Genomic DNA, 240134 nt, shown 5'->3' on the forward strand with positions numbered 1-240134 from the left:
TTATGTAAGGCTTAGTATTATGTAAAGTGTGTCATATATAAAAAGCGCTTTAGTTGTGTTTATTAACCCTTTAGTTTCACTTCATCACACTGCTATTCCTGTTAGAGGTTTCTGTTAAAAACATTTAATTCATTAATAATGCAGTATAAAAACATTTTCACAATGATGCGTACACCCCTCCTCTTTGATTGCCCCCCAGTTAATCGAGTACTCATTTTTCAGACCTATGGATTAATCGAAATGAAAATATGACATACATGCACATCCCTAGTGAATAATATAGCTGAATTATTGTATTTAAACTCAAATGCATTTTAAAGGTACGTCCCAGATCGCACACTATGCACTATTCTACCAATTTCGAGTATAAGTTGAGTGAAAGCAGTAAAAAGTGGGTAAAAAAGAAAGTGAGGGACCTGGATGCTGCACTCCTTCAACCAAAAATTTAAAGTGTGCAAAGCTGGACATTTCATCCACTCAACAATTGGGGCTTCTCTTAAGTAACCGAAGAGGGGCGGTGCTATCAGATACCGTGAGAGCAAAGTTTACTTGGGGAGGCGGTTACACCTCAGTCTGTGGCTTACTGAAGTCATGTTGAATAAAACGTATAACAATGATATAAAAAACAGTGTATAAAATTATGCGTTTGATGTCATTTGCCCCCGTCTGGAAGACCGCTTATACTTGGTTATTAAAAAAACAGTAATTTGGGACGACACTATTTTTCTAAAATTCATACACAAGACAGGCGAGTACATACTGTAAGTACACCCTAAAATCACAACATTTTGTCAGAAAGCATCTGTAGCCCCGGCATCTACCACTCGTCAATTTTATATTTTGCCATTGTAAACAAAGCGTCCATTTTTTTATTTGTCTTCATTCAGAGATGCAATTTCAGCCACCATGGCAGTTATCTACTCATAACAGACCCACAGATGGAGCGGAGTCATTACGATTAAACGCAATTTCATTCCCTACCGAGCCCAGAATAAAGTGCTCTCTCATATTAAATGGCCAGTCTGGAATAGCAAGTGCTTCCTAATATGCAGCGGAATCAACACATGCTGGAAAATAGACATGTGGAATTGCGCTACAGCCAGACAGAAAGCAGATCATAGGGAGACGAAGAGGAACAGGATGGCAGGGTACTATAGGAAATCGGGCTGTGTTCTAATTATTTTCAGAAATGTCATCACTATTCTTTTATTTCTCCCCACGTTGGCAGCAAATGCCATGGAGAACGGCTATCTCAGGGAGCCATTTTAGCAAGGAACACTCCTTCACCCCGTCCTCCTCCCTCAGCGGTCTGTTTAATAGCAAGTGGCTGGCTGTGCGGTGGGGTTGGTAATTTTGCTGCCTTTTCATGTGTTGGAGGGTGATGAGACCTCCACCATTAGGTAGCGTCGGCTTGTGATGTATGATGTATGCACGGCAAGGCATTCTGATGTTTATTCATGATTTTCAAGGCAATGTCTCAGCAAAGCTCTCTGATTTCCTTTTAAGAACAAACTTTGTGAGATTGAGATTTCAGTTTAAAAGCGAAGAGCCCTACATCCTGCAGCGATTCTATTCCACCCTTTTTAATCTTCCTCTCTCCTCTGATATTACCTTTGTCGGCTTTCATTTACTTGACCACCTCAAGTAAAATGATTACATAAAGTTATAATTCTGCAAGCAAGTGTCCTTTTAGGTCCTGTTCCCTGTGAAGGACACTTTAAAATTAACATTTCACATTTATAATTTAGCTGTTTTCACACAAGCTATTGCAGTTTATATAATTTTATTTATGAGCTTTAATAATAGTATGTCATTATTGCAAAAGACAAATTAGTTGAAAAAGTGGGTAATTCTTACGAAATCCAGATATAGAAGGTGTCCAGCATCAGAATTTTTAAAAAGCCCTTGAAGCCATTTTTTTGCACATTTAAGATTAAGGTCTGAACTTACTATAATCATTATTCTTAGAGGATTTAAAAAATATTTCCTATAGAAATATTTTAATTTTTTAGATTATCATTATAAAACATTATAATTACCACAACATGATATTACATTAAATGTATGCATTTACAAACTCATGTTTCGGTAATGAGAACTAAAAAGTTTTCTAGGTGTTATGACAAACAAAATTTCAACTTTTATCTGGAGAGAAAAAATAAGAACTACTTACATGGTAGCCATCTTGAGTGTCACAGTCAATTATGTCCCTTCCAACAATTTTTTTTTGAAAATGTTAGTACCTTAAGGGCTTAAACAATGATTGAAAATTGTTGCGGAGGATGAGAAAATTGGTCTTGGACACATTTATATTCCTTATTATTGTCTCTACATTTACTAAGGATCACCAAATACCACATGTTTCTTTACTGTAAATGTAAATAGTATAACATGCACTGAAGCTTTTTATGTTTTAGATTTTTTTAATTTAAATATTTCCATGTCAAAGAACCCAAACCAGTCATGGACACATTGCGGAAATGAACATTTTCCCCTTTAATGTGGAAAAAACATCAAAATTTGTTTGTATGACATAATTTGAAATGATGTTCAAAATAGTACATGAAGAGTTGTTTCTACTGTATGCTGCTTATCTTTAGAGCATTTACATGTTTAATCAAAATGTTTCATGACACCTAAGTCTAATTTTGCGAGAATCACCCAAGTAAATGCAGATAGCCTATAAATGGAATAAGACTGTGTTGCGATTTAGTCGCATTTAGACCTTCATATATGCTTGTTGGATTTATGTGTCATTTGTCCAAAGTTTTGAATGTATATTTTATATAAAAGGGATTGTTTACCCAAATATAAAAATACTGTCATCATTTACTGACCCTAATGTTGTATTAAATCTGTATTAAACAACATGAAAAGGAGATATTTTGCCAAATGATGCTATCCATGTAGTTGACTGTACCCATTGACTTCCATAGTGGGATAAACAAGTACTATGGAAGTCAGTTGGCACCGTCAAGTGTGTGATAACCAACATTTATCAAAATATCTTCTTTGACGTTCAACAGAATAAATGATGCATACTGGATTAGAAGAACATGATAGTGAGTAAATGATTACAGGATTTAACATTTTGGGTGAAATATTAACATGCAGTTTTAAGGTAATATTATGAAATGCAGCAGTTCATATGTTTGTGAAAGGAATGTTCTGTATTAAATACAACCCTTGACATTTGTTATTAGCGACACTGCTGGCCATTCAGTGAATTGCAACAAAATACCTTGAGGGAAGTGGCCACTAGGCCTCCTATCTGCTTGAATGGGTTAGACAGATATCTCTAAAATCATGGGCAAAAATCCCAATTAAACAACAGATTTATGACCAACAATTAAGCCTAACATTAACTGTACCATAACTTTTGTTTTATAAGCTCAAATTGCGAAAATGTCTTGTTGATGCTAGAGGTCAGAGGAGAATGGGTCAACTGATTCAAGCTGATAGAAGAGCAACTTTGATGAAATAACCACTTGTTACAACCGAGGTATGCAGCAAAGCATTTGTGAAGCCACAACATGTAAAATTTTTAGGCGGATGGGCTACAACAGCAGAAGACCCCATCGGGTACCACTCAGCTCCATTAAAATAGGAAAAAGAGGCTACAATTTGCACAAGCTCACCAAAATTGGACAGTTGAAGACTGAAAAAATGTTGCCTGGTCTGATGAGTTTCGATTTCTGTTGAGACATTCAGAATGTAGAGTCAGAATTTGGCGTAAAAACAGAATGAGAACATGGGTCCATCATGCCTTGTTACCACTGTGCAGGCTGGTGGTGTAATGGTGTAGGGGATGTTTTCTTGGCACACTTTAGGCCCCTTAGTGCCAATTAGGCATTGTTTAAATGCCGCGGCCTACCTGAGCATTGTTTCTAACCATGTCCATCCCTTTATGACCACCATGTACCCATCCCCTGATGGCTACTTCCAGCAGGATAATGTACAAAAAATAATGTCACAAAGCTCGAATCATTTCAAATTGGTTTCTTGAACATGACAATGAGTTCACTGTACTAAAATGGCCCCTACGGTCACCAGATCTCAACCCAGTAGAGCATCTTTGTGATGTGGTGGAATGGGAGCTTCGTGCCCTGGATGTGCATCCCACAAATCTCCATCAACTACAAGATGCTATCCTATCAATATGGACCAACAATTCTAAAGAATGCTTTTAGCACCTTGTTGAATCAATGCCATGTAGAATTAAGGCAGTTCTGAAGGCGAAAGGGGGTCATACACAGTATTAGTATGGTGTTCCTAATAATCCTTTAGGTGAGTGCAGATGAGCAACAAGAATGTAGGGTGATGTGGAAAATAATGTGTGTTTTGAAACATAAACCATGCAAACACATTGTATTACACCAAATACACAACATAACGTTGTTTTTAGCAATAGGTGCTTTAACATCGAGTCCACATCCAACTTTATCTTGACTCTGACTCAACACTCGATCTTTGGTTTGGCTTTTGACTCTGACTCGACTACAATACTGCTTTGACAGAATAGGACTGCATTGTATTGTTTATACAAGTTTAATTGTAAATTATTAACACATTGCCTCCAAAACAACAGTCTCTGCAAATATTTTGTTAAATAATTTCCTTAAAAAAAAAAAAATTTCACACATTGGTAACACACTACCAGAAGATCTTCAGACTAAAACAGTAGTCCCACCACTTAAAAGGCAATATAGACAACTTCACAGCTTAAACAACATACATTTGTGTGTCGAATAATCAATATAGGTGCTTTAACAAAAATAAGAGCTTCGTGTTTCTGCTTTTAAAGCCTTCAGAATGCCTTGCCCCTCAGATTTTCCTTCTAAGTTCATTATCGTAAACACAGTGCTTACTTGTTGTTACAAACTGCGGATGAGTTCGATATGTTGTTTGTGGTAATTGACATCATGTCACAGATGCTGTCAATAGAGCTTAACTTGTTTTCAACCCGAACATTCCTTTAACGCGGTGCCAGTCATAGAGCGGTAAGCAGTTCTCAGCCACAGCCAACATAATCTCACTTGTTTACAAAGCAGCAAACCTAAATTTGCTTTATAGTGACTGTAATGTGAAAAACTAGCCCCTATTTGTCTTGTAAATTACAATTTAATGTTAATTAAGCCACATCCATCCATCACAGTGGCACAAATGTACACCCAGATTAGGTGATGGGGCTCCACCTATAAAGAAATAGGGCATATTTCAATAACCAACCAGCAAGCCTTAACACAGCGAATGCATCATAATGTAACAACGCAGGGCAGGATGGATATTAAAGTGACTTACACAGAGGTTTGTAAAGCATGACCCGAGAATACATTCGGCTGTTTGTTCTGGAGTCATATTTTTCATTGTGAATGAAAGCGATGAGGCTACAGCGCCACCTGCCTCCAGCAGAAGGCTTTAATGAGGTTTCATGCAGAGCCAGAAAGCCTTATTGTCCACATATACACATTTTCTCTCTCTCTCACACACACACACACACGCCCGGATGACGAATGGCCCCGCTCCGTCGTGCCACTCCATGCTAATGCCTGTTTGGTGTGTGCGTTTGGCAGCGTGCCTCTATTTGCATACGCCGACCAGCGAGGGTCCGAGCGCCTCGCTGCGTGCGCCCCTCTACCTCCCCACTATGTTTGGTGTCAGAGCCTCTGGGATATTAATAGGAGCCCTGTTTTATTTTCTGGGTCTGAAAGCGGTGCAGTGGAGCGTTAGTAAAGGGAATCCGTCTCTTTGTGCTTAACATATGTAATGCCCACTAATCAGCCTCAGCTCTGCCGCACAGCGGCCCCATATTCACACTGATATGATAAATAATGCAAATGTGGCCAGCCACCGCAAATGCCAGAGTGAGCCAGGGCGCACGGAGAGCGTGCCGGAGCCCGAGAGCTGGCGGAACAGAATGGTTGTTTTGCTGTCACATTGATTTGCATGATAAAGGGCAGGCTAATTGCAACACTTAGCTGCGGCGTCCTGATAATACGCTACAGGATTATTAAAGGACACGCGACGGCTCTCTCCTTTGACTTGACTGATAGACTTTTTGGGGAGGCGCTGATGCTGGCTTGGAGGAGCTGTTTGCTGCCAACTCACGCAGTGCGAAACCTCATAGTGGCCGTAGAAAGCGTACTCGCTTTCCCACTTAAACACCCACATGTATTTTTGTTTCTAAGTTATTGCTCACCGCAGGGGTGGGTCTGCACAGCGGATTCAAGGCGTAAGAGCTGAAGAAAAAGCCTGTTTGTGGGTGCGTGCTATAGGCGAGCCTTCTTTTTTCTTTAAAAATAATAATAATAAATGATGGATGTTTCGTATTAGAAAAAGGTGCAGAAAATCCAATTTAGTCTCAGGCTTTGAAAAAAAGTAAAAAAAAAAAGAAAAAGTGGAATTCTGTATCACTCAGCCAATCTTTCGCTTTAATGCTCACACAGGGGCCGGCGCTCAATGATTTAATGTGGCTTGTGAAAATGGCCGCCATTATGTACACTATTAACAAATCAAGTGCTGCGCTATCCAAGAGTGAATCTCTGGCACTTATGCTGTATGGCCTCATGTCTCTCATTGGTGATTTATTGACCATGTTTATAATCATAAATGTGAGCTGTATATTTAAAGTTAGAAATTAGTATTCTGGTTTGGTTTGGTTGGTCTCCCGCTGCAGGAAAATGGTAAAAGATGGCTATGCAGATTTTTGGAACATGGTTTATTTCTGGTCTACCTACAGTATCGTTTTTGGTCATTTCTAAAATGGTCACTGATCAGTCGATGCATGTGAAACCAGTAACCATCAGAAGCTGGTTTTAGCTTAAATTTCCACAAGGGGCTCCTTTTCTTCCCATTTCTCCCTAATGTTTTCTGTCTCCTTGCTTCATCCTTATATTCCAGTCCTGGCAGTCTGCTGGAATCCTGTACTCTAATGAAGCCAGCATGAGCAGTAAGCTTTAGCCAGGAGGAAGTCTGGTCTTTCACTCTTGCTACAGATTGGTTAATATCCCTGTGCACCACATTAAAAAAATAAAAGGAAAAAATGGGCATTCCTATTTAATGAACCATTTCCTCCAAGCAGGGACACAAAAGCCAAACCATAAAATTGCAGAAAGTGCGAGGAATAAAAGCAGTGTACGCTGTAAAAGACACATTTCCTCTTTTTGTTCTCGCTGTGATAGCAGTAATGCGCAGTGTTCACATCGAAAACACTGTTAATTCTTTTGGCCGAAGCGCAGAAGGAAAAGTTTGCTCAATTCCCTTTAGTGCTCAGCAGCGTCCATATGTCCATAATCTTGAAACCATTAAAATTACTTTATTATTTTTTTCAGCCCTGCTTTTATTTCTCTTGCAGAAACTAGCAGGATTTCGGCTGAATTATCTGCTTATATTACATATCCACTACCAACTCTTGTGACCAATGTAAGAGACACAGCTATACCAGATCTCACAAGTACAATGCGTATAAAGAACATGTGGTGACACAGTCTTCGGCGTTCGGTGACGCATTGAGCCGTCTGCTCCTGAGAGGCAAAGTTCAGAGCCCTCGGTAGGTCTAACACCCACGGTCAACAAACACTCACATTCTCAGCTCGCACATAAACAGGTACAGCTGCTCAAAAAAAGAAAAAAAATCCAGCCGTTTGTACACTTCATCATAGCATGCAGATGTTTTTCTAAGTCTTTTCACACGTTCGAAATGGCTTCTACGTCCAAGGCCGCAGCTGTGTGGATCTAATGTCTTTTTCCCCTGCTCTGCTTTGGTGAACGACTCTCGGTTGTGAACTGTGTCAGCTCTATAAAGATTTTGGTTGGAAAGGGGACAGCTCTGCGGAGTACATGTTAGTTTTATTTACGTTGAGGTTTTATTCGCTATTCGAGCTGGGCTTAAGTGGGTCTCCTGCGTATTGTAGTTAAGCAGCCACAGATGCCGGCCAGTATGTCTCGGGGTCCCCATGTTGGAATTGGCTACCACATTTGAAACGTTCCTCTCGCAGGTTTCCCCGAATTTGTCAGAAAGACTGCGAGATGCATTTTCTCTGATCCAATTAAGCCTGTCATTGCCCTTTAAGCTAACATGCGGACATAGCAGAAACATTTATGTGGCAGTCAGAGGTCATACACCAGACCCTCCAAGCATTGTCTTGGCCTTTTTTTGTCAGACGTGCAGCCCGATCTAATTTGGTGGGGTCTGAGACTTGGATGCCGATTTTCTGACAGGCCTGTACGTTTTTGAAGTACACGTAATTTGAAGTGGTGACAGGCGGCACTGGGCCAGGCTCTGCTAGAGTGATGGAGTGATTCAACAGTTCACTTGGGCTTTATTAGATCAGCACTGTGATTACCCATCAGCCCTTGGGAACGCACTGGCCGTGTGCATGGGAGCCTGGCACACTTGCAGGTGTCAAGGTAAACAAACACCAGTCAAATGTGATAGAGGAGATGAAGTGGTGAGAAGCACAGACTCCAGACCATATGTTTTTGCCATTTGTAGCTGTATGAAAGATTAGTGTGCTTATTTTCATGTCATGACAACGATGGATCTGTAAAGACATTAGCTCTGTTTCCAAGCATGGTAAGCCGCCTTGCTGTTTACTGACTGTATAGTCAGCTTTTAACCCTACAACCTTACAATTGACTGATTTGAAAGGATTTATATACGCTGCATTTTTTACATTGCTTTTAAAGCAAACCATGAAGGAGACTTGACTAACAGATGATTCCAATAGAGTTTTACACACAGTTTGACATACAGTACTGGTAAAAAATCGGAAAATATATAACATATTATTATAACATTTTATAATAATGGTAAACTCATCAAAACTATGGAATAACAAATTAAAACTCGATTTTATTATCTGATATGTAGTCACCCTTTGTCTAGAATTTGCTAAATCATACTTGTGGCATTTATTAATTAGCTTCTTGAGGTCTCACACTGAGATGCATTTTAAACAATATTTAAGGAGTTTGCATCTATTCTGGGCTCTTACTGGCTGTGTTTTCTTCAATATTTAATCTAAGGGAAAGATTTACTTAACAGGGCTAATTAGTCTAAGAGCGCAATTAAAAAAAAAGTTGATGGGAGTGGAAATTTCTGTGTGCGATTTACTGGCGCATGTTAAAAAACACAGGCCTAATTTTCAAAATGACCAATGCAATCTACCAAGAGCAGTGCAAATTTGCGTAGGTATGCTTTTTTAGGCATTAAATAATGCAGCAAATACTGTACATGTAAAGTACGAGGGCAAAACGTAATAAATTGTGTTACTTTAAATATTCTCCTCCCATAAATTTTGCATCCGAAAGGGAAACTCCTACAAATGCATATGCAATAAGGTCAGTCGTATAAGTAAGTACAATAGTATAAGCAAATACAATAAGTATTTTTACTGTGCGTCTTTAGTAAATCCTGACAGTAGAATTTGAATGGCAAAAGCTTTTTCACTGAAGCAAGCTTTAAGTAAATCTGTTAAATAATTTTGAAAAAAAAAATTTCTAATGTAAGAAATTCATGTTGGGCACACATTTTCGTCTGCAGAAATAATTGCAAACATTTAAACATACACCTTCAGATTAAAAAAAAATTTAAGATCACGGGGAACATTTGAATCAGGTGTTTTTAATTTTTTTACTGGTGCTATATTTGCTAGGCCAACAACACAATACTTTATAAAAATCTGTAAAATAGTAAATTTTTCAAAATACTGAACTAGGGGTGGGCGATATGACCAAAATTTTATTTCACGATAGGATTCATTTTATATCATTATAACAATATGTGTCACGGTAGAGGTTTTTATCTTTTAATGAGGTTTTTTTTGTTATTAAAATATTTAATGCCATTCTCACAAAAAACGTATACATGCATATAAAAGAAGATAAAAACAAGCTCACTAAAGATAAACAGTAAGTAATGAAAGAATGATGATAAATAATAGTGTGTATCTTATTAAGAGTAGAAAGTGATTTAGTCCAGAGCAGATTTTCACAAAAACATGAATGACAGACATGAGCAAAATTAGGTAACTTCCCCTTTAAGACCCATTTCCGGATCCAATCTAATGTTACACATGCATTTTCTTTTTCAGCTGTTTACTTTCTCTTAAGCCCTAAATGTTTGTGTTTATGAGGATACTTGCAAAGACGGGAATTTTTATGCATATATGTATTTAAGGCAAATAAAGTGGCAAAAATGCTCACAAGCTTAATGAGCAGCGGATGCGCGACTTGCATGCTCCTCTGACACAGAAACAGCATGCGCATATAGCACTGTTGTTTGTGTTTCAAAGGCTTAAATGTGTACAAACGTTAAGTTTCCTGACCACGCGCACAGCAACGTGATGTGGGATCGTAGAGACGATAGTCCAAAATCTCAACCAGTTGACAAATATCTACCGGTTTATCATATCTACCGGTTTATTGCCCACCCTTATACTGAACTAATCTGATCTTTTATTCACAGAGCTTACTGCAGTGCATTCTGGGATTCTTTCATCTACATAGGATAGATGCAATTCTACGGATTTAACCAAAACAAGGTATGCCTTGGAAAATAACAAAATGATTTTCCTCAAAGCCCTGACTACATTTGCATTCCAAACTATGACATTATCATGCAACCCTTAACAAAGCTGAGAAATATCGCATTATTCCTAAAGCGGTCATTTTTTCCCAATAAAATGTTTTGTTTCTCGTTTCACGTGTTACAGTACTGATCAATCTACATGTTATTTACACTGCAAAAAATGACTTTTTTACTTAGTATTTTTGTCTTGTTTTCAGTAGAAATATCTAAAAATTCTTAAATCTAGATGTATTTTCTTGATGAGCAAAATGACCTAAGAAAATAATACTATTTTTTAGACAACAAATATGCAATTTAAGTGAATTTATGCTTAAAACAAGCAAAAATATTTCCCAATGGGGTGAGAAAATTTTACTTGAATTAAGTGTTTAAGAAAAAATAAATCTTATTTCACAATTTTTTTCTCACCCCATTGGCAGATAATTTAGCTTGTTTTAAGGAGAATTTCACTTAAATTGTATATTATTTGTCTAAAACTAGACTTATTTACGTAGGTCGTTTTGCTCATCAAGAAAAAACATCTTAATTTAAGAATTTTTAGATATTTCTATTGAAAACAAGACAAAAATACTAAGTAAGAAAGTCATTTTTTGCAGTGTAGTGCTGTAACACATCTAAGTTCCTGTTGGGACGAAAGTAACACTTGTTACTTTTGTCCCGCTGCTAATACTGTTGCATTATGTTGAACATTTATATTTTGCTAATTTAATTTAATTTTCATAGTGTTCATCGTGAGAAAAAATTTATATTTTCAACAATTCAAGTTTGTACTGTCAGGTTGCTTTTGAAACATTTGATGAAACTGAAATGTAAAATAAAAATATCATTTAAATAATTTTTTGCGAAGATAAACAACAAAATATGTTTACAGTTACATATTAACAAGGTGATAGTCATGTATATTTATTAAAATCAAGTGTAACCCAAAAATGTATCTTGTTCTGTTGTGTTACTTTTGTCCCAGCTGACAGGGTCGAAAGTTGCAATGCGCTACTTATGTTTAAAGTGAAATTATACTGAAGTCGTTTTACATTTTTTTCAAAATTCTATGGAAGAAAAATAATGACAAAAGTTTTTGAATTAAAATAGCCTGTTGAATTGTACTACCTGAAAAAAAATGCATTGTATTAACCGTACTTGAATTTAAATGCATTGTATTTTTATGTTTTTGAATTAAAACAGCCTGTTGAATTGTACTACCTGAAAAAAAATGCATTGTATTAACCGTGCTTGAATTTTAATGCATTGTATTTTTAGGTTTTGCATTTTTAAGGGCTGAAATTCAACATGCGTGTATATTTTCTGTATTAAAAATTCAATAGTCCACATTCACCTTTTAGATTTCACTTTAAAATATTCGGTCTGTTTAAAAATACAACGTAAAATATTCAGCAGGCAAGTTTCAGTCCATTTAAATTCGCGTCCAAAAATTCAAGTCCAAAAATTCAGTCGTACAGATTTCAACATTTAACATCCGGGAACTGCAGGAAAAGCAGTAGAGTACCGAGTATAATCTCATCTGCTGTTAATCGATCTGGCCAGCAGGTGGTGCACGTGTTCGCCAAGACTTTGTACATGTAAGATGATTTATCCACTGCAGTGATGAATGTTGGCTTTTATGTTCAGTTTTAGTAGAACAACTGTAATACACTCATACAGAGTGTGTATTGTTTGGTTATGTTATTGACAGGATACTAAACGGTTTTTAAATGCCATATAAATTAAATAGGGCCTTTCTGCCTGCTATTGGCTTCGTTTCTCAAAAGCTAAGTTGATTGTAGATTTTATTGGTGGCAATCTACCATCTTCTTATGCCTACGAGAAACGGACACGTTTTTGTAATTCGTCACCTCAGTTTATAAACCATACTCGGATTATTGAACTGTTCAAGTTACAAATTGTGCGCGCGGATTAATAAACCATACGCACAATTAAACAATCAGTGCTCTCAGATTTTCAATCCATATCCACAAATTCATAAACAATAAATAAACAGTGCACACGCTTTCGCAATGGTTTTGCAAACTGAGTCCACTACCGCAGAGGTCCCCAACCACCGGGTCGTGGACAAGTTGCCACCGGTCGCAAGAACATCCTGAAAAAATGTGTATAATAGCTACGTTATCAGGTGTTTTGTCCTTTACGAGCCGACTTCAAATAACATATCAATCCACTTCTATACAGGGCCGTGCTCACTCTTTTTCTTTCTCTCTCTCTCTCTCTCTCTCTCTCTCTCTCTCTCTCTCTCTCTCTCTCTCTACCAGCGCATCGGCGATCACATTGCTGTCATTAGAGTTCAAGCATACAGTACTTCTAAAACACAATCGATCAAAGAATTGCAAAGGTATGACTTTATGAATAAAATGAAGACATTCATTTGATATCGCAAATGAAACTAATTGCAGGCAGGCGCGGAGCTAGCCCGCCCAATCAGAAATGAAAAAAAAATAATACTCGGGACGTCGGGGTAGCGATTTTGCGAGCCCTGCATAGGTTTGTTTTGTAGAAAGACTTTCTTTAAAGTGAATTTCGTTTTGTATAAATTGTATCTTAATATTAATCAATGTTTAATCAAACAATTGCCTCGATTTAATAAATAAGAAGCAAACCAAGAACGTCTGTGGTGTGGATTATAGTGAACCCACTATATTTCCGCAGCCTATTCTTTCTGCTTTTAATGCATTTCTTAAATGAATGTCTCAATTACACAGTAGGCTTATAGGTTGTTATGATAGGCTATTTGTTGCTAAAAGCAATAGAGTATATTGGAGAGCGGGTTAAATCTTTGCGTGTGAGGGAGAGCTCCCTCACTACCTCCCACACTTTCGTGCGCCTCACGCGCTACCTCCCACACCTCACACGCTACCTCCCACACCTCACACGCTACCTCCCACACCTCACACGCTACCTCACACACCTCACACGCTAGGGAGGTAGTGAGGGAGCTCTCCCTCACACGCAAAGATTTTACCCCATCTGCTATATTGTATAAAGTGTAGCAATAAACATGGCGTGACTTAGTGCTGAGTTAGAGAGCTGGTAGGCTATCAAACAACATCACTGTGATCAGATGTTTCCTTTCTATTTTTTACCCCGCTGTCATATTTGTTGTGTGTTTATGTTATTGAGAGGAAAGCGCGCAGCACATATTTATAACGTATTGTTATTCAAAATACGTTTTCCACTTGCTTGCAAAAAAAGATCTCAAAGTGATCATGGCTGAAAGCTGCTCGGGAATATTTTTTTCATTAGAACCATATAACGCAACATTCAACTTCTTTATAATAGTTTTTAAATAGTTATCAGGCTTACTTATAATTTTACTGTTTTTAACATAACATGCAATAGGTAAAATACACCATATGAAGTTGTATCCATGTCTAACTGTCCCGGGGCTATGGCGAATTCTTGTCGGGCTACAAAGATGTATCTGCGCCCTGCCCGTCGGAGGAAAAAATATTGTAATGGGTTTGCATTCTCTCAGATTTAGTTAGGTAATTATATTGTATGTAATTCGGTGTCATCTTGTTAGTTATTCCTATCCCCACTAACAAGTGAAACTGTCAGGAAATGAAGTGAAAGCATAACTAAACCCATTATTCCTTTCGTGTTCACGTCTGAAATGCGCGCTCCTCGTCTCCGCTCTTTGCGAGTACCCGCTTCTTATGGTCATCAAAAAGTATATTAAATGTTTATTTATTTGTCATTTCGTTTAACCTCAGAGTCAAACATTATTCTAGCAATTCCCTTTTTTTTTTCTTTATTTAGTAAGTTAACTTAAATATGTGAGAACGAAAATATATTTTTAGTGATTTGTATGAAGAGAATATGATGTTAGAAGCTTTATTTTATAACACAAAATAGTGACTGCACACTCACTTGCAAAAATTATTTATTATAACCAACGTATCGGCAAATAGCCTTCGTCAAGGTATGTGTTCGCTCAGAGTGAAGCTTCATTTTAAGCATTTAGTAGCTTAATTTATTTAAACAGTTTTAATAGGCTATTTTAAAAAGTATTAGGTTTTTTGTGTTCATTTATATTTCTTGTCACTGTGTGCAGGTTCTTTTTTGTAGGCTATATGACAGCCCAATAATTTTTTTAACCAAAAAGGCTTAATTAATGTCATGTTGCATTACAATTTAAAGTATATCAATAATGTCAAAAATGTGACGTGCAGTTCGGGTGTTCTCACCAATACGCTTGTGATTCCTGAAGTTTTGACGAATTTTATAGACTTGTTATAGTTTCTTATTCAAAAGTGACACCCATAGATTCAGGTCCACCCGGACTTAATCCATGCCCACCCATATGTCACGTTCTGCATCCGCCACTGAAAGGGTGACTTCAGATGATGAAATGTAACCATTGATTTTTTTGGATGCTTTTAGTCACCAAAATTCTCACAGACACAGTTACATTTGTGCTATTGTAGTTTGGACGTGTTTATTATTATTCTGTAATATGGAAAAAATATAAATAATAAAAAAAAAATGTAGGGGTTGTCCTCGGTATTTGAAAAATCCTGGCTACGGCCTTAATGACAGCAATGTGATCGCCGATGCGCTGGTAGAGAGAGAGAGAGAGAGAGAGAGAGAGACAAAGAAAAAGAGTGAGCACGGCCCTGTATAGAAGTGGATTGATATGTTATTTGAAGTCGGCTCGTAAAGGACAAAACACCTGATTAAACTATAACGTAGCTATTATACACATTTTTTCAGGATGTTCTTGCGACCGGTGGCAACTTGTCCACGACCCGGTGGTTGGGGACCTCTGCGGTAGTGGACTCAGTTTGCAAAACCATTGCGAAAGCGTGTGCACTGTTTATTTATTGTTTATGAATTTGTGGATATGGATTGAAAATCTGAGAGCACTGATTGTTTAATTGTGCGTATGGTTTATTAATCCGCGCGCACGATTTGTAACTTGAACAGTTCAATAATCCGAGTATGGTTTATAAACTGAGGTGAAGAATTACAAAAACGTGTCCGTTTCTCGTAGGCATAAGAAGATGGTAGATTGCCACCAATAAAATCTACAATCAACTTAGCTTTTGAGAAACGAAGCCAATAGCAGGCAGAAAGGCCCTATTTAATTTATATGGCATTTAAAAACCGTGTAGTATCCTGTCAATAACATAACCAAACAATACACTCTCTGTATGAGTGTATTACAGTTGTTCTACTAAAACTGAACATAAAAGCCAACATTCATCACTGCAGTGGATAAATCATCTTACATGTACAAAGTCTTGGCGAACACGTGCACCACCTGCTGGCCAGATCGATTAACAGCAGATGAGATTATACTCGGTACTCTACTGCTTTTCCTGCAGTTCCCGGATGTTAAATGTTGAAATCTGTACGACTGAATTTTTGGACTTGAATTTTTGGACGCGAATTTAAATGGACTGAAACTTGCCTGCTGAATATTGTACGTTGTATTTTTAAACAGACCGAATATTTTAAAGTGAAATCTAAAAGGTGAATGTGGACTATTGAATTTTTAATACAGAAAATATACACGCATGTTGAATTTCAGCCCTTAAAAATGCAAAACCTAAAAATACAATGCATTAAAATTCAAGCACGGTTAATACAATGCATTTTTTTTCAGGTAGTACAATTCAACAGGCTGTTTTAATTCAAAAACATAAAAATACAATGCATTAAAATTCAAGTACGGTTAATACAATGCATTTTTTTTCAGGTAGTACAATTCAACAGGCTATTTTAATTAAAAAACTTTTGTCATTATTTTTCTTCCATAAAATTCCACCTGGTATTGATAGACAACACTTGTGAGTTATTGACCAAGGCAAAAATCTCTGTCTAAAACATTATCTTTTTTTTTTAAATGACGTTTTTCTGAAAATGGTACTTTCACCCCTGCTCTCCCCTACCCAAGTAAAAAGCCATAGAGTAGAATGTAGCAGGAGTGTTAAAACTCACACTCTGGACCAGACTATATTCAGTTCTGTCCCAAGCCTACTCTGTTTAGCAGTTTGAGTCCTTTGATTTAGTCCTTTCTTATGGTGACTTTTGTCTACTGCAAACCACCGAGCTCCCCAGTCATGCCACACATTCCATGGTGGAGAATCTGGGATTTGAGCTCTGTGTTTGGGGAAAAGGAAGATGTCTGCCTGCATGAGAAGTGGAGCCCAGTGGGGAGACAGACAGATGGTGTGGACTACAGGCATCCTCTCGCTTTAATGAGAGAATGAACTGTCAAAGGTGTGCGTGTAATGACTCCCCTGCCAGCTGCTCAGTTCAGGCCCTGTGGGACGACATGCAAACCTGCCGATTTGAAGACACATTCTGACGTGCACCCACACAGGCACATTACAGACAAACTTCTGCCCTTTCCTCCACTTGATTAAATGTACGGCTTGACGTTTCTACACAAATATATGCCTGAGAAGCAGAAGAGTCTGGGTTGCTGGTGCTTTTCAAAGCCAGACGCTCTCGTATGAGTGACGTGGGCTGTTGGACTTAAGGCGCGTTTTCGATCCTAATGCACCTGTGACAGCTCTGCCTAGCCTCAGCCAAAACGCACAGCCATAGTTAGTCAGAGTCCTCCTAACGGCACCTGCTTAGTACTGTCGATTTGACTAATTCACAGAGACATTTCCCACATACCAAATGAAACGTAACAAAGAAACTGAATATTCAACGGCTCAGGCCAGTAAGCATAGAATGTAAACCATTCGTTTGGAATCACTGGCTTTACATCTGATGCTATGCAGAAGGGCTATTTGTGGAAACTATATATATATATATATATATTTGTTTGTTTTTGTGAAATTGTCCAGAATAGACTTCTTACTGCCTCTAAATGACCAATGCTTTATTTCAACATGTAAAGGTACACAGCTATAAAACACAGTTTAACAGTTAAAAATGTTACGCGTTATGCATTATTTTTGGTTTTGGAGTATTGCTTCATTGTCTTAACATACTGACCTAAAAGTATTGGTCACTTAATAGTTAATAGTTTTATAGTATACTAGTACTAAAAGTATTATAGTTAATAGTTAACATGTATGCTGCTCTACTGCTCTTAATGGGACACTCCACTTTTTTGAAAATATGCTCATTTTTACAGCTCCCCTAGAGTTAAACATTTGATTTTTACCATTTTGAAATCCATTTTGAAATCCATTCAGCTGATCTCCTGGTCTAGCGGTACCACTTTTAGCGTAGCTTAGCATAATCCATTGAATCTGATTAGACCATTAGCATCGCGAAAAAAAATAACCAAAGAGTTACAATATCTTTTCTATTTAAAACTTCTGTAGACTCTTCTGGAGTTACATTGTAAGACCGACGGAAAATTAAAAGTTGAGATTTTCTAGGCAGATATGGCTAGGAACTATACTCTCATTCTGGAGTAATAATCAAGGACTTTGCTGCCGTAACATGGTTGCAGGAGGCGTAGTAATATTACATGGTGCCTGAAAATAGTCCCCTGCTATTGAAAGTAATCAAGGGGACTACTTTCAGCTATCAGATTCAATGGATTGTGCTAAGCTATGCTAAAAGTGGTACCGCCAGACACGGAGATCGGTTTCCAAAACTCATGAGGAACTGGAAAATGAGCATATTTTCAAAAAAAGTGAAGCGTCTCTTTAAAGGCATCTGCCTATATGTTACCCTGCCTTTGAAATCCAGGCTAAAGTCTCATAATCTAAACATGAGATTACACTGCAAAAAATTATTTTCAAGAAAAACATTTCTTAGTATTTTTGTCTTGTTTTCAGTAAAAATATCTAAAAATTCTTAAATTAACATCCTTTTTCTTGGTGAGCAAATCGACCCAAGAAAATAAGTCTAGTTTTTAGACTAAAAAAATAAAATTTAAGGGATTTTGTGGATAAAACAAGCAAAAAATCTGCCTATGGGGTAAGCAAATTTTTCTTTAATTTGTCTTGAATTTAGTGTTTAAGAAAAATGTTCAAGATTTTTTGCTTTCCCCATTGGCAGATTTTTTTGCTTGTTTAATGCACAAAATCACTTAAATTGGATATTTTTGGTCAAAAAATAGACTAATTTTCTTGGGTCGTTTTGCTCATAAAAAAATACATCTTAATTCAATAATTGTGAGATATTTTTACTGAAAACAAGATCAAAATACTAAGAATTTTTTTCTTGAATTTTTTTTTTGCAGTGTAGGAGTGAGTTTTGATCTTTGACATGACCTTACTCAGTCAAATCAAGGTTATATTTTCACAGAATGTTCTTTACAATATGTAGGATCATTTTATGTACATAATAGTAATTTTCACAGTCATATATAGGTAGTAGACAACAAGACACTTTACTAGGTTTTCAAACAAATGACCATTTCTAGCTCCAATAACATTTCTGTATCCTTAAGGCTTATTATCATTTTCAGGGAAATGATTGACAGTTGACCTTCACATTGGTTCATGCCGATGAGACTGTACAGGTGACCTCTGTGGCCTCAGAAATGGCGTATTAATACTAATCTGATAGAATTACCAGGAACCAATTTATGTGCAGGCCAGTGCTTGGGTAGCAGTTAAAGAGATAAATGTTACTACACCGCTGGGGTGACTGGAGATTTCAGCGGCAGAAAGTGCCGTCCGCACAACCTCTGTCTGCAAATGTGAGAGGCCAGGAGGTGAAGCAACAGCATACTGGAGGCACATAGGCCAGCTTACAGTGTCATTGCATGGCTTGACTCAAACCCTCCGAATCAGCTTCCTCATTAGCTGCGTCGAGCAGGAGGGGAGAGGGAATGTTGAAAAGGGCAGTGTTTTAAGGTCACTTAAGAAAAATACAGGCGCAGTTTGGTAGAGAGAGGAAGCATTGATCAAACTGTACAGTTTTTGCCTTTTCAGATCATTTTAGGGGAAAAGCCACCCTATAGAAAAGAAAAACCCAACATTGATCAAACTAAACAATTTTTTTGCCATTTCAGATCATTTTAGGAAAAAGCCAGACCATAGAAAAGAAAAAATCCCACATTGATCAAACTAAACAATTTTTTATCCATTTCAGATCATTTTAGGAAAACGCAACACCGTGAAAAAGATAAATCTCATATGAGGTCTGTTTATTATCTTGGTTGTTTCTCATATTTTTCATCTGATTTTTCCAACACCAGATTATTTGAACTGCGCAATCTATTTGAACTTTTAGCAATATATTCAAATTGTATGTCAACAGTTGTCTCCTTTGTTTTTGTGTGTTTATTCTCAGGACGTTTATGAGAAACATCCAAGACAAAGTTGATACTTCAAAGAAAAATAGCTGTTGACTCTCATTTCTGTTAAAGAGCAACTTTTGAGCAATAAAACAAGGTTGGTGACTCTAGTAACCTCACATGTCCTCTAGAGTTTAAAATCAATCATTATTTTAAGATGAACATTTCTTATCTAATTTTTCCAACACCAAATTATCTGAACTATTTATCCACATCCAAATACTATGTTCATACTTTCATTGGTCTCTTGTGACTGGATTAATCCACACAAATTAAAAACACAAAGTTAAATCTTTAAAGAAGTAGTCTCCTGAGCTATGAAAGAGCAACATCTGAGCAATATAACAAAGTTGGCGACAAAGTCACAAATTGTCTGTATTGCAGGATTCAACAGAAGTGATGTAAGTATATCTAACTATAGACACTTGATGTCCCCAGACAACCTTGATTGCCTTTAATATCTAAGCTGCCAAAAATTCAGGGTTAAATAATCTATTAACAAAAAACGTGTTAACCGTCACACATTTTTAACCCTTAAATGTATATCAGGTCTTTAGAGACCCAGAATGTAATTAGTGCATAATTTTAACAATGTATATTTACTTGGGACGCCGTTTGATGACAAATAAAATGTCAAAATATAACAGCATATGCTTTATTTTATCAGTTTGAAATTGTTAATGAAGTATTAAGACAGTTTTGGCCCTAATAAGGAAGTCTATAGATCAGTGTAGATAATCATATGTGACCCTGAACCACTTACTGTATATACAGTACTGTGCAAAAGTCTTTGGCTGCCACCACCACCACCAGACTTGTTATTTTAGAAGTTTTAATGTCCATCCATATTTATCTATTTTATTAAGATACAAACAGAAAGTACAGGAAATAATGTAAAATATATATATATATATATTTTCAGGACTAAATGTCTTCTTTAGCCATCGTCATCACATTAGTGTGACCTCTCTTGGCACTAAACACATCTTGAGCGTTTTTGTACAGAATGAAGTAAAAATACAAATTTCTTTAAAATTAGACATTAGGATTTAATTTTATTTAGGTTTAAGAGATCCTGCAGTTTCTTGCTATTGCTCAAGTGGAAGGTGAGTTTACCCTAAAAACTTGACACATATATTAACATCTTTATACAGTTTTTAATAATATATAAACATTCCCTTTATTTTCTGGATGGGTTCTATTAAAGAACCTGAGGAAACAATTATATATGATCACTATAATACTGCAAAAACTTTAAATCTAATTCTGGCATGGTGGTCTAAGACCTTTGCACAATACTGTATATAGTATATTTATAACAATAGATGTCGATTTTTATCCACTTTATTGATTTTTTTTATGCCAAAGTCTGGATATTAAGTAAAGATCATGTTCCGTAAAGATATTTTGTAATTTTTCTACCGTAAAAAAATAAAACATGTGGTATATAATTAGTAATATGTGTTGCTAAAAACATTTTTTATATTAGTTGTATCTTGGCCAATGACGTATGATGTATAAATCTCTATTTCAAAAAATGTACCCTTATGACTGGTTTTGTGGTCCAGGGTCACATACAGTATATGTAATAATGATTGGGAAAACATCTATGCATTTAAGGGTTAAACTTGAAATTTTTCAAACATACAATTGGTCCATAGATTTCCATTGTTAGACTTCTTTGAATTTTTTATCAAGTCAATAATATGCCAGAAAAGCAATTAAGTTTTTAAACCAGAACATTTCTTTCAAGCACAAGTTACTGTAAACCAATATTGCATAACGTCTGGTGAAAAAGCATGCATTTTAATGTACTATTTCTTTGACCAAAATCTCTTTATCGCAAGTCAATAATAACGTATTTTCAAGGAGAGGTGAGCTATTGTGCATACATATGATAAAGTAAACAAACAGGCGATTCATTCAAAAGGCGATTTGCTCTTTTATCAGACAGGTGGGACTTCATTTCCTGCACACTAGGAATATAAGTTCTCTGTTCAGTTGTAAAATTCGGCAAGCAGTAGCTTTTTAAGTCAGTTCTGGGCTGATGCAACATGTTGCTCGTGTTGATATAGCTATAAAGTTAATCAATTCCCATCCTTTTGACTGCAGAAACATCCAGCAATGGAGATGTTAGTCTAAGATCTCACAGAGATTCATAAAAGGTCTCTTGCTGAGAGATCCAAAAGCTCAGTAGATAAGAAGAACATGGCATTACTGTGTCTGACAAGGTCAAATGCTTCTGGAGGGCAAGGTTTGCCAATAGAAGAAGTAAAAGCAGATTTCTCAGCTCCTGCCAATCACTGGCAAAGCATTTTTTGTGTGACCATTCACACCTCTGTTCAGACTTTAAGAGTCTATGTTTATTCTCTGCATACACTTGATTACTGATGAGCTGGACATTAAAAGCAGTTTGTTTGTTTTGAGATATATTCTCTGTTCTCCATGGTTAAGCCACCTTAATGGTTTTTCGCTCGCTGCTGGTTTATTGCCTCATTTTTCATACTGTCCCTAGATCCTGCTACAGGGTTTTCCTGTTATTTGAAGTAATTCATCAGGATATATACTATCTAAACTGCAATCGTACGTGCCACTCCAGTTTTTGTAGCTGTCAAAATACAGAATTGCTGTGGAATTTGAATGAGGAGATTTCAGCATTAACACTTTTCTTAAATCGGGCAGTTGATAATTAAATATTTTGAAGGTGCACGGAGAGGGGAAAAGATAATACTTCCCTACTGTAACAAGAGCATAGCTGCTTCTCCAAACAATATTGCTTTGGTGCAGGTCTGCATAATAAGAAGGCTGCTTATGCATATTAATGAGGCCACTTTGCATAATGTCTGCTCCATGTGATGTGCTCGGCGGAAAACAGACACCCTGTCACTTGTACTTTACTTAAGCGATGCATAAATAATGCTATTTTCATCACATTGCTACATACACGGATCCTCGGATGTTAAACTTGTCGTAACTTCACATGCCCCTGCGGCCATGCCCCCCCTTTCCGGCACGCACACGTGTCTTTAAAAACATATTCAAGAGGTGTGTGTGATGCCAAACGAGGTGCTCGTTACCCTCCTCCCTTTTCGTTCGAGCGAGCTTTTGGAAGAACTACAGCGACATCTGCATGTATCATGGCTCAAAAGCGCCAGGCGGATACCCGCTGCGAGCGGGCTTTTTCTGCCAGCCTACCGCTCACTTGCCCCACAGCTCTCATTACAGATTTCATAAACACGTCTAATTGCTCGTTCTGCATCCTCACAGCATTTGCATTTTTTGAGCACCACCCGGGGGCATTTGGTAGGTAAAACATGGGCATGACGGCTATGGGTTTACATACATTATTTTTTAGAAAATAACAAATAAAACAAGTCTAAATGTATATAAATGCATCATTTTTTTATGATTTCGAGAACATTTGTATTTTGCACATTTTTGTATGCTACAAGATTTTTTTATTTTTATGGGTTCTGTTTTCTTATGGCCCTGTTTTTATTTTCATATTTTTTTACTTATTAAATTATACATATTAATCAGATTTTATTATTTTGGCTTAGGCCCCACTCAAGCTCATTGTCTTAAACAGCTCATCAGTTCCCCTTTATTAATAGTGCATGCAAACGTGTGATTACCCGTGTGCATTTGTTTGTTACTGTGTGTGTATTTGTTGGGAACAAAGCACCTTTTTTTTATATTCGTGCTGCATGATCGTGTGCCAGACATAATGACAGCGAGCATATTTAACCAGAAACAAAGGATCAATTTCGCCAAATAATTTAATACAGGCAATCAAGGTCTCGGCACGCATACTGATTATGCGCGTACTCTGTTTGATGGGTGGTTGGCAGAGGGGGCAGATTTGAGTGTGTTGGATTTGTTTCATACAAGCGAAAGCTTATGACAGAATGCCCCCAGCAATTCCCACGCTTTCTTCCCAACCCCGACTTGCCAGTTCCCGCTGCCCGATCTCGCTGGCACCCCATGCCAACTTCTCACATTTCCAATTTTGTATCAGATCAGATTTAATGTTTTGCAATAGAAATAAAAAGCCTCAGGTCTCTTAATAAACATCATTGAAAAGTATTCCTTTGTTTAAACTTGTAGCGCTGCATAAAAGATAAAATCAAGCACTTTCAGTTTACAGATATACATTTCCTTTCTGTGTAAAAGTGACATATTTTGGCCTTGTTTCGTACATGTTAATCCGGTGATTACGAACGCATGTATCCGCATTCGCTCGGCATATAAACAGTACTCTTGTTCCTTCGGAGACACTCAATTAATCCGCATATGACAGGCTGAGCGAGCCCCTCCTTTTTTTTTAATTAACGTTGAATTAAAATGAATTGGCAGGATGCCGGAAAGCAGGCACGCAGCTTTGAAGATTGCCATCGCATAATGAGTTTGCTCTTTCCTTTTTTTAACACTTTGCGCTCCTCATTTGCCTACTCCCTGTGCTCCGCTGCCAGTTGGCAGTATGCCTTAGCGATTTAATGATATGCAAATGAAATATGCATAAAACCATTCTGCTGTACGATGATTAAGCGCCGAGGACATTAGCAGGTGCCCTGCCATAGGTCTCTTGTTGTCTCCTCTCCATTTTGCTTCGCCCGCAAACGCCAGCTCTATAACAAAGCTCGGCACTAATAACAGAAGAAAACGAACCATTTTAATTGTGACGGTAATATCCAATCGGCAGAAATTTAATCCTGTGCAGCATGTTTTGTAATATCCACATCCAGGGAAAGCAGAGGTCCTTGGCATTTGAAGGATTTGGCTGCAGTGAGCAGGGAGAGAGGGAGAGACATGCTGAGTTTTCCTGGGGAGGACTTATGAGAGACTAGCATAGCCAAGCATTGCAGTTGCTTTTCTGTGCTTGTTTGCATGTGGTATTATGTGTATGTTGGCTCACAAAGAAGGAAAATATTCTCCCTTTCTTTTCCTTCTGCCTCTCTCTCCCCCCTCTCCCTCCTTGTTTCTGCCAGCAGTTTTTTTCTTCGTTTTTTTGTAATCCATTTGTATAATGAGGACGAGGCGCAATTAACTTCCCCCGTGGAATTAAAATAAAAGACAGATCATCCAAACCTCATTAGCTCCAAACGATTATATCCACACGTGTTCCGCGGCGACAATTAAAAAAAAAAACGAAAAAAGAAAAACACATACAGCAAGATTTACGAATTCATTTACTAATTGAACACGCGGCAAACACTTAATCGATTGCGTTGACGATGCCCAAAAAGATGCCACCATTTGCCCAGCCTATCCTTCCTGGTGGCAGCCTTGGTTCTGTCATCTTGGTGGTTATGCCAAGGCAGTGTAGGAAGCACAAAGATCTTATAATCCCTCCCTTTGGATGACTTCTTCAATTATTCATATTCCACAACCGTGCCCCTTTGTCCAACAAAAATCCAGATGCATGAAAACTGACTAAGTAAAAGTTTGGAGTATCCGCTCGTGATTACCACGCGTTGATGAGCCTCCTTCCCCCGCGCTAATTGCCGTTTTAATTTTCGCCTTGCATTTTAATCAGTGAAAACGAACTTAACGAAATCATCCACTCTCGTTGATTGCAGCGGTGACCGTTGTTGGCTCTCTGCCCGATGCCCAGCGTCTTTTGCGGTACCAGGGCGATGTTCCTCCGAAACCTGCATGTACCAGGACCGGCTCTCAGAAAGGGCTAGTTCTGTGTTGTGCCCGACTATATACTCAAAACAAAACAAAATGAACGGGAGGAGTTTGGTGGTTTCTTGATTGGGTGGCAGGAAGAGGGCATGCAAAAAAGGGTGGGGGCGGGAGGGGTGCCAAAAATGTTCCCACAGCCCCCCTGCCCCATTTGACAGATTATAGACGGGTTGGTCTGGAGGTTACCGCCTTCCCAAAGAGTCTGCTGGTGTGATTCTGTGCCCCCTCCATTGAGTTCCTGCCTGGCTGTTGTGGGTGCCACCCCCCGTCTCTCGTCTCCCATACTCGGTGATGGCGTAAAAAATCTACAGTCTACAAGCCATTCATCTCCCTGGTGATTGCTTTGAATGTAGATAAATCGCACACGGCTGCCTCCTTGCCTTTCTGCCATAGCTTTGCTTGCTGCTGAAGTACAGTTCCATGTTTCTTGTCCTTTTTTTTTGCTTTTCTTCTCATTTTTAAAGTTTAGCTTTAGAAAATTCTGGAAAGTCCATATACTAGGAAAATAATTAAAAAACGCACGATGATCATCTCCGTTAAAACCGATTAACGCGTCGTTAAGAGAAAATGCATAAATTAATCTCCATCTGGTTGGTTGATTACAATTTTATGTGGTGGTTCATTAGTATGCATCCTCATGTTTGCTGTTTCTCTTTTTTTCTGTGTTTAGCTTTTGTAAACAGCTGTCGTTCTGCCGATGGCACCGTCCCTCAGGTCTTCTTGTGTTGAAAGCTGACGATTGGCAGATTGGCAGCCGCAATGCCCGCGGTAGACATTCTTCACTGGTTGGCAGGCAGTTGACAAGAGGTGGTGGTTTATATTGAGAAAAAATTAAGTATTAAAGGGGGAGCGGGGTTGGCACAAAAAGATGAAAATGCCTCCCCTTTTCGTCCAACAGCTTGCTGCTTAGTTTTGTTTTGTCGTGTTTTTCTTCAAGAAATTGTCACCGCCCTGTTGCCTTATTGAATCCGTCGTGCTAATTAGCTATGCAAAGTTTCTGTGTTTAATTAGTCACCAAATGCGCTGGCGTTGCCTTTTGTTTGTTCTTCATTCCAGTTATCTTTGCCAGTCAACCCGCATCGGGCACATACACAAATGTTCAGCATTCTAGTGGCTCCTCCATCTTTACACGAGAGATGCCACTGCAGCGATCCTGGCATCATGTTAGGTAAAAACACCTCCTTCGTTGGCATCTCCGAGAAACGCGTCGCTGAGAATCTGAATGTTGTCTTTCGGAAATATGGCACGCATATCCACCCCATCTTCAATGTTTGTGGCGTGGTTGCCGGCGAGGAAATTGGCATGGCATCTGCTGCCTAGCTGGCAGACTGCCTGCTTGGCATCGGGAATTGCGCTGTAGGAGAGAGGCGAGGAAGAGAGTAGGAGGTGCTTCCTCTCGCCCCACCTCCAATGCCATGCAGTGGACAGCGCTACCATTGTAAGTCTGCATACTTCGCACCTTTTTCAGTCTCGTGGGGTAGGTTCTGTTTACTACCGTTTGTGTCTGTTGCGTCCGCTTGCCACTACTTTCATCTTTCTGTCATTCATGCTGGATGGAGATCCACCACAACGCTTGTGTTGTCTCTTCCAGTCCGATGCCAGGCAGTCGTTATCGACATCTTCCTGTCCCCAAATTCTTCTATGATGTCACACGATGTTTTGAAACCTCCCCAAGCAGCAGATGGTGATCCTCTTCTTTTTCTGTGTTTGTAAGTTTAGCCGCATACTCAGGAACCCCCAACAGCTATCCTACATCTGTTATTTGTTTGATATAAATCGCTATTTAAAAAAAAAAACGACTGCTCTCCCTTGCCAATATAAGCCAAATGGCGCATATCTTCTTGTTTTCCTTGTCTACCCGCTCACCCGCAGATCGAACGCCAATCCGCCTTGGCGTTACCACCAAACGGATGGCACCGTGCCAGCTTTCCACTGCCACAATTTGCTTTTGCAGCTTGTTTCTCGCGCTCGCCCATCCCCTATCCTCCTCTCGTCTTTTCGCACCCTCCCCTCCATCTCGTTCAGCTGTGCCAGCACAACCCCCAGTCGCCCCCCCAACTTTGTTCCATAAGCCTGACATTAATTAACATGCGGGTTAATTGATTCTAAAAACTGATGAATTGCTCGTAACGTCTGTCGTAGGCTGCTACCTCTTACATTGGCTACCTGCCCCCGCAGCCCCATTAGCCTGGCATCGCCCGCATGTCTACTTCACCCTTCCCTACATGCGGGTGCTCAAAGCCCTGTAGCCCAGCATTTGAGGGGTAAACCTGAGTGAGCACTGCCACCGCTCCTGTGTACTCTGGGAAAGGAGGCTGCTTATTGGACTATAGCTGTATAACACACTTGACGTTTGCTGTCTGATGCCTCCGCAGAACGTTGCATGGCATTTTTTTTGTAAATCACAAGTCTTCTTGGTAACCACCTCCTTTTTCTAGCTACGATTTTTACTATCACCCCCTTAACACTATCAGTCACCTATCATTCAGAGCACACCAATCAGATTTTGTCTGTCTCCTGGAAAGTTTTCAATTTTGGTATTGATTCAGCTAAATGCAGTGCTTTTTTCATATGCTTTGCAAATGCATTTTTATTTATTCATAATCATTAAATTAGAAGTATGAAATATGTATGGAATTAAAAAGATGTAAAAAAAATATTTTAATCTCTACGTAAATATTGTTATTTTTTTATGAGCAACGGTGAAAATCTTTCCGCAGCTTAGTACTGAATTTAAACCGTCTGGCATATTTAATTAAGTAATTATCAAATGGTTAATTATTAGATATTATCATTCAACTTTCATCTCTGATCTTTTTTTCTATATTTGGAGCTGACGAGGCTAAAAGCAGACCATTTTAAATTATTTAATAATGCGATTCCTGCACAACATGGTTTGCTCTCTGCAATTAATTAATCCGACTACAGCGGTGCACTCGGACACAGACGATATCACATTCTCATTAAGAGGTGTACACATCAGCACATCACCTTGTCTTATTTTTGCACACAGTGCTAGTTTGTTGTTTTCTTCACATGGTGTTATTAGGCTTTTAATCAGGAGATTTAACTATGCGGGGTAAAGTCTTTTTTAATTGACTTTCTATTTTGTCTCAGTATTTTCTGGCAAGCGCGTCCTCGCGTTGCCGAGAAGCAGTGTGTTTGTGTGTGTGTTTGCGAGAGGCGCCTGCATACAGCTTCAAAAATGCTCAACGTGACAATCTTTCCACTTTCTCATCTTTTTGTTTTTCCCATTATTAAATAAAAAGGAGCACGAGGCAACTCGGGCAACAAGAGGAATCCATTATGCAAATTGCCTGCTATTTGCATAATGTCTTATGCTAGGAATATGCAAATGAAGCATATAATTTATGAGTGCCTGCGTCTGTCTCTGAGTGTTCCCATAACTTACGTTTTTATTTTATTTTATTTTTTTCTGTCCTGTAGTCTCTCTCTTACTTCCTAAACTGGCATGGGTGATGCTTAGGTGCCATACCTTAATAACTAACTGATAACTACAGTATAACAAGAAAGGAGAAAACTCATGACAGCAGCTGGTGATGGGGGTTCAGGGTAGCAGATATGGGGGAAACTGGCACAATAAATCGTCTTTCAAATGGGCGGCAGCAGAAGGCACTTTTCTAAAACAACAGCAAATTGAATACATTAGCGCAAAACAAAGAGAAATGCAAATGTCAACATCTTTTAAGCCTCATTTAGGGGAAGTAGCAAGTTCCTTGTCGTCCCCCCATGCACGATTGGGTGCCGCCCTGCCCACTTGGCTGAGCGTGTGCCCCTCTGAGGAGCTGCCAGCTTTGCTGCTTCCCCCACAGGAGCGCGAGGAGTCATTTGTGATGTTGGCTGCGTATCGCAGCTCAGAGAGAGAGGAAGAAGGACGTGGCGATAGGCTTCACAAGGAAATGTAAATGCATGATTATGTAGGTACGTGAGTGAACATGCTTCTACTGCGCCAAGGAATGCCAATGCTGCCTTGGCCAAAGCCGCGACTTTCGGGAGTAGGACCGTCAACGTGGGACATGCCCTGCGGTCTGCGTTCTCGCTGCTTCCAGCGCTCTAACTCTGTGTTTGGCTCTTCCTAATCACTGGCCTATTTTGCAAACTTGATCTCGCCTTAATGTGACACACTGTTGTAGGGACAAAGCAGAGGAAGGGTGGACCATCAACTTCTCTTTTTCACGTGGTCCTGCACTAAAATGGCAATGTGAGGGAATTTTTGTTACTTTTTATTTTTCCCTTTTTGTCTTGTAGGCCTCCTCTACAATATTTTCTCACTAGGCGTCGTGTCTGGTTTCGCTCGTCAGGATTTTGTCTATATGTTGTTTGAATTTTCTTATGGTGGATGCTTTTCTTTGAAATGGAGTTGGCACGAAGCTTGGCTTACTTATTGCCCTGAGGATGTCAAGTATCACTTTTCTCCAGCGTCATACAGCCATGGGTGATTTGGGATCTCATTGGACACTATGTGACTGCTAAAACAGAGGATTCACAATCGTGTGACAACTGCTTGGAGCAGCATACCGGCATCTGGATTGGTTCGAGTCCTTATGTGCCGTAGAGAAGGGGATTGGAGATCTTGGAGCTTTTCACCGGCTCTGGTGCTCTGTCCCCTGCTTTAGAATTCCGCTCAGAATCTCACAGAGCCGTTGTTAATTAAAGCGCTGAGATCATTATCCGGATCCGTTTCATTCGGCCGGCAAGACTGCTTTAAGACACAAGTTCGTTCGGCTTGTGAATATTAGCGCAATGTAATTGGAAACTGTGTAATTTTTTTAGTAATAGGAATCTTTCATTATTTCTTACATTGCCGTTAAGCTATCATCTTAATTATGCAGAGGAGACGATTCATTATTCGCTTGCATACTGATGAAAGTGCTGGAGAAAATGAAATTCTTAAAAATCATGACCATAGGTTAACAGATATCTATTTTATTTATTTTTTGCAATCCATTTTTTTAAATTTACATTATAATCAAAATATGTTTTCATTAATACAGGACCACATTATTTTTGCATTATGTGCATTTGTGTGTACATAGGTGTGCACAGATATACATACACACAAATGTATGTATGTATATTTGTGTATATTTACATTTACATTCACAAAGCAAAAAGTTGTTTATTAAATTGTCTGTTTTAAAATTGTCTTCTTTGTCTGTAACCATATATGTCTTCATTCACTATTTCATCATTTGTTAAACCAAAGAAAATGTTTTAATGTTGTTTATCTAAAACAAAAAGCATTAAAATACCTCAATTAATTTTTGTTCTTTTTTCCTTAAAAACTGCCACAAAAATTTTATGAAGATAAAACAAGACAAAGAAAGTCTAGACAGTTTGTAATGAATAAAATGCTTGTTCATTTATCTCTTATGTGAGTCAGCAGTTTGTGATAGCACAGTAAAAATACCCTTAGATTACTAATGGTAACCAGGAAAGGCATTATAAAACCTCAACATAACATACTTTTGGTAAACTAATTGGTTTGTGGCTTGTTCCTGACAAATATTTGCAAGATCTCCAAAGATTGCTCGCTTGTAAATAAGTTTTTGCTAAAATTGATAATAGCAATTCAGCATGTTGTGAAGTATATTTTTTACAAGCAGCATTGAAATTTAGTAAACTTGAAAAACTCTAATAATCAAATTTAAAACTTACATATTAATTATGTGAACACCCAAATTCACAAATTCTACAACTCATGTCATTAACATTGGTTAGGGTTTATCTTTTTTTATTTTATTTTATCTTTTTAACATTTTTGATTCTTAAGTTCAACATTTTTTAACATTTCTGATTCTTCAATTCAACATTTTACCTGTTTGGACATTTGAAGGTCAGGGATTTTGTTGTAATCGCATACGACAGAAATGATCCCATTAGCATGTGAATATTAGCATGATGCAGTGTAATTTTTTTCTAATTACAGTTCCCTTTTTGCATTGCCGTTAAGCCATCGGTTTAATTATGCGAAGCAGACGGTTCATTATTTGCTTGCATATTAATGAAGCTATAGTGAAGCCCTATAGTAAATGTGGTTTATTGAATAGCTTCAGCGTTATATTTGATAACATTTTAAATTAGTTTCATTCAATAGTTGTCTCGTTTTGATGAGTTCAAATCAATAAATAAATAGCAAATAAATAGAAATAGTTAAACATTAACTTGTGTGTGTTATTTAAGTACTTAGCGCTCATTAACAGAGATGTGTTCTGGCAATAGAGACATTTAAATGCATTTTTTTATTAATTTCTTCATACAATTCAGTATCAACTGTGTAACCTTCTTAACCACCTAAGACCCAAGCTTTGGTTTGTCTTTTTTTCATATTTCTTCCAGCTATTTTGCGGTTAGAAAGAACCAATAAATATAATAACCAAATATTTTTCTTGGAACATGAAGCAGTGTAATTGTCCACGTTTGTGTACAACAGGTTCCAGTTACACATAATTAAGTATTATGGTGCAAACATCAAAACAATGTGATGTCCACGTATGTTAAAATGTAAAATAATTTTTAATGATTCTGTGTAGTACATACTTTTTTTACATTGGTGATTGCAGAAATTGGTAAGTTGAGTAGCCTTGTGAGCAGCGCTTAATTAATTTTCGCTATATATTTCATGCAATTGGATCCCCACGGTCAATCAGCCCTCACAGACTATGATTTTGTTTATTCTTCTAAGATGTAGCACAGCAAAATGAAATATGGAAATGTAAAAACAAAGGCTCTTGATAGATTTGGTTCATACACAGTGACCCTTACACACACTCTGTGGTTTACCTTGCATTTAGCAGTGTATTTTGTGCTATGGTGCTGATACAGTTTTCCCAAGCTAAATCTAGCTTGTCATTGTTTTGATTGATTTGCGCCACTTATCCCCTTAATTTTTTGTCCTTTGTAATGTCTCTATATTTAACTTCCACTCTGTCCCACTTATCTTTTTTTTTCAAAGTGAAATAGTGAATTGCTGCTTCAAACAATGTTGACTTTAATCTGAGTAATACTTTTAATAAGTATTTAACACTGCTTCAAGTGGTGAGAAATGGTCCAGAGGGAGATAAAGTATTTCTCTTTTGTAATCATCTGTTTTAAATTAGTTTTCTTCATGCTGTTTTAATTATGACATATCATTCAACATTTTTTGATCACTTTGTTAAAAATGCATACCTGTATGTAACAAAAATATATACACTTTGGGTTATTTGGGTCAATATGGGACAAACCCAGGTGATGGGTTAAATGAACCCAGAAAATGTTTATATTTGACTCAACAATGAGTTTTAAAACAAACCAGACTCAGGTTAAATTACAACCTAACAGCTTCTAGGTTTCTATTATTTATATTTAATTATTTATAGATATAGACACACTACAGTTTAACCTGAATCCACATATAAACATACATACAGTATATATTTGAGCAGATCCAGCATTATGGATGTGACATTTGCAGTCAGAACTTTAAATATACATTTTCAGAAAATGCATTTATTACCAATATATTGAACAATCAGTTTTTATTTTCCTAAACTAGAGGTCGATCGATAGTGGATTTTTCAGATACCGATAACTAAGTTTGTTCCTGCTTGCCGATAACCGATTAATCGACAGTAGGGATGCTTAACGATTAATCATGATTAATCGATAGCACAATAAAAGTTTTTGTTTACATCATATATGTGTGTGAACTGTGTATAATAATTATGTATATATAAATATGCACACATGCATGTATAATTATAAGAAAATAATATATTTATATATTAGGTATTTATATTTATATGTAATATAAATTATAAATAAATATACAAATGTATATACACATGTAAACATTTCTTAAATATATACATGCATGTGTGTGCATTTATTTATACAAAGTTATTATATACAGTTCACACATATATATGATGTAAACAAAAACTTTTATTCTGCTATCGATTAATCACAATTAATTGTTAAGCATCCCTAATCGACAGATAGTTCTTTAAATGGATACTGGATAAAAAAACATGACACTTAAAGTGAAAGAGTAATAAAATGTATTACAAAAGTAATAAAACAACAGTAGTGAAATCATGAAAATGTGCTTAATTAAATAAAAGTATAAAAATATATATAAATTATATTAATAAGTAAATGCTTCTGTGAAATACTCCCACTGGTAAAATTCAAATTACGTGAATGTGTATTATATGTATTGTCTTATACTTTATTTGCTTCTGTTTTAACATTTAATAATTATCTAATCAAAATAACAAAATATGTATTGCAGTGATGATGAAAAAGAACTGAAATCAGATTTAGATTAGGTTGATATGTTACCATAACCGACAGCTGCATATAGTTTGCTTTCTCTCATTATTAACCTAAAATATGGATAAATGTAACCAGCTGGAAATAAACGAATGCAAATTGATAGTAATAATCATAACATTAAACATTTGGGTTGGATTTATCTGTGTGTATTTTTGTGTAACTGTTTGAGGTACTACTAATATTATTGTCTTGTCAGCCTTTACGACAAACTTAGGTTCCTGCTGTTGTTTCTCTACTAATGCAGCATCTATTTAGCAAATTAATTACTTCATAATGATATGAAGCAATGGATGCACTTGGAAAAACTATCGGCTTGGATTTTTTAAGATTGTTGATTGTTCCACAAATGAACTATCGGTGCCGATTATTCGCCAAAACCGATAGAGTCCAGGCATCAGAAAAATATCAGTACAGCATATAAGGAAACATGCATGCGTTATGGATGTGACAAAAAGGAAAAGGGTTTTTGGCAGACAAAATACTTTGTAGAAATTCTGTGAATTTAAAGGCACAAACCAGAATCAGTAATACCCAACAAATGGAGAAGGGACTGCTCTTTAAAGAACATTTCATTTTTTATTAATTTTAATTTTGTTTGTGCATTTTTGAGAAAAAACAATGTTATTGATGACGTGACATTTCTTCGTTATGGATGTGACAAATCTGAAATTAGCAGTTTCTTAACTATGGAAAAAAGTGCTTTAAAAATTTTAACCGAGACTTTGCCCAAACCACCAAATATTGACATGTAAGACATACTTTTTATGACCATGTTGGCATTTGCATGGATTTGCTATTTATTCACAAATTAATGTAAACACTTCTAGGTAAAGACCTGTTTAGAATTAGAATGAATATAAATTTAAATAATAATAGAGTTGAAATAAAACTGTACTTTCACAAAACTCTTTGCTTTTCTTCAGTGTCACAGATGTGTATGTTAATGCAGTATGTGTTCACAATTAGTGAAAACCTCTTTCAACCGTCCAACTCACATACCATTGAGTCCTTTTGCTTTGTGGTCTGCTTTAATTCATGTGAATGAAAACTGTTTTTAATGAAAGCCATTCAGGGCCAGTGGTGGACAATATAACATTATAGTTCTTTTATGTCACATTTTATTCATTTCAGTCTGACTGGGAGATATGCTTTCATACTTGAATGATACATACTGTAGTACTTGATTACTGTCCAATGCGCCTTGACCCGACACCGTATGTCACTTGGCAAGCATTTGTTTCATAAGATGCTCTCCCATAAAACTGGCAATCTAGCTTCAGCTGTGTGAAGGTTTTAGCATGCTGAGAAACAGCTCCTCAGACCATAGACACAAATAGCCCCGGCTATGAATAATTAAGGTGGCCCTTGGAAAAGCTAAAGATTGCTCGTCTGCTTTCTGACATGGTGATCACGTAAGTGACTCAAAACACTTCAGCTAAACAATCATATATTCACAGTTGGATTAAAAGAAGCTTGTTTTGTTTATTTTCATGTGTTGCTGCTGAGGTGAACAACAATAAGACCAACATAAGGTCATTCATTGTAAATCCCTAAAACTGAATGCATTTGATTTGCGTTCTAGGCCATTGCATCTGTGTTATCTTCAGAGGCTAAAATAATCCATAATGATCTGGAACGGAGTTCAAGCAGCTTTATTTCGACAACAAAAATATTTGACTATTAGTTAATTCAATCCATCTGTGTATGCACTTTAAAATGCTGGGTTGATTCAACCCATGGTTGGATAAAATATCTTGCATAGCATTCTGCTGGCAGAAGGTCTGGACCCTCTTGCAGCTTTCAGTGGCCGAGGTTCGCTTAAGAGAACGTTGGACTGATGCAACCAATCACATGTTGCTTTAATTTGCATGTTTAGGGGCGTGAAAATGTAAAGCCGATGTTCCCACAAGAACAGACTGGAGTGCAAAAAGTTAAACATTTATTCACGAGCATTGCTTGTTTACAACAACAGTTATTGGCAAGCTTCACCAAAAGGGTTTAGTGATTTGCAACCCTTGTAGAGGTCTTTATTTAATGAGGTACAGCAAAGAAGCTGTATGACTTAAATGAAATAATAAAGATAAGTGCAGTATAGTCTCAGCCTCAGACATCCCGCCCACAGACCGTTGGTTGAATGGCAGTCTAAAGAGATTAACCCTCTGGGGTCTAAGGGATTTTTAGGGCCCTGGGGAAGTTTTGACATGCACTGACATTTGTGCTTTTTTTCAGTTGCTTAAAAACATATTAATGGCAAAGTCTCATAACACTGTGTTCAGCACAAACTGGGCTACAATATTATATAATCAACATTAGGGATGCTTAACGATTAATCATGATTAGTCGTTAGCAGAATAAAAGTTTTTGTTTATATCATATATGTGTGTGAACTGTGTATAATAACTTTGTATAAATAAATGTACACACATGCATGTATATGTTTTAGAAATGTTTACATGTGTATATACATTTGTATATTTATGTTTAATTTATATTATATATAAATATAAATACTTAATACTGGTATATACATTTTTTTTTCTTAAAATTATACATGAATTTGTATATTATGTGTATATATATATATATATATATATATATATATATATATATATATATATATATATATATATATATATATATATATATATATATATATATATATATATATATATATATATATATATATATATATATATATATATATATATATATATATATATATATATATATATATATACACACATATTTATTATACACAGTTTACACACATATGTGATGTAAACAAAAACTTTTATTCTGCTAATGATTAATCACGATTAATTGTTTAGCATCCCTAATCAACATGTATGTACATGTTTGTATTTTTGAGAGAAAACTGTTTATGCGTGTTTTTGAAAAAGCAAAATATTTAAGTCACTGATATAAGTTCACAAATCTCATTCTAAACATGTTTTCCCAAACTTTTCTAAACAGGATCTAGTAGTCTAGAGTTTTTTCTTCAAAATTATGTGAAAACCATCCTGCCTACTCATTCACATAAAACAATATATTGATTTACAATTTCTTTTCCCTTATATGGAGCCTTTTCTATTTTATACGTGACATTTGTTTTTGAAAGTTTATGCCCCACTCATGGTTTGCTGCACATATGTAAACGAGTATAGAGAGATTAAACATATTTCTTAAGAATATTAATAACATTTACCATGCTTTGAAGTGTTGACGAAAATGAGGATTTAGTTTATTTATTTATTATTAATATAATGATACACAACAGATACTTTTCCTCAACAGTTAACCAAACATTCACTTCAGGTATAACAGATTATAGGTCATACCTCCGTGAATTCTTGTCAAAACAGACATTTTTAAAACTGTAATTTTGTGTAGATGTCTATATATATCGTGGTCACGCACTTGCGCGTTTAGAGCATTGGATTCGCTAGATAAGAGCTTAATGTTCTTATTTTTATGAAAACCTCATCTATACAGGGCGGGTCACTTGATGCATCTCAATTTATCCAGCTGTGGGCTAGACCAAGGGTCAAACAGAAATTGCATGTTGCGTTAATCGCGCGTTAATAAATTTAGTGGCGTTAAAATTAATTTGCATTAATGCGTTATTAGTGCGTTAATTTTGACAGCCCTAATTAATATATATATATTTAATCAACGGTTGGGTTTGTCCATATTGTACACAACAATGGGCTGAAAACAACTCAGCATTTTTTTTTTTTTTTTGGTTTAGTCCAATACAGTTTTTATTTATTTCAGTACAGTAGGTATAAGAGGTGACATATTTGCCAAGAATTACTCTATTTTATTTGTTTTTTACAAGCATATCTGTGTAAAGTGGGAAATAGGGGTCAGGTTTTATCTTACCCATAAGCACTACCAGATTCTACCAACATGATCCCTATTAAAGGGATAGTTCGGCCAAAAACGATATTAAACCCATGATTTACTCACCCCCAAGCTGTCCGAGTTGCATATGTCCATCGTTTTTCAGACAAACACATTTTCGGATATTTTAGAAAATATTTTAGATCTCTCAGTTGATTAAATGTAATGTTACGGGGTCCACCCATAGTCCACGACCTTCAAGTCCAAAAAAAGTGCGTCCATCCTTCACAAATTAAATCCAAACGGCTCCAGGATGATAAACAAAGGTCTTCTGAGGGTAATCCGTGCGGTGTTGTTGTAGAAATATGCATATTTAAAACTTTATTAACGAAAATAAATACCTTCCGGTTGCGCCACCATCTTAGTCGCGTCCGCATTCAGGAGAGAGTATTAGCGTAGTGTACGCACTTTTCTTAGCGACGTATGACAAATTCGGAGGGCGGGGGCACAGAGCAGCAGCAGAGTAGCCTCCGTAGGCTGCGTAAGCTCTCATCCTGAATGCGGACGCGATTAAGATGGCGGCGCTACCGGAAGGTATTTATTTTCGTTAACATAAAATGTGTTTGTCTGAAAAACGATGGACATATGCAACTCGGACTGCTTGGGGGTGAGTAAATCATGGGTTTAATATCGTTTTTGGCCGAACTATCCCTTTAACTACTGATTATCTGTATCATTTATTGATTTTTGTTTAGGTAACACTGATGAGCATATGTCGGTCTGTCTTTCTTTCCTCTTTCTACTAGTCATGTGACTGATGATGGAGCCCAGTCAGGACGTCTTACCGGAACAACTTGAGGAGTCTTTTTCAGACCAAAGTGACAAAGCTAAAGTATGTACTGTACACTACTGCATAATGCCTTGCTGTCTATTTTCTACCTGCTAACTTAAATGGGACATCATTATTGACTGTTAGCATTTCTTAGCATTATTTACAGATAGCATTTCTGTTAACACTCACATGCACCCAATAGCGCAAAAAACAGTTCTTGTTTTTTCTGTTGATTCATACCAGTGATGTGCGGGTTGATCCAAAATGAGCGGGTCATCCAAAAAATATTTTTATGATATTTGGGTCACGGTCGGTCGGGTCGTTTTAAATAAAGATGGCAATTACCTATTTTAAAAAATAACTACTTTTAAAAAATGCTGGCCAGGAAGCAGGTCGGGTACAAATATATATATTTTGTGGGCGAGTTAGTTTAAAATGTTTATACATTGACCCGCGCATCACTGATTCCTACACTGTCAGATATTAGCATGCTAACTAGTCTGTGCATTGTATAAAGTTGGCACATTTTGTGTCCTCAATTTCCCATCTCTTATCTTCTGAGGCTGTAGGGCAGTAACTAATAGGGCACTGAAATATGTATACGAAGTTATACTGGATGAAGATTTACATTAAGCTTGTCACAATGCATTCAATGCATTTGGATGGGTCATTGGTTTGGTGCCAGTGATTTTTTTATAGGTCAGCAGCCTACCAGGTGATGTAACAGCACTGTTACATGACTGACCTGGCATGGTTGTGTGTTGTTACCTATGTAATGAAAACAGCTAATTCTGTCCATGAAATGCATGGAAAATTCCATGTATGTTTTTATTCAGTATATTGCACCTGCCTGGCTCGAAGAGGTCTGACCAGAAACACACAGTTACCCCTGAGGCTATCTGATGCTTGGTTAGGCAGTTATGTTAACTATTTCATGCCTTAAGAGCCTGCATAAACATAATACTGAATAATTCACAGTGTTTGGCAGATGTGTAATTACAGTAAGAGCATCTTGTAGGAACCGTCATAATTCATCCATGCTGCCCTTGTGTGATAAACAGAGCTGGCATGTGATGAGAAGGGATATGAAGCAACATGATACTCAGACCAAACATGGTCATGTTCCTTCATTTTGCCTGAAGGGAAATGAGATCATCATGTATGTATGCATGCATGCAGGGGCACATGCACACGAATGTCACTGTATCATAAACCGTATTACTGTAGGTAGTTTTGTCTAGTTGTTATTTAAGAAATATTCTGGGTTATTTACATCAGAATTTTGGAGAGGCATGCGTTTACAAAGGGTATACGTTTATAGGGCCCTATGAAATCCGTTTTATTTTTTCCCAGATTCCGTTTTATTTAAAGGTGCAGTGTGTAAATTTTAGCGGCATCTAGTGGTGAGGTTGTGAATTGCAACCAACGGCTCAGTCCACTGCTCACCCCTTGTTTTGAAACGCATAGAGAAGCTACGGTAGCCGCCACAGGAAAAACATGTCATCGTCGGACACAACTTAGTAAAAAAGTTTGTCCGTTAAGGGCTTCTGTAGAAACATGGCGGCACAAAATGGCGACTTCCATGTGTATGTAGATAAAAACGTCTCATTTTAAGGTAATAAAAACATAAAAGTTAATTCTAAAAAGGTCTTCATACACCTCTGATAATATATATTTTATAGTATATTATTTTGCATTTCTGTCAAGCGATACTTCTAAAAAGTACACACTGCACCTTTAATCTTAAATACCATGTTTTTCATTTTCTTTTTTTGGATTCTACTTTTAATGGTTAAATGAAATTTCAATAATCAAAAGCATATCTTATCAACTAAAACCATTAAAGAAATACAGTTTAACTACAATATATTGAAAGTTTTATTTAATTTTACATATAGGTCGATGTGTTTTGGCTGTCACTGTAATCGCAATGTACTACAACCATGCTATTGACAAGCAACCATTTTTTTTCACATATTTTGACATGATGGGCTAAATACATGTTTTCACGAGCTTCACATCGTGCGCTTTCGAAAAAAAGTCACCAGCTGCCACTGCTAATAAATGCTGAAAAACTATGTTGCTCATTGTTAGTTGATGTTAGCTAATGCATGTTCTAATCTTAAAGTGTTACCTACTTAAACATGAGACATATGTGATATACAATATTCAGTATTCACTTTTAACAATAAACACTTATATACAATATTCACCTCTTAAATTGGATACACTGAGTATTTTTTTCTATTAAATCTATACAATTTTTATCAGAATGTATAAGGAATTTACTGTTTATGGAATATCAAAGTCTAAAATGGTTATGCAATATGAAAAGGAATAATGTGCTAAAGTTGATGTTAATTTGGGTGAAAGTCTTAATTTGTTTGATAGATGCTCTATGCTATGGGACCAGACTCTATGTCTACAGTCGAAGGCCGGGCATCAGAGCGAGTATCGATTCCGCATATTTAAACCGCTCCAAACTAAGAGAAAAGCTTAAAAAGGCCACAGCTAATTAGTCACTTGTCAATAATTGACACTAAGATGTATGCAGGGTGACTAAAACCAGCGACTCTGGGCTTTGATTGAAAGGCACGTTTATCTGTTGCAGATCTGAACGGTGATGGTTTTTTTTCTTCTAAGCGAAAGGAGAAGTGAATTAGACCACGCGACCTCTGTAGATGAATCATTAACTTAGAGCAGACTGTGTCTGTTTCATCAGTCATTGAATGCTTAGTAATAGACTGTCAAATTGCTGCCTCTGGGTTCTACTGTGATAACCTTGGCCATGATCCACACACACACACACACACACACACACACACACACACACACACACGCACGAACGCACACACACACACACACACACACACACACACACACACTTCAGCTATGCTCCGGCTGGGAATTGGGTGATGTCAGCTGTCAGACTTGCAAACAGCAGTTCGGTTTGTGTCTGGCTCCTCCACTGGAAGTCTACTGAATAGGAAGTGCTTCCCAAACATGTTTCATGACATCTAAACAGTGGAAATGTCAGTGTAGACGACCAGGTAAAGGAAAGATTTGTTTTGTGCAACTGATGTTTTGGTTTTGCGTCCTTCCTGCCCGAAATGACATTTTAAAATGGGATTCCTATTTCATTTCATACACCATGCATATGACAATTTGCAGACATTTAAATTTTTAGTAGTGGTTGATAATGAAATCAACAAACTTGCTTCTTCTCATACTTATTGTCTACAAACTCTGAATTCTAAATATTAAAATTGTTCACAAATATAGTCTGACGTTGTGTGTGCTATGACCAAAAATGATACCTAAAGTTGTGTAACTTATTGGTGAGAAAGGTGAAATAATCACTTTTCTAAGTGGTCAGGTTTTTTGTTTTTACCTGCGTTATGATAATGGTGTCCGCAGTGTGCACACCAAAAGCAAAACTAATATGCACATTGCGTTACTCACGGGACTATTTGTTGTTTGTTGTTTGAATAAAAACAATGCTCTCCTCTATTTTATGAAACAACCAAACATGTCAAATTGGATGTGTCAATAAGCTTTTCATTTCACTGATGCTAACGTGTCATGCATTTTTAATAGGGATGCACAGATGTATCGGCCGGTGATATGTATCGGCAATAACACGAGAAAGGCAGATACCGATTGTTTATTAATTAACTGTGTGAAGGCAATTAGTTGCATGTCTGTTGCATAATCCAACCTTTTTTTAAATTCATTATCAAAACAATTAAATTCTTCCCAAAACAAAATAAAATCTATACAAATTGTAGTTTGTGCACAGATGTGCAATGGGGAAAAAATAGTAAATCATGTAGTTATTCACGTGAGAAATTATTCATTCACGTGAGGCATGCAATCTGAGTAAGAGTAAATGTCTGTGGTCTGCATGGCTTTTTTCAAAATCTCGGAAAATTTGATCTTACTTTGTGCCTTTCTTATTATGTTGTTCAGTTGAATGTTAAATAGATCCAATCCATGTTCAGTACAAATTATTTGATGCAGAAATAAACTAGCTAATAGGCCAACTGTATAGTATTGTATACAAGCATTTAATATCGGTATCGGCCAATAGTTGTCTGTTTTAATCGGTATTGGCACCCAAAAATCATATTGGTGCATTCCTAGTTTTTAATGCTCAAGTTGAAATTTTTCAACTTATGCGGAAGGCCATGGGAAGTATCGCGCATTCACAGCAATCTAAAAAATTTAAGTGCGATTTAAATTTCTACGTAGCCTCTACGTCGTAGGTTACTCATCAAGTTTCCATTGCGTTGACGTGCAATTACACATGCAGATCGCTAGTTGGCAATGTCCACAGGCATGTTATAGTATCGAAGAAGCGACAGCTGCTTGTGTACGTTTTGGAGAAGCATCAGCAGTGATGGAGGTGAATAGACCGTGCTTTTGCAGATTGAATTGTTAAATATAGCTCCTCAACTTGGTCCATCTTTGTTTTACGGTCGCATAAAGAAATGCGACACAAATGTTTTTGACCTAACAGGAATGGTTCTAGCAGACCAATCACAGCACTTGCTGTCCGTGTAAAACTGATGTTACTGTGCGTTCACACCAGACGCGGAAGAGGTGATTTACATGTAAAGTCAATGCAAAGACACGAATAGGCATCCTAAGGCACGTTACTCGCGAATGGGCGTTGCCGCGGGAAACGCACAAGTTTAAAAATCTGAATTTTGGTGGTTATTCGCACCGCGTTAACCAATCCGGAGCTTGCTCTAAACTGACGTGATTACAGGAAGCGAGCGGAGTCATAGAAGCCCCTCCCATGACTCCATTTACCGCGTGAATGCCTGGAATGACTAGAAGTTCATGTGCGGCTTTCACGCCTTGAATGAAGTGGGTAAACTCAAAATTTTCAAGCGTCCCAACTGTTTTTGCTGTCTCCTCGCGTCTGGTCTGAACGCACAGTTAAATTTTTGGAGAAATGCACATCAGGCTACGCCGTAGGGTTCGTGTCTGTGTGTAGGCTATGGTTTACAATCAACACAGAAGTATAAATTGTGCTTAAATCTCGTCATTTGTGTCGCACGTCATACATGCATTGACTTTGCGTAGTCTATTGGTGCAAATAATTAAATTCACTTTTAGTGTGCACACACCATAGGAGTTACAAAATGCAATATACATGGGTTTCAGCTGACGTCATCCACTTGTCTTCTGCCATTTTGAGGACCTGAAGTGGTCGCAAAAGAACTAGAAGCTATGCCTTCAATATGTTGTGAGCATCAAAATCGCTATTTTTACAGCACTAAGAATGCTCGACACAACATGATATTTTGCTCGAAGTATCGCCTGTGTCTCTACACGTGAACTCGAGCATTGAGAACATTGTTTGTGAACAAAGAGTTTACTAAAAAGAAGGTTTTGAACAACTGACATTGGATGATTTGGCGTCCGCTCGCCGCCTTCTTCCCAGTCAAGATGTATCGATCTGCGAATGCAACGTAAGGAGGGAGGAGAGTAAAGATGGATAGCCCCTAAAGCATAGTTTCATATAAATGCACAGATAATTCGTTGTTTTGTCGCAAGTGAAAACAATATTGACCTTCTAGTTGAAAAAGGAGCCTCATATGAGATTCATTCATTCGCATTCAGAAAATCGATTATTTACGTCTGGCAGAGATGACGAGCAGACACCATAACAGCCAAAATCAGTTGTACAAAACCTTTCTTTTTATTAAACTCTGTGTTCACAAACAATGTTCTCAATGTTCGCGTTCATGAGTAGAGATCCAGGTGATACTTCGAGCAAAGTTTCATGTTGTGTCGCGCCGCCTTAGTGTTGTAAAATAGTGGTAGTTCGGTAGCAGCGGACAGCGGCTGGAAGAACGTATCAGGGATTGAGTAGGCATCACACCCTAACCAAGATAGATTTTTTTAAAGTCGCGTTTCTTTTCATGACAGTCGAGATGCGACATGTTGTCTTTCGTAGCCATTTCCCGTATCCATAAGAATCATAGACAGTAAAAGATAAGAAATCAGTAAATCGTAGCAAGACAGCCAATGCTTGTCAGTACCCTACTGGTACTCGGTAGGTCCTCAAGATGGCGGCATGACGTAAAAAGTCACATGACTGAAACCCATCTATAGTATATATCAGAATAAGAATGTCGAACTAAGGGTGTGGGTTATTTAATAATTGTTTTGAAAATAAATAGTTGTGCTTTCCCATACAATGGCATTCCAGAGAATTTCAACTTTGTGGCAACAGTTCAGGCAGGGTCATTTTCTATTATAGCATGAAAGTATCTTTTTATAGAAATTGAGTCTGACTTTGTGATTAAGTATTGTAGTATTGTGTGTTTATTCTCATCAGTGTGACGATGTTTGTCCTTGTACAAAGTCGAACTCAATGGCCACACATTGGGTCATTCATGCCCTTTCTCTTGCTCACTTTCAGCACCCCAGCATTGTGCGCAGTGTGCTCTGGTGGCTAAAGGTTCTTGTTAAAAGCTATAACTTATCTCACGTTTGAAGCTAATGGGAAGAACACTGGCCACAGTGAAAAATAAATTACGTTTTTTTTCTGTCCTGCGCTGCCCTTCTAACCCATAGCGTAATATAGCAGTGTTGAGAGTATGCATTACAGATCCCAGACATTAGAATTTATCTGTACAGCACAACGCTGACTGATGCATTTGAAAATAATGTAGTGCAGCCCCAGCATTACAGGACCCTGTAACTAATGGACAGCTCCAGCCTGAGCTCGCCTCTGTATATCATTCAACTACTGCACCTCATCAAGCCCGAATCCTTACAGACCGGCACAGACCATCCTTTACTTTCTCCCTGCCCTGACTCTTTCTGTCTCTCTCATACACACAGGCAATCCAACATTTCACAATTATAGTTGTACTACAACTTGATCCCTGTTTTGACATTGAAATGAACTGTTTGTTATGTTTTGACTGAGTTAGTGTATATTTAACTTAGAGTATCTGTTTAAAAGTGGCATGCATAATTCTCTAAGTGGCACTAGACAGAATTTTAAAAATAATGACTGTTTTAAACTGATTTTATCACAGGTATCACTTATGGTTTTGGCTTCATAGCATTGCAAGATACAGTACTTTATGACAGGGTTTTAGATTTTATTACACTAAAATGATCTTTACTTTTTTATCTTAGTTGTTAACCAAGTCTAGTTTATATAAAAACATCCCGTCTAAGGTTTTCATCTTTTCACTGCTACAACTCTATTCCTGCATAGTTCGGCCAGAAATGATATTAAACCCATGATTTACTCACCCCCAAGCTGTCCGAGTTGCATATGTCCATCGTTTTTCAGACAAACACATTTTCGGATATTTTATAAAATGTTTTAGATCTTTCAGTTGATTAAATGTAATGTTACGGGGTCTACCCATAGTCCACGACCTTCAAGTCCAAAAAAAGTGCGTCCATCCTTCACAAATTAAATCCAAACGGCTCCAGGATGATAAACAAAGGCTTTCTGACTGTAATCCGCACGGTGTTGTTGTAGATATATCCATATTTAAAACTTTATTAACGAAAATAAATACCTTCCGGTAGCGCCGCCATCTTAGTCGCGTTCGCATTCAGGAAGAGAGCTTACGCAGCCTACGGAGGCAACTCTGCTGCTGCTCTGTGCCCCCGCCCTCCGAATTTGTCATACGTCACTAAGAAAAGTGCGTACACTACGCTAATACTCTCTCCTGAATACAGAGGAGTCTAAGATGGCGGCGCTACCGGAAGGTATTTATTTTCGGGACTAGGGATGCTCACATTGACCGTTTAACCGTTAACCGAAGGTAAGAATTTATGACCGGTTAACATTATCAGTTAAAAAAAAAAAATTGATAATACATAGTGCGTGTAGTCATGAGCCGACAGACATTTAGCCACTTTTCTATCTGTAATTTGTGAATGTCCTGTAAATGGCACAAATTATTGCTGCCCTGACGGTCTGATAAAGTAATCATTTGTATGAGAAATCATTTGTATGCGTGTTTGGAAGCTGAACGGAGACGCGCGCGTGTCCGCGCAAGATGACGCATTCCGTCTCGCGCACAACCGGACAGACGTTCGGTGATGGCCTCTGACCCTGAACATAAACCTCTCTCTTTTTGCACAAACGGAGAAAGACGACGCAAAAGCAAAACTTTCTGAAAAGCATCCTGCTTTAGAAATGACCACTGTGGTAGAAGAAACGGAGACAATCTGCCCTTTTGGGATATTAATCCTCTGGACCGATCGCGTGCTTTTTAATAAGGTAATGTTGCGTGAATATCTGATAATGTATGAATCCTGGTTCTGTTGTTGATCTGTCACTGCTGTTTGCACGTTCAAATTAAATCTTTTGTTTTTACTAGTTCACAGACAACCGTCAACTGTATTTTTACTCAATGACAATTTCATATTAAAATCTTATAAGTTAACGGTTAATGTTCGGTTTAGAAGCTACGGTTGTCGGTCGGGAAAATTAACTGATATGAGCATCCCTATTCGGGACAGAGAATGAAAAACCATTTTTACCTTGTCTTTGTTGAATAATGGTAGTCTACCCACATTCACAAACATACAAAAAGTGCTAGACATGATAAACATCTCAGTCTCATAGAAATTCCTCTTTTAGAAATGACAGCCAGAAAACAGCCTAATCTGAAAAACTGATGCTTATGACATCACAGGCATCTAACTGCCCCTCCACTTTAAAATAATTGGCTACATTTTTTGAGTGGCAGCAAAGTCAGCCAATCAGTAATGAGATTGCAAGTTAAGCCAGTAGGGGGAGCCAAATAGGTGCAAAACCACTTGTTTAAAATCCCCCACACTAATAGAGCTATCTGAGAGAGGTTTTTAGGAAGCTTCTAAGGCATTACAGACCCAAACAAAAATGTTTTGTCTACATGTCACATCACAGAACAAGGATAAATACCCCGTTCAATCATTCTACACTCTAAAAACAAACGGTGCTATATAGCACCAAAAGTGGTTCTTTGCTCGTAATAATAGAAGAACCGTTTTTAGTGCCATATAGCACCGGTGAAGCACCAGTGAAGGACCTGTGTAGAACCATGTAGTGCTACGTAGAACCATATGTGGTGCTATATTGCCCCTATAGGTTCAACACAGGTGCTTCACCGGTGCTATATGGCACTAAAAATGGTTCTTCTATGATTACGAGCAAAGAACCACTTTTGGTGCTATATAGCACCGTTTGTTTTAAGAGTGTATGTCACCTTTAAACTGAAAAGTAACTCGCATTACTTTTTTTTAAAAGTAACTCAAATAGTAATGTGTACATTTGTAATCCAGAAAAGTAATATTATTACGTAACGCGCATCACTTGTAATGCGCTACCCCAACACTGGGCCATTATATATGTTAATTAACCATAATCTGGCATGCTTCTGTTATTCTGAGTTATTAAGTCAGGTCAATGCCACAGTTAAACCGTTAAAGATACGTATAAAACATACATGTATAAAGATCCAAACCAAATAGTTATCATAATAATAACATTAACACAAACAACCTCTACATTCGTAAAACGACAGCAGTAAATCGAAGATAAATACAGTCCCAGTTAGGTTCTTTGTGATCTGTCTTCGCAATGATGTTGATGCTTCCACCCTTTACCAAGGACATCCAGCAGTGTATAGCAGTAATAAAGGCTGCTTTTTATGCATTTACATTATTTTATTTTATGTGTAATACCATAAAATATGCATTGGTTAAACAGTAATTGTCAAGGTTATCTCTCAGTCGAGTCCTTTGGGAAGGATAAAAACTTTCAAAACTAATATATGTGAAGTAAACCTGACTAACTCAGTTATATTTTAACATTCAGAGCATAACAAGCACCTGATTAGTCGTCTTTGAAGCAAAGCCATGTCCTCTCTATTTTATTCTGTGTGCTTTTTTATATAATAATATTCATCTGAAATATCCACGGCCATCTTCTTTTTTTTAAATCAACCCAAGGAAGGAGAAGAGACAAAGACCAAATGAATTCTATCCACCCACAGAGAGGTCAGACACACAGAAGTGCATAGCGATGCAGTTTGGTCAGCAGGCGGGAGGAGATGAGATGCTAATAAGATCATAGAAAGACGGGCTGGTCGGGCCCCTGGGAAAGGTATAAAGGTGTTGTCTGCGCATTACAAAAGAAAGCATGGCTGAAAAAATAATGATGCCTGCCGTACGGTTTATTAATAATCAGAGGCAGGGCTTTTTGTCTTGGATTGAAACTAGCACAAACCAAATCAGAGCAGACAGAATGGGAAAAGAGAAGAAACAAAAAGAGAGAGAGATAAAGCAAAAAGAAACGAGAAAAGCTTTGATATTAGGCCTAGCCGTTTGGTTCAGCCAATGTGGATTCTCATTATCTATACTCTCCTTGTACCCCTAATGGAATACTCAAAGGGGACAGGAGCCCGGGCTGCTCATGTTTGGCATGCAATTCTTCCCTAACAATAGCCTTCTCCTAACAAACGTGCACAGGAGTGGGACTTTGTAAGAGAACCATAACAGTGCCTGCTCATCCCCCTTGGTAAAAGACCTCAAAGCTTTTTGGCCTCTGCCTAATTGGAAATTCATAGAATAGCTAATGACATGGTAGACCTGGATGAAGTATGCAGTATTGTCCAGTGCCTTGAAAAAGGCCTGGGCTGTGCTGGCCCTGTCATGCTATGGACACCGTAAGTGGATCAGGTCTCAGTTATGAAAAGTAATATGATTTTAGTACAAAGCAGTTGAAGGTATAGACTGTTTCATCGGACGCACGTGATACACGTCTGAATCCGAACTTTACTTCCGGTTTCTTTTTTTTTAATGGTCTGACTAGTTGCTAAACTGATCTCTTGAACAAATGCCTCCTCGAAAATAACAAATGTTTTGGTTTCCTAGGTAATCTATGTGTTGTTTTTTTGCTTGTTATATAAATAAACTACGTTTAATGAACTTTGTTGTTATTTATTCTTAGCTGAGCTTACCGGAAGTTACGTGCGGACCGCGACAGCCGTTGTTTATGTTGTTACTGCTGAAACGGTCTGTAGTTGCAAAAAGAACACACATATGTCTTTTGGTCCTGTGGGTGTAGTTTTCTGGTTATTCTTTAGGGCTGTCAAATGATCAATCGATATTAATCAAATTAAAAGTATTAAAGTTTTTTTTGCATTATATACACTGTGTGTAATTATTTTGTATATATATATATATATATATATATATATATATATATATACATTTTATATATTTTATATAATTATAGTTTATATATATATATATATATATATATATATATATATATATATATATATATATATATATATATATATATATATAAATTTAAAAAATACATAAATGCCATTTTTCTTTAATTTATACTAATATAAATTTTCCTTAAATAAATAAATATATATATATATATATATATATATATATATATATATATAAATCAATTTATTATTTTCACAGAAAGTTCACATATTTCATATAGGGAGGAGAGAACATTCATTACTACTGCGACCCTGCTTAACATGATACTGCATCATGACATTTAACCCTAAAAATCAACCCCTCAGTCAAAGACAGTTACAGATAAAGGCATAATACAGATCATCGCCCCCAAAAATGAGACGTTCTCTTGTTTATTTAAAATAAGCATTTTTACTCTTTCCATGCCATTGATGAGTTAACTCGTGAATTAAGAGAAAACGCTTCTCTGCCAGTGTCAAGTTTTTCCGGCAATCCGTATTTCCGCTATTATCCACCAGGCTTTGCTCTTATGAAGCAATACACAGAAATATATTATACAAACTAAAAATTTAATTTTGGGATGCGATTAATCGCAATTAATCTTTTGACAGCCCTATTATTTTTGCTAAGTTTTATTGACCATCCATGTCTATTTTTCACTCTCTTTTTTTAAGATACAAACAGAAAATACATAAAATATGTACACAAAATGTAAAAAAAATGTTTTCTTAACAAAATGGCTTCTTTAGCCAAAAGTCAGTATTTGGTGTGCCCTCTCTTTGCACTAAACACATTTGGAACTCTTTTAAGGAGACTGACGTCATTAGGTTTAAGAGAGCCTGCAGGCCCCCTCAAAAGACACTTTAGCTTAAAATGTTATTTTATTTTTTAATAATGCATACTAATTTCCTGTATAGAGACTGATAAATAATTATGGTCACTCTACCATTGCAAAATTCGCAAATACACCAGACTTTTGGTGGCATGGTGGCCTAAGACTTTGGCAGATACTGTCCATGTGAACTTTTGTTATTTTTATAACCAGACTGCTTCAAAGGTACTAGTAATTTTGCCAAGCGTGACATGGATGTCTTTTCTAATTTTAGTTAATACAGTACCTGCTTCTTGATCGTCTTCTGAAGTGGTCATATGCAGCTCACTCTATTAATGGTCCACTAGAGGTTTTTTATTATTATTGCCTTTATTTTGTTTCTGCATATGTTTTTTTTTACTCTGTCTGGCCATCATTGATAATTTCCCAAACTGCTTCCATTGCTTCGGCTTGATCTCATGCATTTGAGTGCCTTTTTCAAGGTAAATAGCTTGCGTTTCAATGTCGATGCATTAACGAAAATTGTGCCTGCATATTTTCATTTGCTGACTATAACAGGCACAGAACGTAGTCATTGTATCCAACCCCCATCCCGTATTCCCTTCCCTCTCTGTTGCTTTGATGTGTGCTATCAGCAAGCCACATCGCCAGCACCACTCTGTGTCAGCACCTTTTGATGTCGCCTATGTGCACATCCAAATAGAATTTTTAACAAGCCGCCATCGTCATTTTGATTTCTGGCTGAATGAAAAGTGTGACCTCTGGCATTTGTGCGGAGAATGAAGTGAAAGAGAGGCTGCAGGCAGATATGGCTCATTGACATTAAGCCTAATATTGCGTGTGCCGTTTTGGAGAGATTGTAAAATACTGCCACAGTGAAGTGAGAAGAGATGACAGACTCACAGATAAGGCCTCTGTCATTCTGTGTTTACTCGGCGGGGCTAAGCTGACACGTGAGGGAAAGACCAGGACATCTTACATTATGGAATAACTAATGTTTTTATAAAATCATATTTTATATAATTTAGATTTCACATTTGTGGTCACGTATATAGGGCCACGTATATACATCATAAATAATTTTTTGTTAGAAAAGAACAATATTTGTCCGAGATACAATTATTTGAAAATCTGGAATCTGAGGGAGCAAAAAAATCCGAATTATAATGTACAAGTGCTACTAATGACTGGTTTTATGATCCAGGGTCACATTTATTTTAAAGAGGATACTATATGACAGGTTTTAAATAAGAAGTCTCTTAATTGGCCTGATTGGCCAAGTCTTTGTGCTGTAATGCAGGTGACTTCTTTAAGTAGAACATGCTCCTGGATGAAGATCCATGTTAGCACTAAAACTGCATTCTTATATAGTGCATTCAGAACGCATTCAGACCCCTTTACTTTTTAAATTTTGTTGTCCTGGAACCTGATACTACAATCGTTAAAGGAACATGCTGACTTTTTGGGATTTTAGTTTATTCATTCTGTCCCCCAGAGTTTGAGAAGTCTATACATACCTCTTCATCTCAGTACGTGCCATAACTATTTATGACGCACACACTGCTAGCCTAGCTTAGCACACAGACTGGAAGTATATGGGTCCAGCTAGCATACTGCTCCCAATAAGTGACAAAATAATGCCAACTTTTAGCCATCTTTTAACTCTATACATAATGGGAACTATATTCTCAGAAAGCGAAGCACTGCTACTTGGGCGGAGTGATTAGCGCAACTCGCTGCTCCTCACCACATAGCTTCTCAGGTGCTGTGAGCAGAGGTTTTAACCAGCGAGTTTGTTGTTCCCACTCCCTGCCATGCATGAAACTTTTGAGTGCATGGACTTAATGACACGGATGGACTAATGTCATCAGTTTTAAGAAGTTTGCGTTCATGACAGTGTTGCCCTTGCCTCTTTTTCTTCTTTAAAAAATGAACAAATAAATAAATGAGCAAACTACTGCCCGTAGTTGGCCCAGATACTATCGTGTAGCGGTGATCTCACAGGCTGACGATAGGACAATCTCAAAATGGGGCTTATTACCCAACACTAGTATGGACTTATCTAACTCTGGGGGACACGGTGAATAAGCTAAAGTCCCAAAAAGTCGCCGTGTTCCTTTAAAATTCTATTCTCAGGACCCCATAATGCCGAAGTGAAAACAGTATTTTAGCCTTTAGCATCCCAAAAACCTTTCAGTTTCAAAAAAGTTTAGTTGTAGTAAAAAATATATTTTATAAATTAGAAAAAGGTGAAATGGTTCTTTTAAGGCATCTCCATTAAAAACCTTTTAAGCACCTTTGTTTAGGAAAATTATAATTGGGTACATCAATACAACACTAGAGCAAAAGTGCAAAACAAAAGAGAATAAAAAAATAAAGCTTATGGGCCCTATCTTGCACCCAGCGCAATTGACTTTGTCAGTGACGTATGTATCATCCGTATTTTGTACCGGCGCACAGCGGGTTTTTCCCTCCACAGACGCACGTCGGCAAACTAGGGAATGAACGTGCGCTCCCTGGGTGGTTCAGCGCAAAAAAGAAGGCGTGTTGCGGCGCAAACCATCCCTGATGCTATTTTGCAGTTTCAAAAAACAATTGTGCCACTGACCAGAAAAAAATAGTCCAAAGTCAGTGTTCATTAATCTATTTTAAGGGCGCATGCTTGACCATAATGTATGAAGACTAATGTTATTTTTGCAAATCAAAAATTGTTACAATAAAAAATATTAACACATGAGATAAGGGAAATCATTGTGGTGAGCATTGTGGTGATAGTTTTTATTTATTTTGTGTGGCTGCGTTAAAAAATTATCATGCAAATAACGATTAAAATATTTTCATACGTTTGTTGTGTGGCTGTATTACGTTTATTTTATGTAAATAATAATTAAAATGTTTTCATAAGAAACCTTATGTGAACTTGATTCGTAAGTGTACTTTGGGGTTGGACTGCTTGCGTTTCTTGGCTATCAGCGGTGAGGGTGGACGCAGCGATGTCCTCTGCTGGCGTCAGGTCATGTGTAGAGGCAGATCCACCTCCCGTTACACGGCGTGCCCGATTTATGCTGGCAAGCTTGGGATTCCCCCGTCTCCTGACATCATTGTAGCGCTTGCGGCGCAACGTCCTGGGGATGCCAGCTGATGAGACAATTGTGGCTATTTCCTCCCACGCCTGTTTAACTGACGCTGATTTGGGTGGGTTTCTCCCATCCTCATACAAAACAACTTCTGTGTCTTTGACTGCTCTTACAAGAACGTCGGTCTCCTCGGCTGTGAACCGCTCCTGGCGTGCGCTTGGTAAATACGTCATAATAATAGCAACCCGCCATGGAACTTGCGCACTTGTGTTTAAAGGGAATGTTGGATAGCGTTCTGATTGGTTTATTAGATGTTACGCCCAAACCACACCTATGAATAATGAACTTACTTCAGACCAAACCCTTATTGATTTGCGCCTGGCGCAAGAGTTATTTCTCCCGCCGGGAAAATAGCAACAGCGCACAATATCTGCCCACAAAGTCACTTGCGCTTTGCACTTGCGTTTCAGATCGTTAAAATAGGGCCCTATGAGTCAGCTGGGTGTTCCCAAAAAAAGAGGTTGTTATTATTATCAACCTATTGCTTCTTACTAATTTTTGTGAGTTACTGCTTAAGATATGGGTTTAGAAAACAAGAAAAGAATTTGAGCTTTATGTTATTGTCAGATTTTATTGATAACTTGACATATGTAATTAAAATGTAAGTTGGCAAACTTTTTTAAGGAGGTGGAAGCTGTTCTTGCATGTTTAGAACGCAGCCGCCTGGAGGGCAACCAAAATGGCAGCGTTGTTTCTTGGCAGCCATATATTACAGTGGTATTTACAGTTGTTAATCATTGTAACACAAGGCTTCTAGTTGCTTGAATAATTGTTAAATAATGCAGTATACTTAAACTGATGATGTGAATCACCTTTAACTCAATAAAGGTTGCAGGATTATGTTGGGAAGGATCACCGGTGTTGAAGGCAGCCTGACTGTTATTGACTGTGCAGGCAATAGCTTTTCCAGGCTGCTGATATCTGCTTTGATTTAGCCAGGCTGACACTCTACTTTGGAGGTGAGATACACACTGCATAATGTAATTCTGTACAAAAAGGCTATTTGTATCAGACGATTAAAAGGGAAATCCTTTGGTCCGGGCCGGACGAGGTTCCTCGCTGTGCTTTTTCTTTCCATTTTTTTCCAGCTTCACAGACAAAGTTGCAATTAGCATGCTAATGCCATGATCTAAGCCTCAAAAGCTAAGAGTCAGTAGGAGGCTTTTCTGGGTGCCTGGAGATAACAATGAACCTTTTACGAAAATTACAAGATGAAAAACACTGCCGTTTATTCAAAAAGGCCTGATTCCGTCAAGTTATGGATATTTGGCTCTTTTTAATCCCGTATTCTTGATATGCTATTGAAGTTGTGAATGTGTGTATGGCTTGTTGAGCTTAATTAGGCTGCATACATTTTGCCATTCTCCTTTGGGTGGATCATACTGGGCTTTTTGTTGCTATTGGGTGTGCTTTAGACTCTGGAGTGGTTCAATTAGAATACCTGGTTGGTTAAAAAAAAAATGAAGGATCAAAGGATCCCCTAATGCAGAGGTGCTGGGTACCAGCTTAGACCTGCGGTTCAGAGGTGGGTGCTCCTAGCGTCTGGTCATAGATAATGAAGAGTGCATAATCGCCGTTTTAATGGAGCCTCAGAGCTTGATGCACATGCCGTACGGTACTGGTGTGTGTGGTGACAATAACCTCTTTGGGTTTGTAACCAACAAAGAAATGTGTGCAGTGCTGCAAATAAGAAATAAAATCTACCATTATTCTGCAGTCCAAAGCAGACACATATTGGGTGTAAAAAGTGATCCAATCCCAAAGCCCCACAAGCAAAAGCTGTCATTTCACGTCTAGGTTAACTATGGACCCAATATTGTTCGGCTGTGAGTTACCCACTTATATCAAAATAAAGTTGGATTTGGTTGAAACTTGAATGTCATTTTTGGCACAAAAAGAATGGTAAATGGACTGCATTTATAGCGCTTTTATCAAACCTATGGCCATCCAAAGCGCTTTACAGGTTGTTTTACAAGTGTTTTTTATTTTCATTTAATTTATTTTTGGGCTATGGTAAGGCGTCACTGATAGCCTGCATTTTGCCTTGTTTTAGCCTAGACATCTCGGCTGTAAAATTCTGGTAATCTTGCATCTCTTTTAGAGTTTCAGAGGTGGTCTCAAGGATGTCATAAAATGTACTCAGATTTACAAAACATTTATTTCAAAATCAGCCAAGAAAAATTCTAAGAACAAATAGTCTAAGAGGCTGGTATTAAGATGTGTTTTGGTCGTTTGGATCACAAGTGAACAGCATTGATAAAAGTAAAGCGGCTGCGTGAGTGCGTGAGTGCGTGAAACTTGCGTGAGGTTATTTCATCAATTGCTCAGAAATATCTGAGAAAGCCCTTACATATAGACGGTTTCATTGGACACATGCGCGTTGAGACGGTTATGCATCTGGATGAAACGTAAAATTCAGTCTCTGGAACAAATACCTTGTCAAATTTTTTTGTAAATTCAGTTTATACACGTCATTTCTCCTGCTCGTGTTTTCATGACTCGTCCGTAGCCCCTCCCCTTCAGTAATCAAGACTGAAGCGGTCGAAAACGGCTTTTCCCACTGTGCTTAACCCTGGGTTATCTGCGTTCTAAAATCCGCGTTTAACCCTAGGTTAAGGAGTGTTTCACACAATTTAGATGCGGGGTTATCCCTGACTTTAACCTGGTTGTGAGACTTGCTATGCTTCTCAACGAATTATGGTAAAATGGCACTTCATCCAAAAGACAGAGGGTGCTGTCATGCAGAAACTCAATATGCGCTGCAATACCATTACACACACAGCTCTAGGAAATGTGTAAGCATATTTATATCGCTGTTCTTCAAACATTTACAGATATTTTTATGATAATAAAGAATATTTATAATGATCAAACTCTGATTTTAGATTGATAAGGACTTATCAATAGCCGTAGTACATGAAATAGTTGTGCATAATATCGCCCTTGCAATTAAGAGTCGATATAGGTATTATAGCGTGTGAGCGAAATATCGCTACACCCCTATTTTGCGGGGTTAACCCGCATTCCGGTACCAAATGCATGCAGTGTAAAACGAAGTGGGGCTAGAATGTTGTAACTCTAGGCTTAGCAACAGACATCCAATCAGAAATTGAAAAGCACGTACCTCATATCACTATATGTGTGCTGAAAAACACCTGAATTGGAAAAACTACATCCTGGCGGACTTACGTCGCAACCTGTTCTGTCACTGACGCGGAAGTGCGAGACAAGCGGTTATTAAAAGCGGCAGCGCACTATTTTAATTCAGTCAGTTTGAAATTGCTTTTAATCCAATAATGACTGTTGACACTGCAAATATGTAAATGAAAATGTTAATCTAGAGTTTAGGAATATACAGTGTGAAACGTTAGATTATGAATACCCAGAGCTTTCTCTTAACCCAGTGGTTTTCAAACTTTTTCAGTGTGTGGCCCCCCTTGTTTATGGTGCATTCCTTCGCGGCCCCCCAAAGAAAATTTATAAAAAATTTGTTTTAAAACGTAACATTTTAATAAGAAAAAACATATTAAAGTATACAAAGCAGTGCTATTGGTTAGTAGCCTTATTTTTATTTTATTTTTAGGTTTAATTACAGAAAAATGAATGATACATTTATGTATTTTATAAAATATCATAAAACTGGGGCCTGGCACCATCTCGCGGCCCCCCGGGGCCCCCAGTTTGAGAACAACTGTCTTAACCCCTGGTTAAGAAAGAACAGTGTGAAACGGATTACCCAGGATTTCATTAACCCAAGGTTTAGAATAACCCAGGGTTAACTATTTCAAGTGTAAAAAGCGCTTTTAGTGGACAAAAGAGATGGATTAAAACATCAGGTGTAAACATGAATGTTTCTCTCTCTCGTCCACTGATTTGATTGACCAAAACGCATTTTAATACCAGGTGTAAACCAGGTGTACCAGGTGTTTCAATACCAGCCTCTAAGATGTAATAAGTGTTGTGTCATCACTGTTAAGCATTTTAACAATGATATAATTATGTACCAAAGTTGTTCATAGAAAGAAGCAGATCATTCATTTTTCAGTGAGTAAACCTGTGATTCATTAGCTATGAATTACAGTAGGGCTGTGACGATAACCGGGTCACCGCATCACCGCAGTAATGAGATGCCAACCGCGGTGCTGAGTTCATCATCGTCATCACCGCACTTTTTTATATTTTCTTTATTTTGCTGGTGAAAGTAACAGTAGTTATATGGTCTATGATATGAACTATACACAAAAGTCATTGTTAATCATAATTTACTGTCTTCCATCCTGTGTTCAAGGGTTCTAGAGAAAAAACTGCTTTCCGCACAAGGGGGAGGGACGTGCATTAAACATATATAGGGGTTTATTATGTGCGCATGTCTTATAATTGTTATTTAATTACTTAGTTTCAGTACTTAAATACACACAAGTAGCCTACTGTCACGGGCGCAATCTTCTTAAACATGAAGCCATTAATTTAAGCGCGTCATGCCCAGGTGCTCTGATATTTATTGCATGCCATGGAACTGTACCAACTCACTCACTGCGCGAATAACAAAATCTCAAGTGCAAGGAAATCTCACAGCCACGCGCATTACATTATTCAGGTGCAAGAAGGTCACCGGGCAGCACGAAATGCACGTTGATACTGATAATAATAGCATAATTATTTAAAACTATAATGGTCAAACATGCCAACTATAGTTATGAAGGCTAGCGCGGTCGGCTGTAGACCTATATGTCTGACTATCGTAGCGAGGAAATGCCACTATCTAAAATCACATCTTGTGATGATTAACTATCATGTGGCGTTTGTCGGACTTGGGAGCACCAAACATACCTTTAGTAAAGCATAAAACTTCAGCCCAGCAACGACAGTTGGAAATCTCCAAGACTTTTGCGAGAGGAGCAAATTACCAGAGTGACATCAGTCAGGCAGGTGAGGGCTTACTGACCGCGTGACCCGTTGATGCTGTAAACTAATTTCTCCAGCTCGGGATCAAAAAAGTTTTATTATCTTCTTGATTATGTAAATAGACAGCAGTCATTTAAAGCATTGATTGGAGTATCCATAAGTTTTGCGCAGTTATTTACGGGATGATGCAATACGTTATTTCGTTTCGTATCTGCTTTGAAAAATTATAATTAAACATATTAACTATAGTAACATGAAATAGTATTTTTTTTTCGTTTCTTTTGAGTTTAATATGAATTATGGAACAGTTTTTGTCATTGTTTGTAACCCATTTTATTGTGCAATAAATTATTTAACGTTCAACCCGTTGCGTTTGGAGGAGTGCGTTATATCCACGGAGTGTTACCCGAAAAACACTCTTAAAATGTCTAAAGAAATTGGAATCAAGGTTTTGCTTACAAGAAACAATGTTAAGCTCGGCATGTTCTTTCTAGTTTTTTTCAGGTTGCTATTGTATGAAATGTATTGTACAAAATGGGTTATAAACGATGACAAAAAATTATATAATTATTAGATATTATATATATATATTATACCTATGGAAATAAATATTATTTTATGTTGTTATTGCTAATATAATTTGTTGTTTTAATAATAAATAAGAAGACGTTTCCGATGCTTTGCGGGGGTGGGGGGTTGTGCTTTTGGGCTTTGGGGGTTACTGTTGTGCGGTTAACCGCATAACCGCATGATTTTTTTGATGCTTCACCGCGGTGAGAAAATATCCTAACCGTCACAGCCCTAAATTACAGTTTGCTTTGGATTTAATACAGTAGTCCAAACATAATTAAATAAAGGTTTGATCACCTGACAGTTTACTTAACAGCCCATTATTGTTCTCACATGAGGTCAAGCAACATCAGATGTTCGATGAAAAAAGATCAGGGCAGATTTCAGATTTGTATGAAAACACATTTCTGAGTGTTACCTACAGTTATTTTTGCTGACCGGTTATTTTTTCAGCCTCTTCTAGTTGACTCTGTGTTCTGGTAATTACTTTTTTGGTTTTCTAACCAGTTCAAGTAGTTCACCATGAGATTGTAGCTGCCTCAGAGCCTGGGACTTTACCCTTTTCTAGCAAGATTGACTTTTCTCTGTGTTCTGTGTTGTGACCCTCAACCGGAGAGGCCAATTTAGCTGTAGAAAAGGGATTCATAAAGTCCCAGATGTTCACTTAGAAGAACCACCATGGTACTTCTTTTCTGACCAGCAATTCAACACGATTGATATGTAACTTGTGCCAGGAGTGGGTCATATCTCTGACACTGATATGTGAGCACTTCATCTCTAGTGCTTTGAGAGGGTGTTGACATCCCTCTTGAAAATCTGAAAGATCTGCTGTACAGCAAAAGGAAATCGCAAATATTATATTTGCCCCTTTTGTGGAAAGTCTGCATACGCTGTTAAACAATTTTTTACATGTCATTCCCACTCTACTTTCCTTTCAGTGCCATGTAATGTACAATAAAGTATACAACGACAGGCAAGATTGGGTAGTTGGATGACACCTGTCTTGGCCAACACACAAACCCTGATTTGCTTTAGTAGAATAATGGCATGACCAGAGCATTGGATATTTATTTGGACATTTTTGGGTGATTTGTCCCTACATCTCACCCCCATCTTGTGCACATGCTTGTTAGGCTGTTCTGTCTGCATTTTGAAACCCCAAACTAAGTGTGGGTCCTCACTGTGTTTGTTTTGACGTTTTTAATATTTAATACTATAACAAGTAACCACGCAATCCAGCACAAATAACAAGCTTGGAAGAGCTGACAGTCTTCACCTGTGGGCTGATATGGCAGAGGCCATGTTTTGTATAGGCGGAGGAGCAAGAAGCTCTGATCCTCGAGTTACAGGATGTCATCAGTGAGCTACACCTTGAGATTTCTTTCAATGAAAAATTTAAGTTACATCAACTTCAACATCTCCTTTAGTTGGAGACCAGAGTCAAAGAGCTTCAAGAGCAGGTATTAGATAAACTGCAGATTTTTGTAGAGCTATATGACCAAGTAGTACAGTAGATTCTTGGAGCTCCTGAACTTGCAGATGTAGAGACGGTTTCAGCAGTAACAACATAAACAAGCGGCTTTCGTGGTCATCACGTAACTTCCGGTAAACTCTGCTAAGAATAAATAACAGCAAAGTCCTTTTATATATCAAGCAAAATAAACAACACATAGATTACCTAGGAAACCAAAACATTTGTTTAAGAGTTCAGTTTAGCAACTATTCAGACCAATAGACCAACCAAAACCGGAAGTTAACTTCTGACCAGATGCGCAATCGCATTACCGCACGTGCGTCCGATGGAATCGTCTATACAACTTTACTGTTTTAGAGTTCCCATGAACCACAAGTCGCAATCGACTTTACTTCTGTGTTGGGACGTATTTCTGAGTAAAACTGAATAACGCGGGGGGAAAATAGTGGGCGTGGCTTGTGGGGCGGAGTTAACGGATGCTCCCACCCAAGCCATCTAACTGACATCATCTGAGAATGATCGCAACAAGAGGGGGGAAGTACATTTTCAGATTTGGATTGAAGTTTATGAGGGCACATTAATTAAAAAAAAAACTTAAATTGGATAAATTGTTTATAATAAACACTGCAATATTAAATTAAAAAATTAGTTTAGGATTTTTTGGGGACTTTAAAGCATAAGTATAGTCCATTTTTTATGCCTTGTGGGGATCCACATTTATGAAGAGTGGGTGTGTACTCTACATGCACCGACGGATTTTTGAAACCTTGCGTACATGTGCGTACAGGAGTATGTAGGCCACTAGAGGTATTGCAATTTTTCACAATGCGCATGCGTAAAACATCCGCGCACGTGTATGTATCAAATTAACTATGCTTTGCAAGGCTGCGCGTTTGGCTATGCGTTTGACTGTGCGTGTACACTCGCATATGCGTACAAAACAAACTATGGAGGGTATGGATTGACGCCAGTTTTCCACGTGACCACGCCGGAACGTTCAACAAAATGTCTGGTTTTCATAGCGGCTGCTGCGAAAATGCCAGTAAAACTGACTATTATCAGCTTAAATTGAATTTAGTTGGACTTTTTTCAGATAGCAGAGGTGGACAATACTTTACATCTTTGCCTTATTAGGGTGTTCGTATTGGGAAAAAGTTTACTTCACTACATTCTAAAGCATAGAATCATACTGTGATTTCTTTAACATTACATATAAAAACATTGAATACCAAATTACATTAAAATTGTGTACTTTTACTTGAGTAACAGTACGTTAATGTACTTAAAAATGTAATGTAAAACAAAAACTTGTGTTTATGAAAAATTATGATAATATGCTTTGGAATGTATGTTTTCCAAAGAAAAACACGGATGAAATACAAATACTAAAAGCAGAAAGTAAAACCTCTGCTTGATAGTGACCCTACTGTAGCAACTTGTCAACCCACCTGTGGTCTGAGGACGTTGGCATAACCGATCAATTTACTTCTCCTTTCGGTGTTTCTAGGCAGTCTGTAAAACGATAGCTCCGAATTCTTGTTAAATCTGTTAGTACGGTCTATCACACAACAGCTTTTCCCCATTTAGACGCGTTGTCACCGTGTTTTCGCTGATTTTTACACTGTACGCTAATGTTGCCGCTTTGTCTTTTGCCACTCAGTGGGCGTAACCGCAGTCACTTTTTGCATACCCTCTATGCTTAGGGCTTTACATGACTGACATCTTAAATAAATCTTAAATGTCTTACGTAGTTCTTTATTTACTGAATATTACATTTTGCCATGAATTTTTTCTGATATGGCATAAAATTATATTGATCATTAACTCACTCATGCTTCTAAAGTGACAAGTAATCCAAAAGACCTTGATTGGTTGGTTCTGCTGTGTTTAAACAAAATTTGGAGCCAACCTCTGCTGGAAATGGCCTTCCAGAAGCGTAATTGAACCTTGTCTGTTTGACATCTGTTTGGTTGGTTTGAAAGCTCTTTTTTGAGTTTAAGTTCTTAAATTAAAGTCTGTTTGAAAACGGTGGTTGGGGGCACATTTATATGCAGTTTGCTGTTAGTAAGAAAGCAACACACCACAGTCCAGAGCCAATAATGTATTGTGAAAAGTGGCCAGCATGTGAAATTGGGTTCAGACAAAGCAAGTGTGAAAACAGCTTTACACAAAAGGCTTATTTAAACATACTTGAACGTCGGTGTGCACACATCCTGACACATGTTGCTGTACACAAGGCATTTCGGCTTCTCTTAGCTTTTGAAATTAGTTTCACATACAGTTATTTCTCACAGTGGGAGTTGGCAACTAATCTAGCATCTCGTTGAGTTTTTAGGGGGCTCAAAATCACAAACTAACTGTTAGAATGAAGCCATAGACCAAACCATTCAATCAGCCCAGTATTCACTTTCAGCCTGAGTGATCAGATGAAGGATTGGCATGTCAGAGTTTGATTGACAAAGTCTTTCACGGGCAAAACACTTGTTACAACTACAGCAGGCTTTCTGTAGCGCTTGCAAACTATTCAGTATCTAATCGGATCTGTAGAGACATGAATACTGAAAGGTTTCACTTTAAATTGCTCCCTGTTTGACCATTGTCTCTGTGTCGGACAAATAGCCAAAGAAGCTGTCGCAAATAAACTGTGTTTCTCTGTTGTTCATACAAAAGACCTTAAAGGAGAATATAGCTGAGCTAGATGATCAGTCACATGGGTTTAATGTTTGCTACTAGTGATGCTCGGGTCGTCTCGTAAACCGCGGGTCGGGTTGGGGCGGGTAAAGAAATTGTAACTTTAATGCAGGGTGGGTCATTAAAAATTAAATAAAAAAACAGGAATGTTGCTTCCCTGTAGCATATATATTAAATATTTGGTAATATATATGTTTTTATATTTTATTATGTTCTTTGATAAGGTTAAATTACGTCGGCCTACGTGGCAACGTAACTTGCGCAACGTAACTTGATATTCCCAAACCTTTGGCATTACGTTAGGGAAGCGCCAAGTAGCTCCCACGACCAGCCACAACAACAAAACAAATGGAGAAATAAAAGATGAAAGACGATCTGCGGGAGAAATGAAGGTAGGGAATTTGTGAATAGATTATACAAACGCTGCTTTGTAAATGTTTAGCATTATCCTATTTCTATATTAATCTGACCATGTTGGTTTCTAAGGTTCATTTCGCGCACTGTACGTTGTTGCCAGTTTACTGGGCGATGTAATCTAATGGCTGTTTCCAAGCACTTTTAGGATAAAATAAAGCCTCTTTTTATTTACATTACAAATGCCTAGTATGTCTATTTTATGGTCGCCGGGCGGTGCGGGTTGTAAAAATAGATAAAGTATTGAGTGGCAGGTTGGGGTGGGCCAAATATTTCATAGAAGAGGGATCCGCTGTTGGAAAAAACGCCGACCCGCGCATCACTATTTGCTACGTCAGAATTTATTCGGCAAATGCATTTTCATCTCCCATTATATGCATTTAAGTCAAAAACCACCTCAAGCGGGCGTTAAAATGTTTTTGCGAATTAAGTGATTTTTATTCGAAATTTGCCGTTTCCATCACTTGTTTTTGATGCGATAAATTAAAGTGCACATAAAATCAGGGTGATGGAAACCCAGCTTCTCACTCTGTTTTAAAATTTTTAGTATGCATCCTACAACACATCAAAACTGTATCTAAATTGTTTTAAAACATTTTAATTATTGTTTACCTATTATGTAAAGACAAAATTTTTCCTATATCTAATATTGATTTTAGTTTTAATAGTGTCATTATAGGTCGATTTTTCTGCAACGAGCCGGTATTTTTGAATGGCCTAAGGCCAAGATTAAGCGGATTTAAGGCGAAAGTATTTGATGAACGCATAGTATGTGCCAAGAGAATTCGGTTAATATCATCTTATTTTGAATGAAGATGGCATTTAGCGGCTTTTGCGTCTGAACTCCTAAATTCATGACAGGCCGTTGAAATATTACAAAATAACGCATACCTGAGGTGCTAATGCAGCCACGATGCAAAGATGACCCTATCAATATTTAGATTTTTTCTTCAGTATCTATATTTTAATTTGTTCTTTATATTATCAGGAATAAAGCAAAAACAAAACTGAACAAGCAGCTGTATCCATTTTCTTCTCATTTTTAATCATTTTATTCATTTTCTGTTTATTTCTTCTGTCACATTTATTTTGAATTTAAATAAATGTGTTTATTTTTAATATTTAATTTGTCATTTCAATTGAACTCGGTGTAGTGATATGGAACAATAATATGGTTGACATACCTAGAACTACTTCATATGTGAAGTTTATTGAAAAATAATGCACACCCTTTAGCACGGATGTAAACCAATCAGAATGAAGCATTCAACTGCCCCTTGGTATAAATATATGTTTAATAGTAAATTTGTTTATGATGAACCAATATATAACCGATAAGTCTGTTCCTTAAATTACTTATGCAAAACACTCAGATATAAAGCCAGACTGTAAAATGACCACCGATCTACTTTTTATAATGTTGTTACGTTGTGTTAAACAAAACAACATAGTCATGCAACAAAGTCTAATTCAAATAGTACCATGACGTGTCACATACTTTAATATATATATATTTAGTTATACCCATGTCTTCCATTTACTTGTAATAACATTTGTGTTATATCGATCACATATCAGCCAATCAGCCACATTGCTTTCTTAATACTGTTTTCGGCATGAGGCATAAAAAAACATCAGTTGACCACTAATATTTACTATTGTTCAGTGTACTTCAGATTGGAATTGGCCTTTTTAAATTATCATACAGATGATCTACAGTTGATTAGCAGTATTGTTAAAGTAAAAAGCATCATTTTGACAGAGCATGTGAACCCAAGCTCTTGTGTGCTCTCTTGTCAACTGATCATATATAATATAAGACAATATTGGATCAATCCATATGGGAGCTTATAGCTCTCCGAACGATTCATTACAGCATGGAGACCGGAGCAGTTCATCAGTCTCGGTCGCACCCACAGTGATATAAAAAACCACATTCCCACTTCCTGATTGGACGAGCTGTGAGAGTATGTGTGGAGCAGTTATGATGGTGCATGCTCTCCCATGTTTTGATGAGCCACTGTCCCTTGTCTGAAAGCAACTGTCTCTATGCGGATCTACAAGCGTCTGGCAGAAAGCCCAGAGAAACTGGGAGTCAGTTAACTCTAATGAATTGTAACATGTGCAATTTTAATCAAGCTCTAATTTTGTGTAATTATCTCATACTTTCTGAATAGGATTAGATGGAAATTAAATCCATGACCGAGAAATAAGAAAAGAGGTCAAATGGTCAGCAAAGGCGGGCAAACAGTTTTTTTCTTAGCTGATTATTTTATTTGGAATAGTCAAATAATGTTAATCAGGATGTAATTTTAAATGTAGTTTGTAAAGGGAGACACAGGCGGTGTTACTGGGTAATGTTTGGAAATGAGGGTCATAAACCTGGGGGTGAAATCACATCTCAAGTCAAATGTCAAGGATTTTGATACAATGCCGGTGATTGATTTGGCTGTTTAAAAGCCTGGCAGTAGTAAAATGTCATCTGGGTCACATGTTAAAGGGGGGTTTAAAGCTACTTAATGCATTCTGACTTATTAAAACTACTAACTTAAAAGTTTAATTCCTCATGGTAAACATAGGCAAAGTGTCAAAAAATGCACTTCGCCAGGGTTCGGAAAGTTTTTTTCGAACATGAAAGATTCATATGTAACAATCTTGCTTAATTTCTTTTATGGTCAATTTCAGTGCAGGAAGTACAATCAAAGTCCATATATGGGCACTTAAACCAGAATTGCACACACACACCAACCAAGAGCTTACACGAAATCAACGTCACCAAAGAAGTGTGTTTTTGTTTATGAGGGAATTTTAGCTTGTTCAGCTTCCCAAAGGACCCAGCATTATGGAAACAATGGATAGAGTTTGTTTATAGTTGTGCGTCTGCGTTTGTTTAACACTGGATTTTGATGAAATGGGGCGGCCCCAACCAGGTCATGAGTCACAGGCGGTAAGTAAAACTGCATCAAATGTCTGTGCTTTGTTGACAATCAGCATGTAAGTGCATATAATGTAAACAACACATGTAGTGAATCCATAGTTATCCAGAGATAGTGGGATTATGCTTTGTGTGTGTTGCTTCCTAGTGACTCGCTCCACCGGTGGTACACCTGCAGGTGCCCGGGCTTATTCGGAAAGATAATGTAAAGCTGATCTGTCTTTTACAGTATAAATCTGATAAAACTGAAGAGTCTTTGGATATACAGTATTGTTCAAAATAATAGCAGTACAATGTGACTAACCAGAATAATCAAGGTTTTTAGTATATTTTTTATTGCTACGTGGCAAACAAGTTACCAGTAGGTTCAGTAGATTCTCAGAAAACAAATGAGACCCAGCATTCATGATATGCACGCTCTTAAGGCTGTGCAATTGGGCAATTAGTTGAATTAGTTGAAAGGGGTGTGTTCAAAAAAATAGCAGTGTGGCATTCAATCACTGAGAAATCAATTTCGTGAAGAAACAGGTGTGAATCAGGTGGCCCCTATTTAAGGATGAAGCCAACACTTGTTGAACATGCATTTGAAAGCTGAGGAAAATGGGTCGTTCAAGACATTGTTCAGAAGAACAGCGTTCTTTGATTAAAAAGTTGATTGGAGAGGGGAAAACCTATAAAGAGGTGCAAAAAATGATAGGCTGTTCAGCTAAAATGATCTCCAATGCCTTAAAATGGAGAGCAAAACCAGAGAGACGTGGAAGAAAACGGAAGACAACCATCAAAATGGATAGAAGAATAACCAGAATGGCAAAGGCTCAGCCAATGATCACCTCCAGGATGATCAAAGACAGTCTGGAGTTACCTGTAAGTACTGTGACAGTTAGAAGACGTCTGTGTGAAGCTAATCTATTTTCAAGAATCACCCGCAAAGTCCCTCTGTTAAAAAAAAGGCATGTGCAGAAGAGGTTACAATTTGCCAAAAAACACATCAACTGGCCTAAAGAGAAATGGAGGAACATTTTGTGGACTGATGAGAGTAAAATTGTTCTTTTTGGGTCCAAGGGCCACAGGCAGTTTGTGAGACGACCCCCAAACTCTGAATTCAAGCCACAGTACACAGTGAAGACAGTGAAGCATGGAGCATGATATGGGCATGTTTCTCCTACTATGGTGTTGGGCCTATTTATCGCATACCAGGGATCATGGATCAGTTTGCATATGTTAAAATACTTGAAGAGGTGATGTTGCCCTATGCTGAAGAGGACATGCCCTTGAAATGGTTGTTTCAACAAGACAATGACCCAAAACACACTAGTAAACGGGCAAAGTCTTGGTTCCAAACCAACAAAATTAATGTTATGGAGTGGCCAGCCCAATCTCCAGACCTTAATCCAATTGAGAACTTGTGGGGTAATATCAAAAATGCTGTTTCTGAAGCAAAACCAAGAAATGTGAATGAATTGTGGAATGTTGTTAAAGAATCATGGAGTGGAATAACAGCTGAGAGGTGCCACAAGTTGGTTGACTCCATGCCGCACAGATGTCAAGCAGTTTTAAAAAACTGTGGTCATACAACTAAATATTAGTTTAGTGATTCACAGGATTGCTAAATCCCAGAAAAAAAAATGTTTGTACAAAATAGTTTTGAGTTTGTACAGTCAAAGGTAGACACTGCTATTTTTTTGAACACACCCCTTTCAACTTATACCCCAATTGCACAGCCTTAAGAGCGTGCATATCATGAATGCTGGGTTTCATTTGTTTTCTGAGAATCTACTGAACCTACTGGTAACTTGTTTGCCACGTAGCAATAAAAAATATACTAAAAACCTTGATTATTCTGGTTAGTCACATTGTACTGCTATTATTTTGAACAAGACTGTATGATGGATTAATACTATACAATACTACTACTATCTACATTAATATGAGATAAGCAGAAACGGCGTGTGTTGTGTGAGCTTTAAAGAAATAGTTCAACCGAAAATGAAAATTCAGATGATTTTCCATCTAAATATATTTCTGCATGATTATATTCACTCTAAGATGTATTTTTTAACATAAGCAACTTTGAAATTAGTAACCATTTTATGCTTTTTTGGTACTTGATTTTGACATTTTACTGCAATCCTATCTACTATATTACTGTATATGCTTTCATTTCAAGGGCACCCAAGACCTTTTAATTTTATTTTTGTAACATATTCCTTTAAAAATTGACACATTGCTAGTTCGTGAAGGTTTGTAGTACATTCCTTTGGCACTGAGGGTCAAGTTAAAAAGAAGGAGCAGGTTAGTCATGTGAGACCGACTGCTCTTACTGCCCACTCTTAGGGCATTTCCGAGCCACCCCAGAGATAGTCAGGATCCTTAGCCTTGTCTTCTGTTTCTCTCCTCTGCTCTTCTCTTTTCTACCCATCACTCTTTTCCTCACTGTAGTGGAAATGCATTGAAAAGGAGAGCCAAAGTCACACAACATTAGTTTGCTAGTTGCAGCGGCAACAGAAAGCCATTACTCTTCCCTGACAGTATCAAAGAGAACAGTGGAGCGGGGCTGCGGCCGCCCCTCCTCCCTTCTGCCTTCTCAGCTACTCGCTGCTCTCAGGAAATTGCCTCATACTTCAGTGCGCAGGAGGTGACACGCTGGTGACAACCACGCATGTGTCACTTTCAGGGCCTGGGTGGGAAGGGTCTCCTAATTCTGAGACAAGCGCTGCCCAGGGAGCTGCAGGAGGGCAGCGCCCGGGGAGGGCCGGATCCTGGTGTACCCGAGGCTGATGCAGCGGTTTCAGAAGTGCAGCTCGGCTTGGAGAGCGTTAATGCTAGAGCCGAGGTCAACAGTGAGGCACGAAGTCAAGATCGATGTGAAGTGCTCCCAGACTTGTTGGGGGACACCCGCACAATCACCCTTTCAGCAAACTAACCAAAGGCCGAGGTAAAGAGGTAGAGACAGGCTTACAGGCGTGCTTGTCTAGAGATGCAAACACGTGCACTCGCCAGTAAAGAGCTCTTGTGCCTTTGACCCTGATTTTTGGAGTGCAGGGGCACATTAAATGTAGAGATAATTCCTTGATGAATTCAAATGCTTTGTGAAATGTTCTTGTTTATGTTTATTTTGCAAAATGCATTCTAATATTTTTGGCTTTGTGTTGCACCCTATGCATCGCTTGAATGAGGTTGGAAGGGGGGTGTCTTTCATCTGTTTTTGGGAAAAAAATTGTTCACGGCTCCGGTGCCCCCACTGGGTCTCCGTTGGACATCCCACTCGACATTAAGCTTCAGTTTTCTGGAGGAGCAGGATGTTTATTGCTATTCTACAGCAGCCTTTGTTACAATTGTCAGCTTTCCCTGTCCTCTACACGCACCCCTTCTCCTTTAATTTGGTGCAGGGTTGGGGGGATTGCGGCCGCTGCTGTGTGATTAGAGGGAGAGTGCTTCTCAGCAGGACCCTCTGTTTTATATTCATCAAAAGCGCTCGCTTTGATTCGCTCCTCCTTGACGTGTGGCGGCGCAGGCTGCCGAGGAAATCATGCGCTTGCAGCCAGTCCTCCAACCCCTCCTCTACACAATTCTCCTTTTTAGACAGCCCCCCTCCACACACCACTCCACTGGCTCTATCGCTCCTCTGCCCAGCCCTTAGGCTGCCCGCCATCTTATTAATTTCTCTATTATTACTAATATCGTTTCTTTTCCCTCATATGGGCTGACTTTCTCCAAGGTCACTGTGAAAGATTTGCTGAGCTGAAACTTAAAATACTCCCCTGTTACTCCAGCCTGGATGCGTTGGCTTGAATTTAAATCATTTATTGGTGAATGGGATGTTTTTTAGTGTTTCTTGCGTCTGTAAATCACAGTGATGTCTTTCCTAGAGATTAGAGATAAATGTATAGAGTGTGTATGTGCTCGAATCTGTATGAATTATATTTTGATAAAGATTATACAGTATGCACTGTCAGATAAAGGGTAAAAAAAAATTACAGTTTTGTACCTAAAGAGTTAATATTAGTACTATACCTCAGAGGTACATTTTGTACCAAAGAGAGCTTATTAGTACCTTAAAGATACATATTAATATCTCAAAGGTACATACTGGAACGAAATGTATGCATTTCTGTACCTAATGGTACATGTTAGGACTGGGTACTGCCCCAGTGACAGCTGAGGTACATATTTTCCCAATTTTTTTCTGACAGTGTACAGTGCTTAACATATTTATTAGACCACCTGTCTATTTGTCTCTGAGATAGGGTGACCAGACATCCCGAAAAATTTGGCACAGTCCTGAAATCTAAGCTGCTGTCCCGAATCCCGGATCCTGCTCTAATTGTCCCGAAAATTTATACTGAAGCAAAATCTTGAGTATTTGTCTGATGTTGTTGGCTGCAGCATCTTAATTGTTTTTTATATATATACTGTAGGCGCGCATTAAGATATGCACTGATAAGGCACGGGAGTGGATGGCATATATGCTGACGTCGAGCCTCCACAACCTTGGTAGGGTAAAAGCCCAAGTGTGAATTTAAAGTTGTATTGTTTCTATTAATTTATCGAATTCATCTATATGCACAAAGGCAAGAGGACCTTTTTGTCCCTTTTTTGTTTTATAGAGTAAATTAAGAGAGCGAAAGTTGCAGCAGCCGCGAGGACAGTTGAAAGTGCAGGCAGTGACAGTCAGTCGCGTGAAGGAGTCAGATTGGTCGAGGGCGATCTGATAGCAATAAGCTTCGGGGCGGATCCACAACATATCCAGACTAGAGCTGCCGACTTCGGAGCAGATCCATTGCGGATCCGTCCCGGAGCGTATTGCTATCAGTTTAAAAAATACTTCTATACGTATTATATAAATTTATATGCATATGTACTTATATTAATAAAAATATGATTGGTTCAGTAACTTCAGTTTGAAATTCATTTTCTTTTATTATTAAATAAAATAAAGAGAACTATTATTGGATGATCTAACTATTATTGTAAGTATAAAATACTTCTATACGTATTATATTCATTTATTTATATGCATATGTACTTATGTTAATATGACTGGTTCAGTTTGAAATTCATTATCTTTTAATATTAAATAAAATAAATAAATTAAACTATAATTGGAGGATCCCCCCTTCCCGAATTTAAGCCAATCTCATCTGGTCACCTTATTCTGAGACTATCCAGCTTTGTGAAAGGCCTTAATGCGAACTTCCTTCTTATTGACGTTTCACCATTTTGATCAGGAGTGATGAATGTCAAGTTGTATTCGCGTTTTTATGCCTACATTTGAGCCGCCACATTTAACTTCTTTCAGAACTAAACAATAAGCGCAATATTGAACCATTAAGACATATTTTTCTATTAAGGACTGCAAGTTAATTGTATTTGGACATCTAAATAAGAAATAATAAAGTGCTTTAGTATTTATTCTGCCTTTCTTGTAACAGTAAATTTGAAAACTCATGGATAACAACAATTATATTTTAGCATTAGAAAAACTACTGTGACTAAAGAGCTTATACACTCTAAAAAATAATGCATTGTTTTTACCCAACTGCTGGGTTATTGTTAATCAACCACGTTGAAACAACCCAGCAGTTGGGTTAAAACAACCCATTATTTGGGTCATTTTAACCCAGAAATGTGTTCTGTCCAATAGTTACCCAGCCCTGGGTTAAAAACAACCCAATATTTTTTAGAGTGTACTGCTGGATTAACCATTACAAAAATATCAAAAATTATTAAGGTGATCAGACACAAATCTTACATTTGATGTTGGTTAAATACATTTGTTATGCGCAGACAATAAGTTTGATTCGAGTTAATATCTTATGTCATTGTGCTTTTTAAGTAAAAATATTTTACTTTTAGGATGTTTAAATGTTTTCACTGGACAACACAGGGTATTTATTTTATTTTATTTTATTTATTTTATTTTATTTTAAATATTGAGCATATTATTTAGACCCCATGTTGTTTTCCTTTTCAGAGCAGAATTATTTATTATTATTATAATTATTTATTTATTCAGTAAGACTTTTAAAGGCTAGGTAAAAATATAAAAGAGGGGCACTAGATGGAAAATTGATGCACACCAGTATCCAAAACGTTCACTGCCTATCAGGCAATGTTCCCGACAGAGACACGTAACAATTTGGCAACAATCGTTTTATTTCTAACGTTGTCTTTAGAATAAGCTCTTGCCACAGCTGCCAACACAGACCCTCCTGCAGTTCAGGAGGCTTTCGGAGGTTAATAAAGCTAGACCAGTAGAAATTCGAGTGTTATGTGTTATATGGCGACCTGTAAATTCTAGTGTTATGTTAACTCTTCAGTGATAGTCGCTGATCACGTCTGGTTTTGTTGGACGGTTTTATAGTTCACTTAATGAGCTTCCAGTCTCATCCCATCCGTGAGAGTTTACTTTGGAATCTCATTACTGACAACCGGCCGTGGAGTCAATAAAGCCGAGTCTGTGAAACATCCAGCTGAACTCACACTGATTTCTCTCTCCATACGGCTTATTCGCCGCACAGCCCTGGAGATTTCTTTGTCACACACGTTCGTGTTTGAACTTCGCTGGTCCGAGCGAGGCCAGGAAATTAACTTTGTAAATTATTAAAGCAATTTCCAACTCCGCAAACATTGTCAGGGAAAACACAGAGGCTGTAAGAAAGCACTATTGTGCATGGATGTAAGCGTACACACGTGTGTGTTTTTCAGCTCCGTGGGGAGAGACAGGGTCAGACGTGGCCGTTTGCTTGGTCTTTTATTCCACAAGTGGAACGGCTAACAAGGTCACACCTCCCCTCAAGGTTAACGCTGCGGGAGGGAATAGACACAGTGTAATATTATGAAGGTATATTTGGTGCAAAACAACTGCACACCTGTGACAGTGGAATTTGTATTTGTAGAGATTATCCACACATGTGTATCAGTAAACTTGAAGTCACAGAGGACGAGATGCAAACTTGTAGATTTTTTTTCTTTCCCTCAAATACAACACAACAGTTACACATTCACAAATCCTTCAGTGCAGCTGCACAAAACCCATTTTACAAATCACAGATTAAGAAACTCACAAGTTCACATTTTTTGCTACAATTGATGCAGTAAATATGGTGCATAACCTACTTGAACGCCTGCATCAAATAATGTGAAGTCACACACAAGTTTTGTACATTTGCAAAATCAGTTTGTGCATCTGTGCGATGAGACTTGCATGTGTGTACAATTTATTTTTCACAAATATTTTTTTATTTGTTTAATATTTTCTAGCCCAAACACAAGTACATAAATACAACTGCTTGAATCTGCTGCTACGAGTTTCAAACACTCTTTTTCATGTGCTCTCTCTCTTCTGCACCAAATATCTCGAGATAAATGGTGCGAAAGTGATTTGTATACCTGTAGGCTTTGGCGAGCACTGTTCAGCACTGCCCACCAGGTGGCGCCTGACACTCACTGAAGCAGAGTTTATTAATTACCACCAATGTTTCAGCAAAGTAAATCGCCTTTATTTTCACCAAGTGGAGAATAATATAAATGGGAGTGCTAATTATACACACATGAAGGTAATTACATACAATATTCCAATGATTCATTAGTAAACTAAATATAAGTTCCTTAAATTTCAAACCATCAATATAAGTAGATAAAAAAATACAAGCAGCAAATACACACATTTTAACTTTAAATAAGATACCAAATGATGTAAGTCCCATTCATTTTTAATATCATAATACCTATAAAAACAACCCAAATCAAAATCTACTTTTAAACCATGTGTGCCAATGTTCACATTAAATATACCTAAAAGGCCTCCTGTCTAAGTAAAAATTGGTCAAACTCACCTCACCTTCTAGATGGAAATTCCTTCTCAATTCCTATATACAATAATGAAGTAATAGGATGATTAAGTTCAACAAAATGCAGTGCTAATGGCAGGTTCATATTTCTGCATATTATTGCACTCTGATGTTTTGTGATGTGTGTTTTATACTCTCTATTTGTTTTTCCTACATATGATTTACCACAGTGACATGTTATCAAATAAATAAGCTTGTAATTGTTTGGGGGTGAATCCCAAAGATATTTCCATATCATTAAGATTCTCAATAAAATCCTTTGGTCCCTTATATATTATTTTTAGACTTTATATATTACATTTGACCTTAAGGAAGACTTTTCTTCAATGTTAATGGATGATAACTGTCACAGGAAGGCAAGACATGGCAAGATGAGTGGATCCAACTGCAGTTTTTAAGTGTATTAAATCCAAAAAAGGTACAGGAGCACAGGCAAGAACACGAACAGTAACACATGACAGGAAACAACCAACATAAAACAACGGCTGACAAACAGGCAATCAACAGGCAGGGTAATTAAACGTGACAAGAACCAATGACAGAACAGAAACAATTAATTACTATGGAAACAGATGGGCAGTGGGTGGAGTATGAATTAATGTCCATGGCAACAAAAAAAGGGGGCGGGGCAACAAAGGAACAAGAGGGAAATAGGGCAGACACAGACAGGACTCTTGACCTTGGCCGTACCCACTATTGAGGTCCGGACTGTTTTAGTGAGTATCATAGTAAACTACTGATTATGTCTTAATATGTCTTCCGAATGTAAACATTTTATTACATTCTGTTTTAAAGTCTAAAAAAACAGTACCTGTTGAAGTCATTAAAGTTACTTAAATAACAAAAGAAGAGAAAATCACTCACTGGTCCTGACTGTAACTTCGAAAAAGATTAATCCATATTTAATTTGTGTGCATATTGTGAATGAATTTAATAAACAAATTCTTGATAGCCTTTGGTTAATTCACTGAACTGATCCTATATTCAGTTACTTAACTGACAGTGCCCAGGATGGTAACATAATTATTTCAATGTCTTACTAATAAACAACACAAGTCTTGCGCATACTGACATGGTTTGAAATCTATAGTTATTCGATTCTTTGGTTTTCTGATGTGTTATAATTCATATATGTAGAGCAGAGAAATAAGAATTTTTTTCCTGGCGTGCATGCCCTAAAAAAATACATATGGACCTCGGTATTTATAAAATCCTGCATACGGCCCTGCTCACGACAATAAGAATCCACTCTTAATAGTGTATTACGAGCTGTAGGTTTTTTAATCGGATCCCTATATAAACAATTACGAGCTATCCACAAGTCTAAAAAGCTGATTTGATTTAGGTTAGCATCCAAAGTAAATGTTAAGAAATCAGAACAACTGTTTAGATAATAATAAAAAGAATTTAGTTGTTCAGTAACCCGATTCAAAAAGACAGAAATAATCATCCAAATAAGTATATTAGAAGAAAAAGCATGATTTAAATACACATATTTTTCTTCAAAAAAAGGTTATTTTGCAAAAGAAAACACAAATGTTCTTTCCATGGCCCCACCTCCTGTTTGAATTAAAAATTAGTCTGAAAAATAAAATAATTTGTTTTATGATATTAAAAATGAATGGGAGTTACATCATTTGGTATCTTATTTATATGTAGGCCTATGTGTGTATTTGCTGTTTGTATTTTTTAATCTACTTATATTGATGGTTTGAAATGTATGATATAAAAAACTTATATTTTGTTTACTAATGAATCATTGGAGTATTGTATGTAATTACCTTCATGTGTGTATAATTAGCACTCCCATTTATATTGTTCTCCACTTGGTGAAAATAATACCTTGATAAAGGCGATTTCTTTGCTGAATCATTGATGGTAATTAATAAACTCTGCTTCAGTGAGTGTCTGGGGCGCCATCTGGTGGGCAGTGCTGAACATTGCTCGCCAAAGCCTACAGGTATACAAATCACTTTCGCACCATTTATCTCAGAGATAATTGGTGCAGAAGAGAGAGCACATGAAAAAGAGTGTTTGAAACTCGTAGCAGCAGATTCAAGCAGTTGTATTTATGTACTTGTGTTTGGGCTAGAAAATATTAAAAAAATAAAAAAATATTTGTGAAAAATAAATTGTACACACATGCAAGTCTCATCGCACAGATGCACAAACTGATTTTGCAAATGTACAAAATTTGTGTGTGACTTCACATTATTTGATGCAGGCGTTCAAGTAGGTTATGCACCATATTTACTGCATCAATTGTAGCAAAAAATGTGAACTTGTGAGTTTCTTAATCTGTGATTTGTAAAATGGGATTTGTGCAGCTGCACTGAAGGATTTGTGAATGTGTAACTGTTGTGTTGTATTTGAGGGAAAGAAAAAAATCTACAAGTTTGCATCTCGTCCTCTGTGACTTCAAGTTTACTGATACACATGTGTGGATAATCTCTACAAATACAAATTCCACTGTCACAGGTGTGCAGTTGTTTTGCACCAAATATACCTTCATATAATATTTCACAAACCTATGGACCTACTAGTGACTCTGGAGTACTGGTGACTCAAACAAATGTACACAAGCAAATGCAGGAACATACTTCAGTAAGTCAATTGAGCCATTTGCATTTTTGGAGTGCAGCAGCGAATGAAATGCAGTCACATGCTGTTTGACTCATTTCTGCCGTATCATTTTTCATCCTCAGCGGCCTGTTGTGCATTCGACACCGTGTTTCATAGATTGTGTAATATGCTATATTTTGTTATATTTGCATAAATGCAACAACAATGATCAGGTCCTCTACTGGGCATGTTGTGGAACTGCGTTTTATAACGTCTATGTTGATTCTAATAGAGGCTGTACGTGATGGACATCCATAGCATTTGCTTTAATCCTATTGTTTTGTACCAATCTTTGGCTTATGTTAACCCATGACCTTTTTTAAAGAATTAATGAAAACCCTTTAAAAAAACATTGACTTAAGGACAATGGAAGCAGAAGTGCTAAAATGCTAACAATGCTAAATGCTTTAAAAATATGTAATCCCTGCGGCACTGTTCAAATGCTTCTTTTACCTCAGTACTAGTAGCTTTCTGAAATTGGGTGATTCACACGAAAACTTGGTTTTAAAAATGTCAAGCATGGAAATGTAAAAATTGCTTAAATTTACTTTTTTTTCCCACCAGACATTGAAAAACAAAGTCTGGAGTAAATGGGAACATTAATTTAAACACTTTTACTTATCATTTAACACTTTTTGTAACATAATTTAAAAAAATTGTCCTAAAATTCTCATTACCGCAACAGTCAGAAAACATCAACACTGACATATTTTCAAAATGACATGACAAACCTGAAAGAACATAATTTAGAGATTCTGCACATGCATTTAAAATCAAAGTATTATGCTTCTATTAATTAAATTAACATTTAATAAGCATCTGTTGTGGTAATGATAATCAAAATGTCGTGTAAGCATTCTGACAAGACAATATTTCAAATTAACTGTAAAAAAATTATCTTACCTGGTAGCCATCTTGAAGTAACTGGTCCCTGTGCTTGGTCACTCAAAATCAAACTTTATTAAAATTCTGTATGTGTGCTTAAACTGTTCTCAAAAAGTGTTGCGGAGGATGAGAACATCAGGCATGGACACATCATTTTCCTAATTTTTCTTCATTATTATTATACATGAATATTCAGTAAATATTTTTTCTGTCATCTAAAGTAGTCTAGCAAAACATCCATTTATTTTTTTTTCTAAATATTTTTGTGTTAATTTGATTAAATTACAACATAACGCATGTTCAAACACAGCCGGACACATTGCGGTAATGAGAATTTCAGCAGAAAATGAGATAAAATTGACAAATTATAAATTCTTATGTTGAAATCACACATTGTGCAAGGTAGAACACAGTATTCTGTTAATTCTGATGCTTTTTAATATTACTATATTACACATTTTATAGCTAAAATCATTAGTGCCGTGGTGTTTCAATGGTTTCGTGAGAATCACCCAATTGGACATCTTCCAGTAAATCTCAATATAGTTTTCTTTAATTGATTCATTTTTAAGTCTATTCATTCTGCTTAGTCTGCTTTCCCTGCTTTCTCTCTAAACGTTAGCATCTCTGACAGGCTCCTCTGTCAAAGCAAACATTTCAATGCAAATTATATTTACCAGCCTTGCGCTGTGTGTTGCTTTCTGTTTTGACACATGTAATGTTTTTATTTATATGGCGTGTGTATGATTAAGAAAAGGGTTTGTGAAACGCACCAGCGTCATTCGGTTTATCTGTGTGATTTGCTTGGTATCGTCCTCTCATCTCACAGTGAGGAGTCAGAGTTTGATTGTGCCGGTGATGAAGTCGGTTTTTGGCAGCTGTTCTTTTTGTTCTCCCTGCGCTTAAAGCGCCGGAGGTGTTTCAAAGCAATAAAGAGTCGAGCCGTTTGAAAAGATGGAAGTTCTCTTATCGGGATGAGGAAAACAGATGCAGTACTTGAGTGCGAAGCTGGATGAGGACCAGTGTTGCAACCATTATCAGCTAGATGCTTCATCTTAAATGTTCCCTTCTGACATCTTAGATAACCGTTTTTTCTTTTTCCTTTAAAGAGCTCATGTCATACATATTTTTGTCTTTCACGTTTTTACAGTGGTTGTTTCTAAATTTTAATTTCTTAAAGGGACACTCATTTTCCAGCTCCCCTAGAGTTAAACATTTGAATTTTACCATTTTGGAATCCATTCAGTCAATCTCCGGGTCTGGCAGTACCACTTTTAACATAGCTTAGCATAATCCACTGAATCTGATTAGACCATTAGCATCGCGCTAAAAAAATAACCAAAGAGTTTTGATATTTTTCCTATTTAAAACTTGACTCTTCTGTAGTTACATCGTGTACTAAAACTGACAGAAAATTAAAAGTTGTGATTTTCTAGGCAGATACTAGGCAGATTTTCTAGGCTAGGAACTATACTCTCATTCTGGCGTAATAATCAAGGACTTTGCTGCCGTAACATGGCTGCAGGAGACGCAATGATATAACGCAGTGCCCGAAAATAGTCTCCTGCCATTGAAAGTTACTAAGGGGACTACTTTCAGCGGCTGCGTAATAACATTGGGGCTCCTGCAGACATGCAGGAAAATGAGCATATTTTCAAAAAAAGTGGAGTGTCCTTTTAAACAGTCACAATTTAGTTTTCATGACCATTTTTCCGCCTTCTCTCTGATCTTTAAATGGTCTGTTCTTTAGCCGTAAGTAGGGGTGAAACGGTACATGTATTCGTATCGAACCGAATCGGTACGGGGTTCATGGCTCGATGCATGAATTTAAACGGAGAATACACGGTATGACAATAAAAAAGACTTGCGTGCAAAATAATTAATGTAATGCGGAACTACTGTTAGATACGTGGGTTCTTTAGGGACAGCTTATCTGTAGCCCCACTTTAGCTCTGAAGCTTTGATTGGCGTCGATGCAGCCGAGCTCCGCCTATGTATGCGCTCTATCAGAGCCCGTCTACATTCTCTGGCACTCTGCAATTTTTTGTCAGGTCGACGGTCCAGTGAGTGAGTCAGAGATAGCAGCGACAGCGAGTATGGCAAGTGGTGGTGTTATCGTACACACCTATTAATTCATCCTACAAGCCTATTTTTTTGTTCTTTAGTACATTAATATGAAATATGCTAAAATGTAATTTTAAAATGTTTTTAGGTAACACTTCTAATACATTTGAACCCATCTTTGTATGAAAGATGAGTACAAGTTTACTTCAAGTGGTATACATTTGTGTAATATGAGATGTTCAATTCATTTCAGTTCATATTCATGACATCTCAAAATAACACCGATAAGGACACCTATGTTTTTAAGATTATCTTAAGTACTAAAAAATATTTGCCTTCTGCATTTTTGTTTTGCTTTTCCCTCCAATGTACAAAAATTGTACCGAACCGTGACGACTGAACCTAGGTACGAACTGAACCGTGACTTCTGTGTACCATTCAACCTCTAGCCGTAAGGTACACTGCACCCTAAAACGATGATTCGAGTAATCGTTTCCAAAGTAAATCTCTTTTCGTGGACTACAAAAAAACACATGGATTGTAGGCAACAGTTTACTTCCTGGGATTGGTGATGTAGTAAAGACCGTCATTAATCGTAATTCCTCCCGCTTCGGACTCGCATCCTGTAAAATTAAGTCCGGTTAGCATTGCATTGTGACCAAATCTTTAAAACATGGTAAGGAGCGTCACATTTCTGGCTGATGCCAGAGGTGTTCAGGCCAATCACAAGATACAGATTAGCTGGCCAAACAGGGACATTTTTGTACAGAATTCATGCGTTTCAGGAATACAGGGAAATCTGGAGCTACAAAAATGTACGGTATGTGGAAAATAATGTGTTTTTTAACCATAAACCACACAAACACATTGTATCATAGGGCCCTATAATTTCCGCGTTCACGGAATCACGGACGGAGTCGCGGAATTGGCAAATTAACACGGAATCTAGTGTTAATGCGGAATTTCGCAAAATTTTTCATATTTTGAATAAAATTCTGTTTTTGTGTCGGAGAAGAACGTATGTCTGGGGAAAATGCAGACCAGGGGAAGTAAATCTGGGCGACACAACCCCTCCTGTCAGTTCAGACCCCCTCCAAAACACTGAAACCATGGCGATGCGGCTCTCCACTACTCTGCTTTCGTCAGCGAAAAATTTAAGGAATTCAGTTCCGAGCAGTTTACATATGACTTTTATGTGACCGGAGAACTGTTATTTTGTACGTTTTGTCAACATTCCTTTGACTAAATCAACGTTGAATAAATCAAATTGCATCACATGCAATGCACTCTCAGCCACATTTGTGACCCTGTCTCTGAAATACAAACTAAAGTCTCATAATCTGGTTTTGAGATAAGGAGAATCAAAGTTTGTTTTCGATCATTGAGTTCAATCTTTGACCTGACATTAGTGAGTTAAGATATCAAGGTTATATTTTAACAGAATGTTCTTTACATTATATAGAGTGATTTTATCTAGAAAACAGTATTTAGCAGGGTTTTCACAGGCAGGGTCACTTATGGTCAGGGATTAAAGTGCTGATCATAGGGCTTGCCTAACATACCATCTCCCATTTCTGCTACCTGTATAAAGTACTTGGTCAGTTGAGGTCCTAAGTGGACCTATAGGACTTCATTAGAGCAACTCCAATGCTCTAGTTTGTCTGGTTCAGGTTGTAGACTTTAGAAAGTAAGAAAGGTAATCATTACTTTTGTCAACAAGATTGTGATATGGATCATTACAGTATTCCATCTGATATTTCTTCAAATTGGTCTGTTTAGCAAGAAGTGAAGTGATGTAAGCTAAACGAGGCCTGGATTTGAGGGTGTGTGAGTGTTTCGGAGGAAGAGCGTCGACATTATGAGTGTATGCGGTCTGGCTGAGGACGTGATTGTGTTTTGATGAGGTCTGTGCCTCGCCCAGCTCTTCTCTTGTTGAGATGCGCAGCACCCTGCATCCTCATCACTTTCCCAATTTGACAGCTGATGGGATCTCATATGGAATGTCTAAGGGTTTGAATTGCCTGTGATATACATAATGACCTCATTTCTGTCCTTCTGCATGCACTCGGTTTTTCTGTCTTATTTTCTTCCTCTCTGTCTTTAGCTTTTCCACTTCACCTAATGCCATGATCTTACTTAGAATGAGTCTAACACTGAAATATAATGGGAGGTCTTACTCTCAGACTACAGATTTGTTGGTGTTATTCATGACCCTGGATCATAAAACTTTTGTGTGGGTCAAAATTATCGATGTATCTTTTTAATAAGATCATTTGTAAATATCCTAATGTAAATATAGTACTGTGCAAAAGTCTTAGGCCACCATGCTGCTACCATTAGATTTGTTGTTTTTGCAATGTTATAGTGATCATATATAATTATTTCTCAGTCTCTTACAGTAATTAGAATACAATCAGAAAATACAGGTGTATGTAGTATTAAAAACAGTGTAAAAGTATAAGCTGTCAAGTTTTAAGGGTAAACTCTCCTTCCACTTGAGCAATAGCAGGCAACTGCAGGATCTCTTAAACATAAATGAAATTAAATCCTAATTTCTAATTCTAATCGAATGACTTCAGGACTTCAGTCTTCTCAAAAAACTCAAGATGTGTTTGGTGCCAAGATAGGTCACACTAAATACTGACTGATGCCTGAAGAAGACATTTAGTTCTGAAAATGGTTTTGTTTTTAATTTTGTGTACATATTTCCTGTATTCTCTGTTTGTATCTTATAAAAGAGTGAAAAATAAATATGGATGGACATTAAAACTTTGCCAAAAGAACAAAGCTGCTGGTGGTGGCCTTTATAGGTGATTTTCTCAATATTTAGATTTTTTGCACCCTCAGATTTCAGATTTTTAAATAGTTCACTTTTAAACAAATTGCTATAGTTATCCAGCTGTTTGTCCGTAACTTACTGTAGATTTTAATTTTTTTATTTACTGGCAACAGTTTTTTTCCTTCAGAATTTGGTTCCTAGAATGCTTTGAGAATATTATATTAGTTTTATTCTGTAAAATTAAAGATTTGTAATTGTTTAATGTTCATTTAACTTTAAACAAACTGCTCCGAGTAAATAACATAAAATTTTAATCTACAGTAAGTTACTGGCGAACAGCTGCCAGTATTACTGGAGTTTCTACAGGAATTTCTTTGTATTTCGGACAAATTATTGTCCTATCCTAACACACTATACATAAATATTTTTCCAGCTTTTAAATGATGTATAAATCTCAATTTTTAAAAATTGACCCTTATAAATGGTTTTGTGGGCCTGGTCACATTTAGGTGTGTTGTTTTTATGCAGCTTTTAAAAGCTAGGATTAACATGGTTTTCTAAAAAGTAAGCAGTAAAATAATGCTGCCTTCTAATGCTGAGTTTACACCAACCATGTTTCAGGCGTCAAAATTGCGTCTACCGCGCGTGGTTTGCCGCTTGAACAATTTGGATGCATTCACGCATGTAGAGAGGAGTAGACGCGCAGAAAAAGCAAGCATTTGAAACGCGGCAGAGGCAAACACTGCTTCTTGTGGGAGGGGCAAGTGCTATGCGGTTGTCTGTTTGCAAGATGACTTATGATTGTGCATTTATCAAGAGAGTTACCAGTTTGTATTTGGTAACCTTACTATAGGGGGAAAATAAACAACGCGGGTTGATAAACGTCACGTGACTCAAAAGTGAAGTGTGTATTACAACTTACCAGGTTCCCAATGTCCTCACTGACACTCTTCCAAGCGAGGTCCTTATTCCTGTCTCCTCTTTCCGCGTCTTCACATTGACTTAACATTGACTTAACATTGAAATCACTCACGCTTCACGCCTCTACCGCGGTTGGTCTAAATGCAGAGTAAGGCTACGTTTACATGGAAATGATCTGAAGAGAAAACGCAAAAGTGGCGTTGCATTATCACTTTTTATTCCGCGTTTATACGAGCGTTTGGGGGGTCAGATGTAGTATGCACTCCAGGTGGCAATGTGCAGCACTGACACACAACAACACACAAGCCTACGCGCCTACGTACAACCTTCTTCCTTGTTCTTCCAGGTGTCGTCCAAAGCCGTCTGGTTTGCCTCCGACGAATTGGCGTAACAGCAATTTGATAGTGGAAAATAATGCACCTTCTCTGATCAGTAATACTAGCTGTGAATATTTTCTACAATCACTGGAAAGACTCTTGTATATTTATCAGAGCTGCTAAGGCGACTTGAAGGTCTGACATATTGAAATAATCCAACATTTTTGTTGTTATTTTCCTCAAGTGGCGCATGCCTGTGACGAGAGCCGCGTACGTGACGAGAGCCACCGTGAGCAGACTTTTGCGTTTTTAGCCTTTCGACAGCAACGCGACGGTAGATCGTTTTTAAGATTTCCACTCTGGAGGGTGGTTTCACTTTTTGCGTTTTTAAGCCCCCAAAACGCATTCGCCGTGTAAACGAAAAGGCACATCCGTAAATTTTTTTACGTTTTCACCCTCAAGCCTTCTCGTATAAACAGGGCCTAAGTGATAGTAACTCTAATATATGTTTTAACATAGCATCCTATGTCTACTTAATAGAGATGGCAATCCAATAATGTATGTTGTTTTTCCAGTGTTTTCTTTATGTGCATGTTTGAGTGCGTGTGTTTTTGTGTGTGAGATAAGTGTTGTATTTATAACAAATTTTTGCCACCGTAGACCAATCTAAATCTTTCAGTCGATTATGGGAATCCATATCTGATAGGATACAGCCTTACAGGGTGGCTGCCTATGTAGTTTGCAGTGTTAGCTCAATTACATCTTATATCTGTTGTGGCTATGACACATGGGCCTGTAGGTACCAGCCATACTTCTCTCTTTGCAGCTTGTTTCTCAAGAGCCCCTCTTATCACATCCAGGACTATCGCAGCCAGAGGCAGAGTGGGGAATATTCATAAACATCTACATCTATACATCATCTTCAGCAATGCTTTTTATATTTGTATTTACTACGCTTGGTTTTTATGAGATTTGTCCATGGACGTTGACTATTTATGGCTTTGTCGCTCGCTTATTGTTCCCCTAATACAAACGCGTTGAGCATTTGCCTGTATGTGTATTTGGATAAACTGCTTTTTGCCCCCTCTTCCCCTGAGCAAACCAATCCTGTTATATTATTCATCAAGCAGACACTGTTCCAAATCTCCCTGCAGCAAAATGAAGGTGCGGTCGCGGCAAAGGAGGGAGGCATGGGACACAAGATTGTCACGTGGACATAGCCGCTAGAATTCAATGGCAATGAAATTCATTTCCTAGCTGCCGTGTTTGTGTGTTTATGTGTGTACGTGAATCCTCAGACGAGGCTGTTGTAATGAGCTGTGGCAGCAGCCTGCTTTAGTATTAAAAGCAGACATACCTTTTTTCCATCTTATCCATCTCGAGTTTGGGAAATGTTTATAGATAGCAAGAGGAGATGCAGAGCTCTTTGGTCACAGTTGATCGTATGCTTGCAAATTACAGGTTTCTCTCTCCATACACAATATTAATACCCTAACATGTTTAGAGGGAAAAAAATGTTTCATTTACTGGTTAGCAGATGCTTTTATCCAAAATGTTTTACATTGCATTCAATGTACAGTATGCATTATGTCAGTAAGGTCTTTGGGGCATTGAATTTATGTCCTTGGCTTTGCTACAGTAGCAGAAAAATATTAACCAGCTCTTAAGGATGAGGAATTCACAACTGTGTATCTAAAAAAGTAGCTAATATTTTATTACTAGGGCTGGGCATTTACCTAAATGTTTTATTTCTCAATATTTTTTCAATTTTTGCCTGTATTGAGATAATATTTATCTCAATTATAGTCCTTTTTCTTGCTGATCTTCAAATACACAGAAAAAAAAAACATTTTTTACCTGACAGTTTTGTGAATTGGGACTAGTGCCATCCAGTTTCCCAGATTGTCTTCTTTTAAAAGAAATACACCATACAGGTTAGTTTGGAATAATATTAATGCACTGTTTAATATTACAAGAACTCTAAAAATATAGTCAATACAGTGAAAAAAATTATTCATTCAATTTACTAAATTTTTTAAGGTAAGTGGTTGCAATCAATTTATTTAAGCTACATTTAAACAAAAAAGACTAGTAAAGTAAAATAATAAAAAAAAATTTTTCAGTGTACGTTAGCGTTTATTTGCAAGATAAACTTTGAATAGTTATGTTACTATTATAGAAAACGCGACCAGTGCAAGACTATATGCGCCTTATTTGGTTTGTCTTCACGTTCTTCTGTATTAACAAATTCTTGGAAACTTTTGGGATAATGTAAGTACTTGGGCTGTCAACAATTAAAATATTTAATCTAGATTAATTGCATGATTGTCAAGTTAACTCGCGCATTTTTATCTGTTCTATATTTACATTAATTTAACACTTTTCAAGTTTTTAACACTCTAGTTAACACAGGCATGGACAAATATGGATGCTTTATGCAGATGTATATATTTATTATTAGTGAAAGTCCATTTACAGATTATTTTTTTAAGGTTCAAAAACAAAATCAACACATGCATACCTTAAAATCACTGGTAAAACTAATTGATTTGGCACACACAAAGTCAAAAACAATATCAATATATGTTCAACTTTTTTCTTTCTTTTATTGCTTGATTGACATGGAGACAGACAGTTTTAAGATGTACTGTAATGCAAAGATCTAATATAATTTTACACGTCAGTTATTTTCCCCCCAACAGTTAATCAAACATTTACTTAACCCTCAAGAGTTCCTTTAAAAAACTTCCTTAAGTGTTCCTAAGGCCACAAAATGACACCTTCACAAAAACTGCTCTAAAAATATCATACGTCGATATTTTTTTTTTTCATTTTAAACGATGCAGTCTTTTAGAACTACTTCTGCCTGAAACATAGATATCAAATATTGATTAAATTTGTGGAAATTTTAACCATTTGTATGCCTGTTTGTTTACATTAGCCCATGTTTTTTTTAACAGAAAAAACAAAAAAACTAAATATTTTCCAAAAAACACATTTGAACCACCATGTGATTATTATTATTATTATACCCTGAGATGGGTCAAAGATTGGTAGCAACATTGATTTTCATGCATTGTTATTTTTTGAACAAGGTCAGATTTTATAAAAAACTTCCTTAAGTGTTCCTAAGGCCACAAAATGACACCTTCCCAAAAATTGCTCTAAAAATATCATACGTCAATATTTTTTTTCATTTTAAACAATGCAGTCTTTTAGAACTACTTCTGCCTGAAACATAGATATCAAATATTAATTAAATTTGTGGAATTTTTAACCCTTTATATGCCTGTTTGCTTACTTTAGCCCATGTTTTTTTACAGAAAAAAACAAAAAAACTAAATATTTTCCAAAAAATACATTTGAACCACCATGTGATTATTATTATTATTATACCCTGAGATGGGTCAAAGATTGGTAGCAACATTGATTTTCATGCATTGTTATTTTTTGAACAAGGTCAGATTTTATAAAAAACTTCCTTAAGTGTTCCTAAGGCCACAAAATGACACCTTCACAAAAACTGCTCTAAAAATATCATACGTCGATATTTTTTTTTTTTCATTTTAAACGATGCAGTCTTTTAGAACTACTTCTGCCTGAAACATAGATATCAAATATTGATTAAATTTGTGGAAATTTTAACCATTTGTATGCCTGTTTGTTTACATTAGCCCATGTTTTTTTTAACAGAAAAAAACAAAAAAACTAAATATTTTCCAAAAAACACATTTGAACCACCATGTGATTATTATTATTATTATACCCTGAGATGGGTCAAAGATTGGTAGCAACATTGATTTTCATGCATTGTTATTTTTTGAACAAGGTCAGATTTTATAAAAAACTTCCTTAAGTGTTCCTAAGGCCACAAAATTACACCTTCCCAAAAATTGCTCTAAAAATAACATACGTCAATATTTTTTTTTCATTTTAAACGATGCAGTCTTTTAGAACTACTTCTGCCTGAAACATAGATATCAAATATTAATTAAATTTGTGGAATTTTTAACCCTTTATATGCCTGTTTGCTTACATTAGCCCATGTTTTTTACAGAAAAAAAAAACAAAAAAAACTAAATATTTTCCAAAAAATACATTTGAACCACCATGTGATTATTATTATTATTATACCCTGAGATGGGTCAAAGATTGGTAGCAACATTGATTTTCATGCATTGTTATTTTTTGAACAAGGTCAGATTTTATACAAAACTTCCTTAAGTGTTCCTAAGGCCACAAAATGACACCTTCCCAAAAATTGCTCTAAAATATCATATGTCAATATTTTTTTCCACTTTAAACGATTCAGTCTTTTAGAACTACTTCTGCCTGAAACATACATATGAAATATTAATATAATTTGTGGAAATTTTTACCCTTTACATGCCAGTTTGTTTAAATTAACCCATGTTTTTTAACAGAAAAAACAAAAAAACTAAATATTTTCCCCAAAAAAAACATTTGAACTACCATTTGATTATAATTATTATTAGACCCTAGGATGGGTCAAAGATTGGTAGCAACATTGATTTTGATGCATTGTTATTTTTTGAACAGGGTCAGATTTTATACAAAACTCACACTTCCTAAGGCCAAAATGATCCTAAGGCCAAAATGACACCTTCCCAAAAACTGCTCTAAAAATATCATACATCAATAATTTTTTCCACTTTAAACTATTAAATGTTTTAACACTACTTCTTCCTGAAACATGTATGTGAAATATTAATAAAAATTTTGGAAATTTTAACTCTTTAAATGCCAATATGTTAAAATTTATCGAACCACAGTGTTTGGCTGAAGTCGTGAAACCTTTTGTGGGACATCGTAGCCCAGATAGTGACCTGTCCTAATTTCTCACTCCAGAGACTGAGGGCTGATTCATTTTTTATCTGTAAACACCGGCCAGAATGAGAAGCCCCACATAAGCCTGTAGTTTCTCTGTCTCAAGATCTCTCCAGTCTATGACTGTCTCCCATGTAGGTTTGTCATTGCCCCAATATACTGCAGCATTTCATGCATCAGCATCAATGAAAAGCTTGAAGTCAGGGCACTGATTCGGGCAGTGGCGTGTGTGAGCCCTGGGATCAAATCTCTGGCTGCTGGGAAGTAGCGGAGCGTCTCCATGTTTGTGGGAGACCAGAAGATTTTTCAATATTTGACGTCCATCCTGCCGCCACTTCATCCATCTCCTCTCCGCTCTCACCTTCTGAGAAGTCTTCTGAAGATCCCTCTAATGAATTAGACTCCAGCTGGTCTACTTCCACCTCTGAGGCCTCCGTGTAGACCTCAGAATCCTCGGAGGAAGATGAGGAGCCATCCTCGCTCTTGAAGTGCAGGATTATTTCAGGAGCCTTATGTGTGCTGTAATGCCTTGCCATTTTCACTACTTCTGCTATACTGTTCATACTTATAGCAGTGTACTTGCATAAACAACATGAGCGAGAAACAAAATGAACATTGATTTTGTTTTGGTTCTGGCCTCTCATCGTTTTTATTACTGAATTAGTTTATAACGCAGAATGTGCCCTTCAAAAGGGAGAAGAATTTGGATATGTTGAATATGCCCCCCTGCCCCACTCAATACCGACTCCACCCCAACATCACCACCACCCCCTTACCACTCAGACACACTTATTTTACACACACACCAATTTTCAACATTAAAGGTTTATCTTTTCAGCAGCTATGCGGTCCGCAGAAAACAGCAAAAATTGTGACATTTTGATGAATGCATGAAATGGTAAAAAGTAGCGCCACCTGGTGGACAAGTATAAAAATTAAAACTTCAAGGCCAGTAGTTTAAAATGATATATTGACATAAAGGTTTGTATTAGTTTAAGTTAAGATAAATGGGGGGTCAAAAATGGTAGTTATAATGGTTGTCAATGGGGCAGTTTTTGTCCTTAGGAACACATTAGTCGGTTTTTGCGTAGCTTAGCCATTTTAAGCTAATTTAAAAAACTGAAACCAAAATTCTAAAATGTATCAAAAATTATTAACCTTTGGCAAGTTTGGGCAATATTCAACCATCACAGTCAAGATGGTTTAAAAATCAAAATCAAAATGGCACAAAATGTCCCTAGGAACTCTTAAGGGTTAAGACATTACAGATTATATCTGCCGGAATTCTTGTCAATACAGATATTTTTAAAACTGTAATTCTGTCTATGTATGTATATATCGGGGTCGCATGCCTGTGTGCATGCTTCAGATGTGTCAGTCACCCCAAGGAAGATCATTTTCGAGTCTTGTTGCTCTTAATAATAATCAGGTCTCAAACTTTATATTTTTATAACTATTTTAACATCAAGTCCTGCACTTTATATCTATCCATGATTGTGGTGTATAATAATGAACAGTTATCTGGATGAGGTAAGAGTCCAAAACTTTAGCCTTGTGTCCCACGGGACTCCCTCTGTGCTAATAGTCATTAAATGAAGTTAAGAACTTGTCAGTTATTCATCACGGTGTGCCCGGACCTGCAAATGTGCCGGCCGAGGTTTTGGTCCACTTGTCCAGGTGCCGAATAAGGCAGGACAGCACTCTGGATGTGGGCAGGAGGTGTGACGGGATGTCAGAGCGAAGCCATGGGGACTGATGGAATGTTCCTGAAAGTCATTGGTTGGACGAAGAGGTCAATGGGATTGGGGGTGTGAAAGCAGAATAATGAAGCCGTGCTGTGCCAAGTTAAAAGACCCGTGAATCATCTCGGTGGCTAAATTGAATTTATTTGCCATTCAAAGGGCCACGTAATCTTTCACACAAATGATCCACTTTTTCTATGGATGGAAGTTTGCACCATCCGAGTGTGGAGGAAGCTTTGGACAGGCTGTTTATTCTTCTTCCTGTCGAGGGTAATAAGTGTTTGAGAATGGTCTTGTGCTAGAGAGTCTCTGTGTCATTACGGGGCAACAGTGCCCGCCTGTTTATCCTAAGCCACCACAGCTGCCGTCTGCTGATTTCAGAAGTATTCTGTGGGGAATTGCCATTGCACACAATCATCACATTGGATTAAAAGTTGTTGTGATTTTAAGTACTCAACTCCTTTGCCAAAATCAATAAAGTAAGTCAATAGCTAACTCTACTCTCACCGCTATGCGGTTTTGCCTAGCGTAGCCATCTCTCTGCGCTTCACTATAGCAGTAGAGCTGTAGACATCTGCCAAACTAATCCTGGAAACCTCAAAAGCCACCATTTAGTCTCACTTCTGTCATCTTTCATTTAAGGTCTTTACTTTTCGATTATCTACAGAAGGGGTGTCTAGTCCTCCTCCTGGAGGGTCGCTGTAGTGGAGAGTTTAGCCCTATTCCATAAAATAACATTTTTAAAAAAATTCAGTATTAGTGTTTGTTTTATTATGGTGTGCTAAACTGCAGGACAGTGGTCATTTATGTAATGTGGATTTTTATGAAGAGTTTTCTAATGTTATACAATAAAGGAGGTGGTGACTTGATCAACTGCTTAAATTTGAGGGTCAGTAAATAAAGAGAGAATTTGCTTTATTTGGGTGAACAACACTCCAAGAAATGCTGGATTATTTTCAACCCAGCATTTGGTCGGAAAGGGACCAAACCAGCTGTTGGGTTAAATTCCCCCGGAAATTTTCATATGAGTTAAAACAACCCAGCACAGGTTAAATTACAACTCAACTGGTTGAGTTAATTCCTTCCCAGGACAAGGACTGCTATTGAAAGTTACCAAGGGGACTATTTTCGGGCCCTGCGTGATATAATTGCGCCTGTTTCCAAGTAGGTCTCGCTGCAGCCATGGTACAGAAGCAAAGTCTTTGATTATTACGTCAGAATGATAGTATATTTCCAAGCCATATCGGCCTAGAAAAACGTAAATTATTTTTCCATCGGTCTTGGTACACGATGTATCTACAGAAGAGTCAAGTTTTAAAGTCACCATGAAACGGAAGTAGCGATTGCCTTATTTTCCCGGTGGTGACGTATATCCGAATGAAACGGCTTTTGAGATGAAATAAGGCAGGGCTGGATTTGAATTTGTCCATCGAGATCTGATTGGATCGTTTGAAGTTGGGTCGTGTTGCTAATTGCTAATCACTGCGATCTTCTCCCGGACCCCGCCCACCTGCCATACTTTTGACCGGAAGTGAAGAGAGATCGTTTTGAGGAGGGGAGGAGATTTGCATTTTTGATTAAAGATTATGAGCACACACGAATTTTTAAAAAATAATGAAGCTCACAGATAAGTCATTTGTTAATAATACCACACTATTAAAAATACATATATAGTTTTTCATTTCAATTTCATTGCGACTTTAAATAGGAAAAATATCAAAACTCTTTGGTTATTTTTGAGCACAATGCTAATGGTCTAATCAGATTCAATGGATTATGCTAAGCTATGCTAAAGTGGTACCACCAGACCTGGAGATCGACTGAATGGATTCAAAACGGTAAAAATCAAGTGTTTAACTCACTCTAAAAAAACAAACGGTGCTATATAGCACCAAAACTGTTGATTTGAATCGTAACCATAGAAGAACCGTTTTTAGTGCCATATAGCACCGGTGAAGAACCGGTGAAGCACCTGTGTAGAACCATATAGGGGCCATATAGCACCACATTTGGTTCTACATAGCACTATATGGTTCTACACAGGTGCTTCACCGGTGCTATATGGCACTAAAAACGGTTCTTCTATGATTACGAGCAAAGAACCACTTTTGGTGCTATATAGCACCGTTTGTTTTTAGAGGGGAGCTGGAAAGTGTCCCTTTAATAAGAGTTATAAAATTTTATTAACAAAAACTTAGCCCTCAAATGAAAAACAACCAATTCATTTCATTACTTGCGATACAAGTTCTGTCATCTTGTGAATTCTTCCATTTGGATTAAACCACATTACAAACAAATTCATACTTTATCTTATGTGCAATAAACATTTTTAATATAAGGATATATTTTTAACGGAAACTCCCACCTTCTTTCATTTGGTTGGTATTTTGCTTAGCTATGTAATTTGATTTGCTCGAATTTGCGTATGTCTGAAGAAACACCTGACTTATTTCATTTGATTGGTTGAAATTCTTGCTCAGCATGTAATTGGATTGGCTGAAAGTCGTTCATGGCGGCTTTTATTAACAGATACTCCCACTTTCTTTAATTTTTATTTGTCAATGCTTTGACTCTGATGTGTGCTGTTAAAAGTGTTTTGAAAGAGGCAGCAATGACAGCGGGAAGTTACAAGTGGGTCCAGTGGGCCAATCCGCCCATGCTTTTAAAGGGATACAGTAGTTCACCCAAAAATGAAAATTCTGTCATCATTTACTCACTCTCATATTGTAACAAACCCGCATACATTTTTTTGTTCTGATAAACACAAAGGGAGATATTTTGAGAAATGTTTGTAACCAAACCATTTGTGGACCCCATTTACTTCCATAGTATTCTTTTTTCCTACTATGGAAGTGAATGGGGTCCACGAATGGTTCAGTTACAAACATTTCTCAAAATATCGTCCTTTGTGTTCATCAGAACAAAGAAATGTATGCGGGTTTGTAACAACATGAGAGTGAGTAAATGATAACAGAATTTTCTTTTTGGGTGAACTATCCCTTTAAGTATGTATAGCTGGACTCTTTGCTTACAATGCATTGTTCAGTCTGTATTGTTGCGTAGAGTATAGGGCTGTGATGGTTGTCATAACCACGGCAGTGGTGTACATGTCACAAACTATGAAAAATATAAAGTATCTCCCCCAGCGAGATGTCCTTAAGGATGCGAAAAAGTATCAATCTGCGGTTCCAGTGCACCATCAGCACGCGTCTGGAAACATTATAACCACCCAAAAAACCTTCCTTTCGAAACGCATAGAGAAGCCACGATAGCCGGTACAGGACAGTCATGTCGTTGTCTGAGACAACTTAGTGACAAAACGCGTTCTGTAGAGCAGTTTGTATGTTTAGGGCTACTGTAGAAACATGATGGTGCAAAATGGTGACTTCCATGTAAGGGGAATTTATGATGTATTTATATAAAATGGCTCAATCTAAGGTAATAAAGACATCGGGCCCTATTTTAACGATCTAAGCGCATCATCTAAAGCGCACGACGCACGGTCAAAATGGGCGTGTTCGATGCCACTTTTGCTAATTTAACGACAGGAAAAATGGTTTGTGCGCCGAGCGCATGGTCGAAAAGGATTGTACATATTTTCCTAATGAGTACTGGGTGTGTTTTGGGTAAAACGTGCAATAAACCAATGAGAGTCTCAGCTCTCATCCCCTTTAAAAGCCAGTTTGTGCTGGCGCTATGTTTAATCCCTTTTTAGATGACTGACTTTGTAAACTGAAAAACTAAGCGTAGGAACAAGATCCCCAGTTTAAGATTAATGTTAAATAATTGTGTTGTTTTCAAATTGTTATTTTTTTATTAAAACCTTTAAAACCCTTTTTCTTTTAGTCATGGAAGTAAAAAGGCAGGCCTTTAATTGTTTTAAATGTATGGTTATCCAATATCATCAAAAAATAATTTACAAGTATCTAAGAAAAGGGTTGTACTCTAAAAATACTTTATTTGTAACAAACAGGAGATAAAGAATTTACAAACGGCTCTCCGCATCTTTCAGTACTTCGACAGCGTCAGTTTTTTTAAAGCATTACTTAAAAATGTTTCTCATCTCACCATATCCACAGGTACAGAGTCATCGTATACAGTAAATCCGTGAGGTAGTATTTAAAAAAACATTTAAAAACAGAGGCATTTGTTTAAAGCAAAGCATTTATTTACTAACTTGTGCCATCTAATGTCTCATAATTAGTCCTCATTTATGTCCAAGAGACTCAATAATAATCTTTTACATTCAATTCTTTAATCTTTCATTTTTAAAAGCGTTTTTGTGCTGCTGCGCATTTATGTATGTGTTAAGCAAACCTGCGTTGTCATCCTGTTTATAGGCGCATATTACTAATGCGCTCTTTAAATAACAAAAAAACATATTGCTCCATTGACTTTAGACTTTAGAGCAGGTTTTTGTTGGTCAATGGCGTGGTGTATTTCAGTTGCCTCAAAATAGCAACGCGCCAACAATGCTCCTGAACACACCTCGTTTTCAGACCAGAACGCCCATGGGCGCAAAAGTGGCGCAACGTGGCGCTAAACGTAAAAATTATAATTGGGCAGGGTGAAAACTGGCAAAAGACACTTGCGCCGCGCATTGCGCTGCATTGCGCTGCATTGCGCTGCATTGCGCCGGGTGTAAGATAGAGCCCATAACGGTTCATAATGTAAGGTGTTTATACACCACTGAAAACATCTGTCAAGGGAACCTCTTAAAGTTACACAGTGCACCTTTAATCAATAAATGAAGTGAAATAATGTCAGGCAAGTGTGTCACATACGTGTAAGACAAATGTGTTGATATCTTTCAGGTGTCAGATTTAATTTATTTAGGTTTAATTTGACTTCATAAGCTTGTGAAGGCAAAGTGAACTTTTATAAATATACTTTTCTCAGGCAACAAAACATTTTATAGGCCATCATTAAATCCCACAGGCTTCTGACTCTCGATCCAACCAGGCCTCTGTTAGTGAAGCATAGATGTGACTCCCTGCTGTTGTCAATTGAGCATCACTAATTGCAAAGTGTCAAGGATGCAGAAACTTTTTCGATGCTTCAATGAGCTCTTGAGAAGTATTTTTAGATCATTCTATCCAGCCATAGACAGATGCAACTTTGTTTGTGTATGTGGGTGTTGGAGATAAAATGAATGTTTGGCCCAGTGTCAGGAGTGAGAATAACCATGCAATGTGATACTCAGCAAACAAAGTTAATGGTGAGCATTCACTGTAGCGAGCACCGAGAGTGGGTGGCAGGTTTACTGAGGACAGAATGAAACACTGATTAGATGTTTTTTTTTTTTTTTCGTTTTTGAAGGTGAATGCCTTTAGAAATGGGCAACGTCTCCAACCTCTGTCAAATTCTGATGTCAGAGAGCAGAAGAGTTGGATCTAATTGAGGTTGCGGCTTTGCAAATGTTGCTCATGTTCTGTCTCTCCTTCACTCAGTCTCTCTCTTTCACTCATTTTCTCTCTCTTCCTCTGTTGCTATCTTAGCCATTCGCTCACACAGAGACGTCCGTGTCGAGATGAGGCAGGGATGAAATAAGCTGCTCTGGGCTGTAAGACAGGTGTCAGCGTGTCCTCTTCGGCAGCCATAAAAGTTAATTAAAGAAGAGGAAGGTTTATTGTGCCGGTGCACAGACACGGGACCGCTGCTTAATAACAGCCTCTGCTGGATTTGCTGTCAAGACGAGCAGCCCAGCTGAATAATACACCTGCGTCTCTAGCAGTTATCTGCTGCTCTTTCAAAAGCACAGTTCTGTAAAGCAGGAGCTTATTAATTACGCATCTTAAACATGTGACAGTTATTGCTCTATGAGCATGATATGTTTTTATTATTATTTCATTTCTGCTCACTTCTTTGTTTGTAAGACAGGAGATGAAGTAGAAATGGGATAAAATGAATAATCACATCGCCCACAAAAGTGTCTCTGTTTTAAGATTCAGTGATCTGCTTTGCTGTCTACTGCCTACATAGGCAACTGCCTTTAAAGCAAGCACCGCAAAGGAAATCAAATCTGAATGGAGACTTGACTTACAGTTAACTGCAGAAGAGTTTGGTGTTGCTTAGCTAATGAGGAGATACTCAAACATTCATCATTAAACAATTTTAAATACTTTTGATTTCAATTAGGGATGCTAAACAATTAATCGCGATTAATCGTTAGCAGAATAAAAGTTTTTGTTTACATCACATGTGTGTAAACTGTGTATAATAAATATGTAGATATATAAATATGAACACATTCATGTATAATTTTAAGAAGAAAAAAATGTATATATTAAGTATTTATATTTATGTATAATATAAATTATACATAAATATACAAATGTATATACACATGTAAACATTTCTAACACATATATATGCATGTGTGTACATTTATTTATACAAAGTTATTATACACAGTTCACACACATATATGATGTAAACAAAAACTTTTATTCTGCTAACGATTAATCGCGATTAATCGTTAAGCATCCCTAATTTCAATATTTAACTATATTTTATTATTCAATGAAATATGAGTGTATTATATTATTTGCAAGCAAATTATTATTTGCATTATATTATTTTCTGGCCACTTAGAGGACTTTGCTGAAAATCATAGTGATTCTGCCAACGTACCGGTATTATTAAATGGCCTAAGGCCGGGATTATGCAGAATTGAAGTGAAAGTATTTGATAAACATATAATGTGTGCCGAGAGCATTCGGTCGATATCATTCTCATTTTTGACAGAGTTGGCGTTTAGCGGCTTTTGCATCTGATCTCTTATACACTCACCTAAAGGATTATTAGTAACACCATACTAATACTGTTTTTGACTCCCTTAATTCTACATGGCATTGATTTAACAATGTGCTAAATGCATCTTGCAGTTAATGGAGATTTGTGGGATGCACATCCAGTGCAAGAAGCTCCCATTCCACCACATCCCAAAGATGCTCTATTGGGTAATGATCTGGTGACTGTGGGGGCCATTTCAGTACAGTGAACTCATTGTCATGTTCAAGTAACTAATTTATAATGATTCGAGCTTTGTGACATATTGCATTATCCTGCTGGAAGTAGCCATCTCAGTATGGGTACATGGTGGTCATAAAGGGATGGATATGTTCAGAAACAATGCTCAGGTAGGTTGTGGCATTTAAACAATGCCCAATTGGCACTAAGGGGCCTGAAGTGTGCCTAGAAAACATCCCCCACACCGTTACACCACCACCACCAGCCTGCACAGTTGTAACAAGGCACGATATATCCATGTTCTCATTCTGTTTACACCAAATTCTGACTCTACCATCTGAGCTTGTGCAAATAGTTGCCTCTTTTTCCTATTTGTAGTGGAGATGAGTGGTACTCGGTGGGGTCCTTCGCTGTTGTAGCCCATCCACCTCAAGGTTGTGCGTGTTGTGGCTTCAAAAATGCTTTGCTGCATACCTCGGTTGTAAGGCGTGGTTACTTCAGTCAAAGTTGTTTTTCTATCAGCTTAAATCAGTCGGCCCATTCTCCTCTGACCTCTAGCATCAACAAGGCATTTTCGCCCACAGGACTGCCACATACTGGATGTTTTTCCCTTTCAACACCATTCTTTGTAAACCTTAGAAATGGTTGTGCGTGAAAATTCCAGTAACTGAGCAGATTGTGAAATACTCAGACCGGCCCGTCTGGTACCAACAACCATGCAACAACTATTTTTCCCATTCCGACATTCAGTTTGGAGTTCAGAAGATTGTCTTGACCAGGACCACACCCCTAAATGCATTGAAGCAACTGCCATGTGATTGGTTGATTAGATAATTGCATTAATGAGAAATTGAACAGGTGTTCCTAATAATCCTTTAGGCGAGTGTATATTTTGCCTGTAAACCCCATTTTTTCATTAGTTTATGCCTGGTTGAGGCAAATATGTCTGGGCTGTTTCTTATGAGGTTGTTGGACTGTTTGCACCGAGATGCCTCATTTTATTTCCATTTTTTGTATAGAAGAACTGCTTGTTTCAATGACACTCACGGTCAGCCACGCTTTGTATGAACACGTAGAATAGTGGGCATCATCTTGTGCTGTATGTGAAGATTCGGTTTTAATTAGCTGGGCTCAGCTGCAATGCGCTGCAGTGGACGTGAGAGAAAAACAAAGGGAAGAGAAAGCAAGCGAGCTAGAGAGAGAGAGAGAGAGAGCTAGAGAGAGAGAGAGAGAGAGAGAGGAAGGAGAGGGATGCAGAGGGTAACAGAGCAGCAGTAAAGGATGCATTAAGCAATTAAAGTTAGGGAGCGTGAGAATGAAGTGAAGCAATGATTTCTTTTTCAGTAATTGCCTGGTGATCACAAGGGAGTCAGGCATAGGGAAAAATGCAGCAATATACAGTGCATCAGCATTTTAGATTGACAGTCTTTAATACACACAAACACACACTTCTTTTTCCTCCAGGCTATACAGAAAGTGTTTCATAACTCTTTATTTCCTTGCGCCCATACATATTTAGTTTATACAAAACATCTGCAGTGTCTTGAATATCAACTCGCTTTTAATGCGCAACACAAACACATAAACACAGTTTGTATACGCATTTGTGTTTGTCTAATTATGTGTGCATTACTATTTGATGTGGAACACACTCATTCTCGGTTTAATGTATTATTTGGTGTGAACGGTGGGGTTTTGTGAAAAACATTCAGACAGGCTCATCGATGATTTATCTGCTGGCTGTGGCGGATGCACAGCTTGCTTTCCCAACAATTTCAAAGCGTTTGTCCCGCCTGTGCGTGCCAGATAAGGAAATTTTCCAGTCAGGATGCAACAAGACATAGAAAAACAAGGAGAGATGGAAAGAAAGGGAGCTGAGAAGAAGTGTAACCTTTTGTTTGTCGGTGGTATGAATAGTCCAGCAGGGCGCAGGGCTGTGATTAATGCTAATGTATGCGATCGGGTGCAGGCGAGGCCTCCTGGCCACTGATTACCTGCAGTAGAGGGAGGGTGACCTGAGTGGCCGTGTTATTTCAGTTAAAACGTCGGAGCATGCGCTGCATGTTACATTGAAGAGGCAGGGAGGTAATCAAGAGCCCGACCCATGGGGACAAGCAAAATATTGCATATGTGGAGAACCCAATTTATCCCACCAAAAATAACACTTTCTTCCCCTGTAAATTAATGTGATGTGTTTTTGCAAATTATTATCTTAATAAATAATCTCGTATGAGATTAAATGGAGAGCAAATGGAAACTTGCCTAAGTCTCCTGTGTTTGAGATGTTTCTTCTGAGAAAAGACAAAAAATTAAAGTCAATGCTATTTAAGCTTTCTGTATGAACTCAAACATTTATAATCAAATTAATTTAAACCTAATCCTAACTCTTTTTTAGCTATGCAGTCTGCATGAATTTCATATGTAATTCTTTTCATGCATTTTCACAATTGTCTTATTTGACCATTCTGTTTCTCGTAAACAACTTTAGGAGAAACCTTACTGAATGTTGATACAGTAAATATCATTACTGTACATTGTGAGATAAAAATTCCTAAAATACCTAAGAAAACATAAAACACACACATTAACATAGTGACACTGGACCACAAAATAGTCAAAAGGGTAATTTTTTTAGAAGTTGAGATTCATATATCATCTGAAAGCTGAATAAATAAGCTTTCCATTGATGCTTGGTTTGTTAGTATACTACTGGTAGATACCAATAGTTGTATCTACAATATTGGTAGATACAACTATTTGAAAATCTGGAATCTGATGGTGCAAAAAATCTAAATACTGAAAAAATCACCATTAAAGTTATTTGAATAGAGTTAGGAAAGTGTTAATGTATTTATGGTTAGAAATGTACTAAATATCTTTATGGAACATGATCTTTAATTATTATCTTAATGAATTTTGGCATAAAAAAATCTATCATTTTGACCCATACAATGTATTGTTGGCTATTACTGCAAATGAAGAGTTTGGTTCAAAAACGTGATAAATGGCATTTAAAAAACTTAGTTACCACCAAAATCAGTATTGTATTAGGACAGTATTAAAAAGTCAATTCTTCATTTTACGCAAAATTCGATATCCACCTTGTTATTCTGCCATCTTTTTTCCCTTTTTTCCCAAACTGCGACAAAAGCCACTCCTCCTACTCTGCAGTATGCAATAAATTTTGAATACACATGGAATCCTAGTTTTCCTCATCTACTTTGTACTTTGTGATCAACAAATAAACAAAAACAAAATAGTAATTTTGATGACATTGATACACACGTGGTGGTTTTCTGTGGCGGGACAGAAACGTAAGCCATCAAAATCAAATAATTTACGCGAGAGCGAGGCACTCGGCCGATGGAAAAATGCCAGCTGTTGGTTGTTCTCACACCACAGCATCAAGCTTCTGTCATGCTAACACATCCCAGGGGATCTTATGAAAAACTTTCCATTTTTTTTACGGGAGGTCAACGAAAATCAAGCAGGACCAAAACATTTTACAGCTGATCGCTGTCAAAAAAAGTTCAGCGACAACGTCCCAAGGGTGACACCAGCAATGACAGTGTTCTTAATATGACAAAGTAATTGTTTTGATTAATGCCATTAATGTTTTATTTAATCAGTGTATACCACTGTTCAACTAAATGAATATAACATGGCAAAGATGAATGCATGTTTATATATTGATTCAATAGATTTATAGCATTTTGAAAAAAAAATCTTTGAAAATTAAATTAATTTTTAATTGTAATTAATTCAATTTTTAATGTTATTATAACCTAAAGATGCTATGTGAACGTTTGTAACAGAAAATAGTGGTCACTTTCTTGGTATAGAAAACACATCTTTACCCAATATGAATTTATTGCTTTTTCAAACTCTTCAAATATGCCCATTTTACTTACTTTTGCTTCCCATTTAAGGTATCTATTACAAAAAAAACAATTGAGATAAAAAAGATCAAATTTGAGTGAGTTTAAACCCGTACTGTATTTTGGTGTTTTTATTTGGAGCAACATGAGAGGCATTTAAACAAGTACACAATCTACTCTATGTGTCCGTGTGACTGATAGGCCACTTGGTAAACATTTTAGATTGAGAGATCTATCACGTTTATTTGACTGACTTGGTCATTTCACAGCCGTGACAAGCATACGAGATCAGTCTGACAACATGTCTTTGTGATTAAAACAAACAAACCCGGCTTTATTAAATTATGCTGAAGGACACAGAGTCTACTCTGCTCATTATCATTTCATGAAACGATGCTCAGAATTAACATTGCTTAGGCTAATTTGATTTATTAATGCTTTGAGAAATGCCAGACAACTCTGATCTTCATACAGCTTGAGATCTTTGTCAGGAGATTGTGCCATCAAGAAGATTAAACTAAACATTTGATGTTTGCAACAATAAATTGATTAAAGCTACAGTAGTACGGTTGTGAATAGATGCTTCTCTAAATTTGACACTTAGATGTACCCTAAGAATGAGTTGCTTGTTACATCATTATAATAAAGAAGGTACCACAAATGTATTTAAATAGAGTATTTACCTTTCAATTTCTTACTTTTTTTTTTGATTGCGCAATTATGGTTTAAACCTTAAGCCTTGCCAACAAAGGTAGGTTCACTCTGCCATTGAAACGCTAACTTTGCCCAAAACTGTAGGATGTCAGGCACTCAAATTCTTCCATCAGGTCCAAACTGCTTGTTATACAGGCAACTGAACATGATCTATAGCTCTCAAGCTTACACTTTGTTGCAGATCCATCAAACAGTCCACTCGAAAAGTCAAAGGAGAGCCATCTCAGACTCTCATCTTCCATACCGCAATGAATTGTGGGCTATAATATCCCAAAAAGCACGCACAGATGCGTACTTCGAAAAGGCAATTGGATGCCATTGGGATGCGCTATTTGTAATCTGGCTATACTGTATAGGTGATATGTTTGTATGTATTTTACAGATGTGTAGCAAATGGCTGGACTTTTGAAGGAGTTTTAGGCTGATATATTGTGCCGATAAGGACAAAATTAATACTGAGGGAGCGTTCTGTGTCCCCAGCTGGGACACAATGGTGAAGCTCATAAAAAACATGGGGCGTGGGGAGGGCCTAACCTCTCCCAGCCGTCCAACCGCGTAACCTTTCCCCTTACACAAGAGCACTCAGAGATTTATTCGGGGTCACATTAATGCATTCATTAATGCATTTCCATGAACTTATTGCAAACCAATTGCAGAATGGTGAACAGATTGGAGACCCCTTGCCCACATAACCCCAGAGAAAAGGGAAAGAGTGACAGAGATAGATTGTGTTCCTCTTCCCATTTGTGAGATGGTGCAGTAAAGTGCCGTCTGGCAGACAAAGAGCTCGTTTGGTCGAGTGTGCCACAAGGGAGCTCGAGGCTGGGGCTATGAACTTAATGAAGTTTGACTAAACTCATCAGCGTCTGAGTATCAGGATCTCAGAGACAGAGAAAGCAGATGCAGAAAAAAAAGCTAAAATTTCTAAAGGAAGCAGCTCACTTTGAGGTCATTACTGTTTCACTGGAGGTCCCATGTGGATAAAGAAAGAGTATATGTGGGGGCTGCAATTCAACTGCCCTACCCACCTTCCCCTTTTAAATTGCTTTTTTATTTTTTCTCATTTTTTTGATTGGAAAAATATCTTTACAGGATTGCAATCGTGAACTATGGTAATGGTATGGTCAGTGAGCTGAAGCCGATAACTGTTGGTCCGTATTGCCGATAACCGATTAATCGACTGATGGTTTTTAAAATGGATAAAAAACAACATTATACTCTCAAAGTGAAACAGTGCTGAAATTTTTACAGAAGTAATAAAACAACAGTACTGAACTATAAAATCTGCTAAATGAAATAAGTGCAAAGTGCAAAGACGCGATTTTGTATCCTGTGGCGCGGTACGCACAAATGGTGCGTAAGGCGCTGCGCGCGAATTGAGCGTTGCCGCGAGTTGAAAAATCTAAACTTTGGCGGATTTCCGGGCTTCGTTAACCAATCAGGAGCTTGGTGTATTAGTGATGTGATTACAGGAAGCGAGCGGGGTTTCAGCGGAGGCGCAGAAGCCCCTCCCATGAAACAAATTTTCACGTGAATGTCTCGAATGACTAGAATTTCAAGCGCGGCTTTCATGCGTGAATGAAGCGAGTAAACTTAAATGTTCAAGCATCCAACTACGCGCGAAAAGCGTGTTTTTGCTGCCTCTACAGCAAAATGACTAGAATTTGGTGTGAATGCACCATAACTGTTTAAGATGCTACTAATATTAGCATCCTTTTAGCCATGACGACATACTTAGGTTCCTGCTGTTGTTTCTCTACTAATGCAGCATCTAGTATGCAAATTAATAATTTTATAATGATTTGAAGCAATGGACGCCACTCTGAATGCCAATCGGCATGGATTTTTGCACACAGCAGATTCCTTCCACCAATGAATTATCGGTGCCGATTATTCAGTCTACCTCTAATAAATATTATATATCTGACATTCTAATTCAAGGGGCGAATGTTAACCCCTTAAGGGATAGTTTACCCAAACCGGAAATTTACTCACCCTCAATCTATTATATAAACCTGTAAAAATGTCTTCATTCCGATAAATACAAAGATATTTTGAGCAATGTCGAACAGTTTTTGAGCACCATTGAATTTTTTCTTCCTACTATAGAAGTCAGTTGTGCTCCTGCATCCTGCTTGATTACCATGGCTATCTACAGTCTTTAAATAGGGAAATTTTAATGTATTTGGTGGCTTCTAAATTCATCCCTGTTTGGATCCTAAGGAATGAGTGGAGCTAGGCTAAATGCTAACACATTCACGACGCGGTGTACAAAGATTAAGTGCACGTATTTAAAAAAGATAGGTATGGATTCATTCGTTTAAGTTGAGGTAAGAACATAGTAAAATATTGAAAATCGGTGTTGTTTTCCTTTAATAATGATTCATAATTATTATTATAAAAAGCTGAAATTAAAATATTTCTACGTACTTTAAAATGTTTTTCTGCTCTCAGTTTTTTTCTTTTTTTATGCCTATTTATTGGCAATTTTGCAGACTGTCAGTTTGAGAAAAATATTTGTGTATTGTGCAGTTCACAAACTAAAACAACACTAAAATCATAATGTGTCATCTTACATTGTTTTAAACCCCAAACCCTTTTTTTAAACATTCCCATTTACTAATTGTATTCAGTTATTTTTTATATAATGTAATTGAATAAAAAATCTAAGTAGTTTTAATGTAGCTTTCTACTTTTTAATAGTAACTTGTAGTGGAGCTACTTTCTCAGCTTGGCTGTAGTTTAACTACTTTTACTGATATGTAGCTTGTAGCTTATCTAACTACAGTTCCCTTTCAGTCGGTCACTACGACGTCACGTCGTGACCGACGAATTGGGAACCGCTCCGCGGGTGACCTATCTACTTCGAGAAACTATAAAAACGCCAATGAACTTGGCATGCAGGTATTTGCATAATGCCGGCGCCGCCCCGCCAGGTGCGTATATAAGCCGCAGGTGCACAATACCAAATTAGCTTTTATTGCTTCGAAGCCGGCAGACATCTGCTCTCGAGAAGCTTTTCAAACTGATCTTCGTAGATCCTGTTCTGAAGTGAAGAAAAGATCTCAGCTTGCTGAAGTTGGTTGGGCAAAGACACCTCAGCGGAGGCTCACAGTGTTTTTTCTCCACCCTTTCTCTCTCTCTCTGTCTCTTTAATTTAGGACTTGAGTTCGAGTGAGTGCGTTGCCTCTCCCTGTGTGTTTCACCAGCTCGCACAAAAGAGTGATTTCCCTAAAAGAGCAGCACGTTTGAGCTTTGTGTCTTTTTAAAGACAGCCACTCATTCGTGTCACGGTCGGGGTCGTCTTTTTAAAGATGGATTTCCGTCCGTGTTCGGTTTCTGGATGCGGTGTGTTCATCGCCCCCCGGGATGGCCACCAGCGTTGTCTTTCGTGTCTGGGGCTCCAGCACGCAGAGGCAGCGTTGCGTGATAGTTCATGCTCCATCTGTGAGGGCATGACTATGGCGGATTTGCGGTGAGACGGGTGTCGTTTCTCCGGGAACGGCGCCCGCCTTCCAAGTCTGGTGCTTCTAAGAGCGCAGCTACCAGACTTGCGAAGGATGATCTCCGTATAACGGTGCTGGGTCGGTCTGCTGGTTCGTCCAGCAGCTCCCAGCGCCCTGATCCGTTGCCAGCGGAGGTCCCGATGGAGACGAGCGGCCCGTGTTCTACGGTGTCCTCGCGCTCTGTCGAGCCTCCACCTGACGCGATGTCCACCGTAACATCGGAAGGGGGGTTGTCAGCCTCGGACGTCGATCCGGATCCGCTCCCGCCTTCGGGCCAGGTTGCGGCTTCTGTGTTCGACCCCGAGATGGCAGCCATGCTCGCTCGGGCGGCGGAGGCGGTCGGCTTGGAGTGGACTAAACCTCCCCCACCTGAACCGTCCCGCCTCGATGATTGGTTCTTCGGGGGTGCCAGGGCTTCTCAGTCCTCGCCCCCGGTGCCTTTCTTCCCCGAGGTGCATGAAGAGCTGACGCGGTCGTGGAAAACCCCGTTTTCCGCCCGGAACCGATCGTTTCAGCCTTCACCCCTCACCTCTCTCGAGGGTGGAGATGCCAAGGGGTACACTGGTATCCCGTCAGTGGAGCGGCCGGTCGCGATGCAGTTGTGTCCGGCCGGTGTCGCTTCCTCCTGGCGGGACCAGCCTACTCTCCCCTCGCGGGCCTGTAAGCAGTCTTCGGCGCTGTCCGGTGCTGCTTACAAGGCTTGTGGGGAGGCAGCCTCTGCCCTGCATGCCATGGCATTGCTGCAGGTCCACCAGGCTAAGGCTCTGAGGGACCTGCACGCGGGAGGTCACGACTCGGCGGAGTTCTCTGAACTGCGTGCGGCTACGGATCTGGCGCTTCGTGCGACCAAGGTCACCGCACGCGCCGTCGGGCGTGCGATGTCTACCCTGGTAGTCCAGGAACGCCATCTCTGGCTGTGTCTGGCGGACATGAAGGATGCTGATAAGACCCGGCTCCTGAATGCTCCGGTTTCCCAGACCGGCCTGTTCGGCGAGACGGTCGAGGAGTTTGCCCAGCAATTTGCCCAGCAATTCTCCGCGGCCAAGAAGCAGACTGAGGCCATCGCTCAGATCATGCCACGTCGGAAGCGTCCTGCGCCTGCCCCGTCCACGTCGGCACCTCAGCCTGCTCCTCGCCGAGGGCGTCCTGCGGCGGCCGCCTCCGTTCCTCCCCGGGGCTCTTCTAAGAAGCGAGGAACCGGTCGTCAGCAGCCCGCCCTGCCCGCTCAGCCCGCTTCAAAGGGTGGAAAAAGAAAATCGAAGCGGCCCTGAGACGGGCGACCTAGAGATGGAGGGGATCGCTCTTCGGGAGATGGTGAAAGCACCACTCCCCCCACCGGAGGAGGGCCGGTTGGGGAATCCTTTGTTTCAATTTTCTGTTCCGCCGACTTTTCAGTCGGCACCCACAATTCCACAAAAAGAGCGAATTCCACTTCCATCTCTAGGTCTTCAGATGAGCGCCGGAGACACGAGCGGGCTCATAACCCCCCCTCGTTCTCTGACTCATCAGAGGAGTACGAGAGCAACGCACGGGCTCATAACCCCTCCGCGCTCTCTGTCTTCTCAGGGGAGAGAAGACAATCACGGGCTCATAACCCATCGTCTTCCTCCCCCTTCGCCAGAGGGTGCATCGAGTGGCGTGAGGTGTCTTCAGCAGAGCCTCCCTTACTCACCCACCCAGCAGCGGACTCAGGTGAGTGTTATCATGCACAACACTGCTGTCGGTGCGGCCAATACGCACACACCGGCGATCACCTCCGTTGCGCCCGCCGCGGGTACACCGATCGTGCCTTTAGTCCCTCTCGCACGGTGTCTGGGGGCGTGGAAACAGCTTCCCAGCCCGTCGCGTTGGCTTTTACGCACGATTCGTCTCGGCTACGCGATCCAATTTGCCCGGCGTCCCCCCAAATTCTCCGGCGTTCGTTTCACTGCGGTGAGAGCTGCCGATGCGCACGTCCTCCGTGCGGAGATCGCTGTCCTACTGGCGAAGGACGCGATCGAGCCGGTCCCTCCAGCCGAGATGAGGTCGGGGTTTTACAGCCCTTACTTTATTGTACCCAAGAAAAGCGGCGGCTTGCGACCGATCCTGGACCTGCGTTCGCTGAACCGTGCACTTCACAGAATGCCGTTCAAGATGCTGACGCCCAAGCGCATATTTCCATGCATTCGTCCAAACGATTGGTTCGCATCCATCGACCTGAAGGACGCGTACTTCCACGTATCGATTCTCCCCCGGCACAGGCCGTTTCTCCGCTTTGCGTTCGAGGGACGAGCATACCAGTACAAAGTCCTCCCATTCGGGCTCTCTCTGTCTCCCCGTGTATTCACCAAAGTAGTGGAGGGGGCTTTAAAACCCCTGAGAGAGAAAGGTGTGCGCATTCTCGCGTATTTAGACGATTGGCTCATAATAGCTCAAACACGTCAGACGCTGTGCGATCACAGAGATTTAACTCTAAAACACCTCGCTCGTTTGGGTCTTCGGGTCAACTGGGAAAAGAGCAAGCTTTGCCCCGTGCAGAGAATCTCTTTTCTCGGGATGGAACTGGACTCGATCGATTTGTCAGCTCGTCTAACAGAAGCGCGTGTACAGTCGATTCTGACTTGCCTGAATACATTCAAGAGCAAGAGCGCGGTCCCGCTGAAACAATTTCAGAAGCTTTTGGGGCATATGGCAGCAGCTGCAGCTGTAACTCCGCTCGGACTGCTTCATATGCGACCGCTTCAGCATTGGCTTCACGATCGAGTCCCGAGGAGAGCGTGGCTGCGCGGCATTCACCGTGTTATCATTACACCTGCGTGTCGTCGCACTTTCACTCCGTGGTCAGACCGTGCGTTTCTCCGAGCCGGTGTGCCTCTGAGACAGGTCTCCAGGCATGCAATAGTATGCACAGATGCTTCGGACACGGGGTGGGGGGCCACGCACGATGGGCTTGCGGCTTCGGGGGTCTGGACGGCACCCCAGCTGCATTGGCACATAAATTGCCGAGAAATGTGGGCTGTATATCTTGCGCTCGTCCGTTTCAGCAACGAGTTACAGGGCAAAGATGTATTAGTTCGCACAGACAACACTGCGACCGTGGCGTACATCAATCGTCAAGGCGGTTTACGCTCGCGTCACCTGTCGCATCTCGCCCGTCATCTCCTCACTTGGAATCAGAAGAATTTGAGGTCTCTTCGTGCCATTTACATCCCGGGCACGCTCAATGTAGAGGCGGATGCGCTCTCTCGGGCTGCGCGTCCCGGCGAATGGCGGCTCCACCCCATTGCGGTTCAGCAGATTTGGAGACGTTTCGGCAAAGCTCAGATAGATCTGTTTGCTTCCCCAGAGACGACCCATTGTCGCCTGTTCTATTCACTAGCCGACGACTCGCTCGGCGTGGATGCATTGGCACACAGCTGGCCGCGAAACATGCGCAAATACGCGTTCCCTCCGGTGAGCCTCATTGCGCAAACCCTATGCAAAATCCGGGAGGACGAGGAGAGCGTGCTGTTGGTGGCACCGTATTGGACAACCAGGAGTTGGTTTCCAGAACTCTCTCTCCTCGCGACAGCCCCTCCGTGGAAGATTCCCCTGAGGAAGGACCTTCTTTCTCAACAAGAGGGCACATTATGGCACCCGCGCCCCGACCTGTGGAACCTCCATGTGTGGTCTCTGGACGGGGCACGGAGGATATGAGTGATTTACCGCAAGAGGTATCTAACACTATTGCTGCTGCGCGAGCGCCGTCTACGAGACAGGCTTACGCGCTTAAATGGAACCTGTTTGTCGACTGGTGTTCTTCCCAAAGTGAAAACCCCCGAGAATGCCCGATTAGTGTTGTGCTTTTATATCTCCAGCGTCGTTTGGAGAATAGGCTGTCACCATCCACTATTAAGGTCGATATCGCTGCGATATCAGCTTACCATTCACCCGTAAACGATAGAACAGTGGGTCAGCACGACCTGGTCATTAGATTTCTTAGAGGCGCTCGAAGACTGAATCCTTCGCGTCCTCCCTCTATTCCTCCGTGGGACCTGTCCTTGGTGCTGAAATCACTCCAGGAAGCCCCATTTGAGCCTCTGCATAGTGTGAGTGTTAAATTTCTTACTATGAAAACATTAACTCTCCTTGCTTTGGCTTCTGTTAAGAGGATAGGGGATATTCATGCATTTTCGGTCGATGAATCGTGCCTTCAGTTTGGGCCGGCTGCATCCAGCGTAACACTGAGACCCCGGCCCGGCTTTGTGCCCAAAGTTCCCACCACTCCTTTCAGAGATCAAGTGGTGAACCTCCAAGCGCTGCCTTTGGAGGAGGCAGACCCAGCCATGGCTTTGTTATGCCCTGTTCGTGCACTACGTGTGTATATAGACAGGACGCAAAGTTTTAGGACCTCAGATCAGCTCTTTGTTTGTTACGGTGGTCAGCAGAAAGGAAAAGCTGTCACCAAGCAGAGGATGTCCCATTGAATTGTGGATACTATAGCCCTTGCATATCAAAAGCAGAATGTGCCTTGTCCATTTAATTTACGTGCTCACTCTACACGCAGTGTGGCATCATCTTGGGCACTGGCTCGCGGTTCCTCGCTAACAGATATTTGTAGAGCTGCAGGCTGGGCGTCACCTAATACGTTCACAAGATTCTATAGTGTTCGTGTCGAACCGGTTTCCACTCGGGTTCTTTCTACTAACTAGTTAAGAATGCCGAGGGTCGGCTCGTGTGTCGGCTTGGAGCCTCTATTTTGGTGCTGCACATTTGCACCAATATGGAAGGCCATCGGGGCAAAAACGTCTCAAAAACTGTTTTTGCCTCTCCTCCACCGCCCTGATAGCTGGTGTTGCGGAGCATCCGCTGTCAACCTATCACTGATGTATTCTCTGTAAACCTGTGTAGGCTAGGCGTCCACATTTGTCCCCTACGTGGGGTTCATTTGTGTGTATACTCCGTGGGGTACTAATCCTCCACGTTTTCCTTAGCAGAGCCTGCTCTGCATCTCTCTGCATACTATGTTTTGTTCAGAGACTTTTTATGAGCAACCTATCGGTTGTTTCATATTTTTATGTCATCCATTCAACCTTCTTAGGGGATGGCTTCCGCAGTGTTCTAGCTCCGCTCAGTTTAGACGCTTCCCCAGTTCGCTGCTTCACTATCGTGGGTTAAGGAACAGGTAGTGACCGGCCTTCTGCATTTCGCCTTAGGTTCCGCCCCCTATGTGGAGGGCGAAGGGCTTTTACAGACACTGGAAGGGTTCAGCTGCAGTGGCGTTTTGGTAGGGATTCCCAATTCGTCGGTCACGACGTGACGTCGTAGTGACCGACTGAAAGGGAACGTCTCGGTTACGTATGTAACCCTCGTTCCCTGAAGGAAGGGAACGGAGACGTCACGTCCCGTCGCCACAGTTTGCTGTTCCATTGCTGTTTTTCAGGCCGGGCACTGTTGCTCGGCTTCTCAGCAATAATATAGCTAATTTGGTATTGTGCACCTGCGGCTTATATACGCACCTGGCGGGGCGGCGCCGGCATTATGCAAATACCTGCATGCCAAGTTCATTGGCGTTTTTATAGTTTCTCGAAGTAGATAGGTCACCCGCGGAGCGGTTCCCAATTCGTCGGTCACGACGTGACGTCTCCGTTCCCTTCCTTCAGGGAACGAGGGTTACATACGTAACCGAGACGTTTCAAAGTAGCTTCCCCAACACTGTTGATTGGATAAAAAATATCCTCCTTTATGTTCAGTAGAAAAAAAAGACGATTATACAGGTTTGGAAAAACCTGAGGGTGAGTAAATAATGACATAATTATTATTTTGGGGTATTCTATTTGGGTTCTGAGATTAACTGTTTTATCATTATGTGTCAGCACTCACAATGCCAACATGATGATGATATGTATTTTTACTTTTGTTTAAATTCAGATATTTTGTAATTATCTTATTAGAAAATTATCCGTAGTATAATTAATATAAAACAGAAAAAGTGCTTTTTAAGCCCCTGCCATATTTGTTTCTAGGTGTGTTGTGAAATATAGCATTCAGAGTTTCTTGTTGTGTAGCAAGCAGACCAGCAAAATGGGGTTTTTGGAAAAAAATTCTGGTGAAGCCAGTTATCCTGCTAGTTAAGAAGCCTGGTGGAGTGACATACAAACAACCCATGCTGGAGACCTTTATCCACACTGACTATATTTTCAGCAGGGTATGAATTTCTTTAGCACCTCATTGGCTTTTTAAATGTGATGCAGTTGGCTACACCAGATTGAACACAGTGCATACCTTGCATTCAGAAATCATGTTGAATGTAACAAATAAAACAAAACAGCCGCATTTAATGTTTTCCAGTGCCTCACCCAGCGTTTTCATTTTGCCGCTATTGATATGAATAAAGTCCTGATTTCTTTTTCTCCTCCTAATAATGCTTCATTCTGTAATGCTGCTGTTTTTCTCTCCCTTACACCCTCCTTCCTCATTCTCTCCTTCCTTCACCGGTGGCAGGGGGGAACTTGCAATGCATTTCACGTCCAAGTGGAGGTGTGTTGCTATGGTGGTTGCTAGGGATTTAGTCTGGAGTGACGTGAAAAGTCCGAATATTTTAGGTGTCCTTCTGTTTGAAGCAGCTCTGAATGAGCAATCACCTCTGAGGCTTACATTTTCTCTTCCTTTCATTATTATCATATCTTTCTCTTTTTAGAAATATTGCCATTGATTTTCAAAAACACACGGATGGATAGATTCAGAGATATGAAGCTATGCATAAAAGCACAAACCACAGCCTTGTAAAAAACACAAACCCTTTCTTTTCTTTTATCTATTCTTTCTTCCCACCAATAAGAAAAGCACGGTTTCTAATGTCTTTTCCTTACCCCCCTAATAGAGTGCTTCTCTGGTGTAGATTGTGAGCTTTAAGGATGTTCTCGGCCATGGGTGGTGAGGAAATAATTGATTGTGTTGAAGTGGAGCTGGCCGAGGCCATTCTTGTCATTGTGAGCAGGTTTGTAGGCAATCTGTGTTAACTAACTGTTCTCCTGAGACATTACCGAGGAAGGGGTCAGTACGAGGATGGAGGAAGAGATCGGTGTCGTCATCCTCACCAGAACCCTTTCACTTTCTGAAAATCAAAGTGGATCTTTAAGACATGTTTTTCAATCACATGTAGTTTAGGAGAAGAGCTTTTATTTAATTGAATTGAGTTTGTTCTCTGTGTTTCCATGTTTACTATCCCATGTTGCCTGTTTCAAGTCAATTTGATCTTAGATGTTTCTCCTGCAATTCCTGTGAGGAATAAAATGTGCTGCAATAATCTGTATACTGTATATAAAATGAGCACATAGTTTGACTAGATGTATTGTTTTTTTCTCTCTATAGATGTCCACTGATCTCAAAGCCCTCAGAGGAACAGAGTTGTTGAAGACGGAGGTACAGATGGATTCTTTAATATTTTGTTTAAAGAAATATTTTACTAAAAATGAAAATTCTGCCATAATTTACTCACCCTTGTATTGTTCTAACTCTGTTATTAAGCAATGGTAAACACACATTACCCATTTATAGTAGGAAAAATAAATATTATGGAAGTCAATGGGTACCATCAACTGTGTGCTTTCAGTCACTCAAACAAATAAAGAAACTCATACAGATTAAGATCAACTTGAAGGTGAGTAAATGATGACAGAATTTTTATTTTTGGGTGAACTATCCCTTTAAAGGCGGGGTGCATGATCTCTGAAAGACAATGTTGACATTTGAAATCACCTAAACAAACACACCCCTACCCCAATAGAATCTGGACCTTCTTTTGAAAGACCCACCTCACACATAAGCAACCCAGGCAATGATGTCGGTAAGTAGACACGCCCCTTACAGCTGATGGGCTACAAGTGTGTTTTGGTTTTCCAAAGCGTTTTAAAAAAAATCATGCACCCCGCCTTTAAAGGTGTAATGTGCCTAGTGGTGAAATTGCGAATTGCAATCAACCTCAATTTCGAAACGCAATGAGAAACTATGGTAGCTGTCATAGGACAAAAATGTCATGAGACAAAGTAGGGACGAAACACACTCTGTAGAGCAGTTTGTCCATTTGGGACTACAGTACTGTAGAATCATGACGGGACTTCCATGAAAGCGGTCCCACGTGTATGTAGATTAAAACTGCTTATTTTAAGGTAATAAAAACTAGACAGTTCACTATGTAAGGTTTTTATACACCACTGGTAATATAGTAAAGTATATTATAACTATATTACAACTAGTGCTGGGTGGTTTAATCAAAAATCTATAGCAGATTTTTTTAGGATTCTGGTGGTTTTACAGCACGGATCCCCTTATTTTAATTAGGAAATATAACTAGTTTGAACAAACATGCCTTACTAAAAACATTACATGTGTGCATTTTGAGGCAAAACAAAGGGCACTGATGTATTTTAAGATATGTCAATGGTAGTTGTTTTCAGTTTGGACAGCTCTTACATTTATTTCAGTCTTGGACTAGTCAAATCCCTGTCCGCCCCTATTAGTTTTTAAATGAAAACACAACAACAAAATAATACAATGACAAACTTGCTTATATTAAACAAAGAAATCTTTTATTAACCAACTTTCTCTTGCGCTTTTTGTTCATCCTGTCAGTAATCAGATTGTCGTCACGTGACTCCCGCCGCTCTTTGCTGCATGCTGCAACTTGTGCTGTAAACACGTATAGATGTATTCAGCAACAACCAACAACTTTTGTGGCCCAAACTTAAAGACACACTATGCAGTTATTTTACCTTAATATAACAGCTTTAAAGTTATTTCGGTGGTAAACAAAGTCATAGTAAGGCGAATCGTCCTCCTGTTGAAGCTCGGGGAGGACGCCGCTACCAAAACCAGCAATGCAAGCTTGAGAGAACCGCCCCTGACAAATCTCGCGTGAATCATGACTTGCTTTACGGCAACGACGTCACACACGTTAGGCTTGTTCGACTTCGTGTGGCGCTGCAAGAACCGACCACCGGATGACGTCAAAGTACCGCGAGAATGATCCAAGACGGCACTTTGACGTCATCCGGTGTTCGGTTCTTGCAGCGCTGCATGAAGTCGATTAAGCCCATAACAACAACTACACGCGCGAATTTGAGACGTGAGGCTAAACTATTTAAAAGTTAAGAAAGCGCGTTCGGAAGCGAGTAGGAAAAGGAAAAGAGAATCTGATCGCGTTAGGAACCGGACAAGAGTCCCACTCAGTCAGGTTTTTACTCGTTGGCGTGAGCTAAAAGACAGCACTGGATGGGATGCTGATCTGGCGATCTTGTTGATGGACTAGTAAGTAAATCTCTCATTTGTAAACTTGTTTGCGGTCTATGTTGTATGTTGTTGTGCTTGCTTGTAGTATGTCATACGATTATCATGACAACAGTTGTCAATATCTCACATAATTATCAGGACATGCATAAGCCTAGAGGTTGTAAATAGTGTAAACATGCACAATTTGCAAACTATTATGATAAATAGCAATAATCATGTATAGTGACATTATAACGAACAATGTTATGAGATAATGCAACGTACACAATTAACTTTGTCATGGCATTTTGTAATGTTTAATTGTGATTTAGCTGCAATCATGTTAAAACATTATAAGCTAGCAAACGCGGTATTTTATTATTATATGCACTTTACACTTGGAATAAACTTCTTATTATCCTATTACTGTCATCTTTAGTTTAGTATACTATGCAGTAGCCTAATATTTGTATGAAATTGTGAAACATTAGACTGGTCATTGTCTTTGGAGTACTAGAGTGGGAAATTACGACAGTTGCAAGTATTCTCCAGCGACTCTAGGGGTCGCTGTTTGACAAAAACGCTGAATTGCATAGAGCGGCTTTAACTTCCGGTAGACTTCGGCAAAGAATCCATAACAAATCTTCTCAAGTAGATTATTTCTAAGAACAAGCACAATAAATAACCAGTAAATTACCTAGTTAAAAGCATAGCTTAAGTGTTTCAACCATTACACTGAGCTGGGTAAAATTAATGTATACAATGTTAGCTACAGATACTTTTATTTCCTGGCTGCCAAATCCGCAACTGTGTTCCAGGGTCACTTTCTCCCCTCATCTTTTGGAACTAAACATTTTTATTTTCCACAAGGTTGTTCCAGAGGTCAGTTTAGTCGCTAGCCAGACTAATAAACAAGCACAGACCGGAAGTTAACTTTGAGCCAGGCGCGTAACCGTGGCAACGTGCATGGGTCTGAAGAAATCGCCTATAAACAAGGCTTAGGGACAGAACATATTTTCAATTTTTCTATTGCATTCCAGTACTTATCCATTGTTTTGCTATGTAAACACCCGATGAACGGATCATTCCAATGCCATTCCACTCCTCGTGGTCTGCTGTTTTTGTATTAGTACCGTGTGTGTATTTCCAACTGGTTTATTGTATATCACCCAGTGCTAATCTCTGTTAAGTCTAACATCATACATTTTCTGTAAAAAGAAAGCAACAATAGGTATGTTTACATGCAACCAAATAATCTGCTTGGAATTGTATTGATGGCTCAATCAGATTGAAAAGCCTCCATGCTAACATCTTAATCAGTAAGATTGAGGACGATCGTATTGATCGTAGTCCGATCTGTAAACCGATCATCAGGAGAAAAGTATGCATGTATACGCGTTCGTAGAATTTTCTCAATCGGATGCAAAATGCCTTTTGCACATGAAAATAGCAAAACAGGCTGTTGGGGATCCTCTGTCAATGTGATGTCACATTGCTAGTGCCTCAACCATAACCGCTCACAGTCTCCGCCTATGAGCGAGTAGTTTAATCTTCTACCAGAGACGCGTTTAATGTAGTCCAAAGCACATGTGTAAGCGCTCTACTCTCTACTTTGCATAAGGGGAGGGAACAGAAGCTTTCTTTGCATTTAAAGAGACAAACACAAAAACTAAATGGCCATGTTCAACATCATATAATGAAAGATCTATGGTTTATTTTGAGCTGAAACTTTACAGACACAGTCTGAGGATACCAGCCTAGGAAAACAACTAGGTTTGCGGCCCTTTAAGGTAATGGGGTCATGTGCTGTACATTTTACAGCGTTTATGTCTTTCATAACATTACATAAAGCAATATAATAGCATTGCTCCTTTCGAAAATTGTGTTTTCTTTGCCTATATCTGAAAACTTGTTAATAACAACTTTATCCAACACAACTTTGACTTTGTACATTTATACAGAGATGAAGAGTGAACTCGACTAGAGATGGTGTGCATAGCGTTGCCAAGTCCTCTTCTTTATGTCAGAGTTCAGATTTGGGCTACCTTTAAACTGTTTCCGCAAATCAGATTTTTTTCTGCAGGTTAAAAATGGAAGGATTTCGTTGATTTGTTATTGGTATTTGGGACCTGAATAGTCTTTAGGATGCTTTTGTGATAGTTTTGAATGTCCATTGGGATGGTTTTGATACCCAAATCTGGCAACCCTGGGTGTGCGCGTGCACAGACGTTTGGTTTGCATTATGTAGAGTGTACATGTAAACGAACATTTTAATCAGATTGCAATGTTTAGGGTTCATGTAAACCGTATTGTCATAACCTTCGGATTGACAACATTTCGTTCATGTAAATACAAACACTGTCTGGCCAGTCTTTGCTATACAATTTGATAGGCCTAAAACTTTGACTATACTGCAGTACTGCAATATGCATATCTGCAATAATTTTGATATATCTTGCAGCCCTTTTATCAGATTTTTAAAATGTCTTTACTTAATAAAAAGGGCTATGCATAATTACAGAAAAACACAAATTTTACTTATACATCAGTCAGTTGTCCATATGAGCAAGGTACTGCCTGTTTAAAATTTGCTGGTGTTTCAACTATGTTCAATGGCTGCATCTCTTGCCATTAAGTGAGTTATAGGTTTATAATAGTTAAAAAAAGACCTCTCTACTTCTCTAGCTTTGGTTTTTGTTTCCACATAGTTTTTCATGCTTCCCTTTCCATACCGTAAGTAATTGTAGTTTTGCACACACATTAGACAGTGTAGTATATCGACAGTTGTGTTGTCTATAGATTCAGTGCATATATTAGGGAGGTATTTAGCATCCAGATCAATATGAGGCTAAATGCCCAGACCCTTCTTCAGTGCTCCAGGCCCGAATATAGAAAGGGGGAGTTGCCTCTCCGAACCCTCACCCCACTTTCTCTTTTCCCTTACTGCATCTCCAGCCACTACACATACTCAATCAGCCTAGTTAGTCCGTGAAAAAAGACCCTCGATAACCGATCAATAACTTTTTGTCTGCCTAATTGCTCATTGGTTGACATTGGCACTGGCGATATGTAAGTGCATGTTTCTGAAGTGATTCTCTCTCACTCCACCTCTCTCTCTTTTCTCTCAAAAACATCTCACGCCCTCCATTCCTTCTTCTACGCCATGCGTCCACGTTTGGAATGGGAAAACCCGATCTGCAGTTGTCACGTCGGGACGCGAATATCCAAAGACTCCAGCAAGACCTGCTCTTCTCTCATCAGGCCCGTGACACCCAGAGCGTTCAGGTAAATAAGCTCCGCTAATGACCATTAGGCAGATACGCCTCGCTCTCGCGCGCCGTTATGCAGATCCGCGATAGGAAATTACCCTTTTCCGTCTTTCTCCTCCCACACCCCTCCCGCGTCGATAGTTAACGTCCCTTTAAGTGGGGAGTGTTTGCATATCTCTCTGATTATGCTTCTGGCATTTTGCATGAATAAACAAATGGGGTTGCATTTATCATGATCGTTTACTAACGCGTATCATAAAGTATTTTGTGTAATTTGGTTTCAGCGGCACGTCCGATAAATGCGCGTTGATTACGGCAGCGCTATTTGCATTTAATTTAAGTCAAGGCTTGGTATGTCTCTTCCCCCTTTCTCAGGATTCAAATGCGATATTGATCAGTCAGGCTTGGGAGCTCTAATCACAACAATGATGCCGGTCCTGAGCGTCACATACATTTCATTGTTTTACGTATCAAAAATAAAACAATTATGGTCACGAATCAAACGTGTGATCCATTTTCATACCTTCCAGTTGCCACAAGAAGCGTTTTGGTATTTCTTTCTGCTTTTTAGAGTTGTGGTGTGCTAATGTCATGATTTAAATGAAGTATTGATCAGTTTAGGAGGGGAGAATGGAGAGAGAGAGCAATTGTAAGGAAAAGAAAGAGCAGGGTTATCGGCTTGAATCACACACCGAAAAGCAGAGCAAAAGGATGAGCTGGGTTTTTAGGATTAAAGGGGAGCGATTCTCCCATACCTCTTCTTTTTAGTCCAGAATCTGCAAGGAATTTGAGCACTTGCTATACCAACAGATGAATGGAAAGACAAGGCGATTTGACGTGTTTGTCACCAGACCACAATCAATGGCGTAAGGCGTGGGGCGACTGCTTGATTTAGGTGACTTAGGCGAATTTGTGGATTACTCTCAGGCCTTTAATGAGTGCGGCTGATTAATTGATCGTCTGCGAAGAGTCCCGGGCCTCCATTTTGGATACATAGCTGTCATCGTGCGACAATTTGAAATGCAGAAGAGGACGCTTGATCATGTCAGACTGGACCGGAACCATGGGTCTGCCAAACCATTGCTCACCCTTCCTCTCTCCGATCTCTCTAGCAGGTGACGATATTATGCTAATTATAACAATAATTATTTATTTTCGATAAGTGGTGGTGGGCCTCGCTTTACCGATTTGAAAAGTAACCAATAGATTATTGTCATGCAATTAGTATCACAGACTGCTGGGTGAGAATAATGAGGAAAAAAACATTATCACGAAGATCCATCAGCGGAAGTATAGATCGTTCTCTGAGCGCCGCTTTACGTTTTCAGTCGAACAATGAGCTGCGATTTCGCATTTGGTTAAGAAGCATTGATTTTTGTTTCTGCATTCAGCGCAGGGCTGTTCTAGCCTGTCTGGAGTGTCAGGGTGGATGTGAATGGTGCTAGAGTTTCTTTGCTCGGTGTGGATGTGATAAGGGCCAGACGAAGGCTGGTTACTAAGGGCTGAAGCTTCAGTCCAGGCGAGCGGAGAAAGAGACTCTTTGTAGTGGATTGATTTTCTCTTCCTCTGCGCCCTGCCCTCTATTGTGGTTGGATAGCTGGACGTCCAGGAGCAGAGACTGTGGGGTTTGCAGAGAGAGCTACAGGAAAGCCAGCAAGAGCTCCAACGTGAACGCAACCGCAACCAACAGCTACACAAGGAGCTACAAGATGCCAAGCAGCAAGACCAGAAGCTACAGGCTCAGGTAAAAGCTTCACAACCAGGCCCAGGCTGCATGGGCCCTGTCTCTCTCTCTCCATCTCCCCGCTCTTTCTTTCTCTCTCTTTCAATCTCCAAGCCTTTGTTCAAAGCTTTGATCTTGAATCATCCATGCATTTCCTGTTTTTTATGTATTTTCTTTCTCTTGTTCTAAGAAACACCATTATGGATAAGAGGAATAATGGCTGTTATTATGATGAATTGGCTTGTATTGTTACGCACACACACACAAGTTTACGAGCACAGTTTTTTTTTGAAGATTTTGAAAGGGCTTTGAAAATAAATCAACTATTTTGCCCTGTTATGGTGCAGCGTACTGTATAATATATTATAATAATTACCTTGTAAGATACAGATGCTACTGTGACCGCTGTTTGAAACACTGATGATCAATAATACTTTTTATTGCTCAGTGGCTTCTTTTTTATAATTCAGGACATCTGGTGATTCTCAGTTATGGTTGTTTACAACTTTAAACAATTGAAAAGGTTAGTTATAAGAGTATAGCTGTAAAGTTAATCTGGTTAATCTCATTTGATCTTAAAATGCTTTCATTTGTAATTTGCTTTGGATAAAAGCGTCTACTAAATGACTGAATATAAATGTAATTGTGTTTTGATTGCAAACTTTGGTATCATGACAAATCATAGCATGGCATTGCTGAGATCTCTTCTGAAGGTCGAAAGGAAAAATATGCCATGTTACTAAGGGGTCTGTTTTAGTTCAAATAGGTCTCTTCATTGCTTTCTAAAGTTAAAGATATCTCAGATGTTGCATTTTTTCTTTTGAGAGAGAGCCATTTTCATACTTGTAGTTTGGAGTCAGTACTTTTGTTTTCGTTGGTCCAGATCAAAAAAGACAGCAATTTATAAAGTCCTGGTTCACTTAGCATTCATACTGACATTTTATCCATGAACCTAAAGATAACAAACCTTAATGGTTAAGGTTAAGGTCATCACCCGATTGATTGGCTTTGATGATGCAATTTATGAGAAGGAACACAATAGGGACACTCAATATACCGAAAATGTACTGTTATCGTTATAACAGTATAAGCAATATCACGGAGTTGCGACAACTAAAATTTATTTTACATGTCTATCATTTGTGTGTCGCTTCCTTATGCTGGGTACACACCAAAAGATTTTTTACGTGGTGTACCATAATGTGTCAAAGACAGCACACCACACACAGATAGATTTTCAACCAGAGTCTCGACTGTGAACACAGGAAATCGCGCAAAATCTTGCGAGACTTCAGAATAAGCATGGTGGACGATATGCAGAAAGAAATTTCAGTGATAGTGTTTTGAATGATTTTCACAAAAAATTCAAGGAAAAAAAGAAAAGGGTTTGTGTGAAGTAATGGAGACAGTGGGAACATGGTCTGTAGAAGTTCACTTTGCACCAACTTCACTGTGTGCTGCACCATGACTGCTTCAGTCTTCCATCATCTCGCTTTCTGATTTGATATTGTTTTTTTTACGTGATAATCTCAAGAGCATGCACACGTTTGTCCTCGGGGTACCCCACACACATCAGGATTTCTGATCCTAAATATTAAACATGTTTAATATTTACGATTCGTGGGGAGGGGGGCTCCGATGTTCTTCCAATCAGGTTCGGACACACTAACACACCTCACACCAAGGTAAAATCTGATAAGATAATCTGTTGAACCATCAAAATAATTGGGACATAGCTAAGATTGTCGGAGGGGGGGGAATCGGACGAAGATCAGCCCGATTATCTTTTGGTGTGTACCCAGCATTAGGTTGTCCAAATGAAACCTATCAGAATGGGCCTTACTAAATACCCGCCATTTAGGTCTTATACTGTTATACTATTGGCTAGACCGCAAGCGCAAAGGTGAACCTAGCAGCTCAAAGCAGAGAGCGGAAAATAAATATGCCAGGAGTAGAGAAGAGCGAGAAAAAAACAGCGACAATCTTGTGCCAAACGGTCGTTTTTTTGCCTGAATTAGATTAAATACATCAGAACAAATACCTGTTATATATATATATATATATGTTTTTAGATGCTCGATAGAGCAGATGTTAACAAAGCTCTTTTTTACACCTCTATTGCTCCATGTTTGCCTTCTGCTCATTTAGTTTTTGCAGACACCGCTCATTCCACTGTAGGGTCGCATCTTGTGATATCACATCCTGTTTTTGGTTCGTTGTGCTGTCTCTGGTCCAAGTGCTTTAACATATCAGTCGAACCGTGTCAGAGTTCGTTTGGAAGCGGACCGAGACCCACCCTTTTTAGCGGTCTTGGTTCGCTTGTTTAGTGCGCACCAGCACCAACCAAGCAATCGCACCAGAGTTCGTTTTTATTGAACCAAAATATTAAGTACGAACACACCCTTAAACTGCTGTAAATGTTTTGATGTTTGTTCAGGTGATCCTGCTAACTTTTGCTGGATGTCAGATGTTTAAGTAGATTGCAGTTGGGTCACATGTAATGAGCTGTCTTGAGCATTTACTTTGACCTAGGTGTATACAAGCATAATTTTGGCACATGCTGGGGGAACTGATCCCAGGAAAGATGCCTTGATTCACTGTGTCATTGGTGGGGAAATGCAAATAGATGCTTGAAAACAGTGCTGTAGTCAATCATTACTTTTTTTGGAACAACAGTTAGTTACACAAATATTTACACTAAACAGTTTTATTGCTCGGAGGTTGCTTATTTATAGCTTAGGACACAGGCTATGTGACCCACTAAGATAGGTTTAATCTATACTGGGACCCACCAACATATTCTATATTATTATAGATTTTGTCATTTTATAAATGAAATGTAAGTTTAATTGCAGTATCTAAATGGTATATCTCATCAAAATCATTGTAGCCAAGCGTATTTTTGCGAACCACCTTATTCCACTGTGTGACCGTAGTGGGTCCTGACCTACAGTTTGAAAACCCCTGGTTTAGGAGACTTAATGTATATCTCACTTAAGTATGTTCCTGACATTTCCCTTGTAACTTAAAGTAAAACACATGAGGGTAAACACATGAATATAAACAATTGTTTATATGTAAAGTATGTAATAAAATAGGCAAGATCATTTCATTTTGGAAGAATTTGATTTCAAATGTTCATATATTTTACATATAAATACCGAGTTCTTGTAAATATCTGTTTTTTGATGGAGGCTGGTTTCTTGACAAATCAAGACAAATTTGATATTGTCAAGTTCATTTTAAAACCAGAGTGGAGGCATGTAAGGTTACTGGGTTTCTTGTTAATAAAGTGAATGAAGGTCTTTAAGGAAACTTAAGAAAAAGTCTCAGTATAGTTTTGATAACCTTGCAGCAAATAAAATAGTCCCTTATGTGATTTTCTTCTTTGCTTTAAAGTGCAATGCATGAATAATTTTAATGAATTACATCAAACGTGTTCTCAGAATGACAACAAACTGTATATTAGCAGGCAGGTAGCGGCTGCGAGTTAATGTTTGCTGCAGTGGGACTCCAAGCCCTCCCCTTCTGGATAGGACCATTGACCAATCAGAGCCCTGGCCAGTGCTGTCCGTCACCAGTGCCTGTGTCACCTGTCGCTAGGCATCACGGCAGACGTATTGGGGGGGGGGGGGGGTGTTACACCAATGGCTCAGAGAACAATCTCACGGTGCCTCTTTTACTTACACTATCATAGTTAGATTCATTGCCTTTTTATGCTGCAGTAGCAGTTTACTCTGATGCTCTGTGTTCCTGTAGATGAATTGAAGAGCATTTCGTTATAGGTGCACAAAGGTCATGAGTTTAAAAAGGACCTGGCAATTGTGTAAATGTAATGATGCAGGACACTTTTATTTAAATGTTATGTTCATTTTAATTCTGTTTTATCAAATGTTCCTTCATGATATCAGATTAATTATTTGTGGGGTTGTGATTTTAAATGCAAAAAGACTGCAGACAGACTGATTGCACTAAGCAATTCTTCTATGTTTTTTTTCTGTTTTTCTGTGGTCCTGGCTGCTATACTGACACCAGCTGGTGTGGATCATGCAACAAATTGACTTATTCCCGTATTTGTCATTTCTTACAATGCAAAATTATGTACTACTGGCAGGACCGTTCAGAAGTCTAAGATGAGCGGCCTAATACTGCAGTCACACCAGACGCCTATGTATACAGGCAGAAAACAGATATCATATGACATGCTTACAGTAAATGTTGTCATTTTTCCCACATCATTGATTCTTGCATGCATCATTAATGTTAATTAACATGGGATTTGGAGATTTGTCAGATTTCTCACAGACAGTGACAGCACCGTCTAGTACATATAGTCTTTCAAAAAGCCAACAGGAAATCTGCCTTAAGCTATAGGGGAGAGCCGGGCACAACCTAATGCTTTTTGGTTTTGGCTTAATCATTAAAAATATTTGAGTTTGATGAATTATATTTTTACTCAAGCAACACACACATCTCTGCTCCAAATGACCATTTGAAGTTTGTTTCTAGTACTTACCATTCTTGGATAATTACCCAAATGTGACAGAATTGCAAATGTCACAACTTACCCCATAGGGGGGTTAATTGTAACAGGCAGTGGGCTAGTTGTAACTAGGGATGCACCGAATCCAGGATTCGGCCGAATACTGGGCTTTTTGACGGGGTTCGGTTTCGGCCGAATCGTAGATTTTTTTTCCACCGAACCCTAGGCTTGCATTACGCTGGTCAACGTCACGCGGCCGTTGATTACACACATCGGGTGCTGACGTGGAGATAAGCATTTTTTTCGGTGAGCCTTATAGGGGCGGTTCACATTTCGTGGACGCACCTGGAAAAACTAGTGCATCACACCGCATCCCTTTCATTATGCATAGGCTTATGGTAGTTGTCAAAATAGTTTTTCCTACTTGGCATCATGGCATAATGCTGCCTATCCTTTTTTACAGTTAAAATCAAACAAAATGAAAAATGCACTGCTGTGAACGTTGTTTACTTCATTAATGTGTTTTACTGTGTTAATAGAATAAGGATGCGAGTAGGATTCGGATTCGGCCGAATTTGAAACAGTGGATTCGGTATTCGGCCGAACCCAAAAAATCTGGATTTGGTGCATCCCTAGTTGTAACAGTTGTCAAAAATTAAGTTTGCAGACAAATATTTCAATACTATTTTGACTATAATCTTGAAGTGGATATTGTTTATATATCTGTCTATAATAGACAGGTATCTACACTATTCATCCCTCATCTAACCATAGTTCAATTATAAATGGATACAAATGGAAAATGTGAGAAAAAGCAGCACAATTATGACAAAAAACACATTTCGTATGTGACCCAGTCTGTAAAAACCATACTAAAATCTCAAAATCATATGTAATCTTTTTAACATGACCTTATTCAATCAATATTAAAGATATGAACAAAATAAATGTTGACACAATTTTGATAAGACAGGCACATTTATTTTGTTAGCAGCCAGCAGTCATTAGTGTGTAGCCTATTTAAAGCAAAAGCAAGAATTACGCTAACGTTATCAGTTTATTAAGTATAATCGGCATAAGACTGACTGACTGACGACTTACTGGCGATACAGTTGCTGGCGATGTGCACGCAGTATTAGTTAACAAGATAATCAGTCATGTGATCTCAATAATGGCAGCCACCAGTGAGTTTTCGCTCTATGTCGAATAAAATGAACCCTTTGAAGACTTTTTAACATAAATGTATTGACATATTCATTTCTTTTGGTATTTGTCTGCTCTTTTTAGCTCTCAGAGGGTAGAGAGCGTCTACAGAAGGTGCAGGTGGAGAATGAAGCTCTTCAGGTTATTAAGCAGCAAATGTCTGCTGAGGGATCATTGTTCAGTTGTATTCATAGAAAATGCCAATTAAACCCATCAGTAACCACCCACACCAACGGCCTTGGTGATTCATTTTCCCACTTCAAAAAGAGTTTTAGTGTTCGAGCCAACCAGCTCCGAATTGAATCAAAACATTCCTACATTTGGTTCAAACATAAAAGCGATTGGAAATTGACAATGGCACAGAACTTAACATATTTAATCGAATGAACTACTCTCTTCACATTACACATCAGCAATGAGATGAGTGTACTATATAAAACTATTGACTGAGACATTTAGTATATTTTTGTAGGTATTTTGTAGGAAATTCACATCTGCAAGTCATTCATTTTACTCAGTGGTCACTTTTTCATCACCTTTAAACATCTGAGCTCATGTTGTGAAAGGTTTTCTCATTGCAAAATATGCTTGGAGGAAAAATGAATGTGATCTTAACTTCATCTTAATAGACAGTATGGATGTTATTGTGTATAAGACAGTATTTCTATTGCATTGGTATGTGTACCACAAGTTTACTTTTAGAGTAAGTTGAATAAGTGGTTCCTTTTTTTATTCAGCCCACCTAAGAAATTTCTGTTTGTAAAACCTGTTTGTTTAGCATACTGATTATCAGTGCATTTACCCCAAGTCAAAAGAAATGCTTTGATGTTGTGTGCATCTTACATAGAAGATGCATTTCATCTGGTCCGAAATCTAGTTTGTTTGTGTATGTGCTTGCGTGCTTTTTCATTAACCTGCATGGCCACAGATCTGAGCCCTAGCAGATGTCTCTCTCCTGGGGGTTGGGTTTTATTTTGGAGTTATACATTGCCATGGCTGTGGGGCCGCTGAGGAAAGGTCAGGTCTTAGTGAGTGAGTCTGATTATAGCTGGGAAATAAATGCTCCACAGGACTGATTGCAAGAAGGTCACCTCCACCAAGGGTCAGATTGAATGAGCGTGTCTGCGTGCATCCTTGGAAAGAAGCTTTGTCTCTTGTCTATCGCCGCCCTGTAGGTGGACTCTGAGCTGTCTTGAAAAATCACATGGATTGAGTTTTGGAGTCAAAGTTCTCACTATAAAAGCACAAATTTGGTGGATCAGTATAATGAAGTGACCAGTACAGTATATAAAGACCTCAGATGCAAAGCCCTCTATGTGCGTCTGACATGTTTTTTTGTAATTGAGTGAGGTGTCAAAATCGCGACTACCGTGTCTAGTTTGCCGCTTAAACATTTTGAATGCATTTGCGTGTCTAGCGAAGTAGACGCGTGGAAAAAGCAAGCATTTGACGCACGTCAGAGGCAAAATCCAATTCTTGTGGGAAGGGCATGTGCTATGTGGTTGTCTGTTTGCAAGATAGGTGATGTTGATCGCTCATTCATCGAGAGAGTTACCGGTTTGTATTTGGTCACCTTACTATAGGGGGAAAATAGTTGGGAATGCCGCGGGTCGATAAACGTCACGTGACTCAAAAGTGAAAACTTTATTTACAACTTACCAGGTTGCCAAATGTCCTCACTGACATTCCTGTCTTTATAAAAATAAGAACTTGTGTCGTATAGCTCTGGGTGACTGCTCACGGACAATATCAAGCGTTCCATTCATGTTGAATGAGTGACTCCGGGCGGGGCTGCCACCACAGCAGCAAGCAGGCTCCTGATTGGTTAACGCGGCGCGAAAATCTGGCAAATTTTTCAACTCGGGCATCAGACGCTAATTCGCGTCAAACGCACAAAATGCAAAAATTGCATCATTTGCGCGCACCGTCCAAACACTCAATTCGCACCATTCGCGCGAATGAGGCAGAATCGCGCCGCCGCGCTAAATGCCTCATTCACGCCGCGAGACCTCCAGATGCGCGTCAACGTGTCTTCACATTGACTTCATATTGAAATCACTCGTGCTTGGTCCCTCTACCGCGGCTGATGTGAAAGCAACACCAAAGAGTTTTTATTACCTTAAAATAACCTTTCCAAAAAAGTTTCAGTCGTTTATCCACTCGAAACAGGGTGAACGGCACTTTCACATTTGCTTTGCAGCCCTCTATTGGCCAAAACCGCACTAAAGAAGTTTACAACCATCGGGTGGCGGTCCTGTAGTTTGAGTAAAAACTACAAAAACTTGCTTTACGGCAGACCTACTGCTATGCAATAGTATTAACGACAGTGGTAATGGACAATTACGCTTCTAACCTGTAGGGGGAGCAAAGAGCAAAAACTCTTTAGTGTTGCTTTAAGGGGGTCGCACACTGAGCGGCGTTCTTAAAAAATCAAACACATTGTTTTCTATGAGTATACGCACACCGGCGCCGACAGGTGGCGCCTGTCCGCGGCGCCCAGCTTTGACTCAGGAAGATGCTTAAATCCATGTCGCGCCACAAAGCGCCACTCATATAGTTGGAGATTAAATAACATCATATTTGTCCCAAATCTTTAATGATTAACATTGGCTGCTAACGTATATTTAGCATTTTGAAGTAGACGCTATCTGACTAAGCTCGCACTATTTAATGTGCACCTCCGGTTTACGATACCTCTGAGTTGTCCTAGACACAATGCGGCGCTGAGCTGCGCGTCTAGTGTGCGACCACCTTCAATGGATTCTGCCATCAAACCGGTGAGCAGTTTTTGGTCTTTACAAATGTCAATACTTTTTGGCAAATAACACATACCGGTTTCTGTTGGATGTTGGTGATGTATTTTGCTGTCCATTCTGTTTTAAACATTCAGTCACGTGACTTTAGTCTTGTGCATGTGCTTCACAACAGAACTGGAAGAGAAGACAATGCTGAATAAAGTCGTAATTTTTGTTATTTTTGGATCAAAATGTATTTTCGATGCTTCAACATGTTCTAATTGACCCACTGATGTCACATGGACTACTTTGATGATGTTTTTATTACCTTTCTGGACATGGACAGTTTACCGTACCTAGATTTTAAATGAAGGGTCATCACTAAATATAAAACGAAGATGAATGGAGGTCTTACGAGTTTGGAACGACATGAGGGTGAGTCATTAATGACATTATTTTCATTTTTGGGTGAACTATCCCTTTAAGTCTCTGCATAATTAAGGGAATGGTCACTTGAGTGACAGGTGAATTGCCCCGGCTGTCACTATCGTTGAGCTAGGTTTTAGCAACCAGGCACCTCAGCTCCACACACAGCCTCTTTGCCCATACTATGTGTAAGGCTGAAAGACTGAAATTTTAGTTGTTATTTGCTTAAAATTACATTTCGGGTCTGTTCCTTACATAACCATGGACCTTATGGAATATAGCGAACAATTCATACTAATTGCTTATGTGTTTTAACTTTAAGAGACACTGTATGGTGTAGTTGCTTGGACCTCTTCCTTTGTGTTTTGAGGATAAGTGATGGGGACAAGACCGCCCATGTCGAGTCCGAGTCAAGACCGAGTCTTTGAAGGGTCAAGACGGAGTCTATTGGTTTTCAAATACAGTCAAGTCCGAGTCTTTGAGGAAGCAAGTCTGAGTCGAGACCGAGTCCTTTAGGAGGCGAGACCTAGACCAAGACCATAAAAACATGTCAGTTTTCATATTCATGATTTAATATCACCCCAGTTAATAATCAACAGTTAGGCCTACAGACTAAGCTAGATTGGGAATTGTTTAGAGGAGCAGTCTTAACATCTTAATATAGAATATGCTTTTACCATCATTAAAAAATACCTACCACATGCATCATCTTCTGCCTATTTTTCTAGAGATAAATAAATGGCTCTGATGGCAGTATCTTTGCATTGCACCATGGGATGTCATTTTCAAATAATGCCCGTCAACATTGCATTTTATTATTATTGTTACGTGTTGTGTGGTTTTTATATGAACATAAAAAAATGTGTTGGTCTCAGTCTGAAATTACGAGTCCTTCTCCTCTCACTGTGGTCCGAGACCGAGTCTTTGAAGGAACAAGTCCGAGACGAGTCCGAGAAAGCAGAAATCGGTCTTGAGTCCGAGTACTACATCACTAGTGAGGATGAAAGCAAATTACTCTTTCTTTAAAATCGCAACGGCTTCAGTCTTTTCAAAACCCACATATCTAACGTTAAAATAATCTTTCAGCACAAGCCCAAGCTAACATGCTTCACAAACGTCCACCTTCTGAAAAGCCATGATTTTCACATCGAAATGAAGCCGCTATTGTGGCTGTATTATTACTCACCGGTGGCACAGTGTGTGTGTCAGTCTTGTGTGTTTCAATGACGCATACTTCCTCTATCTGCAGCCTGCACTTAATCCCAGCACTGCTGGCTCAGGAACAGATTACTGACAGCAGATGTGATGAGAGGAGAGGAGAGCAGGGGAGCTCGACACAAACACACACACACCTCCGCTTCTCATTATGATAGAACACTGCAGCCATTTTCTCACTCCTCTGTTTGTTCTGAGCTACCATCTTTGCTCTGGCTATTCTCTTCCTCTTAAAATATTTCGCAGTTTGATGACCAACATATGTGATGTGAATGTAATGATCTTTACCCACCTGTGTCCACAGGGTGATGAGCGGGTCCGGCAGCTGGAGGAGGAGCTGTCCAGGATCAAATTTCAGCATGGTTCAGTCAGTCAGCAGGTAACTTTCTTTATGATCTCACACCCGACCCGTGCCTCGCAATGTCACCCATCCATGCCACGTGATAATGCAGGTCATAATTGAAGTCCATAGAGATCAGAACTGTGATGTTCGTGACAAAGAAAGAGCACAAAAGCAGAACTTGGCCAAAATGCAAAATGGAGTGATTGACCGCACCATTGGTCACCATTTACTTTCATTGAATGGGATAACAGCAGCACCAAAATTCTACAGAGGAAAGTTTTTGTGAATGTTCACAGAGTTGTACTCCCAAAAGTGCTATTACGCCATAAAATATAGTTCCTCTTTTAAATCCGCTTAGAAAAGCGCTTCGTTTTATTTTGTACCACCAAACTTGCTCGTATAACTACTCGTCTTAAATAGGAAAAACGTTGATGTGTTTGGTCACTTCTAACTTTATCTCTGTTTGATACCATTGAATGAATGGGGCTAAGCTAAATGCTATCGAAGTGTCGCAGCGTGCTCCAGCGCTAACGTGCACGCACACAGATGATAGAGGGATGTATCAACTCTTCTTAGTTAAGGTAATAACATATTTTAATATTGAAAATGAGTAGACTATTCCTTTAATTGGCCTGTGGGAGAAAGTACCCGGAGTAAATCCACACTGACGCAGGGAGTACATGCACTCCACACAGAAAGGCCACCTGACCTATCCGGGGCTTGAACCGGGGACCTTCTTGCTGTGAGGCAACAGTGCTACCCACTTTGCCACCCGAAGATAGCTTTTAAAACAGCCCTATAAAATACCATTTGACTTCTATATGACTTCATTTTTTCAGATTTATGTAATAATCTACTGAAATGTAACTTATTGTTCACTTGTTATCGTGTTTTAAAAGTCACCACTTTTGTTGCAGTGGTCTGCCGTAAACTTATTTTGTGCTATACACTGCAAAAGTCATACTGGTTTTGAAAGACATGAGGGTGAATAAATGATCAATCCTTCTGTTGCTCCACCAAATTAAAATATGAGAAACAAAATCATGATAGGGCCATTAAATTTTTACTGAGAAGATGCAGACTGATTAACCATCTATATGTTGCCGTACCATGGCTGCAGGAGGCGCAATGATATTAAGCAGCAGCCGAAAATAGTCCCTTTGTTAACTTTCAATGGCAGGGGACTATTTTCAGGCGGTGCGTAATATCACTACGCCTGCTGCAGCCATGTTACAGCAGCAAAGTCCTTGATTATTACCCTATAATGAGATTATAGTCCATATCTGCCAAGAATATCGCAATTTTTTATTTTCTGTCAGTCTTAGTACACGATGTAACTACAGAAGAGTCAAGTTTTAAATAGGAAAAATATCCAAACTCTTTGGTTATTTTTAGCGCGATGCTAATGGTCTAATCAGATTCAATGGATTATGCTAAGCTATGCTAAAAGTGGTAGCGCCAGACCCAGAGATCGGCTGAATGGATTCCAAAACTGTAAAAATCAAATTTTTAACTCTAGGGGAGCTGGAAAAGTGGAGTGTCCCTTTAACAATCCATATATTTTTCATGTTCATGGCAATTTTATTAGTTCACCATCCATGGGCAGGTGTGGCCAAAACGTCATTTTGGACCCTGTTTGTAACCCCTTGGGGTAGCTATTGGACGGCCGGCCACTTGAGCCCTCATGGAGGTTAACAGCGACTTTGTCTCCAGATGGGAGAAATCATCCGTGTGCAGTCCAGTGTCTGTGGGCAGCTGGAAAAGTGTGGGGGGTACCTGGACACCATCCTGGAGTTTTCATGCCTCCTCCCCCCTCCCATTCGCTCCTTCTTGTGGCGGAGGAGTGTTAGGAGCCGAATGATTGCTTAATAAAACTTGATTGAGAAGCGAGCAGAGTGCCAACCATAAACAGCCTGGATTCTGCCCTTTAATTTTACCATCTCCCGAGAATTGCTTTTGCTGTGCCACAGAGCGAGGCTTACACACAAGCAGTTAGTCGTCCACCCCAGAACTGAAGATCTAATTTAGTCTGCGCCGGGGCGCGCGCGCGTGCGCCTCTTCGGGTGTTTGTCTATTTTGTGTTCCCGGGGACAAAAACTAAGGGCTTTTCATTTTAAATTCTCACCGCCTAGGCGCTGATAAGAAAAAAACAATCATTTCATACTGCTGAGAAAATTGGCCGTACCGCAGCTAAGATGGCAGCAGCCCTGCGCTGAACACGCCGGATTCTAATTTGCTTTTTCTGTCAGGTTGAATCGCTCTTTCTGAGGTTGTGTGTGTGTGTACGTGATTGCATCCTTACAGCTGCGGTATATTAATGCGGCATATGATTTACTAAGTGTTTCTGCCTTTTATTTTGCTGCAGTCTCATATTGCGAGCTCAGGATATAATCACAATGCAGTGTTTGTCCCTCACAACATAGGATCCTCTATTCTGGTGCGTTTCTGCATAAAACATGCACTGCCGACTGTGTATGTGTGTGTTGGGCTTAGATGAAAGGTTAACTCAGGAGCATATATCAGACACTGGCGTGCTGTAATAAAGGGTCGGCTATAGAGCCGCAGCTCTCCTTCTGGGAAATCGCGCATTTTTATAACCTCTCTGACAGCAAGATAAAGTGCTCGTCCAATTAGAAAAATATTTGGGGCGCATACCTTCCTGCCTTTTTTATCTTCAAACCTATTTTATCTGCTTATGTTTTCTTCCTTCTTCTTTGGCCATGAATGCAACATGCATGTTTTTGCCTTTGCCGCGTGTTATGAATGCTACTGTGCACCACACTTCCAATTTTGAAGAGAAAACCGAATACAATGTTCGCGTCCAGTTTGGAAAAGCAATGCCCTCACCTCGCACCCTCGGTCCGCACGCACCCTGATTAATTCCTAACCTCATTCGTATTCTTTCTTTTTTGTATTTCGTGGGTCTTTTTACAGAGTGCATTAAAATTAAATTCCCTCTCGTTGTTGTGAAAGAGGCGCACGTTAAAAATAATTGGATGAGGGGGAGAACAAAGAGCTGCCTCTCCCTTCCGAGGCTGCACGGCCCAGCGAGGCGTTAATGCCGCGCCCGTCGCATTGTTCGGCTGTCTGCAGCCATCTCCCCAACCAGACACTCAGCGCTGCTCAAGTCACTTTTAATGTCTGATAATCAAGGTGAATTTTCAAAAAGCTGCCATTTTCAAATGATGGTGTATATATTATGTGGAGATGGGGATTTTCAGGAAGGGAGGAGGCGTTTGGTGGGTGGGAGAGCGGAATGGGGTCATGCACAGTGAAAGAGAGACACCTACTGGTTGCACGTGGAACTGGTGGCTTGTTTAATGTTATTTTCTAGTGACTGAAACCTTACACAGCTTCTTAGGTGCTTTGTCAGGCAGTGTTTTGTGTATAAAGGTGCCGTCTAAGGAAACAGATCAGGGTTCAGTTTCTTAGGCACGATGATGTCATGTCTTTTTGCTTTATAATATACGATTTATTTAGTGACGATTGAATGTTTTAACCGGTCCATCATTTTTATTTTTTCCAAAATGACTTGATGATGTCTTAGTAGGTAGGATGTTATACAAACGTTGCCCCCTTACCGCCGTATTTTGTCAGAAAACACTCTTGGTGATGTGTCATGTGAGCTGTGCCTTTAAATTCAGCAATGCAGCGAAAATCAAGTGCACCATGCGAGCTTTTTCTCCTTTATTGTTTTCAGAAGTTAAACCCAATAAAAGACAGCCTGTGATGGTGTTATTTTTAATGCACATCTAGGAGTACCGCAGTAAATTCTGTAACTGTAGCATGTAGCAACCAAGGTGCTCTGAGCTCCTGATCGTTCCTTTCTCTCATCTCATTATTTCCTGTGCTTTCTCTCTCTGCGTTCACTCCATTCTGCGTTCTCATTTTTCACCTCGGCGTGCACCGCGCCGCAATACATTATGGAGGTGAACATATGCAGCGTGTAGAGTGTAATAAGTGTGTATTTATTTTCTTCAGACTGTGCTACTCTCTCCCGGTGCGAAGGAAGAGAACGACCATCTTTTTCGGCATCAGAGTTTTGAGAAATGGGTCTGATTGTGTATCAGATCTCAGGCTGTGAGTCATACGATGGATGGGTTTGTTTTTGTGCGTTTAGTACACAACTGTGTTTTTGATACAGTATTAGGTATGTGTTTGACATCCTGCATCACACATTGAAAGGTTTTTTGAGGGAAATAAACACAGTGTGACTCGTAAATGAAATATGAAGAGCTAAGATGCAAAACCCCCTAAGTGCATCTTTTTTATAAATTAGCATTTTTTAATAGATTCTACCAACACACCGGTATTTTCTGAATAGCCTAAGGCTTGGATAAAGTGATTTGAAGCTAAAGTATTCTGATGAATGTATGAAACGTGCCGAGAGCATTCGGTTAATACCATTAGTCTCTTTCACACATACAGTCTTTACTGGTAAATTGCCTTTAACACAGATCATGTGTGAACAGAAACTTTCTGGTAAATCATTGCTGCCAATTTACCAATTTACATGTAAGATGCACTTAGAGGGTTTTGCATCTTAGCTCTTCATATTTCATTTACGAGTCACATTGTGTTTATTTCCCTCAAAAAACCTTTCAATGTGTGATGCAGGATGTCAAACACCTACTTAATACTGTATCAAAAACACAGTTGTGTACAAAACGCACAAAAATAAACCCATCCATCGTATGACTCACAGCCTGAGATCTGATACACAATCAGACCCATTTCCCAAAATGTAAGTTTCCCAGCGCTATGTGTGAATGGAGAATAAGGATTACCGGACCAATCATAACGTTGTGATGCAGATGACGCGTTTACCCCGCACTGTTTACAGACGTTTCCAAACGCACGCTGCTTAAAGTCGAGCACACCATCTCTTCACCAAAGTTGTTTAAAACAGCTTACCATCTATTTGCCGAATTGCCCACGTCTTTCACACACTCTCTGCGAAGCCTAATGTTTAAACATTACTGATGTTCAGTTCAGTTCCGTCTAAAGTCACCTAATATAATGTTTGGTCACGAGCAACTGCGCGACTGTCAGCATTTGCTACAGAAGTGAAAACAACACAATACAGACCATGGATATGAAGTCATAACCCACCTGTTTATAAATACAACACTGAGCTTGGCGTGCAACAGTTTAGAGGTAACTTCCGCTTTCTCACCGAGTTTAGCGATATTTTGGTATTGATGTGTGAATGATATCTTACTGGTAAAAAGACCTTTTCCCCACTAGCATTTTTGAAAAACGTTGGCAGAAAGCGCCAGCATTTTTTATGATTTTTACAAAAATTAGTGTTTGATAAGTTGTATAAGAGCACCATCTAGTGGATAATAGCAGAAAAATTGGCAGGGAAGCGTTTTCTTTTAATTGGCAAGAAAACTCTGGCGGAGAAAGAATTAAATTGTTGTTTTTGCAATGTTATAGTGATCATATATAATTGTTTCTCAGTCTCTTTAATAGAATACATCCAGGAAATGTTTATTTAGTATTAAAAACTGTATAAAAATGTAAACGAATGTGTCAAGTATTTAGGGTAAACTCACCTTCCACTTGAGCAAAAGCAGGAAACTGAAGGATCGCTAAAACCTAAATGAAATTAAATTCTAATTTTAAAGAAATTAGTCTTTTTACTTTATTCTGCTCAAAAACGCTCAAGATGTGTTTAGTGCCAAGAGAGGTCACACTAAACACTGACGATGCCTAACCGTGCGTACACACCGCCGCAGACTTGAGCTTCCAAAGTTACCGGAAGTCATTCGTTTACAATGGAAGCTGGCTTCTCTTAGCTGCAAGGAGCGTCAAATCCATCGGCGTCACGTTTTGGGCATCTTGAGCGACCTGAGTGTCATTCAAAAAGTTGAAAGAAGCTTTACTTTATGGTAATAAGCTATGACGCGGTTCAGCGGCAAGCAGCAGCAAAACGCCAGCAACCAGTTGGAATAAAGCCTATTCGTTCTTCGCTGGCTGATTCCGGAGAATTGTACTATGTTAACTTTCGTTCCTACCAAAACATTAGTTCAGTGAAAATAGAGGAGAAATTGATCATCGTTGTTGCTTTGTTTCCTATAATTTATGATATGACACTATTTTCATATAGGGACCAGTTACAAAAGAACAAGGCATTTAAAGTGCGTGCTGATGATTTATAATATTTTACTAATAGATACTCAAATGTGTCTGCATCGATATCACGATGTACGAATCCATATAGTCACATCGCAGGAAGAATAGGTAGCTATCGTAGTTGATCCGTGATTCATGTTTCACACCAACACAGATTTAACCAATTGCACAGATGCAATAAAATAATAATAATAATAATAGCTAATTATTATTTTCTCCAGACCAAATGTGACCAAAAAGATTATAAAAATGCTGTCATTTATAAAAGGTTTATAATGTCAATGCATTGTTTTTTTTTCGTTAACATTTCATGGTGACAGACTTCAGAGCGGCCAAAGCGTCAACAAGCTTCCCCGTACTTTTTGACAAGAGTCCTTGACCGGGCGGCCTGAGCTTCTTTGGAAGCTTAGGTCTGCTGCGGTGTGACGTACAGTAAAGAGTTAAGAGGTTAGAGCATTTACCCTGCACGCATGACCATCACCAGAATAAAGCTGAAGCAACAGCGCTGTGTTGGTTTCGAGTCTATGCGGCATCCATACATAATATCTGTAAGTCGAACTACGGCCCCTTCTGGTCTTTCATTCTGATTGGTTTAAACATGTTCTAGCCGTGATAAAATACCCCGGTAACCCCACGGTTCAGACCGCATTACATAATAACTGCGCCACTGTTGCTACATACTGATTTATAAAAATAAACACCACAGTCTTTAACTCTTTCCCCGCCATTGATGAGATATCTCGTCAATTAAGAGAAAACGCTTCCCCGCCAATGACGAGATTTTCCGTCTTTCCGCAATACCGCTATTATCCACCAGGTGGCGCCCTTCCGCAACTTTTTAAAAACGGAAGTATTGCCCTATGGCAAGCGGCTGCATCTCCGTGTCTGTTTTAAAGATCGCTCTGAATGGGATCTCTATGAAAAGTCCGTCATAAAAATGGAATTATCTCTGCTTTTTGCTCAAAATATGGTGTTTTTGCAAAAACCTACCCATATTCAAAAGCTGATTGAAAAAGAACCACTAAAGGTAGGATGAAACGGTTTATTTTGTTTGAAAGCAGAGGGTCTGTTCTTTCATTTGGTATATTGTATGTTTATATATTTAAAGATGAACATTTTCTGGAAGGCATTAAACTTTGGTGAAAATCATGAAAAACGCTGGCGCTGGCTGGCAACTTTTTTTAAAAACGCTGGCGGTGAAAGAGTTAATCATATTTTAAATTTTTCTACAATTGCACAATTACTATGCATATGAAATAACCGTTTTATAAAAGAAATAAGCCCTGCTTCGCGTCGTGCCTAACAACGCCCCTTAGCTGTTATAAAATGCACTGGTAACCCACTGCGTCTTGGGGCTTATTGCTTTATTTGGACATGGTTTGTCTTAAAGTATTTTACAAACACTATAGTATATAACAAAAACTAGATTTTCACCACAGGATGACTTTAAGCAAAAAATATAAAAGGTGAAGTGAGTTCAAGTGTGATAGAAATTTTGGCAGGTGCACGTGTGTTACATTTTTTTATCATGCATCAGATCTCAGGTTGTGAATCATGCCATTGCAAGAGTTTTTGCAGTACATCCGTTATAACATTAAGGACCTTGACTATATTTTTGAGTTTTTGAGTGTGTGTCTGTTCATCCTGTATTGTTCCATGAAAGCTGAGGAACATAAACACAGTGTGACTACACAAATAAGACGAGGGTCTGAAATTGCGTCTTAGCTTGTAAGGGTCGTGATGTGACAGTCTCAGAACCCATTATCCTCTCCCTCGGCCCTCTATCAGGCCTCAGCCAAACACTAGAATGATAAAGATGAAGAAAAATACTTTCTTCTGGCTTTTTCCGTGTGCTTAGAAGAAAATGTGGACGTAAAGAGCCTTTGTTCCATCGTGTCTGTTTTTGTCATTGATTATGAGAGCGGTGGGTTTTGTTTTAAGATTCCTGTCTTCAGTGGATTGACTTAATGCACCAGCTGAACGCAGAAATGTGAAGAAGGACAGAAGCCTGTGCTTTCCGTGTCTTTCATGAGGAGGCCACTGCGGACGTGTCGTGCTTCTTGAGGAGTCGTCTTTCCTCTGTGTGTTTCAGTGGCTGTGAATGAAGGTGAAAGCCTCTTTGAGGTACACAAACAAACATTGACAGAGAAAACCTTATAATGGGATGCAATGGAAAGTTGTCAAATATATATGTGGCTTTAGTAGTAGTGAAAGTGACACTGAGCTGTTGATCGACTGTTCTGCTCTTAATAACCAAATTGGGAGCTTGATTCACTTTTGGACATTGAGGGATTTTGTGAGATAAGATCAGTACTTCTGCACTTTCAGAAAAAGGTACAAAAGCTGTTACTGGGATGGTTCCCTTTTAAATGGTCCTAATATGTACCTTTTAGGTACAGATATTTATCTTTGTGGTACCTCTAATATTCCCCCTTAAAGGCGGGGGTGCATGACTTTGAAAAATACTTTGGAAAAGGGAGTCGGGCCGAGTACCAAAACACACTTGTAGCCAATCAGCAATAAGGGGCATATCTGCTAACCGTCATCGTTGCCTGGGTTACGTATGTGTGTCAAAAGATTACCTACATGCATTTTAAAATAAAGGTGCTATAATGGGTTCTTCCCAGTAATGCAACAGAAGAACAATTTTTGGCTCCTCAAAGAACATTTAAGGGAGGGGGGGTCTAAAGCCATTTTATGCATTCTTAGTTATTAACACTATTAAAGAGTTGTATACCTCGTGCTAAACATAGGCAAGTGTCAAAAAAGCAGTTGGACACTTCCTGTGCAAGGGTTCGTACAAGTTTTTTTTAACATGAGAGATTCATTTGTAACAATCTTGCTTTATTTCTTTTATGGGCAATTTGAGTGCTGGAAGTACGAAGTCTTTATACGGGCACTTTAACCGGAATAGCACACGCCAACCAACAGGGTTCCCACGGGTCCTTGAAATCCTTGAAAGTTTGTGAATCTGTGGGGAAAATTCAAGGCCCTGGTAAGTTTTTGAAAATATACATACATAGATACAGGTCATTGAAAGTGCTTGAATCAATTTTATGCAAGAAGTTTTCTGGAAAAAATCCATATTATTCCCTGTGTAGTGTAGGATAATATCATAAAATTCTAGACTTTTTAAGCACACGTGCTAAACTGTTAACTTTAAATGCTTATATCTTCTGTATGCGAATGTTGATTCATACCAAAATGCTTTTTGCATAGTTGTGTTTGACACATAAAAACGTCTGTTGTTTCCTGAGAAGGGAATGACACGCTGCATCTCCCTTGCCATACTTCCTGCGTCCCTGTAACGCCGTCTTTGGCAGTATTTCAGATAATATACTTCCTGGCTTCCACGTCACCTTGTCTTTGTCGTTAAGCCTCACCATTGGTTGAATTTGATATACACATTCAGACGCGCTTACCCCTGGAGGCGCCCACAAAGGGTCACCGCAGTGACGCAGCGCGAGTTCCCTCGAAAAGGAACTGTAACAATTTATCTTTAAAGGTAACACAATATGTAACCTTGCTCTCACTTGAAATGTGTCCCCACATTTAGTCCTTGAATTTGAGGGTATTGGACCTGGAAAGTCCTTGAAAGGTCCTTGAATTTGAAGTTTAATAAGGTGTGGGAACCCTGAACCAATAGATGACACAAATCAACGTCACTAAAGAGGTGTGTTTTTGTTTATGAGGGAAATGTAAGCTTGTTTAGCTTTCCAATGATCACAGTATTATGGAAACACTGGATATAGTTTGTTTATCCGAGGTAGCAGCGGAGTTGTGCAAGTGTGTTTGTTTAAGGCTGGATTTTGTTGAAATGGGGCGGTCCCAACCGGGTCATGAGTCACAGGTGGTTAGTAAAACTGTATCAAATGTTGTCTATGTTTTGTTGGCCATCGCTGCGTAAGTGCATATATTGTAAACGACATGAACATGTAGTAAATCATAAGTTGTCCAGAAATAGTGCCATAATGTTTTGTTTGTGTTGCGTGCTCATGACTTGCTTTGCACACGGTACGGCTCAAGGAGCTCGGGTTTTCCGTGAAAGTAGCAGTATAGATGGTCTGTCTTTTATAAATCTGATAAAACTTAAGACTCTTTGGAGATATGAAGGATGCAGTACTACTCTATAGGTACTCAAGATTAGCAGGAGATTAAACATTGTGCGTTATGTGGCCTTTAAATGTTCTTTATGGAACCACACAGCCCAACAAAGAACCTTTTAGGAACCATTATTTTTAAGTTTTAGGATGGGATTACAGTCTTGAACCATTTAATCCCCCCCAAAAATGTTTATGATAAATATTAACTGTTTATTGGAGTTTGTTGTGTTTTATCGTAGTGGTGCTGCTTTCAATTTATAAAATCAATAAGCCACTCTTATTATACATTGGGTCATTACATAAACCATTTGTGACCCTAGACCACAAAAAAAGTTGCATGTGTATATTTGAAGCAATAGCCAAAAATATATTTTGTTGCTCAAGATTATTGATTATTTTATGCCAAAAATCATTAGGATATTAAGTGAAGATCATGTTTTATAAAGAGATTTTGTAAATTTTCTACCATAAATATAAAAAAATTATTTAGCATTAGTAATAGTGTTGTTAAGGACTTCATTTGGACAACTTTAAAGGCAATTTTTGTTCTATATATATATATATTAAATCTGAAGGTGCAAAAAAAAAAAAATATATATATATATATATATATATATATATATATATATATACATATTTATATATATATATACATATTTATATATATATATATATATATATATATATATATATATATATGTATATGTATATGTATATGTATATGTATATGTATATATATATATATATATATATATATATATATATATGTATATATATATATATATATATATATATATATATATATATATATATATTAAATCTGAGGGTGCAAAATATATATACATATTTTTTTATATATATATATATATATATATATACATATATATATACATATATATATATATATATATATATATATATATATATATGTATATGTATACATATATATATATATATATATATATATATATATATATATATATATTTTTTTTTTTTTTTTTCACCCTCAGATTTAAACCATACATCAATGAAAAGCTTATTTGTCCAGTTTTCAGATGATGTATAAATCTTTTTTGTTGTTGTTGAATCAAGTAATTTTAACTTACTATTATTTATCTTGCCTAGAGATGAGTTGTTATAACTTATAAAATATAGTTGAAATAGCAACTCATCTCTTGTCAAGATAAATAATAGTAAGTTGACATGACTTGTAAATCTGAGTTAATAAAAAAAAAAAATTATGAGCAAAGAAACAAAGAAACGTTTATGAGCACAGTTTTGCTTTTTGCTTTTAAATGATCTGTTGTGTAACATCAGAAAGAAAAATGCAGAGAACCTTATGGATGGCTGTGTGGCACTGAACTCATTTTAATGCCCGTGTGGGCACAGTGCCCACGAGGAGGCAGTGTCTGTCATGCCTACCTCACACACACAGATGTGTGTAGTCAGACACAAGCAGACACGTCTGTGTCAGAATCACCCGACCCACCATGAAAATTATTACAGTTTTTATTGTGTGTATTATTTTTATTCATGAAATTATTTTAGCACTGTCTTTCTGGAAAAGTAAAAATATGTTTCTTTGCTCAGCGCACAGGAATATATTTTCCTCTCAGCCCATCCACACCCCCTCCTTCTCTCTCTTGCTCATTTCTCGTCTCTGCTCTTTGTATCCTTAAAATATTCCACACATCTCGCTGCAGTTCCGCATGACAGACACCCTTAATATAATCTGTGTGTCTGAATTCTAATTTATACCGTCAGGATAAAATAAATAGTCTGCAGTTAATTATAAGGAGCCGGTGCCTGCCTTTGCCCGGGTGATTTATGAAGTGCGCACAGGCATTCTCCAACGCATTTTTCTTAATTTATTTTTAATCTGTCTTTCTATTAATTCTGCGGCAAACGTCTTAATGATGTGAGAGGTGTGCGGTAATGAGAACAGGTGGATGGAAAGGAGTGTTGGGGTTGGGGGGTCTGGACCTAACAAGACCACTTTTAGACCCCCTCACCTTCATCTCCAACCCACAAAAGGTCTCTCTCTCTCTCTCTCTCTCTCTCTCTCTCTCTCTCCCTCCATGTGTTTCCTGTGTTCTCCTCTTCCTATATCTGTTCATACACATTTACAAAAAATACTGTGGTGGTGGGGCAATAATAGTAATACTATGGTACTTTAATATAGCATGTTACTATATCTTGATCATGTCTACATTGTAACACTATGGGAAATTAAACATGGGCATGCCTTGATGTTTTTAAGTACTTTTTATTGGTGTACCTTTGCCAAAAGTACCAGGGTGTAAAATACTATTGTAAATGTAGTAATATCATTATTTTGATTGTATGGATGTGCTACTATTATTTGCTCCAACAAAACTTTAAATATGTCAGCAATAACATAATTCAATATACAGTATGTATGATAGCACGTTTTCAGTGTTTGAGTTTTTCTATGGTTTATCCTTTATTTGTTAGTAGCACCTTCTGACGGAAATAATAATACTTTATGTATAATGGTACTTTAGCTAGTAAAGTATTGTACTGTAAGGTATCATACAGGATACTCTCCACTCTCAGAAATAAAGGTACAAAAGTTGTCACTGATGTCCTTGTTGGTACCATATAGATACAGATATGTACCTTACGGCACTTTTCCATTGCATAGTACCCCATGGTTTGAGTCGGGTCAGCTTACTTTTGGGAGCTTTTCCACTGGGTTAAGTTTGTACTAGTGCCTGGTACTTTGATAAGTACCACCTCGGTCACGGTTCCAACGACCCGAGCTGATACCAAAACGTGACTTGAAAACACTGTAGGTCACTGATTGGTCTGAGAGAATCGTCACTTCCAGCATCATCTCTATAATGTAAAAGATTAGCTTTATCTTCATGCTAGCTTTGCGCTGTCTCGAGTAAACCTGTTGTCATCTGTGCTTTGCTGTAAGTTCCCAAACTCCATTTTAGCGATGAAAAACATCCACAGGTTGATAATCAGGAACACCATAACATTTTTTCCAGGCTTGCAGTTTGTGGCGGCACATTCGCAACGCGGACGTCCGCATATATGCTTAAATGCAACTTAACTCTTTCCCCGCCATTGACGAGATATCTCGTCAATTAAGAGAAAACGCTTCCCCGCCAATGACGAGATTTTCCGTCTTTCCGCAATACCGCTATTATCCACCAGGTGGCGCCCTTCCGCAACTTTTTAAAACCGGAAGTATTGCCCTATGGCAAGCTGCTGCATGTCCGTGTCTGTTTTAAAGATCGCTCTAAATGGGATCTCTATGAAAAGTCCGTCATAAAAATGGAATTATCTTTGCTTTTTGCTCAAAATATGGTGTTTTTGCAAAAACCTACCCATATTCAAAAGCTGATTACAAAAGAACCACTAAAGGTAGGATGAAACGGTTTTTTTTGTTTGAAAGCAGAGGGTCTGTTCTTTCATTTGGTATATTGTATGTTTATATATTTAAAGAAGAACATTTTCTGGAAGGCATTAAACTTTGGTGAAAATCATGAAAAACGCTGGCGCTGGCTGGCAACTTTTTTTAAAAACGCTGGCGGTGAAAGAGTTAAATGAAGCTCAGAGGAGCTCGTCGACCGATGTCACTGGTGTCATGTGAGACAAGAGGTAGTGATAAACGCAATGTGCAAACATCTATTTGTGGTGGTCAATTTTAATTTTGTGGCGGACTGAGAAATAAATGAATGTATGGGGATGTACAATGACGTTCTTATGTGTATGATGTCACAGCAGTAGGCAGCGCAAATATAACGACATGCCTATAATCCCTCCCACTCCGAAGTAATACTAACTCGATGGAAAAGCTTATGCCTGATTTATAGTCGTGCGTGGGTTCTACGCCGTCCATAGCCTGTGCTTAGCCTGACGCGCACCTCGCAAAAATTGTAACAGCGCGTCAGATCTACGTGGACCGCAAGCGCTGTGATTGGTTCACCAGAACCCCTCCCGTCAGGTAAAGAAACTGTGTCATAGGTATTTCCGTTTGTGACGGTGAAAACAAAGATGAGCCAAGTTGAGGAGTGATTTAACTCAAACTGCAACAAAAGTCGCTGTTTATTTACTTCCATAATTGCTGTTCTTCTCAAAACATACACAATAAGTTGCTGTTTCTTCTTCATTTGTGGGTTAACTTGCCAAGCTTCTTCTTCTCTGATGGTGGTGCTGCTACTGTGGTTACACGCGTGGATACTGCCTACCAGCGGTTTCCGTGTGTGTTTGCACGTTGACGCGGAGGAGGACGCAAAAGTATAAATGAAAACCGACGCGGAACCTACGCACGACTATAACAAGCCCTTTACCAAGCCAAAGTGAGGTAAGTTGACCCGAACCAAACTGTGGGGTACTATGCAATGGAAAGCGCCATAAGAGGTACCAATATACACCTTTTAGGTATAACAGTACAACTTCATGTACCTTTTTTCCGAGAGTACATGGGTTTCCAAATTTTAATTCCAGACCCACTTTAACAAGTAACATTTCAGTACCCACCAAATTATTTAATAAGAATATGGGAAAAGCATCTGTTCTCCTTTAGAATGGATCAGTTTTCATGTTTTTCTTGTCATTTTATAAACATTCACAAAGAATCAATAACAACAGAGTCCTTTTAAAGTACTTTATTTCTGATAACAAGTAAAATTAATAATTAATAAATAAATAAATAGTAGATTACCTTAGATCAAATCATAGCTAAAGAGTATCAAAAGCTACACTGAGCTAACGTTACTTTGTATAATTAATACAATGTTAAAGGTAGGGTTTCACATTTTGAAAAATGCTAACGGTAGCCGCCTAGCAATGAAATCATGATCCCACCCTCAAGTCAAATCGCCATCCAAAGTCACGGCTCTTTCCAAACACATGAACACGCACAGATCAGACGGTCACATCTCATGTCTCATTCACCAGTGAGAAAACTTTGCAGAACAAAGTGAATAACATTTCCAAAATAACCAACATAAACAACTGGTTTACATCAGAATTAGTTTAAGCACACGTTCTCTTGTGTAGAATTCATCTCAATACAAACATATTGCGTACCCACCTTACTAAAATAAACAGTGCAACGACCCTTTCAGACCCTTTGCCTCCTGTAGCTGTTTGCATCTCGTGGTAAAGCAGTAAAGTTACCGATGTTAATTTGGGTTTTTGCTCTTGCTGATCCAGGCAGTTTTTGCTGTTGTTGTTATAAAAGATGCATTTAGTTTTGTTGCTCCTATGTAGGTTGTCAATTCAGCAGAAAGGTTTGCCATTCTTGCTGTTTACAGACAGGAGGTGAGCGCACGTGAACGCGCCGATGACGTATGGTGTCTGCGTGGATTATCTGCGCGGTGGGCATTCAAATTACACTTACGTATGAGGGACAAAAAAGGAAACGTCCGTTCGGACCAAAATCTATGATTGGTTGAACATTTTTTGGTCCTACGCCTTTCACAGATGACATACATTTCTACAAATTTAAATATTTAAACAACTTAACACAGTGATTGCTATCAGGATGTGAGGAGACTTTTTACCAGAATAACTAAAAATGTTTCAGGATCAAATCTGTTACCCTACCTTTAACTACAGATCGGCTGCCAAAGGATCACATAGCGATGATCCATGATTGCCGTCTCCCCTCGACTTTAGGAAACTAAAACAGTGTTTTTTTCGACAAAGTTTTTCTTCCAAAGTTCAGTTTAGCTACTAGCCAGACCATTAAACAAACCGAGACCGTAAGTTGAGTTTCATCCAGACCATACCTGTTAACATTGGGAATTGAAAATAAGGGAAATTTCCTAAAACCTCTGGTTTCACTACTATACAAGGAAATGGATGGGTATACCTTGTATCATTGTTTGTATGGCTCTCTTACATCTGCAAGGGACTTGTTATATACGTAGGTTGCAGACGTTGCATTCCTTTACACCTTTGGTAATCAGTAATTAGTAATCAGTAGTTAAAGCACAAACAGTATTGTTTCCGAACACGCAAAGTTATAAAACACCCCGACACACACACACACTCAGCGCGCACATTTTGTGCCAGTATCTATACACGGGGAGTGAGCGGGCGTGTGCGCCGGGTGCGCGTAGCGGTTGTAGTTTTGCGTGTGGCTCGTCATCACATCATTGGAGTGATATGTTACAGATATACCGACGCCTGCTTTACCGGAGTTGAATGTAGCAAACATCAAATACGGCAAGTGGGTTTCTTTATAGAAAGATTAAAAATACAGCAGTAATACAGGAAATTATGTAAATGGGATGATGGCGGGATATAATGGTAAAATACGGAAGAATCCCGGGAAAAACTGGAGGGTTGACAGGTATGATTCAGACACGTAAACGCAACAAGGCGTTTTTTTGCAGTAACAAATTGACTCAAGTGACCCTCCTCATCTCACTGAGTGACCCACAAGTGAGTCCCAACCTACAGTTTGAAAACTCCTGATGTACTCTAAGGGGGATACCACCTTTAGGGACTATTGGATGTAATGAAGGATTTTTATTGGTGTTCATAAGAACAAGGTGTCTTTTTATATGATAAATGAACTTGCAAACGAATGCATATTTTGAATGCAGGTGCAGAAAGATGTCCTTTTTCAGTTAAACAGGAAACATGGGGGTGTGCGTTTCTACTAAACTCCTTTCTCACATCACACCCATTTCTCTCGCTGTCTGACTGCCTTTCATTTCCTTCTCACAAACAGATCCTCCGTGAGGCAGCTAAGCATGGGCGGCTCCTGCAGGAACAGAGGGATCATTTAATTTATCTTCCTTTTTGTCTCTCTAGTCTGCTCATTTTATTCACACACAGATCATTACACACACCAAGACCCCATTTTCATTTCCTTCTGCGTACACACATGCGCAGGGCTATAACTAGACTGGCAGGCCCAGGCCTGGTGGTGATGCCGACGATCGATACCCGCCGCTCAGATAGGAGAGATCCACACTGCCTTAATAGGTCCTGAAGGTCCTACCATAATACACCTCTGCAGACCTGAGGACCAGCGGCTTCATAAATTTCTTACTCTCTTTCTCACTCTCTTTCTGTCGGTATGATGGAGTGGGACAGAAAGCAGGCACATGGGATTGGGGGAGAAACAGTGGGGTGCATCTGTAGGATTCAAGCGTGCAGCTCAAATATGGGATGGGAGTGCTTGTTTGGTCCACAGTGGTATGGATTGTCTGGGTTTTTATGTTACAAGTATCGAATATCGGTATCGGCACAGATACTGGTGCATCCCTAATTTATATAGTGCTTTTAAGTTGTTTTACGTGAGAGATGTAGAAAAGAAAGCACAGAAAATGGAAACATTTTTAAATATATAATATACAGAGTAGAGTAGATGTTGATTCAGTTGTCGATTCAGATGTTGAACATGTCATACTTGGCAAAATCACAAATGCTGAATGCATGCCCGATACTTATTTTCAGTAGGTAAAGCTTTCACCTTGATTAAATGTTGAAAAGCATGTGTAGCTGTAAAGGAGTCCCAGTATGAATCATTACGAGTGATTTTTTACCTTATGTCGCTTACACGGCCATGATTTGATGCATGAACACAGTAAGTTGAAATGAAGAGCGTTGGGCTCGAGCGTGTGAGATTGGATTAAGAGTTACACTGGCAGTAAAAGGAGACGACCGCCCAGCATCTGTTCTCTCTCGTTCCTGGCGCCCCTCAGGCAACGTACGAAACCCGTGCGCATCTGTGTGCACGTGCCCGCATTAGCCAAACAAATAGCTACCAACTTTAATTGCCTCTGCATCCACTTACTCACCCCTAACGCCCTTCAACCTCATCCACCCATCCTGCTTTCCTCGCCCGCGCAAATGAAAGAGCGAGAGGCGGGGAGACGAAGGGAGAGAGGAGGCAAGGATAATTACTTATTTTAGTGGACCGCCGCAGAATGCCTCTCGCCAAATGACTCTAATTCCAAATGGTTAACACAAGCCGAATAGAGGCGAGTCCATGTGACAGCAAATTGCTTTCCCATTTGCAGACTTAATGGCTTTTCATACTTTGCACTTCCAATAAGCAGTAAACTCGGAAATTAATATTGCACGCTGTGTTATGATGCAAATGGGAGGGAGATAGCGTTCGTGCAGAAAGCTCTGATTAGATCTGTAATTGCTTCGCTCTTGATTTTTCTCCCTTTCTCGCCCCTCCGTCTCTCTCGTTTGTTTTTACTTTGCAACGCATTTATTGAGCTATTTTGAGATGTGCCATTTCACTTATGCATCAACATTGACTGCACTTTTGATTTGTGTCACGCTGTGGTTTTTGTTTTCGAATCAATGCTAATCAGTCGTAATTTGCCGGCGTCCTCGGGGTGTAATGTCTTTGCCGTCACCTTTAGTGTCTCTGTCATATGTTCAGGTTTCAAAAATGAAACAGAATAATAACAGGAGAGATGCAAACGAGACACGCGCGTTTTAATGTGTCATATTTAAACGCGCGTCGCTTGTGCATAAACGAACGTTTCACGGTGAATAGACGATTACGTTTGTATTTTGAAGATGTTTGCAAAACACTCAGAGGTGATGTGTTAATGGCGGGCCAAATGAAAGCATGAACACGAGTCGTCTCTTATGCTTGCGTGGCAGATGCGTCTCATATTTCGCTCTGGTTGATTTGATGAAGATTGCTTTAGATAAAATGAAATTATATGGTGATTGAATACAGTCACTGCAGGAATGAAGTAGATCATGTTTTTTATCATATTTTCATGGACAAAAGAGACACTGAACACAGTATCCTCATAAAATGTTCAATTCTAGTTAAACTTACACTGTATATCTATACCATACAATGCATATGTAGTTCCCATAGGTACATTACTATAATAATCTTAATTTCGCCTTTCAACTCACTTGCAAACGCCACAAGCTGTGTTCCTCACATCATTATCCTGTTTTGGGTGAAAAGCGCACGTTCTGCCGCCCCGGATGTTCGCAGCCACCTGACCTTTGGACAGAAATAGCAAATGCATTCAGCCTGATTGGCTGGCGATCTTAAGGAGTGATTGAGGTTAAGTGTCCTTTGGTCCGTGGTGCGCTGCCGGGCCGCTCTATGCTGTGAGATGGGGGTGAGGGGCTTTACCTGACCACTGCGCATGCAATCTGATCCCCTCTCGCGGTTTCCATGGCAACCGTCTTTTTCTTGTGCTTCTTGTTCCCATTTCACTTGTCACTTCGGTAATTGCCTCAGAATTTCCCTGCCTGTGAGAGTACCGGGGAAAAAAATGACGATGACAACAGTGATAAGACAATATTTATTAACTGTGCGTTAGCAGGCTGTGAATGAAGAGATGCGATCCTAGATAGACCTGCTGGAAAATTTTGCTAAAATCAGTTTCACAGTATTGGATTTACATGGTGGTCCAAGCTGGTGTAGATGATGAAGCAACTATTTCAGGCTGCATCTGTCAAATATGATGCTTGAAATATGGCAACGGGTATTGTGGTGATTGTAATGGCATCTAATTTGGCATCTAGGTACTTTATATCTATATTCTTATGTACAGTACTGTGCAAAAGTCTTAGGCAACATGCCACCATTAGATTTGTTGTTTTTGCAATGGTATAATGACCATATATAATTATTTCTCAGTCTCATTATAGGAAATTTGCTTCAACTTTTTATTTTTTGTATATAATGTGAGCTCTCTTTTAAGCAATAGCAGGATCTCTTAAACCTACAGTAAATGCAAACAAATCCTAATTTTTATTTCTAATCTAATGATTTTAGTCTTCTCCAAAGACTTCAAGATGTGTTTAGTGCCAATAGATGTCACACTAAATACTGACTTTGCAAGAAGAAGCCATTTTGTTCTGAATATTGTGAATATTTTTTAATTTTGTGTACAATTTTTCTGCATTTTCTGTTTGTATCTTAACTCTTTCCCCACAATTGACGAGATATCTCGTCAATCAAGAGAAAACACTTCCCCGCCAATGAAGAGATTTTCCGTCTTTCCGCAATACCGCTATTATCAGCAACTTTTTAAACCCGTAAGTATTGGCCTATGGCAAGCTGCTGCATGTCCGTGTCTGTTTTGAAGATCGCTCTGAATGGGATCTCTATGAAAAGTCCGTCACAAAAATTTAATTATCTCTGCTTTTTTGCTCAAAATGTGGTGTTTTTGCAGAAACCTACCCATATTCAAAAGCTGATTACAAAAGAACCACTGAAGGTAGGATGAAACGTTTTTTTTTTTTTTTTTGAAAGCAGAGGGTCTGTTCTTTCATTTGGTATATTGTATGTTTATATATTTAAAGACGAACATTTTCTGGAAGGCACCTTACATATTTATACAAGGCTGAGCAATCTGTGCTTTTTCAGATGATCTCCTGTAAACTTTTGAAAAGTTTTGATGTGTTTTGGTTAAAGCATGATTCTTGAAAAACGCTTTGGAAAAGGGAGTCGGGCCGAGTACCAAAACACACTTGTAGCCAATCAGCAGTAAGGTTGCATGTCTACTAACCGACATTGTTGCCTGGGTTGTGTATGTGTGGGGCGGGTCTATCAAAAAAAGGTCCAGATCCTATTGGGGTAGGGGGATGTTTGTCTTTCACAGATCATGCACCCCACCTTTAAAGCAACACGATGCAGTTTCCATGTAAAAATGACTTACAGCTCCCCCATGTGGTTGAAAAGCGCAACAGTGCCTGGTATCAGACACTCTTCTGCAGGCAGGGGGAGGGGCGGGGCTATGTTTCCTACCCTCCACCGCCACTTTCAGAGTGTGCTTGTACAGTAGCAGCTAGGAGGCTGTTTAGGTTGCAGCAACAGTACAATTTGTCCAGTTAAAAGTTGTTCTATCACTGAAATAATTTTAGAGATTTAAGATATATTTTCTTCATCATATGTTTTTTTTTATTTCTGAGTTGGGTGTGTAAATCATCAAATCCAATCTTATATTAGTTTAAATTACTGTCTTGTTACCTAAAACATAACTCCATTTTGAAACATGTCAGCAATTCCTAGTAACTGATAGCTGAGATTGAAAACATTTTTACACAGCGACGTTAGTTGTTACACAGTGTTACAGTTAAAGGTAGGGTTTCACATTTTGAAAAATGCTAACAGTAGCCGCCTAGCAATGAAAGAACGATCCCACCCTCCAGTCAAATCGCCATCCAAAGTCACGCCTCTTTCAAAACACATGAACACGCACAGATCAGACGGTCACGTCTCATGTCTCATTCACCAGTGAGAAAACTTTGCAGTACAAAGTGAATAACATTTCCAAAATAACCAACATAAACAACTGGTTTACACCAGAATTAGTTAAAGCACACTTTCGGTTGTGTAGACGTAGTATCTATATCGTTACGCTAATCCGTAAACAAACACAAATTTCATAAGCAACACAACGTTTCATCAAAGTAGAATATATGAATCCATCTCAATACAAACATATCGCGTACCTACCGTACCAAAATAAACAGTGCAACGACCCTTTCAGACCCTTTGCCTCCTGCAGCTGTTTGCATCTCGTGGTAAAGTTGCCGATGTTAATTTGGGTTTTTGCTCTTTGCTGATCCAGGCAGTTTTTGCTGTTATTGTTATAAAACATGTCTTTCGTTTTGTGGCTCCTGTGCAGGTTGTCAATTCAGCAGAAAAGTTTGCCATTCTCGCTGTTTACTGACAGGAGGTGAGCGCACGTGAACGCGCCGATGACGTATGGTGTCTGCGTGGACTAGCTGCGCGGTGGGCATTCGAATTACGCTTACGTATGAGGGACAAAAAAGGAAACGTCCGTTCGGACTGAAATCTATAATTGGTTGAACATTTTTTGCCAGCATAACTAAAAATGTTTCAGGATCAAATCTGTTACCCTATCTTTAAGCCTCAGGTATACAATGATAATGAAATGAAAACAATGTAAATACTATTCATCAAAATGATATGATGATATGAAATGAATCTATTTATATGCATTGATGATTGATACAAGGATGGTTAGATGAAGGATCATGGATGAATGAATGTGTGGATATTTATCTATTATAGGCAGATATATAAACAATATCCACCTTTAGTATAAAGACAGAATTTAATGGAATTATTTGTGTTTATACAAAATTTTCGAGCAGTGTTACAACAAACTCTCTGTAAGTTGTAACTTTTGATGTAATTGTATGATAACGGTAGGTCCCACAAACAAACTTTAAGTGTAAATTTGTAGCAGAGATGTGTGTGTTGATTGTGTAAAAAAATATTAATCTAATTTAATTATTGTTTGAATGATAGAGCTAAAGCCAAAAAGCATTACTTTGTGCCCCTTTCTCCACTACACTTAGATCTTAAAGGCGGGGTGCATGATTTTTGAAAATCTTTGGAAAAGTGAGTCGGGCCAAGTAACAAAATACACTTGTAGCCAATCAGCAGTAAGGGGGCATGTCTACTAACCGATTTGCCTGGGTTGTAGGTCCAGTGGCCAGTTGCATAAACATAGTTGAGTCTGTCTGACTAACTAGCAATTAATTAGCGCTAATCAGTCTTATTATTTGTATTTAAATTAAACCAATCTACCTTTCTATGTAAAATACTTAAAACAGGTATGATCAGTCTTGAAGAAAAAAATTCATGACTAACTTTTAAGACTAGTCTTTAAGGTTTATGCAACTGGCCACTGATTCTATTGGGGTAGGGGCGCGTTTAGTTGACTTTAAATGTCAACATTGGCTTTCAGAGATCATGCACCCCGCCTTTAATTAATCTGGTTAGGACTGATAAGACCACCTTGGACCATCAGGAAACCAGCTATAGCACTTTGGTTACTAAATCCAGCTTATTTTTATGACCTGGTTGCAGAATTGTCTTGTTCCCAACTCAATATATTATTTATATTTTACTTTGTTTAATGAGATTGTCTATGTTCTGTTTCAGCAAACGCCTGTTTTTTTACTATGGCCATTAGGAGCAGCTCTAAGAGTCTGAGGTGTGTTTTTCCCTTGAAGCTGTTCTGCAGTCAGTAGCAGCGGTCTCTAAGGATTGATAGTGCGGCCTAATGTTTCTATCCATCATTATGTGCAGAATATCACCTGCAGAAGAACAAAGCGCCTCCTGCTTCGCGATAACAGAGAGATTGGGCTTGAGCTACTTGTCTTTCTCCTACGCTCCAGATCTCAAAGCCATTTTCAACAAAAACAAATGCGCTCACCACTGGAATTTTTCCGAAATTAGGGTGTAAAGCATGTATTACGCTTCCTTCTCTTTCTTCCTAAAACAAGAACGCTGTGGCAACACGAAATTTATATTGTGTGCTTTTGGTGGGAATGTCAGAGGAATTAATTGATTTGCCTAGATTTGTCAGGGAAGAGCAAGTACTTGGCTTCAGCTCGTGTTATTAAAGCTAATACCTCAGCGGTTTACCTCCGTGAATCAAAGTCTGACGTGTCTTTATGATGTATGGATTTATTATTCAAAGTGTTGTGTGGTGCTGGGACATCCACTCATCCTGGCCCCCAGAGACCACCTGTGTTTTCAAAGTAAAGACCACTTAGAGAATGGCCCGGGACAGATGCATGCCGGAGTACCGGAGAAACACACAGACTGTCCTACCCGCAGACAGACCTCACAGCTGGACTGTTTGGATGAAATCACCGTCTCGAATACACGTTTCTGTATTTCAAAAGTGTCTGATAGACCATACAAATCTGTCCTGCGTTCACATAACGTTAACTTTTACAGTATGATCTTGCCAAAAGTGGCTATAAAATGCACAAGACGATTCAGCAGATGCAATAAAATGCACAAATCACTGCACTGGCATTTACTGGATCATAGCTTCAAATATACCACACTTGCTAAACTAGACTTCAAAATTAAAGAGAAAAAAAAACTATTCTGTACAAATAGCAATGTGCTTGGTTAATGGCCATGCAGAGTCGCTTATGCATTACTATGCTGTGGTTTTCTGGTTACCGGGGTGTTGCTATGGTGGTTAACGCGTTGCTCAGGAGTTACTTTGGTGTTCTGGGTGTTTTTTGGGGCATGCAACATGTCTAGCTCTGTCCGTTCTATCATTATAAATCTGGAAAAATTTTGCTTATTTATTGCATCCAAGGCAAAACTTTGAAGAGCCTTTATTGCATAGCCAGAGGACAGCTGTACATGTGTATACTTGGATAAGGGCATTTTGAGTGCTGTCTTAACTTTTTAGTTTCGTCCTCCTTAAAAGTTTTTTAATCTTGCCTAGTTTGTGAACCCAGACTTTTTAACACCTCTCACCTATCAAGAAATCTAGGTCAAGGAATGTCCTTTTTAGTCAAATTTTTTCATCTCTCTCTCTCTCTCTCTCTCTCTCTCTCTCTCTCTCTCTCTCTTTCTCTGATGGTATCATTAAGGTAATGTTTCTCAGAGGACATTTAGCTGAACTCTGATGTCCCTCTGCTCTTCCACGAGCACCAGTCACAATCCAATCTACAATGACCTTTACTGTAGAATATATCAGCGGTGAATATGCATACACGTTCGCAAACCGTAAACCAAAGGGCGCTTTGCACAGTATAGATATTTTATTTTAATAGTACTTTGCTCTTTAAAGTTGCCTTGAAACGGAAGTAGCGATTGTCTTATTTTCCCCGTCGTGACCTATATCCGAGTGAAACGGCTTCTTAAATGAAAAAAGATAGGCCTGGATGTAAATTTGTCCATTGAGAACTGATTGGATCTTTTGAAGTTGAGTCATGTTGCTATTTGCTGCAATCTTTTCCCAGACCCCGCCCACCTGCCATACCATATGATCGGAAGTAAAGAGAGATGGTTTCGAGGAAGGGAGGAGATTCGTGTTTTTGATTAAAGATTATGAGGGTACATGAATTTAAAGAGCACTTTTTGTCCAATTCACGATTTTACATTTCCTTAGGTGAGTAAGTGTGTATTAGTACATCTTAACAATATGCAAAAGGTACAAACCCCAAGGTAAATGATGACACAATTTATTGTTTCGAACGTAAATCTCTTTTCTTGGACTACAACAAACACACGGATTGTAGGCAACAGTTTACTTCCTGGGCCTGTTGACGTGGACAAGACCGACATTATCATAATTCCTCCCGCTCCAGACTCACAGCCTGTAAGTTAAAGGAATATTAAATTTTCTTAAAAGAAAAATCCAGATAATTTACTCACCACCATGTCATCCAAAATGTGGATGTCTTTCTTTGTTCAGTCCAGAAGAAATTAAGTTTTTTGAGGAAAACATTGCAGGATTTTTCTCATTTTAATGGACTTTAATAGAGCCCAACATTTAATACTTAACTCAACACTTAACAGTTTTTTTCAACGGAGTTTCAAAGGTCTATAAACGATCCCAAACGAGGCATAAGCGTCTTATCTAGCAAAACGATTGTCATTTTTGACAAGAAAAATGAAAAGTATGTACTTTTAAACCACAACTTCTCGTCTAGATCCGGTCCAGCTTGACCTAACGTAAATGCGTAGTGACGTAGGGAGGTCACGTGTTACATATATAAAACGCACATTTGCGGACCATTTTAAACAATAAACTGACACAAAGACATTAATTAGTATCATTCCACATACAACAACGTAGGAACGGTCCTCTTTCAACACACTTGTAAACACTGGGGCGTAGTTTCGCGTTCGTCCTCTGTGACCTCTTGACGTCATGACGTATTGCGTGGGGTCAGCTGACGCATCACGACCGGATCTACATGACGAGAAGTTGTGGTTTAAAAGTGTATATTTGTTATTTTTATTGTCAAAAATGACAATCGTTTCACTAGATAAGACCCTTATGCCTCGTTTGGGATCGTTTAGAGTCCTTTGAAACTCTGTTGAAAAAAAACGTTAAGTGTTGAGTTAAGTATTAAATGTTGGGCTCTATTTAAGTCCATTAAAATGAGAAAAATCCTGCTATGTTTTCCTCAAAAAACATAATTTCTTCTGGACTGAACAAAGAAAGACATCAACATTTTGGATGACATGGTGGTGAGTAAATTATCTGGATTTTTCTTTTAAGAAAATTGACTAATCCTTTAACTTCTGTTAGCATTGCATCAAATCTTTCAAACATGGTAAGGAGCGTCACATTTCCGGCTGACGTCAGAAGTATTCAGGCCAATCACAACGTTCAGATTAGCTGGCCAATCAGGGATAGAGAAGCTTTTCAGATCAATAAGTTTTGTACAAAATCAATGCGTTTGAGGAAAGTGGTATATCTCTGGAGCTACAAAAATGTACGTAATGTGGAAAATAATGTGTTTTTTTAACCATAAGCCATGCGATGACACATTGTATTATTCCAAATACACAAAATAACATTGTTTTGAAATAGGTGCATTTAAAAAAATAATAAAGCTCACATATAAGTCATTTGGAAATAAAATACCACAATATTCCAAAACAAATTATAGTTTTTCATTTCAATTTCATTGCAACTTTAACAACAATGTTTTCTTACATCCAGCTCAGAAAGTCATAATTACTGCTTGGGAAAGTGCTATAAAATTTACATTGATGCATTTGGCAGATGCTTGTGTTTTGTTTAAACTATAAAAAAATTTTAACAGCAGGTGCATTTACTGGAAATCAATCCTATGACTTTACGTTGCAAACACAATTGTCTACCTGGTTAGTCACTGGAACATGATGTTGGACTTGCATTTAAAATGTTGTCAGCTCTCAGGTTGGACTGTTATTAGCAGCGATTAAATAAAGTTCTGACTGCGATCAATTTTAGATATTTAAATGGTAAATTACGTTGAGACCATTGCCATTTTGTTTCTTTATACCAGTGGTGGCCTGTGACTTCTTTTTTCGGGCACGCTCAATGCGAAGTTTATCACAACATGTATTTAGCCTGTCATGTGTATGGTTCGTAATTTCAAAATATGTGTTCTGCGCGTCGAGTGAACCTATGTGCATCACGTGTCTTGTCAAAATAAGTGCCTGTTGCAGACGCGTCCAAAAAGTTTATGATAAAATAGATGCTCGTGTTTGCCAGATACTCATGTGTAATCAGAGTTTACTGTTAAGGGAGTGTATTTTGTGAACGTGAGCGTCTCTTTTATCATAAATGGTTTTGACGTGTGTGCAGCAGGCACTTATTTTGACAAAATACGTGATGCACATGGTTTACATGATGCAACAAACACATATTTTAAATTTGCGCCCCTCGGATGAGCAGTCACGAGCCACAACTGCTTTATACTGTATGTCATCCGCTAAGGCCCACATCTGTCTTTGCATAGAATGCAGTTTTGAATGCAGTCATGGCTTTGAGCTATACTGAACCTCCCAATGAATGTAACTCAATGCTTATCCATCCTGACGTACATCATCACTTACATTACGGCCATTCTCACACATTCTCTTTGTAGAAATGGGCTGATCGTTGCATTTTATCACATGGCTTTAATAAAAGACACGGTCTTCATCCCTGTAACCAGTCCAAACATGGGCAGGTCTGTGAGTCCACGGTCAAATCCTGCTGTGACGGTCAATAGCACAGTTCATATTTTTTATATCCACTTTATTGATTTATGTTTTCATTTAAAGGAGGACTGTACTTTTATTGCTTTGGCTTTTGTGATGTGTTTTTGTTTTGTCTGAGGAGCGAGTAGCTCTGTCATATATCATGCACTTCTGCACAGTTTGGCTTCGCTGGCCTGTGGCGTTCGTCAGTAATTAAAGCGAAATCACAGCAGAGGCCGAGTTCAACCTCTTTATTCAACATGAGAAACCATCATCCAGCACATAAAGTAAACCTTCAGGGTTGTGTTATAATCACTTCATTTTGTATTTCAATCATTTTAGTTTGTTTTGTATAAATAGTTTTCATTAATTATTTCATTTCAGTAGTTTTATTTTTACATTGCAACAAAAATTCGTACCATCTCTGTCCAGTATTAAAACATCACAATTGTGGAAAGTGCCTTAGGTAGAGCACCCCAGGTGGTGTGCAATACAAATATATACAATACTATAAAATATAGCTGTATATGTTGTTTTTATTTTTCCATGTTTTACTCTTAATTTCCAATCTGTAAACACTACATGAGACAAATTTTTTTATAGATTCATAGCAGGATATGAGTTCATTCAAGCTGTGATGTTTACTCTGCTCAACACAATTTCATTCCATATTTGATAATAATAATATTTAATTTGCCCTTAAATGGGACATTTCACAAGACTTATTTAAGATATTCCCCAGTGTACATATGTGAACTTTTAGCTCAAAATACTAATGTTTTATAGCAAGTAAAAAGTGCCACTTTGTAGGTGTTGGGTTACCAAAATGGTTTACCAAAACTAAGTTACTGGGTTAATCCTTTTCACATTTTCTAGGTTGATGCAAGCATTGGGAATTTTCTGGTTTTGTGGTCCAGGTTCACATATAGGGGAGAGTGGGGTGATTTGTGCCAGGGGGGAAGTAGTTCCACCCCTTGTTTCTGGAAAACCATAGAAGAAATTGGTCATGTGGCCACATAATTTTGAAAAGCCATCCATTTTACTTATCCTCAAAAAAGATAGATACGTGGCATGAGAGGTAAGCACATTTTAAACTCCAAAAACTGTTTTTTTTTCCTTTTAAAGTAAAATTTCTATGATTAAGGTTTTTTGATTGTAGTGTCTAAACAATTATAGATAAGTTTAAAAATATTTCAAACATGTTTTAGTGCTTTAGCAGGCTACACAATGAGTCTATACAGTTATTATAATGTTAGCTCTTAACTGCTGGATCATGCTAATTGTTCAGACTTGTAGGTCTGGGGTGATTTGTGCCAGAGGTGATGTGCCCAGGAAACTACCCACACCCCAATAACTTGGTGGTACAGCCATAAGACAGCATAAGTTTATATTCCCCTGCAGTATTGACAAGTGGGATGTTAAATAGTTGGCCGGATCCAGACCACCTAGACCTACATACTCACAGGGGATAATCTGGAGAAGTGAGGAGATGGACATCCCTCATCAGTGTTTGACTTAGGCCTACCTGCCATTTGTTTCATTTAGCTAACATTGATTTCAGATTTGAGTTTGAACTATGTTATTAAAGAGAAGCCTTATTAAGTTTTTTAAGTGGCCAAGTCAGGATGTTTAGAAATTAGTCTAGTGACTTTATTCTTATATATTACATAATTGACAGACAGTGTTCTGTGTATGTCAACAGGCATCTTTGCCTGAAATTATTCAGAAATATCATATATTGTGTATTTAAGTTGTGTTTTTCCAAAAACTACAAAATGTGACTTATTCCAACAGTTTAATAGATTGACAATATCTAAATAAACTTTAAATGAGTAATTGTGAAATATAGCATTACAGTTCATAACATTAAAATGTTCTGTTTTACATCAGAAATCACCGGCACAATTTACCCCAACTTATTTTCCCTAAAGGCACAACTTACCCCACACCAGGGGCAACTTGTACCACAAGACCACTTTTTTCCCAAAAGCTATATTTCTGAAACAATTTATTTCAGATCCATATGTACATCCTTAAGTTGAAGGCATTACTGTCATGGCCTCACTTTAAAGTCACTTTGAGTAAAAACTGGCACAACTCACCCCACTCTCCCCTACTGTAGTTTCTGTGGTGTATACATGTGTATTTCCTGGTGGGTGCCTTCCACCAATCTGCAAAAAAGAGCTTTAATGATGGTTTTACAGCACCATGATTCATGTTAACTACAGAAATATTTATATTAATCCAAATATGGCATTCGATAGCTTACAGTATAAGCTTGAACTCAATAATCAATTTTGTAAGTCTGAGAAATACCAAAACATTATGATACTCGGTGGCTGTAAGTTAGAAATTGGACATTTTCAGAGACTCATTTCTAATCGTATAAAAACTATTTGTAAATATAAACTTGAAATATGAAGAACTATACCAGATGAAAAATCAACAAAGGTTTTCGTAAAAATTGATTTTATCCCCACAAATGTAGTAGTTCAAGACATTTTAATAACTTTTGGTGGCATTTGTTACCCCCCCATCCATTATTTTGGACCCTGCTTGTTGGTATCCTAAAAAGTTCCTGCATCAATGCTCTGTGCGTTTAGCCTTGTCGTTCGCCTTGTGCGTCCAGGTTAAGTGCAGATTTATTTGAGACAGCTTTGGCACGGTGGCCGTCTCCGTACACCCCCTGCCTCGCTCTCAGGGACCCTGGCAGATCTTTTCCAATAGATCTTTATTTACAGCACAGAAGTCGGAACCGGCCGGTCAATCCATTTAGCCTAAGGCCACTGATTTGTTCGTATTTACTGCAACACCCAAAGAAAAGCCGGGGTATTTTTCCCTCTCTCCTTCCTATTGATTCGGCTCTTAGAAAATCTGCTCCGCTGTCTAAACACTATTGATCCTTCCTCTCTCTTCGTCGAGCTCCTGTGCCAGTGTATAAAGGGACTGGATGAATTGAAATTTAATTTCCGACAACTTGTTCCTTTTATTTTTCACCTTTTTTGCCAGGGAAGCAAGAGGTGGTTGACTCGGTGTGCATCAATAGCCGCGGGAAGCCTGAGGTCACGTTAAACTGCCGTCCTGTGTCGGTTGTGACCGCAGCGCTGCGTGATGTTGGCATGGTTTAAGGTGACTCTGACTGCGTGAAGGTCTCATTAACGGACATCTACAGATCTGTCAGCAGTGCTCTGATAAACGGACGTTGCAAAATGGACTCCACTGATCTCATCTAGCAAGCCATTTTCACACACAGATTATGGAAAATGTTTCTGGGATTGGTCCAGGGATCGTTTTATTTTAGTTTAGTCATACTGACAATGATTTTTTATGGAATCTGTGCAAGCCTTCACACACATCAGCTTAAGATCTTGTAAAGACACATGACCTGATGTACATAGTATTTGCAGTCGTGCACTTTTTGTCCACAATTGTGAATTTTATCCGCAGCGTCTTAAGTTTGCTTATTATCATTTTAGCTCCAGAAAAAACTGCTTAACGATAACTTCTTGTTGTGATGGCACACATCCTCACTTCGACACGCCCCTTACAAAAAATGTTTGCCTTTACGTTTATGTCTTTTTTTCACACAGGATGCGTTCTGTAAATGTTACTGCAATGTTACTAGGTCCCCTTTACGGAACCGATTCCAGAATCAATTACGGGAATGTTTGCATTCACACAGAAAGCACGCAATTGGCAATTTTATGAGATTTTTCTTGTATCAATGCAGTGAATGTGGTTATACACTTTTTGAGAAGACAGTATTTTTGTTTTGTTTTGAAGGGACACTACACTTTTTTTAAATATGCAAATTTTCCAGCTCCCCTAGAGTTAAACATTTGATTCTTACCATTTTGGAATCCATTTAGCTGATCTCCCGGTCTGGCGCTAGCACTTTTAGCATAGCTTAGCTTAATCCATTGAATCTGGAGCGTAATAATCAGTGACTTTGCTGATGAAACATGGCTGCAGCAAGCGTAGTGATATTACGCAGTGCCCGAAAATAGTCCCCTTGGTTACTTTCAATAGCAGGGGACTATTTTCGGGCATTGCGTAATATCACTACGCCTGCTGCAGTCATGTTACATCAGCAAAGTCACTGATTATTATGCCAGTTTGAGATTATAGTTCCTATCCATATCTGCCTAGAAAATCACAACTTTTAATTTCCGTCGGTCTTAGTAAACGATGTAACTACAGAAGTTTTAAATTGGAAAATTATCCAAACTCTTTGGTTATTTTTTAGCGTGATGCTAATGGTCTAATTAGTTTTAATGGATTATGCTAAGCTATGCTAAAAGTGCTAGCGCCAGACCCGGAGATCAGCTGAATGGATTCCAAAACGGAAAGAATCAAATGTTTAACTCTAGGAGAGCTGGAAAATTAGCATATTTTCAAAAAAAGTGGAGTGTCCCTTTAAGTACAAATATCTAAAAATTCTTAAATCAAGATGCGTCTCCTTGATGAGCAAAATTACCTAAAAAAATTAAGTCTAGTTTTTAGACAAAAAGATATAAAATGTAAGTGAATTTGTGCAAAACAAGCAAAGAAATATTTTATTTTTTACTTTTATTAAATTAAGTGTTTATGAAAAAAGTTTAAAAAAAGTTTTTTTTAAAGGGGTCATATTATTAAATTTTTTTAAGATATAAAATAAGAATTTGGTGTGAAGTTTTAGCTCAAAGTACTCCACAGATAATTAATAATATCATGTTAAAATTGCCATTATAAAACGGGCAGTTCTGGTTCTTCATTCTGATTGGTTGAAACACGTTCTAAGCCGTGATAAAATACCCTGGTAAACCCACGATTCAGACCGCATTACATAAGTATCACTGCAACACTGTTGCTGTGTACTGATTTATGAAAATAAACACCATAGTCTTTAATCATATTTTTAATTTGTATACAAATTGCACAATTATGGCGAAATCCAGATAAATGTCAATAAATATTGTTGAGTCATCTCATCAATAAAGAGAAAACGCTCCCTGAGGAGTTTCTACCTCAAATTCATATTTCCGCTATCCACTGGGTGGTGATCTTACCCAACTTAAACACTGACGCATTCACTCAACACTGAAAACAGCGTGTTTTGATCGAGGTCTGAATCTGATCTCTTACATACAGTAAGTTATTCATATAAATGCAATTGTCTTCGCTTTTAGATAAAAAAATCTGAGAGGTGATAAGAGAACAAATGAAGGTAGGATGAAACGTTTTTTTTTTTTTTTTTTTTTTTTTTGTTTGAAAGCGGATGGTCTGTTCTTTCATTTGAATTTTTATGTTTATTTAAAGTAGATAATTTTTCTGCAAGGCATTAAACTAAAACTGGGTGGCAAAAAACGCTGACGGGGAAAGAGTTAAGCATGCTTCCAAGCATATTTGATCATCACTTGATCGATATAAATGTTAATGTATAAATTATATGAATGTTGGTTTATAAAATAAACACCACAGTCTTAAATCATATTTTCATTGTGTCTTTGCTACGTCTGTGTTGGTTGGGAACTGCGCTCTGTTTCAGTCACACTTGATTCTGAGAAACTACTTTGTTTGGCGGAAGAGTAATATTTGTAGTAATATAATTACAACTTATTTGTGTTTTATTTTATAAAATCCCGCTAACGTTATGCATATGAAGTAACCGTTTTATAAAAGCAATAACCCCCGCGAAGCAGTGGGGTTACAGTGCATTTTATAACAACTAAGGGGGTTTTAGGCACTCCTCTTCGCGTCGTGCCTAACAACTCCCCTTAGCTGTTATAAAATGCACTGGTAACCCACTGCTTCTTGGGGCTTATTGCTTTATTTTGTAGGCCTGAGAAAATGTGTGCATTTTTTTGATGTGTACTTTAAAATGCAAATGAGCTGATGAAATGCAAACACTGATCTCAATGATGATGGTTTGTTGCAATTGTTGGTCAATTATTTTATCCCTCTTTCTTTCTCTCTGCACTAAATGGTAGTTCCATGGTTGGATAGTGCAGATTAAGGGGCGGTATTATTTTAATTGGCCTTGCTACCTACCTCACAAAACAGGCGAGATCTGAACGACCTAATTTTTCACATTCTTGCAAAGAATGGCTTACCCAAACAAAGTTACTGGGTTGATCTTTTTCACGTTTTTTAGGTTAATATAAGCACTGGGCACCCAATTGTAGCACTTAAACATGGAAAAAGTCAGATTTTCACGCTATGACCCCTTTAACCTATTGGCAGATTTTTTGCTTGTTTTGTGGACAAATTCACTTAAATTTGGTATTTTTTGTCTAAACTAAAAAGACATAATTGTTTAGGTCATTTTGCTCATCAATATTTTTTTTAGCAATTCACATCCGCCTTTTATTTAAACTTGTTTCTGACTCTTCATGTTGTTTGTATCAGTTACAGGAGCAGTGTTCAGCATGCTGTACCCTACAGAGAGCACAGGATGAGCTGAAGGAGAAAGAGAGACAGTGGCAGATAGAGAAATCCGCTCTACATGATCAGCTGAACCACGTCAGAGAGGAGCTCCACAGCGCCACCCTCAGGGTACAACTGCCAACAGCACCCTTCTCTTCCCATTAGCCTGTGAGATATAATGCTGCTCTAAAGGGAAAGACCTGTTTTAATTATCATAAATATTCATATAAAGACCACAAGCCCATCCCACGTTCCATTTTCAGCTCATAACGTTAATGCATATTTTAATATATAATCATTACCACCATCATAACTCTTATTACGATAAACGTAATTGCTAGATTTACGGCGGAGTTATTATTTTCTTCCCCTCAAGCTGTTGTTCAGCAAAACTAACCCCCCACCCTTAACAGTCTGTTTCCCAGGCCTCCCTCCCTGTCCAAAAATATAAAACAGTTGATAGAGATAAACACACAAACGAGCCACGGCAGTGACGTCCGTTTCTGTACTACACACTCCATCTGAATTGCATACACGCCCTGGCGCTGAGATTGTCATAAGCCGTATTAAGAAAAATGGTCACGCGGTTTGACATAAATTGGAAAATGACATTTGGAAACCGCCGCTGCGGTGGAAATTAGAGATATTAAAATTATAAATCAATGTCTGGCTCAAAAGGAGAGATGGGGGTGGGGTTAAAGGTCCCATTGTGACTAGGCCCTAGTCGGGCTAATCTAAACCCAACAGGCTTTGAATGTTCATCCACTGTCCACTCTTAAAGAGATAAAGCTTAATAAATGGTGCGGAAGGTGTGGCACAAGAGGATATTGTGTCTACTCTGTGCAGTCGAGTCAGCTTATTTAGCGGCACAACGTGCTAATGGATCATCTCAGAGGTGTGATATGCATTATGCAAAGGCATCCACTTGACACTTTTAACAAAGTCTTTTCTCCCAGTGCATCTCACCTTCAGTCGCTTTTGTGTGTGCGTGCGTGCGTGCGTGCGTGCGTGTGTGCGTGCGTGCGTGTGTGTAGGAAGAGGAGCATCGGTTAAAAGTGGTGCAGATTGATGAACTCCAAAAAGAGGTTGACATGACGCTCGCACTCCTGGAAAAAGAAAGAGAGGTCAGATGAGTTTTACAGCACACATACCCTGAAATAAACAGTGTAAAAACCCACAAGATGGTCTTCAATATAAGGATTGGTCCTCTCGGTCAACTACATTAAAGTGGTTGATCAGTGAGGTAAATTAGTACATTTATTATACATAAAGTATATGGGCCATCTCACCGAATCGGGGCCATTTGCATGTTATAACTCGTCATTTTTTAACATTTAACCTAAAAACACACATATTTTACTCTTCAAAATGAGTATTGGTCAATCTCAGGTAACTAGTTTATTTTTTAACATGGTTTCTTAATGAAAGATGAAGGCATTTTGGTAACAGGACTGAAAGTAACAGTAGTTTTTAGCATAGATTTAGCAAATACATGAAGACACTGAGCAAATTCTAGTGTTTTACCAAATTTTTGTATTTTAAAATAAACATCAAAGAAATAAAATACCGGACTGAACATTACAGGCATCAATATCATAAAATTTGAAAAAAGTAACTTTTGATCTACACATGGCCTTCAGAAGATCCAGATGATTGAAAATGTGACTTGTGAAATATTGCTAGATTTTCAGATGAGGGAAAGTGTTGGGTAACAAGATCCTTAAAAATAAAGAGGATATCTGAAGAATTTTTTCATTTAAAGTATAGGGATACAGAGCAGGGATTGATAAAAATGCTGTTCAGTGTTCTATGTCGTTTTATTAATATTTAAATTAGAGCTGTATAACGATTAATTGCGATTAATCATTTACAAAATAAAAGTTTTTGTTTACATCATATATGTGAGTGTACTGTGTACAATAATTATGTATAAATAAATAGACACTCATGTAGATATTAGTACTTACATGTGTAAATAAAATTTTTATTTTTATATATAATTATATATATATATATATATATATATATATATATATATATATATATATATATATATATATATATATATATATATATATATATATATATATATATATATATATATATATACATATATCGCGATTAATCATTTACAAAATAAAAGTTTTTGTATATATTTATTTATGTATGTATATATATGTATGTATGTATAATAATTATATATATATATATATATATATATATATATATATATATATATATATATATATATATATATATATATATATATATATATATATAATTATTATACATAGTTCACCCACATATATGATGTAAACAAAAACTTTTATTCTGCAAACAATTAGTTGTGATTAATCATTAGTTGCGATTAATCGTTATGCAGCCCTATTTTTAATCATATAGTTTACATTTGGTGTTAGATTAACATGCAGGATACTTTTCTTATTAACAAATGTAACTTAGAGTTAGTTTTCTTGCATTTTTATACATATACTGTCACAGAAATGGCACTGATTCGGTGGAATGGCCCATGACATGTTTTTACTTCAGCACATCTGCAGTTCACACATCTTTCTTTTCCATTTCTATATAAAAGAAACAGAGTCTCTTTTTCTAGTTTTCCCATCCTCTGAAATCCTTGACATAATCCTTGATCAAATCATTGAAAAATTAAACACAAATTAAATAAGAACATGTTGTCACATTGACACACAGCTTTCTTCCTGTCTTTTATTTTGAAAGCTAAGCACCTTATTTATTTTTTCCCGCTCTTAGGCCCTGAACATTTGATGCTAAGGGTTTTGATGTCTTCTTATTTGAGTGACGGAATTGTCAGCATCACTACCAAAAGTTGAGCATTTATGCCCTAGGTACTTCAGATAACAGGAATACTACAGTATTGTACTGTAATTGTTAATGAAATATTAAGACAGTTTTATACTTTTGTGGCAGTTTAGAAATCCAACCATGTTAAATTAACATTTCAGATCACTAAAGACCTAAAACTGTATTAAAGGGGACATATCATGAAAATCTGACTTTTTCTATGTTTAAGTGCTATAATTGGGTCCCCCATTGCTTGTATCAACCTAGAAAATATGAAAAAGGACAACCCAGTAAATTAGTTTTGGTAAAGCATTCTCTGTAAGCATGTGAAAAAATAGGTGATTGAAATTGGGCTCCCCTTGTGATTTCAAAAGGGGATAATACCGCCCCTTAATCTGTACTATCCAACCACGGCACTGACATTTAGTATAGAGATCAGACCATTTGCATTTAAAAGGACACACCCAAAAACGACACATTTTTGTACACTCCTACAATGTGGCAATTTGAATATGCTTATCTGTGTACATCTTAAAAAGTCTTGTGAAATGTCCCCTTTAATGATTGGAAAATCCCAAAAATATTTTGTCAATAAGTACCATAAATAGTTGTAATAATTGGAAATTAATTCATAGATTTTTTATTTTGTTGTTATGTTTTCTATTTTGCCAGATCTTACCACTTCTTTATCACTTTTAAATTGTTCCCTAAGCAATCTTCCTGTCAAGGCACAGGATATGCGCTTTTGATTGTTGGCAGGCGTTTCAGAAAACGATTATTATACAAAAATGTTTTCATTTCAACACCTATAAGCGACCCTCATGTTTTCTTTCATAAAAGGCAAAGTATTGATGTTTTCAGGCCTAAAGAAAACATACATACAATGCACCTCAAATGGAGACATTGTTGCATTCTCCTGCAGCTTATAGAATAGCAAAAACAGATAATAATAGCGTTTTCTCCAGGTCTTTCAGCATCCATTCTCTTCTTTCTTCTTATTCTTTCTTTCTCTCTCTCTCTCTCTCTCTCTCTCTCTCTCTCTCTCTCTCTCTCTCTCTCTCTCTCTCTCTCTCTCTCTCTCTCTCTCTCTCTCTCTCTCTCTCTCTCTCTGCAGGACTGTGTAAAGGCCGAAGAGCTGGAACGACTGCGAGAAGAGCAACTCAAGGACAAGGTCTCTGTCGCTGTCAACAATCCACTGCCTATTAGCTTTTAAGCAATGTCTTCCTAACCACAGTTAAGTGTCAGTCATAACCTTGTCATCATTTGAATGAGAGCTGAAATGGCACGTCTTAGACACTTAACACTGAGACCCCGCGTACATGCCTACACAATCACCAGCGAAAGCTCTGATCAAAACATCCTGGAATATTATGACTGGCCCTAGAATAAAATGTAATATTAATATGCAATCTTAACATCAGGAGGCCCGGTTATGCACCACTCAATGCTCCACAGGTCACTATTGAAAAGCTGCTTTGAAAACACTTAAGGGTGAAACAAGACAGTGACATGTTGTGTCTTAAAATGTTCACTTGTTCAATATTCCCTATATAGGGAATGCCACATACTGTAGTAGGACTGAAGCAAACAAAATGCATTAAAAAATTAGAATGCCGATGTAAATAATGATAGGACGTGCTAGTTCTAAAACGGGTGTTTTTACAGGACTTGAAATGGGTGTTTTTGGGGGGCATGTATGTGTGACAAGGGTAACTAAGGGCATGCTCTGAAATGGGTGTTTTGGGGGGACTTGTATCTATAAGCAGTGTAGGGGTGCAACGATAAATGCCGATATGTAGGGCTGTAACGATTAATCGTGCAAATGTGCATTTTCTCAATGAATGAATTTTAATGAATTACGATCATAGACTGTAAAAAAGATGGACGACGCCTGTTCGCTCCCTTCCATTGGTGAAAAGTGAAGCCGCCAGTGTCCCGATATGGCGCTGACATCTTGGGTCTTGAGTCTGCGCAGTAGCGATTTCGGGACCAGTTAAGAGCAGTAGTGAGCAGGAAGTGAAGTCGCGAAATCAAAACCCCGCCCTCGCAGAATGCGCATATCACACGATATCACAGCTGTCAGTCATGACGTGACACCACCGTTTTTATATCATTAAATAACTAACTAAACACAAACTTATTTAAAAAACAAACATTTGAATTTACATCAGTGTGATAAAAACTACAGTAAATGACAGAAACCAGCTTCGGAAAAAAGATAATTGAAGTGTAATTAATTTCTTTAGTTGGTCTCAAGTCCCATTGAATAACATGGGGAGGCGGGGTTTATGACCTATACTGGGACCAGTCACTGGGGGGCGATTGAGACGTTTTGGCTTCACTTTTCAGGGCTTGTGCAGCACGCTTCGCTTGATTACGGTGAAATCCCGGCATATCCCAAAGCCGGGGGGCGCTCTCGTGCAGAAACTCCCTTTGTGCCACAGAAGAAGTTGCATTATAAACACTATTCCAGAAAATGTCTACAGGAATATTTATATCGCTGCTCTTGAAATTGTTTCAGGTATTTTCATGAATATTTTAAATAACTTTGTTTAATGAGTGTTGCTTTTTTAAATGCACGTTATATACGACTCCGACTCATAATGATTTTAGATTGATAAGGGCTTCCTACTGACCAAATGCCGTAGTACACGCACAAGCTGTCCAATCATAGCACAGTGTTCATCCACCAAATAGAAAGTGGGGATCATTGACAAGTCGTATGGCATAATAATAACAAGAATCTGCAATCAATGGAACCACAAAATCTCATGTGATCCTCTTCCACCCACTTTCTGATGGTTTTTTTTAGAGTCAAGATGTCTGACCCCCTAAGGTAAACTGGTCAGGGTGCATGTGAAAACTTGAAACACTGAATTAGCAGATGGAGCGACATTTACTACACAGAGCTGTAGTTCACTGATAATCGGGGCAATTTTGCATTCATTATTGCAGACGTATCACCTGCAATAATGTATGCGATATGGCTCAGCTTGTAAGTGAACTAAGGCTCTGTGTAGTAAATGCTGCTCCATCTGAAAGCAGGGGTGTCGATTTTTTTACTAATCAAGAAACCGGCTTTTCTGAAAATATGTGCATGACTATCGCATGCGATTTATCATGCAGCCCTATTGGCAATCATCAAACGCATGTTTGCTGATTATTGAAAAGCTGCATATGGTTTGCTTCACCCCTGGCCCCCACATGTGTTACTTCCCTACACGCGAACCTGTAGGCAGGGCTACAGAAGCAGTCGTTGCCATTCGACTTTGGAGGTGGTGTTTAAAATCTCTACAACGTCACACATTGGCACATTCCTGGATCGGCCGTTTTCTAGGCTTGGTGCCAAAAACTTTTATATTTCAGGAATGAGGACGTTTTCAGTTCTGAAACTTGCAGGATGTTCGTTTAGGTATGATGACCCTGTTATATAACAAAAAATCAAGTTAAAATGTATATTTGATTCACTGTGTCTTTTAAGCTGATTATGGCAGGATGGGGAAAAAATTGAGCAAAATGAGCAGTATGTTACCTAGAAAGTTGCCAAGAGTGTGTGTTTTGTCCCTTTGGCTGATGGTACTCAACAAAAAAATGTCAAGGTTGGCAGGTCTAAGAGCAAGCTCTGAAATGGGTGTTTTTGGGTGGCTTGTATGTGTGAGGTGGGTTGATAAGGGCGAGTTCTAAAATGGGTGTTTTTTCAGTGTGGCCCTTTATGCGCTTTGGGACCTCAGTGAAGCTGTTTCTTCAAAGCGTGGCCAACTGCCACTTACCGCTACATTTTCTTTGACTTCTTGGACAAGATTACTTTCCAAACAGAGTGCGGACAGCTTGATTAATTGTGGGGTTCGCAGAGGTGCCCGCCGCAGTATATTTTCGCACAAACTTGGGAGCGTTTCATTCGCGTGGACGTTAATGTGCTGATCCCTTCGCCACTGGAGTCTGACAGTTTATAAAATACACAAGGGCTTGTTGAGACGATGTCTGGGAAAATTCATTAAAGATTCTCTAGATGTGCTTGAAAGCTGATGGACGAGATCCCTTTTGCTCGTACGAGAAGCGCTTGACAAAAGGCCGGACAGAACTGTGTACATGCTTGTAGACATAAGTAAGGACCCATGCAACACTGAAGTAAATTCACGTTTTGTGTAACTCATGTAGACTCTCGCATGTGTATCTAGGTCCAGCATCAAGAGGAGCTGATTATAAAGCTACAAAAAGAGCTTGAAAAGATCACATCAGAGAAGGAGAAAGAGCTGAGAGAATGGAAGGAAAGATGGCACTGCATCTCAGAGAACCTTAGGAACACAAAGAACCAACTCCAGCAGGCCCAGGACAGCAGAGATCAGGATCTCATGAGCCTGGACCTTCAGCAGGAGAAGATACGCAGCATTCAAAATGATATGGAGCAACTTCACATCACGGTGAGAAAAGGGAGGAGACAAACTGGACACACAAGTCAAACTAGGAGGCTGTTTACACTTGGCATTAACATGCGTTTTCGTCGATCGGATCACAAGTGGACGACGTTAATGCCAGGTGTAAACAGTGTTCAAAACGTTTTGAACACGTCCACTTTCGACCACTTTCAACCACATTCAGAGGTAGTCGAAACCACTTTCGATCGGATCGCTTTGGAGTTGTGGAACGCAATGTGGTTGAATGTGTTCGAACAGCCACACGCGACCGCCTTCTCTTCACCCATTTATCTAATCTGAGGTATTAAACACAAGTTTTACGTCTTTTTTTGACTTCTGGCGTGAACATACGGTGAACAGCGCTATTTTTAGCCTTTCATTGATAAAACTACTGCAGGTGTTCTCCGTAGTTTCGTTTTGAAAGCGTGAAAGTTGTGCGATCCTATTTCATCAATTGCGCTGAAAATTCAGAGAAAGCTCCAACAAATAAACGTACAAAACACTGTGCAGCATGTATACTTGCTAAACAAGCAGCGGGCTTCGACATTATATAAGTTTGCGTCCATATAAACTCATAATTACTCCCGCTCGCGTTTGAATGACAGCAGAGAGACTCGCCCACCGTCTCACAGACCATCCCCTCACAGTATTCAGGACAGATGCGGTTGAAAGTGGACAAAAGAGACGGATTTAAATACCAGGTGTAAACGTAATGTGTCTCTCTCGTCCACTTGTGATCCGATCGATGAAAACACATCTTAATACCAAGTGTAAACAGCCCCAAAGATCAATTTAAGATTAGAGTAGAGAGAGTTAAAAGTAGTATAGAGAATATGTAGAGAACTTGACCTCTTCTCACAAGGGTGTTATGTTGAGCATCAAACTAACTTCTCCTTTGTGCAGAATTTGCCCTTGTAACCTCAACATGACTCTAAATATCAAATCACTGCAACTAATGCACACCAAACCATCAACCTCTGCTGCTTTTGTCTGTTTTTCTGTGTGTTCCTTTATGATTGCTATAGATGATTTGATCAGACGTTCCCTTCCCGGCTTTATATCTAGCATGCGCTCTCAAACAGACCCTCATCACATTTTATTTGAAGTTGGATCATTGTGTTTGGAATAACGGGGGGGTATGGTACTTTAGAAGATAATTATGTGTAATCCACAATCATTTATGTGAACTCAAATAATAACAGACAAAGTGGTTCGAGTCCACATTATCCAATTTGCCATTTAATGGAAGATAGACTGAGGCTCGCTCCCTAAAAATTGAACCATTTCCTTAAATCGTCAATTTAGCCCATACCCCGAATGCACCGAGGACAGAAATAATGGAAAATAATATTCCAGTATTGTCCTCACATAAACACAGAAAATTATTTTTTTTTCTCTTTCCTATTACATTATTTGGATTGGACCCTGCTGTTTTTAATTGACACTTACTCTGTGTCTGTTAGCTGGGTCAGCGTGAGAGCAAACTGGAAGTTCTGCTTCAGGAGACGACAGTCCTTCGCCAGCAGCTGCTCAGCTCCCAAGATTCACTGCAGCAGGTGACCGAAGAGCTTCAGGCCTGTGAGAAAGAGCTGAAAGAGGTTAACCAACACTGTTTGAATATATTGGTAATATTTATCTAAATGGATGTTCATAAGACTGACATGACACTTTCATAATCATGACATGACATGTGTCATGATGAACATGAAGGAGATGTTATGCAAGTTTATGACAACTTTCATTAAGTGACATTCACTCAATTATGTCTATTTAATGCAAAAGATGACATTGTTTGAGATGTCTTTGTTACTTGACATAAACTAATAAATCATAACTTGTCATAAATCTGTCATAAACCTGACATGGCAGATTAATGATCAAACTTAAGACACTACCTAGCTTTATGGGTTAACATTACATTGAAATGTCATGTGGTTGGTTTTGACATTTGCTGTCATGAGGCCATTATAAATGTGTCACAAATTATTTTCTGACCACTTTTTACAAATGTTACAAGTTGAATTTGTCATTAAAATGTCATTGTCAAATGTCAGTGTTGTTAATACTCTGTCAAGTTCTTTTATAACAGCATAATGAATATTTTTCTTGACCTCAACTACGTATTGAAGCTAAAGCTATAGTTTCTTAAGTTTGATAATGAATCTGCTACAGTATGTCATGTTTATTTCAGATTTTTGACAAGTTATGTTGTCTTTTAATGTCAATTTGTTATGACAAGTAATGATGCATTGGTTTATGTCAAGTTGTCATAACAAAGACATCTAAAACAATGTCATAGTTGCATTAAAAATGACATAATTGAGCGAATGACAAAACTTGCAAAAAACCTTCTTTATGTTCATGACACAGGTCATGTCATGATTATGAAGGTGTCATGTCATTCTTATGAACACCCCTTGAAGTAAAGTGTTACCAATATATTTGTATAGACAGAATTATAGCAGCATACTATATGTGTCCCTGTCTGTGAAATCCAGACTAAAGTCTTATAATCTATTGATAAGATTAGGAGGATCATTGATTTCAATATTTGACATGACCCTAATCAGTCAATTTTAAAGATATTAATGTTATATTTTCCAAGAATGCTCTTTAAATTATGTAGGATGATTTTATATAGTTAACAGTAAATCAAAAAGAATGACTAGATGAGTTTCCCAGACTGAGACACAAATGCTTGCAAGGGTGTACAGATGAAAAAAAATGCTTTTAGAACGCAGGTCACACAAAATGCCCGCAAACTACTAGAAAAACTACACTAGGTGAAAGAAAATACAACACAGACTGTTATAAATATGGCTTTACATGCATTCTGACTAAACATGGTTTGTGTCGACCACATTGTGTTTTGTGCAGTGATTATTAACTTTGTCAAGAGACATTTTGTCAGTTTTCTTATTTATGTTAGTTATTTTGCATACTATTTATTTCAATGTTTGCACTTACACCATATTTGGAGATTGGGAGATATTGATAAGTAGGCTCTTACTAAAGTTGGTTGTCGCTACTTAAAATGTTGTTCATGGGTTTCAGGCACATTACTGTCAGCCTGTAAGATCTCCGATACATGATTGTATCGAGGGGCGGAGCAATAGTTTACTCAATTATGACTAGCCACTTGATTTGTGGACAAAAAAGAAGCTGATTTTCTCTAAGGGCAACACTGTCACGACCGCAACCTTATTAAAGGAAAACACCACCGTTTTTCAATATTTGACTATGTTCTTACCTCAACTTAGACAAATTAATACATACCTACCTAATACCTAATACATACCTGTACACTTAATTTTTATACAGTGCTTCGTGAATGTGTCTGCATTTAGCCTATAGCCTCATTCATTCCTTAGGATCCAAACAGGGATGAATTTAGTAGCCACCAAACACTTCCATGTTTTCCCTTTTTAAAGACTGTTACATGAGTAGTTACACGAGTAAGTATGGTGGCACAAAATAAAACTTTTGTTTGGAGCCATAGGAATGAATGGGGCTAGGCTAAATGCTAACACATTCAAAAAGCATTGTACAAAGATTAAAAGTGCACGCATTGAAAAAAGATAGGTATGTATTAATTCATCTAAGTTGAGGTAAAAACATAGTAAAATATTGAAAAACTGAGGTGTTTTCCTTTTAAAACTGATGCCATTAATCCGAGCGCTCTGAAATTTCCTTTGTGTCAGGGAGCGGCTACAACACACTGACTGGTTTTAACAACCTCTCTAGTGCAAGGAAATGTCATAGCTGCGCGTATTCTAAACTCAGGTGCCAGGAAGAGTCCGAGTAATGTGCATTACAAGTTCAGGTGTGAGAAGGAGTCCATGCCTCGCGTGTTCTGGTCTAAGCAAGAGTCCAAGATGCGCCCATTACAAGTTCAGGTGCAAAAAGGAATCTGTGCCGCGTGCGTTACAATCTCTCTCTCGTGCAAAGTAAAGCCCACAAACCCTCACATACGAGGGAAAGCATGCTAATGTGAAACTATGATGGTAATAATAATAATTTAAAGGTGACATAGAATGAATGAACGGGGTATTTATCCTTGTTCTGTGATGTGACATGTGAAATTTTTTATTTGGGTCTGTAATGCCTTAGAAGCGACCTAAAAACCTCTCTCAGATAGCTCTATTAGGGTGGGGGATTTTAAACAAGTGGTTTTGCACCTATTTGGCTCCCCCTACTGGCTTAACTTGCAATCTCATTACTGATTGGCTGACTTTGCTGCCACTCAAAAAATGTAGCCAATTATTTTAAAGTGGAGGGGCAGTGAGATGCCTGTGATGTCATAAGCATCAGTTTTTCAGATTGGGCTGTTTTCTGGCTGACATTTCTAAAAGAGGAATTTCTATGAGACTGAGATGTTTAGCATGTCTAGCACTTTTTGTATGTTCGTGAATGCGGGTAGACTACCATTATTCAACAAAGACAAGGTAAAAATGTTTTTTCATTCTCTGTCCCCTTTAAAACTATAATGGGCAAACATGCCAACTATTATTATGAAGGCACGCTATCGGCCATGTCTGACAATCGTCGTTAGATCGTCATCTACTTTTTGTTCTTACATGCATTTTCTGTAAATACGTTTGTATGGTGCACCACTGTGTGATGTCAGATGTAATCGATGAATACGCAGCTGGCTGAAACTTGACAAAATGAAACTTAAATATAATGGTTATTCATCCTCCATTTAAAAAAAAACTAAATTCTGCTTTGCCTGTTTTATTGATTGTTTAGCCAATATTTTGCTGCTCAGTTGGTATATACAATTGTTGTGTAGAAGCAGGAGAGAGCGGTCACAGAGTTTAAGACTAAACTGTCTGCAACACCATCAATAGTTCACCTGTTACACCCAGGTACTTTCTCAAGCATGAAGCATCCTGACCCACCTATACGCCAACCTTGCCCACCTATACGCCAACGCGTATTTGTGTGGGTAGTTAGTAAAATCTGAATGTTGTCAGGCTGCAGGGTGAGCTCCAATAGCAGAAGGATCTTCTAATGATCTCTGGCATCCAGCATTGGCAGAAAGATCTCACCAAGAGCACCTGCAAATATTTTTTTCTCCTTATCTATTTTGAGACTTGTGCAGTTTTCATCGTGCTCAGCACATCAGAAGGCCTCAGTGGTCCAAAAGCGTGCAGGATCAAGGCACGTGTGCTGTCTTGTCCATCCGCTTTCTCTGACACGCACAGAGGAATAAAGATGGACCTGACACACGACCCCGTCTTCTGTTCGTGGTACGTGCTCGGAGGCAAACCTTTGCATAACCAGTCAATTGAAGCAGGAGTCTTCTCGTGTTTATTTATATGTCTTTGACCGGTCACTTATTTGTTCGGGAAAGTCTCCTTGTTCTTTTAAAATTGGACAAACCTATCACTTCAGTGCTGACTGAATGTTTTGAGTTCCTTAGGAGGTTTTTTGTATATATTTATTAATTTATTTTGTGCTTTTTTTCATAGTGAGCGAGCGGTGAATAATGCATTGGATTCTTATATGTGTACTGTTATATTTTTGTCATTAGCATGCAGCTCCGGTTATCTGCCAAACTTAAGAGTGCCTGTGAAATGTTTGTGATGTTATTTATTTATGTCGCCCTTTCAATTATTCATTTGTTTATTTATTCATGGCAGAACTAACTGCAATTGGAAAATTCATTTTTGCTGAAGGGCACGTCCAATACCCCTCCACCCCCACCACCACACCTCAGTCTGCCCTCCCTACGCATGCACATAGAGGAAAGGGGCACATCAGGCTTGTTAGTGAATGCTTCATGTGGCATTTCTTAAGACTCAAGGGGAGATGTCATTTTAATCCAAGCGGACAGATGAGGAGATGGGAAGAGATTGAGGGAGCGAGATTGTACTTGAAAAACTTTGGGGAATGATGCTGGGGGTTTAATGAATCGGACAGACCTTATATGTAACCATAATATGTCTGCTTCCAGTTAAAGGGCCTTTTATGCTATTTTTTAAATCTTTTTTTTGGTGTTTGAGCACAGTTTGAGACATCGCTGAGATCTCTTGAATTCCTGGTGTTATGATGAGAAACATCTGTGCTTGTGACCTGACTTTAAATCTGTCTTAGGCCATTATCTGATCCTGCTCCTCCATATGGTTTCCTGTCCCTCCTCCTGTTATCTTTTCTAATAAAAGTAGAAATCCAATATGTAAAGAAAAAGAAAATTGTATTATGTACGTATGGACATGAAATCTGCCTTTAACGGTCCTGCTGGTAGCATCAGTCATCAAAAAATCTATAATGTTCAACCATAAACATTAGGAAACAGATTCCAGTCCTGAATGTTTATTGGTCAATAAAACATCCCATCCATGTAAAAATGTATAATATAGTAACAGCTATAATGTGAAACACCTGTTACTATGTATTTCACTGCAGGGCACTCCATTGAATCGATTGCTGGGTGCCACGTGAAACATTGTCCTGTAGACGGTTGCTGTATCCAAAACCGATCCCTCGTTCACTAATTCACTATTCTTTATATAGCAAATGACAATTGAGTCCACTATATAGGGAAGAAGCAAATGAAAATGAGTAAGCAATTTCAGTCACTGATGTAAAAAATATCATGCGTCATAGAGCTGTCTCAGAGATTCGTCATAAGCCCTTACGGATTGGACTCTTAAACAGTAAAGTTTACTTTCTTACTGTTTGTCACATTTGTCATGTTTATTGTGTTAGTTGATGATAAAGAGGTCAAAACAACTGCTTGACATATTTATTTACTGTTAAGTTTATTTATAATATTTAATAAACACATGTTTTATGTTTTAAAGAGCGCCAATGGTCTGATTCACGTTTAAAATTTTCTTTGGTGTGTAAGTGTGTATTAGTACATGTTAACAATATGCAAAAGGTACAAACTCCAAAGTAAACAATGATGCAAGTCAGGGTTTCCTGCAGCACTTTGCAGTTCGGGTGGCCCGCCTAAGCTGGGAAACCCTACCCCCTTAACTAGGTCGTCAAAAAAAAAATCGTTCCGCAGACGTTCTACAACATCTGCTTTAGTTTGTGTTAAGTAAACCTTTAGTTTCACTTCATCACGCAGCTATTTCCGTTAGAGGTAAAAACATTTAACTTATTAATAATCTAGTATGTGTTCGTTTTCTGTCATAGTTTCTTCAAAATTAAGTTTTATTTGATTGTTTTAAATAAAAATATTGTTATTTTTATAACGATGCGTACGCCCCACCCCTTTGATTGCCACGCCCCCGGAATCGCCCACCTGCCCAACCATACCACCTAAACTAACACATTTTCTGCGGGAAACCCTGCGACTTATCGTCTCAAATGTAAATCTCTTTTCTTGGACTAAAACAAACACACGGATTGTAGGCAACGGTTTAATTCCTGGTAAAGACGGTAAAGACCAACATTATCATAATTCCTCCCGCTTTGGACTCACAGCCTGTAAGTTAACTCCTGTTAGCATTGCATTGTGAGCGAATCTTTCAAACATGCTAAGGAGCGTCACATTTCCGGCTGACGTCAGAGGTATTCAGACCAATCGTAGCGTACAGATTAGCTGGCCAATCAGGACACATCCCTTTTCAAATCCGTGCATTTCAGGAAGACAGTGAAATCTGGATCTGTGTTTTTTTTTTTTTTTTACCATAAACCACGTGAACCATGTATTATACCGAATACACAAAATAACATTGGAACAGAGAGAGGAGGTGATAGAGGAGAACAAACACAAAGCTTCACAGCAGCGAGAGGAAGATGGCCTTTACGTGGAGGTAAACGCGAAACTTAAATCACTCAAAGCACGAATTGCGCGATTTGAGTAATGAAAAAGAAATGAAAAACAGAAGTTTGTGGCATTTGTATGTCTTTAGCTGAAGGCTGTTTGCATGCACTTTCCTGTCCACCGCATCGACCAGTCGCATATAGCCATGGAATTCCAATTAACTCCCTTTAATTCGGCCCTCCCTTGCCTGTGGCACACTTCCTTCATTTATTTTAATCTTGTTTATGCACCTTGATTGTTTCACAATATAGATTTTTTTAATTAGGGAAGATTGATTAAATTGCATCGATTCTGTGTCCTTATTAAAATGAAACCACCGCCGTTCCACCCTCTCCTAACCCGCTGTTATTTATAATTAGTGGACATGCCGTCCATTCGGCTTTAGGTGGCTGTGCATGTGTTATGAAAACTGCGTTTATCATTTTTATTGCTGCGTCTGAAAGTCTGTGACAGGACTTTATGAGGTTTTATTAGAGGTGGTGTGTGTGCAATATCTGCTGGCTGAAGGCTTTTCCACAGTTTTAAATTTTTTGCGTCCCAAAATGAACCCTAACTACAGAATACTCTTAAAAATAAAGGAGCTTAAAAGGTTTTTCACAGCAATGCCATAGGAGAAAAGACATTTTTGTTACCATTCTAAGAGGCATATCTTTTTATAATCTAAAGAAACAGAAAGGTTTTTTGAATGTTAAAGGTTCTTTATGCCAAAAATCTTTTAGCCAGAAATGATTCTTCTATGGCATCGTGAAGCATCTTTATTTACTTAAGAGTATACATGACAGACAAAAGATGCTGTTATTTATTATTAAAAACCATTACAGATAAACTGTTTGTGTTTTAAGATGCATGCTGTCATTTACAAATCCAACATAATGTAGCATTTGCAAACAATTTTATTATCGTAATGTGATATTTCAAAAAGAATCAAAATGTTTGTTAAAGAGAGCCTGGTAATGTCATTTAAAAGGAGTTATAGGCGGAGAAGGTTTTTTTTAATAAAACACAAATAATTTTATGTACGTTAAAGTTTGTGTAAAGTCATCTCAGAGAATTGTTTTCTAAATGTTTTGCTGAAACACATTACAAAGACTATTATTACTGAATTGTGGAGTTATACCGTTGAACAGTTATTCCACATTTCTGTGTTCAGGATTATTTGGGCGTGGCTAAACCGGTGGCCCGATGATGCACCGGAGCCACCAAGTACACTGAAAAATTGAATTGAATCAAATTTTTTAAGGTAAGTGGTTGCAATCAATTTATTTCAGCTACATTTAAACAAAAGTTTTATATTGTACTTTACTTTACTAATCTTTTTTGTTTAAATGTAGCTTAAATAAATTGATTGCAACCACTTACCTTAAAAAAATTGATTAAATTCAATGAATCATTTTTTTCAGTGTATGGCCCCGCCCCTAACACAATCACAAGCATCCATTCTAGTGCTGTGTTCAAAATATCGATACGACGATACATCGTCATGGACGCCTGACGATGCGCGCATCGATACAGCACCTTCCGTATCGATACGGATGTACTTTTGAAAGTAACGTGAAGAATTGCTGTTGATCCGTGATCCATATGGAAAGGACGCATGTGTCCCGCGGAGTACGTAGAGTTAAAAGTGGCGGTGTATACTTTCACTTTGCGTGTCTGTCTCGCTGGCGCACGTGTCTGCATAGTGAGCCGCGTACTCGCGCTCTGTTTCTCTCTCTCGCGCGCGCGCATTAAAGTCAATGAGTTCAGTATGAAAGCGCAGATATCTTAGCCTATACTACTGCAAAAGGGCTTTATTAGCCATGCTCTTATAAAACAGTGCTAACGCATTTGAGAAAAAACACGACAAAGATTTGCATGTGAAAAGTGTACGTCTAGAGAAGAGATACAGAGCTACTTCAAACTATAACTGTCACATTAATAATCTGATTTCTATTAAATAGTATTAAGTCTGACTGCATATTTATAGATATATTCATAGATGTCGAATAATGAGAGACAAGAGTAAGGCACCATCTTTGTAAAACTGCTATTAAAAAAACATAAGTAATATATTTAAACATAAATATTTCTAATTGCTAATAAATGAATGGCAAAAGCACAACTGTTACAACACTGCTTATTCAATGTACAGTAAACAAATAATAATAATAATAATAATGTTACTAAATTCTGAACAAAAATGTAATTCAAAATAGTCTTGTATCGTGATGCGCATCGTATCGGGACCCTTGTATCGGGATACGTATCATATCGGGGAATTGTTGGCGATACACAGCCCTAATCCATTCAGGTTGTAGCGTTTTATGAAAGTTTAGTGAGACATCAGCTTTCCCTGCGAGTGGGTGTGGTTTCAGTGCAGACAGAGGATATGCCCCTAGTGTTTAAGAGCAATGACTCCTGCCTGTTTTTTCAAGATTTTGATAACTTATTTTATTTACTTGCCTTTTTTATCATTCATATAAAATTGTGTCACAAACTCTGGTGTGAGAACACATTCAATATCGTACTTTACACGGACTTTAATTTCGAATTATTATACTTATTTTACGAGAGCAACCAGCAAAGGCAATACAATACAAAGTCACACTTATATTTATTGTCTTTGTACTATGCTGCCGTCCCCTGTTCTTTAACCTCCTCATATGCATTTCACACCGCAAACCCTGATTGTATAGCACTTGTAAACCATGAGAAGAACTCCAGAACATTCTGCACATCTACATTCGATACATAAGCGTATTGTTCTTCTGCTGATGTCTGCGTCACCTTCTAATCACTTCATGCTGATCCGTGAACATTTTCAGCTCTTTTAATTTTGATCGATGACTCTGTTCATCCTTTACATAACAGGTCCTGCTCCATCCCCCTCCACCTTTCTCCACACCCTGCTCTTTTCCTGGTATGAAAATGATTTTAGAAACTAAATGAGATTTGAAATTGTGTGTTTGACAAGTGACTTGATGACAGGGTTTTATAGCAGCATCGGATCCAAGGAAATGTTATGCTAATAACGCCGCTGGCCCACCGATCTAGTAAGAAATTAATCAGTAGCGTGGAAAAGAGCTAGAGACACCGCCATAAAAATCTCTCTCTCTCTCTCTCTCTTTCAAATAGCCACAGGCTGGTGTCTCTATGATGAGTTCAGGACTGAAACAAGGACTTAGAAAATTACACTGCAGCTTAGCACCGATTCAAGCTGTAATTCATGCAGCTGTGCCACACACTGGTGTCATCCTCTCCCTTACCAGCATTTACTAGTGTCATAAAGACGTTATTAGTTCTTATTTCTGCTGTTACACTGCAAAAATAATTTTTCTAATATGTATTTTCTCCTGTTTTGTTTAAATATCTAAACATTCTTAAGAAATTTACAAGAAAATTAATTACAGAATATATTTTGAATTAAGTTTATTTTTATTCATTTGCAAATATAATTGTAGAAAGAAGAAATCAAACAAGTGGATAAAAGAAATTACTTTAATAAAAAATGTGAGAAATTCCAGCATTGTGCATGTGACATTTGCAGTCAAAAATTTTCAAAGAATGCATTTATTACCAGTATATTGAACCAGCTGTTTATATTTTCCTAAACTCTTGATAATAGAGTCCAGACATCTGACCAGTGTTGGGGAAAGTTATTTCAAAAGTAATGCATTACAATATTAAGTTACTCCCTAATTGTGTTACTTAGTTACTTTTCATGGAATGTAATGCTTACTTTACTTTTTAGTCACTTTTGCGTTACTTTTTCTTGGCTGAGGCTTGATCTCTTTCAGGCCTTGCAGGTGTTTTTTATGACTGAAAAGTTCTGCATTCAGAAATTGCATATTTCATCACAAAAATGTCGAGCTCTGGCCTGCCATCTCAGTTTCTGACTCAAACTGTTCCCACACAGGCGTGTACGCATAGAGTGCATAATGTGACTATGTTTTGTTTAATTTAGTACATAATTTTGTTTTTATTCAAATTAATTAAAAAGTAACTGGCATTACTTTTGTAAAAAAGTAACTCAAATATTAATGTGTACATTTAAAAAGTAATGCGTTTCTTTACTCATTACGAAACCGCCTTTCCATAGACCTTTCTCACAGTAACCGGAAATACGTAATCGTCGTGTAAGCGGAGTTCCTGTCAAGCGTCAACACACTAGAAAAACATAAACCCGGGCAAGTTAAAAATGGATCAAAGAGTCTACAAAACTTCGTTAACGGATTTGCCAAATATTACATTTGCTGATGTGACACGACTAATGGAGGAAAACTTTTTCCATGAAGAATTTGTCAATAAATTTCTAGGTAAGTAGAGAGCGAGTATAACTGTTACTGAACTGTTAACTAAAACGACACATTATAAGTCTCGCCGGATAGCCTGAATCCACTTCTGTATACCTTCACCATCAACATGGAATTGATGGAACAGATACGGCTTTTTACATTGCCTTGACTGCGGAGGAAGTAGATTTCCGCGACGATTGCGTAGTTCCGGTCATAAATACAGAAGTTGTGAGAAAGGTCTATAGTACACTACATCAGGACATGACTGTCAGGAGTTCGCCCCCTAGTGGCAGTCGTTATGAAATTTCAGTTTAATCATTAATCTGTCATGGGAGAGAACCTTTAATCTACAAATTTATTTATAGTTAAACATTTTCTTACCAGTAATCAATCGTTTAAAGGATTTTAAGTGTTACTGATAAAGTGAAACAAAAAAAAAATTATAATTTTTACCTTGATTGAAACATGCTGAAATACATCACTTCCGGTCAGCGTGTCACATGGTTTAGTCGCACAAGTTAATTTTTTATTACATCCAAAGCTCAAATTGGATCTGCCCACATAATGGTTGTCACCTCACGCAGCCTCTTTACGAGTTTCTTTTCGTTTTTTCGGCTGTCATTTGTCATATACAATGGAAAGTTAAAAGTAATCATGCTGAATTTAAATCAGACAAAGATGACCGGCGGGCCGGATAAAGATAATTGGGGGGTCGCACTTGGCCCGCGAGCCACCAGTTGACTAGCTCTATTTTAGATTAGGGAAACATGGATGCGTTATGGATGTGAGAAAAAAGGACACACGTTTTTGGAGACAACATACCTTGTAGTAATTTTGTGAATTAAAATGCACAAGCCAGAAGCAATAATACCCAACAAATGTAGAAGGGACGGCTTTTCAAAGAACATTTTATATTTATTTTAATAAAATTTTTATATATACACTTATAAGAAAAAATTATATAATCTTGAAAAACCAGGACATTTTTTAGTTTTATACGTGACAATTCTGAAATGTGCACATAACTATGGAAAATAATAAAAAAATGTACATATACATGCATGTACTGATCTTTATATTTGATCTCGGCGCTGTAAAAATAAAATTTAGAATGAAGTTTAAATAACTTGGTTTTACAAGTTAATTCAACCTACAATTTTAGGTTTTGACCTGTGATAAGTTAACATAATGTTTAAAAACAAGTTAAAATTGTTGACAAAAATGCTGCATTTATATATATAAGTCTAAATGCACAAGTCACATTGAACAAAAGCATTTGTCAAATGCATAAATGTAATCCAAATATTCTTACTAGAAAACAAGTCGAAAATACTAAGAGCATAATTTTTTGCAATGAGTATGTACGGTTTGTATGTTCCCACTACAGCCACCATCTCTCCTTTTGGCTGCTGGTTTTCTTAATTCACTTCATCCGTCAGATGTTTTTCCCCTCTGCCTTTCGTGTGTACATCCTCCCGGCTCAACTCCAAACAAACAGACGTGTAGATGAATCACTAATGGAGTCATTATCAGGTTCTGCTCTTTTAAAACAACACAATTAGTGCTGTAGTCTTAATGATGCTTGCGAGGGAAGTTTAGTGCACCGAAGAGCAGCTCCATCCTGGGCTTTCATCAAGACCAATAAATCATGCAAGTTAACTCACAAAACCAATATACCGCATATACGTGTGTGCACAGTAGCCGGTGTGATTTATTATTTTCACCCTGCGAGACATCTGTTACAGTGCTCCTTATTTTTGTAATGCATCATCAGCCAGAGGAAAAAATAATATTATCCAATCTGGGATCTGCTCTCTCTGGAGTCTAATAATCTAATGTAGAGCTTCTATCAGCGAGGCACTGCAGACATGCTTCAGGGAGCAAACAGGCTTCACTGATTTCTGTCTGCAAATCTCGAGCATTCATTATATATGCCAGCGAGTGTGTGTGTGTGCGTGTTTAAATGTGAGTTTATAAACGGATTGTTCTGACTCTTATCCAAATTCTGATTGGATGAACCATTTTTTAAAACACCTGTGAACATGTCACTTGAATTCTGTCAAATGCAAACAACCTACTGTGTTCAAATCCATGCAATGTCATTTATTTAGACATCTTACTTGTTTTTGAAAGGCATCTCTGCTAACTATGTTTCAGTGTAAAGGCCAGAACAAGTCGCTCTGTGCGTTGTGTCGGGAGGTACCGCGTTGGCAGCAGGAGGCGCTGGAGCAGAGGCAGAGACGAGTAACGGAGGTGCAGGACCTTAAGAAAGAGCAGGAGAGCACTCAAGGCCGCCTGCAGCTGAAGACAGCCCACAGACAACAGAGAGACACAGAAGAAAAGGTGAGACAGCATAGCCAACCTCGCACACTAGATCTCTGCTTCTAAATATAAGTGTGTTTGTGTGTGTCAGATCACCTACAGGGATACAACCCTCTGTAGTCAGAATACAGAGTTGATTCACCTGAAAACTGGCTTATTGGAGGCTGAGACGTTAGCTACTGATGCAGAGGCCAGACTACAACCTCTTAGTGACTCCCTCGAGCTATACAAACAAAAGTACCAAGACTGCCTCAACAAAATCGCCCAACTAGAGAGTACCCAGCAAAGCCAGGTACAGGACCTGAAAGAGACCCATGATAAGGTTGGTGCCTATATTACTCTTAAGCCACCTTTCCACTGTACATGACATTTGGACACAACTTTCAGAGTTCGAAATTAAATTTCAGTTTAATCGTAAATCTGTGCCAACATGGGTGAGAAGCTCATTCCATACATTGAAATACATTATTTCTGGTCGGCGTGTTGCATGTGGTGTAGTCGCACAAGTTCAACGACTCTCCATAGGTAATGAATGACTTCCAGTTTATCTGCTGTCATTTGTTACACGTCAATGATTTGAAACATAAACTGGACTGTTTTTATGCGCTTTGGTTGTTTGTATGGCATTTTTTGGGTCCTAAAACTTTAAAGACTGGTTTCAGAGTCGACCTCTTGTCGTCTCTATTATGTTAACGTGAATCTGTGATAAAAAGAGAACAAATGAAAGTAGGGTAAAACTTTTTTTTTCTTGAAAGAAGAGGGTCTGTTCTTTCATTTGATATATTGTTTGTTTATATATTTAAAAAATTTTTGGAAGGCATTAAAGGGATAGTTCGGCCAAAAATGATATTAAACCGATGATTTACTCACCCCGAAGCTGTCCGAGATGCATATGTCCATTGTTTTTCAGACAAACACATTTTTTAGATATTTTAGAAAATGTTTTAGATCTTTCAGTTGATTAAATGTGAAGTTACGGGCTCCACGTTCTTCAAGTCCAAAAAATGTGCATCCATCCTTCACAAAATAAATCCAAACGGCTCCAGGATGATAAACAAAGGCCATTTGAGGGTAATCCGCGCGGTGTTGTTTTAGAAATATCCATATTTAAAACTTTATAAACGAAAGTAACTACCTTTCGGTAGCGCCGCCATCTTAGTCACGTCCGCACTCAAGATCAGAGCTTTACGCAGCTTATGGAGGTTACTCTGCTGCTGCTCTGTGCCCCCGCCCTCCAAATTTATCATACGTCACTAAGAAAAGTGCGTACACTACGCTAATACTCTCTCCTGAATACAGAGGAGTCTAAGATGGCGGCACTACCGGAAGGTAGTTATTTTCGTTTATAAAGTTTTAAATATGGATATTTCTACAACAACACCGCACGGATTACCCTCAGAAGGCCTTTGTTTATCATCCTGGAGCCGTTTGGATTCATTTTGTGAAAGGATGGATGAACATTTTTTGGACTTGAAGGACGTGGACCCTGTAACTTCACATTTAATTAATTGAAAGATCTATTTTCTAAAATATCTGAAAATGTGTTTGTCTGAAAAACGATGGACATATGCATCTTGGACGGCTTCAGGGTGAGTAAATCATGGGTTTTTGGCCGAACTATCCCTTTAAACTTTTGTGAAAATTATAAAAAATGCTGCCTCTGACTGGCAACTTAAAAAAAAAAAACGCTGGCGGGGAAAGATTTAATAATAAAAAACATTTTGTCTTCACTTGTGTTATCTTTGACTAATATTTTAATTTCTGTAACTTTCTATATTGTTGCATCTCTATTGTTGCTAAATTGATACTAGAAGTTGCTAGTGGAAATTGCTGAGCCCAAATATCAGTGTTATTTTTCATACACAGGCTTACTGTATTTATTTTTTTCTTTAGGGCTGTGTGTGTCCTCAGGTGTTGGAGCGAGACGAGCAGATTTTACGTCTGAGAGCTCAGATTGTAGCTCTGCGGGGGGATCTTCAGGTACACTCTGCCCAGCTGGAGAGTGGAGATGATGCCCTCACCACTCTGAGCCAGCAGCTGCGAAACACGCTGGGTGAACTGGAGCACAGCCGTAAACATGCCCAGGAGTGTGAGATGCTCATCAGCACCCTCAAAGACTCCAGCGAGAGCCTACGACGCCAGGTCAGCTTAACCGTCTACTACAACTAACTAACTAACTTATGAACAGTTGAGTGTCTTCTCATATCCTTACGCATTAACTACCTGCTTAAATCCACCTAACTACATCTAAAACCAGCTATAGGTTTATTAGAAAGGTGTTCAAGCCCAAAACCTAGCCCTATGTCTGGCCTTAAATCTGATTGGATAGGAATGTTGTTTCAGGCCAACAAAGATATTTCTATAGGAACATGCTCTCTGTTACAAAATAACACTTATTACTTCCACACCTGTGAGTCACACAAAAGTGTGTTGGGTCCCGTTTTGAGACCTTGGACATGAACCATAAATGTGCAGCATAATGCCACTGACTTAACGTGCTTGTTTCCTCCGTTGAGTTACAGAAAAAGAAACTCCGTTGGGTTCAGATTGCATATAGTGCCAGATGAAACCCAGTCATCATGCTTACGGATGAAAAGTGCCTTGTTAGTGCATTGTGAGGTGTGAGCGCAATGGGGATGCGAATCAAACAAGTGCAAGAGCAAATCTGAGTCTTGATCGATTCAGGTCAAAACCCTCACATTTGCAGATGTTTCAAGTCTTTGAGTAAGGCAGACAGCTGTGACAGCTGTCTCTCTTAAGGAATTCTGGGAATTTGAGTTGTTATTGATTCAAAGTTGTGGAGTAACTGGTGTTTAAATGGATCCAGGGTTGTTTTGATTTGCTTGTATGTCTGCGCTCAGCGTACGCTAGGGGGGCGGCTGGACAGGCATTAAGTGAAAAAGCCTGCTGGGTCTGCAGTGTCTTGTTGAAATAATGGGCATTTCTCACAGTGGTAGCGGGACAGATCGCCTCTTCAGCCCAGCGGTGCAGTCACCTCTGTCTGATACCGCCGACGCTAGGTGTGATCTTTCGGCTTTGATGCCCTGCCTTTCCTCTCTTCTCGCGCTCCTACCGTTTCTCCGGGCATCACCTACGGCCGGGCCCTGCTGCTTCTCTCAGCGCTCCATTAGCGATCTCTAAACAGCACGCTCACATGCACTGTATTGATCCGACTGCTCGCAGTCAGGACCTCAGAACACACACGTGTGCGTGTCCTTTAGCCGTTCAACCATGTCTTTTCCTGTACAGTTGTGTTTGTGTGCTCCCCTGAAGTGCTCAAAACCTGCTGGGTTGTCTGAGCCTCTGCATTTCAACACACAACTGAGTTTTTTCTTTGTAAAATCATCCTACATAACATAAAGAACATTCTGGGTAAATATAACTTTGATATTCTTAATATTGTGTGAGTATGGTCATATCAAAGATTAAAAAAATCAGTAAATTATATTAAATCTGATGCTCATTATTAGATTAATTAGACAGGGTCACATATATTGTGCATGTGAAAAGCACTTGTGTATAAAATGCGCTAAATAAACTTGCTTTGCTGTGCCGTAGCTCATCTTCTTTATAAAATCGTTCACAGAACAGCGGCAACGGACACCGTGGCATAATGAAATATTATCTTCATTAACTCTGAGCCCCTTTGGGAGCGTTTTATAATCAGTCCTGACTAAGCACAGATTCCCTTTAGTTCAGACAGCGCTGTATTGAACTGATTTATCTTTCTCAGAAGGTGGAACTGAACAGGCATTAGGCCCTGTTATTACCATCTGAAGAGAGATAGATAGAGACTGATCTGTGTACAGTTTTACAGGCCGTGGTACAGTCCAGACTAATGGCTCCCTAAATCACTCCATAATAATTTCACATTACGGACACAACGAGCTTTGAGGATTTGCAGGGACAAGCTTTTAAAAAAGCTTTACCCAAAAATGACATATTCTGCATCCTAAACCACCTACTTTCATACTATATAGCAGGTGAAAGCAGTAGGTGAGGCGAGTAGTATGTCTGAATTCATAGTATTTGAAAAACAGTAGGCGAAAAGAAGGAACTTTTTACAATCTTATGATGAGCCCCTGGGAGAAGAGTTATCCAATGAAGAAGGAGAGGCGTTGTTTTATTATAAATTTTTGTCTGAAAGTTTTAACGCGTCCATTTAAATGTAAACACATATATTAAACAGCTGTCCCGTGTGGTTAAATTGCATTTGTTTAACGTCATTTCAGTTAACAGCTAACTATGTTATTGTGTTATGACAATGTGTCACGTGATGGTTCCTATATGGCAAAAAATATATATTTTCCAATATAATTTTAAATATATTTCAAAATATAGACGGTTTCATCGGACGCACGTGTGCTGACACGATACACGTCTGGATCCAAACTTTACTTCCGGTTTCATTTTTTTAAATGGTCTGACTAGTTGCTAAACTAAACTCTTGAACAAATGCCTCGTCGAAAATAACAAATGTTTTGGTTTCCTGGGTAATCTATGTGTTGTTTTTGCTTGTTATATAAATAATACGTTTAAAGAACTTTGTTGTTATTTATTCTTAGCGGTGTTTACCGATAAACGTGCTGAAATATATTTTAAAATATGTTTACAAAAAATATTGTTCATCAGTATATTTTTTGCCATTTTTTTTATATTTTTTTTTATTAATGAAGAGTGTGGTTCCAAAACGTGATAAACGCCATTTTAAAAAAATTAGTTACTTCCAAAATCAGTATTATATCAGGCCAGTATTTAAAAGTAAATTCTTAATTTTAGGCAAAAAGCAATATCCCTTTTTTCCCAAAACGCAATAAACGCCACTCCTCCTTTTCTGCAGAATGCAATAAATCCGCTCAACAAATCACAGCGCACCATTACACGCATTGTAAACAAACAATGGCGGTGCGTTGAATACACAAACTCCTAGTTTTCTTCATCTTGTGCTTCATGATCAACAAACAAACAAAAACAAAATAGTAATTTTGATGGCATTGATAACCCTGTGGTTGTTTTCTGTGACGGTAAAGAAACGTAAGCCATCAAAATCTAATAATTTACGCAAGAGGCACTCGGGAGACGGAAAATGCCGGTTGCTTGTTCTCCTGACAGCATCAAGCTTCTCACATTGGCCCCAGGGGATCTTATGAAAAACTTTACATTATTTTACGGGAAGCCAACAAAAATCAAGCAGGATCAAAACATTTTACAGCTGATCGCAGAAATTACAGTGTTCTTAATATGACAAGTGTTTTGATTAATGCGATTAATGTTTATTTTTTTATCAGTGTATACCACTAGTCAACTAAATGAATATAACATGGCAAATATGAATGCACATTTATATATTGATTCAATAGATTTATAGCATTTTTGAAAAAAAAAACTTGTCATGGATTTATTGCATTTTGTGAAAAAAAGAATCAGTTTTGATAATAAATCTTTGAAAATCAAATTATGGATTTGAATTTTTGTATGTTTTTATAACCTAAAGATGCTATGTGAAAATTTGTAACAGAAAATAGCGGTTTTCATCTTGTCACTTTCTTGGTATAGAAAACAAGTTTTTACAGAAATTAGTCAAAATGGATTTATTGTGTTTTGGAACCCAACTCTTTAAATATATGAATATTAATATAGCATTTATATTCACATCACATTGAAAGTAGAGATGCACTGATAATAATTTTTCTACTGATAGACGATTATTCCGACTATTATCTGCCGATACCAAAGTCGATACTCAGTGGCTCACATGTGCAGAATTTTAAAGTTTAGTTTTGCGTGCTCATGCGATAGATTCACATGCGCATGCGTTAGTTTCACGTGCGCACGCAAAAATTGATTAAAGTTTAGCTTCGCGTGCGCACGTGAAACCACGTGAAAATTTCACATGCTCATGCGAAACTAAACTCAATAGTTTCACGTGCGCACGCAATAATTTCACGTGAAACTAAACTTTAATTTTCTAAACTTTATTTAATTTTTGCTCAATGTCCCCTTAGGGGCTCCGTAAAAACCAAATATATTTTCAAATTCAAAAATATATTTAATTAAGCTTTACTTTCTACAAAATGTATTTAGCATATATTTATAACGTATTTTTGGCCAAAGAAATAATTTTTTTGCCGCAAGGGATCAACATGGCGGATGCAGTACATTCGAATTCATTCATACGATTCATATCCATACTATATAGTACCTACTGTTTTAATGGTCCATGAGTAGCTACTTCAATTCAATACCTACTGTCACAGTATACGATTTTGAATGCAGGTAATGTTACCCTTATGACATTTAATACATGCAAGATGTTATTATTTTGTATTCTTGTGTTGGTAAGATCTGTAGTTATTGATTTTGGTCTGTTCATATTGCATGACTTATTGGACCAGATTAAATATATAAGCAATGACTTTGTGTTCTGTCTTTTAGATGGAAGAGCAGGAAGAGACTTTGGTAAAGGTCCAGGCTGATTTTTCCATCTACCGATCCACTCATGTTCACTCCAGTTCAGACTACGAATCCCAGCACTCCCGCGTTCAGGAACTGGAGCATGTGAGTATTTGTGTTGTCCTTCTTTATAGTTGAGGGCCACTGCTTATGCAACACTGAGAACTACGTGGATCCATCACCGTAATCTCAGGCTGTAACAAAAATGGGCTTTAAATGGACCCACCTGATCCTCATGTCATACATTACTGTATTCACTGACATCGTACAACTCGGAGACTATTTGTCAGTCATGAGCGAAGTCTTTGATTGCATGCGGAGAGGTTTCGCTTGGGTTCATGGGCACCTTTGTGACTAATTGTTTGTTATGTCAGCGCGGCAGTCAGCCGTCCAGCTTTAATGGAGTGTAGTGGAGCGATCCATCAGGCTGTCGGGGAGCTCGCACGTCAACCAGTGTCAGCGTTTCAACGTGTTTCACGCAAACGGCGATGTGATTTAGTGCCCTTCTCGCGCCGCTGCCCACCCGCTCCCACCTTCTCAGATTGATTACCCTCCAGCCTCGTTGACAGTGCCCGTCATCTTCTGGCAACCTTTTAGCGACATTTTATAGATGGTTTGAGCACCTCGTTTGGCTATTTATACATCTGTAAGTGGCTATGAAATATAGATTTGTCTTGACAGGCGATGGCGTTTGAGCGTCTTGTGGCACATCGTTATTTTAATGGTGCCAAACGAAGAGTCCCAAACCGCAACTGATCATTTCTTTGCTTTATTGGTTTTGCAATCACATCTTGGCAAAAAGGAGACGCGTTTGCATGTGGCAGACAAAAGGCAACATTCCTCTAGTTTACATTTTACCCACACACACATTGCTTTACTTGTACGTGGTTGCCATGGTAATTAAAAGATGGCACTCACACGGAGCTTCCTGGTAGCATAATGAAATAGTTAGTGTGTCAAAAGCACATGCCACCAGATTGGATGCGATGCCTGTCAGGGAGAAACTGGGTGTTTGCCTTGCGAAATTTCCTTGGCAGGCGTATGCATGCATGCATGTGCACTGTGGGGATGCCAAATAAAGGCCAGATGATAGCGCGCAATGGAGTCTAAGCAGCAGGTGTAGAGATAGCCTTAGGGATAAAGACAGTCTAAGGAAGATAGGGAATTTTTATCCACCTTAGGTCGCCCCCTCCAGAGCCCCGGGCATCAACAATACTCCCCGAAGGCACAGTCTTAGAAGTTTGACAGCTGTGTGTCGACTTTGCATGTTAGTGGAGGTGTGTGTGCCTTTGTCCTTAGGCGCTGTTCCAATCACTGGAGCGCTGCCGTGAGAGTGCCCAGCAGCTGCGGGCGTGCCAACTGGACCTGGAGCGTCACAGAAGCGACAGTTCGGCAGGTGAGTGAATTCTCAGCTCACTTTTTCAATCACCACTGATTCTCGCTTTAATCAGCTGCTGTGTTGCAGAGTTGCAGAGACTACTGCACCTCCAGTCGCATGCATCGTGTGAGGACCAGAGTCGAGCACAAGTTGATTCTCTGGAGCAGAAGGTCGCCAATCTGGAAGAAGAGCTTCGAGCTGCTCAAAGACAGTGTGCCCTAAAAGAACAGGTAAACAAGTACACATATACGGCCTGTTTGTGAGAGATGCAGGTAAACACAAGCATAAGCTTGTGGGCATGTGGTAGATCCTCACAGCTGGAGACCCTCTTTCACAGTCTATCCAGAAAAGAGACACCCTGTTGAGACGGTCTGAGGCTGATCTCCTGCAGGCTCGGGAGAAGATTCAAGGCAAGGCGGCAGAGGCGGAGAGGCAGATCGTCTCTGCTCGAGGCCTTGAAGCCAGTCTGCAGAGAGCAAAGAAAGAAAAGAGGCAGAAAGAGAAAGAGTGTGCGTCCCTCAGAATACAACTAATGAAGCTTAGGGAGGAACTGAAAGACGCTCAGACCAGCTGCAGAGATACTGGTAATATTACAGAGCATCATACCTGTGCAAATTTAGCCTGGATTACCACTATATGCATTGTGGTTCACGTCCTGATGAAATAAGATGATAAATGTTTGAAAGTCTTGACACAGAAGTCGATACCAAGATAATGAGAAGTATCTGGAAACTGCACTTATGTATATGCACCGATATGTCTGCCAATAATCGGTATCGGCCGCTAAAAGCAATTTTTCTCACTATCGATACTTTAAAAACAGCCGATCAAAAGACAACAGGAAAATGCAATGAATTTGAGCTCTGTGTATAAAAATTTTTAAGACACCTCACTAGTTTAATGTTCAATATTAATGGTCATTATGTGAAGAAATAACATTCAGAAAATGTTAATCAATATCGGTGGAAAAATGTTATATTTGTGCATAAGGACGCTCCACTTTTTAAAAAAAAATATACCCATTTTCCAGCTCCCCTACAGTTGAAAATGTATTTTTTTACAGTTTTGGAATCCATTCAGCTGATCTCCAGGTCTGGCGGAACCACTTTTAGCATAGCTTAGCATAATCCATTGAATCTGATTAGACCATTAGCATCACGCTCAAAAATAACCAAATTCCTATTTCCTATTAAAACTTGACTCTTCTGTAGTTACATCGTGTACTAAGACAGACTGAAAATTAAAAGTTGCGATTTTCTAGGCTAATACGGTTAGGAACTATACTCTCATTCTGGCATAATAATCAAGGACTTTGCTTCTGTAACATGGCTGCCGCAAGCTCAATGATATTACGCAGTGCCCGAAAATAGTCCCTTATTGAAAGTTGCCAAGGGGACTATTTTCTTGCGCTGCGTAATATTATTGCAACTTTTAATTTTCCGTTGGTCTTAGTACACAATGTAGCTACAGAAGAGAAAAATATTAAAACTATTTGGTTATTTTTGGGCGCGATGCTAATAAGATTCAATGGATTATGCTGAGCTATGCTATAAGTGGTTCCGCCAGACCCGGTTGAATGGATTCCAAAACGATAAAAAAAAAATTTTACTCTAGCGGAGCTGGAAAATGAGCCTATTTTTTAAAAAAGTGGAGTGTCCCTTCAGGGCTGGCTTCAAGGGGGGGGGGGGCATTCGTGGGCTGTGCCCCCCCAACGAGGTTGTTGTGCCCCCAATACAGTTTTTTATTAATTTAATATATATCAAGAATAATTAAAATATATTAAAGGGGACATTTTTACCTTGTCTTTGTTGAATAATGGTAGTCTACCCGCATTCACAAACATACAAAAAGTGCTTGACATGCAAAACATCTCAGTCTCATAGAAATTCCTCTTTTAGAAATGTCAGCCAGAAAACAGCCCAATCTGAAAAACTGATGCTAATGACATTACAGGCATCTAACTGCCCCTCCACTTTAAAATTATTGGCTACATTTTTTGAGTGGCAGCAAAGTCAGCCAATCAGTAATGAGATTGCAAGTGAAGCCAGTAGGGGGAGCCAAATAGGTGCAAAACCACTTGTTTAAAATCCCACACCCTAATAGAGCTATCTGAGAGAGGTTTTTAGGAAGCTTCTAAGGCATTACAGACCCAAACAAAAAAAATGTTGTCTACATGTCACATCACAGAACAAGGATAAATACCCCGTTCAATCATTCTTTGTCACCTTTAAACATTGAATGTTTCATGACTTTTAATGTAAGCAAATGAGGAAAATATTGTTGATATATGCTTTTTTTATTAAAATAGACCCGTTTCTCTGATTGGTTGCATTGCGGCATCTCATGCGTCATTACGTCTTTAGCATATAAATGTGACTTGATACTAGCAACGTGTTTTTGTGGCATTTTATGGATCGTTTAAAATATGGATATTAGAACATTTAGAACAAACTAGCACCGCCTCCTCCGGTCTGGCGCCGACTCTGTGTCCCTTTAATTTAACCATCGGCAGATATCAGTCCAGCTATTGGTATTGGTGGAAAAAATTCATATCGGTGCATCTCTAAAATATACTGTGTGTTTATCCGTATGCTTAACACTGATGAAACACTTTTTAACCACTATTAGATGAATGCAGTGATGAATCCAAATCTCATACAGATATCACAGTTTACGTCTGTGTATTTTAGCCCAGGAGTTGGCGCGGCAGCAGGAGAGGTCGGAGCTGTTGGAGAGAGGCCAGCGTGTGGCACAGGAGCAGCTTACTGAGCGTGTGACAGAGCTGGTGCGAGGAGAGAAAACACAGCGGAGACTTCAGGCAGAACTCAAAAGATTAACAGACAAAGTGGAGACCGTTGAAAAGGAGCTCCAGGACTCACGGTACGCTCAAAACCAGCGGTTTGGTTGGTTAGCATGGTCCAGTTAGCTCCTCCTTGCAGATAGATATACGCTCAACATTTCTGTATCAATGGCCGTTTGAAATGTAAAGAGGTAATTTACTGCCAGTTGCTTTTTGAGATTAATGGGAATGCTAATGAATATCTTTGTTCAGGTGTTGTACACCTCAGCATTGCCTAAATGTTTAGTTAGACACCATTCAGCTTTAAATCAAATTGTTCTCAAGCTAGTAATTGATTTACAGTGGAGGAGGTCTATGGGACAAGGCACCAAAGCTGAAATTCTCAAGACAGCTCAGAAAGAGTTTTCCGACCTTTACAACCCTTAGCATGCTGCCTGTCCTCTCCCACTCCGCTCTCCTATTGGAAGGTGGGCTGCTCAATAAAGGAAACACAGTGGGTCTGGATATGCGTGTGAAATCAGATGTTTAAATGGTGGACCAGAGAGAGCATCTGATCCAAAGGTCTCTTGTTTAGTCAGGCTTTCACAGGTTCTCAGCACAACTTACCATCTGCCAATACGCATTACTGGGGATTTAGTAATTAAGTGGTAAGCTGAGGACTAAATTGGGTGTTTGCGGGCCATGTGGCCACCCTGAGGTCCTCGCAGCCATGCAGATAAGGGATTCTAATTGCTAGCTATATTGATCATTCCCAGCGAGGGTGTGCTGGGGGATTTCTCGAGCGATCGATTAGCTGTTACCGCGGCCTCCTCGCCAATCGAAGAGAAAGATGTAAGAGAGCCACGCAAGCTTTCTCCGATCTCACCACGCTCTTCACCACCTGAAAAAGTGACACAGCACTTAGTCAACCATGCGCCCACCCTTGCGCAAACACTTGCTTGAGTGTTTTCTAAAGATTGGAGCTCTTGGACACTCCTGGTTCTCTGAGCTTCCCTCTTGCCGTTTTAGTGGTTGGGCAAGGTAGGCCGTGTCTTGGGCTGTGAATGATTCGAGGCGTTGTGATTTGAGTTGTTTTATTTGTAAAAGGAGCATGTGTGTGAACTAGTTCCATCACTTATGGTCAAAGCGTCTCACATGTGCCTTTTCTAGTCCAGTTCCTATTAGTAGCACAATATTCACACTTGCCTTTTGTGCATTAGCTTTATTCTTACCTATGCTTACAGTTTCTGTATTTTATCATGCTTTGATTAAAATATATTCTGGTTTGTTATGCTCTAGAGAGAGGTTCTGGAAGATGTACAGTATGATGATGTGCAATGTCCCTAAGCCAATAGATAAATGGATAGTTCACCCAAAAATGTCCTACTATGGAAGTCAATGGTGCTTCTATTTCCTGCTTCTTAGGAATATATCAAATATTTAAAACTTGAGTCTTCTGTAGTTACATTGTGTACTAAGACCGACAGAAAATTACAAGTTGCAATTTTACAAAAGAGTCAAGTTGTAAATAGGAAAATTTTTGAAACTCTTTGGTTATTTTTTAGCGTGATGCTAAATGGTCTAATCAGATTCAATGGATTATGCTAAGCTATGCTAAAATAGTGCCAGACCCGGAGATCGGCTGAATGGAGTGTCCCTTTTTTGTTTGTGTGTGTTTTCTGTACTGACCATTAGCGTTGAATCCTTACACACATGCATGATTAAAAGTATTGTTTTCAACATCCTTTAAAAGGAGGCTTGTGGAGCGTTTGCAGTCGGAGATGCTCAACGCTCAACAGGAGGCCACAAGACTCCAGAAGGAGAAACAGCAGATCCAGGAAGAGTTGACCATCAGCAGAGAGAGCTTCTCAGCCCTGCAAACTAAGGTCAGAGACATTCACCATCGTCCTGTTCTGATTCAGGGCTTTAAATGGCTGTATTATTGAACAAAAGCTCTCCACAAAGCCCTCCTTAAGGTCAAGATCCTCTGTATTGATCTGTATTGATTAGTGCGTCTCTGGAACTGTGTTTAAGAGCATCTGCTGGTGTCTGTGTGTGTTTTTTAGATACGTTCTCGTGTGAATGTGGTTTACTGGATGTAGCTAGACAGAGATCAAACATCATGCCAGAAAAAGACAAGCCAAGAAATTGCGAGATCAGCTTAGAAGCTAGAACCAACAGAGATATGGGTGTATATTGTTCAGGTGTACCAGTGGTGGCCCCAACTCACTTGACCCACTATATGAGATTAGACATTATGATAGAAATAATACATTTTATGACAGCTTAGTTATTTATTTTATAAGACAAGGTTTTTCAAAGCATACCAAGGGGTTTGGTTTCAAATAAATGCTTTCTTAATAAATCAAGTTCAACTTCACCAAAACTTGACAGTCAATGTTCAGTATGCATTTTCATTCTTTGTAAAATAGCAGCTTTGACATGTTAATATTATGATAACTCTTGGTGTCACACAGGGAAAGAGTCAAGAGGTTTGAGTGACATGATGATGTAGATGATGATGATATTTTGAGTAGTTTTGAGGTGCAGCTCAATGTAATATCATAGACTTTAAAAGAAAAGATGGACGTAGTGTTCCCATAGGTTTCTGAAGATTGTTTTTGAAACCAATAGTAGGCAGTGCCTGCCGTCGTCATCTTTGTCGCACGTCACGGTGCATCACTTGCGAAAATCCGAAAATGGGTAAAGAGGCGGGACATCGGTGAAGCTGGGGAGGCTGGTTGCTGAAACCACGCCCACCTAGCTCGACTCTGGTGACAGCAGTGGCTGTTCAACCGTCACTCAAGTGGCTACGCCGTTAAAGGATGTCAATTTTCTTAAAAAAAATCCAGATAATTTACTCACCACCATGTCATCCAAAATGTTGACGTCTTTCTTTGTTCAGTCGAGAAGAAATTATGTTTTTTGAGGAAAACATTGCAGGATTTTCTAATTTTAATGGACTTAAATGGACCCCAACACTTAACACTTAACTCAACACTTAACAGTTTTTTTCAACAGCGTTTCAAAGGACTATAAACGACCCCAAACGTGGCTTAAGGGTCTTATCTAGCGAAACGGTAAAAATATGCACTTTTAGACCACAACTTCTCGTCTATCTCTGGTCCTGTCACCAGCGCAACCTCCCGTAAGTGCGTAATGACGTGGAAAGGTCACGTGTGACATATATGAAATGCACATTTGCGGACCATTTTAAACAATAAACTAACACAAAGACATTAATTAGTATCATTCGACATACAACAACGACGGAAAGGTTCTCTTTCTCCACACTTGTAAACACTGGGGCGTAGTTTCGCATACATCATCCGTGACCACTTGACGTGATGACGTATTGCGTAAGGTCGCGCTGGCACACCACAGGACTGGAGATGGACGAGAAGTTGTGGTTTAAAAGTGCATATTTTTTATTTTCAAAAATGACCATTGTTTCGCTAGATAAGAACCTTATGCCTTGTTTGGGATCATTTAGTGCTTTGAAACTCCGTTGAAAAAAACTGTTAAGTGTTGAGTTAAGTGTTAAGTGTTGGGGTCCATTAAAGTCCATTAAAACGAGAAAAATCCTGGAATGTTTTCGTCAAAAAACATAATTTCTTCTCTACTGAACAAAGAAAGACGTCAACATTTTGGATGACATGGGGGTGAGTTAATTTGTGAGAAAATTGACTAATCCTTTAATTATAACTTTAAAGGTGCAGTGTGTAGATTTTAGCGTCTTCTAGCAGTGAGATTGTGAATTGCAACCAGCGGCTCAGTCCACCATTCACCGAAACACATAGAGAAGCTACAGTAGCTGCAAAAGGACAAACATGTTATTGTACAGTAGTGAAAAAACGCACTTTGTACAGCAGTTTGTCCGTTTAGGGCCACTGTAGAAACATGGCAGCACAAAATGGCGACTTCCATGTAAGGGGACCCGCAGTGTATGTAGATAAAAACGTCTCATTCTAAGATAATAAACACATAACAGTTCATTATGTAAGGTCTTTATACACCAATGATCATATAGTTATGTAGATTATATTGCATTTCTGTCTTTAGATTCTTCTAAAAGTTACATACTGCACCTTTAAGCTTTAATATCATTTAAATGGATGAGTTACAAAAATATTCACCCCCTCACAGTTGTCATGAAGGAAAAAATTAGCTATTAAGACCAAAAACTAATTTTATACCAGGCTGTAAACACATTATTTCTGCTCTAAAGTTGGGCATTTTAACATGAAGGTCTATGGGGATTGACTTACTTTTGGAGCCAGCCTCTAGTGGCCGAACAATGAATTGCAGTTGGATTTACTTCTGTATTGGCTTCATTAGAAAGATCGGAAGGTTGTCCCTCGTGTAATATGATCTTGACACTTGGTCTTAGATGACCTAATTGAAAATCACATCAAAAAAAGGCTTTGAATGAGCATGACACAGCTGGTCGGATCTATGGCCAAGCTGTTAACTTGTGTGCTCCAGTCTGTTGAGCTCTGGTGCTCATGTGTGTGATGCAGGTTTGAGGAAGTGAACTTTCTGTGGTAATGTTAAACAGTGATGTCTTGTTGTAGCTGTATGCTATTTTCATTTTAAAGGTGCCAAATAATGCATTGCAATAATATGTTCAATTGTTCTCTGATATCTACATAGAGGGTATGTGGCTTTATTAAGTGCAAAAATTATCCGGAGAAGGTTTTTTCAAATGGCAAATCAATTAGTTTTCCTTAAACGTGTACTTCAAAAATGTATTTAGCACATCTCAAGTTACGATACAGTTTAATGATCTAAGTGTGTGCAAATCTGAAGGATAAGATTTTATTGCTTTCCTCTCTGAGCAGAAGAGATTTTAGCTATTTATCATTTACTTATCTGGTTGGAAATTTACTCATCTATCTTTAGACACTGTCAAAGATCTGACGCAAAAGTTCCCCGCTCGGTTGCAGTTTCAAATTAATCTCCTTTAATGCCTGTTTAATATCTGTCATGCCAGAGTATATCTCTAATTTAGCCAGCCATCTGAGTGAATATGTCATCTGTGAAGCTGCGGTTTATCTGTGATCCTCTGCACTACTGATAGAGACTATGGGATTGCCAACTGTCTGTCTGGTCTTGTTTTTGTGTGTCTTTGGATGTGTGTGTGTGTGTAGCTGAGTGAGCAGGAGAGGCTTCTGATCACACTTCAGGAACGCATATCTGAGCTGCACAGCGCCACCCGCAGGCTACAAGAAGAGGAAGCCAACAGTCAGATCCAACTGCAGTTATGTCGGAAAGAACTGGAGACAAGAGACACCCAGGCTCAAAAACACAACCAAGAGGTATAACAATAATAACAGTTTACATACTCTTGACTTTTAAAGTGATAGTTTACCCAAAAATGAAAATTATTTTATCTGCCCAATATCTCTTATTCTGCTGAACACAAAACATACAAAACAAACAAAAACATGTTTCATATTTACGATTTGTTTTATGATTCATTTATTAAAAACCATGCATTTTCAAAACAAATTAACTTTGATTAATTGTTACATGTCAAGTATTCCCAACATAGCCAGTCTTCTCCTAATGACTAAATTTGCACTTCATGGTTTATTTTTTTTATATTTTATAGATATATAGGCTAACACCCTTTCCGTTGTACATTACAAACAGATATAACTCGGGAGTTCGCCCCCTAGTGGCAGTTGTAATGAAATTGTAGTTTAATTGTAAATCTGTCATGGGAGAGAACCTTTAATCTACGAATATATTTATAGTTAATAATTTATTTACAAGTAATCAATCGTTTTTAAAGTATTTTTAAAGTATTTAAAAACGTTATCAAGTTTTACTGATAAAGTGAAAAATTTTTTTTTATAATTTTTACTTTGCACACAGTTTTGATTGGAACACACTGAAATACATCACTTCCGGTCTCCGCATCACATGCGATGAAGTCGCATACGTTTATTTTCTTTAATGCATCCAAAGCTCGAATTGGATCAGATAATTAAGCACCCGCAGATGGTTGGCACCCCACGCAGCCCCTTTTCTATCACTTTCCGTGTTTTCGGCCGTCAATTGTCATGTACAGTGGAAAGGTAAAAGTAACCACGCTGAATTTAAATCAGCCTCCTGAGGTCGCATTTCCAGGCTGCATACGTCATTAAGTCTTATTTCAGAATTTTAACAAGTATACTATTATTCTAAGTTAATCGTAATTGTTGTATTATGCTTATGATTTGTGAATGTAATGCTCAGTTAACTTAAACTTGATGACGTATGCCGTCTGCATGTTCGACCTCCAGAGGCTGCAGCCTTCCGATTGAGAAGCGGCCAAAGGTGACCGGCGGGCCGGATAAAGATGATTGGCGGGCCGCACTTGGCCCGCGGGCCGCCAGTTGACTAGCCCTTCCTTACACTAAGGGAAAATCTATTAAGATAATCTGTAGAACCATCAAGATAATCGGGACATAGCTAGGATTGTTGGAAGAGGGGAAATCGGCCCAAAATGAGCCCGATTATCTTTTGGTGTGTACCCAGCATTTAATACTAACATTTTGCTGATTCTGCAATGGAGTATGTAAACATATTAGCCTATAACTGGAAATAGTTAACTGTGCTTCCAGCTCTCCAGCAAAATTTAGGTATTTGCTATTGTTGATAATAAATTATTGTGCATTCTGTACTTGGGTTCAGATGAGCACCCTGCAGGCCACAGTATCCAAACTGACGCTGGATCTGGAGCAGGAGAAAGAGAAGGGGCGACAGGGGTTACGAGAGGCAACCAAAGCCCAGCAAAGAGCAAGAAACCTCAAACTGGAGCTCAGTACAGCACAGGCCTCTCATAAAGAGGGTATGGATCTGGTAAGATCTCTTCTACTACAGCACACCGTGGCTTTGCCGTGATCCATGATCACACTTTTTTTGGTGAAATCAAGGCGACACTTGCATGTGCAAGACGAATGTGGACTCTTAAAGGAAAACACCACCGTTTTTCAATATTTTACTACTTTCTTACCTCAACTTAGATGAATTAATACATAGCTATCTTTTTTCAATGGGTGCACTTAATCTTTGTGCATCGCGTCATGAATGTGTTAGCATTTAGCTTAGCCCCATTCATTCCTTAGGATCCAAACAGGGATGAATTTAGAAGCTACCAAACACTTCCATGTTTTCCCTATTTAAAGACTGTTTCATGAGTAGTTACACGAGTAAGTATGGTGGCGCAAAATAAAATGTGGTGATTTATTTAAGCGGAAAAACCTGAGAGCTATCTTGTATGGCGTAAGCGCACTTAGTTTGCAGCACTTTGATCTCGGCATGCAGTAACATCATAACTCCAGACTACTACCTCTCTCGCTCAAACTTCTGTCAATATTACTGCACCTGATCATTTGGATCCTAAGGAATGAATGGGGCTAGACTAAATGCTAAAACATTCACGCTGCGCTGTACAAAGATTAAGTGCACGCATTGATAAAAGAGAGGTATGACTCTTAAAGGAAAACACCACCATTTTTCAATATTTTACTACTTTCTTACCTCAACTTAGATGAATTAATACATACCTATCTTTTTTCAATGCGTGCACTTAATCTTTGTACATCGCGTCATGAATGTGTTAGCATTAAGCCTAGCCCCATTCATTCCTTAGGATCCAAACAGGGATGAATTTAGAAGCCACCAAACACTTCCATGTTTTCCCTATTTAAAGAAATCATTACTCCTGACTACTACCCCTCTCGCTCAAACTTCTACAATATTACTGCACCCGATCGTTTGGATCCTAAGGAATGAATGAGGCTAGGCTAAATGCTAACACATTCACGCTGCGCTGTACAAAGATTAAGTGCATGCATTGAAAAAAGAGAGTTATGACTCTTAAAGGAAAACACCACCATTTTTCAATATTTTACTACTTTCTTACCTCATCTTAGATGAATTAATACATAGCTATCTTTTTTCAATGCGTGCACTTAATCTTTGTACATCGCGTCATGAATGTGTTAGCATTTAGCCTAGCCCCATTTATTCCTTAGGATCCAAACAGGGATGAATTTAGAAGCCACCTAACACTTCCATGTTTTCCCTATTTAAAGACATCATTACTCCTGACTGCTACCTCTCTCGCTCAAACTTCTGTCAATATTGCTGCACCCGATCATTTGGATCCTAAGGAATGAATGGGGCTAGGCTAAATGCTAACACATTCACGCTGCGCTGTACAAAGATTAAGTGCACGCATTGAAAAAAGAGAGGTATGTATTCATTTGTCTAAGTTAATGTAAGAACGTCTCGGTTACGGATGTAACCCTCGTTCCCTGAAGGAGGGAACGGAGACGTCACGTCGTGACCGACGAATTGGGAACTCGCTTAGAGAGACCAATCTGCTTCGAATACTACTAAAACGCCAATGAACTTGGCATTGAGATATTTGCATAATGCTGGCGCCGCCCCGCCAGGTGCGTATATAAGCAGCAGGTGCAAATAAGGAAATTAGCTTCTTTTTCGCTGAGAAAGCCGGAAAGTGTGACCGGCCGTAACAGCAGGTGGCAGCACCTGTGGCTACGGGACGTGACGTCTCCGTTCCCTCCTTCAGGGAACGAGGGTTACATCCGTAACCGAGACGTTCCCTTTCAGTCGGTCACTACGACGTCACGTCGTGACCGACGAATTGGGAATCCCTATCAAAACGCCACTAGGGGCTGACCTCTTCCAGTGACTGCGTAAAAGCCCTCCGGTTCCACTTAAGGAGGAGGAGGTAGGTTTTAAGGCAGAAGGCCGGGCACTAGATGTTCCTTTAACCCCACAGAAGTGCCAGCGACTGGGAAGCGCCCTACCTGAGCGGGATAGGAACGCTGCGGAAGCCACCACCCGTCTTAAGGGCTAATGGTGGGCGAAAGTCAACCGTAGTTGAGGAATAAGACAGCCGTGGCTGTGTAAGCAAAGCAGTGCTCTGCTAAGGGAAACGTGGGCTAGTAGGATTAACCCCACGGAAAAATACTCACAAAGGAACCCGGTGGGACACAATGTGGAGCCCGAGCCAACACGTAGGTTCGCGAGGATGCAGCTAGTGAAGGCTGACAGCCAATGCTCCGCAACAAAGGCTGCCAAGGCAGCGGAGGAAGAGCAATTCAAACCATTACGCATTTTTGCTCTGAAGGCCTTCCATACTGACACAGTTATGAAGCATCAGTTGGAGGCTGCAAGCCGACATGCGAGTCTGCTCTCCGTGCCCTCCCTGGTGAGGAAAGAACACGAGAGGATACAGGCTCGATACGAACACTGTAAAATCTAATGAACGTATTAGGTGTCGCCCAACCAGCAGCTCTACAGATGTCTGTTAGCGAGGAACCACGAGCTAGAGCCCAAGATGAGGCAACGCTCCGTGTGGAGTGCGCTCTCAAATTAAAGGGGCAAGGAATACCCTGAAGATTATAAGCCAGGGCGATAGTATCAACTATCCAATGAGACATCCTCTGCTTAGTGACAGCTTTCCCTTTCTGCTGGCCACCATAACAAACAAAGAGCTGGTCTGAGGTCCTGAGGCTTTGCGTGCGATCCACGTAGAGTCGCAGTGCGCGTACGGGGCACAACAAAGCCATGGTTGGGTCTGCGTCCTCCGGAGGCAGCGCTTGCAAGCTCACCACCTGGTCTCTGAAAGGAGTGGTGGGAACTTTGGGCACGTAGCCTGGTCTGGGCCTCAATGTTACGCTTGAGGCAGCAGGACCAAACTGAAGGCACGAGTCGTCAACAGAGAATGCATGTAAATCCCCTACTCTCTTCACTGAGGCCAATGCTAGCAGGGTCAGAGCTTTCATTGATAAAAGCTTCAGACTCACAGACTGCAAAGGCTCGAACGGGGGGGCCTGAAGGGCTTTCAGCACCATGGACAGGTCCCAGGGGGAATAGAAGGAGGGCGCGAGGGGTTTAGCCTACGAGCGCCTCTTAAAAATCTGATAACCAAATCATGCTGGCCAACTGATCTGCCGTTAATAAGTGAGTGATGAGCAGATATAGCAGCGATATCAACTTTAATGGTGGAGGGTGACAGCCTACCGTCTAACCTATGTTGAAGATATAAAAGCACGATGTTAATAGGGCATTCTCTGGGGTCCTCGCGTTGCGAAGAGCACCAGGTGACGAAAAGGTTCCATTTAAACGCGTAAGCCCGTCTCGTAGACGGAGCTCGTGCCGCGTTGATTGTGTTAGATACCGCTTGCGGTAAATCACCTAAACCTTGCGCGCGCTCAACGACCACACATAGAGATCCCACAGGTCGGGGCGCGGGTGCCATAATGTGCCCCCTCCCTGAGAAAGAAGGTCCTTCCTCAGGGGAATCCGCCAGGGAGGGGCTGTCGCGAGGAGCATTAGCTCTGGAAACCAATTCTTGCTCGTCCAATATGGGGCGATCAGTAAAAGGCTCTCCTCGTCCTGCCTGACTTTGCACAGTGTCTGCGCGATTAAGCTCACTGGGGGGAATGCGTATTTGCGCATCCCCCGAGGCCAGCTGTGTGCCAATGCGTCCACGCCGAGGCTGCCCTCGGTTAGTGAATAAAATAGGCGACAGTGGGTATCGTCCGGCGACGCAAACAGATCTATCTGCGCACGACCGAACTTCTTCCAAATTAGCTGGACCGTCTGGGGGTGGAGTCGCCATTCGCCGGGGCGCGCAGCTCGAGAAAGCGCGTCCGCTGCTGTATTGAGCGAGCCCGGAATGTGAATGGCACGAAGGGACCTCAGATGCTTCTGACTCCAAAGGAGGAGATGACGAGCGAGATGCGACAGGTGACGGGAGCGCAAACCGCCTTGACGGTTGATATACGCAACGGTCGCAGTGTTGTCGGTGCGTACTAGTACATCCTTCCCTCGCAGCTCCGTAGCGAAGCGTACAAGTCCCAGATATACTGCCCACAACTCTCGGCAATTGATATGCCAGTGCAACTGGGGTGCTGTCCACACCCCCGAAGCCGTAAGCTCGTCGTACGTGGCACCCCAGCCCGTGTCGGACGCATCTGTATGTACAACAGCATGCCGAGCGATCTGTCTCATGGACACACCGGACCTGAGAAACGCGGGGTCCGACCACGGGGGGAATGTTAGGCGACACGCAGGTGTAATGGTTACACGATGGATGCCGGCGCGCCACGCTCTCCTCGGGACTCGATCGTGAAGCCAACGCTGAAGCGGTCTCATATGGAGCAGTCCGAGCGGTGTCACGGCCGCTGCTGCTGCCATATGCCCCAGGAGCTTTTGAAATTGTTTCAGCGGGACCGCATTCTTCCCTCGGAATGAACCGAGGCAAGTCAGAATTGACTGGACGCGCTCTTCTGTTAAACGCGCCGATAAATCGATCGAGTCCAGTTCCATCCCGAGAAAAGAGATCCTCTGCGTGGGGCAGAGTTTGCTCTTTTCCCAGTTGACCCGAAGACCCAAACGGGCGAGATGCCGAAGCGTTAAATCTCTGTGTTCGCAAAGCGTCCGTCGAGAATGCGCTATTATAAGCCAATCGTCGAGGTAAGCCAATATGCGAACGCCGCTCTCTCTGAGGGGTTTTAACGCCGCCTCCACTACTTTCGTGAACACACGGGGAGAGAGGGATAGCCCGAACGGTAAAACTTTGTACTGGTATGCCCGTCCCTCGAATGCAAACCGGAGAAACGGTCTGTGACGAGGGAGAATGGACACATGAAAGTACGCGTCTTTCAGGTCTATAGCCGCAAACCAATCTTGGGGGCGAATTGAATTGAATATTTGCTTCGGTGTTATCATCCTGAAAGACCTCCTCTGCAGAGATTTGTTCAGAACGCGCAAATCCAAGATCGGTCGTAACCCCCCGCCCTTTTTGGGTACTATAAAATACGGGCTGTAGAAGCCCGATCTCATCTCGGTTGGAGGGACCGGCTCGATCGCGTCCTTCGCCAGCAGGACTTCGACCTCTGCACGCAGTACATGTGCATCGGACGCTTTCACCGTGGTGAAACGAATGCCCGAGAATTTGGGTGTGTGCCGGTTGAATTGTATTTCGTAACCGAGGCGGACAGTGCGTAAAACCCAACGAGACGGGCTGGGAAGCTGAAGCCAAGCCCCCAGGGACCGTACGAGGGGAATTAACGGCACTACCGGGGTACCCGCGGGGCGGCGGAGCGGGACAGGTGGTACTGCCGGTACGTCTGCTGGGACAGCATAAGTATCTACAGTATGTGTGTGTGTGACACTGACCTGAGCCCGCTGAGGGTGACGGTCGTCTGGTCTCCTCAGCGGAGAGCACAGACTCCGAAGAGGGTGCTGGTGGTCCCGTCTCCTCAGCGGAGAGCTGGAACTCCTCAGAACACCCGCTGGCGATAGAGGAGAGGGAGGAAGAGCATGTGAATGCCCGCTCACATCTCTCTCGATCCTCTGAAGACCTGGAGAAGGAATAGGAATGCACTCTTTTTGTGGTTTTGTGGGTGCCGGCTGAGAAGCCGGCGGAACAGAAACAAAACGAAACCAAGGATTCTCCATCCGGCCCTCTACCGGTGGAGGGAGCGATGCCGTCACCGTCTCCCGAAGAGTGATCCCATCCAATTCCAGGTCGCCCGTCTCAGGGCCGCTTCGATTTCCGTTTACCACGGGAAGCGGGTGGGGCGGGCGGGGCGGGCTGCCGACGGCTGTTCCCCCTCCGTGGCCTGGAAGATGTTCTAGTGGGGGGGGTGGAGGCAGCCGCCGCAGGGCGCCCTCGGCGAGGAGCAGACGGGGCCGCCGGCGCTGGAGGGCGAGATGCAGGTCGCTTGCGCCGGGGCATGATCTGAGCGATCGCCTCCGTCTGCTTCTGGGCGGCGGAGAACTGCTGGGCAAAAGACTCCACCGACTCACCGAAGAGACCAGCCTGGGACACGGGAGCGTCTAAGAACTTGTTCTTCTCCGCATCCGACATATCCGCCAGACATAGCCATAAGTGGCGTTCCTGGACCACCATCGTGGACATGGCACGACCAATCGCCTGCGCTGTCACCTTCGTAGCGCGAAGAGCCAGATCAGTGGCAGCCCGGAGCTCCGAAAGGACAGGCGAGTCGTGTCCTCCCTCGTGCAGATCCCTCAAGGCCTTCGCTTGATGAACCTGCAGCAACGCCATTGCGTGCAGGGCTGAAGCCGCCTCTCCACATGCCTGGTGGGCAGCGCCCGTTAAACCGGAGGACTGTCTGCAGGCACGAGAGGGGAGGGTTGGGCGGTCCTTCCAAGAGGGAGCGTGTGCCGGACACAGTTGCATCGCGACAGCGCGCTCCACGGGAGGGATCCCCGTATAACCCTTAGCGGCTCCGCTGGTGAGGGAGGTGAGGGGGGAGGGCTGAAACGGCCGTAATCTCGTAGAAAACGGCGACTTCCAGGTTCTAGTCAGCTCCTCGTGCACCTCGGGGAAGAAAGGCACCGGTGGAGAGGGTTGTGAAACCCGGGCAGCTCCAAAGAACCAATCATCCAGGCGGGACGGTTCGGGCTGAGGGGGGGGAACCCACTCTAACCCTACGGTCTCCGCCGCTCGAGCGAGCACGGCCACCATCTCTGGATCGAACTCCGGCGTCCCAACCCGACCAGAGGGAGGAAGGGCGTCGGGGTCCACGTCAGGGGGAGGAGGCCCACCCTCGGATGCTGCGGCGTCGGTGGACCCGGAGGGCGGCGCGATGGATTCTAGAGACATCGTAGAACACGACGCTGAAGTCTCCATCGGCACATCAACCGGCTGTGGATGAGGAGGCTGAGAGCTTGAGGACGAATCCCCCGCTCGGCTCAGCACAGTGATGCGCAGGTCGTCTTTAGAGAGCTTCACAGCCGCACCGTGGCGGCGTTCAGCACTCGCATGACGAGGGTTGCGTTTTTCCCGGAGGAAAGACAACCGTCTGCGCAAATCCACAAGGGACATGTTCTCGCAGTGAGAACACTTACCCCCAGCGAACGCTGCCTCTGCGTGCTCGATGCCCAAACACGAAAGACAACGCTCGTGACCGTCCTTCGGACCCATGTACTTGCCGCACCCAAGATCGCACGGACGAAAAGCCATCCTGAAAAGGACGCTGATGTCCGGATATACGAGAGAGTGGCTGCCTTTAACAAGGCACAAAGCTCTCTCGTATCACTCTTTTAGGGAAATTCACTCAGATGCTCAGTTGATGATGCGCACAGGGAAAGGCAACGCACACACTAAACTCAAAACAAAATAAAGATGTAGAGTCGTGGAATTAAGCGAAGCGTCCGCTGTGGTACTGCTAGTCCAACCAACTTCAGCAATCGAATCCCACCAGAGTAGAGTAGCTTCTCAGTAGCAGATACTGCCGGCTTTCGAAGCGATAAAAAGCTAATTTCCTTATTTGCACCTGCTGCTTATATACGCACCTGGCGGGGCGGCGCCAGCATTATGCAAATATCTCAATGCCAAGTTCATTGGCGTTTTAGTAGTATTCGAAGCAGATTGGTCTCTCTAAGCGAGTTCCCAATTCGTCGGTCACGACGTGACGTCGTAGTGACCGACTGAAAGGGAACATAGTAAAAAATTGAAAAACGGTGGTGTTTTCCTTTAAGGCTCGTTCGGATCGGAATTAAAATGGTTTGGCATGGGGGGGTTGGGGATATGGGGGCTGCTTATTTTAAGCACACAGGAGATTCAGCAAGCAATTAAATTATTTGTATCACAGTGCATTCTGGGAATGCCCTCTCCACAAAGTACACTAGCAATGCTGTCTTGACATAATTTGGTTGCCCGCATTTTGAAACACCCCTTATTTCATGAAGTGCACGTCTTCTCTAAAATGCTGCCTATGGAGGCAAATCCCTAGGTGACACAAATTTAATAGTATGTTTTTTGTGCACTAGCTGTCCGAGTGCAGTCGTGAGCTGGCGGCCCAGAAGAGCGAGCAGGTTCGTCTGCAGCAGTGCCTGATCCAGCTGACAGAGGAGAGAGCAGCTCAAGAAGAGAGAGCCCGACAGCTGAGTGCAGATCTACAGAAAGTTCACAATGAGAGCAGATGCTCTCAGGAGGAGGTACAGTAGGACTGATAGCTTAAACACTGTTCAGTTGCTCAATTGCTGTTCATTTTACAGAGTCTAAATTTGTATTTAAAACATCAGTTAGTTGCTGCAGATCAAAGCCTTAATGTCATAATGTTGCTTCAAGAGCACCAAACCGCCCGCCATGCTGGTCCAGGAACATGTAGTAGTTTACTTGGATAAATCATGTTAAGACGAATGGACATTAAAGAAGGAAATAATTGAAGAAGGCCTGAAAGGACTGATGAAATGTATAGCTTGAATGCACTGAATGCAATGCACCAAATGCGTAAATGTAAATGTAGAAGAGATTACAAACCGATCTGACATTGTGTCATCCAGAACTGAGCTAAACTCCAGAATGTAAGTTGAAATGTAGCTTCGGGTTAGTTGTTTAAACTGCTCTTCCGCACTCATTTTTTAAACGCTGTCAGTGTAGGGTAACTCTGGCCGCCTTAATTGGTTTCAGATAACCAGTTTGTGTCGGTTTGTGGTCAGCGAACTCTACAGAATAACAACAAAAATAAAGTGTCTCCACTGTCCGTGCCCTAATGTCCACAAACACACACTTCCACTGGCCGGACTGCAGAAATAATGATTATGCATGCGTGTTGTGTGCATCGCTTGTCTTTTTTCAGCTCTGGCTTTTAAAAATAATTGCTGTTGGTGCTCCTGCGCTATCAGAGGAAGGCCAGTAATGATTCTTGCCAGTCGTGTGGAACGCAGCATGCGGGAAAGAGGGGGGCAGACAGACACAAGTACAAAGCCGGCTATCATTTTTGTGTGTGTGCGTGTTTGTTTGTCTGCCTGGCACATAATTATGGTTGCATAAGGTTGTGTATTCATATGGAGTGTGTGTTTGTGTTGGTAGAAATGCTGTGATTACAGCAAGTGTGTGGCGTTTGCAAATATACTTCAGGCCCCATCTATAAATCAGGTGTGAATTGAAGAAACCCATGAGTCGAGAATCTCATTTGTTTGTGTGTGCGCGCATGTGTGTGTGTGTGTGTGTGTGTTTGTGTACACATCACAGAGGGATTAGAGGGATATAAAGCTGCACAGGTGTATGAGAATACCTCATAACTCGCTTACACACACACACACACACACACACACATACACACACACACACACATATATATAGCATTTTAATTGTCTTTTCTTCCCTATCTTTTATTGGCTCTTCTCTGCAGTGTGTGTTTTGTATAAAGGTCATTGTGCTCCACCATCTTGCACGCTGACAGCGTTGCTAGTCATGAAACTAGCTTAATTTAAGATGAATTCTCATATGATGAAGATCTTCTACAAACCCGAGATCTCATATGAGCCAAAATTGCATGAGCTGATGGATTTACCACATCATAAGAGCGTAATAGTAATTAGTTCAGGGATGTAGATTTAAACTTTATTATGAATTGACTGAAACCGGTGAAGATGAAGTAATACTTTAACTGCCTGAAGATGAATATTATTATTACACAGGTTTGTACATCATCATCTCTCTCATCTCTCGGCTTGTGGCAGTCATTAACCTCTACCACCAAAAGGAGTAGCAAGACCAAACTGATAAACATTGCTACCACTTTCTCCCCTCAATGTCTCATTCTTAACTCTTTTCCCCCCAGCGTTTTTAAAGAAAGTTTCCAGGCAGAACCAGCATTATTTTAATTTTCACAAAAGTTTAATGCCTTCCAGAAAATGTTCTTCTTTAATTATACAGTATTGTTCAAAATAATAGCAGTACAATGTGACTAACTAGAATAATCAAGGTTTTTAGTATATTTTTTATTGCTACGTGGCAAACAAGTTACCAGTAGGTTCAGTAGATTCTCAGAAAACAAACAAGACCCAGCATTCATGATAGGCACGCTCTTAAGGCTGAGCAATTGGGCAATTAGTTGAAAGGGGTGTGTTCAAAAAAATAGCAGTGTCTACCTTTGACTGTACAAACTCAAAACTATTTTGTACAAACATTTTTTTTCTGGGATTTAGCAATCCTGTGAATCACTAAACTAATATTTAGTTGTATGACCACAGATTTTTAAAACTGCTTGACATCTGTGTGGCATGGAGTCAACCAACTTGTGGCACCTCTCAGCTGTTATTCCACTCCATGATTCTTTAACAACATTCCACAATTCATTCACATTTCTTGGTTTTGCTTCAGAAACAGCATTTTTGATATCACCCCACAAGTTCTCAATTGGATTAAGGTCTGGAGATTGGGCTGGCCACTCCATAACATTAATTTTGTTGGTTTGGAACCAAGACTTTGCCCGTTTACTAGTGTGTTTTGGGTTATTGTCTTGTTGAAACAACCATTTCAAGGGCATGTCCTCTTCAGCATAGGGCAACATGACCTCTTCAAGTATTTTAACATATGCAAACTGATCCATGATCCCTGGTATGCGATAAATAGGCCCAACACCATAGTAGGAGAAACATGCCCATATCATGCTCCATTCTTCACTGTGTACTGTGGCTTGAATTCAGAGTTTGGGGGTCGTCTCACAAACTGCCTGTGGCCCTTGGACCCAAAAAGAACAATTTTACTCTCATCAGTCCACAAAATGTTCCTCCATTTCTCTTTAGGCCAGTTGATGTGTTCTTTGGCAAATTGTAACCTCTTCTGCACATGCCTTTTTTTTAACAGAGGGACTTTGCGGGGGATTCTTGAAAATAGATTAGCTTCACACAGACGTCTTCTAACTGTCACAGTACTTACAGGTAACTCCAGACTGTCTTTGATCATCCTGGAGGTGATCATTGGCTGAGCCTTTGCCATTCTGGTTATTCTTCTATCCATTTTGATGGTTGTCTTCCGTTTTCTTCCACGTCTCTCTGGTTTTGCTCTCCATTTTAAGGCATTGGAGATCATTTTAGCTGAACAGCCTATCATTTTTTGCACCTCTTTATAGGTTTTCCCCTCTCCAATCAACTTTTTAATCAAAGTACGCTGTTCTTCTGAACAATGTCTTGAACGACCCATTTTCCTCAGCTTTCAAATGCATGTTCAACAAGTGTTGGCTTCATCCTTAAATAGGGGCCACCTGATTCACACCTGTTTCTTCACAAAATTGATGACCTCAGTGATTGAATGCCACACTGCTATTTTTTTGAACACACCCCTTTCAACTAATTGCCCAATTGCACAGCCTTAAGAGCGTGCATATCATGAATGCTGGGTCTCATTTGTTTTCTGAGAATCTACTGAACCTACTGGTTACTTGTTTGCCACGTAGCAATAAAAAAATATACTAAAAACCTTGATTACACATTGTACTGCTATTATTTTAGACTGTATAAACATTCAATATATCAAATGAAAGAACAGACCCTCTTCTTTCAAACAAAAAAAGTTTCATCCTGCCTTTATATGTTTTCTTTTTATCACCTCTGACATATGGGTAGGTTTCTTCAAAAATACCAAATTTTAATCAAAAACTGAGATAATTGCATTTTTGTGGAGGACTTTTGATAGAGATCAGATTCAGAGCGATGATCCAAACATACACTGAGTTCTTGCTGTTTGCCCTAAAGGGTTGCTTCCAGGTTTTATAATTTGAGTGGATAATAGGGGAAATACAGACTGCTGGAAAAAGTCGTCATTGGAAGGAAGGGTTTTCTCTTAATTGACAAGTTAACTTGTCAATGGCGGGGAAAGAGTTAAAGGTGTAGTTCAGGGCTAGTCACCTGGCAGCCTGCGGGCCAAATGTGGCCCTCCAGTCATCTTTATTCGGCCCACCGGTCATCTTTGTCTGATTTATAATCAGCATGGTTACTTTTACCGCATGTGACACGCTGACCGGAAGTAGGGATGCTTAACGATTAATCGCGATTAATCTATAGCAGAATAAAAGTTTTTGTTTACATCATATATGTGTGTGTGAACTGTGTATAATAATTATGTATATATAAATATGCACACATGCATGTATAATTTTAAGAAAAAAAATATTTATATATTAGGTATTTATATTTATATATAATATAAATTATACATAAATATACAAATGTATATACACATGTAAACATTTCTTAAATATATACATGCATGTGTCTGCATTTATTTATACAAATTTATTATATACAGTTCACACACATATCATGTAAACAAAAACTTTTATTCTGCTATAGATTAATCGCGATTAATCATTAAGAATCCCTAACCGGAAGTGATGTATTTCAGTGTGTTCCAATCAAAACATTGTGTGCAAAGTGAAAATTATTAACCCTCTTTTGTTTTACCGACTTTAAAAAACGATTGATTACTGATAAGTAAATTATGAACTATAAATATATTGATAGATCAAAGGCTCTTGCGCTGAAATTAGCTTCTCTCCCCTGTTGACACGGATTTACGATTAAACTGAAATTTTAATACGACAAACACTAGGGGGCGAACTTCGGCAGTCACATCCAAATGGGGTGTGTAATGGAAAGGCTTAAAAAGCTTTAAAATATTAAAAAAGAAAACATGAAGTGCAATTTTAGTCATTAGGAGACTGCCTATATGTTGTCAGTGCTTGAAATGTAACAATTTATGAAGGTTAAACAGTTGTAAACAAAATAAGTTTCAGAGCTTTGCATTACAGTAAGTGCTATACAAAAATACATGTGTTGATTATTTACACTCGCACTTTTTTGTACAATGTTCATAGTTAAAGTATTAACATTTGGCTCTTGCTGTGTTAAACTGCAACTGATTTTAAAATATTAAAAAAGAAAATATGGGTTTTCAGTAATTAAAAGGCAAAATACTGGATACAAGAAGTGTGTGCATCTTTTTTGAAATGTCATGTTTTTTTAACTCCTTTTTTGAACCCATGACCTTTTGTGCTGCTACATAGCCAAATAAATCTATTGCATTTAAACTGGTTTTGAGGTGTATTTTTCTTACTTCATCTACAATTCTGATGATACATGATAATGATAAATCGATGATAAATGCTAAATTAAACAACATTTTTAAGGTTCTGGTTAAAACAACAAAAAACAATTTACGCATACATAAGAAGTATCTTAATTCAAGATAAATGATCTTACACATTTTTTCAGGGAATTTATCTTGTTGAAGGATGTTGTGTACATATGTGACCCTGGACCACAAAACCAGTCATAAGGGTTAGTTTTTTAAAACTGAGATTTATACATCATCTGAAAGCTGAAAAATTAAGCTTTCCATGGATGTATGGTTTGTTAGGATAGGACATTTATTTGGCCAGTAGGAATCTGGAATCTAATGGTGCAAAAAATCGAAATATTGAGAAAATCACCTTTAAAGTTGTTCAAATGAAGTCCAAAGCAATGCATATTACTAATGAAAAATACATTTTCGATATATTTATAGTAGAAAATAAAAAAAATGTGATCTTTACTTACAGTACATTCACACGGGGCGAAAGCATTAACGTTTCTCATTTACTTTTATATCCTAATGATTTTTGGCATATAATTGTGACCCATACAATGTATTATTTGCATTTGCTACAAATATGCCCATGTGACGTTTTGTCACATATATAAGAAACAATTAAGAAAATTATCTTGAGTAGTCTTCTCCTCTGTCTCTCCCATCAGGCCCGGGCGTGTGAAGGGCGACTGGCAGAACTGCACACTCAGCTGTCACGCTCACAGCAGTGGGCACAGCAGCAGTTAACAGCCCTGCAGTCCAGAGAAGAGGAGGTCATCATGCTGAAGATGGAGATGGCCTCTCTCAGGGAGAACTACCAAGTCAAAGTAGCTCAGGTCAGCCGGAGTATCACAGCACTGTTGATGCTTCTTCTGTTTGTATATTAACATAACTCTTTTTGTGCAGGTTGAGGCTATGTACTCGCAGATAGATGCTGTCGATCAGAAGTACAACGCAGCTGTGTGTGAGGTGGACATTTTACGGCAGTGTTTGGGTGACGCACGGTGTGACAGCTCTCGTCTTCACAGGGAAAGTGAGCTGGTCGTGAGCAATGTGAACCAGTGGGTAAAGGAGCAAAAGTAAGAGGACATGAGATTCTTTACATTCTTTACAAATGTAAAAACATAAAAACAAATCAGCCAAAAGCACCATGGTATTAGCCTATTTTTTATTACCGTGGCATGCTTTTTTAAACATGTATATCATTTAATTAATATATTTTTGCTTGATTTTTAATAAAAATATCTAAAAATCATTTTAACTTGTTTTAGAGAATGTTTCTTATATATATGTTAAAATAAGTATAATATTAATGCGGATTCATTTGAAAATCTTTCAGTGTTTATTTGAGATAATGACTGGCTCAATGGACTTTCTACATGTATTGCATGGCCATACAGCAGATTGTATCACATGTTATGGGATCCATTATATGTCCGTTATCAAACCAGTACATACATTTCAGAAGTATACTGTAGGAAGTGTCTGAGGTGAAAAAACTTTTGCATCATGATAGAGGCTCTCTTATAATGACTACATCATTATCATTCATCATCATGGCTCATTGTGACAGCAGCTTGCAGCTTCCTCACTGCTGCCCATTATCTCTGCCCCTGCTCCACTCTAGGCACACTAATGAGAAACTGGCACTTCAGATCAAAGACCAGAGCAGGAAGATCATCCACCTGACAGCTGAGAAAGAGTAAGCCTCTGTCCAAAACTCTTTTGGCTCATCTCAGCTTAAAATGTGTACAAACATGGATTTTAGGAAATGGGCATACTAAAATATGAAATGTGCATTTTTGTGAAATGAGATTTGGCTGTAACATTTGTCCTTGTCTGTATGCAGTCACCTTCAGGAGAACGTGAAAGGTCTGCAGGGAGAGATTCGAAGGCTAAAAGCTGAGTTGGATAATGAGAGAATGGAGACAGAAAGACTTAAGGTAACATAGCACATCCGTAAACATGCTCCAGTGCAGCCTCTAAACAAACTCCAGCACAGCCTGTTAACATACTCCAGCACAGCCTGTGAACATAATCCAGCACAGCCTTTAAACATACTCCAGCACAGCCTTTAAACACGCTCCAGCACAGCCTTTAAACACGCTCCAGCACAGCTTGTTAACATACTCCAGCACAGCCTGTAAACATACTCCAGCACAGCCTTTAAACATGCTCCAGCACAGCTTGTTAACATACTCCTGCACAGCCTGTAAACATACTCCAGCACAGCCTTTAAACACGCTCCAGCACAGCCTTTAAACACGCTCCAGCACAGCTTGTTAACATACTCCAGCACAGCCTGTAAACATACTCCAGCACAGCCTTTAAACATACTCCAGCACAGCTTGTTAACATACTCCTGCACAGCCTGTAAACATACTCCAGCACAGCCTGTAAACATACTCCAGCACAGCCTGTAAACCCACTCCAGCGCAGCCTGTAAACACACTCCAGCATAACCTTTAAACACACTCCAGCGCAGCCTGTAAACATACTCCAGCACAGCCTTTAAACATACTCCAGCACAGCTTGTAAAGATACTCCAGAACAACCTGTAAACATACAACAGCACAGCCTGTAAACATACTCCAGGGCAGGCTGTAAACATACTCCAGCACAGCCTGTAAACATACTCCAGCACAGCCTTTAAACATACTCCAGCACAGCTTGTAAACATACTCCAGCACAGCTTGTAAACATACTCCAGCACAGCTTGTAAACATACTCCAGCACAGCTTGTAAACATACTCCAGCACAGCCTGTAAACCTACAACAGCACAGCCTGTAAACATACTCCAGGGCAGGCTGTAAACATACTCCAGGGCAGGCTGTAAACATACTCCAGCACAGCCTGTAAACATACTCCAGCACAGCATTTACACATACTCCAGCACAGCCTGTAAACATACTCCAACACAGCCTGTAAACATACTCCAACACAGCCTGTAAACATACTCCAGCACAGCCTGTAAACATACTCCAGCACAGCCTTTAAACATACTCCAGCACAGCCTGTAAACATACTCCAGCACAGCTTGTAAACATACTCCAGCACAGCCTGTAAACACACTCCAGCACAGCCTGTAAACATACAACAGCACAGCCTGTAAACATACTCCAGGGCAGGTTGTAAACATACTCCAGCACAGCCTTTAAACATACTCCAGCACAGCCTTTAAACATACTCCAGCACAGCTTGTTAACATACTCCAGCACAGCCTGTAAACATACAACAGCACAGCCTGTAAACATACTCCAGGGCAGGCTGTAAACATACTCCAGCACAGCCTGTAAACATACTCCAGGGCAGGCTGTAAACATACTCCAGGGCAGGCTGTAAACATACTCAAGCACAGCCTGTAAACATACTCCAGCACAGCCTGTAAACATACTCCAGCACAGCCTTTACACATACTCCAGCACAGCCTGTAAACATACTCCAGCACAGCCTGTAAACATACTCCAGCACAACTTGTAAACATACTCCAGCACAGCTTGTAAACATACTCCAGCACAGCTTGTAAACATACTCCAGCACAGCCTGTAAACCTACAACAGCACAGACTGTAAACATACTCCAGGGCAGGCTGTAAACATACTCCAGGGCAGGCTGTAAACATACTCAAGCACAGCCTGTAAACATACTCCAGCACAGCCTTTACACATACTCCAGCACAGCCTGTAAACATACTCCAGCACAGCTTCTAAACATACTCCAGCACAGCTTGTAAACATACTCCAGCACAACCTGTAAACATACAACAGCACAGCCTGTAAACATACTCCAGGGCAGGCTGTAAACATACTCCAGCACAGCCTGTAAACATACTCCAGCACAGCCTTTAAACACACTCCAGCACAGCCTGTAAACATACTCCAGCACAGCCTGCAAACATATATTTTAGATATTGAATGTTCTTATTAAATTAGTAATTTGCTCTAAGCTTTTTCCCTTTTTAAATAGTTTTTATACAATATTTTAATTTGTTGGTTTAAGCTCAGGTACCCTATTTATTTCTTATTACTGCTTTAAACATAAATAGCATGGTGCTAAAATGCTCCTTTTGTTTTTTTATTCCACACTTAACCACCTTTGTGACTGAGATACCCATTACGCCCTGTAGTCATCCTTGCATACAGACCTCATATGCAGGCCTTTTATCAAATCACTTGTCCAGCCTGCTCTATCTTGTTCTCTCATAGTTCTTTCTGAATGCGGGTGCTATTACGTATCTCTCTCCGTCTCTTTTCATTATTTTTCTCTTTTCCTCCATGTCTCCTATTCTCTGTTATCCTATACTTTCATGCATAGCATCAGCCAGTCCGTCTTTGTTGTGATTAGATTGGTATTTCTATCAGATGCAGAGAAAAGGTGTCCAATAACCAGAGCCCAGGTCTGTGTCACCATTAGCCATCTCATTCTGGAGTGTCTGTTCCCTCGCTGTGGAGATGATCCCGCTCTGTAGGTAAAGGCTTATCTTCTGTAATAGGGTCTGAGCTGATTCACACTTGTGAAATTTGAAAGGAAAAGTTTAGAGGTGATTGGAGAACTTTGGTATGGTGGAGGCCCAAGGGTTGGACCTGCCGGTCTGAACCCAATCATTCAGGCAGTGTTGACCTTATTGATGATTCTGTACAGCCTGGTTGAATCCATTGTCATCCCAGTTTGTTCTCAAGGTCCAGAAGCTGCTCCACATGGCACCTTATTTCATTATTAATTACAGAGTAAGAGTAGAAGAGACAGTGACCTGTTCAAGGACTGACAGCTCTGAGTTATGCTACTTCTGAAGTTTTAGAGAGAAAGAAGTTAGACTGACACCAAGATTTTGCTTTACAGTAGGGACCATGTCTCTTGAGTGATAATGCAAGAAGCATTGTGGCATCTTTAAAATTATTTTTTTTAAGCAGGGGATTGCGGGGCACAACCTTACACTTTTTGGTTTTGGCTCAATCATTCAAAAAATATTTGAGTTTGATTAATTATATTTTTTATATATTTAATAAATAAGCAACACACACATCTTTTGCTACAAATTAACATTTGAAGTTTGTTTTTATTACTTACCATTCTTGGACAATTACACCAAATGGACAGAAGTAAATGTTACAACTTACCCCATAGGTGGGGTTAATTGTAACAGGCAGGGGGTTAGTTGTAACACTTGCTAAAAATTAAGTTTGCAGGCAAATATTTCAATACTATTTTGTCTATATACTTGAAGTGGATATTGTTTATATATCTGTCTATAATAGACGGGTATCCACACTGTATTCATTCATCCAGCCCTTTTCTAACAATAGTTCAATTATACATGGATACAAATGTCTAAATATGTGAGAAAAAGCAGCACAATTATGACAAATTTTTTTTTTTATATTTGACCCAGTCTGTAATAACCATACTACAGTTTCAAAATCAAATTCTGAGATAATGAGCATCAAAGTCTGATTTTAGCCATTCATGTCATTATGATTTCAATCTTTGACGTGACCTTATTCAATCAATATTAAAGATATGAACAAAAATACATTTGAAACACGATTTTTGATAAGACAGGCACATTTATTTTGTTGGCAGCCAGCAATCATTCGTGTGTAGCCTATTTAAAACAACGGCAAGAATTACACTCATGTTAGCGGTTTTCATATCGTAAGTGCTGAGGGATTAGTTGTAACACAGCGTTACAATTAACCCCGCAGGGTAAAAATATTTTCAAGCCCACCAAAAAAGTTGGCAAGAGCTGCAGACATATTTCAAAACAATGCTATGTTTTAATCAACAAGACACTGATTAATATGACATAACATTGGTTTTGGTATCTTACACACCCAACTTAGAAACCAATAAAAACATATGATGAAAAAAATTACTTACATGCCGCCAAAACACTCGTTCATCAATAAGTCTCTGGAAAAACATTATACCTTTCCAATTATTTGCAGGAGATCATCTTTTGACAGTGTGAAACAAATACCGGAAAAACAAAATGCTCAACCTTGTGCAACAATGTAAACAGTCCGTGTTACAACTAACCCCACATTAGTTTTTGCCCCACACACCCCTATTTATCAACATTTACACTAATGCTGATTTAAACCATAATGCACACTTTTTTTTGGCAAGATGCTAAAACAAGTAGAAGACAAACACGCTTCCAGCTTATTTCCTCAGACTGGATGACTAAAATGTTCACACATATTCCAGACTTTAAAAGGAAACACAAATAAATAGATGGCAGATAGATACCAGCTCTGCTCACGCAGGCTTGTGGTTTATTTATGATGTACAGGTCTCATTTTGCCTGGATGAAAAACCCTGCTTTCATTAAGAAGAGTCATTACTAAATCTCTTATAGCAGGTGTAATGTTACAAATCTGCTGAGACCTCACAAACAACCTGATTCAGATGAGTATACAGTATATATTGATGGGTTTCCCAGGATAGGCAGATGAGTTAGGGGAGTGTGTAATGGTAGTTTCAGCTATTAGTATCTTCGCTTGATTTTTGTGATAAATAACTTACAAGTCGCTCCATCAAAAATGCATGGCTGAGTTTATACCACTCTGAAGGAGGGTAAATATGTTTTACAGCTGGCCTCGATGAAGACCTTTGAGATGTTCATCGATGTGCTACAGCCACTTTTTTAACAAATGTATACATTTTGAATAGACTAAACCTTGCTATTCATTAGCAATTTCACTTTCGGTTCGCTCGCGACGTCCCCAGATTGATGGAAAGCCTGGCATGTTTATTTGGATATCAGGGAATGAAATATTCATATTGTACGCTTTCCCAAGCAGAAGTTATCTGGGTGCAGCGTAAATGGTACTTGGGATCAGATTTTCACAGCAGATTGCAGTTATTAAAGAGAAAAAGAGGAGGGGGTTGAGGAAGCTGCCATCTTCTGAGGAGGCAATCTATTTCTTTTCACGCAGACTTGGAGCCGATGCATAGCCTCTTAATGCACTGGAGCAAAAGTGCTTTGGTCCGCAACCTTTCACGCCATCCTCTTCCTTTTATATGATTGAATACTTAATAACTTTGACTTTGCTTTGAAAGCCTGCGCCACGGGGCCTGTTCACCCGCCTCACGGTGAGCTGGCGTACCTGAGTGTTTGTCTGCTGCTAACTGCCCTCATTACCGCCTGTCTGTCAGCCTTTTTTTTTACCCCCGCCTCATCCGGTGCCGTTCGCGTCTCACGTCATTCTTTTCTGTTCATTTGACTTTTAACGAAGGGCTAAATCTATAACACCATAAGTGCTGCGCTTTGTAGGCTCTCGATTCTCTTGAACCCCTTGCCTGGCCGTAACCGTCTGTCTTTCCTCCGTCCCCTGGCACGCGGAGAGCTCATTAGCACACGGAGTGCTCGCGGCCCTTGCCGAATGTGACCCTGCCTAATTGTGCAGCAGGTTCAATTGCTCGCCCCGCGTGATGCGGTGATTGCTTATTTGTTCTCTGCAGGGCTTCTCTCGCACATTAAAATGATTGACTCATTTCATTCGGGGCACATTTCCCGAGCTTTATTTGATAAGCTCATTCCCCGGGTAGCTACATCCATCTTATTCTCATGCTCAAAAGTTATAATGTTCACCGCTGCGGATTATTATTATTCATGCGGCTGATTGTTTCTCCCGCTAATTATCTGTGTTTGAATAATTTTAGCATGCGCGAGCCTGCCTATCCTTCTGGAATTAAGCGGAGAGAAAGGTCTTGCATTAGACATGCCGTCGAAGTCGCCAACAAGCCCATTGTACATGCTAAGCTGTCCGACACAGGCAGCGAGGCGTTCGGGGAATACAAGGTTATGCGATTTTCTTTTTACTAAAGGGTGAAATTTACATGCGGCCGCCGAGACAAAAATGATACTTATTTGGTTAATAAGCTGGATTTGTTTTCCACGGAGAGCTCAAGTGCGCAGTAAAACCCTGATGAACTGCTCAGAAGAGAGCGTGCTCATTATACTGCTGAACTTGCTATAGATATCACTGGCCCTTGACCTGTCTTCTTCCATGCAACAGTGATCAGATCTTCAATGCGTTCAGAGCTGAAGAGTTAGTCAGTGCAGCAAAGCACAAAGAGACAAATGCTGCTGTTATAGAATATAAATTAAGGGGAACTCATGTTATGGATAAAACAAAGAACGGTGCCTGTTTTTTGTCTCTTGGCATTGTTTTTATAGTGATTCAATTTGCTCTGTCACTTTTCTCATTGTTAATTGTGTAAATTTCTGTTAATTGTGGCATTGATTCAACAAGGTGCTGCAAGCATTTTTTAGAAATGTGGCCCGTATTGATAGGATAGCCTCTTGCAGTTGATGGAGATTTGTGGGATGCACATCCAGGCCACGAAGCTCCCGTTCCACCACATACCAAAGATGCTCTATTGGATTGAGATCTGGTGACTGTGGGGGCCATTTTAATACAGTGAACTCATTGTCATGTTCAAGAAACCAATTTGAAATGATTCGAGCTTTGTGACATGGTGCATTATCCTGCTGGAAGTAACCATCAGAGGATGGGTACATGGTGGTCATAAAGGGATGGACATGGTCAGAAACAATGTTCAGGTAGACCCTGGCATTTAAACGATGCCCAGTAGGCACTAAGGAGCCTAAAGTGTGCAAAGAAAACATCCCCCACACCATTACACCACCAGCCTGCACAGTGGTAACAAGGCATGATGGATCCATGTTCTCATTCTGTTTAAGTCAAATTCTGACTCTACCATCTGAATGTCTCAACAGAAATCGAGACTCATCAGACCAGGCAACATTTTTCCAGTCTTCAACTGTCCAATTTTCAACTGTGGTACCCGGTGGGGTCTTCTGGTGTTGTAGCCCATCCGCCTCAAGGTTGTGCGTGTTGTGGCTTCACAAATGCTTTGCTGCATACCTCGGTTGTAACGAGTGGTTATTTCAGTCAAAGTTGCTCTTCTATCAGCTTGAATTAGTCGGCCCATTCTCCTCTGACCTCTAGCATCAACAAGGCATTTTTGCACACAGGACTGCCGCATACTGGATGTTTTTCCCTTTTCACACCATTCTTCGTAAACCCTAGAAATGCTTGTGCGTGAAAATTCCAGTAACTGAGCAGATTGTGAAATACTCAGACTGGCCCGTTTGGCACCAACAACCATGCCACGCTCAAAATTGCTTAAATCACATTTCTTTCCCATTCTGACATTCAGTTTGGAATTCAGGAGATTGTCTTGACCAGGATCACACCCCTAAATGCATTGAAGCAACTGCCATGTGATTGGTTGATTAGATAATTGCATTAATGAGAAATTGAACAGGTGTCTGTCTGTGGTGTATATGTGGTATGTATATATATATCTGTCTGTCTGTCTTACTATCTATCTGTGGTGTCTATCTGTCTGTGTATCTGTGGTGTGTATCAATATGTCTGTCTGCCTGTCTATACCTGTGGCATATATCTATCTGTGGTATCTGTCTGTCCGTCTACCTGTTGTATCTATCTATCTTTCTGTCTATTTATGGATTTGTGGTATCTTTCAATATGTCTGTCTGTCAATCCATCGATCTGTGGTATCTGTCTGTCCACCAAAGAAGATCTAAAAAAAAAAGCATTTAGCATCATGTTTGCAGAGGACAATTTTTTATTTCTTTTTCTAATACACTGAAGTTTATAGTTTCTAATTGTGACCTAAATGTCCAAATGCTTTATAGGGCCAGTGTATCTGCATACATGGCCAATATATGTTTAATGATTGTTTAGTTAATAGTATAAGCCAGTATGTGTGGTCTGGCTGTTGTAAATATAAATGGCATGTTGTTTGTGTCCACAGTGAACAGAAGCTGAGAAAACAGAAAGCTTTCTGACCACCTGTGTGCCTGAATTTCCCCCTGACTGCCTCAGAAGACTTTGGAGAAAAGTAACATGAACATGCACTACTTTAGATGCTTTGTGTGCTCAACAAAAGTTTTTTCCTATGTTATACCTCATTTTTGCCACCTGTATGCCACTGTCACCACTTAAATCTGTTTTTTAGATATGCGTCACATTTAAATTTGCGTTTATTCATAGGGACTTACAGTGCAGCCAATCTATATACTTTTTATGAAAATGTCTGTTCCCTGGGGACAATATTGTATATTTAGATTTGTTAGCATATAGTTATTTGGTCATTTATAATGATAATATTTTATGAAATGTGTCCTGTTATATACAGATGACTTTAAATATTGTCAAAATTTTCAGTGCCGCGTCTGCTTATAATGGTTCAATCATATAAAATGTCTTGTATGAATGATTGCCCAATATATAACCAAAAATTACATTAAACACAATGAAAAGATCGGGTATCACATCCAGTGATTTGCTGCAAGTAATAGGCTTTTAAATTATTAATGTAATTCCTTATGCACTTTGTCATCATGTATTTCCCCTGAACATCAATCAGTCAATAAATGTGACAAACGTTTCTTTTTGTTGATCCGTTTCTAACGTATGAAAGTTATGCATTGGGCAGATGCTTTTATCCAAAGCGACTTACAGTGGATTTAAGTCTAGAATCGAATGATGAGATAATGAACATCAAAGTTTGATTTCAATCTTTGATATGACCTTACTCGGATATTAAGGTTATATTTGCACAGAATATACTTAGCATCATGTAGAAAACAGTAAATCACCTGAATATTCACAGACTGGGTCGCAATTGTAATGCATAAACGCTCTCATATGCATGAGTTTAAATGTGGGCAGCGAGTAAAAGAGCTGGTTGGAAGTGTTTTTAGTCAATGTGAATTGGAAAACCAACAATCTAAGTGACAAGCAGCAAGAGAGGCTTAATTCTTCCCATACGGGATGAGCAGGACACCTCTTTCTGCTTGGGCAAAATCAATAGGCAACATTCTATCTAGCTCAGCAGTCAATAAGCGACACTTAAGGTGTCTGCAGAAACTAAAGGAAGCCAATAATTGTTATTAATACCCTGGATTTCCCCAAGCACTGCGTTTAGGGCGGCTGTAACAGACTTCCCACACACTGCCTCTGCCCTGCAGCTACACAGCTTTAATCACATGCAAAACAAGCTCGTGATTATACAATAATGAGGACGGATTGTGAACAACGGCATTAATAATGCTTGGGTTATATGCATTTGTGCAGCACTGTTGATGATAACACAACTGATTTTCATGCTTGTCTGTGGGTGGGTTGTGTTAACAGGAATGCGATGATGGAACTTTAAACATGCAAAAATCAGCAGTAGTTATTTAGGAATAGTCTTGGTGGATCAATCTCATCTAGTTTCAAAGTTTACAACATTATTGTATCTCCACCACATAACTGTAGCTAATGTATTATGTAATTTTAAAATTCAGGATTTTATATAGGCTATTATTTAGTAGCTTTAATGAATTTTAATAATTTGTGACCCATGCTGGCAAATTAATTCGGAATGAGCAAATTTCTAAAATTTGTTATTGTTTTTTTGACATTTTCTACTCAAAAAAACTTAAAATATAATGTATGATTTGTTGGAATCTGACAAAAAAAATGACAGAGCTGCATGTTTTTGAACTTGATAGAGTCAAAGATTTTTATAGGTTCAAAAACTAAATCACTGCATCCGTACCTTAAAATCACTGGTAAAACTAATAGATTTAGCACAAACAAAGTCAAAAACAATATGTATATGTAAAAATATGTATACATAAAAACCTTACTTTCTTTCTTTTATTGTTTGAATGACATTGAGACAGACAGCTTTAAGATCTGCTGTAATGCAAGGATATAATATAATGTTATACATCAGATATTCCCCAACGGTTAACCAAACATTCACTCACAGGGGACATTTCACAAGACTTTTTTAAGACGTCAAATAAATCTTTGGTGTCCCCAGAGTACATATGTGAAGTTTTACCTCAAAATATCATATAGATAATTTATTATAACATGTTAAAATCGCCACTTTGTAGGTGTGAGCAAAAATGTGCCGTTTTGGGTGTGTCCTTTTAAATGCAAACAAGTTGATCTCCGCACTAAGTGGCAGTGCTGTGGTTGGATAGTGCAGATTAAGGGGTGGTATTATCCCCTTCTGACATCACAAGGGGTGCCAAATTTCAATGACCTATTTATTCACATGCTTGCAGAGAATGGTTTAACAGGGTTAGTTACAGGGTTGATCTTTTTTACATTTTCTAGGGTTGATAAAAGCACTGGGGACCCAATTATAGCATTTCAACAACAACACAGATTTTCATGCTATGTCCACTTTAAGACATAACAGATTATATCTGCGTGAATTCTTGTCAGAACATTTATTTTTAAAACTGTAATTCTGTGTATTTATATATGGTGGTCGCACGCTCACGCATATGTGTCAGTCCAAACGAGGAAGATAATTTTTGAGTCTTGTCACTCTTAATAACTCTTTTAACATCAAACAAGTCCTGCACTTTATTTTCTAATTCCTGCATGTTCTAAAACCGAAAACAAAATATCAGACGCTCATGGACACACATCTTTGTATTAGATTAAGCATTTAGGATGGTACACCTCTCAGAAAATGTACAAAGAAAGATCATATTAGATGTTTAATGACTATTTAGAGCATTGGGATCGCTTGACGAGGGCTTAATGTACTTATATTTTTATGAAAACCTACATTTTGACCAAAATCAATATTTATACTTTCTTTCAACTGTAGCTCAGAATTAGACAGTGCGCATTATGACTGATTTTGCCAGCACAGGTCACATACTTTTTAACTGAAATGACAAATAAGACAAACAACAAAAAACAATAAAAATGCTTCAAAATAGAGCCTTTCACACATCGGGAACCTTTTCATAGTACCCAAACTATTTGTGGGACTACCAGCTTTTTAGCGTATTGGCACAACAGGGACTGGGGACGATTTTAGGCCTCATTTATAAAATGCTGCGTAAAAAACATCTTATGATCATTTATCATAAATGCGTACGTGTGATTTATAAAATGAATGTATGCACAGAAAACGCAGACTGCAAAAAAATGATTTTCAAGAAAACATTTTCTTAGTATTTTTGTCTTGTTTTCAGTACAAATATCAAAAAATTCTTAAATTAAGATGCTTTTTCTTGAACAATATCAAATTTAAGTGATTTTGTGCATAAAACAAGCAAAAAAAATCTGCCAATGGGGTAAGCAAATTTTTGAATTTAGTGTTTAAGAAAAATTTTCAAGCTTTTTTTGCTTAGCCCATTGGCAGATTGTTTTGCTTGTTTTATGCACAAAATCACTTAAATTTGATATTTGTGGTCTAAAAACTAGACTTATTTTCTTGGGTCGTTTTGTTCATCAAGAAAAAGCATCTTAATTTAAGAATTTTTAGATATTTTTCCTGAAAATAAGACAAAAATACTAAGATTTTTTTTCTTGAAAATCATTTTTTCCAGTGCATGTACCACTTTCTTTCAGATGTGAAATCTACACTGCAAAAAATTATTTTCAAGAAAACATTTTCTTAGTATTTTTGTCTTGTTTTCAGTAAAAATCTAAAAATTCTTAAATTAAGATGGTGTTTCTTGATGAACAAAACGACCCAAGAAAATAAGTTTATTTTTTAGACCAAAAATATCAAATTTAAGTGATTTTGTGCATAAAACAAGCAAAAAAATCTGCCAATGGGGTAAGCAAATTTTTCTTGAATTTAGTGTTTTAAGAACAATTTTCAAGATTTTTTGCTTACCCCATTGGCAGATTGTTTTGCTTGTTTTATGCACTTAAAACTAGACTTATTTTCTTGGGTCGTTTTGCTCATCAAGAAAAAGCATCTTATTTTAAGAATTTTTAGATATTTTTACTGAAAACAAGACAAAAATACTAAGACATTTTTTTCTTGAAAATATTTTTTTGCAGTGTATAAATCGCAAATGATCTTGAACTTGTGCGCAGCTGAGCAGTTTCAGATAGAGCAATGTTTATACTATTTTCGAGCAGCAAGAATGGCAATATTTCAAAAACCTGCAGCAATCGGACAAGCAAAAGTGCATACGTCTGCTCAGACCCGGACGCAAAGCACTTTTCACGTCAAAGACAGTTTTTATAAATATGGATTACGCCGTGGATTTTTGCGTATGTACACTTTACGATCAAATCTGTGCGTATGCACGCTTTATAAATGAGGCCACAGGACTGCACTTTTCAGGTACTAAATTAGCTCCTACTCTGGAGTAGGGTCTAACCGGTACAACGCAAACTATTTCTGACGACTGTTTTTTGGTATGCCATACAAAAAATTTGCAGCTGCGTTTTTTAAAAGCGTATATACATTTTATACTTACTTTATGAACATCTTATAAAACATAAATGTACACATACGTATTTGTTCTTTTCTCAGCCTCCATTATTGAACTCATACATAACGGCCCTTTAGTTCCTATTTTCTATTTATTGCTTTTCTCATTATAGGCACTGACAATTACACAACATGATCCCTGCTTCTGTAGTCACCCCCAAATCTCAAAAAGCACCAGAGGTGATCTGTCCTAAAGCCCACTGTAAAATGAACAGACCTTCAGATCCAAAGCATCTTGGAGCTCATCTGTGAGGTGAGATTTTACTAAGCCACCAGTTCGCAGTCACAGTGACACCAGGGCCATTATAATTCCCATCCTCATCACCAAGACCTTCAGCTGAAATCTCTTGTAAAGATGACTGCTGCCACTGCCATTCAGAAAGAGGATTTTAAAATGTCAGCCAATATCAGAGATTTTCTTCATTAAAGTGAGTGAGGGGTTTTATCCCAAAGACCCTTATGAGAGGGGAAGAGTTGTATAACAGTCTCTCTGTGTGACGTAATACAGTTAGAGAACGCAACCAAAAACATCACTTTTACCAATTTATATTTAAAATGAATCCCTACCCACACAGCGTAATGCCCTCTTACCCACAAATAAACTTCCTCATGCTGTATTGAAGTGTTGTTAATGCACATCTCCTACACTTTCATTTGAACATTCTGGATTAATGACATCTCTATAATATTATAGCATCTGCCTCCAGCACATTACATACAGAGACAAAAGCATTTTTCACAGTGCACTGCACCGCTTTAAAATGTGGTGCTTTGCTTTATATTTAGTTTATGTATTTTTATTTTCTTTAGTGCAATGCATTTAAAATTGAATGTAGTGACCTTGTGTTGTTCAAAACTATTCTCATAACCCACTGTCTTCTACATTAAAGAGCTTGACTGACTGACTTTAACATTTTGTACTATGTGACCTATTATGGTCCCCTTGTGGCATCATGTTCATTATGTCCTGCAAAATGAAGAAAACAAACACTGTCTGTGACAGAATAATGTCCTTTGCTTCTAGCAGATCATCAATCAATCTAATCAAAGAGTATTAGCTCACCTGTCTGCTTGATGGACAGCTGAGTAAATGTCTCCTGGCTGTGTTGAATAATTCAATTGTGGGATGTTTGTGTGTTTATGTGCTCATGTGATCAGAACTAATAGTGTTACAGTGGATATGTTTTTCAAGTTTTTGAGATAAATGTGGATTTTTTTCGAGTTTTGGAGATAAAATATTCAATCGTTTTGCATCTTTGAGTTGGAATCTGAATCATCTTGAGTCTTTAAAGGGCTAAATATTGAATCGACTTGGGTCTTTGAGGTGGAATATTAAATTGTCTAGAGTCTTTAAGGTGGAATCTTAATCACCTTGAGTCTTTGAGGTGGAATCTTAATCGTCTTAAGTCTTTGAGCTGGAATCTTAATCATCTTAAGTCTTTGAGCTGGAATCTTAATCATCTCAAGTCGTTAAGGCGAAATATTGAATCGGCTTGGGTCTTTGAGGCGTAATATAAAATCGTCTTGCGTATTTGAGGTAGAATCTGAATCGTCTTGGGTCTTTGAGGCGTAATATTAACTCTTTCCCCGCCATTGACGAGATATCTCGTCAATTAAGAGAAAACGCTTCCCCGCCAATGACGAGATTTTCCGTCTTTCCGCAATACCGCTATTATCCAACTTTTTAAAACCGGAAGTATTGCCCTATGGCAAGCTGCTGCATGTCCGTGTCTGTTTTAAAGATCGCTCTGAATGGGATCTCTATGAAAAGTCCGTCACAAAAATGGAATTATTTTTGCTTTTTGCTCAAAATATGGTGTTTTTGCAAAAACCTACCCATATTCAAAAGCTGATTGCAAAAGAACCACTAAAGGTAGGATGAAACGGCTTTTTTTGTTTGAAAGCAGAGGGTCTGTTCTTTCATTTGGTTTATTTATTTAAAGAAGAACATTTTCTGGAAGGCATTAAACTTTGGTGAGAATAATGAAAAACGCTGGCGCTGGCTGGCAACTTTTTTTAAAAACGCTGGCGGTGAAAGAGTTAAATCGTCTTGAGGTGGAATCTTAATCATCTTGAGTCTTTGAGGTGGAATCTGTATTCTTCTTGAGTCTTTGAGGTGGAATCTTAATCGTCTTGAGTCTTTGAGGTGGAATCTTAATCGTCTTGAGTATTTGAGGTAGAATCTGAATCGTCTTGAGTCTTTGAGGTGGAATCTTAATCGTCTTGAGTCCTTGAGGTGGAATCTTTATCGCCTTGAGTCTTTGAGGTGGAATCTGTATTCTTCTTGAGTCTTTGAGGTGGAATCTTAATCGTCTTGAGTCTTTGAGGTGGAATCTTAATCGTCTTGAGTATTTGAGGTAGAATCTGAATCGTCTTGAGTCTTTGAGGTGGAATCTTAATCGTCTTGAGTCCTTGAGGTGGAATCTTTATCGCCTTGAGTTTTTGAGGTGGAATCTGTATTCTTCTTGAGTCTTTGAGGTGGAATCTTAATCGTCTTGAGTCTTTGAGATGGAATCTTAATCGTCTTGAGTCTTTGAGGTAGAATCTGAATTGTCTTGAGTCTTTGAGGTGGAATCTTAATCGTCTTGAGTCTTTGAGGTAGAATCTGAATTGTCTTGAGTCTTTGAGGTGGAATCTTAATCGTCTTGAGTATTTGAGGTAGAATCTGAATCGTATTGAGTCTTTTAGGTGGAATCTTTATCGCCTTGAGTCTTTGAGGTGGAATCTTAATTCTTGAGTCTCTGAGGTGGAATCTGTATGCTTCTTGAGTCTTTGAGGTGGAATCTTAATCGTCTTGAGTCTTTGAGGTGGAATCTTAATCGTCTTGAGTATTTGAGGTAGAATCTGAATCATATTGAGTCTTTGAGGTGGAATCTTAATCGTCTTGAGCCTTTGAGGTGGAATCTTAATTCTTCTTGAGTCTTTGAGGTGGAATCTTAATCGTCTTGAGTCTTTGAGGTGGAATCTTAATCGTCTTGAGTATTTGAGGTTAAATCTGAATCATCTCGAGTCTTTGAGGTGGAATCTTAATCGTCTTGAGTATTTGAGGTAGAATCTGAATCATCTTGAGTCTTTGAGGTGAAATCTGAATCATCTTGAGTCTTTGAGGTGGAATCTTAATTCTTCTTGAGTCTTTGAGGTGGAATCTTAATCGTCTTGAGTCTTTGAGGTGGAATCTTAATCGTCTTGAGTATTTGAAGTAGAATCTGAATCGTCTTGACTCTTTGAGGTGGAATCTTAATCGTCTCGAGTCTTTGAGGTGGAATCTTAATCGTCTTGAGTATTTGAGGTAGAATCTTAATTTTTCTTGAGTCTTTGAGGTGGAATCTTAATCGTCTTAAGTCTTTGAGGTGGATTTTTAATCGTCTTGAGGATTTGATGTAGAATCTGAATCGTCTTGAGTCTTTGAGGTGAAATCTGAATCATCTTGAGTTTTTGAGATGGATTCTAAATCTTCTTGAGTCTTTGAGGTGATATCTGAATCGTTTTGAGTCTTTGAGGTGGAATCTGAATCGTTTGAGTCTTTGAGGTGAAATATGAATCTTCTTAAATCTTTGAGGTGGAATTTAAATCATCTCGGTCTTTGAGGTAAAATCTGAATCGTCTTGAGGTCTTTAAGTTGAACTCTTAATCTTCTCGAGTCTTTGAGCTGGAATCTGAATCATCTTGAGTCTATGATGTGGAATTTGAATCGTCTCCAGTCTTTGAGGTGGACTCTTAATCGAGTCTTTGAGGTGGAATCTGAATCATCTTGAGTCTTTGAGGTGAAATCTGAATTGTCTTTTATGTAGAATCTGAATCGTAAATCTTTAAGTCAGTTCAACTGTGACTCGAGCTTGTAATTCAGTTTTCTCTAACTTTATATGTAATAACGCTAAGTTACTTATTTCTCAATGCTACACTTTTACTAATAATTATGTTCAAATATTGAATCGTAACACACCAGAGTTTATTAACAAGTGTAAAAGGAATACAGCATCTAAAATGACTGGTTTGAATATAATTGCACACTTTATAAATGCAGAATGAAAATAAATTTTTGGTTGACACTGCCGTCGGTGTGTGAATGTGTGAGTGAATGGGTGAATGTGAGGCAATATGTAAAGCACTTTGGATGGCCATTGGTCCATAAAATCTTTATGTGTGTTATTCGAAAAAATGCAAACTGAACCTTTAATCATTTTTAAGTTTGCCAGCTTAGAATTACAAGATTCTATCTGACATTTTTGTCAAAATATAGTAATTCACATATTTTCATGTGACAACTTATTTACATTATGTGATGTTTTTTCAAGTTGTGTACATTTTAGGACTTAAATAATATACAAATGGAATGTAAAAACTTTAAAGCTCAATTTCTCAGAACTACTCAGAATGCAGATAGAACCATATCATTCTAAAGCAGCGAGCATTGAGCTTACATCCTAAAATGACATAATCGTTGTTGAGTTAGTCTCTCCAAAAATGTATATATTATTCATTACTAGTTACTCATTTCAAAAGTAATATTATTAGTTATTACTCCTGGCCAACAGTAATTAGTTACACTACTAGTTCCTTTAATTTTCCATGACACCCAAAAAAATGGGTAATTAGATCATTTTTGCAGTCTGTGAATCCATGAAATTTACAGATAAATGGAAAGTCGGTTATACTGATGAACTTGTAACTAGCCATATTTTGGATGAACTTGTAACTAGCCATATTTTGGATGGTCACTGAGGTAAAACTTTACTTGAAGGGGTGTGGATAAGACTGACATGACACCTTAATAATCATGACATGCCACATGAAGGAGATTTTATGCACGTTTATGACAACAATCATTAAGGGCCTTATCTTGCACCCAGCGCAATTGACTTTGTCAGTGACGCATGTATCATTCATATTTTGCACCGGCGCACAGCGGGTTTTTCCCTCCACAGACGCACGTCGGTAAACTAGGGAATGAACTTGCGCTCCCTGGGCGGTTCAGCGCAAAAAAGGAGGCGTGTTCCGGCGCAAACCATCCCTGATGCTATTTTGCAGTTTCAAAAAACAATTGCGCCACTGACCAAAAAAAACTAGTCTAAAGTCAGTGGCGCGTTGTTCATTATGCTATTTTAAGGGCGCATGCTTGACCATAATGTATAGCGTGCACAACGCGCATACACTTTGCATCTAATCTACACAGATGCAACAGTTATTTTTGCAAATCATAAATTGTTACAATAAAAAATATTAACACATGAGATAAGGGAAATCATTGTGGTGAGCATTGTGGTGATAGTTTTTATTTATTTTGTGTGGCTGCATTAAAAAATTCTCTTGCAAATAACGATTAAAATATTTTCATAAGTTTGTTGTGTGGCTGTATTACGTTTATTTTATGTAAATAATTATTAAAATGTTTTCCTAAGAAACCTTAATGTATCTGAACTTGATTAGTAAGAGTACTTTGGGGTTGGACTGCTTGCATTTCTTGGCTTTCAGCGGTGAGGGTGGACGCAGCGATGTCCTCTGATGGCGTCAGGTCCTGCGTAGAGGCAGATCCACCTCTCGTTACACGGCGTGCCCGATTTATGCTGGCAAGCTTGGGATTCCCCCGTCTCCTGACATCATTGTAGCGCTTGCGGCGCAACGTCCTGGGGATGCCAGCTGATGAGACAATTGTGGCTATTTCCTCCTACGCCTGTTTAACCAACGCTGATTTGGGCAGGTTTCTCCCATCCCCATACAAAACAACTTCTCTGTCTTTGACTGCTCTTACAAGAACGTCGGTCTTCTCAGCTGTGAACCGCTCCTGGGGCCTCATTTATAAAAGTGCGACGTAGGAATTGTCCTACATTTCATCTAAGACCATTTCTGAAATGATCGTAAGTGTGATTCAGAGAAAAGGAGCTTACGCACAAAAAAACGTGCGTACGCCTCTTTTCCAGATGTGCGGTTTATAAATCACAAATTATCTTAAAATTGTGCGCAGCTGAATGCTCTTAGAACTCCGCCTTGACTGCTACAATGGCGAGTGGTAAGAAAACATATTTGTTTGCTTAAGTTTTTAATATTTCTAAATTCTAACATCGAAACTTTATTGACTTCACTCAAGTTAAGGCGATTATTAGTAGATCTTTCAATTCACGGGTTTCATTTAAATATAGTTTTACACGTAGGCTAAACGTAATATTTGTGTCTTTAAAGTTTTGTTTCAGTTTGCCATGCCTCCTGCGCGGCGGTGTTAAAATAAGATATTTTCGACTTTAAAATTCAAAGATCGTATCTTAAACTGTCGGAATATATTCCATATGGATTAATCTGGATTTACAGATGTTTAACATTAAAATCGATGCATGGGAATAATTTATATTAATTTTTGAAATACCCATCACTCTTAAATGTCGCATGTCCCTCATTGTAGGATACATCGAGGCTTCACAATTTAGTTTCTTTCACGTCGTTTTAATCATTAAATTCGATCGGTTTTACTTTCATTCAATAAAGCACATGTTCTGTAACATTTACATGTGCATTAAACACGCGAAACAATTTTTCTATATTTTTAAATATTTTTTGAAAAGATGACGAACTAGAAAATCGTTTTCTGAACATATAGCTTGGGCGCCATCTTTTTGCATCAGAATAGGCTTACATTTTAAAATATCAAAATAGGCCAACATATTTTGTGTTAAAATATATTCTAAAACCTGGTTAAATTATTTTGGAGTAGCCTAGTAGGCCTTCTCCACAGTTCATTCTTGTTCATTTTCTGTGTGCATCATTGTTACATGTTTTACGTTTCTATTCTGAATAAACAAACAGCTCAGTTTACATGCTTCGTCCATGTTGCATTAGTTCATTAAGATAATTCTGAACAGATTTCTGTAATTCAAACAACTCCGAATTGTATTTGAGAACATCACGGCGCATAGGCGATTGTCGGTAATGTGTCGATCGGGCCGGGCTCAGACACAACGTGCAGGAGCTTCGGTTATGGTTTTTGTGCCCGATCTAAGCTCTAATACAGATGATGTTGATGCTGTAAAAGTTTCGAATATGTATTTATTTTTATCAAACATATTCAACACTTTTTTACATTAGCCAGGGGATGAAAGAGAAAAAGAATTAAACAAAAACATGGAAATGCTGACATACATTAATACATTTAGCAGCTTTCTTGTTTATCAGATTATTAATAGATTTTAGGTAGCCTATTTCTTAACTTCTAATAGAAAAATACGGAATAATGGTTTATAATCACCATATTTACATTTATTTATAATAAACGTTGCAAACAAAAGTAACACATTAAACAAATAATATTTCTTATGTAATAAGATATCATAAGAAAAAAAAACTAATTAAATATTTTCCAAACAAAGTCTTAAGCAAAATACATGAATTCTAACAAAAGAGCACAAATCAAAATTATTATAATTTTTTTGAATAAGGACAACTCCAAAACAAATGAAAAAATGTTGACCACAAAAGGTACAAAACAAAAAGTTTCGAATATGCCTACCTGCAATACTGCAATATTGCCACAAGGAAACGTGCGTACGTCATGTCGGAACCTGACTTGGAGGTAAGTACTTTTCCACGTCAAAGACGAGTTTTATAAATCTGAGCGTTTAAGTGGATTTGAGCGTACGCACGGTCTAAGATCAAATCTGTGCGTAAAAACGCTTTATAAATGAGGCCCCAGGTGTGCGCCTGGTAAATCCGTCATAATAATAGCAACCCGCAATGGAACTTGCGCCCTTGCGTTTAAAGGGAATGTTGGATAGCGTTCTGATTGGTTTATTTGACGTTACCCACAAACCACACCTATGAATAATGAACCTACTTCAGACCAACCCCTTATTGATTTTTGCCTGGCGCAAGAGTTATTTCTCCCGCCGGGAAAATAGCAACAGCGCCCAAGATCCGCCCACAAACTCACTTGCGCTTTGCGCTTCGCACTTGCGTTTCATATATCATATAATTTGATCAATTTTATTTATTATTATTGTATTAATGGATTTTATTTCTTAAACACCTGGAGGAAACAAAAAGAAAGTATGAACCGAAGAATAATTTTGAAGTTGTTATAAAACTATTTGACATAGTATTAACACTTAATGACATTTTAATGACACATTATATTTGTAACACTGTAGTTGAGGTCAAGAAAAATATTTATGATGCTGTTATAAAACTATTTGACAGAGTGTTAACATTTATTGACAAATTTAATTGTTTCAAACAAATTGTTTCACTGGTAAAAAGTGGCCAGTTATGATGTATTGGTTAATGTCAAGTTGTTATAACAAAGACATCTCAAACAAATAATTTAACGAATGACACTTAATGGCAGTTCTCATAAACATGCATAAAATCTCGTGTCATGCCATAATTATGAAGGTGTCATGTCAGTCTTATGAACACCCCTTCAAGTAAAGTGTTACTATAACTGTAATATTATTACTTTTTTTGTTATTATTAACACTACTAATTACCAGGGAAAGTTATATTACTTCAGTTACTAGTTACTACACTGCGAAAAATAATTTTCAAGAAAAAGTATTTTTGTCTTGTTTTCAGTAAAAATATCTGAAAATTCTTAAATTACGTTTTTTTTTCTTGATGAGCAAAACGACCCAAGAAAGTAAATATCTAATTTTAGTTATTTGCGCATAAAACAAGCAAAAATATTTCCTAATGGGGTAAGCAAAAAATCTTGAACATTTTTCTTAAACACTAAATTCAAGAAAAATGTGCTTACCCCATTGGCAGATTTTTTTTTGCTTGTTTTATGCACAAAATCACTTAAATTTGATATGTTTGGTCTATAGACTAGACTTATTTTCTTGGGTTGTTTTGCTCATCAAGAAAAAACATATTAATTTAAGAATTTCTAGATATTTTTACTAAAAACAAGACAAAAATACTAAGATTTTTTTTTCTTGAAAATCATTTTTCTCAGTGTATTTTTACACTCTATCAACGTGGTATTTCCCATCATTACTACAACACTGGACACAATAGATGGTTTATAAGAGCGATAAAACTGCCGTAGCTAAGTGAATGAATGTGATATTGCTAAACATATTGGCACAATGTTTGTTTTTATTGGTTGCA

At 38.9% G+C, this 240134-nt stretch overlaps 1 protein-coding gene across 2 annotated transcripts; it reads left to right on the top strand.

The window, feature by feature from the left end:
* The first annotated feature begins 4488 nt into the window (after positions 1 to 4488).
* Positions 4489 to 227150, top strand: pmfbp1 (polyamine modulated factor 1 binding protein 1). 2 transcript variants are annotated; one of them, XM_073813011.1, is made up of 28 exons: positions 4489 to 10544; positions 38498 to 38583; positions 113174 to 113224; positions 118271 to 118354; positions 119936 to 120082; positions 130428 to 130502; positions 164562 to 164708; positions 165614 to 165703; positions 168520 to 168576; positions 171584 to 171826; positions 173284 to 173418; positions 186035 to 186220; positions 186291 to 186521; positions 188093 to 188341; positions 192635 to 192757; positions 193952 to 194048; positions 194118 to 194260; positions 194368 to 194614; positions 196721 to 196910; positions 198563 to 198695; positions 201960 to 202127; positions 203491 to 203658; positions 211642 to 211809; positions 217396 to 217563; positions 217634 to 217806; positions 218355 to 218429; positions 218577 to 218670; positions 226539 to 227150. In XM_073813011.1, the coding sequence occupies exons 2-28, from the start codon at positions 38509 to 38511 to the stop codon at positions 226539 to 226541; spliced, it is 3720 nt and encodes a 1239-aa protein (XP_073669112.1). In that variant the 5' UTR covers positions 4489 to 10544; positions 38498 to 38508; the 3' UTR covers positions 226542 to 227150. The 2 variants fall into 2 exon arrangements, with proteins under 2 accessions (XP_073669112.1, XP_065117551.1); XM_065261479.1 differs by lacking the exons at positions 4489 to 10544; positions 38498 to 38583; positions 113174 to 113224; ... (1 more) ...; positions 119936 to 120082; positions 130428 to 130502 and having other exon boundaries at positions 164612 to 164747.
* The last annotated feature ends 12984 nt before the right edge of the window (positions 227151 to 240134 follow it).

This window comes from Paramisgurnus dabryanus, chromosome 2, assembly GCF_030506205.2.
Source record: "Paramisgurnus dabryanus chromosome 2, PD_genome_1.1, whole genome shotgun sequence".
NCBI lineage: Eukaryota > Metazoa > Chordata > Actinopteri > Cypriniformes > Cobitidae > Paramisgurnus > Paramisgurnus dabryanus.

Excerpts from the sequence above, each read along its gene's own strand:
- pmfbp1 (XM_073813011.1), top strand. The coding sequence starts at position 38,509 with ATGATGGAGCCCAGTCAGGACGTCTTACCGGAACAACTTGAGGAGTCT. Across the intron at positions 198,696-201,959 it reads TCTCAGCCCTGCAAACTAAG|CTGAGTGAGCAGGAGAGGCT; the intron begins GTCAGAGACATT and ends GTGTGTGTGTAG. Across the intron at positions 202,128-203,490 it reads CTCAAAAACACAACCAAGAG|ATGAGCACCCTGCAGGCCAC; the intron begins GTATAACAATAA and ends ACTTGGGTTCAG.